The sequence below is a fragment of the Leopardus geoffroyi genome, chromosome A3 (assembly GCF_018350155.1).
Source record: "Leopardus geoffroyi isolate Oge1 chromosome A3, O.geoffroyi_Oge1_pat1.0, whole genome shotgun sequence".
Lineage (NCBI taxonomy): Eukaryota > Metazoa > Chordata > Mammalia > Carnivora > Felidae > Leopardus > Leopardus geoffroyi.
Genome location: NC_059336.1, coordinates 77391002 through 77614893, shown reverse-complemented (window position 1 = coordinate 77614893; position 223892 = coordinate 77391002). Strand labels below are relative to the sequence as shown.

Here is a 223892-nt window from a genome sequence, read left to right as displayed (position 1 = left end):
TTAAAGAATGATTTCTACTCTCCCTCCAGACTTTTAAAAGGAAATGGGTGTATACGTAGTATGGAAATCTGAGCCTCAATCTTGTACAGGTTATAGAGGCAGACTGTGTTAGGGCCAGGAAAAGAGCTCAGATCATCTGTGCATGTCAACTCCAGACAGCAAACATGTATTAGGTGACTACCTACTAGGCAAGGTGCTGGGGCACAGAACTGGATGCAACAGTATCCGCCCATTAGGAATTCACAAACCAGTGTAAGAGATGCTTTGAAAGCATGGATTTGCAGGACAATGGAATGCTTAGACTGGTAGGCCCCAGTAGGACCTCGTAAGATGGGGTTTGGCACAAGCCAACAGACCCCACAGTGCTTTTTAACCCTTTTCAGACAGTGGCTGTCCATATAATCCAACCAGACCTTGCAGTATTTGTTTTCTTCTCCTTGTCTGCTTTCCCCTCCACCTCTCAGTTTCTTGCCCTTGGTGTTAAGTCACTATCATTGCTGTGGTATCCTCCTTCCCCCAACACAGAGAGCACGGTCCTTATCTCTGGTTCGGACCTGAAAGTCCATCCTGGCCCTTTCCTGTATCCTTCAGACACCCGAAGGCATTCTCTGGTTGCGTATTTAGTCCTAGGTTTCTTTTGGGTTTACTTGACATGGTGCCTCTTGCCCCGATAATAAAGATGAAAAAAATCCTTTGAGAACCCAGAAAAGAAAATATTTAATAGAAATCGAAGTTGGTGACATCTTCATCAAGTATTCATATTTCCTCTGGTCTTAAAGAATAAGTTGGAGTTGACAGGAAAGGGGAGGAAGGCAGTTAGGCTGCATACAAGCACGAAGGTGAGACAAGCTTGGTGCATTTGGAGAGGAATAAAAGGCTCCAAGAGAAAGTCATCTCTGCAGCTCCCTGACCTGTCATTGGTGTCTGTTTCATAGAGAAGAGTATTAATGCTCAATCAAAAAGCACAAGGTTTATCTCCTTAGGCTCCACAGTCTGCACTCTACCATATATACATGGAAATACAGAAGGAAATTGTCTTGAGAAAGAAAATTTCAGAAGGGACCTTGCTATTGGGGCTAATTTCATATCATTGATTATAATAGCTATAGCTATCGGTAGAAATAACTATATAACTATCTTTGGCCCAAAACCTTTCTGTTCTACCCAGCACATGTGTGCGTGCGCGCGCACACACACACACACACACACACACTCAACTAATCCTTCCAACATTCCAAACCTTTGCCCCTCAATTTGCATTTGGTCTGGAGATTTTTCTGTTAACAATAGGTGGGGCCCATCTTTCTGATTTTAACTTCTTCCCACCAGGCGGTAGGGTAGAGATTTATCTTGACAAACTGTTTGGAATTGCTGGGGGGAATATTAATAAAATTTGAACATGCATCCTACAGCAGTGAAGAGAATACCTGAGAAGTTTGAAAGCTTTGGTGGGAGATTAGAGGCGGCTGTGAGGAAATGTGCTACCCGGTGTTGAGCTCCCAGCACAGATATTTCACTATCCAGGGATCTCTAATTACTAATACAGTACATGAACAGTATGATATGTCCTTACAATTGCAGACGCCTTTTCAAAGATAATCTTTAATAGTTTATTTGACAACCTGTAAAATTATAGAAAATTATTAGTCTTGGGAATTACAAAAATCCCTGTAGTACAGTCAAACAATAAAATTATAATTACCTGTGGGTAATTGAAATTTAACTGTTTTTTTATTGTATATTACACATCAATAGCAACATAAGTTCAAGAGGTTTTTTTCTTCTTTCCTTTTTTCTTACAGAACCTGAGAAAATGGACAGCACTGTTGGGGGCTTGTGAGTTCCTGTCACAGTACTGAGCTTGAACAATTTCGATTAAAGCCCCATGTTTGAGACTGTCATTAGACCTGCATTAAATTACATATCTGGAGTGTTAAAAAATAAAGAGTACAGTAGCTTTTTCTCAGCTACCTAAGGTAGGTAGTTAAGGCCTTGATTATCTTTAAAGATCTATTTTTTCCCTCCACTGAAAGCCATTGTTTCTTTCATTAAACATAAAACACATTTAAGAACACTAAACTGTGCAGACAGGAATATTAGGATGGCATATTCCAAAGTACCTTTGTTCTGTATTCATTGCTTTGAGTTGACTTCTGCATTGTATAATGTGATTTTATTATTTAGCTCTCATTCAGGTGAACTGAACAGAATTGGCATTGGTTGGCACCTCTAATCCCTGGGCTTTGAATAAAGTGGGTAGTTGCCTTCCTCCTCTTCCTCATTGAACTTCCCCTTCCAACACCCCCCAAAAATGAATTTTTAGAAAGCTGCGTATACATTTTCAAACTGAAGCAAGGTGCTGGCATTTCTATTACTCCTCATCACTTCTCCTTTGAATGATGGCCTTTATGACAACATTTCCAGGCTCTACCCCTCTGGGTTCCTTTGTTTAAAGAAGTCTTTTGGTTCTTTGGTTCCTCCAGCTGAATAGCAGTTTAAATGAATGGAAAGAAAGTAATGGACCTATACCTGGAAAAAAAGGCCATAGGTAAAAAGATTGGTTCCTTTATACACTTGGCCCCTCCTCCCTAGCTCCATGCCCCCACCCCTGTATCAGGGTCCTGCCATTTTCTCTCTGTAAACATCTCTGCCGTAAGGCCTGTGGGAAACCATGAGCGTTCAGGGTAGTCCTTTGAAGCTTTTATACAGAAGTAGCAGCTTCAGGCCAAGTAGTCTGACCCAATTCCTTCTCTGTGGTTTAGAGAGTAATGGGAATGCAAATCTTCTTGTATTGCACTGATTTTCACCTCTTTATCTGGATAGAAGGAAACAGAGTCAATGAATGTGCAAGGTTCCAGACTGATATTAGAAATTAAACCATAGGGGGGTGGGCGCCTGGTGGGCTTAGTCAGTTAAGCATCTGACTTCTGTTCAGGTCATGATCTCAGGGTTTGTGGGTTCAAGCCCTGTATTGGGCTCTATGCTGACAGCTCAGAGTCTGGAGCCTGCTTCAGATTCTGTGTCTCCCTCTCTTTCTGTGCCTCTCCTGCTTGTCCTTTGTCTACCTCTGTCTCAAAAACAAATAAACATTAAAAAAAAATTAAGAAATTAACCAGTAGGCTAGTGCCATCCTTTCTTCTGTAAGTGGTTTGACAGATCCAGTGTGGGAGAATAAGAGGCCGCTATCTTCCATGGTCACCAATGGGGAGCTCATGACACATGAGACAGAGGAAGGAGGGGCTACTTCATCCAAACCTCTGCCTTAATGACATTAAATGAACTGAGAGAGAGGACGAAACACAATGAAGTTCAGAAACAGCAGCCTCAGCTCGTTTCTTCTCAGACCCTTCTTCATTAATTCATTCACATAGAATTCACATGGATGAAGGCAGACGGTGAATGAGTGCTTTTGCATATGCAGAAGCGTGCACTCGTGTGCATGCATGTACACACACACGCACACACACACACACACACACTCCTAGTATTTTAGATAGGATATCGTAATGATTTCTCATTTGATAGCCTAAGACATACTTTCATCAATCTTAAGAACCAGTATTGAAAAGCAAACATACATAGAAAGCATTTCTTTTGGGAAAAGAATCAGTTTTAGAATCAGTTTTATATGACTTAATGAGGGCCTTTAAAACATCAAATCTTATTTTCTATCCAAAGGTAGGTTAGACAATATGTATACCATCCTGAGCATTAAATCGACGTAGCAGAGCGATGAAAAGCCGACATACTCCCCTCAAGTAGATGATAGTTCAAGGTGGAAAATGTCCCGATACAGATTGGGCTAAACTCAGTTTGGAGCCCCATGAATTCATGACTTTGTAAATGCCAGTTTGGTGCCATCTTTTAAAGCATAAACCAGCTCACATCTGGTGTCCTCATTCATCTTTTTTCTCTTCCCTCTGGAGCTTACGCTCCATGAGGAGAGGTACATTGTCAGCCTTATCACTGTCATTTTCACAACCATCCACTGCTCTCACACTTCGAATAAAATCCAGCCCTGCATGTGTAGCCACTGCCTGCCTCTCTGCCCTTGTCACCCTCCACTTCCCTCTAGCCACCAAGCCCCTTGGTATTCATGAATGCACCAGCTTCTGCCCACTTTGCTTTTTAAAATTTTCATTCTTCTCACCTCCCCCGACAGGTCTTCCTGACTACCCTTCCAAAATTTGCATCCCTCCAAACCTGGCATGCTGCTTCCCCTTACTCTGCTTTGTTTTCCTTCACAGTATGTATCACCATCTATAAAAAGTTTTTAGCAGTGATAGTAATTCAGTAATATTCAATGAATGGGTAGAACTTTGGCAGGTGAAGAACATCCCAGAATAGGAATGGGTATAGACATCAAAGTTACCTACTGAGGTTCTTAGGGCCGTTAACAGACACAGAGACAGCAGGACAGGTGTGTATAGAGATAAATAGCTAATCATTGATGAATTGTCTTGATTTGTATATAGAAATTTGTCATTTCTTATTTGTAAAATGGAACTAGGTGATCTAAGCAGAGTTAAAGACTCTGCATTGGGTCCAACAGTTCAGTATTACATTGGGGAGATAAATGTAGAAACTATCAAATCCATAATAAGGTAAAACCTGGTTTCCACCAATTTAATCTCTATTAAAAGCCTCATAAACCACATTTTGGTAAAAAGGACTAATATCTAGCTCACAGCTATGCCCAGCTTCTAACTCAATTGGCATATGTTTCTTCATATTCCTCTTTAAAAAGTCAATGGTTTATGAAATTATCCAAATACCTGAATCCTTCCCTAACCAGAAAAAGTCACTAAATGCAAAAGAATTTAAATTGCACACAGTCCATAATCCCCGCAGGGTTTTTTCCCCCAAGTGCAAGCTTTAGTTTCAAGAAAAGAAACACATGTAAAGCTCAGTAAATTTTGGGTCGGTGGCTCTATGATTTTGATTCAATGCCCTGATTTTAACCCAAGCTATTGAAATAGCCAGCTGCTATTTTTCCCACCCTGTCCCTTGACTTTATCAATTCCTCTTTCCACTTCAGGAGGAGTGAAGATGGAAGGCTTTTCTTCAGCAGAGTCTCACTCAGCTGAACCCCCATTTGTGGAGTCTTGTGAGAGGAAAGCCCTGTGGAGTCCTAGAGGGGTGAGTGCCTCTAAGACAATGCTTCTAGAAAGGCATTCCTATCCTAGAGTCACTTCAGAATGCTTACTGTGCTCAAGCTGCAGGCCTCGAAGCTAACACAGTGGTCGGAGAGTCAAGGGTCACTTGCAGTCCCAGTGGATCTCTCAGTGTAGACAGTATCCTTTGCTCAATTCAGTTGAAAGCTCTTTGATCAAATCTTATCTTTGGGAAGGTTTGAAAGGTGTGGAAAGGAAGAAAGTCCCAACCTTGGGCTTTCCAGAAGAATCTCATCTCTTGCTGTTGACTTTTAAATGGCTGTCTTCTTCCAATACCCCCAGGCCATTTGGGAGCCTCTACAAGGGTTTCGCAACATGTATCATGTAGAGATCAATGTCGCTCCCTCAACATCCACATCCTATGGGTAGCAAACTCCTTTAGATTCAAGGTTATGAAGGGAATGGATTTCTCAAGTCTGAAGGGGACCTCACACTGCTCTAAATTTCATTTGTTTTGTAAGCCTCCCTGACTAACACCAGAGGCCTGGTTGACAGAGTCTTTTCACATCCGTTCCAACTCTGGGAGTCCAGGTTTTTGCTCAGGCCCAGATAATTCTTGTAGTGAAAAAGTGAAACTTCTGTTCTAGCTAATTCAGTCTTCGGCACATTTGCTACTGTTTTTTAGAAGCCAGAGGCGATTTACAAGGGAACTTGCAAAGCCATTTTGCCTGAACAAATTCTCCATCTGGTGATTCACTGAACATGATCTCTTATTTCTTAAAGGAAGAAATGAGAAATGGACTTAGAAGGCCTCATGTTGATATTTACCTGCCAAGACATCTTAACTCCACTGACTCTCCAGACAGACCCATTTGTAAATTTACATTTAAAAACAATCTTTCCACATAATTTCCCACCATTCCTTTGCTTCTGTCTTAGGTGAGTGAAACTGCAAGTTGAGGCCCTGTCCACATATAAATACTGGAAGAGCTGAAATCCAGGGAGACTGCTGAAAAAAAAAATTGACAACAACAACAAAAGACTTTATTTTTTATTGCACAAGGCCCACATATGACTTTGAATATTTTTTAGTCTGTTGTTTGGTGACGCCTAAGAAGAGTCCTGCTGCCAATGTTCCTCACCTTGCCTCCCGTGGAAAGGGAATGATGTGCACAGACTCTTGTTATGCAAAGGGAAAAAACAAGGTATTTTCTCTTGGAGGGATGACTGTGGTCTCACACAGGTTCTGCTATTTCTTCTGGGATGCTCTCAATTCCCCAAACCGCCTCTGACCCCAAGCTCCAGCCCTTTGCCTTCTCCTCCTCCTGGTTGCTGGGTCATCCTTGATGGTCTACGGTGTCCCTGCAAACTTTGCTATGACCCCGTTGATCTCTGTGTCTCCTGATTTCCTAAAGCCAGGTGTGCCTTCCCACTTGAGGACCTGCTTTTTCTCATGAATTGTATCCCTCCTGCCTCTGCCCTTTCCACCTCTAGAGGTAATGTCTCCCCATCAGGTTGGTTAGCTTTCTAGCCAGCTTGTGCCTAGGAAAAGAGACTGTGTTTGGCTCCTTCCCCTGCCCCCAGTGCTGCTTCTTGAAGGCCACATACTGCTTCTCATTCAGCTCATTTTCTTTGTGTTCCTGTGACCCTTGTTGCTGTTTGACTTTGGATCTTGCCTTCTTTTTATAGTCCTCTACTGTTAACACTGGAGGACAGAATCTGGGCCAGATATATGTAGAAAGAGAGCTAGGAAAAAGAGAAGAGGAACTGACTGAGCCAAGAAGGAGTAAGAGGTTCACAGGACACAGGGAAATGGAAACATTGCACATCATCTTATATAAGGAAACAAACCAAGACATGCACTCATTCACTCATAAATGTATACATTCATTCATCAACTTAACACTTGTCTGTAACAAATACTGTACCTCTAAGTTGTCTGTTTTACAAAATTGCTCAAGATTATTTCTTCTCTCTGTGCAGGAATTTTAGACTTACACGACCGTCCTCCAACACAAATGTGAAATGACCATTCTCTAAGCTGGAGACACTTGTCTTCCTTTTGCTCAGTGTCAGGAAAAACACAAGGCCCTGATCTGCAGCACAGCTTCACGAATTTGAAGCTTTTGCCCAGGCTCTCATATAATACTCATCCATTCATTTATTCATTCAGTCAACCTTTTAACTGATATTTTTTGAGCAAGAACCTAGTATGTGCCAATTATTATTCTTACACTCCGGAAGTGGCAATGAATAAAACAAAGTCTCTGGTCTCATGCAAGTTACTTATTAGAGGAGTAGGTTGAAGGGAGACATACATATACTTTCAGGTGTTGATGAGTTCTGTGAAGAAAAATCAGGTGGGCAAAGGGATAGAAAGTCCTGAGGAAAAAAGTTGCATCATTAAACCGCGTGGCAGGAAAAGGCTCCACCAATATAATAAGTTGTAACATGAAGGGATAAAATGTGGGAGTAAGCCATATGGATTTCTAGAAGAGAGTCTTAGATAATGGGAGCAGGAAATCAATAATCCTCAAGCAGAAGACTGGTTGGTATATTCAGAAAATAGCAAAAGCTGGAGTTATCTAGTAGGCCCATCTCTTATGAGCACCCACAAACCTTGTGTTTTTCCAAAAAAATAATATCCACTTCGTTATGATCACCTGTTTAGTGCTTATCCTTTCCCTGTAGGCTACGCATAACCTGAAGCAGGAAATCGACGGCTTGGATTCCTCCCACATCCTACTGCTTGCTCAATATCTGGTACATCGGAGGTGTACCATAAATAGTAATCAGATGAATGAGTGGATGTCTGAATAAATTGCCCTATAAAGTGAGATAATGCACATAAATCTTTTAGCTCAGTACCAGACATACACTCCACATTTAATGTATTTCAGGGACAATATGTTGCTGCTGATGCAGGTGATGATGATACAACCCAGCAGAAGATGAACTTCTTCCTGAAGATGGAGCGACTACTCCTGGTCTGTGGTAGGTCTTTATAGCAAGAAGGCCTCTTTAACTGCTTCTTGTTGAAATGTATCCATTTGGTGTGTGCCCTGTGTAACTCCAAAGCGATAGCAGCAACAAATGCATCTATAATGGCATAAACATGTAACAGCATCCAACTATACAGTCAATAGCAAGAAGGCAGCTCTTAATTCAGCTCTTAATTTGCTCTGGCCTTCCAAACAAGGAAGAAGGTCTTCAGAGAGAAAACACTTAAATGATGTAAAATGAAGATTGTCATCCAAATGAGGGATTAGTGAAAAGGAACAGAGCTACTAGAAGTAAGTTCCATATTACAGGCCCACATACAGAATCAATAGATGTTCTTTCAAAGATCCAACCCTCACAACTTTTGAAGCATCACATACAACAAAGGAAGTCTCAATTTGTAACAAAGGAGGATTATGGATCTCAGAAACTGAGAAAAGGTGACATTGTCATAGAGCCATGAAATTCTGGGTTTGACAGTAAACAAATCAACTCGTGATGATTACACAGCAAATATGTGGGGTATTATAGCTGGTAAGTGTTGTAGAGGTTATTTCACAAAGCATCTTCCTCCTTTATTTTATAGATAAGGGAACCCCTGTTTGGGGCTGCCATGTCTCTCCCAAACTTTTGTTATCAGTGGAGCTTAGAATGTAGACCATCTGTCACAGAGGTAAGTGTTTCTTGAATTAATCTCCATAATTCCATTACTGGTCTCTCTGCTCACATTATCGCCCTTCTATAGTCTATTCTATACATAATACCAAAACGATCTTTTAAACCTGAATTCAGATCATTTGACTATGCCTAATAAACTTTCTAGTGGTTTGTTATCACAATTAGAATTCAAATTTCTTATAATAGTGTAGAGTACTTCTCTAGCATACAATGTTGCCTGGCACGTAGTAGGCACTAATGAATGAATGGACTTCTTTTTCCCCCAAATAATAGTATAAAACTGTCCAGTCATAATAAACCTGCATAAATAGATTGGTTTAAATAAAATATTCAATGGTATTTCCTCTAAAATTAATGTACATAATGAAATTCAAGCAGAGTAAAAGTTGGGTTAACAGAATTCAATAATCGGCCCCAGATAATTTATTTTAGTCTCCATTACCTAGTGGATGACCACTCATTCTGTCTGGCCCAGCCTCATTAGGCCTGTTTACCAATGATTTTGATGACAAATGGAAAGGAAATTTATGAAATCTGAAAGCACAAAGTTGGAAAGGATAATAAATAGAACAATCAACGTTCAAAAATGCTCTGACAGGCTGGAATTCTAAGCAAATTCCAATAAGATGAAATTTAATAGCAATAAATGCAATGTCCTGTATAAAAGTTCAAATATTAATTGTATAAGTACAGGATGGAGAAACTTGGTTTGGCAGAAATTCATGTGAAAAAGATCCGCAGGATTTAGCTGACCACAACTTTAATAAGACCCATCAGTCTGAGGCAGATGCCTTTAAAAGGTCCCATTCGTAAGTTGCATTAGTAGAAGCCCTTTTTCTAAATTACAACCAGTAATCGTTTTCCTACACTGTAGCTCAAACCACATCCGGCATATTTTGTTCAGTTCTGGGTGCCATATTTTAATGGGGACACTTAATCCAGAGGAGGGTGGAAAACAGGGTAGAGAAAGTCTGAAAACCAAGTCATGGTTGAAAGAATTGAAATCCCAAATCATTCCAGTATTTTAAGTTCTACAAGATACCAGAAGAGCTTCATTTTTGCTGTACTCTAAATCAGAATATGAAACAATGGCTTTAAGTGGGCAATAAATATACTGTTGCTGACAGAAAATTTTTGAATCCATGAATAAGTGACGTAAAGAAGGAAGGGAACTTTCATTGAACATGGAAGAAAAGTATGTGTTACCTGGAGTTTTACAATAAAATAGCCACTTGTGTAAGTTGGAATACGTAAACTATTTGCCACTGGAGATTTCCAAGGCAATATAGGAGCAAACAACTGTACCTCATCAGTTAAAAACACTGAGTGATTGCATAGGCTCTGCGTTTAGGACCTCCAAACCAAGCACACAGTTCTTCCCCACCTCCGTAACTGTCCAGAGTGGTCAACTCAAGAGCCCCTTTCAGCTCCACAGTCCATAATTTGCTGTGTATGGAAATTGTTGCCTTAAAATTGAAATCATTTCCTAAGAAACTTGACTTATTACTCCCAAATAAAAAGTCAGATGCTATTCTGGAGCCTGCAGAAAAGAAAAAGAAAACTTTGTCTCTTTTGGCAATGATACATAAAACTTAGCAACCCAAATAAAGAAACAGTTCCTGACCAACTATCCCCACCAGGACTCATCAGAGAAGATAGAAATGCTCATCTCTCAGTCTGTCCTGAAAGAGATCTGTTTACCTAACACCTCATAGTTCTTTCATTGCTTATGGAGTTGCTAACGACCCACAGTATTATATCATACAATAAATAATGGAACTACATTTATTTTTCCTAATCTTAAATATCTTTTATTTATATCTTTTCTTTTGAATATGTGTTTCTGTTGATTTTTGTTATTTAAAATCCTGTGATAGTTCTCCTTTGATAGGTTTAATTGAATTAGAGATGATCTGACATTGCACTATCCTTGAATTATTTTAACAAACCATTTGTCTTTAGAAAAAAAAAAACATTTATATTAGGGGAAGTAGGGGGTGCCTGGGTGGTTCTGTCGGTTAAGCATCTGACTTTGGCTCAGGTCATGATCTCATGGTTCATGAGTTTGAGTCCCACTGTGGGCTCTGTGCTCAGCAGGAGCCTGCTTCAGATTCTTTCTCCCTCTCTTTCTGCCCCTCTTCCTCTGGTGCTAACTCTCTCTTCCTCTGTCTCTGTCTCTGTCTCTGTCTCTCTCTCTCAAATAAACTTTAAAAAAATAAACTGCTTATTTTTAATCCACTATTAGAAAAAGTTAGCAATTTATGAGTATTAAATTTATTAGTGTTTTTTTATTTCTCATCTATGTGTAAAAGTAGAGTATATTTTTATAATGATAATATTTGATTATTAATATTTTTCTAATCCAATGAGTGAGTTGTTTGGATTTCTCTTTTTTTCTGTGTTCTGAAACAGTGTTTACACAGAGAAATAATGTATTTCTTGTAAGTTGTTCTGGAGAACAACTAAATGTTGTTACTTCAAAACTATAAATATCTGCTCAATAAAATACACCACAGAGTGAAGTAATAACCTAAAGATAAGGAAGATCCTACAAAATGGAACAAATGTTTTGACCATATAAAGGACTTATTAGAATTAATAATAAAAAAGAAAGAGATCACCCAATTGTGAGAGAAAAAAGGAATAAATATGAACACACAATTTTCACAAGGGTAAAAGTGAATGGTAGTAACTAAAGGATATGATGTTCAGATTCATGAATAATTAGATCATTGAAAGAATAAGAAAGCAATATCCCTTAATACCCATGACATTGACAAAACTTAGAGCTGGATAATGCCAAATATGAGTGGAGTTGGAGATAAGAAGGCCTCTTGTACTCTTGATGGTGGTGAAACTATTATATAATGTCCCAGAGAGACATCTAGCAGTATTTTGTTACAGAGGATTCACATGCCTATGATCCAGTGATGCAATACCGTGAAATTCCAGAATGGGACATGTTTTGTGATGTTTACTCTAGATTTATGTGTGATTGTGCAAATGGAACACTGGTTATATACTAAGGAGGCAGATATGAAAAATGTAGTAGATTCACACTATGGAATTCCATGCAATGATTGGAAACAACCAAGTGGACAGATACAAACATGGGAACATGGATGGATCTCTAAAACACCGAGAGGAAAGAAAATTATAAGTAAAATTGAGGCTATAACACAATGTCACTCGTGTAATCAAAAAAATACGTGCACACAAAATACCATATACACTTTCTATGTTAAGTTCAATTTTAATCATATATATTAATTATATTGGGGTGGTTGCTATGCGAGTAAAGATAAAAGGAATAGCGAATGAGAATAAAGATGAATACATACTTCACCTCCTCTTACACGCACACACACACTTTCAAAAAATAAGAAGAAGCCTCACATCAACATACAAGAGAGTGCCATGAACTAAGAAATATGATTAATCAAACCTTCTGTACTTGAGATAAAACAAAACAAAAACTACAACAGTGTCTCTTAGAACTCGAGACTTCAAGAAGCTGGAAATGGAGAATTGTCAGAAATTCGGGAGAGAGGGTTCCCTCACGCACATGTCTCCTTGTCTCTGTGCATTAGCTTTGCTCTTATCTCTCTCTGGCACGCATGGCCAGAATTCCATTTTGTATCTCTCCCACATATTTACATTGCCTCCTTTCAAAAGACCAGCCTAGGTGGACTTTTGGGGGTGGGTGGGAAAGCACGTAATTCACAAGTGAAATTAATGAATACGGTAGATCACACATTTTTGTTATTATAAAACATAAAACTGCATCTAATGTAAAAACTGCGTCATCTGTCTTTGATGAGAAATAAATTGACAGTTGCCAAAGAGGAATTCCAGTTATGAATTTATTCAAATATATCCATAAGCTCCTGAAAGAAAGCTTTTCAAAATCATGTTTCTTTAGTTATAAAAATTTTATACTTCATTTCTTCCTTCCTCCATTACTTTCTTCCCTCCATTTTTATTCCTTTCTTGCCTTTTATCATCTGCTCTATCTTTTCTCCTTTACCTTCCCTTCCTTCTCTTCCTCTTTTTTCACTTCCTTTTCCTCCTCTATCTCTGTCTCTATCTCTATGTTTCTATATTTGCTCTTCCTCTCTGTCTCTCTCTCTCTTCCCCCTCCCTCCCTCTCTTCCTCCCTCTCTCTCCTTTGTCCATAGTGTCAATACCAAAAACGTTCAAAAAAGGAGTTGACTGATTGGATCACATAGTCTACTAATTGACTTTTAGGGAAAGGGAGTTTTCCAAATGATTTGTCTTTAGTAACATGATACAGTACTTTCACGAAGCTTTTACATAGGCTTTCCTTTGAATGCAATACCACCAAATTTGATACATTTTGGTTCTGTCTTCTGAAAATTTACAACATATCCTGATATCTAAAAATCCACATCTCTGTTAGCCAGAGAAGACTAATCAAATATTTCTCAACCAGTGTTTCTTACTCTCATGATTTGAAATAGAAGTTTTGAGCTAGGCATGACATTCAGGTAGAAATATGAGCCAGCAAGGTTGCCACAGTGCTTATAATTTCACTGCCCTCCTCAATGATGAAATGAACAGAGATACTAGAATTGGAAGCATGATGTTTCCTGGCTATGTGTTGCATCGATCTTACTTCATTGAGTACTTCAAGCAAGGAAGTCTTGTGGAGTGTGGAAATAATAGAGACATATGATGAGCACTTTAAAATTCAGAAAGCCATTCAAAAACACCCACCATGTAATTAAGCTGTTTATTTTTATTTTCAGTCTATTAGAATTGGTAGAATATTTTCACTTTAGCACCAGCGTGTCAGTGGGACCACAGGGTAGGGTGAGAGGGTGTTTATAGCCACCAGCATAATGTCTGAAAAGGATTTACTTTCTCCCCTACCCACTCCACATCCATGAAATTAAATAAAGGATTATTTACATGTTTGTTTTCACAGAGATAATGAATTGTTCACTGGCTACCGCCTTATCCCTCTGCCTTCATTCTCTTAGTGGGTATTAAAAAAGTTAAGTTTTGTTTCCTGTAAATGGTGTTATTAAATCACAGAAAAAGCTAATTTTCAAGAGCTTGTTGGGTAGTTGTAAAGATCGCCGTAGGGCTCTTTCCATGAGCTCCAGAAAAGATGTGGTGAGAGGTTTTATAGCTACTAGCTTTTCCCCTCCTAAAATGTATGCCATTGTTTTTAAAACTAAATTTGTTTAGTTATGCATGTGAGGGGAGACTGTCATGTTGCAAATCCTTCCAAATGTCTTCTTCGTCTATAGCTTCAAGGTATATCTTCTCATCTCTATTGACAAGAGTATGAAATTTGTAGTTTTTTGTTCCTCTGAAGATTCAAACCAAAACTACTTCCTAGTAAAAGGGTTTTCAGGATCAACTTCACCAGAAGTCATTCTTAAAGAATTCCCCTTTAAAGTATAGTTCTGATGTTAATGGCTTATCGATATTAATGTAATGTGCTTGTCGAAGCCTATAGTCTCTCCTGCACCCCTCCCTGGAGTAAACCCTCTGTTCTCAGCAAGCAGATAGTCCCCTCTCAGGATATGTTCATTCTTGCCTCTTGTACTACGCTTTCCTGATTTCTCCACTTGTAAAAATCTTACACTTTCCTCAAAAATAAAATTCTATTTCCACATAAAACAAACAGACAAACAAAAAACCAAGCCAACCAGCCTATCAAGCTTCCCTCATTACTCCTGCCAAACAGCCCTTTTTCATCACTGCATTACTCCAGTACATGGGGAACTTATACAATCCCGTCCCTTGTTCTCTGGTTATTTTCTTCATGGACAGTAAGGTCAGGGAATCTGTTGACTATTGCTTGATCTTTTTTTTTTTTTTTTTTTTTAACTTGCCTACTTGGTAAGGAAAAGCTCGACAAGCAGGAGACATCTTAACAAATACTTTTTAACTCGATAAGTGGCTATCTGGTGTAGTCATTGCCTTAATTGTTAGAATATTTACCCTGTAATTAACTTTCATTTCTTAGAAATTCAAATATCTGGGTTATAAAGCAGGGACTGATCAGCGTATATCAAATGTATCCCTGTGGATAGCCCCTCTCTGCCTTCTCTTCCCGTGTAAAGTCTGGTATAATTTAAAAAAAATAATAGTATTTTTATTGTGTGATATTTCAAACAGAGAAACTAGAATAGAAAAATAAATATTGAGGCTTAAATATGCAGCTTACAAGTAACAATGTTAGACACTACATGCCAAGCGTTCATCTATGAATTTTTTATTAAATTCTCAAAACACCCCTATATGCGGTACTATTATTATCATTCTGTTTTTCTGACTTAGCATGCAGTTGTTAAGTACTTTGCATAAAGTCACACAGATTGTAGGTGGCAGAGGACAAATCTGAAACAAAGCATTCTGGTTCAGAACCTGTGCACATGATTCTCATCCTATACACCTTTTTGCTTTGCCTTTCCATTAAATCCTAACATGATGACACATTTGCTTTAGACTTTTATAAATAACCTTCCTTCTGTAAACACCTTTCCAATTCCATTCCACTGACTCTCTCAGTGAGATGACGATTATTATTAATTCAATGTTTATCAATCCCGTGTGTTTCTGCGCTTTTACTTGTGCACTTATATTTACTTTTGTGCGGATATTTGTGGACTATTACTTTTGAAACGTTTACATTTTTATTTAAATATATATCATTTGGCAACTGCCTTAATTTTACTCAACGTGTTTTATAAGATCTATTTCCATTATCATATATGCCCTTGACTCCTCATATTATCTGTTGTCTAGTGCCCCAGGGTAAATACACCATCAATTTCCTGCTCATGGACGTTTATGTTGTTTCTAGATTTTTCCAAGAAGAAACAGTGCTACAGTGAACACTCTTATATGTGTTTCCTTCAGTTCATATGCTTGAATTATTTTAGGGAGTATAACTGGGAGTCAAATTACTAGGACATAGGGTATGAAAATTGATCAAGTGGCTTTCCAAATTGGCTACGACAGCTGGTAGGCCCACTAGACTGAATGAAGTTCCTGTCTCTCCACTTCATTGCCAACATTGGTGTCTTAGACCTTGTCTTTTTGTTAATGAGCATGGAATTGTATCATTATTTAATATTTATATTTCATGAGTACCTGCCGAAGCTGAAATTCTCTTCATTTGACTTACATTCATAGTTCTCCTCTGTAAAATGCCACTTCAACTCTCTGCTCATTTGTCATTTTTTTATTAATTTGCAGAAGTTACTTATAGACTGTCAATACTAAACTTTTATTTCTATTAAATTTTTAAAATATCTTCTATTCAGTTTAATTACTTTTAACTTTGTACTTGGTTCCTTTTGTAATGCAGATATTTACAATTTATATGGGATCAAATTTATCATTTTTGTGATGGTACATGTAATTCAATGGATTTTATTTAGTATATGCAAAAAATATATGCAACCATCACCATAGTCAGTTTCAGAATACTCTTATCACCTTCAAAAGAAACCCTGTACCATTTATCTATTAACTACCTCTGCCTCATCCCCCCATCACTAAGAAACTGCTAATATACTTTTTATCTCTATAGATTTCCCTGTTCAGGACTTTCAGATGAATTGAATGATATGTGGGTTTTTTTGTGTGACTGGCTTGTTTCACTCAGTATAAATATTTTCAAGATTCTTCCATGTCGTAGAACATTTCAGTATTCCATTCCTTTTTATTGTTCAGTAATGTTCCATCACATGGATATAAATTTGTTCATACATTTATCCACTGGTGAACGTTTTGGTTGTTTACACATTTTCTGTTGTGAATAGTACTGCTATAAACTGTCATGTGTAAGTTTCTACATGGAATATTTTTATTTCTATTGTGTACGTATGTAGGAATGGAATTTCTGGGCCATTTAGAACTTCTGTTTGATGGTTTCAGAAACTATCAGGCAGTCTTCCAAAGTGGCTGCACCATTTTATTTTCCACCAGTCTAGGAGGGCTCTGAGTTATCCACATCCATACCAGTTCTTGTTGTTTTAATTCTACTATCCTATATGTATTTCCCTGATAATTAATATTATTGAACATCTTTCTATGTGCTTTTTGACCATTTGTAAATCTTTCTTGGAGAAATATCTATTCAGACCCTTTGCCCGTTTTAAAAATTAGATTATTTGTCTTTTTATTATTGAGTTGTGAGAGTTCCTTATAAATTCTGGATACAAGTTCCTTATCAGATATATACTTTGCGAATATTCTCTTTCATTCTTTGGGGGTGTCACTGTTTTAATGGTGTCTTTTGCACAAAAGTTTATTTATTTATTTTATTTTGATGAAGTCCAGTTTATCTTTTTTTTTTTTTTTTTTTTTTTTTTTTTTACTACTTGGGTGTTTAGTGTCATATCTAAGAATTCTTTGCCAAACCCAAGGTCATGAAAAGGTACCCCTGTGGTTTTTTTCTAAGAGTGTTATAGTTTTAGCTCTTATATTTAGGTCTTTGATCCACTTTGAGTTAATTTTTGTAGATAGTATGAGGAAAAGGTTCAACTTTATCCTTTTGTATGTGGGTACCCAGTTGTCCCAGAACCATTTCTCTATTTTGGTGTATAATTCTCTTTATATGTTGCTGGATTTGTTTTGTTAGTTTTTGTTGAGGATCTTTGCATCCACATTCATTGGAAATACTGGTTTGTATTTTTCTTTTTTGTGTGTCATGATTTTGGTTTTGGTATCAGGGTGATACTGAACTCATAGAATGAGTTGGGAAGTATTCGCTCCTCTTTACTTTTTGGAAGAGTTTGTGAAGAATTGGCATTTATTCATTAAGTGTTTGGTAGAATGCAATGGTGAAGCCATCTGGGCCTGAGTTTTTCTTTGTTGTTACATTTTTTATTACTGCTTGCTATAAATCTAATTAGATTGTCTATCTCTTCTTGAGTCAGTTTTGGTAGTTTGTATCTTGTTAGGAATTAGTCCAGTTAATGTAATTTGTTGGCATACAACTGTTCATAGTAGTTTTTTATAACCCTTTTTAATTCCTATAGGGTCAGTAATAATGTCTTCTCTTTTATCTATAATTCTGATAATTTGATTCTTTTCTCTTTTGTTCTTGGCAATTGAGGTAAATGTAAATTTTGATCTTTACAAAGCACTAGCTTTGATTTCATCAGTTTTCTCAACATTTTCTAGTCTCTATTTCATTAATTTCTGCTCTAATCTTTATTATCTCCTTCCTTCTCTTTTCTGTAGACTTAATTTGCCCTTTTTTTCAGTGTCTCAAGAGGGCAGGTTAGATTACTCATTAGAGACATTTCTTCTCTCTTAATATAGGTATTTACTGCTATGTATTTCTTTCTCAACACTGCTTTAGCTGCATCCCATAAGTTTGGGCATATTGTGTCTTCATTTGCATTCATCTAAAAGTATCTTCTAATTTCCCTTTTGATTTCTTCTTTATGTCATTGGTCATTTAGCAGAGTGTTGTTTAATTTCCATGAGTTTTCTAAATTTTTTCCTGCTATTGATTTCTAATTTTATTCCATTGTGGTTCAAGAACATACTTTGTGTTATTTCTGTCCTTTTAAGTTTATTGAGATTTGTTTGTGTTATTGTCTAGCTTATGGTTTATCCTGGAGAATGCTCTGTGTGCATTTGGAAAGACCATATATTCTGTTGTTAGGTTTAATGTTCTATAGTTGTCTTTTAAGTCTAATTGGTGTATACTGTTGTACAAGCCTTCTATTTCTTGGTTTATCTTCTATTTGTTTTTTTTCCATTAGTGAAAGTGGGATGTTATAGTCTCAACTATTGTTGTAGAAATGCCTTTTCTCTTTTTATTGCTGTCAAGTTTTGCTTCATGTATTTCGGTACTCTGTTATTAGTTAGCATATGTGTTTATAGTTGTTATATCTTTTTGATTGACTCTTGTATCTTTTGGATTGACTCTTGTATCACTATAAATGTCTCTATTTCTGGTAATTTGTTTGTTTGTTTGTTTTACAGTCTATTTTTTTCTGACATCAGGATAGCCACTCCAGTTTTTAGTCTTTCTAATAATTTTAGTCTTCTAATAATTTTTCTACTACTTTCCCCTTTCCCTTGTTAATCTCATGTGTACATTGGTGTGTTTAATGATATTCCACATTTCTCTGAGATGCTCTCCATTTTTCTTCATTCTTTTTTTCTCAATTTTTCAGCTTGCACAATCTCTACAACTCCATCTTGAGATCACGTATTCTTTTATCTTCCAGTTCAAATCAGTATTGATCCTCTCTAGTGAAGTCTGTCATTTCTCTTTATTTTTTTTAAATTATATTTTTCTTATATATTTATTCATACTCTCTGATCTTGCCTTACTTTTTTAATTATGGCTTTTTTTAATCCTGTGAGTATGTTTGTAATGGCTACTGTAAAGTCTTTTCTCATAAATTCAACACTTGTTCTCTCTCAGGTAGTTTCAGATTTCTTCATTTTTCTTCCCCTATATATGGGTCATATTTTCCTATTTCTTCACATGCCTCATAATTTTTTCTTGGAACTGGGCATTTTGGAAAACATGTTATACCTGTTCTGGTACTGTCTCCCCACTCCTATCCAAGCCAATATAACAAGGCTTATTACTTGTTATTTACTTATTTATTTGCTTAGTAACGTACTAGATTATTTTAATGTCATCTCCTCTCCTCCTTACTTCAATGTTTAGCCTCTGATGTTGTTCCCCAGGGATGTATAGGTTTGGATGTATTCACAGCTGCCCAGAATGACAGAGGCATTGGTAGGACTCTGCCTCTTTTGCCTTGACAACATTTATTGTTAAACTTCACTAATTGCCAGCTGATTACTCTATTGCATTTGATAATGCCCTGGGGTATAAATCACTCTACAAACTAATCCATTCAGATTTTGGCTGCTTTGAAAGGTTAGTTTCTGAGGTCAGTGTCGGTTTTTGTTCTGATCCTTGCAGGGCTCTTCCCAGCTGTATTGTTCCCTGTTCTCTTCCACAAACTAGTTGGCCTACAGTTTAAGCTACATCTTCAGTCTCCTTCCATTTGCCTTTCACCACAACCTCTCCTGTTTTTAAGAGTGCCTTTAGGCTTGAATTTCTTCACTCTAGCTTGCAAAAGAAGACAGTTCCCTAGAAAGAGATGAAGAGCTATCTGTTTAATGGCCTACTTCTCTCCCCAGGCAAAAGTCTCTGCACCAGGGATCTGAAGGAAGGGAAGTGACAAGGATCTCTTCTCTTCAAGGTCACCTCCATTTTAGGAACCAAGAACTCCATGGAGGAGGGGGAAGAAGACTGGGGGTCTCTCAGTTTGCCTTTCCTGGTGTAGAAACATGAACTCATGAGCCAGAGAAAGAGTAATCCAGGTCTCAGTGGAGCCTCCCTTCATTGGAGGCTGGGTACAAGAAAGGAGTTCCTTTTCAGTTGTACTCACCTGGGACCTAACCTCAGCAACAAGACACTTGGGGCAGGATGAAAAATACTGACATCTTACTCCTGCCAGGAAGAAAGCCCTCCTCCTGGGTTCTGGGGGTAGAGGGAGCCCTGTGGCACCAGTCTGGAGGGGAATCTCCACCTCACTGATCTGGAGGGGAAGAGAGGGAGTAATCATGGTTCAAATACCACACACTTTCACTTTTATTACCCAATTTTCGTAGATATTTTTGAATAGATGTTTCTTTATATGCCATTTGCCCATTAGGACAATTTCTGAAAGTTTTCATAAAAAAATAGTTTTCACCAGTTTCACTGGGGAGCATTTCTTAATACTATCATCGTGAAAGTGAGTATTGTAGTCTCTTAGCCCATTTTAATATTTTTGTTTTACAAGCTTTATAGATATTTCAGACTTTGAGTTGCAGAGTATTTAGGAGGGAAAATAAATTCTTAACATTAGAAGTTGACATGCAGACAACTGAGTAAATTGACCTGGTTAATAATCAGTCAATTAAATGAAAATAGTTTCACTGAATTAGCCTCTTTAAGAAAATCATATTTCCCAAACTAGCCAGTTATCTTGTGACATGTTTGGTAATATATTAAATAACATCTCAATAATATCTCATTTGTCTAGTAATTATTCATCTAATAACTCCTCAATACACCTGAGAAATAGGAAATAATCAAAACTGGTCTTTAGTAGCCAAAAGAGCTGCCATAAAATTAGTGTCCTAAGTGTCATAAACAATATATCAGATGCTCACTGCTATTTTAGAAAAAGTTTTAGCAAATGTGGTTTCCCAGTTAAAAGGTGAGAGGCACATTAAAGGGCACATTAAAGGCACAAGGATAGAAATGGTGAACAAGAATAGATTAAAAAAATTATACAGTACAAATAAAAAACCAAACAGACTGCCATCTATACATTGCAATTTTCTGAGTACAACAGAATTATTTAAAACTGTGAGCAACTGACTTTATGAGTAATTACAGAACATTTAGCATACTCTAAGGAAATGAAGATACTTTGGAAATATTTCCATCCCAAAGAGTTAAAGTAACACATGTTAGTATTTAAGGGGTGCTTTACTTGTGTGGAAGAGTAGAAAGAGAAGCTGGGTTTCTCATTACAGCTGTGACATGAAGTGCTTCTATGTGTAATGAAACAGTCATGGTGGGCTTGTTTTGGAATATACCAGTTAGTCTGTTGGATAGATGCTAGGTGAATATTTGTACAATGGGTGAATTAATGAGTCAGTCAACTAATTAATTTTCACAAGTGTTTATTAAGATATTAGCAGTTTATCAGAACTGGCTTTATGATAAACTTTGCTATAACAAGGGGTATGGCACATGGAGATTGCGTATGCCATGGATCTAACAGTGTTAAGTCATACATCTCAGCCATCACCAAACGTTGTCACTACAAGCTTTCATGCTTTCAAAAGTTTTTGACTGAATACCTTCACTTTTATGGTTTGTGTGTTTTTTTGTTTTGTTTTGTTTTGTTTTGTTTTAGTTTGGTTTAGTTTGATTTTGGGTGTTTGGTTTTGGTTTATTTATTTATTTTAACATATTTTATTTTATTTTTTAATGTTTATTTATTTTTGAGAGAAAGAGAGAGCACATGGGCAGAGGGAGAAGCAGAGAGAGAGAGAGAGAGAGGAGAGAGAGAGAGAATCCCAAGCAGGCTGTGTGCTGACAGCACAGGGCTTGATCTCAGGAACCATGAAATCGTGACTTGAGCCAAAATCAAGAGTCAAACGCTTAACCAACTGAGCCACCCAGGCATCCCATGCTTATTTGTTTATTTTATTTATTATTTTCAAATGTTTTTATTTATTTTTGAGAGAGAGAGAGAGAGGCAGCACAAGAGGGGGAGGGGCACAGAGAGAGGGAAATACAGAATTCGAAGCAAGCTCCAGGCTCTGAGCTGTCAGCAGAGAGCCTGATGCAGGGCTCGAATCCGCAAGCTGCAAGATCATGACCTGAGCCTAAGTTAGACACTTAACTGACTGAGCCACCCAGGTGCCCCTATTTTTTTTTTAAATTTATGTTTCACTTTCTTTTATTTCTTTCCATCAATTGTCAACACAGTTGACTTTCTTTATGAGATCTTTTATTTTCTTTTTTCCCCCCCCTTTTTTTTTTCATACCAAGGAAGGGTTTATCATACATTATAACAAATAGGGAACAACTGAGGTTTGGGACAACTAGATAATGCCAGCCCCTGAGGATGCAGCTGGCTCTCATGCAAATCTCATTTGAGTTTGAGATTTTTGAGCAAGGAGGTAGAATGCACCTGGGTTCAGTCATTAGGAACCCCAAAATGTGGAAGTAGTAAGATAGCATTCAGAGAGAAGAGAGTAGGGACCAAACCAATGGTCCAAAGAGCTATCCCGCTCCCATTAAGTTAGGCAGAGAGACAGTGTTATGCTGGAAACAGTCCAGGAAGTGAAGGAGAGTGCAGGGAGGCTCAAGGGGGGAAAGAACCTGGAGTGATTTCTGGAGGAATGACAGCCTGAGCCAAACCCGTTTTGTATGTGCCTATGGCTGTATTCAGCCTTAGCCCTAACATGTATGAGGCTGGGGCAAGAATAAATATGGAGGCTCATACATTATAGGCATAATATTTAAAAGTCATAAATCAAGTTAACAAATTATTAAATAACATATGTTCTGTCTTCCTGCCTTGAAGGATATACCTTCACAACGATCCCTAAACTCAGACCTGAACTTAGAGTTCTCTGATGTCTGGGAGTTCCACAGAAAATGATTATGTGGAGAGGGCCGGCCCACAACTCACGGCCCTGACCTGCCCCCTTTTCTCTCTCTCACCTCTACTTTATCTTGCACTATTAGAAGCTCCACTGTACTTGTGGGGGTACCTCGCTGCATAGAGCTCAGTTCCATCCATACTCTGCACCAATAACACCCCCTTGACCATCCCTCAGGCCTGGTGGGTACACACTAGCCAGTTGTGGAATTCAGAATCCTGGACCGCCCTCTAAACCTTAACCTCACAAAGTCCTCCCACTGAGGGGAGAAACATGAACTGAGAGAGCTAGAGCAACACCTTCTAAAGCCCAGGGTGAGGGAGGGTAAGAGCTAAGGGTAGTACTGTCTGTAATTGTTAATCTAGATCATATAGGAGTCCTAAATTCTTCCTGTCTTTTCAAGTGCATCACTATTCACCTAAGTTAGGTTAGACACCTCAACTCTGCCCAAATTAAAAAAAAGAAAAAGAAAAAAAACAGGATAATCTTAACAAGATGGTAAATATTTCTCCCTTTATTCTTTAAACTTGCTCCTGGGAGAATTACTAAGATTCATGGAAAAAGTTTAATTTCTCTTGGTTTTCTAGGTATCCCTACTAGTTTTTATTTTTTATTTATTTATTTTTATTTTATTATCTTATTATATTTTAATGAGCTACAACAACTATAGACTGGTTGTTTATAGAAAGCTCTTTGAAGGTAGAGCTGTCTCATTCACCTTTTCTTGGCCCATCTTATTACTCTGGGCCTTGTACAATAGATGCTCAGCAAATATTTGTTGAATACTGTGGTACCTAGGATCCAGAGATGAAGAAAAAAGATAAACATTGTTAAAAAGCACAACAAAAACATGAGAGAGGATGTACTTCTGTATTTCCTTGTTTTTTGTGGCAAGAGAGTGGCTATTTAGAATAATTGAAAATTCAATTATTTATTGCTTGTGAATTTCTTTCTTTCTTTCTTCCTTTCTTCCTTTCTTTCTTTCTTTCTTTTTTTTTATTTTTATTTTTTTTTTGGAAGAATGCTTGGTGCATTGAGCATAGTTTGGAATAGACATCAGCGTGAAGAGGACTGGTCATCACAAACATAAAGCCATACACACAGGGACCATTCCCCAATTAGAACACAATTTTCTGTAGATGTAGACCATGAAGAAGAAGCAAGCTGAGTTGTCAGTTAGCCTGGGCCTATGCTTTACAGAAAAGTGGGAAGGAAGGAGGTCAGTTCCCCCAGGGGGAAGCAGGGAAATAAGATATCATTTTGAATGTCAACTCTTGTGCAGCTTAATTATTGAGTACTTTCTATGTTTCTAACCCTCACAAGAGTTATGCTGTACACAATAAGCATTGCTGTTGTTCAGAAAAAAGCAGAGCCAGTGTACATCCCAGTTGGCAAGAGCTGATTTATGAAGAAAATTGAATCTAGGCCTTAGAAGTTAGGTCAAATTTAATGAGGTCATGGAGAGAGGTATGTTATGTGAGTTTGAGGTCTGAGGGAGTGTTTCAAGTGTAGGAGAGAATTAGTAGACCGGTCTGACTCTAGCAGAGGATGTTGTAGATATCCATATTGTACATGGATGGAAGGGATTGGAATCATACCGTGAAAGTTCATGGTTTAAACTCAGTGTTCAAATTTAACATGTCTCATACCCTGACAGATCTGGATGCCCACTGTTATGTAATGATTAAGCACTTACCTAGTATTTATTTCCTATGCATTTATCCAATACTGAGTCATTTACACCTAATAACAACCCCATAAGGACTTTCATAATTTCCTTTTTGCGAATGAGGGAACAGAAATACAGTAAATAATCAGCCCTACACGTCACAGCATGCCGCTTTGCAAACTAGAACGTGTATGTGGCCCTCGCGTTTTCCATTGATTGCTGGCTGGTACCTGAAATCCTTCCACTTGTAGCTGTCTTTTAGGTTGCAAGTGACTCCTCTGGGACAGTGCAAATTCCACTGGGTAGAGTAGGAACACGCTAAGTTCTTAAGTATCATGGATCAGGGCTGTAGAAGGCATAGGTCAGCATAGAAAACATGTTGTGGGGGCGGGAGGAGGTGCTTTCTAGGAGAGAAGGATGAGAATGGCAGGTCTAGAGCTGCTCAGACTAGCTTACTTCATATCTGTGCTGGGTGCTGACCTGGGTACAGGAAAGCAGAAATGGGTGTAGGCTTTCAAATGCAGGGGCCTAGTGAAAGAGGTAGTTTAGGCAAATCAGCCCAATTTGTGCATTTCCTAAAGCGACAAGACTTTAGGTATGGTAGACTTGAATCAGCCACGATTAAGGCAGCATTCTATGTGATAATCGGGCAAAGGTCACTGGAAACCACAGGAAGTGATTTATAGGGGTTAACCTAACTTGAACTGAGTCTACACCTAGAGAAACAACACAATCATTTTGTCTTGAACCAGAGTGTGTATTCACTTCTCTTACATGGTCTGACCCTGCTGTCTTCACCACCACATAAATGGACAAAATGAAAAGATTACTCCTCAGAGGAACTCTACAGTTCTGTCTAGGCTGAAGGCTGACTGTTCAAGTAACTCTGTAGCTTTCAAACTTGCTTAAAAACCTTTCTTAACTAGCTTAGGGTAGCACTTGATTCTAATACAGTATTATTAAATAGTAAATTCACGGGATCATTTAAAATGCTCCGGTTCATTTAGAAAGCCTAAGGGTTTTTTTGGCCTGTTTTCAATTAGTCCTTAATATTTCCCCCCTTTATGTCCTCCTCTGTGCCCTGTTGTCCAGTAAAGCCTCTTTTATTGATCTTCAATATTGAAAATTCTGTCTTTGTTGGTCTTAGGTCATGCCTTTCCAAACAACCCAGCAGCCCCAAATGAAGGGAAACCTTGGCTTTTATGTTTCCCAAGAACCTTCTAGATCTTAGATAGTGCTCCTGGCATTAGCCTATGTGTAAGATTTTTAAAAACATAAAAATAAAAAAAAATCAGAGATAAAGCTTGCTATTCCATGTAGGTTTCTTGCTTGACTTTCTAGCTGTAAATCCTATTCTAAAATGAACTCCTGAATGTTCAGTTTCTCTACTTTTTATCACAATGAACATCAATACTACAAAAGGTCCAGTGGTGCAAGTACATAAGGGTCTGTATCTCCTCGTGTGTGCTCCAATATAATGATTACAGAGTCTCTGTTTCTGATAAAACTGTGAACTGGTCCTTAACCTGGACAAATAATTACTTTTATAGGAGAAAGTTTGTGCACCATTTTCTGCCTGCCCAGGTCCTTCAAGCTTGCCCCAGTAATGCCACCTTGACTGAAGAATGGAAGTAGAAAAACAAGGCAGGCCTAGAAGCCTTCCCTCCCTGCACACAACCTTCCTAAAGTCTATGGATGGAGTAGCCTGTTAAATTTCCTTCTGCGGCACTGTGTGCTTATTAACCAAAAGGGCTCGTTGACTGCAGATCATGTTTCCCCAGGAATTCTGCAAAGAGAGACCAAGCTAATAATTGCCAGGGGCATCTTTGTGCAGATGGTTATATGCACAAAGGGTTTTGCTGGAATCCTATTTTTAAATGGGTTAACAATCAATTGGCTAGCCATTACATCAGGACCGAAAGTTACCAGAAATCTGGTTCAAAAGAAATCTCCATTTTGAAGTTGAAAGGGTACTTATTCTGAATAGAGTTAATTGGCTTAATTGCTAACATTTGGAATAAATATAAAATATCATTTAAAGTTTAGCTTCGGTTTCTAGAAGTCATACAACTGACAGCAAAGTTATCTCCTGAACTAGGGAAGATTTGCCATGTTTCATACACTAACTATTGTTATGAGTTATGGCTGTTAAAACTACCTTGAACATCAGTTCTACCTGATGATGCCAAAAGTTTTCCCTTAACAGATACCTTGTATCTCATATATAATCAATTCAAAGAAATAAATACCAATATAATTTTTTTTCAGTTTACAGTTTGAATGCCTGCTTTGGGGTGACAACGTTTTGAAAGGCTTTTTATTTCATTTAAATTTTCAATGGTATAGCTTAGTTTTGAAGCACAGCTAACCTTTTTATGACACTCCTAAAGTTAAACATTACGCTGTACATGAGACCCCTAAAATTTGAAACTTTATTTAATTCTCTAGAACAATAATAATTCTAAGAGGTATTATATCTTATGCCTAAAATAGGGGTCCCACATCACAATGAAACTGCTCCCTTTCCTCTCTCAAGCAACTCAAAGCCTGTAACATACTCATGTTTACTATGACTCTCCAACAGTGAAAGACTTTTCCCAGGATCCTTTTATGGTGGGACATTTTGAATGACCACTATCCCAGGAAACATACTTTGGCACATGCTAACTTCATGTAAATTTTTTCTTCTTCCTGGGAGGAAAAGTGGTGGATAAGAAAGGAAGTCAGAGGAAGATAGGCAGAATGTCAGAGGAATGCATTAGAAAGGATTAGTGAAGAGTTTGGCGAACTAACTTCACTTGTTTTATATTATTTGTGCCCCAAACCAGTTCTGCAGTCAGGCCCAAAGAGTTATCCATGAAGGACATATCTTATCATTGGAGCTCACGAGAACCAGAACTGTGGATATTCTTCACAGAGGCTCTTTCTGATTTGTAGTAGAGGAAGCAATGGGATATGCGCCAGATTCCATTTCCCTGCACTCATAAGCCATTTTCCCTAAGGCCTGCAAGAGCAGCTCGTGAGTAGCTAGGAGCCAAATTTGGCCCATTTAAAATATTATTGCATTGTCCACCATAATGATAGTAATAACCTTGTAATGAGTGTGCGTAGAGCTAGCCCCAGTACAAAACGGAGAACCAGCTTCACTCCTTGCCTGTGCATAGTGAATATCAAAGAGACCTTCCATTCCCCATGAGGGGCAGTCACTGTTGAAAAAGTAGGTGATCACTTTCTTTCTGACATTCTGGCCCCTGGCCATGAATATGGAGAGCTGTTATTCTCTGAGGCTACCCATTTCCTTCTCCAAAAGCCTTTAATGCTTACGGTAAGTATGCTACCTTGTAACCCAGATGACCTGAAATAATGTCAACTGTCCATTCCCTAAAGTATTCCTCAAAGAAGGTCAGATTCAATACCTAATATTGATGTAAGAGCTTCAACTAATTTCATGGGATGTAGAAATCCATCTACAGATTTCTTTCTCCGTAAGTACAGAGATTTGCATTCACTCGTCTAAACTCTGGAGTCTGCAGTCACACCTCAATAGCTATTTTCTTCAATTTTGAACCTCTCTTATTTTTTTTAATTGGCAAGCAGACAATTTATTGATCGTCTTCATTTTGTAAGAAGGATGTAGAATGGTTTTCATGAAATGAAACCCCAGCATAAAATAATACCTTAAAATATTATTAAAAGAGTATGGACATAGGGGTGCCTGGGTGGCTCAGTTGGTTGAGCATCCAACTCTTGATTTGGGCTCAGATTATGATCCCAGGGTCATTTGATCAAGTCCTGCATCAGCCTCCACGCTGAGCATGGAGCCTTCTTGAGAGTCTCTCTTTCCTTCTGCCACTCTCCCCATCTGTCCCTATCTTTCTCTCTCTCTCTCTCTCTCTCAAAAAAAAAAAAAATTTGGAGGGGGGGAGAATGGAAGTGGACGAAAGATGGGAAGGGAGGAGTAGGACAGAGACATGAAACAACACAGTGAGAGAGGGAGAGAGAACTGTTGTCTTCAGAGCAAGAGAAGCTAATATTAAACTGATGTCTGCAAATGATGCTATTCTCTGATATGGTAGCTTTTAAGATAATCACACGAGACAATAAAAGATGTGGAACAGCTATGAACAAGTTAATTGGCTCTATTTGTATTTCATAAGCAGGATTACCATGCCGAGTATCCCATAATGCTGTGTCACTGGGAACACCATCTACAGTAGTGGGGATCCTTTATCCAGTCACCAAGTAATGCCAGAAAAGAGTTGAACCATTAACAGCAAGAGGTTGACCAAACCATTCCATTAGTCTTTGTTTTTTTCTTTTTAATGATTTAAAATTGTTGTTGTTGGTTTTTGGTTACCAAATTGAGGAAGTGACTGAAAAGAGGTGTGACAGATACAAAATCAGTCACTTAGATATTTCTATATGTCTCCAACTTTGCTTCAGAATTCCGTGCTTGTTTAGTAACGCTCTGCACATTGAGGACGAAAATCAAGAATTGGGAGATTTGCACAGTGACTGTTTTCGAGTGCATGGTTCATGAACACCCTGAACTCCTAGAACCTTCTCACCACTCAGGCCCATTAAAAAGTGGTACACACCAGACTCCAGCTTCCGGGTAGTGTGCCAAAGGCCTAGATCTTAAGGTCATCTTCAAATTGCTAGTAGTCCTGAAAATGATGTTATTTCACAGATTGAAACACGTGTGATGTTCATTCCTAATTTTTGCTGGATAATTCAGCATTGCTGGCTGTCAATCATTTACCCTGGTTGATTGAGTTCATCCCAGCCTGCTTTGTGAAGGAAGGACATTTGGGTTACAAATGAGAGATAGACTGAGTCATGCTGCAGAGGGACTGTGTACTATGCAGATTTCCTCTTCATTCATTGCCTTGCTGATGCACGGCATTATTTCAGCTGGGAGCCACAGTATGTGACCAGTTAGCCAATGGAAATCTGCTCTCTGGACTTCCTGGTGTTGCGTTGTTACTGAAGTCCGGCCTGATAATAGGGTGTCACCAAGTGTAACAACGTGATACCCTAGCGTGAAAGAGAAGGTTCTAAAGTAATACACAGCTTCCCTCTGCTCCAAACATTTTATTTATTCACAAGTTTCAGCAATGTCCCAAACAGAAAAAGGCGGACTGAATGGATACAAATCAAAAGATGTTTCTGAGGACAGATTTTTGTCACCTTTTTCCCCTAGAAAGAATAGTATGAAGCTGACTCTCAGTATTTTTTTTAACATGGCATGCTGACTTCGCGGTGCTTTTGTGAGTCTTGTTTGTCCTCCTGGATGCTTTAGGGAGTTACCTCTTTCAGCTCACCTAGAGTTGATCTCATTAATAAAAGAATGACTTTACAGAAAAGAGTTTCTAAAATTATACTCTAACTCAGAACTGCAAGAGTTGGCTTTTTCAGCCTGAAGATAAATTTCTTAAGCATTAAGCTTACTTTATCAAACATTACACCTGACATTCTCTCATAAATTTTGCATATATTTTCACTTATTTTAATATCGCGTGGGCTTGGTTTATAATATTCTCACGCAGGTACTAAAGTTGAGTCCTCTCAATCATATATTAGTCGTAGGAATGCTTAACCCTTCCGAAATATCACTCGACTTAAAATAACATCAGCTAAGTTTTCTTTGGCATATGTTTACTTTTTTGCTTATTTATCATGCACTTTGTGTATGTTGGAACCAGCCATGCAGCTGTTTTGTCACTTTTATGAGAGTGAAGATATATTTTGACAAGGTTGCTCTTGGAAACACTTTTTAAATACCTCATGTGTCACATTCCCAGGTGTAATCAACATCATAATCCGGTCAGATTGGTTTCGGAAGGTTTCAGAAGACAGCAGAGTACATTGTGTACAGGGATCACAGACATTCAAGTTGGGGTGGAACTGTCACAGATGTCAGTTTGTGACGACACAGAGAGCAATGTGATTGGAGAGAGCAGTCTTCAACCAGCTATGTTTCCGAGGGGCCCACCTTTACTTAGGCTCACGGTGCAGGAATTAGCCGTACCACTAACTCTGCACCAGCATCTGGCTCAACTGTTATGACCAAATTGACAGGTCCATCAACTCACACAAATGACCAGTTCAGTGAGAAAGCATGGGCTTGAGTTGACTCGCTTCTTCATCCAATTGGCTGGTTTGTTCAGAAAGACAAAAGGCAGAAATTAAGATATTTGTATAATAGTTCTGTTTAAAGGATATCTAATAGGACCTACCGTGAGTTGATATGGTCAGCTTGGTGCTTGTTGGCTAACAGAACTCAAGAGAACTAAAAATAATACCAGCATATTGAGAAGATTGCCTCGCAAAGAGCTAACACGAAAGAGCTCCAAATCTGCGTCCCATAGCATGTAACCTTATTAAAAACAATGTTAATGAGAACACTACTGAACACTAAGTATATGTGAGGCATGATCCTAAGGGATTCACATGTATTATTTTATTTCATTTTCACAACAAAATATGGGATAGGATTAGGGAGAGGTTAGTACAAAACACGTAAGCAATACCAAAGAATTTAATAATCAAGATAAAAGAGAATGAAATATTTAAAAAACAAAAATTATGCAAAAAATTCATGGTGAAAAAAATGTCATAATTTTACCATATTTTTTTAATGTTTATTTTTGAGAGAGAGAGAACAAGTGTGGGGGGCAGAGAGAGGGAGTCACAGAATCCAAAGCAGGCTGCAGGCTCTGAGCTGTTAGCACAGAGCCTGATGCAGGGCTCAAACCCACAAAATGTGAGATCATGACCTGAGCTGAAGTCAAACGCTTAACAGACTGAGCCTCCCAGGGACCCCTCAAAATTTTAAATAAAGACAGGCTATTGTTTATTGTTTTATGACCCTGCATTATTGTGCAATGGAAACAGTAATTTGTCATCAGCCTGAGGTTCTGGGCCTGTGGGGCCACTGTGTCCTCTTCTTGGGTGGGCTTATGAGGGTTGACAATGATGAGTTAACAGACTGGACAACATGGAGCTATAAGTATCATCAGACTTTTTTGACTGTAGAACTTTTTTTTTTTTTAATTTTTTGTTTAACGTTTTATTTATTTTTGAGACAGAGAGAGACAGAGCTTGAACGGGGGAGGGGCAGAGAGAGGGGGAGACACAGAATGGAAGCAGGCTCCAGGCTCTGAGCCATCAGCCCAGAGCCCGACGCGGGGCTCGAACTCACGGACCGCGAGATCGTGACCTGAGTTGAAGTCGGACGCTCAACCGACTGAGCCACCCAGGTGCCCCAACTGTAGAACTTTTACTAACTTTTTCCGCTTGGTTAAAATATAAGAGGATATTTTATAAGTGTGTTTAGAGGCACACACCTTCCTTTCTCATTTCAGGGTCGAAACGACTCATCATAGCACTGGACATAGGCATCCTCATTTTCTTCTTTTTAAAATAAAGACTAAGGCTCCAGAGAGGTTAGTAAAGTTATCCAGGTCTGCACAGCAAGAAGTGGCAGCACCCAGTTTTGAACCCAAGGAGTCTAGTGCTTGAGTTCACTTCTAACCACTGTGCTGTCTTGCAAAGCACGACATTTAGTTAACTAGAAAATCCATGTATCCAGCACACTTCACTCTCTCGGCAGTCCAATTATTAATATCATCCTGCTCAACCACATCCTCAACATTATAAAATTTAACACATACCATCCTAAGAAAGAAATCAGACCCTTTATATATAGTATCTTATGTATCTACCAGTATCACTGTGAGGCAGGTGTGTCTGAGAGTACTGCCATTAAATAAGTATTTAAATAAACAGGCTTTTTAAGTAGGGATCATGAATGATGTGTCTGTGAGAATGCAAAAGAGGATTGGGAAGTGCTGATATCTTCTTGTTTTGCCATAGAACACACTCACCTCCATCAGACACAGGTCTCGTCACAAGATGTAATCCCAGGGACTCAAACATCAAGCCATCATATCGAAATAGTACTTTGTTTATTTTAAAGGCCAACAAAAGCAAGTATCTGGACATACAGATTTCCCTGGCTCTGCCATAAGATTCTTACATATTTTGCTTCGATAAAATGTAGACCGCAAGACCCGAGAAAAAGTGGTATTCTTTGAACCATGAACTGATATGTGTGTAAGGGTTTCTTGTACTTTGTCTTAGTGAGAGGGCAGATTTCGAACCAAAGAAGAGTATAATGGTGATGATATATATAGTGATGGTGAGGAGGAGGAGGAGGAGGACTATTCCATTGTACCTCTGAGAATATTTGAAGATGGTTCACGGTGGTGAGGAAGAACATCAGGCCAGCATCTCTGAGAACTCTGTCTCTATGCCTCCCTAAACAGACCACTAAAAGGAAATCAGGCACTCGTCTTGTCTTTTTTTTTAATCTCTATTTTTATGTGGCTGCTTTGTTGTTAAAACTGAAAATTATTTTTATAGTTACTATCATTGGTTGATTCTCTTATTCATTCCACACATACAATAAACTTCTTTGCAATCTTACCAGACATTTTTAGTAGGTGGTGCTGAAGAGACAAAGATGAAAATACGTGGTTTCTGCCCATGGGAAGCTTATAATCTAGTTGGGAAACAGACACATTGACAAGTATTTGTAATGACAACCGTGTGTGTGCACAAAATCTATTAGGGACACGTCACACCCTGAGAGTCTGTTGGGAACATTAGGGAAAGCTCCTAGAAAGGGAATACATGTACATTCAGGCTTGAAAGAATAGAGAACTTTTCCCACTGGGTGATGGGAAGTCCTTCTAGGCTAATGCAGGAGCACAGAGGCCAAAGAGGACATGCATGGCATGTTTCTGGAAGAAGTCATTCAGTCTCGCTGGATCATTAAGAGGTGACAGGGTAAGATCTAGAAAGGAGTTGCCGATCAAGATAGAATCAAGACCTTGACAGATACATGGTGTTGCCATTCAAAGGAATTTAACTTTTTTCCTGAAGGAGGTGGGCTACCTTTGAAGAGTTTTGCCAAGAGACTGATATGAATGGATCTAAATGGTGAAAGACCACTCAGATGTTACATAGAATATAAATCAGAGGGATAAATGCACGCACCCATGTTCTAGGCATTTTTTTCTTCTTTTTCTTTTTTTCCAGGACATCCATCTTCTTCCTTAAACTAAAGCTTTATAATTAATGAGTGTGGATTTGGGTGTTTCAAAATTGATACATTTTCTATAATTTGATATATTAAAACACATGCCTGCAAATCATGTCTCTGATAATCTTACAAACATTTGAAGTTTTTAATCTATTTTGCCATAGGCAGATCAGTTCTATAGAATAAAGCTCATTTTTGGTGCTTTGGAGGTACAAAATAGAAAAAAATAGGATCCTGCTGCCAGAAGGCCAGCCATGTGCATTTGTAGCCACAGAGAGGGACGTATGTGCCTGTTGCTGCAAATATGAACATCTTCTAGCATGTTCTTAATTCTATTAGGACCTTGAATTAGCCTGCATATCTTTAAAAAAAAGAAGAAGAAGAAGCAGCAGCTTATTTTTAGGTAGAAGTCCTCAATGGGCAGTAAATAAGCCTTGATGTTCATCCAACCAGCAATTAGTTCTGTTTGCTGACTCCCTGAGTCATATCATAGTTGTTTGGCACGAGGCTGGTAGTTTTCAACATACCTATCTTAGGTTCAAAGGATATTTTCTCCTGCTTGCCATACAGTAGAGTTAAAGTGAAATAGCACAACAAAGGCAATTCGTTTCTGCTCTGGTCATTGTAGAAGTTTATGTGAAAGAAAAATCTTTCCTCTCTTTTCAGAGCAATGCTCTTCTAGATGTGTGAACTGGAATAAAATCCTAGTGCAAGCCTGTCTTAAAATGCCAAAGCCAGAGGAATTTGGCATAAATAAGACATGGAGTTAGCTGACATGAGATACTGCGTTTATTCCATTGTTGGCGAGGACAAAACTGGGCCACTCTTGTCACAGGTGAAAAGTGTTTTCAAAAGTCTGCTCTGGTGCTTGTTAGATAAGGGACTGCCTTAGTCTGAATAACCTGAACAAGATTTATACACATCACTGAAATGGACTTGTGTTTACAGTACGTCCTTGCTCACCAGGATTAATAGTGCCAGGGCAGTGTGAGCGACACCAAGCGAGGAAACCTCAAACAACCTTCAGGGAAGCACTAGGAGCCTGCTTAGAAGAAAACAGATTTTTCCGAATGTACTCTGACTTGTGGCAGGTAGCAAGCTCTCTCTTGCAGCGAGAATAGACCCCAAATGGCTGTTATGGCCTGAGCAGAGAACTTCCTTCAGCCGGGGGAACTTTCTAAAACTAACTAAAAATGGTTAAAATAGATTGCATAAACCAGAGTTCTGTTGCCATCCTCTCTAGAAAAAGATGCTTTGCAAAAAAACAAAAAAACAAAAACAAAAAAACAAAAACATAGAATCAAATGATGGTCCTTAGTGTGGAGTTTTAAAAATACACTAATGTACCACAATCACAATGAAAGAAAGCCTTTATGGAAAGTTGGGATTAGTACCCACTTAGTGTACGTTTTTACAGCACAGGGATCCTCTCTTGAATGCTCTCACTCGGGGACAATTCAGCCCGTGCCTGCACTCCTAGGGACAGAGCCATTTTCAAGTCCCTTTATGATCTATGCAGAAATTATCTGTACTTCCAAACCATCAAATGTAGTGCGTGGGTGCAATGGCTGCCTTCCAGTGAGCTGAAAAGCTCTCATGACTTGGCATACAGTCTTTCCCTGGGCCCTTCAGTAATGGCATTTCACTTAATACAATATGCCCCTAACTGAGTTTTAGTGATTTCAAATGAATTTAGTCTCCTTATCAATATCCTCTATTTGGTGGTGTGCTTGCTCTTCAGTGTGCTGTGCCAATAAATCCAGCACAAGTGCTGCCTCCTTCCCTCTCAATTGTCTGGTCTCTCTCCTATGAAAGCAAACACCAGGCAGCAGAAAAGGAAGCTCTCAGAAAACTCGTTTGTATCATAAATGTAAATATCAATAAACTCAGAAGGTTGACAAGGGCATGCTCTCAATAGATTTGGCCATGTTGTTGGCTGTTTTACAAGGGAGATGCTGGAATGCTAGGAAACCCAAGTAGCTTGCTTGCACTCTGAAAAGGACATGTTGGAATTGGAGTCTAGAATAATTGTTGACCTGTTCAAACATAGAACAGCAACCAAAAGGGTCCCATCACAGGGTGAGGTGGCACACTCCTAGAGGAAAGGAACAGAAATCTTGCCAGGGCTAGGGATTCTCCACGACCCATATGGACACAGAAATCAGAATCAGATAGCAATTGATAAAATGTGTTTTGGTATTTTATTTAACTGGAATTCTCAAAGGAAGCCTTTTTGGCTCTGTTTTTTGTTTCATTTTGCTTTGATTGGGCTTTAGCATGCCTTCCTCTCTTTTCTTTTTTTATTAAACTTTTTATTTTAAATTGATTGTATATTCACATTGCAGCTGTAAGAAATAATGTAACAAGAGCACATGTGTTTACTCAGTTTCCCCCAGTGGTAATGTCTTGTAAAGTGGAATATAATAACCAGGATATTGACACTGATTTTGTCAAGATACAGAAATTTCCACCAACACAAGGATCTCTCATACTGGAATTGTATAGCCACACCCACTTATTTCCCATTCCCATCCTGCCTTAGCCCCCAGAAATCACTACTCTTTTTCTCTGATTCTGTCATTTCAGGAATGTTGTGTGTATGAAATCGTGGGATTGGGTGTTTCCATTCAGCATAGTTCTCATACCAGTAGTTCATTTGTATTTATTGCTAACTAGTATTCATGGTATGGATATACCACAAATTTACCACTTACCTGATGAAGGACATTGAGGCTGTATCTGGTTCGGGGCTATTCAAATAATGGCACTATGCACATTTCTACAAATCTCCGAGTGAAAATAAAGTTTCATTTTCCTGGGATAAATGTCCAGAAGTGTAATTACTGGGTCGTATGGTAGTTGTATGTTTATTTTGTAAGAAACCGCCAAACTATTTTTATGGCAGCTGTACCATTCTGCATTCCCACCATCAGTGTATGAGTGATCCAGTTTCTCCACATTCTCTCCCAACATTTGATGTTGTCACTATTTTTTATTTTATCTACTCTGATAATTGTGTAGCAATATCACATTGCGGTATAATTTGCATTTTCCTAATGGCTAATGATGTTGAACATCTTTTCATGTGTTCATTTGCCATCTGTATATTCTCCTAGTCTGTTTTGCCCTTTTTCTAATAGAATTTTTTTAATGTTGAGGTTTGAGACTCTTTTAAATATTTCAGATATTAGTCCTTTGTCAGATAGGGATTTGCAAATATTATTTCCCAGTCTATAGATTGTCTTTTTTTTATCCTTCTGATAGGGTATTTTACAGACTAAAAAATTTTGTTTTTTATAAAGTCTAATTTATTTTTGGATATATGGATAGCGATTTTGCTGTCAAGTAAAAAAAAATGTACTTATTCAAAGATCCTGAAGATACTCTGCTATGTTTATTTTTAAAATTTAGTAATTTTACATAGAATTCTATGACTTATTTTCAGTTATTTTTTTTCAATATATGAAATTTATTGTCAAATTGGTTTCCATACAATACCCAGTGCTCATCCCAAAAGGTGCCCTCCTCAATACCCATCCCCCACCCTCCCCTCCCTCCCACCCCCCATCAACCCTCAGTTTGTTCTCAGTTTTTAAGAGTCTCTTATGCTTTGGCTCTCTCCCACTCTAACCTCTTTTTTTTTTTCCTTCCCCTCCCCCATGGGTTTCTGTTAAGTTTCTCAGGATCCACATAAGAGTGAAACCATATGGTATCTGTCTTTCTCTGTACGGCTTATTTCACTTAGCATCACACTCTCCAGTTCCATCCACGTTGCTACAAAGAGCCATATTTCGTTCTTTCTCATTGCCATGTAGTACTCCATTGTGTATATAAACCACAATTTCTTTATCCATTCATCAGTTGATGGACATTTAGGCTCTTTCCATAATTTGGCTATTGTTGAGAGTGCTGCTCAGTTATTTTTTATATAAGGTATGAGACATAGGTTAAGGCACATTTTATTAATTTAATTTAATTTAATTTAATTTAATTTAATTTTTTGACAGTTGGACTTTTTTAAAATTCCAGTATAGTTAACATACAGTGTTATAATAGTTTCAGGTATACAAAAATTCTATACATTACTCAGTGCTCATCACCATAAGTGTACTCTTTAATTCCCATCATCTATTTCACACATCCCCCTAACCAATCCCCTCTGGTAACTGTCAGTTTTTTCTCTATAGTTAAGAGTCTGTTTCTTGGTTTGTCACTCTCTCTTTCTTTTCCTTTGTTCATTTGTTTTGTTTCTTAAATTCCACATATGCATAGGGGCACCTGGGTGGCTCAGTTGGCTAAGCATCTGACTTTGGCTTAGGTCATGATCTCATGGTTTGTGAGTTCGAGCCCTGCATTGGGCTCTGCATTGACAGTGTGGAGCCTACCTGGGATTCTCTCTCTCTCTCCCTCTCTGCCCTTTCCCCACTTGCGCTCATGGTTGTACCACACTCTCTCTCTCTCAAAAATAAATACAAAATTTTTTTAATTAAAAAAATCCACATATGAGTGAAATCATACAGTATTTGTCTTTCTGTGACTGCCTTATTTTGCTTAACATTATATTTTCTAGGTCCATCCATCCATGTTGTTACAAATGGCAAGATTTCATTCTTTTTTTATGGCTGAGTAATATTTCATTATACATATGTGTGTATATGTATGTGTGTGTGTGTGTGTGTGTGTGTATATGTGTGTGTATATATATATGGCGTGTTCTTTATCCATTCATCTATCAGTGGATACTTGGTCTGCTTGCATAATTTGGCTATTGTAAATAATTCTGCAGTAAACATAGAGGTGCATATATCTTTCTGGGTTTTTTAATTTTTTGTAATTTTTATTATTTTTTTAAATTTATTTTTGAGAGAGAAAGCTCAAGTGGGGAAGAAGCAGAGAAAGGAGGAAAAATCCCAGACAGGCTCCACACTGTCAGTACAGAGCCCAATGTGGGGCTCAAACCCACAAACCATGAGATCATGACCTGAGCCAAAGTCAGATGCTTAACCAACTGAGCCACTTAGGCACTCCTGCATGTATCTTTTTGAATTAGTGCTCATTTCCTTTGGGTAGATACCCAGGAGTGGAATTTTTGGATGATATGACATTTCTATTTTTAATTTTTTGAGGAATCTCTACTGTTTTCTATCGTGGCTGCACCAGTTTGTATTCCCACCAACAGTGGATGAGGGTTCCTTTTTCACATCCTCACCAACACCTGTTGTTTCTTGTGTTTTTGATTTTCGCCATTCTGATGGGTGTGAGGTGATATCTCATTGTGGTTTTGATTTGCATTTCCCTGAAGATGAGTGGTCTTGAGCATCTTTTCAGGTGTTTATTAGCCATCTGTATGTCATCTTTGGAGAAATGTCTGTCCATGTCTTCTGCCCGTTTTTAATTGGGTTATTTGTTCCATGGTGTTGAGTTGAATAAGCTCTTTATTATTTTGGATACTAACCCTTTATAAGATATGTCATTTGCAAATATATTTTCCCATTAAGTAGGTTGTCTTTTAGTTTTGTTAATTGTTTCCTTTGCTGCACAGAGGCTTTTTATTTTGATGTAGTCCCAATAGTTTATTTTCGCTTTTGTTTCCCTTGCTTCAGGAGGCATATCTAGAAAAATGTTGCTATAGCCAATATCAGAGAAATTACTATCTGTGCCTTTTTTTAATGGTTTTAGGTCTCACATTTATTTATTCATTAATAATAATTCATTTATTATTCAAAATAATTTTATTTTTAATTATTTATATAATAAATAATATTTATTTATTATTCAAAATAATTCATTTTGAATTTATTTTTGTGTATGTTGAAGAAAGTAATCCAGTTTCATTCTTTTGCATGTAGCTGTCCAATTTTCCCAAAACTATTTTTGAAGAGACTTTTTCCCATCGCATGTTCTTACCTCCTTTGTCAGAGATTATTGACCATATTTCAGGACCCTATTCTGTTCTGTTGATCTATGTGTCTCTTTTTTGTGCCACAAAAACCATACTGTTTTGATTACTATAGCTTTGTAGTATTAAGGCTCTCTCATTTTTGACAATTATTGTTTAATTGCCCCAGAACAATTCATTTGAAAGGTTATCTTGCATTCGCTGAATGCTTTTGTACCTCTGTCAAAAATCAGTTGGGGCTTAGAAGTAAAAAGCTTAGAAGTCACTGCTCCATACCACCAAAGCTGAAGAAATTCAAAATCTATAACTCTTCTTAGATCCATCATATAAATGAGGTCACAGGGTAAACTGCTGCCCCCCAAATTGGAAACGGACAGGTGGTTGGATACAGAGAAACTCAACTTTCCAGAACAGAAACTCATGAACAGAAACTTTTGCAGGAACCAGTGCCAGTATAAGAACACCTGAACTGTAATTGACAAACTGCTGGAAGCTCAGTGTGGACAACTCTGAGAGTTAAAAAATCCACTCATATGAGGATGTTAAGAGACAAAACAGACGAACATAAGGGAAGGGAAACAAAAATAATATAAAAACAGGGAGGAGGACAAAACAAAAGAGACATAAATATGGAGAACAAACTGAGGGTTGCTGGAGGGGTTGTGGGAGGGGGGATGGGCTAAATGGGTAAGGGGCATTAAGGATCTACTGAAATCATTGCTTCATTATATAGTAACTAATTTGGATGTAAATTTTTAAAAAATAAAAAATAAAGTTAAATCAAAAAAAAAAAAAAAATCCAGGGAGTCGCAGTCATGGGGGATGGGAAGTAGAGTGCAAACACATTTGTGAGTTTTACTTCTAAGAGCTGTACTGGGTTCTCACAGAAAATACTGGAGAAAATTCTCTGAAGCTTCCAGTAGGGGAAGGGGAAAAGGAACCATTTAAAATATTACCAGAGCATTCCATTCTCTTTAACGAAGCTGACCTCAGGTGAAACTATTTTATCGGAGTTTTCCTGACCAGGGAAGTACCCACTCCAGCTCTCTCTGGCTTTCTACATGAGGGAAGGGAAATACCAAATCCAGCCCCTTTTAGGCTTCCTGTACCTATAAATGTAAGAAGTGAAAAAGATGAAAAGTACCAGTGAAATTCACAGTCCAGGAGCCCAGGATCACTAAGAAACTGATACCTAATTATAGGACGATAGAACACTTCTTCCAACACCTTACCACTACATTACTAAAGGCTTATTTGCTGCATTTCTTTCCAGTACATCATGTCCACCTTTCAATAAGAAATCACAAGGCTATATTAAATGTCAAAGAGTACAGTGTAAACAGACTGAACCCTTGTTTAGAACCAGAACCGGGGTTAGATATGGCAGAAATGTTGGAATTATCAGACTAGGAAATTTAAAAAACTATAGTTAGTATGCTAAGGGTTTTAATGGAAAATGTAGACAACATGCCAGAACAGATGGATAATGTAGAGAGATGGGAATTCTAAGAAAGGATCAAAAAGAAATGCTATAGATAAAAAAGCAGTGTAACAAATGAAAAATACCTTTGATGGGCTCATTATCAGACCGGACATGGCTGAGAAAAGAATCTGAGCTTGAAGATAGGACAATAGAAAATTCCAGATTGTGGGCAAAAATATGAGGTAGGAGAACCCAGCTTCCTTTTCCTCCTTCTCCCCCCACAAAAATCAATGACTGAACAAAGCATTCTATGCATGAACAAAAAACAGTCTGGGAAACCTCTGGAGCCCACTTAAGAAGTTTTAGCATTACCAGGGAACAAAAAAACAATATAATCGCAGAATTCATTAATACTGCAATATGGTGATATGACTACTTAGCTCTAGTGTAAAGGTTAAAGGACAAAAATATTAAAATAGCTATATCTTCAACAATTTGTTAATGAATACACAATATAAAAAGATGTAAATGGTGACATCAAAAACATAAAAGGGGGAATAAAAGGGCAAAGTTTTTATACATTATTGAAGTTAAATATTATCAGCATAAAATAGACTGCTATATGTAAGATGTTTTATGTAAGCTTCACAAGGCAAAGCACAAATAAAAAAATCTACACAATTTTGCACAAAGCAAAAATCTACAACAGATATACAAAAGATAAAGAGAAGGGAGTCAAAGCCTACCGCTATGGAAAATAATCAGTTTACAAAGGAAGGCAGCAAGAAAGGAAGAAGAGAAAAATGTAACTACAAAACAGTCAGAAAACTGTAAGATGGCATTAGTAAATATTTACCTATTGATAATAATGCTAAGTATTAATGGATTGTGTTTTCTAATCAAAAGGCATAGAGTGGCTGACTACATTTAAAAACAAAAAACAAAAAAAAACAAGACCAAACTACATGTTGCCTAAAAGAGACTCACTTTAGCTTTCAAGACACACATAGGCTAAACATGAAGAGATGACAAAAATATCCCATGCAAGTGGAAACCAAAGGAAAGCAGAGGTAGGTAGCCATGCTTATACCAAACAAAGTGGATTTTAAGCCAAAAATGATTAACAAGAGACAAAGATGGCCATTCATCGAGAAGATATAATAATCATAAATATATATATTATACTCAACATTAGAGAGTCTAAATATATGTGAACACTAACAAACCTGAAAGGAGAAATAGAGAATACCATAATAGTAAGGGATGTCAGTACCCCATTTACAACAATAGATAGATCATCCAGACAGAAAATCAACAAGGAAATGTTGGATTTGAACCATACTTTAGACCAAATGTAACTAACAGGCATATACAGAACATTCCATCCAAAAGCAACAGAATACGCATTCTTTTCAGGGCATTCTCAAGGTTGTTGATAGTGGGGGTAGGTTATGCATGTGTGGAGACAGGGTATATATGGGAACTCTGTACTTTCCACTCAGTTTTTCTGTGAAGCCAAACTGCTCTAGGAAATAGTTTACTAATTAAAAAAAATAAATTAAATAAGCCTAAAAGATCAGTTGGGTATATTTGTGTCGGTCTTTTTCTTGGTTAACTATGTGGTCCATAGATCTATGTATCTATCCTTCACCAACACCATGAGTCTTGATTGCTGCAACTATACAGTAAATCTAGATATCAGGTAGATTAATTGCTTCTACAATATTCTTTTTTTTTTTTTTTTCAAAATTGTCTTAGCTTTTCTAGTTGTGCAATTTCCTTCTGGTTTCTATGGTTTCTGATGGTAAATACTGTCATTTGAATATTTTTTCCTATGTAATTAAGGTGTCATTTCTCTCTTGGTACTTTCAAAATTTTTCCTTTGTGTTTAGTTTTCAGAAGTTTCATTACCATGTGTTTTGGTGTGTATTCCCTTGGGTTTATCCTATGTGGGGTTTGTCTAGCTTTTTGAATCTGCAGGTGTATATCTTTTGCCAAAGTCACAAAATCTTTAACCATTATTTTTTTTTTTTGAGAAGTTTTTAGCTCCACTCTCTTTCTCCTCTCCTCCTGGGACTCTGATGACATGAATATTAGATTTTTTTATATAGCCCTACAAGTCCCTTAGGCTTTTAAATTTCAGTTTACTTTCTCTGTGTTCAGATTGGGTCATTTATATTGCATTCATTATCTTTCTGTTAATCATTCTTCCCTCTGTTCCTTCCATTTTGTTGTTGAGTCCATAATTGAGGTTTTTTTCTTTTTAATTTTTTATTATATATTTTTTTCATTTTAAAAATTTCATCTGGTTCTTCTTTCGTTTTTCAATTTTTTGGAAAAATCTTCCTGATTCTTTGCTATGTCTTTATTTTTCATTATTTCATATGTGTTTATAATTACTCGTGAAAGCATTTTTATGGTGATTAGTTTTGTCTTTGTCAAATAATTCTAAAATCTTTGTCATCTCTGAGTTGGCATTTATATTGTCTTTTCATTCATTTCATGAAAGACATTTCATGTTGTTGTCTTTTGGTTCTTCACATAATAAGTGATTTTCACTGAATCTTTGTCATTTTAGTTATATTCAGAGAGTCTGCATTTTATTTAAATATTTTCTTTTAGCTGACTTCCTCTGACTTCCAGCAGGCAATGGGAATGTCACCTCATTATTGCCAGGTTTGTGTAGAAATCCAGGTTCCCCACTCAGCTTTCTTTGACACCCAAGGTGAGCACTAGTCATTATTATTCCCAGATCCAAGGTGAGCAGTACTCATTATTACTCCCAGATGATGATAGGAACTCTGGCTCTCCCCCAGGCCTCCAATGGTACCTTCCTGATTGGGAGGGGTTGGAGTGTCTCCTTATTGCCTCCAGTCATTTCCACTGACACAGAGTGGGTGGTGAGAAGAGGGTCATTACTGCTGGATGAAAGTCATAACATTCTCCTATGTAGGTTCTGACACTGCTCCATTGAGGAAATGAGGAAGTGATCGGAATTCTCCTTACTTCCAAGTAGAATTTGAATTCTAGGCCATGTGGTCTTTACTGATAGCACTTTAGAAGAGAAGGGTTTGTCACTACAGAGCTGGGATGAAAATCTGAGCTCTCAAGTTGGCTATTGCTGGTATAGGTAAGGTGGAGCCATGGTTTATTCTGTCTGCTTTCTTCTCTAGGAGTCTTATGTTTATTTTTTATATATTGTCTAGGTTTTAGCTATACTTAATAGGAAGAAGAGGAGAAAATATGATTGATTAGTTCCAAAAGACTGCCATCCTTTCAGGGGAAAATTTTATTTGATACACTTTTTCTTGAACAAAGCACACATCTTGTTCTTTATTTTTTTAAGTTAAAATGAATGCTAGATCTTATTATTTATGAAGATAATGTTCTTTTTAAAAAAAATTTTTAATGTTTATTGTTTTGAGAGAGAGAGAGAGAGAGAGAAAGAGAGAGAGAGAGAATAAGCAGGGGAGGAGCAGAGAGAGAGGGAGACAGAATCAGAAGTAGGCTCCAGCTCTGAGCTGTCAGCACAGAGCCCGACATGGAGCTGGAACCCATGAACAATGAGATCATGACCTGAGCTGAAGCCAGACACTTAACCAAGTGAGCCACCTAGGTGCCCATATGAGGATCATATTCTAATCTGTCATGTTTACTCTTTGATTTTATAGCTTTGATACGGGGTATTTTTAACCAAAAGGGAGAGATCTAGTGGCCAGTTCTAAAGAAGACTTATTGTTATGTCTTAAGTATTTACACACTAAAGACTTACTTTCATGTAAAGACTGAGGTGCAATGTGCAGTGCACCAGCACTGTCACCTACAGGGAGAAAAATGCTTACCATTGGGTGCGTCTTGTGCGCTTGATGTCCATTTCACTATCTATAACCTTCTGTCAACATTTGAAGATGTTGACCACCTTTCCTCCCTTGGCATTCTCTACCTACCCAGTTGGTGCTTCATTCTCTTGGTCCTTTTCTTATCTCTCAGCTTCGTATGGTTTTCATCTAGTTGCCATGCTCCTTTTTTTCCCTCTTTTTATTTTTGTCCAAGTAGAATCCATCTTTGCACTCTCCATGTCTTTGTTTTCATAAGTTAAAGAAAAAATCGTTTTGAATTGTTAATATATTCTCATGGTTCAAAGATCAAAATAATATTTCAAGTGTATGTTGACAAGGTTCCTTTCCACTGTATCCTTATTTTCCCCATTTTCCCTTGCCACTATTTATGACCACCTTTGTTAGTTTTGTATGTTTCTAGTGTTTCTTTTTTTTTTTTTTACATGCAAGTAAATAAAACATATATTCTATTTTTCCAAATGTTTTCACACAAAAGGTGGCATGATTTACACACCATTCTACACCATGTGTTTGTTACTTAACTATGTATCCTGGTGATCTTTGCATGTTATACAGCTTTTCAGTAGCTACTTAAGAGTTCAGTTTGTTGATGTACCCTAGTTTATGTAACCATTCCCCTACTGGTGAATATGTCACTTCTTTCCAATCTGTGATTATTACAAACATCACTATAATACCATGTGTCATTTCAAACATGTAGAGGTGAACTTATAAGTTCTTAGAAGTGGAATGGTTAGGACAGTGGTTCTCTCTTCTCTCTCCATCTGTTAGCCCTGCCTTATCACTCTTACAGCTGCAGGATTCAATTTATCTCTCTTATCTGGATTCATCCCTTATTTATATCTTGAACTCTAGAATCTGCCCAAGCTTCTCTCTCAAACTGTCAGCTATTTGCTGGACATTGCTACTTCCATTAGTTCTTCAAATTTGTCAGTTATGGAATTTTGTTCACACTTCTCCATTTTCATTTTCAAACCTGGTGTTCCTTCTGTCATTCTTCTACCTATTAATGATTTTTTGAATTAAAAAAAACCTTTATTTTACTTCTTTTTCTTCCTTTCCTTTCCTTAAACACAAACTTCAGTTGTTTGGTCAAACTCCTTATCTTCTCTTTAAAACTTTTTTTCCATTCTAGTCTGGTACAGCATGAAACCCTGGAGGTGGGTCATTTCAGACACCCTTCATGCCTCACTTTTGTCTTTATCTCAGACCTGAGCTAACCAGTAATGACATAAATCAGGCTGCTGCTTCAAAAGGCGATGTAAGCTAAAATGTGATGACTTCACATTTTGTAAATTAGATATCTCTCTGTTTACCAGGAGTTTAAAAATGAATATCCATAAAAAACAAATTTCTCACCCATAGACGTTACTCAATTAAATGACCAGGACTAAATTAAACTTTCTGCCTTTTCAGTTTATTTTGACTCTTGTGTCATCTGTTAACTTGAAAACTTACTTAATTAACTTTTGGCCATACATTTAGTGGTCAACACGTTATTTCACTGCTATAAAATGCTGTGAAATAAATAATTGGTATGGAATTAACCGGATGACTCAAACTATAGAACTGCTAGGTAGCTGGGTATATTTAGTTTTCATTTGGAATCTTAAACTTTCAAGGAAACTTTTAGTTCTGGCCACAGCATTGCATTTTGTCTATTTTATTCTTTTTTACTTATTTAGTTCCAAATAACCATCCTTGACTTTTTGAAAAATTCTATTAACTTCTGGAAAAATTTACTTCATTTTTTAGTCAGGCAGAAGCTTTCTCTAACATCACAGGATATCTAAGCCTTAGTGGAGAAAGACATCACCAGAATGATCTTGCCTAAGTTAAAAAAATATATTATTGATGTACATTTGACGTATGACATTATATTAGTTTCCAGTGTACAACATAGTGATTCGACAGTTCTACATATTACTCAGTGTTCACTGTGGTAAGTGTAGTCACTTGCTGTCACCATACAACATCATTAGAATATAACTGATTATATCCCCTATGCTGTACTTTTCATCTCTGTGACATTTATTTTATACCTGGAGATTTGTACTTCTTAATCTCCTTTATCTCTTTCACTCACCGTCCCACCCACCTCTTCTCTAGCAACTACTAGTTTATTCTCTGTATTTAAGAGTCTGTTTGGGTTTTTTGTTTGTTTGTTTGTTATTTGTTTTGTGTCTTTAGATGCCACATATAAGTGAAATCAAATGGTATTTATCTTGTTCTGTCTTATTTTACTTAGCATAATACCTTCAAGGTCCATCCATGTTGTCACAAATGGCAGGATCTTACTCGTTTTGATGGCTAAGTAATATTCCATTGTGTATATATACCACATCTTCTTTATGTATTCATTTATTGATGGACACTTGGGTTGCTTCCGTATCTTGGCTATTGTAAATAATGCTGCAATAAACATAGCAGCATAATCTTTCTAAACTAGTGTTTTCATTTTCTTGGGTAAATACCTAGTAGTAGAATTAATGGACCATATGGTATTTCTATTTTTAATTATTTGAAGAACCTCCATGCTGTTTTCCATAGTGGTTGTACCAATTTACATTCCCAAGGCAAGGGTTCCCTTTTCTCCACATCCTCACCAACACACACAAAAGAATTCTTATCTTTTTGATTCTTTGAGTCTAGACATTCTGACTGATAGGAGGTGAAATCGCACCATTTTTTTAAGTTTATTTTAAACCCAGCATAGTTAACATATTAGCATACAGTGGTATATTCACTGTGGTTTTGATTTGCATTTCCCTGATTAGTGTTGTTGAGCATCTTTTCATGTGTCTGTTTGACATTTATATGTCTTCTTTGGAAAATCGTCAACTTGGGTCCTCTGCTCATTTTTAAATCAGATTGGATTTTTTTGGTTTTGAGTTATATAAGTTTTTTATATATTTTAGATATTAACCCCTTACTGGATATACCATTTTCAAATATCTTCTCCCATTCAATAGGTTGCCTGAGGAAACATCTAGAAAAATGTTTCTACAGTTTATGTCAAAGAAATTACTGTTTATGTGTTCTTCTAGGAGTTTACAGTTTTAGGTCTCACATTCAGATCTTTAATCTATTTTGAGTTTATTTTTGTGTAGAGTGTGAGAAAGTGGTCCAGTTTTATTCTTTTGCATGTAGCTGTATGGTTTTCCCACCACCAGTTACTTAAAAGACTGTCTTTTCCCCATTGTATATTCTTGCCTCCTTTGTCATAGACTAATTGACCATATAATCGTGGGTTCATTTTCGGGCTCTCTATCCTGTTACATTGATGTGTGTATCTACTTTTTCTGTCAGTACCATACTGTTTTGATTACTATAGCTTTGTGATCTTGCCTAATTTTACCTGCTTGGGCCCTTCTCCCAACATTTATCATTTGTAGAAGTCTCATCTGTTACAGTTCTCCATCATCTTTTGCTCTTTGCAGAATTAATTTATAAAGCATGAAATGGGGGCATCTGGATGACTCAGTCAGTTAAACATCTGACTCTTGGTTTTGGTTCAGGTCATGATCTCACAGTTGTGAGATCGAGCCCCACGTCAGGTTCTGTACTGACAGTGCAGAGCCTACTTGGGATTTTCTCTCTCCCTCTCTCTTTCTGCCCCTCCCCTGCTCACATGTGCTCCCTCCCTCAAAATAAATAAATATATTTTTTTAAAGCATGAAATGTGTAGAGGTAAAACTAAAATATAAATATACAGAGTAGGTTATTCCTGACTAAATATAACTGATACGCTGATCTCTAGAAGAGAACATGAAAATAAATATATATTGATAAAACAGATAACTGAAGAGGTTTACATAATTTTTGGATATCTCAGATAGCATCATCTGGTTAATTTTGAATTTTGAAAAAAAAATAGCAAGTCTGGTGAAAGAAGTTTTTTTTTTTTTAATATAATATAATGGGTAGTGGTTTGTGATTCCAAAATGGAAAATTATGATTGTAATAAGACCTCCATAAGGAACAAGTGTGCCAGCAATATATTTAACAACAACAATAGGAATTATAAGATATCAGAGGAACTAATCAGTTGTCAGTAATAATGAATTGAAGATCATGTGTTTCTAACAATTTTGAAAGTATAGAAGTATAACAGTAAGTCTGGAAATTTATCTGCATGTGGAGAAATGAAGTAGTTACCTATCTTAAAAATACTTAACTTCAATCTCACTTATTCTATTTATCAAAGTTATTCTATGTATCAAAATTACTAAGGTAGCAAGAGTATACATGGTAAATAGATACACAAAAACATATCCTGGTTTATATTGGTGTTCTTTAGGTTGACCAGTTTTCAGCTTAAAAGCATAATTCATATTATACCTTATATGAAAGTACTGATACTTCTCTGCTACTATAACAGTGCAAACAACCACAAGATTGTATATTGGGTACTCAATAAAAATATTATTCTAAATCAATTCTTATGTTGGCAAGTTACAGTGAAGGAACAGCCCCATCACAATTTCAAAATGACAGTGCTATGGCAAACACACCATAATAGGCTTGAGTTACTACTGTAAGCAATAGATTTAGAGTATTATGAAAATATATGCTTTCTTAAGTGCTGTGAATTATATGGAATAATTCTGAACATCTCTTTTACTGAACTAATGAATCAAAATGGAGCTTACCACGTTCTCTACAATCAGCATGTAGAAAATGTATGTAGAAATACAGATTTTAAATACACACTGCATCATTCCGGGGATAATGATGTGTTAGGCAGTATTCAGTTTAATGGAGAAAGAACCTCAATTTGGCAGTTCAAGAACATTCTAATTTGGTAGGGGGCCTAAGAACATGGCTGGAAATAATTTAGAGCCTGTGCTGGACATGGAATGCTATTAAAATTGAATATGTAATCTGTTTAGGGTGTGTGAAATTAAGCTACAATGTACAAATTCCAGAGGACTTGATCTTTTGAAAAACATCCTACTTTTTTTGTACGTTCCTTTTCCTCTCTTTCTTAAATCCTGGAAGACATGAAGCAGAATATTTTCTAACAGGAACAAATTCTTTTTTGCTTCCATTGGAACAGCTGCAAAAAAGTGTATGACTGAGGGGTGCCTGGGTGGCTCAGTTGGTTGACAGACTGGTTCTTGATCTCGGCTTAGATCATGATCCCAGGGTTATCCCAGCCTTATGTCGGGCTCCACGCAGAGCATGGAGCCTGCTTGAGAGTCTCTCTCTTTCTCCCTCTGCCCCTCTCCCCCACTCATTTTCTCTCTCTCTCTCTCTCTCTCTCTCTCTCTCTCTCTCTGTCTTTCTTCCTCCCTCCCTCCCTCCCTCCCTCTCTCATAAAAGTATATGACTGAAAGGTATGTGCTCATTGCAGTGTAGTCCCAATAGTTAATTTTTGCTTTTGTTTCCCTGGCCTGAGGAGACATATCTAGAAAAATTGTTTCTACAGCCAGTGTCAAAGAAATCACTGCCTGTGTTTTCTCCTAGGAGTTTTGTGGCTTCAGGTTTTACATTTAGGTCTTTAATCCACTTTGAGTTTATTTTTGGGTGTGGTAAAAAAAGTGGTACAGTTTCATGTAGCTGTCCACGTACCCAATACCATTTGACTGTCTTTTCCCACATTGTATATTCTTGACTCCTTTGTCACTGCTTAATTGACCAGGTAAACATGGGTTTATTTCTGGACTCTCTATGCTATTGTATTGATCTATGTGTCTGCTTTCGTGCCAGTACCAAAGTGTTTTGACTACAAAACAAGATATGGCTACATCTTTGTAGCGTATTTTGAAATATAGGATTGTGACACTTCCGGCTTTGTCCTTTCTCAAGATTGTTTTGGCTATTGGAGGTCTTTTCTGGTTCCATACTGAGTTTAAGATTATTTGTTCTAGTTGTGTGAAAAATACTATTGGTATTTTTATAGGAATCGCTTTGGTTAGTAGGGGTAATTTAACAATATTGGTTCATCCAACCCATAAGCATGGAGTATCTTTCCATTGTTTGTGTCATTTTCAATTTCTTTCATCAGTGTTTTATAGTTTTCAGAGTACAGGTCTTTTGCCTCCTTGGTGAAGCTTATTCCTAGGTATTTTATTATTTTTGATGCAAATGTAAATTAGATTGTTTTCTTAATTTCTTTTTCTGCTACTTTGCTATTACACTTGAAGTAAAGAAAGAGAAAATATGTGCTAATTGCAGAAAAATTGGAAAATGATAGAAAAGTTGAAATAACATAATGCAATTCATCTTAAGTATACTACCCAGATAAGACAAAGATAAACATTTACACATACCTAAAAATACACATAAACAAGTTTTTCCCATAATATGGTAAGAACTCCTCACTTTCTAATACTTGTATTTATTATATCTGTTTGGTGGAAATACTGCATATTGATGTGCTACTGTGTGTCTCCCAGTAACTCCACATTCAAAGATTGGTATCAGGCTGGTGGGATTATTTCCCCACATATGCCACAGATGTTGCAGACCAGGGCCCGAATTATTGTTTTTGTTGCTTTTCAAAACCTAATGAAGCAATAGACAAAGTATTGATAATGCAAGTTTACTCTAAGAATACATCATGTCTGTAGTGTTTATATTATGAATAGTGTTAACCATTGAGAAAATAATTATTCTGTTGTTCAATAAATCAATTATACTATGTAGAAAAGAAGTTACTTATTTTATTGAAGACGAAGTGGCAGTTTGGGGCACCTGGGTGGCTCATTCAATTTAGCGTCTGACTTCAACTCAGATCATGATCTTGTAGTTCATGAGTTTGAGCCCCGTGTCAGGCTCTGTGCTGACAGCTCAGAGCCTGGAGCCTGCTTCGGATTCTGTGTTTCCCTCTCTCTCTGCCCCTCTCCTGCTTGTGCTCTCTCCCTCTCTCCCTCTCTCTCTCTCTCTCTCTCAAAGATAAATAAACTAAAAAAAAAAAGGAGAGTAAGTGATATTTTGACTTTTGTCATTTTTCATTTTTTTTTTTACTTTTGCCTTAGCCATTGATATTCAATATTCATCTGAGTACTTCATCCAGAGAGTCGGTTGCAAAACATTTACAAGCACACTACTGCCCACCTCCCACACACACCCTCATCATCACTGAGTATTAACAATTCTAAAGATCATTTATTCCTCGGCAAATTAAAATTAGCATATCATTGCAGAGCAACTTTTCATGTATTTATTGGATATTTGAATTTCTTTTATGTGTGCAAATAATTTGCTTCTATTATTGGTTCATATTTCTATTGAAGTTATAATGCTTATTTTATTAATTTATAAGAGCTTTTCTAATATTGAGGGTAGTAACTCTGCCTTAATATTTGATGAAAATAAATTTCTGCCAGCTTACTCTTTGTTACTTAATATTTATGCAGTTTTGATACGATGTTTCTGCCTTTTTGAATGTGGAAAGCACTCCCCTTCTCCACAAATACTTAAAAACTCTGCTCTTCTAGCTTTTCTTCTTATGTGGTAATCATTATGTTTAGCTTTTCAGTATACCTGGGATTTATTTTAATATATGGTACATATTTTCACTAATATCCATTTTTTTCTAATCCCCTTTACTGAATGAGTAATTTTTCACTTACTATTCTGTGATGTTTCCCCTTTCCATTAGTCAAATTCTTCTTTTAACTAGGATCAGTTCTAGGGCTGTTTTTTAGGTTCCATTGATGCATTTGCTAATTTTTGCACAAATGGAAATGTTGCGTTAAAATCTTTGAGGTCAAGTCTCAGCCTTCTCTCTTCCAGAATATTCTTGGTGATGCCTTCCTGTTTCTTTTTCTAATTGTGACATAAAATATTTTTCTTAGTTTGCAAAACTACGTATCCATTGGGACTCAAATAAATTATTCTTTAAATATATTAGACTGGCGTCTTTGCAATATTCCGATTATTCAGCTAGGATGATGATGGACAAGTTTCTGTTCATCTGTCAGGTTTTCCCCTTCCTACAACAGCTACCATCACAATTATTTATTGACTGTTCATTATACGGCAGCCACTAAGAGCAACAGTGAAAAACCAGTACCCTGCTCTTAAGTCTTTTATTCTGCCAGGGGGTAGAGATTATGTTTTTTATAATCATATAATATACCAGGTATGGTAATGAAATACAAAGTAAGGGTCTAAAAAGTGATTGTGGGGAAAATAATTTTATTTAAGTATTATTTCTGGATACACACACAAGTCTATATACACACACATATATAAATATATGTATATAAATACATACATGTTTGTCTTTGTGGAAAAAATTCTTATGGTTATTGGTATTATGGGGAGGGAAGGGATCTTCCTATGCGTATCTTTTATCTTGACATTTTCTTACATAATAAATTTGCATTTGCTTTCATTGGCTTTTCTATGTCATAAAGATGACATCTCTGAATAACGGAAACATAGTTTTGTGTTCTTCCATTGATTACACTTCTAATTCCTGTTTCTAATCCTTTTGTATTGCCTATAATGTTCAGAAATGCATACATAATAGGGGCACCCGGATGGCTCAGTCGGTTAAGCATGTGACTCTTCACCTCAGCTCAGGTCCGTTCTTGAGTTTGAGCCCGTATTGGGCTCCTTGCTGACAGTATGCCAACATGGGATTCTGTCTCTCCCTCTCTCTGCTCCTCCCCTGCTGTCTCTTACTTGGTCCCTCAAAATAAACAAATAAACTTAAAAAAAAAAAAGAAAAGAAAAAGAAATGCATACATAATAATAGCAGCAGTGGTCAAGACTTTTTTTCCAACTAACCTTTTTGATGATCTTTCTTGGTATTCACTCACAAGTATTATGCTTGCTGTCAGTTTCAGATAAATATTCTTATTTGTGTTAAAGCCATATTTACTCTCTTCTGCTATAATTCCTTCCTAAGAAATATTATGATTTTGTAAATTCCGTTATTAAAACAATTATTTCAACAGAAACTCAGTAGTTATTGGATAAGCAATTTTCAACTTTAATGTTTTCTACTCTGACGGATTATTAATAATAGCTATATAATTATAAATGTATACTTATAAAACACAAGCATCAATGAGAAAATCTTGATTTAGGTTACATTTGTATTTCATTCTAGTAAAATTATTTTCCTATTGCATCATGAATGCATTTCTTTACTTTTTATTTTTTTTAATGTTTATTTATTTTTGAGAGGGAGAGAGACAGAGCGCCAGCAGGGGAGGGGCAGAGAGAGAGGGAGATACAGAATCTGAAGCAGGCTCCAGGGCTTGAACTCAGGAACTACGAGATCATGACCTGAGCTGAAGTCGGAAGCTTAACCAACTGAGCCACCCAGGCGCCCCATCATTAATGCATTTCTTATACATTTCCTTGCCTTTATCATCTTTACCCAATGCTGTTTCAGGAACAGTCTATAGTCCCTAAAAAGTAGCTACTGGGAGAAGAGATCTTATCTTTCACTTCCTCTCTGCCTCCCTCTTTTCCTTTCCCTTCTTCCCCTTTTCTCTTTTTCCCTACTTTCTTTCCTCCCTGTCTCCTTTCTCCTTGCATTCCTAATTCCTAAAACAGTACTATTCTTCTCTGGTTGCTGCTGTAATTCCTGACCATGGGACTGTGATGTCTTGAAAGTTTGAAAAAATATCATTTGTAAAGTTCGTCTGATGTAAAAATCTTTCTCAGAGTTAATCCATAATGATTTCACATTTTTTCTATGCAATTGGCCTTTTTCTTCTACTTCCTATTTAGCCTAGTTTCACGTAAAATGTTCCTGGTGGCAGTGCAGTGTGGTGTTTAAGAGTAGGGACTCGGGTGCCAGATTTCTTTTCTAGTCCCAGGTCTGCCATCACCAGCTGCTTAACCTTAGGTGAATTACTTAACATTTCAATGTCTCAGTTTCCTTATGTGTGAACCACCCCACTTATCATATACTTTTATCTGAGAATTAAATAGTTTAATAGATTTAAAGGTCTTAGAACACTGTCTGGCACTAGATAAGCACTCAAAATATGTTAGCTATTATTTATTTCTAAAATCCCCATATTTATTGGAGATCATTATGAATAGTGCTTTTATCCTTAAGAGACCTGTTTTTTGGAAACATCCCTTTTATCATATATAAAATTTTAATTCTCATTTTTTCAATAAATTTATTAGAAGTATTTATCAGAAATATTGTATGTTATGTATTTTGATTTTGTTTTGCCCAGTCTAATAATTTAGAGATTTAAAGTATAGTAATTAGATAATTTGTTGCTTTTTGCAAATTAAAAATTTGTAAAAATGTTTGGCTTTTTCCGACTTTCGCTACCTTATGATTGAATCAGAAAATATGAATTTATAGGTTTAATATTTTTAGTGCAACAGTCATATTTTTGTTATTTTTGAAATTATGTTCAGTTAAATTACTGATTCCAAATTCACCTTAGTTATTTAGGAATTTTTCTGTGATGGAGGGAGGGAGGAGATTTCATTGGGCAATCCAATAGTTAACTTTCTGCTATTTCTAATTGGTTGTCTTGAGGCCCAAGACTATGTACCTCATTATTTAAGTGTTTTGTCAATTATTGAGATTTTCTGTCTGATTTACTATACTTTTAAATTACGAATGCAACAAGGAAAATATATTCATTGATGTTTGTAATCTACATCAATATGATGAAATAGGTGATTTATTAATTATATAATCCAAATCACCTATTTCATTGTACTTTGTGTGTGTGCTTACTTGAATCATCAAAAGCTGACAGAGATATATTAATCTCTCCCACAAATATTGAGTTTCTGTCATATTGTCTTTGAATTTCTGATAAGCTTGTGCTCTCCATTTCTAAATTATGCTGTTGGGCCTTACAGAGTCAGAAGTATTTTCTATTCATTTTGGATTATGTTCAGCGGTAAATGAATAAACTGGTAAATGTTTAACAAACCAAGTCTCTGTGTGGGAGGGAGGGGAGGTCTGACTTGAAACATTTGTCAAATTCTAAGCTGCCATAGCCAATTTCAAGTTATCTCTGTGACATCACTGAATGTGAAGTTGAGAAGAGGAGTATTTAATTGATCCTCATGAACTGACCTTCAGTACAATACTGAATATCTTTTCTCAACAAAAAATAATCATCATTGTCTTCATTTTTTCTAAAACTTTATGACATTAATACTAACATTTTAAATTTCTATTTTGACTGATATATCTTTACACAATATTCTTTCTAATACTCTCTTATTACTTTAACATCTTTTAGAAGTGGGTGGTATATATCACGACCTTTTCTTAGTGTCAGTTAGAGATGTTTTGAGTTTTATCCATTTACATTTATTATGATATTTAGGATGTTTGATGTTTCTTCCTGTAGGTTTTAATTTTTCTTAATATAATAGATATTTTCCCTTTATTTTATACAAATTAGATGTCTTGTTTATTTTACCATGAGAACTATGTTGCTTTTTATATTTTCCCAAAATATTCAGTTTTACATTGACTTTTGCTCAATTGAATGTTAGTTTTCAAATAACATTAAACTATATTTTCTATGTAGCAGAATCAAGAATGAGGCCATATCACTATTTCCAAACTATTTAAATAATAGTCTAATTATATCTATTATGTCTTATAAAAAATGTATGGTTGGATTTTTAAACACAATTTAAACATTATGTCTTGTCCCAGATAATGCTACTTTTGTCTATTTTGTTGGCAGCATTTCTAATTTCTACTGTTTCTTTTTTCTTTTTTCTTTTATCCTAATAATTTGAAAGTTCCATTTTCTATTTTTATTCTAATAGTCTCTTTTCCTAAAATTTTCAACAGTTATATTCTCTATTCAACTAAAAGTTAATCAATATCAACTTCTGATTTCCTGACTGAAGACATTAACAAAGTCCAAACTTAATTTCCCATAATAAAACTAGACGAAACATATGAAGTCACTGTTTTCAGATACTGGCTAATGAGCAGAGTAGGACTGTGATCCCAGGAGAAGATTAAAAAAAAATGAGTTTTGCCCTTAGGTTGCCCCAGCTTTCTGCCTGAAGCTCATTTCCATATCCAGCTGTGGGCACAGGGAAGGAGATCCCTAACAGTGCCCACAGGTCTTGTTGACTTGAGGAGACAGATTGGCATTCAGGAAGATGAAATTAGCTAGAATTTGAGTGGGAAAGAACTGACAGGAAGGGAACTATGCAACCAAAAAAAGGGGGGAGATTCCCAACATGGCTTGGAGTCCCTTCAAGTCCTTGGCTGAAAACTAATCTCACATGCTTTCTATGAGGCCAGGCAAAGAATGACTGGGAAACATACACCTGATACATAATCCAGCAGTTACACTCATAGACCTAGATAGGAATCACCTCAAATGTCCATCAATAGAGGAATGGATAAACAAACTGTGGTCTGTGCAATGAAATGCAGTTCATGAGATAAAGAAGAACACATTATTGATAGATGCAACAACATGGATGAGTTTTAAAACATACACTTAGCAAAAGAAGCCAGACACAAATGAGTGCATGCTGTATGATTCCCGGTTCCATTTATAAGAAACTGTAGAAAAGATACTTAATTTCTAACGGCAGGAAGTAGGCCAGTCGTTGATTGCACTAGATGTATGAGATTGATTGGGAAGGGGCTAAAGGAATATATTTTGGTGAAAAAAATATTCTTTATCTTAATTGTGGTGATGGTTACACAAGTGTTCATATTGCCCAATTCTCAAAAAAATGTACAGTTAAAATGGGCACACTGCATTGTATCTATCCCTCAATTAACTAAGTTCATTAGACCCCCTCTCTTTTAAGCTTTTGATGAATGTCGCTGAACTTTTCTACACTTTCTTCCTCAACTAAGACAATAGTTGTAAAGCTCCCCCACCCCTTTAACTCTCTCCTTCATCCACATCTAAGAAAATTATTTAGAAATCCTCTCCTAGAAAGTCAGGAAACTGATTTCATGCTGTGCCTTTGCTTGTTTAAAACTAGCAGTCATTTAACAACTCTGACACCAAATACTATTTAGAGTTAACTATAACTTGTATAGATTTATCTGGCTGTTACCGATCCTTGCAGTCCAAATCCACATATTATTTCACTTTTAAGTACTGTTAATTCAACTCTTCAGTACCACTATCATTATTGTTTTTCAGTTTACTAACTCTGTTTTTAATTTCTAAGCACCTGTGTTGTTTTTGCCTTTCCTGTTCATATCGATATATAGTTGCTTTCGATAAATCACTGAATATTTCTGGAGATAGAAATTTAATTTAAAATTGTCTTCTATTTCCTACATTACATCTGTTTTCTTAGGATATTTTCTCCTCTCATGATTCAGACTCTTAATTCTAGTGTGTGTTTTTTTTATTTATTTGATTTTTATTTTTCCCAAAGTACAGTTGTTCTTGCTTGTCTATTTTGTTGATGTTTACAAATAAGTATCTAAAGTGCTAAAGTGATCACTACTGGCAATTGCCATGGCTTCTTCAACAAAACTAAATATTTACTCTCTCAGAGCCATGAATACAAAATTTCATTAAAAGCTCCCAAGGCATGACAAACATATATATATATATGTATATATATACATACATATATATGTGTATACATATATATACATATATATACATATATATACGTATATACATATATGTATATATAATATATATATGTGTGTATATGTATATATATGTATATATATGTATATATATATATATACATATATATATATATATATATATACACACATATATGTATGGGGAAGGATGCATCAGGATGCTTGCCTTGTGGCTTTAGAAGTTACTTGTTCAGGAAGCAGAAGCTGGTTACCAGATGGGATTCTCTATTGGTTTTGAGAGGCAGTCTTAGCTTAGATGAAAGCCTAGATTCTTCAAGAAAGGGATAAATGCCACAATTTAAAATGTAAAATGTGCATATTCACTAAAACAAATATCGTACTTCTAGAAGCATATCACCCAAAAATACTAAAACAAGTGTGCAAGGATATATGCTGAGGAATGTTTATTACCCTATTATTTTAATAATGACTATATTGGAATATATATATTCCTTATCTTCTTTATCCATTCAACTATTGGTGGATATTTGGGTTGTTTCCATATCTTGGCTATGTTAATAATGCTGGGATAAAAGTAGAGAGAGATATAGATATAGATATAGATATAGATATAGATATATAGATATATAGATATGTATAGATATAGATATAGATATATATCTTTTCACATTAGTATTTTCATTTGCCCTGGGTAAATCTCAGTAGTGGAATTACTGGATCATATGGTATTTCTATTTTTAATTTTTTGAGAAACTCCCATACTGTTTTCCACAGTGGCTGCACCAATTACACTCCCATCAACAGTGCACTAGGGTAGCTCTTTCTCTACATCCTTGACAATACTTGTTATTTCCTGTCTTTTTGAGTTTCTAGACATTCTGACAATTGTGAGATGATATCTCATTGTGGTTTTGATTTTCATTTCCCTGATAGTGAGTGATGTTGAGCATCTTTTCATGTGACTGTTTGTCGTCTGGATGTCTTCTTTGGAAAAATGTCTGTTCAGATCTTCTGCCTAATTTTTATCAGATATTTATTTATTTATTTAGGTGTTTGGTTGTATAGGTTCTTTATATTTTTTTGATATTAACTCCTTATTAGATATATCACTTGCAAATATCTTCTCAGTAGGTTGCCTTTTTGTTTTATTGATGGCTTCCTTCACTGTGCAAAAGCTTTTTAGCTCGGTGTAATCCCAATAGTTTAGAAGAATAACATCCATTATAACTCTTTGAGTGAAAAAAAACCCAAGTTGCAAAACAGCATCTTAATATAGAATTTTGCAAAAATAATATCCAAAAACTTATCTGCTGTATATGTAAAATACAAGTACTCCATATGGATAATGATATAACTATAGATATATATGCTCTACATGTACATACATATATACATGTATATACATGTTCTACGTATACACATGTATGTATTTATATGTGTGCTTATATATATATGCATGTTCTTGTATTTTGGCAAACTCTTTATAATTCTGAAAAAATATATACCAAACCATTTTTTTATGATTACATCTTTTGGTGACCAAGTGTATAAGGAGGGAATTTATGGCTTTAGTCACATACATTTTCATATTGTTTTATGTACTTTTCTCAATTAGAATGTATTTTGATAAATAAATGATTTAAAAACATGAAAGCAGTATCTTGAGATGCTATGAATAACTTGAGGAAATTAGTACAATTTTACTTTCAATTCTTTCTTAGAATTTCTGTTTTTTTACATTTTAGACATAGATTAATGTCCATTGATATATTTCATACTGTATTTTTTCTTTCAAAAATATTCCAGACTTCTGCATTATATTTTGTGTTTGGCAACACAAATTAATTTTTAACACAAATTGGTTGCAATCCTGATTTCAGTATTTAGAATCATAACATTAAAAAAATTATCCAATATCCTATTTCCCTTTTGGAGTTTGTAATCTTGATTTATCTTTCAGTTTCCTGGAATAGGTCTCCAACAAGTCTTTAATTTTTTTTCAAGAAGAAAATAGATGCTAAATTTAGCCTCCCATACATATCAGAGAATGACTTTTATTCACATATTAATATAAACTTGAAATGTTGCTCACATTTTAATAATAAATGTATTCCCCAAGATTTCTGTAGACTATAATCACACGGTCTCATGTTATTCACTGATGTGAAGGAGGTGTCTCAGGCCAGACTTCATTGTGTTTACCTGTAGGTAGCTTGTTTTTTTTTTCTACGTGGATGTTTGCAGGTGTTTTTAAGTTCTATTTCAAACTTTAGCTATAATCTTTTTCTTTTTTTTTTTTAGCTCAGATGTTGCTTCTATTATATTTTTCCCTAATTTTTTTCTTTAAAATATGATTTTTCACATTCGTGTTATCTTTTTTTCTCATAAACTTCTCTCATGATTTTTTATTGCTTTTTTATTTTGGCAGAACTTTAAAAATTTGCCATCTTCATCCCTACATACTAATTCAATCTGTTCTATATTTTCCACAGTAAAGACTTTACTTTTACTACTGTTCATTTTGGTTTACTTATTATCTTTTCTTATGTTGCCTGTCTCATGTTGTAACTAATGTGTTTTCTTTACAACTCAGCATGATTTTTATATGACCCTTTGTTCGCCTATTGACACGAATCACATATTTTTGTATACTGTTTAAATGCCAAATACTATTCTAGCATTTTCTACTGATTCTGATTTGAAAGTAATATAGGCACACTCAGTATTTTTCTAGCAAGTTGTTATGTATGGCTTGCTTGGGCACCACTTATACTTAGTATTTCTAAGTATATATTTGAAGTATCATTAAGATTCTATTCTCAATTCAGTTCAGCTCAGCAGATTTTAAGCACATCTCTTCTGGATTGAGTTAAGATTATCTCCGGCATTCATTGCGTGATTCACTGACATTGAACCAGGGAAGTTCAAACAACCTACAATGATCAGCATGCCCTACCAACACTCATCCTCCTGTCACTGTTCCCATCCACAGTGTTAAATTTATTGTGGTTCTATTTCAAAGATGAAGTGTGTTTCCATTAGCATCTCCACATTTCCTAAACTTTTATTTCCTGGGGATTTCAATGTCTGAACGGTAGCAGGAATGAAAAGATGGAAGAAGAGAAACAGTAATTTAAGTGTGTTAAAATAAAATCTGTATTATCTTAGTAAGCTTAGTCTGCATAACAAATACCATAGACTGGGGAGTTTAAACAACAAAAATATTTATTCCTCACAGTGGTGGAGACTGACCGTCCAAGATTAGGGTGCTAGCATGATTGGATTCTGGTGAGAATCTTCTTCCTGGCTTATAGATGGCTGCCTTCTCACTGTATATTCTCATGGCCAAGAAAGAGATTATTTCTCTCATGTCTCTTCCTACAAAGGCATAAATTCCATTTATAATGGCTCCACTTTCATGACCTAATTACCTCCCAAAGACCCCACCTCTTAATACCATTACATTGGGAGTTAAGGTTTCAACATATGAATGGGTGGGGGGAGGGCACAAACATTTACTCCATAACACCCATGCAGCAAAGTTTTCCCAGACTGGGGATGTGAAGCATCTCTACCTCAGAGACAGGTAATGGTAGAGAGGGAAAGTATTTCCCTTCTTTCTTTCGGGCCAATATGATCTCTTGTTTTAGCAATATATACATAACCACTAATTGTGCCACTTTATTCAATTACATAGATTTTGTAGATCGTGTAATATTTTGACAATTTTTGGCAGTAGCTTCATTGTCACTTATTCAAGTTTCTGTGAAATTTTCATCTTTTATGGACCTTTATACTTTATTGGGATTTACTGTATTGGGATACTTTATTGGGATTTAGGGAGAGGCTGCATTAGGGACATCTAGTGAGACACTACTCCTTGTCCATATTAATTATTCTGAGCAATCCTTCAAGGAATATTTTCAAGGCAAAGTGATTTAAAAAGAATGAAATCAATAAAAACCTTTTTCCTTCTCTGTCCAAATGACATAATGAAGTAATTTTCATGAGCTTTATCTCATACCAGCCAAAATCTACAAAACAAGGCTTTGAATACATAGGCTTCAGTGTATGAAATTATATTTTAAAGTTTTCTAGTCTTTTTCTGAGCCTCTAAGAAAATACTTAAATAAAACTCCATACTTCTAATATACTGAGAATTGAAAAAAAACCTGTCAATATACATCTACTGGATGGTGTATATTTGAAAATTAAATATAGGATTACATTTATAACTAAAAATTCTAAATAAAATTTGAGTCTTAAAGAATATTATTTTGAGACACTTTGCTGCAAAATTCTATTATATTTGCAAACTATAACTAATTTGAATGCCCCAAGTGAATAATTTAAATACCCCAAGGAAGGAATTACTGAAATAAGATTTAACAATATATGAATTTAAATAACTAATCATTCTTCCTCATAAATGAGCTTTGTATCTCATATAAGTGACCAGTATGCAAGTATGACGGGTAACACAGAATGTTGTATAGCAACTATGAAATTTCGTGTAGCAACTACACCGTATAGTTGTATATTCAACTATGAACTATGTATGGCTTGGTTATGATATGTATGGACACAGTATGCTAAGGACTTTGGACTTCTAGTTCCTGGTTTTATCCCTCTTGGGTTATCCAACGTCATTAAATTCTATTTCCTTAATAGTAAATTAATAATAATAATAATAATATATTGGTTTATGTTGAAAAATAAATGAGATAATGTGAGTGCGCTATAAATGGAAAATCTCCATGCAAAGTTGCACTAAATACTAGCTGTGCAGGAAGAGTTAGGCATGTGATTGGTCATTGTATTGGCAATATAATTTTCAAATATGAAGGACATTGTATATAGAAATAATTGTACATGTATTTCTTATGGGCCATTGCAACTATTGATAGTTCTTAAACTGCTTAAATGGTGCTTAATGCCCAGTTAGTAAACCAAGTCAACTTGGTTTCTGACTTAAATGGACTGTGAATGAAGGTATAAAGAATGGTTTCACTTACACATTTAAATAATTGCAGGACTTCAGTTGGATGGGAAATACTTTGGCCTCATTAATAAGGACTGGTTCAGACTGCATTATGAAAGAATTTCTGAAGCATGAGTTTAAGTTCATTTTTTCCCAGGCACTTTACCATGGTCTGCTGAAGAGTCATCATGCTCCAGAAAGCTTCAAAAAGAAGACTAAAAAACAGGTATGAGAAAAGAGGATTGAGGTGACTTGGGTAGCTCCTTGTCTCTTACGCCCTCTAATCTTTGAAGCTCTGAGCACTTGACCATGTATAGGCTAGGTCCTGCTGCAGACTGTGGAAACAACACCTGCTGTGATTAGGGCTAATGGGGTCCCCTGGGCCAGGCCATCAGAGGCTCAGCATGACTGCTGCTTCTGCTGTGGACCAGGCCCCCATATCCAGAATCTGGGTCTTATCTTCTTCTCTTGTGGATGGTAACTGCCTCTAATTCCACCTACAATCTAAATACCTGCTTAAACCCCCTTCCAGCTGAAACACCTGATGCCCGCTGAGCATCTGCCAATGTGGGTCCGTCTAGTGCCACAGGCCGCTGGGTTAGGGTCATCTGCAGTTATGAAAGAGTGACTAAATCATCAGACTGTTTTGGAGAAACTGGTATTCTAGCTTTCAAGTCTTCTTGTGTATACATGAGACATGTAAAGACTTCTATACAGGAATCTGTGCCTATAGCATTCTAAACACTAGTTAACAATGTAACAAACATGCTGTTTTGGTAGTTCCTAGTTCATCTACTTGTCACTAAAGTGGCTGGTTTCTGTCTAACCACTAAAAATTGTGTTAGGTGTAATGAAGCTTCAGCAACAAGTATTCTTGTTGTAGGCATACATATGTGTGCGTTGTTATGTTTATTTATGTGTAATGATGTAATCTTTTTTAGTTGTATAATGGAATGTGGAAACTATAATCACCCTGCCTTTAATATAAATAATGTCTCTGCCACTGCCTCACACTTTTACTTTGAGCCCACTGAAGACTCAATTTTCCCATCTTTAAAATGAGTGTAATATTATTTACCTCGAAAGATAGTTGTGAAAATTAAGGGAGACAATGTAAGGCTACTAGCATAGTGGCCGCCTCACAAATAATGAGTAACGTTCAATGCATACAAGTTGTGATCCTTTTCATGACAAATAAAAAATAATCAGTGCAAGCATAGGGCTTGAGGGAGGTTAATGTGAGAGGATTCATTTCTTGTGACAGAAGTGTTTCCAGTATTAATCAGAGGCATCAAATTTAGACGATGAAGATACATGGGGGGGAAAGAAGGTAGGAGGAAATCAATGTTCAGAAATCCATTACATTTCTATACCAGAATAATGAAACAACAGAAAGATAAATTAAGAAAGAAATTCCATTTGTAATTACACCAAAAGTAATAAAAGACCTAAGAATAAACTTAACCAAGGAGGTGAAAGCCTTTTATAAAACATTGATGAAAGAAATTGAAGATGACAGAAATGGAAAGACATTCCCTCGTGGACTGGAAGAACAAATATTGTTCAAATGTCTATACTACCCAAAGCAATCTACAGATTTAATGCAATCCCTATCAAAATACCAACAGCATTTTTCACAATACTAGAACAAATAATCCTAAAATATGTATGGAACCACAGAAGACCCCAAATAGCCAAAACAATCTTGAAAAAAGAAAAAAAAAATGGAGGTATCATAATTCCAGATTTCAAGTTATAATACAAAGCTGTAGTAATTAAAACACTATGGTACTAACACAGAGATAATCACATAGATCAATTTAGAACAGGATGGAAAGCCCAGAATCAATTAATCTTTGTCAAAAGAGGCAAGAATATGCAATGGGAAAAAGATAGTCTTTTCATCAAATGGTGTTGGGAAAACTGAACAGCTACATGCAAAAGAATGAAACTGGACCACTTTCTTACACCATACACAAAAGTAAACTCAAAACGGATTAAGAACTAAATGTGAGACTTGAAACCATAAAAATCCTAGAAGAGACCACAAACAGTAATTTCTCTGACATCAGCTGTAGCAACATTTTTCTCGATTTGCCTCCTGAGGCAAGGGAAATAAAAGCAAAAATAAATTATTGGGACTACATCAAAATAAAAAAACTTCTACAGTGAAGGAAACAACCAGTAAAACTAAGAGATGAACTACTGAATGGGAGAAGATATTTGCAAATGACATAACCCATAAAGAGATAGTATCCAAAACATATAAAGAATTTACACAACTCAACACCAAAAAACCCCACACACAATCCAATTAAAAATAGGCAGAAGACATGAACAGACATTTCTCCAAGGAAGACATACAGATGGCAAACAGACACATGAAACTCAACAACACAAGAAACGACAGATGTTGGTGAAGATGTGGAGAAAAAGGAACGCTCGTACACTGTTGGTGGGAATGCAAACTGGTGCTGCCACTGTGGAAAACAGTATGCAGCCTCCTCAAAAAATTAAAAATACACCTACCCTATCATCCAGTAATCACCTTACAGGTTGTGAAAGAATATAAAAACATTAATTTGAAAGGATATATGCATCCCTATGTTTATTGCAGCATTGTTGACAATAGCCAAATTATGGAAGTAACCCAAGTGTCCATCGGTAGATAAATGGATAAAGGAGAGATGGTACATATGTGTACAACGGAATATTATTCAACCACATAAATGAAATCTTGCCATTTGCAATGACATGGATAGAGCTAAAGAGTATAATGCTAAAAGAAATAAGTCACTCGGGGAAAGACAAATACCATATGATTTCACTCATATGTGGAATTTGAGAAGAAAAATGAGCAAAGGAAAAAAAGAGACAAACGAAGAAACAGACTCTTAACCATAGAGAACAAACTGATGGTTACCAGAGGGGAGGTGTGTGGGGGGTGGGTGAAATAGGTGGAGGAGATTAAAGAGCGCTGAGTAATGTATAGAATTGTTGAATCTACATTGTGTACCTGAAACTATCATAACGTTGCAAGTTACTGGAATGAAAATTAAAAACTCAAAAAAAATAAAATATTAAAAAAGAGATGCGTTTCCCATAAGATTATAATGGAATGGAGCAACCTAACAATAAAAACAGTTGTTTGATTAAAAAAAATATATGGGGCGCCTGGGTGGCGCAGTCGGTTAAGCATCCGACTTCAGCCAGGTCACGATCTCGCGGTCCGGTCCGTGAGTTCGAGCCCCGCGTCAGGCTCTGGGCTGATGTCTCAGAGCCTGGAGCCTGTTTCCGATTCTGTGTCTCCCTCTCTCTCTGCCCCTCCCCCGTTCATGCTCTGTCTCTCTCTGTCCCAAAAATAAATAAACGTTAAAAAAAAAAAAAAATATATATATATATATATATATATATATATATATATATATATAGTATGGGGAATTCACTGAAGAAACCTATATTCAGCACTACCATTGTTCAAAATACCATTCGAGAGAGAGAAGTTCTGGTGTTAAAGAATGAAACATGGGAGAGTTGTGATAGAATCCATGATTTCTAGGGAAAGGCAAAACTGTTGTGATTATTTAAGCTGGGGAGTGTTGGGATACTTCAACATTTTCTTGAAAACGAAATCTCTTCCCTGGTTTCTATTTGCGTGATATACCTAGAAGAGCAACCTTTAGTTTCCCGGAAGAAAAACTAATAATCTTCTCTTGAAACCACTTTCTACCTACTGTTGGACCCAGAGCCCTGCTATTGTGTACTCCTCAAAGGCCGCAAGGCCAAGTCTCCCTGCTCTGTGCTTTTTCAATAAAAATAAACACAGGTCTGTGACTTGAGGCCCTAAACATGTCCGACCAGAATTTGTTTCACATCAGCTGCCAAAAAAGTTCTCCTTGACTTGAAGTCAGCAGTAAGGAGATCATGTCCAAACACCCCTTCCATGAGAAAAGGAGAGACCATAAAGGGCTTTTTCATTGAGGTGACAGCCACATAACTAAAGACGAGGACATTCAGATGTTGTCCCAGTGGAGGGGCAGCCAGGGCCCCTCAGCGACTCATAGACACTGCAAGGCTCAAAGCAATGCTGGCCAGAACTAGAATATCGAGAACTGCCAGTCTTTGTTTATAAAAACCTGCCTTCGGAACATGTTCCTGCAAAGCGTGTTGCCTTGGGTAATCCTCACAGAAGCTCAGAGCAGTTGAGAGAGTGAGCTTTTAATATTTTACAAATAGAGAGGCAGACACAGCAGAGATCAATGATATATACCAAAGGTCACATAAGAACAGTCAAAACTGGTTTAGTCTGAAAATGTGTTCTGGGATTTTCAGAGTTAACTACTCTAAGAGGAGTAGGTATTGATTTAAAAATGTGGGGAGAGGGAGGTATGAAGGATAAAGTTTTCCCATATCTAACAGTATTTAAGAGACTAAATTAATGCTTACAGAAACTTTATTTATTAATAACCATTAACTATTTCTAGAGTCCCTACTATATTTAAGGAAATGGTTTCAGCATGCGATAACGAACCTTGCTCTCAGGAAGCATACAGTTCAGTCAGAGAAAATAAGACATTTCCAATATAATTTTAAAACTTAGGAAGTGCCATATTTTTAAGAAGAGAATGATTTGATAGCAACGGGACTTCTGAAGAAAAGTGAGGTGGGTTTGAGCCAGCAGCATCACTGAAGCTTTCCTGGTGGAGCTCATATTTGAACTGGACTTTAATGGATGCATAGGTGGACTGAATTCAGCTTAAGAATAAAACAAAATGATAAGAACCGAAAACATTGCTTGGGAATTGTCAACAGAGAAGTAAAAAGAAAGTCACGCACTGGGTTATATTGTTAAAGAAAAAAGAGAAGAAATAAGAGGTACTGAGGACAGAGTCCTACGAGGGTTCGAATGGAAGATATTCGAAGAAATGGTATATCAAATGTAAGCTGTGCTATAGTTTAGAGTAATTATATAAATTTATGATATCTATAAAAATACATTAATATTATATAATTTATATTTACTTGGTATTAGATTAGCTTAATTTTGTTGCAAAATTATAATTATCTCAATATCATTTTTCATGTTCAGAGAACTTGTTTCCTTAGTGTCTAGCCTTATTTGTATATAGCATGCATGGATTCTCTTTCCAGTTGACATACAAGTCTAATTTTCCAATATATGATCATTAGTAAAAAGATAATATCTTTAAAACTTGAACCCATAAACAAAAGTGCTATTGTAGCCGTATATAAATATGTACCTATGCCTGATTATTGATTTAGCTTAATTTGTCATATTTAAATTAATTGTTTTTTTATTTTACATATCCAAAGTCTGTCAAATGGCCAGATTATTTACTGTTAGGTTGATTCACATATTTCAGCAAGAATCATGAGGCAGAAATTACTTGAATTGAATCTGTGCCTAATGAAACCAGAAGTATTGGAATGAGCATTTCATAATTATATTCTTTCTGCAGAGCAAAGTTATCTTTTATTTTTCTTCTTTTCTTCAACTCCTCTGTTTTACCTCTGGTCAGCTGTTGGTTACTGGACTAATGATTAAGAAACACAGATAGTAAATCTTCCATAACTCCCATTTATGACATTTTCTCATGTAACATATTTATATTTTAAACTTATGATGCATCCGTGTCTATAGAAACAAAAGAAAATGCAGAATAATTTAGTCATTAGACAATTTGGGCTCCAAATCAAAACCACACACTCAACGGCGACATTTAGCTTTAAACATCTAATCATTTCATTTCTTCAATTTAATTTTCATGTGTGGATTTAAGACAACAAAAAGCTGAAAAAATCATCTAACTACTTGTGTTTTAAAAACCTGGCTTCTCAGTCCAGGAAGGGATCAAAATAATTTATTTTCTCCATAAAATATGTACAAATTGTTGCAATTTTCCTCTTCTCACTGAGAGAGCAACAAGAAAAGATAGTCCCACTACATTATGTTAAACTCCCAATCACTTATGCTGCCAGACTGGATTAATATTTTTCAAGGAGCTTTCTTAACTTTATGACATAGGATCATAGTTCTAAAAACACATCATTTGTAAGATATAAATTAGAATAGTAGTTAAAATCAGTTAATCCAATGTTATTTTTTAGTTTATTTCAATATTGTTTTATTTATTTAGGGATTTAGATATTGGGAGATTTACATGGGACGCTAAATAATTTGGCTTTATCTTTGTGGCTGATTGCTCTGGCCATAAAACATTTTGGCTGATCATGCCATTTGGGCCAATTTCACGTTTTCTCTGCATTCATGCTATTCTTTGTAACTGCCCACACAATGCATAGTCCTAGGCCTCCCGTTCACCACACCCTTGTTGTCTTTTCAGTCAATTGGGAAGCTCATACACCTGGTCTGTTCCCACATTTGTTTTCATGCTATGGAGAGATGGATCCATTAATGGCAAATCAATGCTATGAAAATTATAGACTGTTATAAAAGTTTCTTTGCAAATAGCTGTTTAACACCACAAAGAAGTTAGGTTAAAATTGTTTCAAAGTCTAAAATTAGTTACATTTTAAGCTAACTGCATATGCTTTTATTGTCTCTGATCTAAAATATAATCCCAGGAGGTTGTGAAAAGCATGCAAATTACAGAAAGCTAATTTGCTCCAACAGCGCTGCCTCCTATGCAGTTGGGAGGTCTATTAGAAATAGTGTATTCTCTGTTATTTGCATATTAATAGCACCTGCTGAAATACTTTGGGATTTACTTCCACTGCCGGCAGAGGGACAGAACTAAAATATATAAAATTCCTTTCATATCACTATGTTAGGCTATAAAACATGCAGGATGGGCTACGAATTCTGAATTCATGGCAGAAACTAGTTGTTCATATTGCATATGGGATGTGGATTTATTTTTCTCCATGATAAATTATCACTTGTTTAAGAGATTGCAAACAAGGTGACTCCAAGCTTCATGACAAAAGTATCTCCTCCTTCTCAAAGAAAACAAAACAAGCTTTTCAAATTGCACTGAGTAAGAGTATATAGTTCTTTATGCTTCTCTGACAAACTATAAAGTTTAACAAAGGAAAACCAGGCATACTGAGAAAAAAAGTAAAATGTGCAAATATTCAGATTCTCCAGATAACACAAACCACAGAATTTTGATTATTTGTGAGCAATTAAAAATATACGTATATAGCCATTAGCAACCTGAAGATTTTTTCCAAAATGAACTTTTCCTTCTGATCATGAATTTTTTGGCTTCTTTTTCTCCAACTCAGAATAAAGAGAGGACTTACACATACCTCGAGTTTACAGAGGTTTGAAAGAAAGGAGAGCTTCTTCTTTCCTCCAGAGAAAGCGAGAAACTGCTTTTGGTCTCTAAGTCTCATTCTTAGAACACAGAGCTCTGCCCTCAAAAAGTTCTGTTCTATAGAGATGAGAGGCTCCAGAAGTAATGTAAGCACACACCTCCCCCTGCTTCCCTACCTCTCTGTCTTTCCCCTGAGATAACATCCAAGTGCAGTACCCTTCACATCCTATCCACTTGTTGCAACTCTATAACTTAACCCTCTTCTCAAAATGTGGCCGGGTAGGAATTATTGGATGATTTCGGCAACAGTGAAATACTGGGAAGGTGTTTACAGAAGTGCATGACTGAGGAGAGGGTGTGGAGATTTTCGAAGTGTGACGTTAGACCTTGCATATTGGATTAGTTCCCTTATTTTGATTCGTGCAATAATTAGAATCAATGAATGCATATTATGTGCCAGCACTGTTCTAAGTTAAAAATAGTAACCCACTTAAGTTTTACTATAATTCTAAGAAGCAGGTGTTGTTAGTATCATTTCCCCCTATTTACAATAAGGAAACACAGTGACAGAGAGATTGAGGTCACAGAAGGTCTTCAGTAAGTAAGTAATGCCACAGGGATTCAAACCTAGGCTTACTAAATTCAGTCATGCTCTTAACTTCTCCCTGGGACAGTTTTATCTTAATGGTGACATCTTCTCATTAACATTGTTGTCGTTATATACAAACATTCTGGAGATAGCATTTTCTGTAGTGTCATAGAGGGTCAGTAATTAGAAACTATAAGGATTATTTCTGTGATTTCCTTCAGGCAATATGAATGTGCAAAGAGTATAATTCTTCTCCATATATCTTCAGAACTCAACTTTGTGACTGGTTAGTTGCAATGCACTTATACTCACTTTAAGTCATTCCATTCTGATTAGCCCCAGCCCTAGGGTAGGGAAAGAAGAGACTCAATGCACTTAATGTGGATGGTCTGACACTCCACTTGTTTGAGTGGAATTATCTCTCAGGAAAAAAAAATAGTCCTAACCTAACTAGCCAACGGACAAAGGCCCATGATCTACCCAAATCTGTGTTTTAAATTGATGTCATAGAATTTTTCTGTCACTCAGAAATTGACCATCTCCCAAAGTGCTGGTGTCCTCTGCTGAATTCTCTACATTCAGCTAGTGTACACAAGGGAGCGTGGACGTAGGTCTACCAAATTCGTATCTCCAGCAGGGGATAGATTTAGCAGAGGTCTAGAAGTGGTGCGCATCATACCCACCCACAGCCCGTCCTGCAAGACGCCGTTAGCGGCCAGCCCTCACTGCTAGGGAGGCTGGGAACTGTGTTCTGAATTTGTGCCCAGAAGAAAAAGAACTATGGTACACGTCATGTTCTCTGCCGATGGTACTTTTGGAGAGGTGCCCGTGATAACAAAAGACATGCCCGCCTACACTGAAGTGAGAGTCAGGCAGCCGATTCTACAAAGGACCACGTGGGAAATGTTTGAGTCTTTGAGGACCCCGTATGGTCTCTGGGCCTCAGCCGAGTATTCTTGTTGTTGTTGTTGTTGTTGTTGTTGTTGTTGTGTAGCAACTCCTTAAAAATGTAAAAGCCATTCTTAGCTGGAGGGCCTTACAAAAACTGGCCAGTGGCCAGATATGGCCTGAAGGCTGTAGTGTTGAGCACCTAGTCTAAGGGAGACAGGTTGGTTTGTATCTCTAGTTAGCACAATGACAGGTATTTACGGTGCTCAGAAAAATAACACAGTTTCAAAGTTGAGAAAACCTTTGAGAATCATCTAAAATGTCTTACATTACATGTAAGGAGACCAAGACCCAATAAAATAGTGTCACCTAAAGAAACCAGGCTTATCTTTTTGTGAAGATAAATGTTATCATTATAAACTGATGCTTTGGATAAACAAACAACTAAATAAATAAACTGATGCTTTGGATAAAGAGTTTATTGAAATGAAAGCTTTACAGGAAGAACAAAAAGACAATCTGCTGTACTCATTGGAGAAATTGTTCATAGTATTAAAACCATGCACCTTATGCTGGCCTCCCTAACTTGTGAGTAATTGGAAGTTGACTATACAATTTGTTAGCCACCTGAAGGGGATCAAGATTAAGATTTCTTTATCTTACCAGGCAAAGCAAAACATGGGGCAGGGGAGCTAAAATTGTAAGCCAAAAAAGGAAAATCTTGGAAATATTGGGTCTCTTCAACAGCACAGACTTTGCAAGTTTAATAAATACTGAGTAATATGTAAAGAGAAAATTCAGTAGATTTGGGTACGTACCAATAAAAACTTAGGCACATTGAAAAAACATGAACACAAATTAAAGGATGGATATTATTTGCAGTACAGACACTGAAGGATATTATCATAAATAGTTGTATAGTCAAAGAAATTAGAGAAGAAAGTAATAAAACAAATGAACAAAGTATATGAATAGATAATTCACCATGCATAAAACATATAACGAAACCAGGTGTGAAACTATATCCAGTCTCCTTGGTTTTCATGGAATCAAATGTCAATATGAACAATCTCGCAGTCAAGCTGATTAGCAATAATAAAATTCCAGAGGCTTTCACCCCCATCAGGACTCCAGCAACTCATGCTTTTCTGTTAATTTTGCAAAGATTTCATACCCCTTGTCTTCAATAATAATTCCCAACTTTCATACTTCCCTTCAATCCTCCTCTACTCCTGCCCTCACAACAGATTTCTCTCCCTCCTACTTCATGAAGGAAAGTGAGGTAATCAAAGGGCTGTTCTGACCTCTTTCCTCGGTTGTTCTTCCTCTCCAAACCACAGGGGCTGAGGAAAAGACCATGCTTCTCCTTCTACTTCTCTCCCGTCCTGAGGAGTCTCTCCTGCTCTAGCAGGAGAAGACGGCCCCTTTAAGAGTCATCTCTTTTCAGTGGCCAGTAGATGTGGAAGGTTATCTCTGGGATTTAATCACATTTATAGCTGGCCCAGTCATTGAGGACTTTGATAGTATACTTGGGTGGAGGAACCTCCAGGAGCTTCTATCTAGATGTAAATAGCAACCTCATCTGACGTAGGCTTTTGCCTTCTGTTTCTCTTGAGCTGTAGATATAGATACAGATGTAGGTGTAGTCAACTTGGCTTTAAATATGGATAGAGATGGATATACATGATATAGACATACAGATATAGACAAAGACAGACCTAGATCGATCTATCTGATAAAGGGACAGTATTCATGGTGGCAATGCTTGACTAACCTATGGATTGTTCAAGCCTTAAGTCTGGCCGGAATCTCAGAGTTCATCCACTGCAGTGTTTCTCAAATTCAGTGAGCATAAAAATCATCTGGGGAACTGGTTAAAGTTGCAGATTCTTGGAACATATCCTAGGGCTAATAAATCAGAATTTCTGGGGATGAATCCGCAGAAGCACGTTTTAGAACAAGCCCCCTGTGTGCTGCTTAGACAGGTGATTCTGACTTCTCTTTGAGGAACTCTGATCCACAACATTTATATATGAGACTGATGTCCAGAGACCTGCTGAGTTTTGTCTGGGATAACTCAGTTTACAAGGTCTGTAACAAGACCAAGCATAAGAGTACTAACTAGTGATGTTCTCACTGTACAGCCACGCTTTTTGGAATTATGATTTCATCTCTCAACTCTGGCTTTTAGACTCTCAACCTGTTGTTTTCTGTATCCTGTGTGCAGCACTGTCTCTCAGAGCATTAGGCTTTCGTAACTCGGGGATGAGGAGGTAACCTTTCAGGGCTCTGAGGGCCTCCTGTTTCTGAGGGCAGCCAAAGCATATCTGAACTGGACAAGCCTTACCTGCACACTAAGGAGCGCTCAGCAAGAGGACCCGAATGAGTATCCAGGGACTACTTCTCCCAGAGGATCATTGTGCCTGAAGAATCAGGCTTTTCCAAGCTGGCACATTTCTATCAGACAGCCATAAGAAGCTGGTAATTTTTATTTATTGTCTGCAGTTCATGGCAGCCAGTATTTTACCACCTGCACATCTAAAAAGGAAGGGGAAGAAAAGCACACCAATATTCTCAAAATGTTTATATTCAAGGAGTGTGTATTTCAGAGAGGGAGGTCGTGATGTGTGTATTTTTATTGTGTGTGAAAGAATCCTTAGTGGCGGTGCAGCTGGAAAAATAATGGAAGCACAGGGTACTGTCTTTTGTGACAAAGTTTCCTCTGGTAAGTTACAATTATAACGTAGAAAATGATACCTTAGACAGCAACTAATTTGTGAATCCTGGGAAATGCTGTTCAATGATTCCTCATCAGGACAGCAGAACCTGATCTGTAAAAATTTGGGCCTCAGCGGGAGGCTGTTTGCAAAGAGTGATTTGCATTTCAATTGTAAGTCCAGCACAACCTTTAAATCTTGGCTGCTGCACTATCACAATGGAAGTTTCTCTTTTTCTGTCATAGAGTACTTAAAAAAGAAAAAGGAATATTACCATACATCAATTCCACAACCACGGACAATAAAATATAGGTGATTATAAGGGAAAAAATATGGTGCTGATGGTTAGATTTTCTCCCAATATGCAGTTATATCAAATTTTTACAATGGTAGAGGAAATACTATGCCTTGTATGGGAGCTGTCCCTACACCATTCCTCAATCCAAAATCACCACATCCCTGTCTTCTTTTTTCCTACAAAATTCCAAACAGTTAGCCAATATAGCTTCTCTGTTATTTGATTTTTACTTGGTGAAGAAAATAAGTGAATAATACAAACCAAAAACAACAAAAAGAAAAGCACTATGTACTAGGATTCGTTTTCTCTAAGGCAAGTCATTGCTGGACTACGGAGGGTCCCCCACCTCTTGCTGCCCCTTGTCACTCAGTTCAGTAGTCTCCCTATAAGATTCTTAATCTTTACTTTCCTCTAAATTGTTTGGATTGTCCCTTTTCTAAATCCTGGCTGATTTATCTCCTGGGTATATACGACTCATTGTAACAGGAAGGAATGGTTCCACCCTGGGTTCTGCATCCCATCATATCCAAGGATGTGACTCCTATCCGAAACAGGTCACCGGGCAGAGGGCCTAGTGGGGCATGGTGAAAGTGATCCCTCTGTGGCATATTTATTATAGTACATGTTGGCTTTAACTTTAAACTTTGTACATTTCTCTGGCATTGTCAAGAATTTAAATTATCTGTAAATCTATGAATTCATCTCGCAGCACTCCCCCCTAGGCTGCCAATGACCGACAGATCACCATATTTGATGGGGGTTCTCAGTGCTCACCTGATTTACCTAAACTCGCAGGCTCTACTCTGGTCACTCACCCTTTCTGGAGATTTTTTTGCATCTTTAGAATTCTACATTCTGTGGCTTCTCTTAGACTCTTGAACCCCTTACTCCTTTGTGTACTTCTCCTGCTGTGCTCATTTCTAAATGCTGGCATGTGGCTTCGTGCCCGTTGTCTCCTGTATCTATACTATCTGGATGCTCTTAGCCAGTCCCCTAGCTTTAACCTACCATCTCTACGCTGATGGATCCCAGGCAGAGATCTTCAGTCCAAACTCTCCAAATATCTGATAGGATCCTTCACACATTTGGTTTTTATCTTCTTTCCCCCCGTCACAGTAATCGGGACCACCATTTACCTAGTATCCCAGCATCAGGGTGATGTGGAGCTGGGGGATTGTCCTAAAGTCTCTCCTCGATTTCCTCTCTCCATCATATCCCATATCCAATTCAACAGTAGGTCCTGTTCTGCTGGAATACTACCCCTGTCTTTAAAGTCATCTACCTTTTCTCCCTCTCTTGTTGTGCATCTAGCTGTTCCTCAAATATGCCAAATCCATTGCTGCCTCAGGACCTTTGCACTCACCCAGCACTTTTTTCCTAGAATGCCTTTCCTCTGAACGGCCGTGTTATTTTCAGAATCTCTGTTTAAATGTGTCCTTCTAAGAGAGAATTTCCAAGAAACACCATATCTAAACTAGTAGCAATCACTCCCCTTGACTGTCCCCTGACTCTCTTGCCCTGGTTTATTCTTCTTTGTTGCATGCATCATCACCAGAGGTTACATTGTAGACTTATTTACTTGTTTATTGTCCGTTCATAGGCTAGGTTGTAATTCAGGCAAGAACTGGTTCGTATTGCTTTTTGCTGATGCTCTAGTACCTAGTATAACTCCTGACACATAATAGAGGTTCAATGAATACTTATTCAGTATTAAATGAACTTGAACATGATTGTAGTTTCTCTCCAACATATATCTTTGAAATATCCAGACTTATTTTCCAACTGATCATTAGCATTTTGCATTGTATCTTAATTTAAGAAGTTTGTTTGTTTACATTTGCCTTAAACCTCCATAGCAATTAATAGAGGCTATTTAGATTTAAGTCCCAATGCTACTTACAGCTTTTATGCTACATCATGAGTCCTCTATTCTTAAATTATTTATTCCAGCCATTTTATTTTTCTTTTCAGTTGGGGTAGTTTATTCAGTATTTGTTTTTGCAGAATGTCACAGTCCTCTTTTTAAAAGTAAAATGCAATTCTCTTATTATGGATAATACATAATACGTCGCAGCTGAAAAAAGCGCAAGCCGAACTCTGAGTTGTAACCTGTGCAAACGCTGCCCCTCCTAGGCACCGCAGAGTTGTAAGTGTGCGTGTTCGGTGCCCTGTCATTCCAACCCACCCCAGTCCTGGCTACATTTTCCAGCTCTTCTGTTGCCTCCCTGTTGTCTAGCTCTCCGCCTTTCCTCACACTTCTCACGTTCTCTTGCTAAATTACCGATGCTGCAGAAACTATGAAACCAAGTGTATTAAACTTGTGTCCAGAGTAAAAGTTAATAATCTATGATTGAGGGCCTGTGCTGTAATTTGAGTGAAGGAACTTTAGCTAACTTGCTGTCTCTTGGTTGTGTTCTGAATCTCCGAGCAATGGTGCATCAGCGGGACATTTCTGAGGCTGTATTTGCTGATACGGACGGATCCCCTATAATGAATACACTTAAACGTCATGAGCTGAAACTTGTCTTCCTGGGACCCTGAGAGAAAGCTGCCCATCTGCCCTGGCTCCCAGATTGTGGGTCTCAGTGGATCATGATTGCACTTTTCCCACCACTCAAAGACAGCAGTTTTCTTAGAGGAAAACTGGCTTTTTTTTTTTTTTTTTAATGTGGTAATCTGTGGCACATGTTAGGGAAAGACTCCAATCAACGTCTTTCTAAAAAACGGGCTTTGAAATCCCTTTCCATATCGCACAAAAGAAAACTGCCACCTGCAATGGGACCACAGTGTTCGACCACAGCCTGGCAGAGAGGCCACCCCACATCTGTGTGGTTGCCGTGCCCTGATTCTCGGGTGCTGCACGGTCTCCCCCTGGAGCCTCCACTCGGAGAGCCCTTGGGGCACCGATTTTGTCCCTCCTCTGATAAATTCTACATATTATACTGTGCTGTGTACATGCGCAGAGCTAGATAAATGAAGAGTAATAATAACTGTTATTTTTACACCAAGTGTTATCAAATCAGAAATCTGACACCTAGTAATTTAATATATATGTTTTTCCACATACCTTTATTGCTGTCTGGCTAGATAGAAAATATGAGGAGATTGGAAACCAACTGTAAATATTTCTACAGCTCTAATGGCAAATGCCTTTTCTTTTCTTTATTACCTTGCTCCACTTGCTTGAGCCTCTGTTTTTCAGGACTGTATTCCATCTCCTTCTCTTCTGTCAGTGTTCCCTCATTTGAGAAGCCTTTCCTGATCGGCAGCCCGTTTCTGTCTGCTTTCATCACTCCACAGTCCTTCAGTGGTTACCCTGCTCTGCAGATTATTCATGCAGCCTCTTTCATGTTACCTATTGTTGAACTGGCCCAGGAGGATAGAGCCCAACTGACCTGGGTTTGAATCAGCCCTCTTAAAATCAAGTTGACTTCAGGCAAATTGCTTAACCTTTCTCAGCCTGGTGTCTTAACTGTAAAATAGAAATAACAATAAACCCCACTTCATTGTAAGCATACTGGGAAGTTGAAGTTTTATTGTGAAAATATTCTTAATCTTTTGTAAATGTTTACTTTTGAGAGAGAGAGAGAGAGAGAGAGAGAGAGAGAATGGTTAGCAGGGAGAGGGGCAGAGAGAGAGGAGAGAGAGAATCCCAAGCAGGCTCTGTGCTGACAGGGGGTTCAGTCTCATGAAACGTGAGATCATGACCTGAACCGCCCAAGAACTCCTAAAATATTCTTATTCTTAATTAAAAATATTTTCCCTTCATTTGCCTTTGCTTTTATAATGGTAATAAAGCTATTTGGGGTGCAGATATTGTCCTTTAATAATGAGGTTATGAAGTTCCCAAAGGCTGACTATATCATGGTTTTCAAACTGCACCACAAATAGGTAATAGGGATTTCCTAGTGTAAAACACTGTGGCAGGACCAGTGGTAGTGGGGAAGTGGGGACTGGAAATAAAAGGCAAGAAAAGAAGATAAAACACACTCATTTTACCCCCAAAGCTTCCCATGAACTTGTGGTAATGGTCAATGTAAAAAGTCAAGCGATAGCATTTTAAATGATTATTAAAAATAAGAGATGCAGTGGCCAAAAAAAAAAAAAAAAAGTTGAAAAGAGTTGCCTTCTACCAAATCACTCAGAAAGTATTGTCAGAGGGCAGAAGACAGTGAGGACCCCTTGTGTAGAGGGGGTGAAGGCCAGTTTTAGCACATGGAAGGTCACTGGTATGTCTGAGTCAATGAACAGGTTTATGGGTGATGGGAGGAGACAGCCATCCATGTTGAGATGATTTATGTCAGGCATAGCACAGAATCTAGAAATACTCCAAAGTGAATATAAGAAAATGTAAGTTGAGGCAAGAGTCCATTGTGGTTTCAGGAACCAGTTCTCATATTTTAGACTGTATCATCCTCTCTCTGTAATCACTGCTTTTAAAATTCTCAACTCATGCACTCTAGCATTTCTTTCCTTCACCTGTCACCAGATTCAAAGTTGTGGCCTTATACAGAGGGCTTAGAATCAACAGTACCCAGTAGGCACTGATCCTGCATTTGTCTGAAGAGCCAAATCAGATTGAGTCTGCAGCAACCCAGTGGATTGTTTGGCGGTTGATTTGACTGAGTTAAAAACTGTCAATTATTTTGTATATATGAATAGTCTTCCAAAAATGTATGAAGTGCTTCACAAAAGTACAGTTCCAGGCCCACAGTTCAGGAGCTACAAACAAAGGAATGCATCAAATTCTGGGCTCTTTTTGCCAGATCTTTGATCAAGGGTGAGTTTTTGATTCTTGCAGCCATACAAACTGCTTTGTAGCTACCTTTTTTTTTGAAGACACACAGTCAGGGCCCTGTGCTTTGGCTAGTTGGGATAATAAATAAAATGCACAGAGAGATATGTTTATTTGGACATGTAATTTTGTTTCTATATAACTGTATTTTTCTTCTAACGACACAAATGCTGATCCCCAGTCATCAGCCCTAGGCACCAGTAAAATCAGATTAAAAGCATTAGTAATGTAGTTAATTCCATTTATAATATGCCTACACCGGGGACGAGAACATTAAAATAAGGAAAATCTATAAACTGGAATGAAAGAATTTTTTTTGGAGCTCCTTATAAGGAACCGTTGAAAGAAAGGCATAAGGTTTTACGCAAACACTCTCAAGGAGACTTTTTAGCCATGTTTTGCAAAGTAATATTTGCAATCCCAATTAAAGTTTGCCCTGGTCACTTGAATCTTCATACTTTATACTTCAGGTTGATTCAGATGGCTTTGTGTTAAGAGATGAGTGTCCTTTAGCGATGCTCTGCAAGTTGTAATATTGCCTTCTGTAACCTTGCCTAATAATCACTATCAGCTAATCAATTTTTCCTTTTTATTCAAATTCTATTATCCATTCCCTTTTGACCTCTAGTTCTTGGGACAACCCATGCATTATTTTTTTTTCTGAAATCCTCAGCATATTACATGCAGCATAACAGGATAAAAGCCCTAGCATTAAACCCAATCAATAGCTCCCACAGGTAGACATCTATTTCATCCCCTTCTTTAATGTGCTGTCCTTTGTACATGAAGATGTCACTATCGACCCACAGAACGTCTGGTGTTTGGTGTGGGTTCTGGACTCTGTACAGTATCAGTGGTGTCTTTGGGCCAACTCATTGTTATTCCTTACTAAGGTCACCTCTTCAGATGCACTATCCCATTTGACAGGCAGATAAGCTGGGGCCGTAGAATGACATAAAACTACCTAGCTTGGAATCAAAACTAATAGTCATTTCACTTTCCCAGTCATAGCCATAATGCTATTAAAGTAAATTATTTATTTTGACTTTATCTTATTTTCTTGTCTTGTGCTTTGAGGTAATTAGCTAATATCAACAATGAAAGCTCTTAAGAGAAGATACCACTACTTCATTTATCATTAGTTTAATTTTTAAAATAAAATTAGGAAAGTAAACATGGATGCATAAAACATGTTTGTTATTAAAAATTTCAACCATATAGAAGAGTATAAAGTGAAATATCCTTGTCCCACTGTCCAACACTCCATTCCAGAGGTTTCTGAAAGCACATACAAATGCAGACAATTGTATGTAGGTGTATATGTAAATTACATACATCCAAATATATTTTATTATAAAAATTAATACAATGAATAATGTTTAACGATTTTATTATTTAATACTGCCTAAAGATTTTTTTTACTTTAGATTACATAGAGCTACCTTGTTAATTTAATAGTTGCATAATGTTTCATTATATGGATTAATTACAGTTTATTCAACCATACTCTTATTTATGGGGATTTAAATTGTTTCTGATTTTTTACTATTACAAATAAAGCTACCATAAAATATTATTTATTAGTTATCTACTTCTGCATAACAAATTATAGTAAAACTTAGTAGCCTTGACCAATGATGAACTTTTATTACCTCATAGTTTCTGTTGGTCAGAAATCTAGGAGCATCTGCTAGCTGGTTCTGGCTTGGCATCCCGCATTAGAGTGTAGTTAACATGTTGTTGGTCATCCGAGGTCTGGACAGGGACTGAGGATTTAAGGTGGCTCATGATCATGGTGGGCAGGTTGGTACTGGTTGTTATTAGGAGACTTCAGTTCCCTCCAACATGGGCTTTTCCGCAGACTACTTGAGTGTCCTCATAGTACGGCAGCTAGCTTCCCAAAGATGAGCAATCTAAGAGAGCAAGAGCCAAACAGAAGCTATCCTCTCTGTGACCTAGCCTGGAAAGTTACCTATCAACACTACCACCACATTTTTTATGACTTTATTGAGGTAAAACTGATATACCAAAAAAACTGCATATATTTAGTGTATATAATTTGATGTATTTGGACGTATGTATACACTCTTGATGCTATCACCACAGTCAAGGTAATTAAAGTATCCATGATGTCTAAAAGTTTCCTTGTGTCCTCCTCCCCTTTTCATGGTAAGAATGTTTCACATGAAATCTTTCCTCTTAATAAAAGTTCAAGGACTCGATACTGTGTTGTTAGCTATAGGTGCTATGTTGTACACTCAGTTTCTAGAACTTGCTCATCTTGCGTATCTGAAACTCTATACCCATTGAATACCTCCTCATTTTCCCTTGTCCCTGGCCCATGGTAACCTCCATTCTGTTCTCTGCTTCCATGAGTATGCTATTTTGGATACTTATATAAGTAAAATCATACAATATTTTTCTGTCTCTTACTGGTTTTCTTCACTTAGCATGTCTTCCAGAGTCATCCATTTGTTGCAACTAGTAGGATTTCCTTTGTTTTTAAGGCTGAATAATATTCTGTTGTAGGTTTACTCCTAGGTTATCTTATGGCTTTTGGTGCAATTGTAAATGGGATCAATTCCTTGACTTCTCTTTCTCCTACTTCCTTATTTGTGTATAGAAATGCAACAGATTTCTGTACATTGATTTTGTAGCCTGTGACTTTACTGAATTCGTGTATCAGTTCTAGCAATTTTTCTGTGAAGTCATTCAGGTTTTAAAGTATCATGTCCTCTGCAAGTAGTGAAAGTTTGACTTCTTCCTCACCAATCTGGATGCCTTTAATTTCTTTTTGTTGTCTGATGGCTGAGGCTAGGACTTCCAGTACTGTGTTGAACAACAGTGGTGAGAGTGGACATTCCTGTCTTATTCCAGACTATGGAAGAAAAGCTCTCAGTTTTTCCCCATTGAAGATGATATTAACCGTGGGGTTTTCAAATATGGCCTTTGTGATGTTGAGGTATGTTCCCACTATCCCTACATTATTAAGGGTTTTTATTCAAGAATGGGTGCTGTATTTTATTAAATGCTTCTTCGGCATCTATTGACATCATCATATGGTTCTTATCCTTTCTTTCGTTAATGTGGAGTATCACATTGATTGATTTGAGAATATAGAACCACCCTTGCAACCCAGGAATAATCCCACTTGATTGTGGTGAATTATTCTTTTAATACACTGTTGGATTTGATTTGCTAGTATCTTGTTGAGAATTTTTGCTTCCATGTACATCAGAAATATTGGCCTATAGATATCTTTACTAGTCTATGTCTGGTTTTAGAATCAGATTAATTCTGGCCTTATAGAACGAGTTTGGAAGTTTTCCTTCCATTTTTATTTTTTGGGATAATTTGGGAAGAATAGGTATTAACTCTTCTTTGAATATTTGGTAGAATTGTCCTGTGAAGACATCTGGCCCTGGACTTTTTGTTTGATGGGAGATTTTTGATTACTGACTCAAATTTTTTGCTGGTTATCAGTTTATTCAAGTTTTCTATTTCTTCCTCTTTCAGTTTTGGTAGTTTATATATTTCTAGGAATTTATTCATTTCTTCGAGATTGCCCAATTAGTTGGCATATAATTTTTCATAATTGTATTTCTGTGGTGTTAGTTGTGACTTCTCCTCTCTAATTACTGATTTTATTTATTTGGGTCCTTTCTCTTTGCTTTTTGGTAAGTCTGGCTTGGGGGCTATCAATTTTGTTAGTTTTTTCAAAGAACTAGCTCCTGCTCCACTGGTTTCTTTTTGTTTTATATCATTTATTTCTGCTCTAATTTTTATTTCCCTTCTTCTGCTGGCTTCTGGCTTCATTTATTGTTCTTTCTCTAGCTTCTTTCAGTGTAAGGTTAGGCTGTGTATTTGAGATTTTTCTTGCTTCTTGAGGTAGAATTGTATTGCTATATACTTTCCTCTTATGACCACGTTTGCTGCATCCCAAAGGTTTTGGACCTTCATATTTTCATTTTCATTTGTGTCCGAGTATTTTTTTAAATATTTTCTTTAATTTCTTGGTTTCCCCATTCATTCCTTAGCAGGATGTTCGTTAGCCTCCATGTATTTGTGCTCTTTCCAATTTTTTTCTTGTGATTGACTTAAGTTTCATAGTGTTGTGATCAGAAAATATGTATGGTACGATCTCAGTCTTTTTGTACTTGTTGAGGCTTGATTTATGACCTATTATGTGCTCTACTCTAGAGAATGTCCCATGTGCCCTTGAAAAGAATGTGTATTCTTCTGCTTTGGGATAAAATATTCTGAATATATCTGTTAAGTTCATCTGGTCCAGGATGTCATTACCAAAGAGGTGAAAGATCTGTAGTCTGAAAACTATAAAACACTTATGAAAGAAATTGAAGATGACACAAAGAAATGGAAAAAACATTCCATGCTTATGGATTGGAAGAACAAATATTCAAATGTTTATACTACTCAAAGCAATCTACAGATATAATCCAATCGCTATCAAAATACCACCAGCAGTTTTCACAGAGCTAGACCAAATAATTCTAAACTTTGTATGGAACCACAAAAGATCCTGAATAGCCAAAACAATATTTGAAAAAGAAAAGCAAAGCTGGAGGCATTACAATTCCACATGTCAAGTTATATTACAAAGTTGTAGTGATCAAGACAGTATGGTACTGGCATAAAAACAACACACATAGATCAATGAAACAGGATGGACAACCCAGAAGTGGACCCACAACTATATGGTCAACTAATATTCAACAAAGTAGGAAAGAATATCTAATGAAAAATGGGTCTCTTCAACAAATGGTGTTGGGAAAACTGGACAAAACATGCAAAAGAGTGAAACTGGACCTCTTACTTACCCCATACACAAGAATAAATTCAAAATGGGTGAAAGATCTAAATGTGATACAGGAAACCATTAAAATCCTAGATAATATAGGCAGTAATCTCTTTGACATTGGCCATAACAACTTCTTACTAGATTTGTTCCTGGAGGCAAGGGAAACAAAAGCAAAAATAAACTATTGGTATTTCATCAAAGTAAAAAGCTTCTGCACAGGAAAGGAAACAGCCAACACAACTGAAAGGTAACCTTCAGAATGGGAGAAGATATTTGCAAGTGACATATCCAATAAAGGATTAGTATCCAACATATATAAAAAAAAAACTTATCAAACTCAACAGCCCCTCCCCCCCCCCCCCCCGCCAAATAACTCAGTTTAAAAATGAGCAGAACACATGAACAGACATTTTTCCAAAGGACAGATACATGAAAAGATCTTAACATCACTCATGATCAGGGAAATATGAATCAAAACTGCAATGAGATATCACCTCACACCTTTCAGAATGGCTAAAATAAACAACACAGGAAACTAGATATTGGAAAGGATGCAGACAAAGGGGAACTCTTTCATCTATTATGAATTGATTTTTTTGGAATGGTGTAAAATAGGGGTACAATGTCACTGTTTCTACATGTGGATATCCAGTTTTCCCAACACCTTTTGTTGAAAAGACTGTTCTTTCTCCATTGTGTATTTTTGGCACCCCTGTTGAATATCACTTAACGATATATGCATGGCTTATTTCTGGCTTCTTTATTCTGTTCCACTGGTGTGTATGTCTGTCTTTATGCTAGTACTGTATATATTTTCTTTAATTATTATAGATTTGTAGTGTATTTTGAAATCAGAAAGGGCGATGCCTCCAGATTTGTTCTTATGCAATGTCAGTTTGGCTACTCTGGACCTTGTGGATCCCAATGATATATAGAACTATCTTTTTTTCTGTATTTATTAAAATATGATTGGGATTTTGATGGGGATTGCACTGAATCTTTAGATTGCTTTGTGTAGTATGAAAAATTTAACAACAGTGTCTTCCAATTTATGATTGTGAAATGTCTTTCCACTTATTTGTGTCTTCTTTAATTTTTTTCATCAATGTTTTTCTAGTTTTCAGTGTACAAGTTTTTTACCTCCTTGGTTAATTTTATTTCTAAGCATTTTATCCTTTTGTTGTTAGTGTATAGAAATGCAACTGATTGTTGTTAAGTTGTTTTTGTATCCTGCACCTTTACTGAATTCATGTATTATTCTTATTTTTTAGTGGAATCTATGGTTTTCTATATACTAGATCATGTCATCTGCAAACAGATCATTTTACTTCTTCCTTTTTTTATTTTCTATTTCTTTTTCTTGCCTGCTCACTCTGGCTAGCATTCTAGTACTATGATGAATATAGATGGTGAGAGTAGGCATCTTCATCCTGTTCTTTATCTTAGAGGAAAAGCTTTCAGCTTTCCACCATTAAGTATGAAGTTAACCTTGGGTTTATCATCACTTGGGGAAAGGGGTGATGGGGATAAAGTGAAAGAGCTCTTATTATTCATCTTAATGCAGCTATTTTCAGTTTTGTGCTCTTCTGGAGTGTTTCAGCTTTCTAACTAGATTCGTAAAGATATTATGTCCATATATGGTTGGGGGACAAGTGCTGAGAATCACTATTCTGCAATATTCCTAACATTATTCCTTCTACTACTACATATTTTTGGTTAGAAGCAAGTCACCAAGTCTGGCCAACATTCAAGGGAAGGGGAATTAGGCATCACTCCTTTTTTTTAAGCTTATTTATTTATTTTGAGAGAGAAAAGGGGAGGAGGGGCAGAGAGGAAGGGAGAGAGAATTCCAAGCAGGCTCTACACTGTCAGTGCAGAGGCTGATGCACGGCTCGAACTCACAAACCATGAGATCATGACCTGAGTTGAAATCAAGAGTTGAAAGTTCAGCCAACTGAGACACCCATGTGGCCCTAGACTTTACTTTATAAAGGAAGAACTATCAAAGAATTTGAAGAAATATTTTAAAACCACCACAAAAATAATCAACAAGTAAGGAAACAAATAAATGAATGACATGTAGATATATTTCTAGAATGTATTACTAGAAGTGAGTTGCTCAGTAAATTCATATGCATATTTGAAAAGTAGAAAGACATTGCCATATTGTCCTCCAAAAGCACTGTTACCACTCATATATCCTCAAAGAGTTTAAATATTGCTTATTTTCCCATAAGCTCATAAACACTTGACATTAGCAAGTTTATTTTATATATATATATATATATATATATATATATATATATATATATATATATATATTTCTATGTGATAGAGAAAAAATAATACATATTTTTAAAATTTGTATTTTACCTGGTTACTAGTGAGGTTAGTAACTTATGTTTATTGACCATATACATTCTTTGGTGAATTTTTTTAATATCATTTGCTGTTTTGCATCTAGCTACTTGCCCTTCAATACATGTTTAAGAGGTCTTGATCTACAACAGATAGTAATCTTTGGTTTATCATGAATGTTAGAATATTTCTTCTGGGTGTGTTTTTTTCCCCTTTAAATTCCTTTTACAATGTTGTTTTGTGCTATATAGAAGTTTGACATAGTTTAAATCTGTGATTTTTTTCTCACATAACCCTTATTTAATAACAAAATTATTTTTAAAAATGTTCAAAGATTTCTTTCTCCTACTTCTTATAACATGGGTGTTATGTCAATTTTTTTGTATATGTATAAAATAAGAAACTAACTTTATTTTGTTTCAGGTTTTCTTTAATGGTGTTTTTACAACCATTTAGAACCATAGAACACTTTGTTTAAAAAAAAAAAAGACGTAAAGTAAACCCTTACCCCCCATAAAGCTTCAGCTCTTTGGGTTAGAGTCTCTCTCTCCATTTTCCTATCTCACCCTTGATAGCTTCTAAGAGGAGGGGAGGAGGATGAAGAGGGAGTTGTATTTAACATATTTGGAAACAAATGAAACTAGTTGAAAGCAGTTGTTCATCCAGAGACTGGGAACCATTTAAAAGTGGAATAAATAGTATTTTGTTAGTTCACGCACTTACATTGATATGTTGGTATGACTTAACATACATGAAGAAATTTATGCACTTTCATGTTTTAATTTAAAGTTAAAAAATTTAAATCTGGCCAGAATAAAGTAACTACTTGTATTTTGAAAATAAGGGAATATAGATTACAAGTCAATGAAATTCACTTTTTTTTTCTAATAATAAACCCTATGGCTTCAGGAATCAGGCAATGCATTCTATCTCTTAAAAGACAATTCTTACATTCTAGATATTCACCCACTCAGTGTATGAATGAGTCATGAGCTGAGACAACAGGCATGTAGATTCAGATGCCATGGTACTTGCACTGTGCATATATCATTTATATCCCCAAATATATACACTGCAGGCACATACAGGCACACACTGAGTAAATCACAAAGCTTTCCATCCTATGAGTCTTTGCCTTTAGCCTGTGATGGATCTCATTATTAATTAAAGAATCATTTAGCTTGCATAATTGTCTTCTGCCATACATAATTTCAACCTTTCAATGTCTCTTCAAGTTGGCTTTTTAGACTAAATGCACTCCTTTGTCTTGGTGACATCATCAACACAGTCTGTGGATGGACAGACTCAGCAGTGAAGTGAATAATATGGGACTTTGTTCCCAGTCATGGAACTTACCAAGAGGTAACTTCATTTGTAAATTTTTTTGGTTCTTTAAACTGAAGGTGCACCTAAGTTCCCATACTTGGAGTTGAGAAGCTCACACTTTCAATTGAAAGAAATGAACCACTTGTTTTTAGGTGCCCACTGTAATATATGAACATTTTTGGATTTTGAAGCAAGACTTAAGAATATCCAAAACAGGAACAACTGGACTTTTACAGCTAGGTATGTTTTGCTCACATCAAGCTTTTATCTTTATTTTTAATAAAGTTAAAAATAAATCTGGACTAGCAAATAGTGGCCTCAATGTACAATAAGTCAGACATTAAAACTCCTGGGGCAGTCAAAGCATTATACTAAACCTGTAGGGAGATATAGATATAGATATAGATATAGATATAGATATAGATATATATACACACACACACATATATATTCTTATTATATATTCATTATATACATAACATAATATATGTAAACATATATTATGTATATATATAATGTATGTATATGTATACATATACATACATTATATATATATACATAATATGTATATACATATACATATAATATATATACATAATATATATATTCTTTTGGAAGAGTAATGGATGCATCATTTGAAATGGCTGTGTTTGAGGGAACATTGACATCGTCTCTAAACTTGTTGGAGAATATCGGGGGATGTCATGGCAAACCAGATCAGTGGGTCCATGAAACCAGCTGACTAGAGGGAGTCAAGGGAGGGACTACATCTCTCAAAATGTAAGGCAAGTTTTTGTTTGTTTGTTTGTTTGTTTGAATATCTTGAGATTTGTGAACAAATGTGTGCTAATGCACCAAGTTTTCTTTAAGAAGAGTATGTGTTCTTTTTGGGTATTTTTTGAATGTTGTTCAGTATTGAGTAGGTTCTGGCTGTAGTGTCAGAATGTTCAGGGAATTTGAACTGATAACTTTTTCTGCATCGTTTGTATAGTCAATACCATTTAATAGGAAATATTTTAGAGTTCTACAGTCAATATCTCAGGGAAAACTTGGGAAAGATGTTCTCCATTAAAATTAATTAAAGTTAATAAGGCAATTTTATTAACTTTTATTAAGTTTTAAGTATCTAAGGCAGATACATTGTTTAAAATTCACAAGGCACAAACTAGCATTGAGCATAAAGTAAGTTTTCATCTTTCTTTACTCTTCAGCCACCTTTTACTCTATCTGGGCATGCATTTTGTCAACTTCTTGACTATCATTCTGTAGAGATACATACATAAATATTCTATACCTTTGCATCCATATATTATATATTTTTTCACACAAATGTTTGCATGATATAAACACTTTTCTGCAACTTTTATCATGATGTGTTTCAGGGGCTTTCCATATGTATGCATGCAGAAACCTCTCCTTTTTCTTACTGACTATGGAATATTCTATTGTACAGATATATTGTGAGCTATTTTCAGAAATTACATTATTAGATAACCCTTCTTTTAATGGACAGTCTGGGGAAAATGACATCTGCTTCTGGAACACAAGATCATATCTAGTCTCCTATGATAGTGACAGAATAAGGATTTTTTTATTCTCTGTATTTTGTTTTGTGAATAGGATTGTTATCTGTTCTCTTCACTCAACCAAATATTTTTCTGAATATATTCACATGGTTCAAATATAAACTAAGTAGAAAGAAAAGTTTATTTGTAGGACAAATGGATAGCCACATGCAAAAGAATTAATTCAGACCCCTACATCATACCATACACAAAAATTAACTTAAAGCGGATCAGACCTAATATAAGAACTAAAATTATAAAACTCTTAGAAGAAAATATGGTAGTAAATTTTTGTGATTGGGTGTTAAGAAATGATTCCTTAGATATGATACCAACTGCACAACTGATAAAAGAGAAGACTGACAAGTGGAACTTCCTCAAAATTAAAAATGTTTGCTTCAAAAGTCACCATCAAGAAAGTGAAAAGATAACCGACATAGTGAGAGAAAATATTTGTAAATAATGGATCTAAGAGACTTGCATACAGTATATATAATGGACTCTTACAAGCCAATAATAAAAAGTCAATTTTAAAATAGGCAAAGGAGTTGATTATACATTTCTTCAAAGAAAATATATGAGTGACCAATAAACACATGAAAAGGTCTTCAACATTCATTGAAGATCATTAGGGAAACAGCAAATGAAAACCACTATGAGATACCACTACATGTCCACCAGAATGGTATTAATTGCATCCAATAACAAGTATTGATGAGGGTGTGGGGAATTTGGAACCGTCATATATTGCTGATGGGAATGTGAAATGATGTAGCTTCTTTGGATAAAAGTCAGGAGTTCCTCAAAATATTAATCATAGAGTTACAATATAACCCGGGTAATCCATCTGATGTCTTCCTGTGTATCCCGAAACTATTCATATTAAATAGCTCCCAATTCTTTAGTCCTTCTCCAAAGGACCTCAGCTTTCAAAATTCCCATTGAACCTTCACCAAGCCCTGTAAATTTTCTATACACCTACCTGGGTATAGACCCAAGAAAAATGAAAATATGTCCACAAAAAACTTGCACACAAATGTTCATAGTAGCATTACTCATGATAGTTCAAAAGGGGGAACAGTCAAATGTCCATCAACTGGTAAATGGATAAATAAAAATCTGGTATACCCAATGGGATGTAATTTGACAATGTAAAGAAAGGAAGTGCTAATATACACTACAATTTGCATGAACCTCAAAAACATCAAGCTGTGAAAGAAATTAGTCACAAAACACCACATGCTGTATAAAACCTTTTAAAAAATGTCCAGAATAAGAAAATCCATAGAAAGTAGACTAGTCATTGCCTAAGACTGGTTGTGGGGGAAAAAGGTGGAATGGGAGAATGACTACGAATTGGTTTGGGGTTTTTCGTGTGGGAGTAATGAAAATGTTATATAATTAGATTATGGTGATGGTTGCACAACTCTGTAAATGTTGAACTGAATTGTACACAGTGAGTGAACTTTATGGTATGTGCATTTTATCTCAACAAAGCTGTTAAAAAATTTTTTTAATGAAGTCTGTCTTCTTTCCACATTTGTCCATGCCTTGTATCTCTCATGTCACTGTTCTCTATAAAGCACCATGTGCAGACATATTCACAAGGGAAACCTGTAAAGAGTGGATATCTCCAATATTTTCCCTTTATTCTTATGTACTGAGTATAACATTAACACCAAAAGCTGAAAATGATTTCATGAAAAAAGGAAAATACAGACTAATATCTCACAAATACTATTGCAAAGATCCTAAATAAAATCTCACCATAAAGACTGCAGAATAACTAAGTGGATTATATGCCAGGAAAGCAAGGTGTTTAATATTGAGAAATCTAGTAATAAATTTGTTATATTAAGAAATATTAGGAGAAAGCTCATAATTTCTTCCATAGATTCTGAAGGACATTTGATAAAATTCAGCATTCCTGGAAAAAATTCACTAAAGTAGGAATTTATAACTGTTATATTATAATAATAAAACACTTACCTATCTCTGCCCAAGTGTAATTATGACCCTTAGTGGGTAAGTACTATAAGTGTCTCTATTAAGGTGAAAAACATAAAGAATGCTCGTTTTTATCACAATTATGTAATATTAATTATGTAACATTAAACTTGGAAAAACTAGTCAGTGCAATCAAATAAGAAAAATAAATTGTATAATACCGGAAAGGAAGGGTAAATATTTAAATTTGCAGATAATATTATATATAAAAAAATTCAAAAGAATCAACTGAGAATATATTCCAAGCAAAGAGAATTCAGTAGATAGAATGGCACAGTATTAATATTCCTAGTGTATATATTTCATACATAAAAATACAACTCATTAGAAATTATAAAACTAAGTCCCTATTTATAATAAGAAAAAACATAATAAATACATAGGAATAAACTTTAGAAGATATGTGCAAAACCCATGTTAAGCTTGTAGGAGATTTCTGTGGAAATGAAATTCAGTAAAGTTGCAGGATACAAAATCAATATATGAAAATCAGTTGCATTTCTATACACTAACAATGAACTACCAGAAAGAATATTGAGAAAACAATCCCATTTACAATGCCACCAAAAATAATAAAATCCTTAGGAGTAAATTTAACCAAGGAGGCGAAATATCTATACTGATCTCTATAAAACATTGATGAAGGAAATTGAAGATGCAAATAAATGGAAAGATATCTTGTGTTAATGGATTGGAAGAATTAATACCATTAATAGATTTGCCAAAGCTATCTGTAGATTCAATGCAATCCCTATCAATTTTTCAATAACATTTTTAAAAAAATACAAAAAACATTCCCAAATATGTATGGAATCGCAAAAGACCTCAAACAGCCAAAACAGTCCTGAGAAAGAAGAATGAAGCTGGAGGAACACGCTTCCTGATTAAACTATCAAAATAAACTCTTGCATGTATGGTCAGCTAGTACTAGACAAGAGAGCCAGGAATACTCAATGGTGGAAAGATAGTCTCTTCAATAATGGTGCACGTGAAAGAATAAAACTAGATCTGTAACACCACTCACAAAAAGTAACTTGAAATGGATTAAAGACTTAAATGTAAGACCTGAAACCATAAAACTCCTAAACACACACACCCACACCCACACACACACACACACACACACACACACACACACAGGAAAATATATTTGACATCGGTCTTGGAAATGATTTTTTAGATATTACACCCAAAGCACAATCAACAGAAGCAAAAATAAAAAAGTGGAAATACATCAAACTAAAAAAATTTCTACACAGCAAAAGAAATGATCAACAAAATGAAAAGGCAACCTACAGAATGGGGGAAATGTTTGCAATATGTCAAATAAGGAATTAATATCCAAAATATGTAAGGAGTTCCTCAAGTCAATATTTTAAAAAATCTGATTTAAAAATGGACAATATCCAAATGGCCAATAAGTCCATGAAAAGGTGCTCAGTGTCACTATCATTAGGGAAATGCAAATCAAAACTACAATGAGATGTCAACTAACACCTGTTAGAATGGCTATTATTAGCAAGACAAGAGGAGAGATAACAAGTTCTGGTAAAGATGTGGATAAAAGGGAACACTTGTGCATTGTTGGTGGTAATGTAAATTTTTACAGCCAATAAGGAAAACAGTGTCGAGCTGCCTCAAAAAATTACAAATAGAACTGCCATATGATCCAGCAATTTCACTTCTGGTTATTTATCTGAAGGAAATTATATCACTATATCGAAGAAATACCTGCACCCCCATGTTCATCACAGTGTTATTTACAATAGCCAAGATGAGGAAACAACCTAAATGTCCATCAGTGGATGAATGGTAAAGAAAATGTAGCATGTATGTATAACGGAATATTATTCAGCCACTAAAAAGAGGAAATTCTGGTTTTTGTGACAACATGGATGGACCTTGAGGACATTATGCCAAGTGAAATAAGTCAGAGAGAAAGACAAATGCTGTATGATCTCACTTATTCGTGGGATCTAAAATACCCAAATTCATAGAAACAGAGTTTAGATTGGTTGTTGCCAGGGACAGGCAAGGGTATGAGGTAGGGTGGCAAGTATGTAGGAGGAGTGGGTGCAGATAGCCAAAGGGTAGAATCTTCCAGTTATAAGATGAATAAGTTCTGGAGATGTAAAGTTCAGCATAATGGCTATAGTTAATCATACTTTATTGCATATTTGAAAGTCGCTAACAGAGTATATCTTAAAAGTTCTCAACACATACAAAAAAATTGTAACTATGTAAGGTGAGGGATGTGTTAATGAACTTTATTGTGGCAATCATTTCACAATATATACATATATCAAATCATCACATTTTATACCATAAATGTACACAATCATATGTCAATTTTATCTCAGTAAAGGTAGGGAAAAAATTCCTTGATTAACATGCAGTCTTGGTTGACAGTTGTTTTTTTCTGAGCACATTGAAGATATCACATTGTGTTCTGGCTTTCCTTGTCACTGTTGAGAAGTTAGCGGTCAGTGCATCAGACATGGAAGTTTCTCATTTTTCTCTTGGTACTTGAACATGTGTATGTGTTTTGTGTTCTATACTTTCGTGTGTCCAGGTACTTATTTTCATGGTTAGGATTCATTTAGTTTCATGAATCTGAGAATTGCTGTTTTTTGAAAAATAAGTCCTGGAAAATTCTCATGCTTTTGAATACTGCCTTAGTCCCCTTCTTTCTTCTTCCTTTTTGAAACTTAATTAAACATATATTAGAACTTTTTGTTCCTCTATGTTGATTCAACTTTTTAAATACTTTGAATCTCTGCTTATCTTCAGATATCTTCCAGCTCACAGATTTCTTTCTTTATATCTAACCAAATTTAAACCTACCCATTGGATCATATGTTATTTCTAGAAGTTCTGTTTGTTTCTTGTTCAAATATGCTCTCACATTTTATAATCTTTACCTTTTTTTATAATTTCACTCTCTTATTTGCATCCTTAGAATTTGATTACACATTTTTATTTCATATTTGATATCTTATTTATTTATTTATTTAGGTCTTTATCTGATTATGTTGCCCACATATTTTAATGATTCTTACTCATGGTATCTTGTTTTGTTGTGCATTTTGTACATATTTCTTGAAACTTTATTTGTAGGGATTCCTGGAGGCCTATATTAAAGATGGCTTCCACTAGGAAAGAAACTGTCCAGTCTTGGCCATCATCCTGGTATTTTTACCAAATTCTTCATGCATACATGCATTGTGTACTTTGTGTGTGTGAGTGTGTGTGTGTGTGTCTGTGTGTGTCTGTGTGTGTCTGTGTGTTTGACACCCCATAAACTATGAGTTTTGTTTGACATAACCATGTCATAACTGGTTGTGGTTATGAATTTTAAGAGAATATATCTCTCTTGCATCCTATGCAGAGTCTGCAGATATGCAGTTTTATTCCTTCCTTTGTCAAGGACTGTGGCTGGTGACTGGCTGGTGACTGGGTTGTGTTTACTTGTGCTTTATATTATACTGAGTATATGGCCTTTGGAGGACTAATTGTATGCAGGAGTGTCTCATATTAGATTTCCCACTTATAGTGACCCCTAGACTTTTTTTCCCATGGCCTCAGAAATCAAGAAATCCAAAGCCAGATTTACTTGGAACAGCAAATGTTCTCAAGACAAAGACAGATTCAGGGTTACTTAACTTCCTCTGTTCCTCTGTTCTAAGTATTACTAAGTTGTTACTTACTCATTCCAAAATGAATATAGATAGAAATAATTTAGTTATTTCGGCAAAAGTCACTCACAGTAACTTGTTGCTCAAGAGATATTTGTTGAAGGTATTAATGAGTGATTTTTCAGGCCCTCCTATGTACAATTAATTGATGGTTCATTCAAGCTGTCATAGAGAATGGCAGAGAACAGATTTTTTTTTCCCCATAGAATATTTGTCTCTATCAATACCTCTTCTACAAAGCAACACAGAAAAAGAATTATGAAGGAAAAAGAAATCCTCTTCTTTCCCACCTTGCCTTTGCTAAAAGAGAAGAAGAAGGAAAGAAGGAAATAGGAGGAAGAGAAAATGGGGGTGGGGATGTGTAGAATGATAAGAGAATAGCTTGGGGGTGGAACTGTGAAGTATAGTCTTCTATAGTTAGTGTTTACTCACTCATGAGTATCTTTTACATTTTTTCTCTCATATCTGGAACTATTGCCAATTATTCTACAGATATTCCTGCACATCTACAGCCATAAAGGAATGGATTCTGACTCTTAACGGTTTCCCAACTTCACATTCTGATCTTATCCAGCATGTCACTAGTCTAATGGGCCGAAAGAGAAATCCAGTGGTTTACTGAAGAGAAGATTAAATTGAAGATTGACCAGTAGAGGAAAATACTTCCTCTAAGTTCTCCAGAATCCATTTCAGTGCCCTGCCACTTGTCTTTGAACTCTTTTTTCTCTACTGCTCTTTTGCATTAGATCTTTCAAGAGAAATATATTTATCCCTTTACCCTATGGCCTGGGTGGTCTGAATCAGTGAAATTATTCCATTTCTCAGAGCCACATTAACAGAAACATGGCTGCAGATAGTCTGGTTCTTCCATAAGTCATAATGCTTTTAGAAGCACTTTATTATCTCCCAAGATGAATTATGTGACATCCTATAATGGGACCTAAATATCAGGACCTATGATCTTTCTCAAGGTGAGCACCGTCTCTTCACTCCTTCCCTCTCTTCAAGCCATCATCCCACCCTCTCCTAAGGAATGTGGAATGCTAATATACACACCACACACTCCCAAGGATCAGAACTTGACTAGTTTTTCATCCATGCATATTTCCTGCAGTTAAGGAACGTCTTACAAGGGCACTCTTGGGCAGGAATGGCAAGATTTCTTGAGACAAGAAATAGTTTGTTAATGGCTGCCATTAACAAGCAGAACACAAGAGGTGAGTTGATGGAATATGGCCTCCTTGCTTAATGGGAGCTACTGACCGACACCGTCCACAGGAGAAAAGAGGATTAAGTGGATGTCTAGGTCATGGACCACCCCACAGAGTGAGCGGTATGAAAGAGTAGTGCACCTCCGTCATGTATGTGCTTAGAAAACTTTCTTGCACAGGCACCCCCCTGTACATGTACTATAGCATGGATTTTGCTAGCAGATATTACCCCGTTTTGCAAAAAGGAGTTCTCTTGGGCCATCAGTGTGGGCTCTCCCCACAATGAATCACAGCACTGGACTTCCTCCTGACATCACACTTCAATCAAAAACTTTTCGCACAAAATGTCACTTTCAAAGTTGCGGTTTGGAAAAAAAGTGTCTTTATAAAAAATTCATGGCCACAATGATCTGATAATGCAGTGTTCTGATACCAGCAGATGTTTTGTCTAACATGTTCCCTGAAGCTGTACTCTGTGCCTTCATATCTTTCATTTCCAGTTGCTATCTGCTGACTGTGGGATGTCATGTACGTACCCTATAGCTATGCGCGGCAATTCGCATCTAACACCACCACGCGTAATGAGCTTCACAAGATGCTTGTCGCAATAACTCCGTACTTCCCTAACCATATGGAACACAACACTCTAAAGCCCATAGACACTTTTTTTTATTACAGTTCAGATCCTTAAAACATAATCTGTGTGATGTCTAGTGAATGTACGTGAAGAGCTGCTGAAAACAAAGTTAACACTTGTTCACATCATCTGTTACAAATGTCCAATTTGGGACAATAAATTTCCTCGGAACCTGTTCTTTTGCTGACTCGTTGCTTTATCTTTTTTTCCTCTTTCTCTCACGTCGTTTTTTTTATGAACTATGCATATGTATTAAATGGGATTTGTTGTCCCTAGATACCAATTTGCATAAAGTACAAGCCATCATTGGTTGGAGAGAAGCAAATTACTTCTCCGGCAAGATCACACTTTTTTTTTTTTTTTTTAATTTTAACAAACCGCAGGCAGAGGCTGTTAACAGCACTTAGCCAGATATGCAAAGTATCACTTTTCTCAAAAGCAGCTTGATCAATGAGGGGGAAGAGAAAAAAGTGAGAGGTGATATTATTCAATTAAGTCCCATATAAAGCTGACCTGAAACAGAAATGCGTACCTGTTTAGCCACCTAGCCGCCTGTCCACCTGTCGGTAAGCTGAGCCTCTGCATTTCCCCTTCAGTTCAGGTCAGGTATTCAAGTCTTGAGGGGGAACATCGAGAGACTCAGTTAGCAAAGAAGTGAGACCAAGTCAGCAGCTTTTAAAAATAAGACTAATCTCTCAGTTTTATTCTCTGCTCTTCAGAAAACTCACTGTTTCTGATTTCTCTCTCTCTTTCCAGTTACTCTTGCCATTCTTTTCTTTGTGGCTTGATTATCAAGGAACTCTCTGTCAACAGTGCTGCTTATAATTGCTGACTCACAACGTCTTGTAAAGGGCAAGTAGGACCCGTGCTCCCCGCCTCTGCCCGTCACGGAAAGCAGATTTTCTCTAACAGATGCGGGAACAAGTGTGGAACATTTTGGATGGGGCCCCAGCATCCAGGTCCACACTGGTCCCCGGTTCTCTCTTCCCACTGCTCTTGTCATGTACACCTGTGACAACTTGGCAATTGCCTGGGTGATATCGCGGAGACTTGCAGATTCCAGCTTGTCCCTCTGCTAAGCAGGGCTGTGCTAGTTTTTGCTAAATAAGGAAACAAACAGCTCTCTCAGCCAAGAATCTCAGACGACGACGTATGGGGGGTGGAAGTTGGGAACCTTAGAAACAGCTGGGAATAAATGACACTCTCCAACTTTTGACAAACTTGCCATAGAAACTTCAGGAGACTGTAGTCTGACTTAGATGCACATCTCAGTTAAGTTTAAGTTCCAGAGGCTTTGATATGTGTTACAGAATAATTGAATTTTTAAGATCAGTTTAAATCATTCCACCCAGACTCAATGTAAGTGTTTTACAGGTAGCAGAGATATGTTATAACCATTGTAATCCCTAGAAATAAACAAGGAATTGTTGGTAAATTCTGCTCCTCCTTCTAGGAAGGGGCACTCCATTATTCATTGAGGAGAAACAAAGAGATTTGAATACATTAACTACCCCCATTGTTTTGTCCAGCTATCAGGCCTGGCTAGAAACAAATGAGTGAGAATCCAAATTAGTGACATAGGGGCTCATACTCCTACCCACGATATCTCTGGTGAAGACAAAGAAATGACCAAAATTTCACCATGCAGAAGTCAGAGACTTTGGGAGTGTGAGTGTGCATTTCCCCTCACCACTGTGTACCTAGTGCTTAGAAAACTGGTACTTATGAGGTGCCCAACACCTATTTGTTAAATGAATTAATGAATGGCGGAGTAGTGAATTAATGGACACATAAAGGAAGAGAAATAAAAAAAAATCTGTTAATAAAACTAGAGTAAAAGATTAATGAAAGTCCTGTCATGTAAGATTGTACTCTAAATTCCATCATAGAGATATTTTTGAGTACCTGGATTGTTCTAGGAAATAAAGTAAGCATTACTAATAGAGTCTGGAGGTAGTGGTTGTGGAAATGCATGGGATTTGGAATAGAAACAAACAAAATAATACCATTTACTAATGCAGTGAACTTTGGTAAGTTACTTAATCACTCTGAGCTTTAGTTTCCTCTGCTGTGAAATAGGAAAAAGTACCTATGGCACAGGTATGTTTTGGTGATTAAATGAGATTAATCAGTATCAAATATCACAGTAAACACTCACTGACTGTGAGATTCCTTTTCATTTATCTGCCCCTAAGAAGGTATCATCTAATTCTACTCTTTGAGATGAAAACGCTAAAATATATCTCCTGTGGAGGAAAATCTCGGAATATTTAGGAAGGAACACAGAACCACTTTGGAGAAGAAAAATGCATGAAAGAAGGAGCTTTTTTGTTTCCTTGTCCCATCTCCTGCCTATGCTCATACTGTTTCACCTGCCTGGGATGCCTTCCTTTCTTCTGTTCCCTTATCCAAATTGTATTCAATTATCCAATTTCTAAGCTTTCACTGCTTAGGAAACAAGGTTTCAGAGCTCATTAAGTGGGCTTATGCATTGTTTCTTCAACCTCAAGACATAAATATTTCTGTTTTATTGTGCTCTATCAGTTGTCTTTTGCTGTATAACAAATAACCTTAAAAACTTTGTATTTGGAAACAGTAGTTAATTGTTTCTCACAATCAGTGGGTTAGCAGGATGGTTGAGCTTAGATCTACTCATGCTATAGCATTTAGTTGGCAGGCTGGCTGGGTTAAAAATTCTTAAGAACCCACTCACATGTTGGAACTGACTGTTGTCTAGATCATCTTGCTTTTTCTCCATGTGGTCACTTCCCCTCCAGGAGGCAAGATGGATTTCCTTCTGTGGCAGTCTTAAGGCAATGTTCCAATAAGGTGACCATGGAAGCTATATGGCCTTTTAAGGACAAAGCTCCAGAACTTACACAAAGGCATTTCTGCCACATTTTATTGAACAAAACAAATCAGAAGGCAAACTCAGATTCAAAGGGGTAGAGAAGTATATTCTACCTCTGAATGGGAGACATGTCAATGCCACATTGTAAAGAGTTGTACATATTGGAATTGGAGGTATTCATGGCCATTACATAATCAACCACAGGTACCCCCTGTTTTGATATTGAGGATTTGCATCAAAGTTCTTTTTATCTCTGGCCCCCATTTTGAATGCCTATCCTAATAAACTGTCTGGTTTCCCCGACTCTGTAGGCACCAATCCCTCTTTCTAGGTTTTGCCTATTTAGAGTCACTAATGTACTCTTCTAAACAGAGGATTGTCAAATCATGTTTCATACTTTCCTTCTTACTGTATGATCTCTACAACAGGAAGGAACAATAGAAACTTGTTTTCGTGCTGATACAAAATATGCTAGCTTTCAATAAACCCTACATTAAGAGGAAGAAAGATCTCGACCTAAGTTTATACCTCAGGAACTAGGAAAAGAAGAACAAACTAAATCCAGAATCAACAGAAAGGGGGAAATAATAAATATCAGAGATGAAATAAATCAGTGAGTAGAAAAAAAAAGTTTTTAAAAAAATAAAATCGGGGCGCCTGGGTGGCGCAGTCGGTTAAGCGTCCGACTTCAGCCAGGTCACGATCTCGCGGTCCGTGAGTTCGAGCCCCGCGTCAGGCTCTGGGCTGATGGCTCCGAGCCTGGAGCCTGTTTCCGATTCTGTGTCTCCCTCTCTCTCTGCCCCTCCCCCGTTCATGCTCTGTCTCTCTCTGTCCCAAAAATAAATAAACGTTGAAAAAAATTAAAACAAAATAAACAAAATCAACAAACTTTTAGTTAGACTAAGAAAAAAGAAGATATGTCAAATCAGAAATGAAAAAGATATTACAACAGATGTCTCAGAAACTAAAAAGATCACAAAAGGCTATGAGAATAATGATTTGCAAACAAACTGAGTAACCTAGAAGAAATGGATAAATTTCTAGAAATCTACAAGTTAACAAGACTGAATCAAGAAAAACCAGAAAGCCCTAAACAGACCAGTTATAAATAAGAAGATTTGAAGCAATGAAAAACCTCCCCAAAAAGAAAAAGTCCAGAACCAGATGGCTTTATGGATGAATTCCGCCAGACATTCGAAGAAAAATTGATTCTAATCCTCTTAAAAGCTTCCAAAGAATGGAAATAGAAGGAATACTTTTAAACTAATTTTATGAAGACAGCATCACTCTGATACAAAAGCCAAATAAAGACACCACAGAAAAGAAAACTGCAGGCCAACATCTCTGATGAACAAAGATGCAAAAATACTTAATAAAATACTAGCAAACTGATATGCAGATTCAATACAATTCCTGTCAAAATTCTAAGGGCATTTTCACAGAAGTAGAAAAAAAGCCATTCCAAAAGTATTATGGAAACACAAAAGAGCCCAAATAGCTGAGCCAATCTTAAAAAAGAAAAAATGGACTTGGAGTTATCACATATCCTGAATTCAGATTATATTACAAAATATAGTAATCAAAACAATATGGTACTGGCATAGACACATAGACCAATAGAACAGAATAGAGAGCCCAGAAGTAAACCAAATCGTATATCGTCAACTAATTTTCCATAAGAGCACCAAGAATACACAATGGGGAAAGGATAGTCTTTTCAGTAAATGGAATTGGGAAAACTGGAAATCCATATACAGAAGAATGAAATTGGACCCATCTCTTAAACCATGCACAAAAATCAATTCAAAATGGATTAAAAACAAATATAAGACCTGAAACTGTAAAACTCCTAGAAGAAAATATAAGGTAAAAGCTCCTTGACACTAGTCTCGCAATGATTTCTTAGATATCTTAGATACACCAGGCAACAACAACAACAAAAAGCAAAAGTAAAGTAAGACATCAAACTACAAAGTTTCTGTACAACAATAGAAATGACCAATGAAATAAAAAGGCAACTTATGTATTGGGAGAAAATATTCACAAACCATATGTCTAATAAGGAATTAATGTCCAAAATATATAAGGAAGCCATACAACTCAATAGCAAAAAAACAAAACCAAATAAACAAAACCAAAAAACAATCCACTTTTAAAAATGGGCAAAGTATCTGAATAGACATTTGTCCAAAGAAGACATGCAAATGGCCAATAGGTATATAAAAGCTGCTCGACATCACTAATCATAAGAGAAATGCAAATCGAGGCTATGAGGTATCACTTCATACCTGCTAGGATGGCTATTATTTAAAAGATAAGAGATAACAAGTGTTAGTGAACAGGTGGAGAAAAGAGAACTCTTGGACACTGTTAGTGGGTGTGTAAATTGGTATAGCCATTATAGAAAACAGTATGGAAATCCCTCAGAAAACTAAAACTGTAATGACCTTATGATTCAGCAATTCTGCTTTTGAGTATATATCCAAGAGAATTGAAATCAGGATCTCAAAGAGATATCTGCACTCCTATGTTCATTGCAACATTATTCACCGTAGCAACAATAAGGAAATAACCTCTGTTGTTGACATATAAATAAAGAAAATGTGAGATATATATAAATATATATATATATGCATACATACATACACACATACATACATACAATGGATTATTATTCATCCCTAAAATGGAGATTCTGCCATTTGCAACAACATGGATGAACCTGGAACACATTATGCTGGATATAGTGAAATAAGCCAGACACAGAAAGAAAAAAAAAAAAAAAAGCATTGCATGATGTCACTTATATGTGGAATCTAAAATTTGATGTCCATATGCAAAAAAGTTGAATTCATGAATTTCCTAAATTCATGCAAATAAATCTAGATACAGGCCTTACACTTTTACAAAAATTAACTCAAAATATGTCATAGGACTAAATATAAAACACAATACTGTAAAATCTATAAAGGAAAAAAAATTAGAGACAATTTATGTGACATTAGAATTGGTGATCAGTTTTTAGACACACCACTAAAAGCATATAAATTTTGCCTTGTTAGAATTAAAATGGTCTGCTTCAGGGGTGGTTCAGTCAGTTAAGCATCCGACTTCAGCTCAGGTCATGATCTCACCATTTGTGAGTTCAAGCCCCCCGGTTGAACTCTGTGCTGACAGCTCAGAGCGTGGAGCCTGCTTCAGATTCTGTGCCTCCTTCTCTCTCTGCCCCTAGCCTGCTCACACTCTGTCTCTCTCTCAAAAATAAACATCAAAAAAAAAAAAAATTGTATGCTCTGCTGAAGACAACATCAAGAGAATGAAAAGACAAGTAACATTGACTTGGAGAAAATATTTGCAAAACACATATCTGATAAAGGAGTTGTATCTAAAATATACAAAGAGGGGCGCCTGGGTGGCGCAGTCGGTTAAGCGTCAGACTTCAGCCAGGTCATGATCTCGCGGTCCGGGATTCGAGCCCTGCGTCGGGCTCTGGGCTGATGGCTCAGAGCCTGGAGCCTGTTTCCGATTCTGTGTCTCCCTCTCTCTCTGCCCCTCCCCCGTTCATGCTCTGTCTCTCTCTGTCCCAAAAATAAAATAAAACGTTGAAAAAAAATAAAATATACAAAGAACCCTTAAAACTCAACAATAAGAAAACAACCCAATTAAAAGATCTGAACAGCTCACTAAAGAAATTATACAAATTGCAAATAAATATATAAAATGATCCTTAATAGCATTGTTATCAGGAAATTGGATTCTGAGTTTTGCCAAATTATTTTTCTTAATCTATTTAAAGAATATTGTTTTTCTTCTTTAGTCTGTTGTAGTGAATCACATTAATCGGCTTTTGAATGTTGAACCAGCCTTGCATTCAAGAACTAAACCTCACAAGATCATGATGTATTGTCATTCTTTAATATATTGCTGGGATTTTTTTTTTTTTTTTTTTTGCTAATATTTTGTTGAATACTTCTGTGTCATGTACGTGACAGGCATTGGTTGGCATTTTTTTATTTCTTGTATTACTTTTGTCTAGCTTTTCATATGAGGGTACAGCCTCACAAAATGCATTAGAAAATGTTCCCTCCTTTTCCATTTTTGTGTAAAATTATGTAAGATTGTGAAAATTTTATGTTTTTTTTTTCTTAAATATTTGGTATATTTTATCAGTAGAGCCATTTGGTCCTGGACTATTATTTGCTGGAAAGTTCTTAATAATAAAAATTTTCCTTAACTGACATAGGGATATTCAAGCTATCTAATTCTTCTCAGGTGAGGTTTTGTATTCATCTTTCAAGTAATTGGTCAATTTCATCTAAATTATCAAATTTATAAGCATAGAATTTTTTAGCATTCTCTTATTTTATAATCCCTTCTTTTCTTATAATCTGATCATCTGTAGTAATATTTCTTTTTATTACTGATATTGAAAATTGGTAACTTCTCTCTTTTCTATTATTCAATCTGTCTGACTTAGATTTGTCAATTATTTTATCTTTTCAGTGAACCAGCTTTGGGTTTTATTGATTTGTTTCTCTCTATTGTTTTTCTCTGTTTTCAATTTTATTGATTTCTGTCCTTATTTTTATTATTTCCTCTTTTATGTTTGCTCTGTAATTTGTTCTTTTGTTGCTGGCTTCTTCAGGCAAAGCTTAGATCATTGATTTGAGGCCTTTCTTCATTCTAACATAAGCATTTAATGCTATCAATTGTGCTCTAGACACTGTTTTAGCTTCATTCTAAAAGAAATAGCTTCATCGCCGTATTGACAGTGAGTACAAAACATTGTGTTTTGACACTTTTCAGATTAAAAAAAAAATTTTTATGTTTATTTATTTTTGAGAGAGAGAGAGATGAGAGCAAGGGACGGGCAGGGAGAAAAGGAGACACAGAATCCGAAGCAGGCTCCAGGCTCAGAGCTGTCAGCACAGAGCCCAACGTGGGGCTCAAACCCACAAACCGTGAGATCATGACCTGAGCTGAAGTTGGACGCTCAATGGACTGAGCCACTCAGGCACCCCTTCAGTTTTTTTTTTTAATTTCCTTATGATCAAAGAACATACTTTGCATAGTTTTTATTTCTTTTAAGTTTGTTATGGTTTGTTATACAGCCCACAATACAGTTGATCTAGGGTTTTTTTTTTTAAACATACATTTAACAAGTATGTGTATTCAGCTGTTTTTAGGTATAATGTGCAATAAATATCAATCAAATCAGTTGATGGTATTGTTTAGGTCTTCTATATCCCTGCTAATTTTCTATCTTCTTGTTTTATTGATAATTGGAAGAGGAATTTTAAATCTCCAACTATAATTACGGATTTGACCCTTTTACTTTCTCTTACTCCTATTATCTCCCATCCCTCTATGAATTCATCATATTTTTCTGGTTATTTGTTTTTTCAGTAATTTGGGTTTTCTCCTGGACATTTTGTATGAGACTGAGACTCTGGGTGTCATTGAAGTCTGGGGTGAATGTTGCTTTTTTTTTTTTTTTTGGTAGGTTCAGATGGTAAAGCCTTTCTTGCCTTCTGTGGGTGGTGGTTTCAACATCAGTTAAGGTGTCAAAGCTTTTGCTATGCTGCTTTAGATATGTTCTACACATGTACCTCTCAGCAGTTAGTCTGGGGTTTGGTGTTGGTTTATATTGTAGTTCAGTCCTCAAAGTCTTTGCTGTGCTGGTTCATATCTATTACACACATTCACAGCTTATGGGTGAGCCCATGATTTGTGTCTGTTCATATACAGAGGAAGGGGCTATCTTCTCCAGCTCTGTCCTGTCTGAGATTTTTCCTATACACATTAGTGTTCAGGGAGCCTTTCTCCCTCAGAAGTTTCACTATCTCACCCTTAGGTCAAACTTGGGAAAAAAAATTAGAAATTGACCCTGTCTGCTATTGCTAACTTTTCAGAGTCCTCAGATAGTTTTTTTTTAATTATTTTTTTAACGCTTATTTATTTTTGAGACAGAGAGAGACAGAGAATGAACGGGGGAGGGTCAGAGAGAGAGGGGGAGACACAGAATCTGAAACAGGCTCCAGGCTCTGAGCTGTCAGCACCGAGCCTGATGCAGGGCTTGAACTCACAGACCGTGAGATCTTGACCTGTGCCGAAGTCAGACACCTAACCAACTGAGCCACCCAGGCGCCCCAGTTTTTTTTTTTAATGATATCTAGACTTTTTAGTTGTAAACAGTGGGAGTGATAGGTACAGTGGATTTACTCCATTTTGGCCAGCACCAGGAGTAGGAACATGGTTTTAATAAATTATGATAATATATAGGTACCTCTCAGGGAACTCCTTGATTATGTTTAGGTAACATGCTTTGTGTGAAAATATGTATGTAACAGGTATCAAGAAATTCTCTCTCCAACATGGTCCCTGTGTGTGCTGAAATTTAGTAACTGTCTTAATGAAAGGCTTTAGAGATGATTGCCATCTAGCAGGGGTTCAATGCATGTATTTCTTATTACAAATAAATATCAATAATTAAAAAACATAATTATAAATATAGTTATAAAAATTTTTGTATAATAGAAAACATTCCATTCAAAGGTCCCTTTAAGCAGTAAATTAATCTAAAAAACATAAAATAGACATTGATCTTCTCAGACACACGTATGTTATACAAAATCCATTTTACTTGAATTAGAGGACATTTCACTTCAATTATCAATCATGTCCTGTTAAATCCACCCAATTATTGATCTTAGTTGTGAAAATCTTGAGACGACAATGCTTGATTTGCTTTCCTTTGTAAATTGGCATCTTGCTGTGAAGAACTGTGATGTCATCATAGTTCTAAAATCTAAGGCCAGCCGTTCTGGATTAAAATTTTCATATCATCACAGTTAAATAATGGATCCATCTCTCAGGGACAGAATTACATTATCTAAGCTCACATAATCTGATGAAAAAAAAAAAAACCCAAAGGATCAGTTTTCAATGGGAACTATAGCTGTCACACGAACACACTCACAGAAACTCATATTTCCTCTGGCGTGAATGACTCGTCCTCTTTTTATAAGCATATCTATAAAGGAACCACCGTAATCAGAAGGTGTGCTGTTGAACTGGATATCAGAACTAGGAGAGTGTATTGACTTGAGTGTTTAATAGCAGTATGGTACTCTACACTCAGGAAACTTCTTGTTCTACTAATAGCTCTGAGAGTTGGTACGGCATTTTGACAACGTTGAGAGAGTGGATTCCTGTTTTTGAGTTGGAAGGAGATGAATTAAGTGAGGTATCAAGTACCTCATACTCTTAATCAAACAATACAAATCCTACAAGGGCTACAATCAATTAACAGTATGCCCCTATATGAACAATCAACTGTCAGTCATGTCCCTCCAAATAAACAGAAAGGGTGGAGATTTTTTTTAAATTCCTATTTATTGTGCCCAATACTGGAGGAGACAGAACTTAGAAGGAAGAATGGGAGACATAAAAAGGAGCAAACCCCCAAAACACACACACCTGCATACAAACCATTACTAAGCATGTACATTTTGGCTTATGGTAGAGGGAAGTAGAGACAGATATAGATCCTTTGAAGGAATAGGAAAAGAAACAAGATAATGCAGAGCCATAGAAGACAAGATAAAAAGGAAACTTCAAGAGGGAGAGAGTAATCAACGGGGCATGTAATCAATCAGCTACATGTGGCAGGGGTCGCATAGGGTATTGGCCATAAAAAGGCCTCTTGAACTTGGAAGTCAGATTTGAGAAAGCTCTTTGAGTAAAGTGCAAATGGATAAAACATAGCTTCAGATGGTGAGAATGCGGAGATCGGTGAAGAGCAGACTGTTTGTGGTGTCTGGCAGAAAAAAGGGAAAAAGAGGGAGTTAGAACATTAACTTTGAGAGTGAATTCTTGTTTGTATAATACAACTCCCTAAGCTTACCATTAGAAAGTAGGGAGATCTAAAGATTCAAAGAGGTAGTGGGGAGATGCAAAAATTATTTATTGAGCACCTACTATGCATCTGACTTGTTTTCAGTGCTAGAGATATGGAATTGAAAGAAAGAGGAAAAGATCTTTGCCTCTCATGATTTACATTCTAGTGAAAAGAGACAGGAAATAAAATAAGTAAAATATATAATTTTTAGATGCTGATGTGTGCGGAGGAGGAGAAATATTCTCAAGTAACATTCAGCCTTTTGAGGAAGAGAAATGCCTCTCCCTCCAGACAAAAAAGATGTCAGGTGAATCTACAGACACTCTTAAAAGGAGATGGTTTAGGACAATTGAGTCATTTTGTACAGGAAAGTGGCCTTTTATCTCTGCTTTTGCTTAAAACTTCTCTTAGCATATATTTGTCAACACTTTGCTGGGCCACCTACTTCCCTCATTATACATATGCAGGAATTAACACATGTCTGAGCGTCTAACTATTGATGTATAATCTTGATCCCTTCAATATGAATGGCGATATAATTCACAGTAACCAAGATAGTGCATTTTCCAGTTACACATCCTATTGTCTCATTAGCTGTCATACGTCACCTGCACCTACCTATCAACTAGCGCATTTTCCTTCATTATGTGCCCATAGTCATTTTTAGTGACAATCAGCATATCCTGAATTGTCACAACAAGCCCTAATTTCAAGCAGCAAACCATATTTCAGTTGCATTTTAGAACAAGTTTATGTATATAATATGGTTTCAGCAAATGTAATTGAGTGTAATAGAGTTGATTTCCTGTCCACACACCCCTGTCCGTATTTGTATATGGTATATTCCTTGTAACCATTGCTTGTGAAATAATATCCAGTTTTTCACTATGGCTGAGAAACTCTACATTTGTGGCCTCAAACATAATGGCACATGGAGTTTGAATAGCTTGCTACAGTCACCCAACATATCGAGGTTTTGTTCATGATCTTCATGGGTTAGTTCTAGAGTAGTTAGCAATTTCAAAAGCAGTAAAGCAGCCCTAGAAAGAGTCTATTCAGGGTCTCTGAAAGGAGGAAGATTTCTAGAAAAAGCAGATTCATTCCATGCAAACTACATTCTGTCTCATGAGCCAAATTCTGCAGCTTTCCTTGGAGCTCTGTTTGTCTAAGACAGTAGTGTCATTTTCCAGCTTTCATCAGAGACATGCAAGTACTCACAAATGCCTTAATCCAATATTTATCTGCTTCGTCATTTAAATCCATGAACTGTAATAGTGAGATGATGCACACTGTCTCCACATCTGAATTCCTGCATGCGATGTGTGAACAAAGTCCCCAATTCACTATCGCTCTCTAACTCTGCCCTCCGCTGCAGTTGCCCAAGACCCAGGAACCCCACAGCACCCATGACTTGAGACCTTGTCAGAGTTGCACCCTCGATTACGGAATGTGGTTTTCCACCCCACCACGAGCAAACTCCAGCTCTAGTCCCCTTTGCTTCCAGCTCTTCCTTAGAACAGGACCCTGGCTGAACTTGCATCTAACAGCCTGGTGTCTTCTTAAAACAGTCTTTCTCGACTCCTCCTTGGCCTGAAATATCCCAAAACAGCACTTCTGGGAATCCCAATCAGAGATTCTTCCTCACTTTTTATATAACCGTGAAGCTAACAATACAATTCAGACAGTGCTGATTTTATCTCCTTTCATTCTTTTAGATTTTTTGAGTTGGACTAATTTAATACCCTACCCCACACCAACCTCCCATCCCAAATCCATATTCACAGTGTCCTTAGTGGGCGGTCAAGGGCATTAAATCCTAAAGGTTTCTGCTAAATTTCTCCATTCCTCTTTGCCAACAGGAGGAAGCTATGTTTCTTCTGGGTTTGCTAGTAATGGGATTTTTTTCCCCTTTTCCTTAACACAGTTCTATAATTAATGCATGTTTCTTTGATTCTACATTTATATTTAACACATTTTAAAAGGTACAAAATTCGTTTTAAAGATGCTTCTTGTTCCCTTGTGATTATTCGAGTCCGGAGGAGCCATGTAAGGATTATGAGAGGAACTCACAGCAAGGAGGAGTAAGCTATTGACAGAGATTCCCCAGAGCAGAAGCCATGTGAAGGGGAAGTTCATGAACTTGGAAACTCTTGCACCACCTGCTGGTAATTTAGGAAAGCAATTAAATGCCAGACGTGGACTGACACACTCACTGTGGCATTTGGGAGCAACCACACTCTTTGGGTATCATATTATCATCAGAGTCTGGAGAGCTGACAGAGGCAGCGTCTGTGCTTAAACTTATGGAAAACTTAGTTTTGGCATCTCACACCCCTGGAAAACTGGCCGATTTTAAAAAGAACTCTTTCTCCTCTTCCCCCTCAATCCACTCCAGCCATACCTCAGCCTTGGGAAAGCTTCAGCTCTTTGGACTCCTCTCTTTTCACTCTACTCCCAACATCGCCTCTTTGGCAGGTTCCTAAGTGGGTTGTTTCTCTCTAGCTCTTGGAGCTAATTCCCAAAGAATAATGTCTACTTTGTTGTTGGGTGAAAGTGCCTGAGACTTTCACTAGATGCAAAGAGACTCAGAGGCCAGGATGATTTCTACGGCCTGCAAATCATGGAAGGAGAAGCAGTGAGGGGAGGAAGGGACAGAGCAAGCTAGAACAAGGGCTTTTCCTCTTGCATCCAGGATGCCCTGATCGGCATCCCTCGGCTGTCTCCATGAGCACCCAGCAGTCACTGCACTGATAAGGAGGCTTCTAGAAGCTACTTATCACGTGACATGTAGTCAATATGACTGATCATTATTCAGTAACTCTGAGATTTAAAGAATCCAGGTGATTTATACAGTCATGGTTCTCAACCCTTACACTGAATCACCTGGGGAGTTCATGACATTGGTAGATTCCTGGGTCCTGTCCCAGAGGTTCAGATTTAAAAGGTCCAGGTAGGGTTGTGGAATCTGAAATTCTAACAAGGCCTCCCAGTGGTTCTGATACTCAGACCACCCTTTATGAAACACTAAGAGCAGCCAGTAGAATAAAAGACCTCTCATTGTTTCCATTTCCAAAAACGGTTTCTCCAGTTACATCCTCTGACCTTTCATCCCATCCTCTTTATCGTAGCCGTTTTCTAAGAAAGGAGGATTACTGTTGGAAAATTAGAAAATAAAATTAAAATTAAATGATCTAAACTCATGCCCAGAGAGATAACTCATGTTAAACTGTTTACTTTTTGGTGTGTATTCTTCCAGAATTTGTACACACACACACACACACACACACACATACTTTATAGGTGTTGTGTTCACTTATGGAATATATTAGAAATGTCTTTGCATGTTGACAAACCCATAATACCTTCAACATCATTTTAATGGCTTTTCCATTAAACAGATGTATGGTTACTTACCCAGTGCCCTAGTGTTGAATATTTAGATTTTCCCCAATAGTTTTATCCGTATAAACAAACCTGTGATCAACATTTCTGTGCAGATGCCTGCTTGTTCAATCTTTTCCTTAGGACAAATTTCTCATGGTGGAATTGGCAAGTCAAAGGTAATACATTTTAAGGCTTTTGATAAATTTACTATATGCAAAGTATTGAAGATATTGCTAAATGTCCCCCAAGAAATGTTTCTTGATTTACCCTCTCAGCAGCAGTTTATAAAAGGGAGGAAATACACCCTTGCCAATCTGGATATTATAATATTAGAAAAAAAAGAACTATTACCCATATGTTCTGATATAAAAAATATTTTCATGGTTTTAATGTGCAATTATTTGCTTCATAGAATGAAACTTTTTTAACTATATATTTGCCAGTTAAGGTTCTTATTTTACGAACTGTTTACTCACGTTCTTTGCCCACTATATTCTTTTTTTTAATGTTTATTTATTTTTGAGAGAGAGAGCACAAGAGGGGGAGGGGCAGAGAGAGAGGAAGACACAGAATCTGAAGTAGGCTCCAGGCTACAAGCTGTCAGCACAGAGCATGACACGGGGCTCGAACTCACGAACTGTGAGATCATGACCTGAGCTGAAGTCAGACGCTTAACCAACTGAGCCACCTAGGTGCCTCAATTTTCCCACTATATTCTTGCAACACTTGCCTTTTTCTTACCAACTAGAAAGAACTGTTCACATACTTAAGTATATTAACTTTGCTGGCTACATATGTGCAAATATGTTTTCATGTATTTCTCGAAACATCTCACTCCTGCCTTTAACTGGTTTGCTTAGTTACACTGGTATTGATTTTTATCAGGTAAAATACATAAATTTTGTTTTTAGAACTTCTGTCTTTAGTTTCATGTGAAAAGACCTCTCCCTCTTCAAAATTATATAAACATTCACTTACATGTTCTTTCAGTATTTTTATAGTTTATTTTTACATTTAGATCTTTGATCCATCTAAAAATTTTGATATGGAAGATTAACTTTCTTTTCTGTAGTGTCAGTCAATTGTCCCAATAGCCAGCGGTTCCCCTATTTTTTGTGAGAGAAATGTTCTGAACAGTTGTCTAGGCTATATTCACGTGCATGGTTTGGGAGAAACAAAATCTGTCTTTCGGGGGTGCCTCCCTGTACTAGCCCCACGGTAAAACTTCCCCTTGCAGTTGATTTTGAGACTGGCTACATTCTATGACTTCCAGAGGAAGCCACCCCCCGCCCCCCGCCTTTCCTTCCCACTGTCTGCAGGCTGGTAGGTTTCCAAAGGCTATAAACTGGCAAGTGAAGGGGATCACGTAAGAAACTCAGTACGGTTTGATACCGAGATTTCATTTGTGCACTCCAGTTCCCTTCCACTGGCACCCAGCATTTCCCAGCTGCAACATGAGACAGTGAAATGAGCATGATGTGAGAGCCGATGTTTATTTTGACCCTGTGCGTCTCTCTGAGTCATCCGTAAAATGGGTAGCTGTGCGTATTAGTATGCTTGGGCTGCCAGCACCACACACGACAGACTGGATGTCTTCGTAGAAATGCATCTTCACACGGTTCTGGAAGCTGGAAGTCTGTGATCGCGCTCCAAGGAGAGTTACTTTCTGGTGAGGCCTGACTTTCTGGCCGGTGGATAGCCGGCTATGTCCTTGCGTATTCTTTCCTTTGTGCACGTGCATGGAGAGCAATTGCTGGTGTCTCCTTCTCTTCTTATGAGGACACCAGTCGTATCAGATTAAAGGCTCACACTTACGCCCTCTTTTGACCTTATTTACCTCCTTAAAGGCCCTATCTCCAAATACAGTCACATTAGGATTAAGGCTTCAGCCTATGTATTTTAGGGGGACAAAATTCAGTCCACACCACTATGGATTTCTAGATCTCATACAGATGTAAACATTTTGAAAATACTTTCAAATAAGTGTCAGAGGCTTCGGGGAGAAGGAGCCTAAGAATGCAAATTGCATTTCTACTGAAGTCAGCCAGTCTGTTTTTAGTATGTCAAGTATGCCCAGGGCTGTGCTGGAAGTCTCTGGGTGTTCAAAAGAAAAATACAGCACAGTCCCTACCCTTCAATGGCATAGTCTCTCATTGTGGGGAGCTGATACCAACCTTTGAAATAATGAGAGAACAATACAAAACCCAGTACAATTAAGGGCAAGATGGGGCTTCAGATAATACACCTATGTCCTAGGCAATCAGATAAGAGGTGCATCTTAAGAGTTCAAATACTGAAGGTATGGTGAGCCTTTGGTTTGCCCTCTGGGACTTCCCATATTCAGAGGCAAAGCAGAAAGCTGCCTCACTTTTCCCCTGAGAAAGCCCCTTGTTAGAGTGTTGGTTTGTGCTGAATGGAGGCAGGTATCCCTTGTTCTGAGCTGGTGAATTAAACTTTAGTTTATGCATGGGTAGTGAAGCCCAGTGGAGAGTCGCCCAGGCACAGTGAGGCACATTACCTTCAAAGAGACCTCCTAGATAGACTACAGGAGTCGTTGGAAGTTTGGACCAAAGGAAGAGAGAAAATAGCATCAGCATTTTCTTCTCTGAACGTCGGCGCTATTTTAGAGAAGGGAGGCCCAAGCGGCCCGGAGGACCGGCTCCGGTTGTCTGAGCCTGTCATTCTCAGCAGGGATCTCACTGCTGCCAGAGAAGGAAGCAGGTGAGTTTATGGGGACAAGTGTCAGCCTCTTCAGAAGACCTGCAGTGGTGTCAGTGTTCTGAAAGCGGATAATCCCAAGCACCACACTGGTGAGAGGCCAGGCAGACGTGGCAAGAGCAGGAGGAGGGCAGGGCAGGGTGGGGCTGCGGGCACACCACACCAGGGCTCACGGTAAACCTTGCCCTTTCCCCCGTGACAACCCCTCCTCTCCTCTCACCCCTTCCCCTTCCTTTGGAAAGCAGGTTGCTAAATACCGGGTCGTAAGCCCCACAAGTGGAGCTACCTGAAGTGGTTTAACCCACTGCAAGTGTTGTACCAATCATTCAACAATTCCCACGGCTGCTTTTGTGAGAAGCCTCTCTCTTAAGCCTCTGGTTTAAGAATTTAGAGTAATCATGTAAAAATGATACCCCTGTGCTCCATGATCCGCTGAATCTCGCTAATGCCGGATCCCAGAAGAGGGCTTATTAATGGTGAGACGCAGGGCCTCTCTCTCAGCTCGTGTTTCACACGGAGCTCTCTTATGGATTCAGCTGTAAACCTCGCTGCTGATAAAGGGAGTATAATGAACCTCCCTGCTCCACGAGAGTGAAATCGAGGGCCGATGGACTAGTTACCTGCTGTACCTCCTGGCACTATGGCCTGCGTGAGAGGCGTGCTTCGTGGCTCTGGGAAATAAAGGTGCAAGGCCATCTCCTTGTACACCTCAGGCTTCTCTCTGCCATGGTCAAAGAGGCTGCCTTCAAAGATCCATATTTGGAACTGGAGAGATGTTCTAATTTCTTAAATACTTCCATAGTAATTGCCTTGTCAGTCGCCGGTGCTAACAAACTGAAGCGCTTCTCATTTTGGTGCAATTTCAATGAAAGTAAAGCAGGCCTTGGAATCTCTGGCTCCTGTGAACTAGATCATTCTATGATACTTTGCGGCTCAGGACTTCTCCCACTTTGTTCTGACAGTGACCACTAGGCCAGTGCTTTCTCTGATAGAAATCTGATGGGGCGCCTGGGTGGCGCAGTCGGTTAAGCGTCCGACTTCAGCCAGGTCACGATCTCGTGGCCCGTGAGTTCGAGCCCCGCGTCGGGCTCTGGGCTGATGGCTCAGAGCCTGGAGCCTGTTTCCGATTCTGTGTCTCCCTCTCTCTCTGCCCCTCCCCCGTTCATGCTCTGTCTCTCTCTGTCCCAAAAATAAATAAACGTTGGAAAAAAAAAAAAAGAAATCTGTGAGGGGCACTGGACATAACACAGTTGTGTCTGCCCCACCCCCACCCCCACCCCACCTTCTGCCATTCAGAGTCGTTCCCCACCTAGGCAGGCCCTGTCTTAGATGGGAAACCCTTTCTAGAACCCAGCTCAAAGGCTGGTTGGCATGCATTACCACGAAGCCCATTTTTGAATGTAGAATTTCACACTTAAAACAGCTTGACTCCAAATCAAGCTTTATCCTTTTCTAAACACGCACACCCAATATCTTACTTGCCACTCAAACAGCGAGACAAGAGGCTAAGAGAATCTTGTGCTAGAGATGACAAAACTGAGGCACACAGATGTTAGGTCACTTGCTAAAGCCACACAGAACTTCAGTTGTGGAACTTGGATGAGATAGATAGGCCAGGCTTCCAGCAAAGGCAGCTAAACATGCCATTTCTCTCCAACTATAGGATTACCTTATCAGAATATGTCTTGGAAACTGAAAACAACAGCAACAGTGCCTGACTTTATTTTTTTTTTAATTTTTTAACGTTTATTTATTTATTTTTTTTTAATTTTTTTTAAGTTTATTCATTTTTTCCAATATATGAAGTTTATTGTCAAATTGGTTTCCATACAACACCCAGTGCTCATCCCAAAAGGTGCCCTCCTCAATACCCATCACCCACCCTCCCCTCCCTCCCACCCCCCATCAACCCTCAGTTTGTTCTCAGTTTTTAAGAACATTTATTTATTTATGAGAGAGAGAGAGAAAAAGAGTACGAGTGGGGGGAGGGGCAGAGAGAGAGGGAGACGCAGAATCCAAAGCAGTCTCCAGGCTCTGAGTTGTCAGCACAGAGCCCGATGCAGGGCTCGAACTCACCAACCGCAACAACATTACCCGAGCAGAGTGGGACACTTAACCAACTGAGCCACCCAGGTGCCCCATCAATGCCTGACTTTCTTGAGAGATAAATGATTTGACCAGATAGTTCCGAAGCAAGACATTTTCCTCTGATTTTTCTAATAGGACAGGGTGACCCACGATACGTAAACCATTAGTCCCAAGTGCCCACGCAGGCAGATCCTGCCAAAGCATCTTTTACATCCTCTCACGGGGCGTGCGGCTCAGGCCTCGGTAACTTTGGTGTGTAGCTGGGGCTTTTACTTCCGCAGATGCCACTTCCGTGTAATTGGCCATCCTGGAGGAATGTTCCGGTATCAGTCAAGGCTTGTTTCAGTCATGGGTGGGTGCAACAACATCCTTGGAAAAGGTGCCCTTTGGTGTGGAGCGAGGAGGATAAGCACTGGAGAACCCAACTCTCGGTTCTGAAGGAACAGCCAGGACCTTTGCCAGTGCGATTTCTCTGGAAAGACATACAGACACATACACATATACATAAATACCTGAGGATAACGTTAAGTGGTACTTTGTCACAAAAACCACACTGTCAGCGGGACCCCTCACATAAACACTCATCTGAGTTGATACAGCCGTTTTTAAATTTACTTTTCACTTACTTAACCTTACCGAAAAAAGCACCTCATTTTACTCACTGCTTATTGAATAAAGGATTAGTATTATTTTCCTTCCTCCAGTGAACTTTCTTGCACTTCATCCTCAGTAGATTGTATGTCTTTGTGTTTCTCTGCCAAGATGTCACTGTTGAGCAAATCACAGGTCCTAATGCTGCCCCGTTCATGCAGAGATAACTTTTTATTCAGAATTGCTTAAGGTCATCTCAATGGGAGGAATGGGTAGGAATGAGAATTTACCCCCAACTTGAATTAAAATAGCTTCCAAGCACTTCCTAGAGCAGGAACAAAGATGAAAGGGGCCCCAAATTATGGGCGTATTTGAAATAATAAGGCAAGGGTGTCCTTTGAAATACACTCAGCCACATTTGTTTGCCTTTAAGTCAGATCACCTTAACCAAGGACGTTGGTGGCAGGAACAAATGGTTAATGATTGTGGAAGGAACCTGGCCAATTGGCTTTTCTTCCTTTCTCTTTCTTTTACTTATCTTTTTATATTATTATTTTTTTTTTAACTTTGGCTAGAATGCCCAGTAGGAGTGCAGACTGGAAGATCGGCTGTCTTTTGAACTGGAGACATCACAGGAAACTGGGGAGGCTCCAAATTGCTAACCTGAGGCCGGAGCAAAAACTTTTTTTCGTGGAAGGGACTGCTTTTTTTTTTCCCTCCCCTTCATCGAATGGCATCCCAAGTCCTGCCGGATTGCAACTGTCTTTGTTCCTGCAGCCAAGCCTTATAGCTGGCTCACACTCTGCCACGCTCGTAACCTCACACTAGAAAGGAGATTACAAAGCGGGGCAAACACCCTAGAGGGCTCCCCTTTATCAGAACCTTCCCTGTCAGTTGGGCTCCTCATTTCCCGAGCCCTCGTCTGATTATTAGTGTACTGACGGAATAAAAATAACCTCATATTCCTACATGAATCATAAATAAAACCCTTTTATTTCATCAAAGAGGTTGGCAGGTTTATAGTCCTTTGCAATGCAGGCACGATGTGAATGACATACCTTTAATTTTGCTGACAAGCTCATCGGGGTTCGAATGAAAAGAGTGGAAAGTGGGTGACTCGGAAGACGGTTGTGCGGGAGATTTTTGGTGAGGATAAATATTTCACCTTGCCACTGTAATCAGGGAACCAGCTGATCTTGGTAATGAACTCCTCAATTACAGCCCACTCTGACTCTTCAAAACTTCCTGAGCAACAATACCACAGTGATTATTGCTGACGTTATGGATGGAAGCAACTTGCAAAGAAAAAAAGAAGCGGAAGTGGGGGGGGGGGAGCTGGTTACAAAAGGAAGCAGAGGTGTGGTGGTAAAGAAAGCCATTGAAAGTTAACAGCGGTGGGTCAGTGGGTCATCACCTAAGGAAATGATGAGGAGCTGGGCAATGGAAAAAGAGTATTTCTCCTGCCTTCACTCTTGCCTGTTTCCCCTCCCTATCTAAACCATCTTGATGATTCTGTGAATGCTCCACATTTTCATTAATCTAGACATGAGCTCTCCAAGTCAGAGAACCCAGCCATGAAAGAATCCATAGTCTGTATACTTAGTTCACCTGCCTTTGGTTTCTGTTATGTATGACATATGATATTGCGAAGTCCTTTCTTCTCAAGGACTAGAAGCATGCACAGCAAGGCTCTCGGTGGTGCTGCCTTTCATACAAGTGATTTTCCTGCTTCCTATTTAGGGATGGGGAGACTCAAAGAAGAGAAGGAATCACTAGATACTGTGTTCCTAAATTACTGACCTTCTTTTCTAGAGTCCCAACTACGTTTTGGAGATCAGGGTTTTAAGAAGGAAGAAAGGAAGAGGAAAACATGGAAGATCTCTAGAGTTTATTGCCGGAAAAGGGAAGATGCCTCACTCTATGACAAGAATCTTCTGGTGAGTCACTCCAAAAGACAGGCTGAGAACTTAGCCCTTCAGAATAAGCTCTTACACAGGCCAGCTTTGGGGCTCCCAACTTAGCTTGAGCTTTGTTTTTCTTACCAAATCTAGATTTTCCTCTGCTATTCGAGAAATTTTACCACGAAAAATAGTTGCTACCAGTGGTCTGCAGGCTTCTTTCTGCAAAAAAAATAAGCCAAACTTTGCGGGGTACGGGCCTTTCTTCCAGGCAACTGAGTAAGACAGGCGAACTGAAATGAACCATGAGAGAACATATATTTTCCTCCCCTCAACTGCACTACAACCTTCTTGAGGACAAGAGCTGTGTTTTTTTCTAATTGCATACTTTCCACTGAGCCTCAGGTGTGCAAGTCTCCAGTTTTCTAGGTAACATAAGAAGCAGGACAAGGGTTACTCAAAGAGCCACAGGAGACCAACGGGCTCTTGCCCTTCTACAGAGTTCTAAGACTCAACTTCATGTATCCAGTCAGTCCATAAGTCTTGAGATCATCCTCCTGAGTGAGGTGGTTTTTACTTCATGGATCCCTTTGTCTTTGGGTTTTTTTCCCCAAAATTTGTTTACTGTGGTAAAACACAATCTGCCATCTTAACAATTTTTAAGTGTACAGTTCAGTGGTATTAAATACATTCATAATGTTGTGCATCCATCACCACCATCCATCTCCCTAACATTTTTCATCTCGTAAAACTGGAATTCTCTATACCTTAAACAGTAACTCTCCATTTCCCCCTACTCCCAGGACCTGGCAACCACCATTCTGTTTTCTGTCTCTATGATTCTGACTACTTTAGGTGGCTCATGTAGGAATGGAAGCATCCATTTGTCTTTTTGTGACCTGCTTATTTCACTTAGCACATCCTTAAAGTTCATTCATATTATAGCATAAGTCATAATTTCTTTCCTTTTTGAGATTGAGTAATATTCCATCGTATGTATGTGTGTGTGTGTGTGTGTGTATATATATACATATATATGTGTGTGTGTGTATATATATATATATATATATATATATATATATATATATATTGCTGCTTCCCCATTTATTCGTTGATGGACACTGGGTTGCTTGCACAGGTTATCTATTGTAAATAATACTGTTATGAACATGGGTATACAAATATCTCTTTGAGACCCTGCTTTCAGTTCTTCAGAACATATACCCAGGAGGGGAATTACTGGATCATGTGGTAATTCTATTTTTAATTTTTTGAGGAATGCCATACTTTTCCCCATAGCATCTGTATCATTTTACATTCCCACCTCTAGGGCAGAAGTGTTCCAATTTCTCCACATCCTTGCCGACACTTGTTATTTGCTGTAGTTTTGATAGGAGTCATCCTAACGTGAGTGAAATAGTATCTCGTTGTGGTTTTGATTTCCATTACTCTAATGAGTAGTGATATTGAGCAACTTTTCATGTGCTTATTGGCCATTTGCATATCGACTTTGGAGAAACATCTATTTGAGTCCTTTGCTCATGTTTGAATTGTGTTGTCTGTCTTCTTGTTGAGTTTTAGGGATTCTCTATATAGTTTGTATATTAATCTTTATCAAGTATATGGTTTGTAAATATTTTCTCCCACTCTGCAGGTTTCCTTTTCAATCTGTTGCTAGTGTGTTTTGATGCAAAAATGTTTAAATTTTCATGCAATCTAATTTGTCTAGTTTTCTTTTGTTGCCTGTGCCTTTGGTGTCATATCCAAGACATCATTCCTAAATCCAATGTCATGAAACTTTTGTCCTCTTTTCTTTTCTTTTTTCTTTTCTTTTCTTTTCTTTTCTCTTCAGTTTATTTATTTATTCTGAGAGAGGAAGAGAGAGAAATTCCCACAGAGCCTGACGTGGGGCTCAATCTTATGAACTGTGAGATCATGACCAGAGCTGATATCAAGAGTCAGATGCTGGGGCGCCTGGGTGGCGCAGTCGGTTAAGCATCCGACTTCAGCCAGGTCACGATCTCACGGTCCGTGAGTTCGAGCCCCGTGTCGGGCTCTGGGCTGATGGCTCAGAGCCTGGAGCCTGTTTCCGATTCTGTGTCTCCCTCTCTCCCTGCCCCTCCCCCGTTCATGCTCTGTCTCTCTCTGTCCCAAAAATAAATAAACGTTGAAAAAAAAAAAAAATTTAAAAAGAGTCAGATGCTTAACTGACTGAGCCACCCAGGCTACCCTGTCCGTTATTTTCTTCTAAGAGTTTTATAGTTTGTGGTCTTACATTTTGTTCTTTGATACATTTTGAGTTAATTTTTGTGTATGGTATTAGGTAAGGGTCCAACTTCAGTCTTTTGCATATAGATATCCAGTTTTCCCACCACCATTTGCTGGAAAGACTATTCATTCCCCATTGAATGGTGCTGGCATCTTTGGATCCCTTGATTTGAAAAAAAAAACATTTACGTATACTTGTAATTCTGAAAATAATATTAGTAGGAAGGTAATATTTTCCCAGTTTTACAGAGGAGGACACTGTGACTCAAGAGTTTAAATATCATGGCAAACATGATACAAAGGGGTATCTCTTAATTAGTACCCCAATTCTCAAGAAAATAGTATTTATACTGAGGACAAATGATGGTTGGGAGGCCTATTCAACACATCTGAGTTTTAACAATGAAATAGGCAGTAAAGATGCTAATTGTGCTTCTAGGCAAAGGGCTACATGGTATCCCATAGGCGGACAAGACACCTGTAAGTAATGATGACAATATACTGCTCTTATTTCTCTAGGTGAACTCAACACCGATGCTTACACTGTGCTCAAAAAAACTTGGCCTGTGATAGATTTCCAGGATCTGCCACAGTTGCCACGGGCTCCTGCACACAACCCTCAGGCTATGTGAGAAAGCATCACATGGGCTCAGGGAGGGGATGCCCACCCTCAGACCACCTGGGAAACAGGGTAATCTCACAAACTACACTAAGAGTGGAGAGAGAAGTAAATTTCAAGGCTTTCTTTCCAGCATCAGACATTTAATCGGGGCCTGCTATTCCTAGCATGTTTAGGGCCATGAGAGGAATAAAACATTAATTTTAAGATATTATCTTAGCTCGAGGTGCCTGGGTGACTCAGTCGGTTAACATCGACTTCGGCTCAGGGCATGATCTCATGGTTCGTGGGTTCGAGCCCTGCATCAGGCTCTGTGCTGTCAGCTCAGAGCCTGGAGCCTGCTTCAGATTCTGTCTGTCTCTCTCTCTCTCTCTGCCCTTCCCCCACTCGCACTCTGTCTCTCTCTCTCAAAAGTAAATAAAACATTAAAAAAATTTTAAGATATTATCTAAGCTCACATGCAAAAGCATATATATGTTGTTACCAAACAAATGCCACGCAGAGTTAAGTGCACAATGAAGGACGACTGGAGATGGAGCCTAAAATAGGGACGCAGGGGACCAACATAAAGCAGGTCTTGCTTTGACAACCGTATCTAGTGGGCAAATACCTGAGCACTTTACTATTCACCAGGCACTGTACTAGAGGCTTCATGTCTGAAATTACCGCTACTCCTTATTATATGTGCTGCCAAAGTGAGCACTACCACGACCCCTTATAAGAACACTGTGAAAAAGGTGCATTGGTCAGAATCCAAGCAGGAAAAAGAAACCTTCTGCATATTTATAACAGAGTGGATTTAAGATGGACAGTTGGTAACAATGAGAATATAAGATAGTAAATTGATAACAGGGAATGCAAGAGCTGAGATGCCAAAAAAGATGGTGAGACACCTTCTATTGGTGGGGAAAGGAAGAAGATAGAATTACAAGAGCCCAGAGGGAACCAGAACCACAGAGGAGACACAGTTACTTCTGGAAATGCCCGCCAAGGCAGTGAGACTGTGGGAAAAAATACCCTGGTATCTCTCTTTCTCCTGCCCTCCATTCTCCCACGAGTGCCTCCCTCCCATTGGCCAGGAAACAGATACATGCACTTGCAGGGTCAGCCTCTTGCAACATAGAGCAGAGCAGAGCAAAACAGAGCGGAGGACGATCGGACCAAGATCAGACGCAGAAGGTGTTATGATGCCCATTTTATAAATGTAGATACAGACGGTCAGTGGGCTGTGGTTTACCCAATTAGTAACTGCAAGATACACATTAGTATTCAGTCTAGACTTCAGTGTTCACCAGGAACTGTACTAGATGCTTCATGTCTATAATTGCCACTTCGTAGGGCACCACTGGGAGAGGTCCCTGCAGTCCACACCTTTCTGTGACTATTTATTTCTTCCCTGTGCACTAGACTGAGCCACAAAGGGAAAGGTCCTCAGTGACCTGGGATGCTCCTGGTTTGCAGAGTCAGACCGAAACCCTGGCCTGTTCAGACCCGTCCGGCGATAAGACATTGAGCTTCTGAACACTGCAGACCATGCTTTAGGGCAGTTGGTTCAACAGCAGCCTAAGGGTGTTTTTCCCAAGGGCTTCGGGATTAAGACTTCTGCAACTCACTTGTCTCCCTTGAGTGTTTCTCATGGGCTCTCAGCTTTGACTTCAGAGTCTGACGTGGTTCACTGGCTGTCCACAGGCCTGTGTTTTCACTACGAAGTCTGTCGAGCACAGAGTATGGCACCCATTAGATTTCATCAATTAATGAATGCTGGTCCAAACTGATTAACTCCGTGTCCCCTGACATTGATATTAACTGTCCTCTGTGGTTAACACTTGAATCTGTGCTCTGTGCCCTGTGCTTGGGCTTCAGGGGCTCCCGGCCCTCTGTGTTAAACATGTCAGCGTCCAAGTTCTATTCCTGGCTCTTGATATGATAAATAGTTTCCAAATCACGATACCCACACAAATGCATCTGCCAGGCTAGATCCTTGAAGCTTGTCTAAAATCAGCCACTTCTCTCCTTACACTGCCCCTTGAATTCAGTGTGCACCAAGTAGTAACTGCTTGTTGATGGGTTGCTGACGAGCACGGTCTCCCCGTTGCTCTTCTTTACAAGCTTGCATGCTCTCCCTGAAAATACTGCTTTTATGCATATAATGAATTTACTAAGAAATGTGTCTTTATTGGAGAGAGACAGAAAGAAAAAGAAATGGAAAGGAAGAGGAAAAAAAGCTGATGAAACCATAGAGAAAGACAAAATCAACTCTATTGAATTCTAGATTGCCATCTTGTCAGGATTTTTGCAAGAGTCTTCTGCCACTCTTTTAATTTTCATTACTTTCTATTTTCCTTGAATAAGCATAGAAACAGGTTCTAATTTTACCAGAGGCTTTTCATCAAATCAGACTTTTTATTCTCCGTAGGTTATCCTAGTCACAAAACATCTCTCTTTTCAAAGCTTGCATAATATTAGCTAACTCTAGTGGAATATAGTTCTTGAACCCACACAGTGAAGATGCAAACATTATTCTTCAACCTGACTCTAGTTATTTTTCATCACAGAGAGTGACATTCTTAGTCACCAGAATCTTCACAGAACCTCTTGAGTTTTATGAAAAATTTCCTTAATCACTGGCTCTACAGACGTGAACTTTTTGATCATAAAGCAAGTCACATCTCTCTTTCAGTGTTTTGAGAAACTTCAGATTCTTGACACTCCTGTTTCTAATCTGGTCTAATGAAGACTTCTCTACAGCCAAAGGAGACTCATTTCAAGTAGGATTTGCCACTCCTGTCTGGCACAGTGACCACATTAGCAGGTTATCACTTTCACTGGGGCCACGTGGTGACCCCACTTTACTGGAGCAAAACAGCGGGAGGTTTTCGTGGTGGACTAACTCTCAAAGAGCCGTTCACTGTAAACTCACAGTGTTGGCGTCACCATCCTCTTCGTCAAAGAATCAACTGGAAGACATGGGCCAGCACCCTAACCCCAAATCAAATGGTGAGGAGCAAAGGGCTGGCAGATACAATTTGAGGCCTCTCTTTTCTCACTGATGAGAGAGGTTTCTACGATCTTCTTTCCCCCACCCATGGACAAATCGGCTTTCTTGCACTTCTCTTAGGAAAGGAAATTGGTGTGCAGTTCTGAAATGAAAACAGGTGTGTACTTTGCCGACTCCACATGTAGCTGAACATTTAGAGCCTGTCGTCGGCCTGAACGCTATTGTCGCCGTCCCTTTTAAAACGAAGGTTACAGAGCACCCTTAGAATGAAAAACTTAATTAGTACATACCATTAAGGATTTGCAGCATGTTCACTGCTGGTGGGTTCTAAAGACGTCCTATACACGGTCCTTTCTATCAAAGAGTTCATATTATAATATCACAGTGGAAACTTCATGGACCTACCTTCTGACAGACCTGAACTCTAGTCCAGCTCAGATGCTAACTAGCTGTGTGGCTCTAGGTCCGTCAGGGACTTTTCTTCTTGGTTTTCTCATCCGAAAATGGGATACTGACTCCTGAGATTTTTGCAAGGTTTTACTAAGATAGTATAAGTTAAAAAAATTAAATAAAAAATTTAAAAAAAAAAGGGGGGGCACCTGGGTCACTCAGTCAGCTAAGTGTGTGACTTCAGCTCTGGTCATGACCTTCCCATGTCAGGCTCTGTGCTGACAGCTCAGGGCCTGGAGCCTGCTTGGGATTCTGTGTCTCCCTCTCTCTCTGCTCCTCCCGCACTCATGCTCTAGAAGATTGTATAAGTAAGACATCTCTCACAGTGACTGGAGTGTATTAAGTCATCGATAAATATTTGGGAAGATTTGACACATCGGTGTAAAAGAGTATTTTCTGACCAGGTCTGCTAAGGTGAGGGCCAAATTAAGGGTACACCTTTTAAAGTCTTTGAGGGTTCTGAGTGGAAGGAAGATGTGATTAACTAGAACAATCAAGAAAGACTTCAAGAGGCTGAGGTGGAGCCTTGTCAAAAGGAGGGATCTGGAAGAATAGATGTAAAGCAACCCAGGAAAGAACAGCAGCATGATCAAATATGAAAAAAAAAAACTCTTGATTTTGGCTCAGGTCATAATCTCATGGTTCCTGAGTTCAAGCCCCATGTCAGGCTCTGTGCTGACAGTGCAGAACCTGGAACCTGCTTGGGATTCTCTTTCTCCCTCTCTCTCTGCCCCTCCCCCACTCGCTCGCTCTCTCCCTCTCTCTCTCTCTCTCAAAATCAATAAATGAACATTTAAAAAAAAAAGAACAGGCAAATCTTATTTTTAAAAAAAGAAAGAAAGAAGAGGGTCAGAGACCATGAGCCTGGAGAGCTGTTAGTGGTCAGGCTAAGTGTTTTCTCTTTCAAGTAGAAGAGAGACTTTAAGGGTTTGGCACAAGGTGGATGATTAATTGATGACAGGAGAAATGTAGGAAGACAAATCAGGCAGTATAAATCAGGAGAGCTTAGAGCCGAACAGGTAGTGGGATACCATTGGAAGGGTCAGGATGTTACATGAATGGAGACAGGAGACAGAAAAGAAGATAAGTGTGTTTCTGGGTATGTGACTCTCTGAAAGAATGTGTACACATTAGGTCATGAACGGATAGGAGTGGGAAGGGAAAAGAAAGGCCTCACAGTTGATCCTGGGCCTTTGCTTTTGCATAACAGGGAAATGGTAGTCACCTTACCACAAATAGGGGAAGAACTGACTTTGGAAAGGAAAGGCTGAACAGAAAAACAGATGGTTCATTGCCCACAATTCACTTCCAGGTGTCCCTTGAGGGTCTGGAATGAAGTGAGAACATAGTTTCAGTGAATTCCAACTGGGTTATATAACATATTTTGAATATGAAACAAAATGTAGCATCTTTTCTACTCATGGCAAGGAGGGCTTTTTGCCAAGCAATGCTGGAACAGCACATCTATTTTGTTGGGCTGAGTCACTGTGCCTTCAGAAACGGTTCTAATCTCAGCTCTGTATGATGGCTGTGGGGAAGTTTACTTCCAGTTTTTTTTTCTAAATCTCAGGTTTTTTTTTTCTCCAAAAGGAATATAATGACATCAACTTGTCCTCCAGTGCCACTGTAACACATTTTGAGAGAAGTTCGCGTATTTGCTGAGAACATGTTCAGGGATCCTCTTTCAGCTGCCCCTGCTTGATTGCTCCCAGAATGCACTGCTGATGCCTCTACGGCAGGAAGTTTTCACCAGGTAGGACAGGTGCGCCGATATGTCTGTCTCCCTGAGGAAACAATGAGCTCTTGAAGGCTGAATCCATATTTCTTCATCTCAATAATCCTCGTGGTTAGCACATAGAAAATGGAAGAATGAATTAACGAGTGAAAGGTGTGTTTCATTTGTCTGTAGGATGGGGACCCCTTTAGTTAAAAAGCTGGCTTCTCTGATGGCCTCAGCCTCTTTCTGAGACAAATGCAAGCTAACTGGAAATGGTTGCGTCTTCCTCACACTTTCCAGTTTCTTAATTATATAGCTTCTCAGTGAATGAAAGGATGTAACACTTATGAATTTCAGTGATACCCTTACTAAAGGACAAGTCAAGAAATTAAGATTGAGCTAGGGGAGTACCCAGGTAAGTGATGATGCCATCAAGAGCACAAGTCAACACGCTTAGAACGTCCTGGCATTTACTGCATTACATATCTTCTTCCAGTAACATTTGCATCTGCATGACACGGACATATGGGCATTTGGGGAGAAACCAAATATATCTTTGCCAAGTGGCTGTTTGAGTTTGTTGGAATATAATGACATGTGCACTTGTGCAGAGTGGGAATGAGTGGGAAGAAGAAGAATGGCAGAGTCGAAAAAACAATTCTTGGCCATACATTTTGAAAACCACTTACAAGACTGAGGAGTGGCATTTTCATACGCCATGACGTTTCTTGTTTTTGTTCTGGACTCGGACTGGTCTTCAGCAATGTGTCGGTATATTGATTGGTCTTAGCTTTTCCAACTTCCATTATTTCGTTTTTATATTGCTTAAGCAAGTACTTAGGATGGTCTAGGAATTTGGTATGTAGGGTAAAGAAAATTAACAATAACAGAAATATTTTGCTGCTGTCTTTGTTAATTGATAACGATAGAGAGCAAGACAATTTGCAAATTGGGTAAAAACAAACAAACAAACAAACATGAACTCAGTATTTGTGACTTGAAGCCTAAAGAGGATAAGAGCCGCATCATAAACGGGCTAAAACATCTCAAAATTCCCAAGGCCTGTGGGTAGAAGCGGCTTATAAAACTCAAGCTTATGATCTCTTATTAGTTCTGGTTTATGTTTTAACTACAAATACAGATATGTTAATTACAGAAATTATGATAAGACTTTTTTAATTTTTTTTTTCAACGTTTATTTATTTTTGGGACAGAGAGAGACAGAGCATGAACGGGGGAGGGGCAGAGAGAGAGAGGGAGACACAGAATCGGAAACAGGCTCCAGGCTCTGAGCCATGAGCCCAGAGCCTGACGCGGGGCTCGAACTCACGGACCGCGAGATCGTGACCTGGCTGAAGTCGGACGCTTAACCGACTGCGCCACCCAGGCGCCCCAGTGATAAGACTTGTAGAAGTAGCCAGCAACAATAAAATCCTTTGGCCTCATTTTATTACTTCATTATGTGGGCACTATTCTCAAAATTCAAGCTGGCTCCTGTGTACCTATCCCATCTCAACATAAAGAATTCTCCACAAGCAAACTGGTATCTGAAATCCCATTCCCAGGCAGCTGAGATGGTCATCAGGAAAGGGGTTGCAAGGTCATGGAAACCTACCCCCAACCTTGATAATAAGGCACTCTAATAGGAAACATATTGGCAAGCTAGAAATGGTATGATGTGTCAGGAGAAGAACAAAAAATAGTTTAGGTAATTTCCACGTTGCCTGGGATCTTATGCTGAGAAAAGAATGCAGTGATTTATTCCATTTTTTTGTGGATATCCTACTCCATATTTGGCGCTGTGTTTTACGTTATGGTGTACTGATGGACTCACAGCATAAAAAGCAAGAAACTTGTGTAGCTCATGTATAATTAACTGTGGAACACAATAGGATATATTGTTGCCTTACAATGGAGGGTCCAAACTGCTATAGCTGTTTGTATCCATATTTGTGTTAGGGTAGGAGTGGAGTCTCAACAGGGAAACAGAAAACATGCAGAATATTTTCAGTGGAAAGAATTTAATACAGGAAATTGGGTACTTATAAAATGGCAGAAGAATTAAAGCTCAGGGTCTGGCCTGAGCGTTCAGGAATGTCTCCCACAATGTGGGCCCTCCAGAGGAGCTACTACCTCTAAGGCTGTTTCTAAACTAGAAAATTTACTGGGATTAAGGAGCTGCTATTGGCCCTGTCACCACCCCACGTGCCCGTCAATATTCAGGAAACTGGAAAATTGACAAGCAGTGCCACCATAGATGAGCCTCATGCTTTCAGGGCTTATGTCCCTACAAAAACAGCCCAGGGGCCATTCCCTCCTTCCAAGTCTCACAGGTAGAAATATGGCTGAACTTAATTCACAGGGAAGCATTGTGGCCATCAGGGAAACCGAGAACAAAGTTTCTTCAAACAGAAGAAAAGGGAAATGAAGTCCGAGTGGGCCGATCCTCTGTATTCTCCCATCCAGAGGATTGGGAACTAGCAACTATTTGTGGCCTTCCATGCTCAGACAAGTTGCAGGAACTTTAACTGGAACACTTCAATTAACTTCATAATGAGAGGAGGAGGAGGTAGTGTTTGACTTAGGCCTAGAAGGGTGGGTGGAGGATTTATGGATGAAGATGTTCTGGATAGAACAGGGTGGATAAACCAGGAGGTAACATTATCATTCCAAGCACACGGACGTGAAAGAAAAGAGCTTATGTGGGCTTACATTGGCAGCTTCTGGTGCCAGCACCACATCTGAGAAAGGTAGTGTAAGGCAGTAGAGGTGATGGTGGTCAGGGGTTCAGGACCTCCCTCACTTACAAATGTCACACCCCCCAAGAGGGTTCTAGGACCAAACAATAGAATGGCCATCTCTCTACTGCTGTGGAAAACCACCTCTCCTTTGAGCCCTAGCTCAAGACTTCATCAAAATCTTACGGATGTCTCTTGCCAAGTTGGTCTCCTCTAGCCTCCAAACTCGTAGCATTGACTGCTCCTACCACGAGCTTTGTACTGAAACATACCTTCCACATTTTGCTCAGTCATCAGTGGTTGTATAGCAGACTTCTTGCAATGTTTAGTGTTCCTCATCTCCCCCAAAGGGAAGACAACGTCTTCCCTCCTGAGCTTCCTTGGCAGAGGGGACTCCCAACACAATCAACATGCCTGTGTGTTAAAGATAGAATTTCGTATTCTTCTAGAGTTTTCTCTTGTTCCCTTTCCCCCCAGTGTCTCTGCACCTTTGTTTATGAACTTATGACTTCACAGGATGCTCCAGGCTCTCTGGTGCCCTGTATTCTCTACCCTTGCTGCCCTCTCATTTGCTGTCCCTTCTTTGTGTCCATCTTCACCCTAAGCCAGTCGCGCCTGCTCCCTGCAATTCGCTCTCCACCCTAGTGCACAGGCTCCTTCTTTGGCTCACTTCCCACTCCTTGCATATTTTTATACTTTATCCCATTTGTCTCCTTAATTGGGGTCCCTCGTTTTGTTTGTTTGCTTCTGCCTCTCCATCTGTCACCTTCTGAGCTCCTCCTCGTTGATTTCACTCTATACATGTATGCTGGCTCCATTTTTATTTTTCCTCTCTGCCCTTCACTCACTATTTCCCATTATGCACCACTCCCTTCATTCATCCCTGATGCATTAATTTTGGCTTATACAGCCATGTCCACCTCTCACTCCCTTCCAGCATCGAGGAAGACCAACAGGAGGCTTCACTCTCTATCCACTTGGCTCTATCAAAGGCTCAGGACCTTCTGTTAGATGCAAAGTCCCCAATGTCTACCACCTCTATGGCCAGGTCTACTTAACTGTAGCTGTTTTCTGTGAAGATGATTCAGCATAGACACAATTTGTTTTGAATTCTAACCCAAGAGAGTTTAACAAAAGGACCTTCATATAGAACTGTCCTGTCTGATTTAGTTCCATGGTTTGCCAGCTGCTTCTGGAGAAGTCTTCAAAGGAAAAGTTCTTCCTTTTAGTCCTGCGTCTGTGTCTGGAGTGTACACACACACACACACACACACAGCATGTGACTTCACCATCCAGTGTGTGTGTATATGTATGTATGCACACAAATACATATGCATATGCACATATAAACACATACCTAAAGTATATATATGCATCATATATTCATAATTCATATATATTTTATATATGTAATATATATGTGTGATATATATACATTACATACATAATGTTTATGTATAAATTTCTTGCAGTTGAAATTATGGTAATTGAGTTAACCATTTAGTAAGGACTCTATAATGAGAAAAATAAATAGTCTCTATCATATTCATGATTAGCTATTTAGAGCATAAAAACAAAAAATGCTCTGAAATTTTATCATGCTTTCATAAAGATATTTAAGAAGCTATCTCACGTTAATTTTTTTTTTTCCCCTGGGGCACCTGGGTGGCTCAGTTGGTTGGGCGTCTGACTTTGGCTCAGGTCATGATCTCACAGCTCATGAGTTCAATCCCCGCGTCGGGCTCTGTGCTGACAGCTCAGAGCCTGGAGCCTGGCTCGGATTCTGTGTCTCCCTCTCTCTCTACCCCTCCTCCGCTCATGCTCTGTCTCTCTCTTTCTCAAAAATAAATAAACATTAAAAAAAAATTGTTTTCCCTACCAACCAACAGTTTTGTTGTTGCTTTGTTTCTTTATACATTTTCTTTAATCTCACAAAATATGTCTATGAAGTGAGAAGGGAACCAGAAGGGCAGAATGGAGGCAGGTTGTATTATCTAAATTTCAAAGTGGAGAAACTAGGGCAGGACTTGGTGAAATGCCTTACTGAACCTGCTTTGCCAAATAGCTTAGGAGCTGACATGTGACCTGGGTCTCCCCCACCTCCTGTCATGTCACTTCTCATGCATATTTCTTGCTCCAGTTTAAGAGTCCTCTACCTTGTACATCCCAGGATCTACTTTAATCATCAGTGGGATCACTCTGGAATCGCAAGCCTTTATTTTCTGTATTTAGCTAAATAAAAATCTGACTTCTGAATCCAACATTATAAAAATATATGCATTAGGTGCAGGGGTTGAATTGTCTTTTAAAGGAATGCACATATTTAGACAGCCAGCAAAATAGAACTTGAGGCAAAAGGCATTTGTTGAACCCCAGTTATTTCCAATACCACAGATATTTAACACAGAAGGGATTTGAGAGGATTTTTAAAACTTACATATTAAATATATTTTCTATACAAATTAACATTAGCAATAATTATAAACTAATTTACTACCCCCCAAAAACTCTCAATTTTAGAATTTGAAAATCACACTTCACTTCCCCAAATTTGTAAATGTGAATTACTTATGCCCATACTGGGAAGTATAAATGTTAAAAGACTTATTCTGGCTTGAGAGAGGCATTATGATCTCCCAAGGTATTTGGAAAACTCAATGAAAACAGTAGAAATATAAATTACATTTATAAACTCTATCAAAATGCAAGTGGCACCAAAACCTTCCCCTTCCTGTTCACCTCAACCGCAGCAGAGTGGAGGACCTACCTCTGGTAGAAATTAGAAAGTGACTGAAGAATAACCTTCGTAGAAAAATGCACTACAAAATAAAGGCTAGTTTGCAGAATTTACAGATTGATATAGGAAGTATCAAAGGCTCAACCAATTGGGGATATTGAGGTGAGTCTGCAAAGTATCTTGCTTTGAAGATACCTTTTCTTTGCTCTGAGAGGAAGCATGCCTGGCCAGGGGCAGACAGCTGCCCAGTCCTGCGTTCACTCCTGTCCTTTACTGGCCTGCACTTAGGAATTCTGCTATAACCACATCAGAGACTGGAATGGCTTCCCAACACCAGTCAGCCCTGCTTTTCCTCAGCAAAGTTGATCCAGACCTTGCTGATCCGTATTATTAACCGTGTTAACTGTGTAAGTTACCATAGTCAAGAAAAACACGATCTCGCTTTAGCTACGTTAAAAGTGCCAGTCCCTGCTGTGGTAGCTAGCACTCTTAATGGTATACATTTAGCCCTCAGGTGGAGAATTATTTTGCTTCAGATTGAAAAGAATCAGTTCTGTTCTTGGTTATTTTGGCATACAAGTCTCCAATATGACTCTGTTTTCTAAGCAGACATTAATGATTCTAAAACTAATATTCATTGTTTGAAGAGGCACAGCGGCCTTGGCATTTACTTAACCTTTTGTCTCATGTATGAGACTGAGTCAGCCTAAATCCTTTTCTTAATTAATATCTTTTCTTTTTATGGCCAGCGTTATTTATTGAACAATTTGCATGTAACAATTAGAGCCGTGAGAGTTTAGGAAAACTCTTTCAGCTCAGAAGTCCACCTTTTCTGATCTTTATTTATTTTTTTAAAGTTGTTTTGATTATACAAACTCAGGAAAAGCTTAGCTGATGTAGTACGGAAACAGGTACTGCAAATATATCTTATGTAGGTGATCCCACCTGCTGGAGCCCAAAGGAAAAGAAGAGAAAGATTCTTTCCTTTTAAAAGGAGGTGTGATTTATGGGAGAAAACTATAGCCTCTTTGCAAAGACTGTAGATTCATTTTATTCTAAATATCTTCAGAAAACTCACGTTAATGTTGGTCATTGTGTGTAGAGAGGAGCCCTAAATAAATCAGCGTACTCAAGGAATAGGGTGTTGTGTTTACCATTCTCTTAAAATAACAGAAAAAGGTAAAAGTTACAAAATGTTTTAAAAAATAATCATTTCTTCCATGACCCCCAAACAGCCACAGAATGAATGGCGATTTGCCGCCTTCTCTGAAATTCCTGTTCACGTGAACTCATAAATTTGGCATAATTATAATCATAGCATAGACACAGAATTTTTATATATATCATGCCCTCCATTTTTGTTGATATATTGTTTTCAACTCAGCATATTGAATAGCTGAATAATGTTCAAGTAATTGAATGTGCTCAATGGTTCAATCAATCCCATTTTGGAGCATTATACTATTTGAAATATTTTGTTACTTAATATAACACCACAATAAACATCTTTGAAGAATATAGGTTGTCCTTTTTTTTTGCCAGTAGAATTAGAGTTATTGTGAGAAATAACATGCATACTTTCCTTTTTTGGCAAAAATATTTCACAGTGTATTTTGGTTCTAGCAATGTATAGTAGATTGGTTTGGCAGCCTTGCCTTTGATACACATTATCTGAAGTTTTGAGTTACTGAATGGATATGTGTAAAACATAAATTTTCTTGATAATTTAGAGCTGACACCCCCAAACCCAGACTTTATTGTTTCAAATCATGTTTTTCAAAAGCTTTATTATTCTTCGTAATTAGATAGCACCTTGAGCAAAACCAATTTTTTGAATCATTGAGGTGCTTTCAAGACCTCCAGCTTACTGTTAAATCGCTAAATGCCAATAATCATCTAAGACTCACATGGAAGTGTAGGAGGTTTAGGAAGTGTTTCTGAAGGTGCATTGATTTAATTTTTTGACTAGTACTTAATATGAACTTATGGTGTGATTATTTCCCCCTTTCTGAGAGGAAACCAGAGGGTGCAGACTCCTTATTTGAGGGCTCTAGCGAATCAAGGTTTTTCTCTAGAAAATGTAATTCTTTCCTTTCCCAACTGGCATTTTAAAGACATTTCAAGTACTCATATTACGAGATATTAAGCACTTCAGCAAGAAATTATCTAAATTTCCCAATTTGCTCCTTAAAGAGTTCTTGCATCTTCTTTTCAAATCTGCCTGCAGAGTGCAGATTGTCTTGTGTACAACGCTGAATTTACTTAGGTAATAGAAACATCTCTGTGTGATTCCAGGGCTCCTTAATACACATTAGATAAGAATGCTAGCTTATGACAGAGTCATGGTAGATTTTCAGGAGAAAGTAACTTCTAGACAAAAGACTGGGCACCTGGGTGGCTCAATCAGTTAAGTGTCTGACTCTTGATTTTGTCTCAGGTCATGATCTCACAGTTCATGAGTTCGAGCCCCACATTGGGCTCTGTGCTGGTAGTGTGGCGCCTGCTTGGAATTCTCTCTCTCTCTCTCTCTCTCTCTCTCTCTCTGCCCTTCCCCCCTTGTGTTCTCTTTCTCTCTCTCTCTCAAAATAAATAAACATTAAACATTAAAAAAAGAAAAAAGAAAAGATATGGATCTAATTAAAGATTAGAAGTTGTTTATATGAATATTGATTAGTAGTAAAGAACAGGTGAATGCTTTGTATGTTAACAGTGCTGTAGTGAACACCCTTAAACATATCTCCTTATACAGCATGTGAACATTTCTCTAACATGGACACCTAGAAGTCACATTCCTGGTGGTAGGAAATGGGCATCTTCAATGTTTTTCATTATTGCCAAATTTCTCTCTAAGGTGGTTTTTACTGGGACACCCAGGTGGCTCCATCGGTTAAGCGTCCGACTTCGGCTCAGGTCATGATCTCACGGTTCATGAGTTCGAGCCCCGCATCGGGCTGTGTGCTGACAGCTTGGAGCCTGGAGCCTGCTTCAGATTCTGTGACTCCCTCTCTCTCTGCCCCTACCCCACTTGTACTCTGTCTCTGTCTCTCTCAAAAATAAATAAAACGTTAAAAAAATTTTTAAGTGCTCTTTACCAATTTCTTACATTGTCAAGATTCTTAGTGTTATCAGTCTTCCATTTTTACCTCTCTAAGAGTTATAAAATAGTATGTAATATTGTTTTAATTTGTATTCTCTAAATCATCAGTGGAATGGAACATATTTCCTCCATCTGTTTATTAGCCAATAGGGCTTCCCTTTTCATTTCTATCCTTATAACTGTTAGAGAAGTGACATTCCATTGTGCGGTCCCCCATGGCCCTGCTCAAATATTTTAGAAGCACTGAACCCTGCCTTCTCAGAATGTGGTCCTCTAAGGTATCACTTGTTGCAAGCCAAGAAATTTAGTGTCAACGATCAAAGTCATTGCACAACAAACCAAGTCCAGCAACCTGTCATTTCACCGTAGCCCCTAGGTTTTAGGTGATATTTCCATCTTTAAGCAATAAAGACAGCCCTGTAGTATTATACAATTATCTATTACCATGTAATGTCTTAATTATCATTTAGGACTTTATCAAAACTTGGTGGAGGCTCAGGTAGGATTATCACCAGGATGGGGTGGGACATGATCTAGAAAAAAGTGAAAGCCATTGATAACTAGATGGTGAGCACCTTAGAACATGAATACTATCTCACAGTAATACTAATACAATAATAGTTATTTATATAACACTTATAATATATTAGGGATTATGCTAAGCACTTTAATATGCATATTTCATTCACTTTCACAAAAACGCAGTGAGGTAGTTATCTCCATTTAATGTTTAAATTCTCAGAACAGGTCCATAAGAAGAAGGCAAAACCCAATTAAAAAAAATGGCAAAAGATCTAAACCAAAGATTTGTACCAAAGAGATATAGGTGGTAAATAAGCACATGCAAAAATGCTCAGCATTTAGTCATTAGTGAGCTGCATGTATACACAGTAATGAGATTCCATCACATATAGATTAAAATAACTTAAAATGACTGATGATACCCAGTGCTGACAAAAATGTGGATCATCTAAAAATCTCGTACATTGGATGTGAGGGCGATCTGGCTGCAACATCTGTCACCCCACTGATTGCCAGGGTTGATTCGGCTGAGCTGGCTAGCTAGGCAAGTGTCCCCTTCCTCCCTCGCTGCTCCATGTGTGTCCCTCCCAAAGCTGTGTGCTTGGTAGAAGAGGACAAGAGGACGACTTTCCCCAATAGAGGAGGACTTTCTTTGGTCAAGGGTAAACAAGCAGCTGCACTCCCCTGCTGGAACTTCCAAACAAATTCTCAAGGTCCATTTGTAGGAAAACGTAGGGTAGTCAAGCTTCCAAGACTCCCGACACATCCAAATGCGGTGCTGCATGTGGCAGTCTACCTTTCTTTAAAAAATAAATAAAATAAAATAAAATAAAATAAAATAAAATAAATATAAATCTCGTACATTGTGGAGGGAAAACGAAATGGGATAATGATTTTGAAAACTCTTCAGAAGTTTCTTTTGCAGTTCAGCACATACTTACTGTATGACCCAGCAATCCCTGCTACTAGGCATTTACACAAGAAAATGAAAATATATACCCACAGAATGCACCAGACCTGTACACAAATATTTGAGTAGCTTTATCCATAATCACCAAAACTGGATACAATGCAAAAGCCCATCAACTGGCTAATGTCTCAAATAGAATGTTACTCAGCAATAAAAAGGTATGAACTACTGACACATGAAACAGGGATGAGTCTGAAAAGCATTATGCTAAGTGAAAGAAGACAAACACAAAGGGCTGTGATTTGTGTGATTCCATTTATACGGCATTTGGAAAAGCAAAACTAGGAGAAATTGGATTCATGGTTGCCAGGGGCTGGGGATCAGAGGAGGTTATTAACCACAGAGAATCAACAGGAAACTTCTGGAAAGATGGAAATGTTCTGTATATTAATTATAGGGATGGTTATATGCCTTAAACATTTGCCAAAACTCATCAAAATGTACCTCTAAGAAGGATAAATGTTACCATACATAAATCCTATTTTAATAAATCTGACTTAAAAAAAAAAAAAACAGTTCCTGTGTGATGATGTTTTAAAATGTTATCTGGGTATTCCCAGCATATTAGAATAGGGCCTGACACATAGTGGGCATTCAATACATTAGTGTTTAGTTAATTAAGAAGAAGGGTGATGCCTTGCCGATGACCATAACATGTTGCTTATTTCCCAGTTTCCTTTAGAATAGTCCAGCCACGATCACTCATGCCAGGCACCATCTCTGTAAGCTCATGCTTATGCAAGTGATATTTCTGTGAAGCCGACCCATGAGTAATTTCTGAGTAGGTATTAAAACACCCTCACGTCTACAAGTCTAATATATTAATAAATGTGCTGTTTTCAATAAGACATCTAAATTTGCATGCACCATCCTACTTGTTATGTTCAGTACTCAATTTTTTAATGTTTCTTGGACACTAGCCAGTAAGTCTGAGTCCCTAGTTAGTTCATCTATTACTTTCTCGCCACAATAGATTTGGGTGTCCGCCAAGAAATGGACTAATATTGCATACAAAAACCTTATAATGCATTTCCTGATCTTCTGATATTTCCTTTCCAAGTGAGAGGGAGGAACACCACACACACACACACACACACACACACATGCACACACACATACACACACACAAATCCTATCTATACACACAATCTACTCAAGTTAGGTAAACATTTTTTATTGCCATTATTAATATCGGATGCCTTCTATAATCCCAGTGTTTGCCTGTCCATTTACATGATCCTCTCACCCTGAGGACTGGAAGGGAACAATGAGTTGTAAAATCTGATAATGATCAAAGATGATGCCTCTATGTGAAAAAAAAGTCAGGATTGTAGAAGCCCTCATTTCCACAGGAAAAGCACATTTTCTGCATTTGATTTGGCACATTCTCAGTGTCTTAATTTCAGTGATTCCAAAATGAGATGCTCTTGAAGAAGGGAAAGGTTCTGTGTTGGAGAGGGGGCATTTTCTTCCCCCGCCTTCATTTCCCTTAAAACATAAGCACAGAACTAATGAACGCTATTAAAGATACTTGTAGAAATGATTCTGATTTGTATCTGATGACTAACTAACCTATTATTGCACTTCTTGGGCAGAGATTAATGGGAAATTCTTAAAGTATAAAGACTCTAACAAGCCTTAGAAATATGTGTGGGCCCAGACTGTACCATGTGACCTCAGAAAGCCGAACCCTGGCTGTTAATATCCTTGACTAATGAACCAAGGCTACAGTCCGTGCTAGCAAAGTGTCAAGAAATAAGTAACCAGAGAGGTGACCTTTTAACATGCTTCTAAATGTAATTTTTAACAGAACAGTGTCAATAAGTTCAAAATCCCATATGCTTTTGATCTGATATGGAAGTGCGATGCATCAATATCAGACAGCAAAAGGGAAGGAAAGAAGAAAGCTGGAGAAAAAGGATAAAAAAGAATCTAAAAGAATAATCTGCAAGTAAGACACTCAATATCTTTCCTTCACATAAGTAAGAATGTAAGAAATCCTGATTTACTATTTCAACACTATCATCACCATGAAAAAAATAATAATAATAGGTAAAGACTATTACTATTAATCCCCTTAATAACTGTTGTCCTTGCCTAGGCTTGAGATATATTGGGTGACCTAGTAACTATCCCCCTCCTGCTTCCAGCTCCTGAATTTTTCATTATTAGATTTAATCTTAGAACATAGACTCTGGTGTCCAATAGATTCTGGGGTCAATTCCCAGCTCTGGCACTAACTGTGTGACTAGGTATATTTCTTAACTTGTATCGAATCTCAGTCTCCATAAAACGGAGCCATTAATAAGATCTTTATTGGATCACTATGAAAATTAAATGGAAAAATGTGTATAAAGCTTTTGGCACAATGTCTGATAAATCATAAGAGTTTTAAACTGTTAGCTATTATTTCAATGATAGTGTTGTTGTTGATATTATTATTTGAATCTTCTCTGTTTTAAAGCCTATTATTTTCACCTTCCCCATTAGAAAGCCAGCTGCTTAAATATAGCCTCTCAATCCTCTTTGTACAGTTCACCGTGTCCAGTACAGCGCCCCCTACTGGGTGGCTGAGAAGGTGGAAAAGATGCGTGAACATGGTGCATCTCCTGTTTAGGTACTGTTGACTGTTCGTTCGTAACATCACATATATACCTAATTAGGTTAGAGACGTACAGAAAGAAAAAGAGAAAAGATGTGTCCTATTGGAGAGATTTAGTCTTTGTTTTACTTTATTCTCTTTAATCAGTGATAATGCCATTATTTAGGTGCATCAAAGTTTCAAGTAACTTGTGTTTAGGATGATAAACATGATAAAAGTGTGACTCTGACATCTGTTTTAAAATGGTCAGACAGCCAAAGGAGGATCATTCCTTTAGTACCAACAAAATTTTGCCTTTCCAAATGGCTGATCCCAATTTTTGGAGTATTTTGCATTCCATAGACTTTAATGTCCATCCTACAAACAACTGATGACTCTTTGCCCTTTCACCTCCAGCAAAAGTTGATGAACAGCAAATGTTAGGCCAGCAAATGTTGATGAATATCCTCTGGGTGGACCAGTCCCTTAGGTAGATCCTCACTCTCGAGGGGATTACAGCCTGTAAGTGGAGAGGCATAATACAGTATCGTAAGCGCTAAGCTACAGCAGGGAATTCTTTCCAAGAAGAAAAAGGGTAATGAGTGGTTCTTCAAACATGTAGAATTGGAGCTGAGTCTGAAAGCATCCATCCATTCATTTATTCAGCATTTTTAGAAGTTAGAAAGTCATTTTTGTTGATTTGTTCCAGTCTTAATATTTGCCTGGAAATTTAATTGCTTTATTTCTCAAATATGTACCTTCTCTCTTGTACACATGAAGCAAATCCACATTCCAAACATATGTAATTTCTTTCTTATGCAATTGCATCATTAATGAACTACATAAGAAGGAAAAGTCCATCAATGTGTACAAAACTGGGAAGATAATGTTTTTAAAAATAGGAAAAGAACAGGATATGTATATGATTAAGTATTATGTTAAGATCCAGAGGCTGAATCAAATAAAAAATAGGAAGTCATCAACCAAAGAAAAAGGCAAAGGAGAAGAAAGAGAAGAAGAAAAATATGAAGAAGAAGGAGGAGGAGAAGAAAGAACAAACCCAACCATTTTAATTTTCTTGCTAGAGTTTTCCTTCTTTTCACACTATCTGGTTCTTCCTCCTCTTTTGGAAGTCTTAGAGTTGAAAGAGTCCTTCCTGACTCTTTGGGTTTTACTTAGAGAAGTTCTTCATCAAACTCCCAGGCTTCCAAGACTCCCAACATGAAGGCGAGATAACATATCTCCTGGAGAGGAATGAAAAAAGGCTTATAGCTGGAAGATTTTTTTAATGGCATAATTGTTAAGAGGTGAGGAAACGGAGAACAGGAGACAAGGAGGGAAACAAAAGTGTGAGGAGAGAACCCTCAGAGCCCCCTCCCTGCAGGAGGCCAAGAGGTTTCTCCATCCCTGCTGAATTCCCCCTGGGCAGAATTTGCCATTCAAAGCTTACCCTATGGCCATTTTGGTGGGCTTGTCTAGCCTGAGACAGAAGCCAGTCCTGCCAGGTCTCCTGAAACAAATTCTTAAAATCACAAGGGAAAAATTGGATTTGAGGCAGTCTGTTTGACAAGAAGGGGAGTCCTGTAAATGAATTTTCTTAGATCTATAGGCAGAGGAAGGTGGGAGGAAGAGATAATATTTTCTCTCTGACCTTACCAAACCAGTAAATACACAGTTACAAAAAAGACTCGAATACTTCTCACTCATCCCTTTTTAAGTGTTACCTGATAACAGCTAATAAAATTAAGAACCACCAACCTTCAGTGCTAGTTTTGAATTGAATGAAGAAATTTTCAATGACCATAAGTCCTTAGAAGCCCAAAAGAATTTCTCTTTAAGAATAAAGCTTCGAGGTTGTGGAGCTATTTTCAGCCAAAATATTGGTCTTTCGACTATTAGGGAACACTACCCAAATAGACTAACCAGCCTACATCATTATCCTTAACATCTTACATTATCATGCAATAATCATTGAGCTGTATGATTTTGAAACTCTGCTGCTGCGTGCTTTCCAAGAATTACCTCACTATTATTGTGCCCGTATTGCTGATGAAGAAACTAGGTTTTAGAGTTTTAAAAGTAAACTCGGCTAACATCTCACAGTAGGAAACCAACATTTATTGAGAGGTGACTATCAGCCAGGAAGGGAGAGACTGGGCCCTGAGCTTTCAAACCTCTCGGATTGATTTTATTTTCCCCATTTTACACAAGAGGAAACTAATGCTCTAAGTAGTTTAGTAACTTGCCCAAGGTCATCCTGTTTGTAATTTAAATGCTCTAATTATCCTCAATTTTAAATCAAATACAATTTCTCCCAAGATATTTGGAGTATGGAAGACCCTGTTCCCTTCCCAAAAGATATTCCCTGCTTTTCTTCCCCATGAGTTCAGGTAGTGGGTGAAAACCTCTGGATAAGTCCCTACCTATCCTATTGTTAGAAATTATTAATTGAAATCTCATTACCTCAGCCAGCAAATGGTCTAAAGACGGGCATATGTCTGACTTACTTCTGGACTATAAGATATAACTGGAAGCCTGCCAAGGAAGACAGCACCCCTGGAATAAAAATACAAAGCTTCAAGAGGATAAGACCTTTACCATTCTTGTGTCTGGGAAGCAGAAGTAAAGCCTGGAGCAGTGGCAGCCATCTTATAATCATAAGGCCACAGCCATAGGGCACAAATCCCAAAGCCAGTCCACAGTACAAAGAGATAACATGCCTGTGTTCATCCTGACAGTTTTGAGCTGCTGCACTAAACTTAGACTACCTAAATCTGCTATGAGGTTTTGTTTGCCCGTGTATTTATTTGCACTGAAGACATTCTTAACTGAGACCCTGGGCGAAGAGTCTTGCCTATCTATGGCTGTGGAACAGAGCAAAGGTGGTATCCACCAAAGGTGACTCATCACCTAGGATTTACTTGTAGTAATCAATATTTTTCAGCCTTTTCCTCAGAGTACTTCCTTGTTTAGAGTCATGGCTGAAAAGCAATGGTGGAAAGCCACACTACTGATCATACCTAACTAACAGTGAAATCTAAGGCGAAACAAAAACAAACGTAAACTACCACCAGGGATCCTTGGTCACAGGCCACATATGCAATGTTTAGATTAGACCCCATCGACATTATGATAAAAAGAATTAATTACATACATTACCTTTAGTTGAGCACTTACCCCATGCCAAGCTTAGCATTTTATAGTCACTATCAGATTTAAATATCACTCTAAGTGATCGTTGTGTCAATACTATTGTAAAAGTGAGGAAATGAAACTTTGAAGTAACGGTGGCTCCACCACAGACGTGCAGCTGGAAAGTGAAAGAGCCAGGGTTTGAATCCAGGTCTCTGTTACCATAAAGGTACAGGTATGTCCTGCTCTCTGAAGGTAGAGTGCCCGTATGAATCATTTTTGTAGGCTGAAATGGCATAAAGAGAGAAGCAATTACCATTAATTTATATGGAAAACTTTCTGAGTTCCCAGACCCCAAAAATAACCTATTTAAAACTTTCCTGATATCCTAGGACACAACTTGCTAACGGATGCACAAAATACATGGAGGTAAAGCACAGATGCTCACAGACACAGCTCAAAGCCTGGGTGGCTTGATGCTGAGGTGCTTGAGTGTGGTTGCAGGGGAAGGAGCTGGGCAGTACCACCCTCACTGCTGGGGGAGTGCGCGCTGCCTCTAGAAAGGCTCCCTGCAAAACAAATGCTGAATGCTGTTTTCACTTCTCGCCCTTTTTCATAAAGGCAAAAATCCTCTCTCTTCTGGATTTCTTTCGGTGAGCGAAAACAGGCAGTCCTAGTAGGCCTTTCATAAAAGCAAAGTGACAGAACTCAAACCTTCACAAGGTGGCAAATACCAGTATCTGGTGTTTGTAAAGCCGGGTTGAATGGAATGACTGTCAAGCCAGTAGTTGAGCATTTCATTTATTTGCTGATTACCTAAATGAGCAGTGAACGCCTTTGAGAACTAAGTCCATCCAAGCCACCTGGTTGTTCAACTGAGGTGCCATTTCTCTGTAGACCGTGTACATTGCAACATTTGAATCCTACAGACCAGTTTCCCTTCTGATGTCTCTCTCTTTACAGCTGGCATAACTCACTTCAGCTCAAAGAGCCTTTTAGCCTCTGCCTCTGGGATATAAAATGGACTAAGAGACATTCCCTGTCTTCAAGCTGATTTTAGTCCAGCAGCAGAAACAAACACGGGCATAGATAGAGTGCCTGGCACACTGTAAATCGTCAATAAATCGTGCCCCCCGAAACCCAAATAACTGGAATCAATGCATAAAGGCACAAAGCAGTTGGATAACTAGAATTCTTTTATCAGTGGTTGATTCTCACTGTGTTGTTACCCTTGAGACTTAGGTACGTGTCTCACAGCTAAAACAAGCTATTCCTGCCGCGCCCCGCCCCCCTTTCATTCGACTCTATTATTACAAAAAATTAGCTCATGGAAAGAAAACACTTTCCTGTTCAAGAGCATAATGCTTGGTTGTCTCACTGGCATCTCTGCCACACGAACCCAAAACACATGGATGGTGACAGAGGCATCAGTCTGTTGTCACCTGGTTGGCATTCCAAAACCATCATCGGGCTGTTGACCCTTGCTACAAAATGCTTTCAGGGGAAAAAAATACACAAAACACTTGAAAAACTACCTTCTGGGATGATCTAATTGTTCGTTAGATAACTAAAAATGCCAGTAAAGAAATAAAAATATTTATGATGTGTATTTGACTTTGAATCCATATTTGAAAGGGTACAGGTAAATACAACCAATGAATCTTTTGAAACTAAAAGATTTCATCATGGCTATTTATTAGCTAGTTGTTCATAATACTAAGCATGCTCCAGTGTAGATATTTTATATTCTCTCTTCTTGTTACATTAATGTTTGATTATATATCTATCTGAATGAGATGGTGGAAGTTGGAAGCAGAGGAGAGAGCATACTAATGTACAGATTCACAGGCGGCTTATATATCAATTTATTTTATGACACAAGCATTTTCTAAGTGCCCAGACCAGACAAAACTATGCAATAATAACTAAAAATCCCAGTCTCACATTCCCAACTGTCTGTTGAACATATTCCAGACACTTTTCTTTTAACAGGTCCCAAACTCAGCCACATAGCTTTTCTTTTCTTTTCTTTTTTGTTTTTTTTTTTTAGGTTTATTTATTTTGAGAGAGAGTCAGAGCATGGGAGTGGGGGAGGGGCAGAGTGATAGGGAGAGAGAATCCCAAGCAAGCTCTGCACCATCAATCCAGAGCCCAACACGGGGCTCGGACCCACAAACCATGAGATCATGACCTGAGCTGAAATCAAGAACAGACGCTTAACTGACTGAGTCACCCAGGCACCCCTCTACATAGTATTTCTAATTCCTAACTCCAAACCTCTTCTCTTAATCCTCAGTTACCCTGAGCAGCATTTACTGTGTCATTCGGTGAAAAAAAAAAATGCTTGTAACTATATTTGATTCTTTGTTTGTCATCCAATATAGTAAGTCCCTAAGCTTATAGTTACAGATACAACCTCTAATACATCTTCAAAATTCCATCCTACCTTCCTTTACTATCGTACCTTGGGAGGCAATGCGGCATGGAGGTTCAAGTCTGGATATAAAGGTGAATTCAAACTCTGGCTGGCCCTACCCTTCCACAGCTGTGTGATCTTCAGAAAACTACTTAACCTTACTGAGTTTATGTCCACATCTGTAGCATGGGGATAAAAATGGAATCTAATTTGTAGGGTTGTTGTCTTAGATGGTGCTTGTCATGTGGTAATATTCTCAGACACATGATGTTATTTGTAGCAGTAGTAGCAGGAAGAAGAGGAGAAGGGTAAGTGGTGTGCCAGCTTGGATAAAGGAAAATTTGTTATCTCTTACCATAGTTAGAATAAGGATTAATTACCTCAGCAGCTCATCAATGTCATAAAAAGCCCAGGTTCGTTCTTTCGGCTCTCCCACACGGTCAGATGTTTTGCCACAGTTTACAGAATTGTGTCCAAGCAGGAAAATATCTAGTGGAAGGAGCTGTCCAGCCCACTTGCTCTTCATGAAAGGAAAAAACCATTTTTCAAAAGCTCCCAGCGAAGTCCCTTCGCATCACATTGTTCAGACTGTGTCACACGGCGTGTGACATGGTGTGCCCCTCAGCCAATCACCGGCAAATTAAGTGGCTTTTCCTCGACTGCTTAGACTAATCAGGATTTATTCCTGACCTGGGGATGTGGGTGCCTCACTGAGAAGTGGATGGGCACACCCTATCTGAACTCCATTCCCGGCGATGGGGTGAGAGTTGGGCTATTAGGCAGGGCACGGATGGCGACTGCAGTAAGTACTCAGCCACAGTTCAGGTCTGTATTGTTGCTTGCATGGAAGACCACCAGAGCGTCCTAACTAGTGGACTTAACCCTGCTTCCTTTCCTCCCCAATCCATTGTCCACGATGTTGCCACATCTTTCTATAACACGGACTCGATGCCTCCTGAAACATTTGCTTGGCTTTCTACATACAGGAAAAATGCAAATTCCTCAGCATAGCACTATAAATCTTTTACATAACAGTCCAAGTTGATCTTTCCAGCTCCATTTCCTGATGCCTACATTCTTCCGTCTACCCAACCCCACACAGATATAGTAAGCTCTCAGCTACACAAACGTACCAGCAACTTCTACAAGCCTAAGGCTTGTGCTTGTTTCTCCTTTAACTTAAAATACTGTCCTTTCTATTCCTGTCCAGCTGGTAAAATCTCATTTATCCTCCAACATGCTTCTACTATTACCTCCATCTGGAAAACACAGGCTGAATTTGTTACTCACTTCTTTGTATGGCATCCAGGCATCATAATATCCCCAGAAAAGAGACTGAAGAAGGCTCCTCCAGGGAAACTGGCCTTAGGGAAAAACAGCTCCCATGATAAGCTTCTGTCATTATTTGACTTCTTAAAATAAGCTCATGATGTAGTAAATATGCTTATATATTATTGATTATAGTAAGTTAATTCATTTAATTCAATGTAAGAGTAATTTGTGTATAAATTCATATATAAATAAATATGAAATTAAATTACATATGAGAATAATACTACCTACCTAAACAAGTCATTATTAGGGTTACATGAGATAATAGGTATAAAGCACACAGCTTAAACTTAATAGATGTAATTGGTCCCGACATCCCTTTATGTCCCCCATCGTCACTTTTTCATTCACGAAACAAATATTCATTGCTTAATGTATTCAGGCACTATGCTAGGATCCTATGACCAGGGAGGCAGAACTGTAGTCTGGTGGACGAAATGGTGGAAGCTAGGGTCATCTGACTGCTCCCCAAGGGTTGAGTCTGTGGGACTGTAGATGAATTTTAAATGATTGCATTTGTGTTATAGGAAAGAATGGCTGACAAATACTTTTCTAGTTTTTGCCACACTTAATTTTCTAACATGAAGTTGGTGCAGTTCTTGCTTGTAGGTATCAGCAATCTAAACACACATGGAACTCACTGTGGGTTCTACCTTCTATTTTTATTAATGACTACTGATTTAAGGCTATAATAGTTACTAATTTCTTGAGGCCATATTAATTGATGAAGATAAATATATATCTCTCTCAGTTATTAGGTCACAGAAATATGTATCATCAAGTACAATTGTGTTAAAATCTTGACACACTCTGAATGAGAAAATGACCCCTGAATGGATAATTTGGTAACTTTAATAGAGTTTATTGAGCCTTTTAAAGACAGTTGCTTTTTTTTAATACTATTTGATGATTAATGACACATTGATTGAGAATTAACAGCTATCTTGTTTATACAATTCATTTAAAGGGCTGTTAAGCCCCAAGCTACGATTTAAAAAATGATCTAGGCTCAGTTTAGCATTCATTACACCAAACATCTCAGCCAATGGCAGTCCCGAAAAGTAAATACCACTTTATCAACTAAACACGGAAATGCTAATTGACAGCTGGCAGAGTCCAATCAGATATTTCTGCAGACAACTAACTGGCTACTTTTGTAGCATCTGTTTCATTTTGCTAAATAACCCTGCTTCCTTCATTTGCTCATCTGGAAAAGAGAACAGGAGAAGGGACAGACAGCATGGAACCTGCAAAATAAAAGAAAAAGAAAAAGAAATGCCCAGTGTGTATCTATATGTGGTCTTGGCTTGAGGGAAACAAAGGCCACAATTATTTTTACAATTTATCCCAAAATTCTTGAGGGAGAAGTGTGAAACTTAGTCAAGTTAGGGGTCTAAATTTGGATGCTCTGATGCCAAGTACCCAGATTGCAACACCACAACTGAAGTGGAAGATAAGAGAAATCAGAATAATTTGTGTGGAAAAAGTTTCAACAAAATCCAGGCTGTGTTACTTCGTGTTTATGTAGGGAGATGGTGTAGGAATTTAGTAATCTCACCCCAGTGTTTTGTTTGAAGAGCCCAAATATTGTTGGTTTTATTCCATTTAATCTCTGATTAGTTTAGCTCATCATAGGAAATGCTCACCTAGGGGAAAGCATAAGAGAGGAAAAGGTTTTTTTAGATTTGTGATTTCCTTTGTTACATACCCATCCAATTTCTAGAACTAGTCACAACCCCCTGTACCATATGCCACCCATCTTCCCCACTCCCAAACACAAAGAAGAAGTAGCAAAGGCAAAGGGAGAAAACAGAAGAAAGAGCTAGAGAGAGAGGGAAAGACCAGTCATTTAATATGTTTGCCTACATGGCATTCTACCTTTGAACCTTCCAAATGCAACTTTATACATTGTCTTTTGACATTATGCAGTTTGGAATCCTGAAAGCTCTCAGTTTAGACAACTAAATTATTGCTTGTCAATTTAGCTTGGGATGAAAGACAGGTGTTTTGTTTCACAGTAAAACTCCATTTAGAGCCTACATTGGCTCTAAATCCAATCCCAGCTTTTTGCTGTGGGCTGGCATTGAAGTATATCACAGTAGGAATTATCAGTCAGGGCCCCAACAGTCAATCCACACAAGATCCTTCACCTTGGCTCCTCTGGATGGGCATGCCTGACACCATTTAAAAGCAACTGAGATAAAGACTCCTTCGAGCTCCAAGGGCTACAGTCCTTGCTGATACTCCATTGCCATTTTGCCTCCAACAAAGAACTAATCTGAACAAAGTTGAAAATCCCTATTAGTCTTCTTAGAAACCAAGGTAATACTGTATGATTCTTTAGTAAATATTCATTGGGACTGTGTTTTAATTTATTGATGTTATATATTTTTATATCTCCATGTCAGTGAAATGATGTGATGTACCTTAACAGGAAAGTTTCTATGAGTACGTATGCACCTGTTACTCTGATTTGAGGAGCTTAATGTAAAAGGCTCAGTGGAATAGCTAAAATTATCCCCATGCAAGTTGAAAACCAAAACTTTTCTGTAAGCTTCTTTATTTCTCTAGCCTCCTCCACTCTGCTATGGTTTGCACCCATTTCTAGCATCACTTATTATAAATATATGTGATCATGAAAAACAGTTACTCATGTCTCTTATCAAAGTATGAGAGAACTCTTAGCAAGTCTAAAAAATTCAAACCGTAGTTCTAAGAAAGTATTACCTGGTTTGCCTACCATAGTGGAAAGTGAGTGTAAGGGCTGTTATTTAATATGGGTGGGACTAGTGTATACGTAGATCTCATAATACTCACTGTTATTAATTAAATACACTTTATTTATTTATTTATTTATTTATTTAGAGTGCATGTATGCGAGTCAGGAAGGGACAGAGGGAGAAGGAGAGAATCTCAAGCAGGCTCCACTCATAGCACAGAGTCCAACAAGGAGCTTGATCTCCGCACCCTGAGGTCATGACCTGAGCTAAAACCAAGAGTCAGATGATTAACCAACTGAGCCACCCAGGTGCCCCATAGGCTTTTAAAGTAATGGAGATTTTAAGGTGAAATAAGCCTTGCATCAGTATCTACCCCAATTCCACCACCATTGTAAAGATGAAGTTAAGTAACTTGACTAAGATCAAAGATCAAAATAGTTCATGGCAGCGCCAGGATTCTATCCAAGTATTCTGATTGAAAAGCTAGTTCTCATTCCACCATATAGTCTTGAATTGAATTTTTTTTTATGAAAATGATGTTTAGAATTCTTTATGGGGTTCCATGAGTCTTATGATCAAGTCTTGGGTGCTTTGCCACATGTGAACTTTTCAGTTAAGGTTTAAATCAGAGAATATTGTAATTATATATTTATCATAGTTATCATGTAGACTGTGTTTAACTTTATTTTTTTTGAGATTTCTATGTATTTATTTTTTTATTTTTTAATTAAATATAATTTATTGTCAAATTGGTTTCCATACAACACCCAGTGCTCATCCCAACAGGTGCCCTCCTCAGTGTGTTCAACTTTAAATGTAGTAGTCTTTTTTAATTTTTTTTTCTTGAAAATGTTTGGATTAGAATAGAGCTTCAATAAATTAATACATTTATTTCAACAGATTTACAAGACATCTTGAAGATAAAAGCAGTACCTTATTTATTATCAGTCTTTCAGTGCCTAGCATAATGCCTTGTCAATAAAAAATTCCCGATGAATGTTTGTTGAATTTCTAATTTGATGTTTGATTCAGGTTCTTAATCCTGTATTATCTGTAATTTGTCTGACTAGCGATAAACTATATTAATTTCTCTGAGCTACGTTTCCTATTTACTAACCAATCTGTTTTTAGTTTATCTTTGCCTAAATGTTCAGCTAGGGGTGAGGTGATTAGATAGATGCTGACCAAATCTCTTTTATTTGACTATAAGTCATATAGCAGGGGGAGATATACTTAAGAAGAATAGTTGGGTTTTCTTGAACTCTCAAAAATGTCTTGTATTAAAATAGATAAAACATCTGACTTATGGTCTTTAAAACAAATGACCAAGTATGTTTTCATGTGTCTAATGAAAGTACCAATATAGGGCTATTGTGAAAGATCAAATGAGATTAGAAGTGATGGTAATAAAAGTGTTAAAAGCAACATGTAAACAGAATGACACTGGCAGTAGTAATCATAATTATAATGCAAGTAGTAACCTTGAAGTTTACTGCATGTTCTGGGGTTGGAATAAGGATCTTGGGTCAATTCTTAACAAACAAACAGACAGAGTTCTTTGGGTTCTAGGGCCAGTGACTCAAGACATAAAACATACAGTAATTGACAAGTGAGGGTATCCCTACTGGCCTTTTGCTCTAACTCTGCCTATAAAAAAGAACTGCATTCAAATGCATGGTTGACAATGAAATGGAAGTTTCATCACATTGCCCTACTCCTGACCTCAGAGCTGACCTCCAGATCACCCCTGAGTCAAAATGTTAGAGAGGAGTCACTGAATGCAGTTTTAAGCTGGATTCAGCCAAGTTTTCTGAGGAGAAAACCAGAATATTGTATTTTCAGTGGTTGTTTTTAATTCTGTGGATGAGGGTTCCTGTGGCATGATTGACTCTGATATCACCAATTTATCGGTCTACTGCCAGGATTTTATTTATTTTTATTTCCCAGGTATCTCCTAAGCTGTTAGGAACAATGAGCCACCAACTTTTCTTTGCACTGCAAAAGATGAGTATAATTGGACCTATTCTGCAAGTGACCTCTGAGCCAGTTTTTATCTGGTAGCCAGAATTTATCTGGATAAAAGGGAAGTGAAGAGGTGAGGATTAGAACCCAAATAGAGGGCGTGGTATGGATGAATTCCAGCCTGACCTTTCTTTCCCTGCTTATCTGAAGACAAATCAATTAACTGTTCAAGGAACTGGCTGTTAAAAGAAAAATGTCAATTAGGTCTAAAGTGACATAGCACATGGTTAACCAAATTGTTTCTTTTTGATTACTTTATAAACTAAACTTGTTTGCTTTGGCTTTCTTTTTTTTTTTTTTTTTTTTTTTTTTTCATTTGAAAGATAAGAAATCACACAAGTAAACTGCAAATCACTTAAGGTATTAAGCAGTTCAGTCAAAACTGGTCTATGGCATTGTAAACATTGGTTGACTCCTTGCCTTCTTGCCATGAACATTGAATTCCCTACAGTTTTTTAAAGTCCCTGAAACCACATATACCAAATATTATTCAGAAGATTGAATACACCTTACATACATTTGTATTATTTCAGTGTCTAAAAACACAGCTTAAATTTAAATTAATTTAAATAACATGATTTAATTATGCATTTTCTGTCATGAGTATAACTGTTACAGCGAAAATGACCTGAGACTTTTTTTTTTTTTGCATTAAAGAAGAGATTTTTCTTGTTAAACAAGTATTGTAAATATTGGCTTTAATCAAATAATTTTTTTCAGTCTTTAATCATATGCCAAAAACTGGGTACATGTTTGTACCTCCTCAGGAAACTGTCTCTGCCAAATAGTCACTTAGGGGACTTTCTAAACTGAACACTCTTATTTTTTTTCTTTGACCTACAGGCCTTGAGACACATCTGAACTACCTGCTAATGATCTTTAAGAACTGTAGAGATTTGTTAGGTATCCCCAATTATTGTTCTGTGGTCATGTGGCCACATTCATCTTTACATGGAGGATTTTATCAACTTAATGAATGCTGAATTCATAAACCTACTTTATAACATAAAAATAAACTCTTAAACTTTTGTATTCACCAGTTCCCATGAGGTAAAGTCCAAATTCTTTCACATAATACTAAAGATTCTTCACAATTTGGTCTCAATCTCCCAACACCTTATACACTAGCATATGTGTTAGTAAACATTTTCTGTAAAGGGCCAGATAGTAAGTACTTCAGGCTGTATAGGCCATACATGCTCTGTTGTTACCATCCAACTATACTGGGGAGCATAAAAGCAGCCATAGATGGTATGTAAATAAATGGGTGTTGTTGTGTTCCAATAAAACTTTATTCATAGAAACTGAAATTTGAATTTCATATAATTTTCACATTCAATGCAATAGGTCCTTAGAATTTTTTTCGACCATGTAAAATTTTGAAAACAAACAAACAAACAAACAAGCATTCTTAGCTCATGGCCTGTACAAAAATAGTTGATCTGGATTAGGCCTGAGGACTGTATCTTGCTGAGCCTTACACTAGAAGCCTAGAGATGTTCACATTTTTTTCAGAACAGGTCCTGAATTTCTATGCTTCTGTACCTCTCCTTATATAGTTTCTTCATCCTACATTTTTCTCTTTTATCTTAGCCTAACCAAATAGTATTCTTGTGAAACTGAGCTCAGGTGATACTATTGCTGAGAAGCCGTCCATGATTAGAGCTCACCCTTCTGCATCGAATCAAACTCTTATTCCACATGATTCCAATAGTACTTTGCACAATCCCGTTAAAAGAACAGTGCAGAAAAGATTCAGAATGTGTTTGCTACATATTTCCTGAATGAGTCAATAAATGAATAAATGAATAAATGAATGATGGAGACGCAAATGAATGACTTATACCAAAATTGTTTACTGAGCTATTTCCACAGTCTGAATGTGAGCTCTACATGGATAGCTAGTTGTACTCATCTTTCTGTCCCCAAGGCCTAAGAAGTGTTTGGCGTGTGCTAATATTTTAATAGCTATGTGCTGAATTAATGTTTTGAGGGTATACCTCTGAGAGAAACCTATAGAGAATGGATTTCATTCTTTATGGACATTCTTATATTTCTGGGTTGAAATAGTTCTATTTGATTCTTCACAAAATTGCCATACCTAGACCCCTAAAGCTAAGTTAGGAGTTACAAACAACCACTTTCCTGTCACTACTTGTAGACACATGCTTGTTTATGTTTGGCTAATTAAAATTAATCACCCTAGTCTTCCTTCCCTTCAAGGGCATTACTTCCCATTAACTTCAATGAAGCTTGTTTGACTTCAATGGAAGTTTTTACCTGCATAGGGACAGTGAGGAATCAGGACAAATATCTTTAAGGCTGTCATTTGTCACCATGAACAAAAGAAATAGAGATCCTTAGGCATGAGGTGCTGTAGCACACTTCACGTGCCTCTCTTAATTCTATCTTTGCTGACAACCCATGACTGCCACATAAAAGGAAGCATCAGAATTATAATTGAATGGTTCTGAAATATCAGAGACAGAACCTCTGAAAAGGAGGTTCACAAACTTATTCCTTGGCAGGGTTAGTGATTTGAGTACCTAAGCAGGGCCAGAACACCGTTGACAGCATTTCCAATGCATAGCGTATGCATTTCCTTTGAGTTGGTGTTGAATAGCAAGGCATGGTAGCTTAACTTTATTCCACCAGCACGCAGTTTTCTTTGACAACCTTCCACTATTCAGAACACCCCTGAGCAACAGAAAGGCAAAGAGGGAAAAGGCATCTGAGCAACCACAGCAGTATCATAGTATCTACGCTTTACAACTTGAGCATTTTATTCACAGTATATTTATTTCATGCGGAATATGATGTATTTGAAGTACTTGGCAAGATACCAATCTGGTGCACCCAGGTGCCTGTAAGGTGCATGATTCCTCATTTTTTAAGGTTCTGTAGATATCAACATTTAAGCCAAGCCAGGCTTATTGCTTCTAAAGACACTAAGCAACTTAATTGTCATAAGAACAACATGGCATGCTCCCAAAGATGATTGTTCCAGAATCCCCATCTTAATTATACCATAAAGCAACTGCTTTTCCTGTATTTTTATAACTTTTTTATAGGACTGTTTGCCAATATTTAAATGAGATTTTATATATATATATGTATATATATGAGATTATATATATATATATATATATATATATATATATGAAGTCCTACAGTGGGACTTTATATATGTTATCTCATTTAAATGTCCTAAATGGTCCAATAAAAATGTTGTTATTGCCTGCATTGATATTTGGAGTTTGTAATTAAAAATTTTTAATTTTAATTATAAAAAGGACTGTTCCCTATATCTTATTCATCCTCCGCATGTCCTAGTTAATTAGTTTCTCTCCACCTAAACAAAATATCCGTTCTTCCCAAAAATTCCATCATTGAAGTCACCCTTTTAGTTTAAGGTACAACCTCTGCCAATGTCTTCCATTAAAGTGTATATTACCTGAACCAGATAAAACACTAGCCATCACAATGCACTAAAACTTTGACAGAAATCGAGTAGTCAGATTAAAACAGTATTGCCTTTGGGAGAAAAAAGGTAAATGGAACTCTGAGAGAAAGCTAGATCTTAGTTGTAGAAACCAGGAACAATCCAGATACTCAGGGTTCTAGCTTGCATGGGATAGTGCGTGTATGCTGTGGTTCAGAGGAGTGGGGGATTTCACGGATAACACACGAATCCTGGTTAAGGACTGCACCAAAATCAAATGCCACCTGTTTTCCAGTCCTGATGAAGATAAAAGGTGGTGCAATAAACATAAAACCATCTTCTCTCTCTCCCACTCTCCCATCAGAAGGTCTTCTGCCTTCATTGGTATTGGCTTCTCAGCAAAGCAGCAGATAAGCATTGTGTGGGCTTCAAGGCAGGTGCTCTGCTGCAAAATGAAGAATTACAATATCAATCACCATAATCAATGCTAAAGCCTGAAGCTGGATCTGGATGGGAGGCTGAGCCAATCTTTCAGTCAACGAATGAGACATTTCTATTGGCGGAGTTTTCTAGTTCCATTTCTCATATCCAGAGAGGTGCTCTCTGGAGAATTTCTTTCTTATTGTCTTAGCTTCTTTTGTTTGTTTGCTTTTCCCCACAGAGTAGCTCAGTAAACCTCCTGTTAACATATTTTGCTTCCAAAGCCCATGTAAATACAGTAGGATCCCCTATATTTATGTGCCCATATCTCTCTATCTATATACATTATCTCCACCCATCCAGAATCGAATGTATTATTTCATGCAGTGTTTCCCAAATGTTCCTGATGAAAAGTGTTACCTGGGTTAATGTTAAGAATAGAGATCTCCGGGCTCTAGAACCCACACCTACAAAGAGAGGCCTGGAAATCTGCATATTTGACATATAGATGATTCTCCATGCTGAAAGCCCACCACCACCAGACCTGCTCCTCCTTCTGTTATTCCCTTCACAGCGCTTGGGGACACAACACTGAACAAAATTTCATGGACTGAATGAATGATTAAATCTCATAGATATTGTAACACCAAATGGCCAATCTAGTTTTCGAGTCTCTGTCCAATTAGTTCTCAAAGTCTGCTGATCTCACTCTGTAAAAATCTTAGATTATCCCCTCCTCTCCATTCTCATTCTGCTGCCCTAACTGAAGTTCTCTTCTTCTCTTCCCTGAAGTAATTCCATTAGCTCCTTCTTCTTCTCTATGGCCTCTCCCACTCTTATCTAACCCTTCAAGTTCTACCAGGAATCTTTCTAAAACACGTATCACTACATTTCTTGAAGATCTTTCAACAATCTACTCTTCTCCCTCCAAACCTGGAATCATGTCTCCAATGCCCATAGCCTGGCATAAAATAAGCCCTTAAACTATAGAGATACAGATCTTACTCAAGGCTCTTCAAAACTTGAACTCAACTTTCCAGTCTCACCTACAATCTCTGTCTACATCCTTCAGTGCCCCAGCAGCCCCTGCACAAGCCCACATCCCACTCCCTGCATTTTCTTCAACTATTTGCCATTTGTATTACTCTCTCTTTTGCCTCTGCCTCATATATCCATTCCTTCCACTCCTTCTCCTTCCTTACCCAAAAAAGAAAATTCCATTCTAGCCAATGAATGACTTCCTCAAAATTTTATAAGTCTCTCTCTCACCATATTAATAGGTCTACCTGAGCCTAAATTGAGATCTACTTGAGTCCTGACCTATTTCTCTCCTTGGGAGTAGTATGGCATTCCCTGCAATTATGAGGTCAACCAGATGCCCCAGGAGCTCTGGAGCTTGAGCCTATGGGGTCTTCCTGGGCTGTTCAGGGGCCACATGGCCAGCCAATTACAGGAGGGTGGACTGGTGAATGGATTTCTCCTGCTGGTCAGTACAACATTTCTTTGGGGCTGTCATGTTAGAATGGTATGACTTTAAAGTCAGACACAGGAGGAGTTTAAGACTATAGGCTACTACAATCCTCTGCTAACCTTTGGCTTGAGCTATGTATATGGCCCATGTGTTAACTCTTATCCATCCATGTTCTGACCAACCACAGCAACATCTTCAGTCTACATACTTCAGTCTAAGGGTGGTGTGGACAACTATAGATATTATTTACCCAGTGTGTCCATCATTGTTGGCATTCAAAAAAGTTACCCCAACCCTTCCACAGGCTCTGTGCCATGTGTCACACATACTTCCAGATGGCCACTGCTATCTCCTTTGAAGGCTTCCAAGATCATTTCTCCACAGTGCCAATAGGTCCATCCCATTAATTTTCTGATTAATTGATATGTTCACATCATACTATCCTAGGTAAGTTTAAAACATGCTGATCCAAGGACAGACATTTCTTATGCAAATGGGGCCATTCTTCTTACTTAGCCCTTTGTCCTTTGTTTGTCTTCCCTGTTGGTGGATGTGTGTGGAAGACAGGGTGCAGACAACATAGAAAAAGATCACATTTGGAGCGCCTGGGTGACTCAGTCGGTTAAGCATCCAACTTCGGCTCAGGTCATGATCTCACGGTTCGTGGCTTTGAGCCCCGCATTGGGTTCTGTGGTGATAGCTCATAGCCTGGAGCCTGTTTCAGATTCTGTGTCTCCCTCTCTCTCTGCCCCTCCCCCACTCACACTCTGTCTCTCTCTGCCACTCAAAAGTAAATAAAACTTAAAAAAAAAAAAAGAAAGGAGATCACACTCAAGGAATGTAATGGTTATAGCCTAATTATTTTAAGAGAAAGCATGGTTGGTAAATATAGTGCTCTACATGTCCACTAACAAATTCTGCACTGTAACTTAACATGATGAAGTAACAGGTTATTCTTACACTATCTTGCATACTCTGGGCAAGACTTACATTTGTGCTTTCCATCAATGAGGCACAGAAACAACTTTCGAGAGAATTATTGGAAACCAGTATTCTTGGGCAGCACAGTGGTGAGATAAGTGACATAAGTAATGTTGTGGCTAATATTTGAAATATGGTACCAGAGAACTACAGAAGCAAGAAGATCTATATTGTTTTCGTACATACATGTTTTTTTTTTTTATTTTTTTTTTTCAACGTTTATTTATTTTTGGGACAGAGAGAGACAGAGCATGAACGGGGGAGGGGCAGAGAGAGAGGGAGACACAGAATCGGAAACAGGCTCCAGGCTCTGAGCCATCAGCCCAGAGCCTGATGTGGGGCTCGAACTCACGGACCGCGAGATCGTGACCTGGCTGAAGTCGGACGCTTAACCGACTGCGCCACCCAGGCGCCCCCGTACATATATGTTCTGAAGAGTCCTGGCATTATGAACAATAACAAACAGGGTTGCTATCTTTTTTCATGGTGAGAGTTGGGATTTTAGTTAGAAACAGGACATTTTTTAAATTAAAATGTGAAAGCAAACAAACAAACAAACAAACAAAAACCATGAGGAGAAGTTTCCTGTACCTGAACAGGAAGAAATAGCACTTGGACGCTGAAAGATTTTCATATACAGTGATTGCACAAGAAAAAAATGCCTAAAGTTTTTCTTCTCTACCCATTTTTCTAAATTGTCAGTGATTGGCCCTTGAATTTTGTAATAATATTTAGATGACTGTATGGAGTGATTTTTGTTGTTGTTAGTTTGGGTTTTGTTTGTTTGTTTGGCCCGGGATCCTGCATACCTTAGGGGAAGCTCTGTTGTTCAGGTACTATGTTAAGCAACTTATGTGCGCCTTCTATTTTCATTTTCACAACAATTCTGTGAGACAGTATTATTACATAGAGATGAAAACCTAGAGCAGTTAAGTAATTTACCCATGCACATAGCTAGTAAATGGCTGAACCGAGATTCTCATTCAGAACAACCTGATTCTGATGTATACATCAACCTTAGAAAACCTAGGACAAATTGATCCACCTGAATTGTATTTCCTGGATTCAACATCACTCTTATACCTGGGGGGATCATTATGTTTTAGTCTCTCTATTGTTAATAAGATATTTGTTGAATATTTGCTATGTGCCAGACACCATTCTAATCATTTAATGTGCATTATTCATTAAGTAATTTTAACAACCAAATTATGTACATATCGATAATGTTCTCATTGTAGCACTGGAGAAATTGAGGCCCACCGTGGTTAGGTAACTTGCCCAAGGTTACTCAGCTATCACTGGTAGAGCAGAGAATCAAACAAGGCTATCTGACCCTAGAGCCCAAGCAAATCAGAACCAAATATTCTGGTTTCATTCCTTCATCTTTTGGTTCTGAACCAAATTGATACTTACCAGACACAAAACATCACGAACTCAAATACGTATATGACTGGAATCGATCTCTGATTTTAGTGTTTGGTCTAGTGACTCTACTTTCACAGGCCTTGGCATACTCTGAGGGCAGAGCATTGCCAGTGCAATGAATGACACCTCTGTTTCTTGCACATACAGCTTTACTGGAAAGTTCACATGGTCCAGAGGGTGAGCTTTGCACCTGGTCATGGTGGGGTCATGAGCCACAGCTTCAGTCAACACTGACTCAGAACTCCTCAAAGGGGAATGTATTTTTTTAAGTTTATTCATCTATTGAGAGAGAGAGAGAGTGCGCGCAGAGGAAGGGCAGAGAGAGAGGGAGACCGAGAATCCCAAGCAGGCTCCACGCTGTCAACGCAGAGCCCAGTGAGGGACTTGAATTGAACCATGAGATCATGACCTGAGCTGAAATCATGAGTTGGACACTTAACTGACTAATTCAAGAATAAGAAGTCATTCCTTCATGAGGAAGTCATATGTGACCATATGTATGTGTGTGTAAATGTATATGTGTCCATACCATTTCTTTCATACTGAATTTTTGCTAATTCTAGTACTTCCATTTCCACGTACAAATAGAGAACTTTATAACTGAAGGTGTGTATATGCCATAACACACACAAGGAATATATCGAGGGTCACATTTACTATAGATACCTTGGCTCAGATACAAATATAATACAATGCCAACTATCTGGCCAAAAAATAGATAACAGAAGTCAATTAGCCACGCATGTGGAACTATTTGGAAAAACTCAGATAATTGACTAAATATTTCAATTTTCCTTCAGATGCCTACCACTATGCTCCTTATCATTTGACGTTTTTTTCTCTCACGACTTACAGCAACAGCTATTTTACTCCTTCAAACACTCTTAACAATAACAGACTTACAAAAAAGCTTTAATCAAAATGTAATGGCTTAGAGATTTACACAGGATAATTTTTATCTTTTCTAAAAATTTTTTTTTCATTCAGAGCAAAAATTCTGATTCTTTTACTCCCATCAACTCCTTGTTTTGTTTCAAGATTCCATTGATCATTTACAAATGGTAAAAAAACAAAAAACAAAAACAAAAACACCTCGTTAGCCTACCCTATATTTCATCCCAGGTGACCGAACTCTGCATTTTGATTTCTAAACAGGCAGATAGATGTACTGTAATGAGAGCACAAAGAAACAGGTTTATAACTTGGTACATTATGACACTGGGTTCAAAGCTGTGCTGTAAGCCTTTGTTTCTGACTCATGCAGATAAAATCCAGCATTTTCTAGGACTGCAACAATGCAGAGTATGAAGGAGAAAAAAAAAAGAAGAAAGAAAGAAAGATGCAAGAAAGAAAATGAATTAAAACAAAGCAAAACTCTTGGGATGGTTTAGGCTGCAGGGTATTTTCCCAGAGTTCTGTCCAAGAATAATCTAGTAAAAATGTGGACAGAGAACCACCGACCCCTGCTTTCCCCCGAACATATGCAGCTCTGATCAGTCTGGTATTTCAAGAGAAACAAGGTCCTGAACCCGAGTCCTCAGACACATAACAAAGCGCACTTCACAGCTGTGATGCACAGCGACGATCGGCTCCGAGGCCTGAGTGGGTCCCAAGACAATGCCTCCTTTATCACCCAGAGGACAAATATCTAGACAGCAATATTTTCTGCTTGAATGCTTCAAGCAGCTCGCGCAACTCCTGACTGAAAGGGAAAACTGAGCTCAGAGTGTTTGCTGAGTGATTATTTTAATTTACTACTTGATGTAAATCTAAATGAACTGACACCCAGCTCAAGATGGACAGAAAACAATCATCAAAGAAGGTGGGGGGCTGTGGGAGAAAAGGGGGGCACAGGAGAGGGCCGATGTTACACTAGCATCTGAGGTTTAGCCAACTTTGGCAATGGCAGCGTAATAGATAGGGGGGCAGGCTCGGCATTCCGTTTCCTTCTCTCAATTACCATAATAAGTTCGGTAATTTCGTGCTGTTTATTTATCTGGCGAGGATAACAAAGGAAGCCGAGGAAGTCGGCTCTGGAGGCACCATGACAAAGCACCAGACAGAAAGCAGTCACGTGTGGGGAGATGAACAGAGACACCACTTCTCAAGCACCTGATTATTCTTTCTCAGTATTTAGAGGCAAAAATTAGCCCTAAGAAAAACATCAGCAAGCACAACACAAGCTATGCAGATGAGAAAATTGGGGTAAGATGGGGATTGAGGAAAATTGAGGGCAACTTGACAGCTAAGTTTTCATTCCTTGTAAAAAGCTATCTTTCCTTCATGTCAATTATTTGTCCAAACTTAGTGGTAGAGAGAAAAGATTTTTTTTTAGAGAACTGTTTTGTTTCCCCCTCCTCCCTGTCCCATGTGGCCCTGGTTTCTTAGAGTAGAAAGTTCTTCAGATACGATGAATATTTCTGAGAAACTAGATAGCAAAATCATAGCTGTGTCTGGTTAAGATGAACATCAGATTTCTTTGTGGTTCTCGTAAGATATTATACAAAGCATCACCTCTTTCTCTCCCTGTCTTTCTCTCCCCTGCCTCCTCTCCGTCTCATGAAACACTACACTAAACAGTCACAGGACCAAGATATAGATTCCCATTTCCAGGTTTGTCTTTTCTGTCTAAAAAAGACTTTCGTTTCAGCCATGTCTGCGTAGCATCTCCTTCAGAAAATTAGCAATGTTTGCTAATGAGCATAATCCTTGTTATTTGTAGCACTGTTATAAATGGCATGGGGTATTCATATAAATCCCCATGCATAATTCTGAAAATATGTCCAATAGAGGAAAAATATATCACTATTTGTTTTCCACAATCACAATATGGAACCAAATATGGTTCCTATCTTTTTTTCTTTTCCTTACCAACCAGTTTAAGAGTGGTCTATTTGTATAGATCTCAACAAATAATTTAACAAAGAAAATAATCGGACAAATACAAATATGTGTATATACACACACACACACACACACACATATACATTATATAGATACACACACACACACATATATATATACACCAAGTTTAATGTTAATATAGGGTTTTTCTTTATTTAGTGAATACATCAAGATACACACACACACACACATCTGTTGGGTAAAATAAAAAACTATCCATTTCCTATAGATCTGAATTACTGTTTTTCTAAGTAGGAGGCCTGAAGCTCTTTGTAAAGACTTTGGACACTGTCATGGGGAATACCATACGTGGTAAGTAAGGTGAAACCATGAGAGAGGGTCTTCTATCTGTGCTTGTCTGTGTTTCTTTTTAATATGCTGTGGTTGTTGAAATTTTGAGTAAGATTTTATTCCAGGGGAGGTAATGCAGCCTTTGATTTAAAAAAATTGTTCTTAAAGGGAGAAGAGGGTTTTCTTAAAAACTATTGCCCTAGGTTGTCCTTAAAAGACTGTGGAAAAAGTAATGGAAAAAATTACAGTCACCTGTCCAGATGCTATCACTGTGGGATGCCTCATGCCTTGTGAATTAGACACATATTGGTATTGTCTTTTTTTATAAAGCTAAAATATTTTCAACATTGCCCACTCCTTTTTGTCTCTAACCATCTTTATTCATATATGTAGGTATGTACAGATAGTGTGGGATCCCAGTATAATTATTTTGAGTTCCCCTCCATCTTTGTTTTATTGCCTTTCTGGTGATAGGTCACTTGCATATCATTTTGTGTACAGTATCTCAATTAGCAGGTGGTAGGTGAAGGGTATATTTAGGTGCTAAGGATTCGGAGATGATTAGGATAGGATCCCAGAACTCAAGTCACGGGTATTAGTTTGACTGACGTTCGCTTGTTTTATTTGAAAGCATAGTAGAGTGGGCATGTAAGTACTTTCTGTAATATAAAAATGTCATAAATAGTCTGCTGTACCTCCTTTATTGGACGAATTCCATTTTATGAATCAAAATTGAAGTGCTCTTTTGTCAGTAAGGTTAAAGTATACCTCTTTGACTACAATACCACATCAGATTTGGCTGTGACATACACAATTTGCAAAAATCTAGCTGCAAATTCTTAACGCATTTCTTAAAACAAAAACAAAAACTAATTGATGCTTAGACCTCAGAGCAGTCTTTTATAGAAGGAGTATGCTTTTCTTTTGCCTTTCTAGTGCATGAGGAAGTTGACTCACCACCTGGTCCGTTTGAATACCTCTAGCAGTGTCATGAAGAAGAAATTATTCTCTTGACTTATAGTTTTATCCAACTGTGACTTAGAGACAAGTAGTAGTAAAAGGAGAAAAAGAGCTGATTTGATTGAATAATACAAGAAAATGTATTTGATTGAATAATCAAAATAGGAATTTTCTTCTAGGTTATCATTCTTCACTCACACAAACTTGGACAAGCCCAAGCAGGGACTTTAATAGGCTTTTAAAATAACTCCTTCATAATACAGTAGACCATACAATGCTGTTTAGATTATTTTATTTCCATAATAAACCCTCATTAAGTATATTTATCTAATGATATGACAGAACTGAAGGGAAAGGGAATATAAAAAAATATGTGCATGTGTTAAACATTAGCCCTAGCAGAAGATTTATAAATAAATTACAGATAATTTATAGAATCATGCCATATTTATAATTGCATGTTTAAAGCAATCTTCTTATGGTAATTGTATTGTATGGCCAACTCTAAGAAGGGGGAAATTATAAATTTATATTTCCAGAGTTTACTGAGATGTGCTGTCTTTTATAGGTAAAATTGTATTGTGTAGAATTCAGAGTGGAAAATGAAGCTTCTATTTCAGTGTGACTCATACCCCATTACTAAATGTTCAGAAAGCTCAGCATAAAAAATTAAATGTTCACTATTTCTCAAAGAGGTCATTGCTTAAGTTCCAAATTAATTTTCAAACAACGCTGCTATAAAAGAATCAATAAACTTTGTATGACAAAGCAAAACTCTGCCGGCGCTTTCAAGATAAATGATAAACAGATCCTCCTTTGAGAAGAATGAAGGATTTCAGCTTCCTGTGCATCCTTACAGTGCCTACTGGTGCTCACAGTTCCTTCTGAAATTATTTCAACATAAGGCATGAGCATGAGGCTATAAAATGCCCAAGGAACCAAAGAAGCCAAACCCTTTGGTCTCAGATGTATCATTTATTGTTAGGATGTTTCTTCTTGATGCCTTAGACAGGAACAATTCAGTGAATTAACCTGTCATTGTGCTGAAACCATAAAACACATTATGCTCTATACTTCTAAACATGTAACATAACCTTATGGGGTAGGTTGAGGGCCCTGTGAATCCATACTTTCAGATGAACACATGGATGGTTAGGTGCTATGTCCAAATAAACTCATTCATTCAACAAATATTAATGTTTAGTGATCCTCTACTCCAGGCACTGTTCAATGTGCTGGGAAAACATCTGTGAACAAAACAACATCCCCACCCCTCAGGGAATTTACATTTTAGCTTTAGAGACAGAATGCAAAATGATAAAGGAAACCTATGGAAGGTATGGAGAAAACTAAAAAGGGAAGGATAGAGAAAGTAATGAATGATGCTATGTTAGACACATAGTCAGGGCCATCCTCTCTAAGAAAGAGACACTTGAGCAAAGATTTGGATGAAGTAAGGGAACATGTAAAGATGTGGCCATAAAGCATTTTGAACAGTGAAGAGATCCCAAGTTGGGAATAAGGCTGATACACTCTAGGACAGTACGTATAGCAGAACAGAATGGGGAGAGAGAAAAGAGGTGAGGGAAGAGCTCAGAGAAGTCGGTGGAGTTAGATCCGATTGGGTCTTGGAGACAAAAGTGAGTAGCAGTCAGGATATGCAAGATCATGGTGGGGAACAAACAACCCCAAAATCTCACTGGCTGAAGACACCAGGATTTTTTTTTTCTCACATCGTGTCTACCATTAGTTTGGAGGCTCTATAGTATGTCAGCCTCATCTTGGGAACCAGGGTGGGCAGAGCACACACTAGTGGCATGCCCATCATAGTGGCAGGGGAGAAAAATCTCATAAGGGTCTCCTATCAGCAATTAATGTCCCAGGGAGAAAGTGACACATCACTTGCACAAACCAGTCATTGGCCAGATCTAGTCAAACAGCCACATTCAATGATGGTGGTGGTGAGGAGAACGGACAGCTGTGGGCAATGGTACAATTCTACCATGTGTCCATTAAAAAGGGAGCTACACATATTTTATAAACAGCATTGATGAATCCCATGTAAGAATGTTGGATTTTATTCCAGTGAGATGGGAAGCCATGAGGAGGTTATAAGCTGTTTTCAAAAGATCATCTGGCCCTTGGGTAGAGAATAGAGAGTTAAAGGGACAAGAGGGAAGCAGTAAGACCAATAATTACATTACAGCAGTAACTAGGTGAAAGGTAATAATGGCTTGGGCTAGGGTGGTAAGAAATGGTTTGTTTCCAGATGCCATACTCAGTAGAGTTATGCCTAAATATGTCAAACAGCCTGGTGAAATGTAAGAGGAAGTGATGAAGTCTGTGGCCCAACTGGGCACAGCATACTCAGAAAGGCATGCAAATTCATTTTTAAACCACAGCATCAGCCAAACATAACAACATTTTGTAACTCCTGTAGTAAAGCACGTTTCCTGGTTACATCAAACAAGTAAATAAAGCAACCAATGTACTAGTCTTAGGTCTGATGAATTTTAGTGACACTTTGGTAGATACATGGTAACATAGCATGTATTAATGAAGCACTCACCAGCCAGGTAAAAGCTCAGCTTAATCAGGAAGTGAAAGGCTGAATTAACATCTACTCAAAACCCACTGTATAATTTCCACCTCCAGTGAATTGAATTGGATTTTGTGAATCTTGTGATTCTAGGCTCACAGTCTTGAGGTGCTAAGCCCTCTCCTGTACTGAATTGTGGTTCTACCAATGTTGGGTGTGCAAAGTTTAGCGTGTAAAGGAATCCCCTGTCACACAGAAATGACGTTTCTCGTGTGCCATGAGATCTGGGGTGGGGCAGGGGACCTGACATTTTCAGCCAGTGCTTCATTTTCATGTAGCTGGTCTAGGGGCCACACCCTGAGAAATTGTGGCTCTTCCTAATTCTTAAAACAAGTTACAAATTTGACCTTTACTGAACATGGTAAAAGCTTGTAGAGCTTTATAATTCCCACTAAGTTCTTGTACTATTCTTGCCTGTGGTCAGCAGCTATTACTCATGCTTAGAAGTGAGGGAGAAGGCTCTCAGGGAAATTGATCACCAGATGCTATGGTTTCCTCCTTCCTCCCTTCTTTTCTCCCTTCTTTTTTTCCTTCCTTCCTTCCTTCCTTCCTTCCTTCCTTCCTTCCTTCCTCTTCCTTCCTTCTTCCTTCCTCTCTCTTTCTTTCTCCCCCTCCCTCCTCTCACATTATTGAGTTCTTCTAACATTCCAGGCACAGCGTTAGTTCTAGAAACATAGCGTTCATCAGAACAAATGCCTCTGTCTTAGCATTCATCAGAACAAATGCCTCTGTCTTTGTGCAGTGAGTATTTTTGAGGGAGCTTTATTTCCAGTGCAGAGAAGTAAGATTAGCAATACTTTAGTGAATAAACAATATTCACTATGCAGGCAAGAATATTTTGACTCTAGTCCAATAGTAGTCACCACAAAAGTGAGTAACAGAAAACTGTAATGCTGATTCAATATTTGATAGAATTTAGAAGACATTTTGTATGGATACAGCCTAGGGTATCAGAAAGAATCTAATGGTTCATCCAAGTATTGTTACATCCACTTGTCCTCCTCCCCTTTTGAAGTTCAGTGCAAATAACATTTTGTTTCTTGGGCCCCCAGAAATACTCTAGGCAACAACTTTTCCCATGACTCCATACACCCCTTTCATAGGACAGATAGTATGTATGACAACTCAGGGGCTAAGCAAATACCATAAGTTGACATGCATATGTGTGAATGTCTTGTGTAAGTGCCAGGGACTGGAGCAAACAGAAGAGGACTTAGTGCCATCTGATTGTTTCATGGAGCATGACATTTCTAAAAGTAAGAGTTTTTCACAGCTGAAAATCTGGAATATTAATATAATTTTTTTCCTTTTGAAAGCAGTAACTCAAAAATTTCAAAAAATTATATGAGCCAAATGAAACATATCCACAAGCCATTATTTGATCTGTAGCTCCCCAGTTTGTGGCCTCCTTCTATAGACCATACACATTGGCACTTGTCAGTTGATGAATTCTTGGAGCATTCTTTTTTTTTTTTTTTTTTCCAACGTTTATTTATTTTTGGGACAGAGAGAGACAGAGCATGAACGGGGGAGGGGCAGAGAGAGAGGGAGACACAGAATCGGAAACAGGCTCCAGGCTCTGAGCCATCAGCCCAGAGCCTGACGCGGGGCTCGAACTCACGGACCGCGAGATCGTGACCTGGCTGAAGTCGGACGCCCAACCGACTGCGCCACCCAGGCGCCCCTCTTGGAGCATTCTTAATCCCAGCGGTTATAAATTCTGTGAAGGCGGTGTCACTTACTCCTTGCATCATCCAGTCCAGAGTTGATCGTTTGGTGGGTGACTAGAAGGTAGGGCACAGTGCGCAGGGACTCAGAACCAGTTCGAATCCTTGCCACACTATTGACTAGCTATGTGACTTTCAGCAATTTTATTAATTTACTTGTGCTGCACTCAACTGTTAAATGGAGGTGATGTTAATTATATCTATCCCGTAAGGTTATTTGGAGGATTAAATGAGCTCATATTTGTAAAGCACTTAGTATAATGCCTTGGAACATAGTAAGAACCATGTAAGTTTTTTATGTAAGTTAAATTAAAATAAATACATAAATAATATATTTATTATATGGAATTTCATGATCTACTTATTCTTCCAATTTCATTCAATGATGGGAACTCATTTAGAAAATGAGTTTTTTCCCCCTGATTTTTATAAAGGTATAAATATATGACTTAAAGAATATAAACAAAGGTAAAACCTAACCATAAGCCTGTTCCGATATGTTCTTTTTAGACTCTTGTTCTTTAAGACTTTTAAAATACGTGTCTGCAAGAAAACTAACAAAGGACCTGGAATATTATTCACTTTTTAATACCAGGCCACAGGTGTATAGGCTTCTAAACAGCTGATGAGCATCTGGCCCACTTAGTACACTGGTTTTTAAAGTTTTCCATTATGTATTCGTTATGCGCCGACCCATTAAACCATTTAGTGATTGCTCATAAATTAAAACAAACTGATTAATTGCATCAAATATTCTAATAAAAATATTTTTTAGTGGCAGAGGGTATCTATGCTTATTTTCACGTTGGAGTCACATGGATATACATGCAGATTTTCTGTATTTAGAGAATTAGATCATACAGCGTAATTTCAGATATATTTCTTACGTTAAAGAATACCTTCTATTCATCTCTGTTACTTACAGAAAACATATTTTCACCAATCACTATATTTAAAAACTGAGTATTTTTGCACTCAGGCACTGTGCTGCAAAGACTTGCAATAATAGTTCTTTTACTTAATCCTCAGAATATACCCATTTCCTCCAATTTTATAACCGAGGAAGCTAAGATTTAGAACTGGTAGACGATGGAAAAACTACCCGATTTGACAAAGCTGGACAGTGCCACGATTTGAATCCAGCCTGGGGTATGGCCAAAAGAGAAATGTTTTGGAACCTGTTCAGCTCCATAAATTGTGTTTTTGGCCTATATAAGTAAATAGAGCCTCAATTCAATCAATCAAAAATATTTATTGAGCAGCTAGAAGATACCATGCACTATTTCATTCTCTGACTCTTACTATCTACTGCTATACAGCTGAAGTCGAGGATTTTTTAGACAATAATATACACTGAACATTGCTTCTGTCTCAAAAGCAGTAGTTCTCAAAGTGCGGTCCTTGGAGCAGCATTATCAGCAGCATCTGTGAGCTTGTTGGAAATGCAGATTCCTGAGCTCCACCCCAAACCTGCAGAATGAGAGGGTCTGGGGATGAGGCCTAGCAATCTGCATTTGAAGAGGACTTGAAGGTGATTCTGTCACACACTTAAGTTTGAGAAGCTCGGGTAGAGTGGCAGACAGCCCCTACTAAGGCTTTCAAGGAAGAGAAAGGCCCCCACGTGCAAAGCCTTTACAATCGGACGTGTGAAGTCCTGTAGAGACCAGAGACAAACTGAAAACTGAAGAAAGTCTGAACAGAAACCTGATTCTCTGAGGGCAAGTGGTCTTCTCTGAAGACAGTGCAAGAGGTGAATACATCCCTTAACAGTGTACCAGTCCCACCAGGTGCATTATTTGATTTTCTATCAGAAAGCTTCTGGTTATGGACCCACCACCTGAGGAGTAATCCTGTGCTAATCAATAAAGCACACGCTCCTTTCCCTGACCAACCGCCCTTCCCTTCTTACAAAATGTTCTTCACAGAAAGCTGTCACCTCATCAGCCACATCCACCTGGGTAACTGCTTTGATTTGTTCTTCTTTGCATCGATTGCTCCGTTTCCCATACTTTTCCTGGGTCCTGGGGCTGAAACCATCAGTCCATGAAGAAGTAGACTTTGGAAGTCTCTTCCAGTTACTCAAAGCAGGCCAGCATTCTCTGAGCCTCTGATGCCTCATCTGTTGAATGGGTAGATTTCCTTCCAGATCCCTTCCACCTCCAAATGTGTCTGAATCTAAGGACCCAGGACTGCTAGCCAAATGGTGAGTTAACGTGAACTAGGAGGTTCCGGCTCTTGTGACCGGGTTAGACACAGTCTTGGCTAAGGGCAAAAGTCACAGGACACACACGCACCCATGAGCCTGCTATGTCAGTGCTCTCAGTGTGAGTCAGTTCTATCACCTACATTTGCACAATCAGGGAGCTTGGGGTGATCGTTCCAAGATGGGGAAAAAAGAGAAGAACAAGAGAACGTGAGATTGCCTTTTTGTTTTGCCCAGATTCCTACTTCACTCTTCCATGGTTTTATTTATATTCCAAACACGGAGAACACCATTTATTTGTATGTTTGGAGCAGACTGCTACCTTTAAAAAATTAATCGCAGCTTTTCTAGAGAAAGGAGGATGGTCAAGATGAACCACAGTGGCGCCTTGCAGCCTTCAGATGCCCGTTTTTAAAGCTTTATTTGGAGTGTGGCACATTATAATTGACAGACTTGACAAGCATTCTGGTTTCATGGGCTGCATGTCAGGATTCCTGCCCTATATTTCCATATCACCGAGCACTTCCAGTGTGTCCTTGAACTAATTTAAAATCTCCCTGGGTTTCAGGCTCCCCATCTTCCTTGAAGCCCCTACATCATTTGCCACGTATTTGCAGGGTGTCCCTAAGCATGCGGTATGCTGTCCCTGCTGCCTTGAGAGGTTTCTTATCTCTTTATCCACAATGTTGATATCTATTTGCTTATCATTTAGAGAGAGCAACTCATGTTGTATATCTCATCCCCCCAAATACACGTGAATGGCGTCAGTCAGGGAAAAGAAATTGACAACCGGCCTTTCAATGCTATGAACCCAGTTCAACGAGGTTATTGTTTCAGTTTTTGAACTTTCTGTGTTTTATATCATACAGGTAGGAAAACAGCTTAAATTTTCTTAAGACTTTTCAAGCCAGCATTAAAGGCTTTGAGGTTCTCTTCCCCCCCCCCCAAATTCTGTGAGTTTTAAATGAGTTTTAATTAATTCCCCGAGGAGGAGGGGGTACAGAATATCTGATATTTAATCAGACTTTTCAGCACTTCCAACTGATTTGTGGCATAAGGAATACCTTTAATAATGACTGGTCTGTTTTAAAAACAGAACTTTATTCTATGTACTGCACTAAGACAAAACAAAAGGACTCATCTTGCTGTGGGTAGAAAGAAGCACAGTGTAATTTATAAAGATAATCAGATGGTGCCAGGTTGTTTTAAATAGCTTGGGGGGAAAAAAAAGGTTTGAATTCAAAAGAGGTCAGATTCTTTTTCCACCCAGGGCTTTGGAAAGGAACACTGGCATGTATAATCTTGTCCACATTAATTTTACCGCCATGGTCAAAGAGCCCCACCAGACTGAAACTTGTGAAGAATTTTCTTTCTTTATTTGTCTTGATCAGAGAGGAATTAGCTCCCTTGGTGAACCAACGTGAAAAGAAGCGAGTTTGGGGAAATCACAACGTTCACGGGAAAGAGGAAGTTTGAGGCAAACATATGGTTGAAATGCTCTAGTCGATTTTAGATCAAGCTGAGAGAGTTGAGATCCGTTGGTTCAGGGATCCAGTTCACTGCACATTCCTACTGTGCCTGACTGCTAATTGCATCCTATGTTTGTCAATCAAATATTTGCAATTAACAAAAATATTCCCTTAAGAGACCTATAACAGAGCTGGCAAAGGATCTGGTGCTTTGCTAAGCAGAGCTAGCTGCACACAGAAAATTTTGAAAAAATATGGTATTAAAAATATGCTGCGGCTGATGACACCGCTAGACACTCCCCGTCAAAACATTAACAAGCAGAATAGGTGGCATGGGGGCTTTTCAAAGGGATTTTGTTCAAAGAACAGAAACTTTGATCTCAGTGTCTCTGACCCCTCCTCCACCTCTGATTCTTCAATCTACAAGTACATATAGTGGTTTAATTTAACTCTGTGCATAATTTGCCTAAGGATAAAAGTTGATCTAGATTTTTTTAACTCCAATTTTACAAATGCTCTACTTTCTTGCTGCCCCCCTCCTCCCCACGCACATATTTCAAGAGGGAAGGCTGAAGAGGAAGGTGACTGGAATATTAAGAACTGTGAGATATTCTGAGGAAACTCTAATTCGTAAATTGGTAGAAATGCCAGTAATTTGTTGGGAATTGAAGACCTTCTGTATTCAAGAGTGAAGCTTGGCAGCTGTGCACTGTTGTTTTATAAATCAATATTACATCTGAAGGTGGTGTTTGAATGTTTGTGTCATTGGGGTTTGTCTCCAACATAGTTCTGTGATAAGAAATGTTCAAACAAAACAAACACAATCCCTTCCTGGTCCTTTAGGATGAAGTCCAAACATAATTCCACAACAGGGATATAACATTCAAATCAACGACAGAACTTCTGTAATTACATAAAACCCCTCGACCACAGAAATGCTATTGAATTGGAGATGCTTTGCAATATTCCCCAAGACGGGACTGTGTGGCTGTCAGATTAACAGAAGTCAAGAGGAGGTGAGACAATGCTCACCACGGCAAAAAGAGCTTCGTGCATAATGAATGGAATCTGCATGCCTGTTTAGGAAATTAAGGTGAATCCAAGGTGACTTAGGGTCACACAAGGAGTCCCAACGGTCACTCACTGGAAAAGGGAGCATTAAAAATTAGTCATTTGGTTTAAATACATTCATCCCCATCATTATTAGATACCAAATAGGCTTAATCAAAAATAATTGCTTGAGTGAATTTTTCGGTGTTATCTGGTTATCTTCCGGCTCGGAGCTTCTGTGATTCTGTGCTGGGATGCTGGTTGCTCTGTGAAAAAGGCCATTTGAAGCTGAGCTCCTACTTGATTGTTGTCAACTCTTCCTACTACCATTTAGATATGTCCCCCTTGTACTGTGACTGCCAAGGCGAGGCCATGAAGAATGGGGTGTTTGGGACAAATACATTAATTCATTTTTGTGAGTAAAAACCTAACACACGACCAGGAGGAGGAAAAAAATTGGAGTGTTAGTTCATTCTTATCCTACCTCCCCAAAGAACTATTACTCTCGCAGAGGTTATAAAGAAAACAGGCCATACCATGGGTCCTACAAACTCAGATACAAGCCAGTGTTGGGGCTAAGTGCCTCTACTACTCTGGAGCATTGGTTTCTAAACTGTTTTGTTAATCTTATCCCAAATCAGTGAAAAATTTTTGAGCGCACACTTCCAATACATCTACAATTGAAGAAATAAGTTAGATGCATTGCAAAGCATTAGCAAAACAGAAAATTTGAGAGAAGAGGCTAAAACATCATTAGAAATCAGTGCTATCTTCTTGAACTCCATCTTTCGTATACCCTCATGTCAGTATGCTCTATTCCCAGCAGTGGAGAGTCAGATGAGCTTGGCAGGGCCCCAGTTGTCCCTGAGTGGTCTGGGTCTCAGCTGAACCAGAACAGAGGAGCAAGTGGAAACCCCTTGTTTGCCATCACCGAGCACCAGCACTAAGCCGAAGACTAAACAGGAAAATGGTTGTACCTAGGTTTGCAAGACTGTGTAGAGAACACCGTTGGTCCATTTTTATTCCATCTGCACAGAAACTCAGCGTTCACTAATAACCAGATGAAAACTGAAAAATTCTCTCCATTTTTTTGATTAAGCCCAAGTGCCATCCAATAATGGTTGAGATTGACTTTTTTTTTTTAACTAAATGACTAATTTACTCAATACCCTTGGTATGGAGGAGAGGAAAGACAATGCAGATGAGTGTGTGTATAAAAAGTCCCAGGAGAAACTTAGTGGAGGGGAGAGAAAGGAAAACGAACTTGACTTTGGCAGAGAATCTTGGCCTGACACTTACAAATTGTGTGACTTTCAGGCTCAAGTTTGAGTTGACCAGATAGAGCTCACTGAGTCTTTTTCCTTCTCAATGACTTCTCTGTAAAATAGGGGAGATAAAGTTGATTTTGCAGAGTCATTGTGAGAATTAGGAACAATTTATATAAAGCAACTCACATGGTGTTTTCTAGCAACTGCTCAATAAAAGGGAGCCACTGTTACAAGGCTGGAGGAGACAATAAATCTTAGGCTTTGCCAAGAATATCCATTCAGTTTTCAAGTGGATCGAATAATACTTTTGGCAGTCATGAGAACATTTTTCTTTTAGAATTCAAATTCCTTTCATTTTCATTATCATATTTAATCTTCACAATGAATTTGAAAGATAGATAGGACACATATAATTATCCACATTTTAAAGAGACAGAAAGAAAGGTTGATAAATTATACTCATATAGTGGTGGAGCTGAGAATCGAACTCAGGACCGCTAATGTCTGGACCACAGGTGGGAAGGGAGCAGGCACATTCGTTATCTATTATTTTTATCAAATAACTCAGCCAGATAAATTGTGTGTGTGTGTGTGTGTGTGTGTAAATGTGGGTTTGAAGATTTTTTTTTTTCATCTCTTAATTTAACTTTGTGTAGCTCAGCCTTTCCTCAATCTCTCTTTTCTCCATTATCCGGCAAATTCTTCAGGAATGAAATAACCATCACAATACGATGAATTGAAAAAATGGAAAAAAGTAGCTGTTACATGTGTTCTTCTCTGTCAAAACTTTGCTTTGGCTGTTATTTCGAGACATGATAGACAATAAGTGTCTATATCTGTTGCTAAATATATTTTTTGTTTGTTTTCTTTCTATCAAATTCAAAGTTGAATGAGGTCAGTACAGTTTACAAAAGAAGCGGGGATGGGGGGTGGGGAGGGAAAAAGAAAGCAAAAACAGAGAAGCAAACCAGAGGCCAGTTTCATACCCAGAGCAACATGCCTGGCCCTCAGATCTAACCTATTATACTGCAAACAATGCCCTGCACTTGAGAAATATTGACTGACTTCTTCAAGCAAGACAGAAAGACTGTTGTATGTTATCTTGATTTTGGTGTCTGGACTAGGTGGAGGAGTGTTTCCCAAAACTCATGTTTACCAGAACCTCAGACTGTGACCTTGTTTGGAAACACGGTCTTGGCAAATGTCATTAGTTACATTAAGATGAGATCATACTGGATTAGAGTGGGTCCTAAATCTTACTATGACTGTTGCTCACTAGAAGCTAAGAAGATGCTAAGAAGGATTCTTCCTTAGGGCCTCTGGAGGGAACATACCTCTGCTGACCACCTGATATAGGACTTCTGGCCTCAAAACTGTGAAACAATAAACTTCTGTTGTTTTAACCACTCATTTTGTGGTAATCTGTCATTGCAGCCCTAGGTAACTAGTACGTTGTCCAAATGTATTGCAGTTATAGAAATAAATTGTGAGTGCATGCTTTCTGTCACTTCTCAGTGATTATTTTAATTCCTTAAGGTGACTTCCCTCATGCAGTTTGATATGAACCATATTAATAGGCACTAAGAGTTGGGGCTCTTTCTATTTCTACTTTCATGTAAATAATATGAAGAACCCTGGAGTAACTTGAATTATTACCCCCCCCCCAAAAAATATTAATTACTTCCATTTTTGTTTTACAGTGAAAGATTTTGAGACACCAGTTTTCAGAACTCCAGGCTTTGGATTTTAGATTTGTGTGCTATTACTTTTTGTACAATATTTGAAATATAATTTTATGGCCCAGCCTAGTTGGCCAAATGTTAACCCATACCCACAAATCCCAAAGAACTGTTAGGATGAAAAACTGATTTAGATCCTTGCTAGAATTTCTCCACCTACACATCATAATTTTGAACTCAGTCCTGACCAAGTTGCCTTCCCAGATTGCACCCCCCCCCATAACTTCTTAAACAGATGCCTTTGTAATACCCATGACCTCCTCCACACTTCTGAGTGCAAATGCCCGAGGCGAAGGAGGAGAATCTGAAGCTATCTTCTGCTGGTTTCAAGATATATATATATATATATATATATATATATATATATATATATGAAATAGATATCTCTGTGTAGATATAGATATATATCTATATCTATATCTACACAGAGATATCTATTTTTAAACATAAGCCATTTTCTGTGGAGCAGATGCTGAAGCTCCTCATGCCTCCAACACCCTTCCTGGAGCATCTCAGCACACGAGGAAGCCTCTGCCTGGTGTCCCATTCTGACACGGAGATAAAGTCCTGCGGGAGATACCGGGGTTGCAATTTTGCATTCATTGCTTTTATGTGGTTTTCCAAGAGGCTGATTCCATACTTTTTAATTGGAAGGTTCTTAGAATTTGCCAAGGATCCCCCACCCCAGCCCACCTTGGACACAATATTACTAAAGATTAGGCAGGGAGTGGAGAGGTAAAGTAGCTGTCAAATTTTGAGTGTTTACTATTCACCAGACACTGTACTAAGCTCCTTGTATATTTATTTCTCACCTCTGAGCTAGGCATCAGAGACAACCAAGGCTCAGAGAAGTGAAGCGACTAGGCCAATAGTAGCCCATACTTCATAAGTGGCTAAGGCAGAATGAGAACCTGGATTTTTCTGAAACTCCTGGGCTTTCATTTTTTTCTACTTTGCTTCCTGAGTGTAGCTATTAAAGCCCTGAAAGTGACAAAGGGATTATCAAGAAAAGTTTTTAAATAGCCAAGGATTAAAATATCACAAATATCGCATAGGTGAGAAATTGGTTGGCATAATACATCTTTAAGTCTTTAACAGGAAATGAATTTTTTTAATTTAATTACGATATTAAATAATAGTCTCAAATTTGCCAATTTGACATCAAAATTTTTTCAATTTTTATCACCTGTTAAAACCAACCACAGATTTGGAGATAGTGTTCAACACCTTCAGAGATCTAAAATTCTCTGATTCCAGCCAAAGCATAAGAGACTCTTAAAAACTGAGAACAAACTGAGGGTTGATGGGGGGTGGGAGGGAGGGGAGGGTGGGGGATGGTTATTGAGGAGGGCACCTTTTGGGATGAGCACTGGGTGTTGTATGGAAACCAATTTGACAATAAACTTCATATATTGAAAATAAAATAAAATATAAAATAAAATAAAATAAAATAAAATTCTCTGATTCCATATGCAGGCCATTGGAAATGTATGGTTACTCTTATTCCCTGGACAGGCACTGTTGCTATAGGATATTTGGAACAACTTTCGGCTTTCAATGTCACACATTAGGTTCCTTTCTGGATCAAGAGTCTGATGCCCAGTGATCATAGACATGATCACATATACAACCTTTAATCAATATCAATTAATATTCCTTATAATTAATATTCTTCACACTATTAATCTTTCTAAATAATATCTAAATTAGTTGAAAAGGGTCATGCCAAGTCAAAGCATATGCACTTGATTCCACTCACTTAGCCTGAGAGGATAGCTCTACACAGCGAAAGGCAGGGACCCCTGAAAACCTTTGGGTGAGGTCTGCCTGAGGCCATGAGCCAGATGTGAAGAGAAGCAGACAAGGCAGGGCAAGCTTCAAAATCCCATGGTTAGGAAAAATAGTCCTATGTGAGGACACTCACTTGGAAATTCAGTCACTGAGCACTATCAGCGCTCACCAATGGCCACTTTGGCCCAAAAAACAACCAGACTATATGTGGCAGCATATGATATATGTGACCCATGTAGGTAAGATGCTGTTAAGTTATGAGAAGTTCTCAGGACATAATGTACAGCACAGTGACTGCAGTTAATAATATGGTATTAAATATCGTGATATTAGTAATCATTCCATAAATATAGATACCAAATCATTACATTGTCCACTTTATTTTTTTCAATTTTTCAATGTTTATTTATTTTTTAAGAGACAGAGACAGAGAATGAGTGGGGGAGGGGCAGAGGGAGAGGGAGACACAGAATCTGAAGCTCCAGGCTCTGAGCTGTCAGTGCAGAGCCCAACGCAGGGCTCGAACTCATGACCTGAGCCGAAGTCAGATGCTTAACCAACTGAGCCACCCAGGTGGCCCTATATTGTCCACTTTAAAGATATACAATTATATTTGTCAATTATTCCTCAATAAAGTTAAAAAAAAAAAAAAGAATGAGCAAGTCCAAGTATGTAAGCTTTCTCAAGCCCCTGACTGCTCATATTTGTGATTATCACTTCGGCCAAACAAGCCACATGGCTGGGCCCAGTGAGAGGGAGAGGCAACTCCAAGGTCACATGGAAAAGTCATGGGTTCAGGGAAGGGTAAATAACATGGCAGTTGTGAGCCACTGGAGCTTTTACACAAGCAGTGGGGCAGGTTAAGGAACTCAGTCTGAATGTCATTTTATAACCTCAGCCCCTGTAGTGCAGGCTTAATAAATGCTTTATCCATGAATAAGTGAATGCATGAATGAACGAACAGCCCTGCTCTGATATAGGCTGAGCCATCTTCCTACTTTTTGAAGAAAATGTCTTAGTCTACAAACACAGGGAAGAATAACCATGCACTATGCTAAACAAAATGTTTTTTCTTTCTCCCTACTCGATAAAACAACAAGATTTCTGGGCACTGTTTATGTCAGAGGGAGATGGAAATACCCCCCAAACAAAACAGTACGAGAATATTCGGGGGAAGATAACAGATCAAATTGTGCAGAATCCAGTTGCTAGCCTTAGCCTGATGCTGTACTGGATTAGCTATGCCCCCGTCAGGCAATTATATGGGACTCGTAACATGTCTTCAGTTCTGTGCTCATTTTCATAATAAACCTCTGGTTTCACTTTCTCTAGCACTGTTTTCTCTAAGATTTACCATTTGAGAATAACAAACACTAAATAGAACAAGTATTTCTGCTGAGTTAAAGCTCAACCACTCAGCTCACATTTTCATGGTTCTATCTTGGTGTCTATAGCTTCCCAACTAAAATCTATATTTCTTTCCAACAGTAGTTATAGCATCTGTCTGGCTCTAGTCTAATCCTATATTTTTTAGCAGCACAGGATGAAGGTGGGAATAGAAGCAGTCCATAAATTCGACTGGAAATGTGTCTTTCAGTGTGTTGCCTCTGTAGAAACAAAAAGAGTACTTTGAGCCTGCTACAAAACACAGTTACGATGGTTTGAAAAGAAGCCACGAAGGTGCAGTCTAATTGGAGATGCAGGTGATGGCGCTAATGAAGGAAATCCGAAGTTTTGACCTTAAAAAAATAAGTATTATTATATTAGTATCTTGCCAAGAATTAGGTGGCGTAGGTCACACTAATCTTAAGAGTTTCAACACCAGGGAATAGATGGAAACCCCTCTTCTCTGCCAACTTGCACTTGAAGTTTTGACCCTTGGGAGCCAGCGGTAGTGTGTGATAAACAGCAATCAGCTGCTTCACTCCCAGCCTCATAGCTTGCCCGTGGGCTCTAATACCGCCCACCGAGCTACTTTGGAGGTAAATGATGCATTTTTAAATAGCACATTAATATTAAAAAGAGTTCGGTGAGCAGATCAAGGACAAAGCCAGCCATTCCTTCATAGGAATTTAAGCCTCGTATAAAACGCATGTCACTTTCTCCTATGTATCAGATGGTCCTGGCCTCTTAAAACACAGATTCAGCCCACATGCATGGAGATTAACCCACATGGTAATACTAAATGATAGCAATGCTTTGAAAATTAGAGACAGGTGTCTGGCTGTGATGACCAATGTAGGAAAGAATATCTACGGGAAAAAAATATTTCCTTTGATAAATAAATATTTTAGTGTTTTTCTTCAGAGGCCATTTTGTTGTCATATACCAATCTCCTGATGCTTGAATTTCACTGTGACTTTTCTCCTGGGAAAGTGGGGGAAAAAATGATGTGTACATTTCCCTCAACCTTCCTTCTGTCTTCCTTTACAATCTTTTCAGCATTCTGTTCTTCCTTGACCACAGTTCAGAAACAGAGTGGGCTCTAGCTTGCAACTTGCCCTTTGGCGTTTTGGGTAAAACCCCTCAGAATCTATAAAATGTCCCCAATGCCCTTGAGTCAGGTGGCACTGGCCTGACTGTTGAGCGTTGGCTCTTTGCCAACAGAAAATATCTCTCACCCCTCTGTGTCTGTTGATGGAATAAATATGAAAAAGAAAGTTACATGTGAAAGTCATGTACATTTAAAAAATTCTACACAAATTAGATACTAACTTGATGGCTGTTACTAGATATTCTCTTTACACTGCTTCAGGAAATGTGGGAAGGCAAGACAAGTAAGACAAAAGATGATCAAAAGGAAAGAAAAGCTGCCAGGGGCGCCTGGGTAGCTCAGTCAGTTAAGCATCTGACTTCGGCTCAGGTGATGATTTCACGGTTCGTGGGTTCAAGCCCCACATCAGACTCTGTGCTGACCGCTCACAGCCTGGAGCCTGCTTCAGATTCTGTGTGTGTGTCTCTCTCTGCCCCCTCCCCTGCTCATGCTCTGTCTCTCAAAAGTAAATGTTAAAAAAAATTTTTTTAAAGAAAGAGAAGCTGCCACTGGTGAGGTTCTCTAGAAACAGATCCTGAAGGGAAGTTTGGTGTAAGATGTTTTTTAGGTCTTGAGACCTATGAAAAGAACAGAGCAGAAGCAGGACTGGGCAGAGAAAGAAGTCTAACTGCTTTGCGGCCCAACAAATTTGTAGTCCCCCAGGAGAGGGCTCTGGAGAGAAACTTGCCTTTCAGGGCCCCCACTTTGGGCCAAAATTGCCAGGCCTGGATGCCGTCACCTCACTCAGTCACGAACGTAGGCTGTCACCAGAGGGGCAGCATGTCCAGGGAGATGGTCTTGTGAGCTGACAGACCCCAAAGGAGCCCACAGAAGGAGGCAGCCTACTCAGGACACTAGTCTGCTCACTGCATTCCCTACACTAGGTCAGTAAATCCCTCCTTGAAGGCTCGCCTGGGCAGCTCGTCTTCATCTCCGTGTCAACCACAGGTCTCAGTGACTAAGCCTGAACACCTGAAGCTTGTGGAGTGAGTGCCACAGGACAGGAAGCTTAAAAGTCGCTGTGTTGGTAGACAAAAATGGTTCTGGCTAGCCCCTAGAAAGGAAGCAGCACCATCAACCATGATGTCTTGAAGAGAAATATTTGTGATGTACTTTTCTTCTGCATCTCAAAAGAAAATAGCAGTAAAGGCTGGAGTGGGGATGGGAGGCCATAACCCACCAAATCTAACTAGAATCACTTTTGTCAAAAAGCAAAACAAAACAAAAAAATTTAAAGTATCTTGAAGCTGAGATTGAACATGTCCATCACTGAAAGTTGAAAGCCAGGATCTCTCAGCCATGAATTAATAAGGAATGACGAACATGAATGATGTTAGGTTAAGGAATCTGCCTTTTTCTTTGAGAGCCATGGAAAAGAGCCTCCTATACATTTGATGTATATTTTACGAGCAAGTGAAATTTTTCTATCAGAATATATGCATAAATGTCTATATGTTAGTATTGTATATTACATACATCTCAGTAAATATTATCCCTGTGGGTGTCTAACTAATAACCAAATTGCAAAAGTATTATCTAAAAATTTTCTCTCAAAAGTGACATTATTAAGCATGACTGAGAAGCATTTTCTAATATCTCACCTTAATTACTGGTTGCTTACATCCATGACATTCAGTATTCACAGAATTATCACACATCTTTAAACATAACCAGGAAACTCATCAGCTTGTTCATTTTGAGATATCAAGAACTTTACATTCAAAAACCTCCTGACTATTCCAAATGTATGCATCAATATTGATTGCACCTATTGTTAAACTAAATTTCACCATCAGTTCTATAAATGGTAAGTCACTTTTAGGAAGACCACAGGATGCTCTGATAAGTTTTAGGCATAAAGAATGAGGGCTAAATAGCTTTCCTATATAATATTAGCATTTATGGAGTGTCAATGATTCATCAGCTGTGTACCAGGGATGTTAATCATCACAGGAATTCCATAAAGCCAGTGTTCGTAATGACAGTGCTCATTAAGCGTTGTCCCAGCTTGGAAGTCTGGAGTGGGAGCAAATATATTCCCTAGTTCTTACATACATATTTTAAGAAAGTTTTCATCAATTTCTTGTTTAACTTTTTTTTAATGTTTAGTTACTTTTGAGAGAGAAAGACAGAGACAGAGAGCAAGCGGGGGAGGGACAGAGAGAGAGAGAGAGAGTGAGACAAAATCCTAAGCAGACATCAGGCTCTGAGCTGTCAGCACAGAGCCTGACGTGGGGCTCAAACTCGCGAACTGCGAGATCATGACCGAGCTGAAGTCAGATGCTTAACCGACTGAGCCACCCAGGCGCTCCATGAATTTCTATTTCTATTACCCAGTGCACTTATTGGTATTTTGGAACATTTGCAGTTTGTATACCCAGTGTATTTGGAAATGACTCAGGAGAGTTTGGGTTAGTATCTGAGTCCTATGCCTACTGTGCACTAGCTTGGAAAGTTTGGGGCCTCCGTGGCTCTTACCGGAGGATCTACTGTCTCATGCCTCGGGTAAAGGGATGCTGGAACTGACCTAAGCCCATTTGTTTATTCACAATTATTAGGGTCTTCTGATACATATGTGGAGCCTCTAACAGTTAAAGGAAAGTTTGGGTTCTAAGTATGTGTTACAGGTTAGGTTGTGTCTCTTACTGCTCTCAAATTCATAGGTTGAAGTCCCAACCTCAGTGCCTCAGATTGTGATCATATTTAGAAACAAAGTCTGTGAAGATATGACTAAGTTAAAATGAGCCCATTAGGTTGAGGCCCTTGTCTAGGGTGACTGGTGTCTCTATAAAAAACAAAAAGAGACACCATGGATGCACAGAGGAAAGACTATGTGAGGACATATCAAGAAGGTGGCCCTTTGCAAGCGAAAGAGAAAGGCCTCAGAAGGAAACAATCATGTTAGCACCTTAATGTTGGACTTAGAGCCTCCAGAACTATGAGAAAGTTAATTTTTGCTATTTAAACCACCCAATCTGTGGTATTTTGTTATGGAAGCCTTAGAAAACTCCTTCTCCTAGGGTGGTATAATACAGATGGTGTGTTTTACTGAAAGCCAACCTCAAACCAAATAAATATTCATCAGCAAGTGGGCATAAGAACAGTTATTCAATGTATGTTATAAGCTCAAAGATTATGGATTTCTTTAAGTTGTTGCCTGAAAGGGTCACCAGATGTAGATGAGACATCTATTGGTTGACAGGATTTGGCTAAATTTCTAATTAGAGGCAAGCAACAAAAAACCTGCAGTGAGAGGCAGTTGTATGGACTTGTTTGGACTCCTAAGTTTAGAGTCCCCTTAGAGTGAAATGAGTGAAGGCCTTAGAGCTGGCTAGATTCTTACACTCTGTTTATGAGGGGGTGAAACTACTCTAGAGTATTTCTAGCCAATCCATATATCTTGACCACTTCTTATGTTAATTATGGTAAAATTTGTTAACATGTATTATGCTGATTAACTGTACCTCTGGGTTGGTCAAAATTACTGATGTGTAGCCATTTCTAGATATGATTTTCTTATTTGAATACTCCAAATGCTAACTCAGCATCTGATTTTGGTATTTAGCTGTTAATCAATGGTCCTTATGGCATAGAGTAAAATTGTCAAATTTATATTATGCTATAGTTTATGATGAAGTAAACTATAGTTTACTTTAGTTCTTAAAAAATTGACATCATTTCCAACTTATAGAGAAAAGTTACAAACATAATGCAAAAAGTTCGAGTTCCCCAAACCCTTCAGAGAGTTGCATTCTTTCTCCTTTCTCTCTCTTTCTGTTTCATTCTCTCTTTCTCTCTCTCACTCCCCATTCCCTGAAATGCTACATAGTATGTTTTCTAAAAATAAGACATTGTCTGCATAGCCACTGTAAAATAATCAAAATCAGGAAATTAACATTAACCAATTATGATTCCTAATTCCATCATTCTTTAAATGGTTGCTAGTTGGGCTTCTACTGTATGAATAATTATTATGGTATTCAATAAGTTATAATATCTTACTGTCCTTATTTATCTTGATGTTCAAATTGTCCCAGTTGTCCAGGGGAGGTCCCCTTCAAACTAGCTCTTGTGTTCTTTTAACATGTCTTCATCATTATTCTTTTTTTTTTTTAATGTTTATTTATTTTGAGAGACAGAGAATGAGCAAGTAGGGGAAGGGCAAAGAGAGAGAATCCCAAGCAGGCTCCACGCTGTCAGTGCAAACCCTGATGCAGGACTTGATCTCACAAACTGTGGTATCATGACCTGAGCCAAAATCAAGAGTCAGATGCTTAACCGGCTGAACCACCCAGGCACCCAAGATGTGCTCATCATTCTTTATATGCACTTCCTTTCTTTTTTACATAAGATATTCCAAACTCATCTGGTACACACAGCCTCCCCCACACTCTTTCTAAATCTATATATAGAAGTATATTAAAGTAAATTGGAAACAATAAAAAGATCACTTGCCTGTAGCAACCAAGGCAGGGTCCCTAACTGCTTTTCTAAGACCTGATGAGTCCCAAGCAGCCCTCTTTCAGTGTGCTACCATTTTATCACCTTTATCCTCACAGACAAAAAAGCTTGTTTCTTTTTCTTTTCTTTTCTTTTTAAATAAATCTTGTAATATCATTTGTGCCACAATACCAACAGGAGGAAAACTGGTCCACTTTTACCAGAGGGTAATGACAATTATTTGCCCAGAATTCCTTTAAAGTGGTTGGAGTGATGGGAAGCAGGTGACCATTGCCTCCCACATGCTAGAATCTTTTCAATACAACAAATGGAAGGGGAGGGGAGAGCAATTTCAGTTAGTTTTCCACAGTAAGACAAAATCAACATTCACCTTCTAATATTCATTATCAGATTTTACAGATAATGAAATGGAACGGTTAACTAACTTCTTAACAGCCCCTTTTCTAGTTAGCAGTACATCTCAGCTTCAAACTCAGGGCATTGGTCTTGTAGCCCAACAATGCTCAACAGATGATCAGTTTGGAAGGTTTCAAAGGCCCATGTAGAGTCTTGTGAGGTTAAAACTATTTTTACAAGTATGCTAAAAGTATACAAGTGTACTTATACAAGTATACTAGAATGTTTTTTTTTTAACTTCTCACTCTCTTTGATGAGTATGTGGTGGAAGTTTCCATAAGCCATACAAAGAATGATGATGATGCCATCACTCTGATGATTAATAGAATATGTGCCCATATATTCCAGGATTACTTAAGGTAGTAGTTTCAAGGAATAACTATGTGAATTTTAGTAGAGAGATATTCCATGTTCATGGATAGGAAGACTCAATATTTTCAAGTTATCACTTCTTCCCCTCATGATCTACAGATTCTGTAAAATCCCATTAAAATCCCAGAAAGGTATTTTGTGGATGTAGACAAACTGATTCTGAAGTTTATACGGAAGTCAAAAGAACCAGAGTAGCTAGCACAGTCTTGAAGGAGAAGAACAAAGTTGGAGAACTGACACTATTTGATTTGAAGAATTACTATAAAGCTAAAGTAATCAAGACATTGAGGAAAGAATATACAAGTAGATTAATGGAATAGAATAGTGAGCCCCAATATAGACCCACATGAATATAGTCAACTGATCTTTGCTAAAGGAGTGAAGTCAATAAAAGAAAATAAATAGTCTTTCCAACACATGGTGCTGGAACAACTAGACGTCCACATTAAAAAAAAAAATAAGAACCTAGACAGATTTTGCATCCTTTATAAAAATTAACTCTAAATGGATCACAAAACTAAATGTAAAATGCTAAACTATAAAATTTCCAGAAGATAAAATTGGAGAAACACTTAATAACCTTAGGTATGGCTAATGACTTTTTAGCTACACCAAAGGCACGTCCATTAAAAAAAAAATAAATGGACTTCATTAAATTTGACAACTTTTGCTCTACAAAAGACCATGTAAAGAGAATGAGAAGAAAAGCCACAGACTGAGAGAAAATATTTGCAAAAGATACATGTGATAAAGAACTGTTATCCAAAATATACAGAAACTCTTAAAACTCTACAACAATCCAATTAGAAAATGGGCCAAAGACCTTGACAGGCACCTCACCAAAGAAAATATACAGACAGAAAATAAGGATATGAAAATATTTTCTGCATAATTCACCATCAGGGAAATGCAAATTAAAACAAAGATGAGATACCATGATTTAGCGTTAGAAAGACCAAAGTCTAGAACACAGATAACACCAAATTTTGGAAAGAGTAAGGAGCAATGGGAACTCTCATTTGCTGCTGGTGAGAACGCAAAATGTACCATCACTTTGGAAAACAGTTTGGTCATTTTTGCAAAACTAAACATTATGATCCAGCAATTGTCTCCTTGGTATTACTCAAAGGAATTGAAAACTTATGTGCACACAGAAAGGTGTTATGGGTATTGAGACAAATAGGGATACATGGATATTTATGGCAGCTTTATTCATAAGTGCCAAAATTTAGAAGTAACTAAGATGTCCTTTAGTAGGTGAATAGATAAATAAATTGTGGTATAGCCAGACAACGGGATATTATTCATCAGTAGAAAGAAATGAGCTATCATGCCATGAAAAAGCAAGGAAGAAACTTAAATGCATATTATTAAGAGAAAAAAGCCAATCTGAAAAAGCTCTATTCTGTATGAGATCAGCAATACGACATTCTGGGAAAAGCAAAATTATGGATACAGTAAAATGATTAGTGGTTGCCAAGGGCTGGGGGTGGAGAGGGGGCCTAAAGAGGTAGAGCTTGAGGATCTTCATTATACATTCGCCCAAACCCATAGAATGAACAGCACCAAGACTGCACCTTAATATCAACTGTGGACTTTGGTAATTTTGATGTGGCGATGCAGATATGTTAATTATAACACACCTACCACTCTGGTGGAGGATGTTTACGATGAGAAAGACTATGCATGTGTGAGGGCAAAGGGCAGATGAGAAATAGTGTTTTTAAAAGTGTGTTTTCGGAGATGAACAGTTTTTTCTCATTACTTCTACTGTACTTTCACCAGCTGTCTTTGTGTAGACTAGCTATAGCGTTTTTGAACCCTAATATTATCTAGTGTATCAATATTTTGAAATCTAAAAATTAATTGTCTTTGGAAATCTTTCTTTTTTGGAAACACGACAAAAAGTTTACAACCTCCGTGATCTTGTTTTGCAACAATATATGCTCACATTTCTCTATTTTATGTGTGTATCACATATCACACAACAGTTCTATGAGATCTTCAGTAACTTTTTTAGAGTGTGAAGGGGTCTTGAGACCAAAATGTTCAACAACCACTGCTCTATGCAATGTCTCTTCAGGACACAAATATCACGCTTATTTCCAATATCGTATTTTCTTCCCTCTACCTCTTGCCCAAATCCGAAAACCACCTCTGACTTAGAATTAAATTGTTCCAGAATGAATATTATTCTGAGGGGAGAAACTCAAGAGGAAAGAAGAGCAATGTCTAAGGATAGCCTCGACAAGGTAAAGAGAACTACTAGGGAAGCTAGTATCTAATCTACTAGTAATTGACTGTGTAGCCATGTGGTCGACTTCTTCTTGCTTCAAGCTGCTGATCCCCACTTCTTTCTGCTGATGGCAGGGAAGCTCCCTCGCCAACAGGATTGCCATGCTAAAGGAAGGGGTGATCCAGCGCTCAATTCATCCTCACCTGTTTTGCCAAGAGGCAAATGAGCCTCCCTTACTCCTGTTGTGTGATCAAATGGTGCTAATAAGCCAAGAAACGCTGCAGGTGTTTCAACAAAGCAGCAGCATTTATAAGATGGCAATGCAAGGTGTTAGGAGGCAGCTAAATGGCCAACTGCATGCAGTGTAACTGTTTGATAATGAGCAGAGGAGAATAGGTTTCGCCTTCAGCCAAACTTTGTGAATCTTAGCTCTGGGACCAATATCCTAAAACATCATCCTGTCACAGCTGGCCCATTCTCTAGGAAAAGGAATGTCCATGGAAGCTGACTGCATTTTGCACAGTAAAGAGCCCAACACTAACTCATTTCGATGAGCTAAGTATAAATGAAGCAGATCAGATGAAGTTCCCCTTCATCTGAATAAGCAGCTTTGTGTCTCTCTCCCTTTGTCTATCTGTCTGTTCTGTCTCTCTTTCTCTCAATTTATATTGAGAAAATGTACTTGGCTCAAAATCATTTTCCCAAGTGCCAAGTATTTGCAAATACTTTCAGATGTATACTAAAGACACAGCACAGTGGGTCTAGCTCAGCTGGGTCTGCTAGCACCATAGCTGTGAGGCAAACACACTGCCAGCGGCCTTCAAACTTTGCAAAAAATAAGGTGATTCTATGTGTTTTCTCCACTTCTTCCATTCCCAAACATTCAATAACTAGAAAAGTTCTCTTTACTTGCCCATTTCCAAAATCCAGTCTTGGCTTTCCAAACTACTGTTGGGTTGGGGCACAATCAGGAGAGTGGCTACAGAATTCCCAGAGGACATTAGGTTCAAAATGATCTAAGCTACCTGCTCACACCAGCTTGGATATGAAGCCAGAGTTGATTCAGTTCCATCACACTCCCCGCTTCCAGCTTCCTGACTTTTCCAGTGGCGTGGGCTCAATTCACTTCTCCAAACAGACCACATTCATATAATCATCTCCCTGCAGATATGGGGAGGAACAAGCAGTGTTTGTGAGAGGAAATAGCTGATGGATAAGGCAAGAGTGACTTGAAGTCCATCCTTTGGATAAATGCCAGCCTATATTCACTTAATCCTTCTGGGTAATGTTGTTGTGTTTGTGAAATTCAGAAAGATTTCAATTAGTTTCCCCTCCTTTGTACTTGTTGGGCCCTGCCTCCAGAAATGGTGTTGGAAGGGTGTTCATATTTGGTGAGAAAGGCCCCAGGGGCTGTCTCTATTCACTTCCCAGGAAGCCACTTTCGCATGAAAGATATGTGACTGGGAATGCTCCAACTTGGTTTGTATTTATTCTGTCCTTCTCCTGCTTCGGCACCATTCAAGCCCCATCTAAGCCAAACCAAATCTTTCAGACATTGTCATAGCTTCATCTGAGCTTTTTATTTCAAAGTGTGGGTATTTCCAGTGATCACATAACCAGGAGCTCATAGACACACATGCTACAACTCTGGGCTCCTGACTGAATACAAACTTAGGAGTTGAGGGTTTTTAAAGGCCCCGATGCTAGTCGTCAATGTCTTCTGTCAAAAGGCCGCCGTGGGATTAAAGATGCTCATCTTCACCTTCAAATACGGACTTTTCTTCATCAATGCTAGAAAGAATCTTCTCATTTCTCATTTCCTGATGAACTAGAGGAACAACACATGAGTAGACTGTATTTGTTAGGGCAAATGTCTAGTAGCAGTAGTAGGGATAGCAGGAATAGTAATAGTATTAAAAGTGATTTTTGGCGGACACTATCGAGAAGCTTGAAGCTATTGCCACCACCTTGCTCTTTAAATTTTTTTTTTTTTCCCAACGTTTATTTATTTTTGGGACAGAGAGAGACAGAGCATGAACAGGGGAGGGGCAGAGATAGAGGGAGACACAGAATCGGAAACAGGCTCCAGGCTCTGAGCCATCAGCCCAGAGCCTGACGCGGGGCTCGAACTCACGGATCGCGAGATCGTGACCTGGCTGAAGTCGGACGCTTAACCGACTGCGCCACCCAGGCGCCCCACCACCTTGCTCTTGCTACTACTCACTCTGTAGGTGAGGAAGCCAAGCCATTATCCTTCCCAAGTCTTCCCTGCAATGAAGGGCTTCCATACAACGAACTTGTGACCCATATCGCGTAAAGAAAGTTTTCTGGGGCATTAGGAAACCCCTAGAGAAGCGTTTCTTCCTTCATATAAGACGACAATGAGCAATCGGGCGAAACTTTCCTCTTTTCATGGCCTTAAATGCTAACATCCTGGCCAGAAATGGAGTGGCTCTGTTTTGACCACAGAGGAAAATTAAAAAAAAAAAAAAATGACACCAGAGACAAACCTAACCTCATCAAGCTGGTAAAACCATGCCAGTCACCACATCACTTTTCAGTCCTTGTTATGTGAGAGAAGCAAATCTTGATTTGTTTCATCTGATGGCCATCCTGAAGCTTGGCTTTCTGAGTTGTGATATGCAGGATAAAGGGACATACTTTGCAAAGGTTATGTGAAGGTTTTCCTGTTTAAGTCTGTGAATCACGTTGTAAACTATAAAATTCCACACAAATGTAAAAAAGGCTTTGTTTGGGAAGAGTAGTAGGTTGGATTTTTCATCCTTATTCATAAGTGTTAATTGTGTGTCTAATATTCGTTGGGTGATCCTCCAGTTTTTTAAAACACATGAAGCATTCGGTCCTTAAAGAGTTTACAGTTTATTAAGTGACCCCTTCATGAGGTCATCTAATTTCTGATATCACACCATGAAATAAAACAAAGGATTATTAAACTATTAATTGCTAAATTACAGAAAAGTTGAGCACTAGTTCTACACAAATTCAAATGATAACCTTTAAGATATATTACATGCCTGCTATGTTCCAAGCTTTATTCTAAATATTTTACATGAACTAAGTAATTGAATCCTAGGTTAACCCTGTGAATAAATGTATTACCTTCCATATTTTACTCATGATAAAATTGAGGTACATTGGAGTTCCACAGGTTAACAAAATTAACAGATGGTAAGTGGCAAAGCCAGGACTGAATCCAGCCACCCCGGATTTGCTCCACTGTGCTCCCAGGAAGACCAAAATGTCAGACCACTTGGTGTAACCCCTGATTTGTTGCATACCTTGTTTTGTGATCTCAGGCACAGCATTTACAAGTATATTTCCTCATCTTTAAAATGAGGACAATAGCTACCTAACTGGGTTGTTTTGAGGATTTTGTTATTTTTATGTTTTTTCATTTTTATTTATTATTTTGAGAGAGAGAGACAGAGTGCAAGCAGGGGAGGGGCAGAGAGAGAGAGAGAGAGAGACAGAATCTGAAGCAGGCTCCAGGCTCTGATCTGTCAGTACAGAGCCTGAACCGGGGCTTGAACCCATGAAATGTGAGATCCTGACCTGAGCCGAAGTCAGACACTTAACCAACTGAGCCATCCAGGCGCCCCTTTTGAAGATGAAATCAATAACGTATGTAAAGCACCTTATGAAGTAACTGGAACATAACAGAGCATTATAAATGGTTTCTATTATTGGACTGGCAGAATAGACTGGAAGCCTCAGCATCCTTTCCATTAGGGACAAAAAGAGGAGGCTATCCCTTCTGAATGTGGTATGGAATTTGAAATTTAAATTCAGCTCCCAAAATCGTCACAAGATTTTAGAAAAATTATTTCTTGATTATTGTTTCAAAATGGGTAAGATAAAAATCCTGCTCTTTTATGAGACAACTTTCTGCAAAAAAACATGATGACTTATCTTGGTGTTCATGACTGTTGGGAAAATCAGTGAGGACATTAGTCGTAGCTCATACCAGTAGAGGGACTGAATAGAATGGGAATCATAACTCATTTATTTGACAAATATTTACTGAGAGCACACCACGTGCCACATTTGTTTGAGATATTGTCACCCCAAACCCTCTCCTTCACTGCATAGTTTATCAAGGTGCTCCCTTTAAGACTATGTAGAATTTTGCCACACAGAAGTGCATCATTGTTCTCCTAGAGCAGAGAATGCTGGAGTAGGTGTGTGTGTGTGTGTGTGTGTGTGTGTGTGTGTGGTTAGGGGAGTGGTGGATATTTCATTAATTTCCTTGTTTAGATTAGATAACTATTTATCCCATAAAACCCTGAAAGAGAGAGAGAAAGAGAGAGAGAAACTGGATAGACTTGGTCTAAGGGAATGAGTTTCTGAGTAGAGGTCTGAGATGTTTCTCAAGGACAGGTAGAGACCAGTCATAATAGTAGGTGACTCAGAACATCTACAAGGGGATCAGAAAAAGAATATGTTATAGAGGAAAGATCCCAAGAATGACACGGTCAGTTACTATGGGCAATTAAGAGCATTTGAATAAACTATCTGCCTCGTAATGTAACTATGGGCTGTCAGTAAGGAAGAAGAGGTCTGAGGATGACCCAGTGCTATCCTATCAGAAAAAGACACGTTTCCTTGGAGCACCATGACGGAACAGTCCCCTACTGAAGGGTAGCCTAGAACTAGCACTTGTCCACAGAAGGACAGGAAAGGAGTGGCTGGAGCCAATGCTCCAGGTTCTTATTTATATTTAATCAATTCATACCTTTTGCCTTCTTATGGTTAATGGAAAGGGGTTCTGCTAGAGCTTCCTTCTATTAATCTTCCCATTGGGGGAACTTCAATTATTTATATAGCAATTAACTCTAAATGGAGAGCAACTCCACTTAATAGATGAACAGGGACTAAAATGGACCTTTTGGCAACAAGTCATAGGGCCAGATTAATAGAGGCCAACTTTGGGTTCTCCACCTCCACCTCCACCACCAGGAAGAGAAAAGTTGTTACATAATTAATTAGGTCCCCAACCTGGGGGACAAATTTCTGGGCTGTTCCTTTGCTGCACTAAATCTCTATCTGCCCTCTCTGTTCTGGCCCAATCACATTCCTTAATTCAGGTTGTATATTTAACTATCTTGGAGGCCATTTAGATTTTTTGTTGTTGTTCTGAACCTGTCAACAAATGTATAGCCAAACTTTACAACTTGTCACCCATTCAAATATAATAGGCATTTTATTTTTTTAGCAACATGGAAACTTTCAATAGAAGTGTTGGGGAGATGGGACAAGAACACAGCCTGTGTATTGGTACTGAGTGTATCTCCAGTTGAAATCAACGTGTTAATCAAAACACTATGGCTAGTCAACAAGGAATGAACCAACCTAACTATAAAATCATTTTCAACACACTTCTTTGTCTTTTCCCCATAGAACATTGCCAGAGATTTTGATCAATCTAGATTTAGACAAATCTGTTCCTCTGATTTACGTATTTAAGCAGCTATGCAACATTTGTTTATTGAGCACCTACCATATATCAGACCCTTTCCTAGGACATAAGATTAATACATAGTAGCATAGTGATGCTATTAAAAATTAAAATATCTCACATCTGTTGTCACTTGTTTTTAGTGAACCTATGAAGGATTCAATGCTCATGTATTTTTTTTTTATTATTTACAGGGTGAACATTTAAACATTAATTCTGAAAAAAAATAAAAAATAATTCTGAAACTTCTAAGAAATGGATGTGAAAATTACTAACATGTACTTTCCATAATGCACATTTTCTATTTTTTGGTTCTCAGGATATTTGCCTAATTCCAATAATATTGTATCATTCCCATTCCCATCTTCTGCAACATTCTCCAAAGAATACTGGGAATTCCACAATCATTTTATGCATGTTTTCTCTTTGTTGCCGTATCCTTTACTCAAAACCAAAGACCTGAGAACCTTGATGCAATTGCATATGCTATCAGAGTAATACTAAGAAATAACACTTTTATATATGCCACATCACTCCTAAAAATGTATTGCGTAGGCTTCCTAATACCTATTGTTATCAGTCTCAGATCTCATTGGCTGACTTACAAGAACTTCCAGAAATTAGTTTCTTCTTGTCTGTCCAAATTATTCCCACTATTTCTCAATTCTCACTTTCAACTTAAGTAAGGGGGTTCACACTGTCTGTTTTTATTTCTATGCCTCTTCTCATGTTATTTTCCTGCACTGAAAGTACTACCCAAACCCATTCTCCTCTCTATTTAAATACCAACACCTATGTTAAATTTTTTTTCTCTTTCATAAAGTCATCACCTGCTATTAACATTCCACACTGATCTATCCCTTCCAATACTGATTAGTCACTCACTGGGTGGTTCAACAATTTTCTAATTGTTTCATCTATGCAAGGCTCATTTTCTCAGTTACATGGTAAATTCCTCAAAATATCTTTGTTTTGCCCCCTGTGCCTCGGAGGAGTTGAATTCTACTTGGTACAATAGCTTAATTGATGTACAATCAAGTACCAAATATAAGCCATGAAATATAAAGAAAATTGGAAAATGCAGCTTATCAGGATTCCTGAATATTTTAAAGATAGTCTCACGTAGATCACACCTTCAGATATTTGACTGAAATTGTCAATTTCACCCAGTACTTTACATCACATTTGACAGAGCCATTTGCATAACCCATGGTATCCCTTTTCTGTCCTGGAATATGAAAACTCCCCTTGGGACATCTAATGAACCCTTTAATTCTAAGTCATATCCAAGCAGGAGGATAAGTTCTATAAGCCCCAATAATTGTCTCAAGAATCAATACATTGTTATAGTTTTTGAAATGCAAACAGGCAAAGATAATAGAAACATTTTTCATTGGGTATTCAAGACCACTGAGTTCACTGGGAAAAAAAGCTACATATATATGTAGCCTGGCATAGTATGTTTGCTCAATAAGCTATTAATATAGAAAATAAATTGAGCTTCTATGAACCATGTAGATTGGAGTCTGACAGCCACAAACACATCTAGTAAAAATAATTTCAAATTATTCAAAGTGTCTCACTATGGAGGGCTTGAGATGACCTTGAATGAAAGCTCCAGGTTTGTGCTCCGTGTACAACCCTGTGTCATAGGTGATGATATGAGGTGACAGGAAAAAGAAAACTGCGTTGTGCTGGTGGTCAAAACAAAATCACTGAGTAGCTTTAGAGATGGAATAATTTGAATTTAGATATTACAAACCCTTAAAGGCAGAAAAGTTCAGTGATAGCAATGACTGAAGCAGAAACTCCTTGAGAGCATCTTAACCTTGAAATGCATTTTTAATCTAGCCAGCTCCTTTGCTGAACTCTCAGTCTTGAGTGAGATCCCTAGGGACTTACATGTGATATCTTTAGACACAAACAGAGACATTTATTTTTCCTAGTCAAATGATGAACAATGGATTGATGTTCAAATATTAGATCTAATCTCTTGGTCTCCTTCACAGATCATTCTGGTTTTGTTTGTTTGTTTGGTTGGTTGGTTGTTTGGTTGGTTGATTACTCAAGGACAAGATTCGGTTGACTTACTATGATAGAAGCTGATGAACTTGATCTTATTTCAAATCTTATTTGAAAATCTTGTGTCAGTTTAACACCGTCAACCCTTTCTTCTCTCCTTTCCAGTGTGTTTCAATACCTTCTCTGTAAAATTGTGGTTATCTTCCACCAATGGAAATTGACTGTTATACTCTTTACATTGTAGACTCAAAATTAGATGAGAGTTCCAAATTACAAAACTCAGTGGACAGACCTAACATTCATTCTCATGGCAAATGAGATTTCCCAATGCATTAATATTAAGAAGAACATAATGGAAGAGGGCCAGAGCCTCTAATGTGGAAATTTACACTTTTATGTGGGAACTAGGGATAGTAAGTATAGGTAAGAGGTCACTAAACCCACACACACCTAAAGACACGGGTTACACTTAGGGCAAGGATGAACATATGGGTATGTCTGTAAGTGAGTGTATGTCTGTGCATCTGTGTACACACGTGTGGTCGGAGGTAAGAATAGGGTCGGGAAGGTGAGAAAGAAGCCAATATGTATTAAGTACCCACTGAGTGCTAGCTATCACAGTTACATGCTCAGTATTAGTGCTGATAGCTACTAAGTCCATCTACCTCTCAGATGATTATGTCTTATCTAGTCTAACACAAGTACTGGTACAAAAGCTCTTGTCTATGTGCTAACTAAGCAGTTCCAAGTTCTCTCCTTTCTTCACTCCAAGAACAAGTATTTTTTTGCATGATAGCAAACTCAAAACCACCGTGTGAGGTATTACATATCCCACGCATTACAGATGAGGAAACAAATCTCAGAGAAGTTGATCAATTTTCCCAAGACCAAAATAAATGGTGAACAGTGGAGTCAAGGGCTTAACTTAGTTTCTGTCAGACTAAAACCCACTCTTTCTATTATCCCATGATGACCCTAAGGGCAAGTATTCAGAAAAGACCAAAAGAAGTAGAAAGAAAGAAAAAATGGTAGGAAAAATCCCTGAAAGATGAATCTCTACAGAGGCAGCAAAAATAAAGATAAGGCGAGGAGAGGGCGTTCAGATGAAAAGAATAACTGAATAGGGAAATTTGTCTTAAAGTCTCAAGTAATGCCTATTTCTTATTTCTACATAAGCAAACTAAAATAGACCAATTTTTCATTTAAATAAAATTCATGCAATAGCTAATTTTAATAGAGGAATAAGGAGATGCTATTTTTCTTCTCTTTGTTTGTTTGTTTGTTTTGCTGTTTTTCTGAAAAAGAGCAGTCTGGGATCTGTCTTAATGATTTAGTTCACTTTGCCATTATAGGCAAAGTCTGTATTCATACCTAGGTTTTGTTTGCCTCTGTACAGTTTTATAAAACCATGTTAAACTCCAACAAATTGCTACATTTGTGTATCTTCAGAATGAGTTTGATTGATGTTTCCACTTTTCAACTATTTCTCTTAGTATCAAGAATATACTCCAACAGTCTGAAGATACGTTACCTGAATTTTTGCCCATCTAGAACCCTGCAAGATAAACTTCAGTTTTAGCCTTTCAAGTCCTTAAGGAGTTTAATGATATTTTAGGGATTTTGTTATTATCTCGGTAGAGCCATGAAAAGTACTTTTAGACAGAGTACACATACCTCCATGAAAGCTATCATATGTGAAATATAAAGCCCCCAAAATTAGCCTCTAAAATGAATTAGACCTACCTGGAGCCCAGAAATCCTCCCTGGGGTTGATTTCAGAGCTTTTACTCAAGAGATGTCTAAGCCCTTTGTTGGTGTGGGGGGGAAAATACTCAGGAATTCTCCTCCCTGGATTTAATGCCCCCAGATTTAAAATGTAAGTATTAGAAGCTGAGCCCTCGAACATCTCCCTTCATTTCTTGACATCTTTATGACAATGTATGGTGCAGTACCTCACTTTGCTGCAATTACTGAACAGACAGCACTGTAGGCAATGTAAGTTGCTCTTAAGTGCAGCAATCCATTCTGAAGAGATGTACAAACATAAACTCTCAATCGTGGCAGGCTTCTATGAAACCTGAGCATTATCTGTGAATTTTCTCTCTCTCATTTTTAATCATTCTGTGAGCTCACCTCTAGAACCTAGTGGCCTAATTTGCTAATTAATAACTATTATTACTTAGTGGAATTGAAAACTGAAATTACTGCCTGCCTTAAACATAATAAAAATTGGCAATCCGTTCAGAGTGCTGTGAGGGGCCGCTTCATTCACTGCGCCGCCCTGGCAGCTGGGTAGATGTCACTGTCTGCTTGCTGCGTGCCCTCATCTCTAGATGGGATGGAAGGGAGAAGGGGGATCGTCTCTCTGACACATTCAGACTAGAAGGGAAGCCGTATAGATTGCAATATATACATGTAGGATCTTATAGACAATATTCTCTCAACCACTAAGAATTCTCTCAACACAGTTTAGAAACTGTCTTCTTTACTTTATTAGTGCTTGGTCCTCCAAACCCCAGCTCCTTTTTCGTACCTTAGCGTGTGATTTCTAAGCTCAAGTGACTCTTTTTTCTTCATTTGTTACATAATAGTCCTTAAAGATAACTAGATAATAAAAGTTCGTTGTCTCTTAAGGCAACCAAATCAGCTAGTGACCAGGTTAAATCCAGAGGAAATTAAGCAGAAATTATTACCATAGGCACTTTTTCTTCTTGTAGATGCCCTCAAAGGTGGCCCAGTCAAACCTGTTTAAAACAAGAAGGTTTGTCCTTCAAATCTACCCTTCTTTTTCCTACTACTGTTTCCAGTAGATATGCCGTATTATTTCTCATTGCCCTGAACTGGGTTAACTTTTTTTTTTTGTCATTACAATGTGTTTGCATATTAATGCATATTTGTTTGTTTAATCTGAAGTCTAATGTCTATGTGTGTCAGGTACCAATGGAGATGTTGAGATCACAGTCATACAAAAGTCCTGTTCCTGCTCTCGGGGAGGCCAGTATCTAGCAGGGAAACCAAGGTGTGAAGCTGCATAAGAAACTTTATGAAAAAGTTTCTTGAAAGTGCACAAGAGACTCTCAAAGGACTACACACCCTTAACGATTAAGACCAAGTCTGGAAAGTTTATAACCACAATGAAAAAGGATCATGTCCCCTCCAATGACAAAATCTGATCCATATACTCATAAAACTAATCATGAACGCAGCTTCCCACATGGAGACAGGAAGTTATCAGGAGAGCAGATGCTACAGGCAAGGAAAGAATGCCTAAATATGCTGCACGCTTAGCATGGGTCACTACTCAGTCAGCTCAGCAGATAATTGGCAAAAATGTTAGCTAGTCCTCAAGGTTGCCCCCAGTCATCCCTTTCATACAACCAGGCTAAAGAAATAGGTCTTCATGTTTTTTTTTTTTTTTTCTAACTTCCAGAAGGTACGGTCATGTCTCTTAAACTCAATCTCATTCAAATACTCAATGAATCATCTACTGAGGGCCCATAATTTTTCAGCACACTGGAAGGCCACCCTTAGAGGATACTGCTCTGTTCTCTATTGTCACTCTTGATCACAAGTACTGGACAACACCCACTAAAAGAACAAGCCCATTTAAAGAAGCCCTTCAGGGGTAGCTCAGTCAGTTAAGCATCTGAATTCAGCTCAGGTCATGATCTCACACTTCATGGGTTCAAACCCCACATCAGGCTCTGTGCTGATAGCAGGGAACCTGCTTTGGATCCTCTGTCCCCTTCTCAGTCAACCCTTCCCTCTATCTCTGCCCCTCCCCAGCTGTCACATACACTCTCTCACTCTCTGTCTCCCTCTCTCTCAAAACGAAATAAACATTAAAAAAGAAGAAGAAGAAGAAGAAGAAGAAGCCGCCCTTCAAACTTGATCCATTAAAGTTATGCTCCATATTGTGTGAAGAAAAACACAAACTTCCATGAACAGTTGACAAGTGGTTCATTTGTTTTAGTCCCACTATAAACTTTTATTTCTAATGAAATAAACACAAAGAAAAACAAGTAAGGTATGAACAGAACAAATGCTCAATCTAATGTCAGAGCAAGAAGTTAAAGTCAAGCCTGGAAAACTAGTTTCTTTCCCCCCCTTAAAATCATTAATGTGACAATCAATGACACCACCAGATTCTAGCCACTCCTTATTTTCAAATGATAATGTCACATAATATTAACCATGAAGTTAATGACAAGTATATTCTCGTTCATACTCAGATCAAGATACTAAGTACTATCCTAGATCTAAATACCGTTCTTGTATATACTTTTGGCTTGTGAGATTGAGAGGGGGTAAGGGAATGGTGTGGCAAGCAGCAGACGTCACTTCTTCTCAAAGAAGTTTTCCCATTCTCAAAATGTTAATTCAAAGAAATTATGGCAAGGTAGTCAGTGGATTTGACGCCCAGGGTATAGAATTTTAGCACAGTAGTTAGGGTATAGATAGGGGGTTGGAAAACTATGACCCACAGGAGAAATCTGGTCCACAGCCTGTTTTTGTACATAGTTTTATTGGAATACAGCCACGCCCATTTACGTATATCTTCTAAGGCCAAACAGCAGAGTGTGGGAGGAGACACAGACAGTATAACCTGAAAAGTCTAAAATTCTTACTATCTGGCCCTTTACAGAAAAATTTTGCTGACCTCCTATAGGTCAACAATCCCATAGTTGCAATACCCCAAGTCAAAATTTTTAAAAATGTGTTTGGTGGCAGAACTTGAACTGACCTAAAATGTTTTAGTAGCAATAACATAGCCCTACTTAAATTGATAAGAAGCTATTTATAGTTTTTGTTTATCCACTGGGAATATTTATATAATTTACTGTAGAAATATTGGTATGTCTTATTTCAGGAAGTTGTCCCAGATCCCCCCACAGGGGTATTATAATATTCAGTATACATACATCTCTCTAAACTCTCACATAATCTAAATCCTGAAAAATGTCAGTCCCAAAGAGTTTTGGATTAGATTTAGTGGGTCAAAGATGCCAAAACTCTGGAATAAAAGAACATGTTTCATTTTTAAAAAGGCTTCAGTATTGAACACTATCAAGGGTATCAGGTCTATCAAGTGGGAATGGGAGGGCTGTGAGGGATAAGTATTACTCAGCACTGTAGGGCGTTTGCAGGTGATTTGAATGGTGTGCATCTTGTATTGAGGTTCGTGGGCAAAGTGTGTAAGGGCAGACTGCAATATCTCTGAGGTTAACAAGAGCCCTAAGTGCTAAAAGACATTTGAAACACTGCCTCTACTATTACCTAAGAAAAGTAGCATTCTTACTCTCAAGAGTCCTGCAATATTTACTTCCAGTTCCTTAAAAGCCTCCGTCCTCTAGGAATAATAATTTTATATTATGGGGAGCCAAAGTTTCCACCTAAAGAACTCACAATTTGGGCGAATGGCCAGAGGATAGATTAAAAAGCCTTGCGTTGTAAGAAACTAAAACTAAAATTTAGTCACTTTCTCAGTGCAGTCCTCAGGTGGATCTGGAGGGCATTGCGTTCAAGCAATCAAAGAGTTAATGGTGGTGCCTATGTTTGTGTGTGTCCTCCTTCCCACCTCTAAGACAAAAAGCTTAGCCGGCAGCCCAGCGATGGTGCTTTATGGCAGGTAAAAGGAGTGGACATAAAAACATAATACGTCCGAATAGGTGCACAAAGTAAGTAGCAGCCTGAGTCATCAGAAAACAAAGAAGAAGGTATTTTCACACAGAATGTTTTGATTCTAGAAAGACTATTTCATAGCAAGAGAAAATGTTCAGAGGGCCCTGAGGCAAACATGTGGTTGAGGAAGCTCCGAAGCATAGTTTCATTTTTAATTCAACATAAAGTAAAAGGTGTTAAAGAAAAATCAAGTCAACATCAGGAGACTTCGCAGGAAGGCCAAAGTGAGTAAGACAAACCCAGGTTTAAATTCATATTGCCGGTGTCCGTATCTCTACATGTCTGATTATGGGTAGAACAAAGGGGGATTTGGGTTGCTCCAGCAGTCTTATTGACCTTGGCAAGTGGATCAACCATGCGGTAATTTGGCATTACCAGCAGACATCACACCATTCCACATGGCTTTGAACTTGGTATTGTATTCGTAGTCTTTCCAAAGAATGTCTCCCTTTCTTTTCAGATCTCAAAATAATTAATAAGAAATGCAGACATAGGACTAGTCCACCTCTGACCGTACCACAAAGCCAAACTGATAAGTCATACAGAACTGACACAGTCTGCCGAATCCGGGGGTCTCATTTATTTGTCCAATTTTCGAAGAGGTTGCATGCCACACAGAATGGACAGGCAGACTAATCTGATGCCCTGTCTGGGCGTAGTATACTTTGAAATCTAAGAAGAGGCTTTCATGCCAATGCAATTGCATTGATGTGATACAGAGTCAACCACTGGCAGATTTTTTTCCCCTCAGCTAGCACTCATGTATAAAATATCTCTTGATGGCATTGCTTTGCAATGGTATGTGTGTATGTGGGGTGTGTGTGTGTGTGTGTGTGTGTACACATGGGTATATGGCAAAAAGATTAACAACATCAGGGCTCAGGATGATCTAGTATAAGAATAGGCAACCTTTTTTTCAGTAAAGGGTCATATGGTAAATATTCTAGGCTCTACAGGCTCTACAGTTTATAGTAACTACTCAAGTCACCATTGTAGCAGAAAAGCAGCCTTAGACGATGTATAAATGAATGGGTATGGTCATAATTTGCTGACCTCAGACCTAAGACACAGAGCTCCCTGGGATATGGAATTGAGGCCAGATCTGTCTGTGACAGAGTTCAGTAATCCTAAACCTACCCCTCAGCTATCTATGCCTCCAGGGACTTAGTAATTCTCAAACCTCAGGGTCGATACGATTGTGATACTAGTACATGCTCTAAATTACATAAGTGCAAACCAAAAAGGACTGAAAAGATCCAAATTCTGTCTGCAAACTTTCCAATCATTTCTCATATATAGTTCTTTTGGAATGTTACCTAACTTTCCTGTGCTCCTAATCCTAGATTTGTGATGTCTAGTGGTAACCTCCAGAATAAAAAGTCAGAAAGACACTGGAAATTAAAGTTGAGCAGTTTTAACAAAAGGATATTAGATCATCTGAAACATAGATTTAGAAGGATTGTAGGTCAGGACCATCTTCACAACTTGAAACGAAGGTTTCAACATGTTTAGATATACAGAATCAATTTGGATAGAGGAAGAGAGATGAATGGTCGATGATAGTCAGTATAGATGTATAGCTACAAACATACATTTACTAGCTCTCTGCTGAGAACCCACTACACCTCAGTAACAGTGAGCACACCTAGAGCCCAGATCTTGTTGTTTAAAGGCCATTCTACAGGAACAGCAACCATGACTCTTGGAAGGGATAGATGATTCTAGGACTGGAACTGAGAGAGTACAAGATTATCTCAGGACATCTTTTGAGCTAAAAATTAAGAAAATGCTCAAGGAATAATAGGAACTTGTCAAAAAGATATAGAAGCAGTTTGAAGTGGCTACCACTGGCCAAACTGGGAATAATATGAACAACAAAATAAATAATGGCGGTAAGGGATTATTACCCATAGAATAAAATAAGAATCTATGAGTATACACTGATACAAGTAAATGAATAAATAAATGGGGGACGGTAGGATTTCATCCAAATGGCAGAAGTGCAATTCATAGATAAAGAAGGAATGATCAAATTCAAAAATCATCATCATAATTATTTTAGACAAGAATTGTCAGCAGATACAAAATTAGGAGGTAAAATTGTGTTGGGAAAAGGCTATCTATATTGTCTCAAAGTATCTCCCCATGAGACATTTATTAATTTTAGAAATGAAAAATAGTGACTTCTATAGGGGAGAAACCTGGCAGCTAGTATCTTAACAAATGATCAGTTACTATCACTAGTAAAGGAGAAAATCAATATCATGTACTTCCTAATATGATGCCCTGAGAGGAGCGCCAGTGTGACTCAGTTGGTTAAGCATCCAACTCTTAACTTCAGCTCAGGTCATGGTCTCACAGTTCATGGGTTCAAGCCCCACATTGGGCTCTGCCCTGACAGTGCAGAGCCTGCTAGGGATTTCTCTCTCTCTCTCTCTCTTTCTCTCTCTCCCCCTTCTCTCTCTCTCTGCTCCTCCCCCATCTCAAAATAAATAAACTTAAAAAAAATCTTAAAAAGAATATGATGCACTAAGAGACACAGTAACTCTTTGTGAAATTCCTGCCCAAAATGCATGACCTAAATCTAATTATGAAGAAACATCAGCAAACTCAAACTAAGGAACATTTTAGAAAATATCAGTCCTGTCCTCTTCAAAACTGTCAGGGATAGGAAAAATTAAAAAAAAAAAAAGATATGTTTAAAGTTAAAGGAAATACAAGAGGTGTGGCAACTAAAGAAAACACTACAGTCTGGAACGTAAGAAAGCTTTGTTTTTCTTTCTTTATAAAGGACAGTAATGTGGTAATTGGTATAATTTTATTAAGGTCTGATGATTTGATAATAGTATTGTATTGATAATTTCTTAGTTTTGATAAACAGTACTGGCTTATATAAAGAGGAATAAAAACAAATGTATTTAAATGTTAACATAAGGGAATCTGTGTGAAAAAGATATATGAAAACTCCTTGTACAATTTTTTCAACTTTCTATAAGTCTTAAACTCTTTTAAAAATAAAAAGTTGAAAAAAGAAAAAGAAAAAGAGCAATGGCTCTGGAGGCAGAGTGCCCATGTTTGCTCCCATGAAATTATGACCTTGACCATTGTTATCGGCCAGATTGTGTCCCCCAACAATTCGCATGTTGAAGTGCTAGCCCCCAGTACCTCAGAATGTGACTATATTTGGAGACAAGTGTCTTTAAAGAGGAAAGGTTAAAATGAGGTCATTAGCATAGGCCTTACTCCAATATGACAGGTGTCCTTACAGGAAGAAGAAATTTGGACACAGAATGGGTACAAAGAGAAGACCATGTGAAGAAGACTCAGTTTTATATGTGATAAAAGATTTTCCAAGTCAAATAAACAAAATCAAAGCAAACAACAAACTAGACAGGAAAGGCTGTAAATATGACAGCAGGACTTGAGAGAAAACAATAATCCTTCAAATCTAAACAAGCAAAATCCAGAGGAAGACAGTTCCCCAAAGAGGAAATTAAAATAGCTAACAAACCTTGAAAAATATTTTATTTGACTATTAAACAAGAAAGACAAATGTAAACAAGTCATTGGGCTTTTGTTTGGTTCTATTTTGTTTTTTTTTTTTTTGTATTTCTGTTAAATTTCCAATAAATGAAGAAATTTTAAAAATTCAATGTTGATAAGCATGTGGTTAAACAGGCATTTTCATACATTGTTGATTGCAATTAATTTTGCTTAGTATTTTGGAAAAAAACTTTTCTTTTTAAAGTTTATTATTTATTTTGAGAAAGAGACAGAGAGAGAGAGAGCAGGGGAGGGGCAGAGAGAGAGAATCCCAAGCAGATCCCTCAGCATCAGCACAGAGCCTGACGTGGTGTTCAAACCCATGAACCGAGAAAGCATGACCTGAGCCGAAACCAAGAGTTGGACACTTAACCGACCAAACCACGCAGGCACTCCTAGAAAAAAATTATTCTAATGGAAGTTAAAATACCATAAAGAAATTTATATTTAGTTCAGTTACATCACTTCTAGGAATCGAGCCTATGGACGTTATCAGAAATGCTAATAAAGAGTATGCAAAAACACACTCATTTCAACATGTTCTTAATAAAAAAATAAACAAGAAATGACCAAATTATCCATCGTGGTAATAGAGAAATGATAGATAAATTCTTTCATATGTAAGCTGAACACTATGAAATTGCCATTTTCTGAAGTCAAAAGACAAAAAGGTTAAATATCAGAAATTTTATATTATTCAATGGTATTTTTTGCATTTGTTAAATAAATTTCTGGAAAAATTGGAATAATATGGGGAATGCTGTTATATGAGAAAATCAGAATACTAAACTGCTATGTAACATAATTACCAACTATGTACAAAATTCATGGAAAAGAAACAGGAAGGAAATATGATACACGAGGCCTCTAGGTATTGGGATTATGGATGATTTTTAGTTCCCTAGATTTACTCTGCTTTCATCAATCTATATGGCAAACTCATATTTATAATAAAATAAGGAAAGATAAACAGAATCATTATTTTTAGCAAGTTATTTTCATTCAAGTCTCATAAATATTACCCTTTTAGATGGACAAAGTGTATTTTTGGACAGAAATGTCCATACTGTGCTAGCAATTATATCATTAGAGAATTAAAGCATGTAACTTCCCAAAGTAATTCTTCTGTAGATTTATGTTCATCAAAAGGCACATATGCTAAAGTTGAGGCCTCTCTCTGTAACTATCTCCATAAACTAAGGGCCTGCTGATGTTTTGTTTTGATTCTGTTTTAAAGAGCTTGTTCACAGAGAAGTTGGCTGAAGTGAATTTATAAGACTTTTCTATTCGATGATTGACATCTGTTTCCCTGTTTATATATTTATATTAAGATTGGAGATGTTCACTGAGTAGATGTGTTTGAACTCTTCCTTGACATATAATTACTGAGAATCTGCCATTTAAAGAAAAAGGAATTTAAGTGGTTATATACTCATATTGTTAAGGACTTCCCAGAGAGGCTCACCTGGGTGTCATTTCTGATATCTGTTGGTTTCATTTGGAATCTTTGATCATTCTACATGCAGAGGTTCATCCATAATGGTGCTCTTACCCTTTTTTTTTTTCCAATGGAGTCTAAGGTTTTTCTCTCCATTGTACTCTCGCAAACAGAAGCACCATGGTCTAATGGACTGATGTCAAGTTAGTATAAAACAATTCTGTAAATAAGATTTTCTAAAGAAGTAAGAACAGTGTGATCATTGTACCTCTGTTGTGTCTCTAGATAGCATGAACCAATTCAACCAGGAGCAGACTGTGTATGTAGGGGAAGCTATACAGTACAAGTTTAGACAGAACTCTCTCCATAAAGCTGCCTTCAAAGCTATATTATAAAGCTTCTTTGTGAGATTATCAAAGATGTCTCTTTGCAAGAGAGTTCTTGTGGGATTTCTAATACATAACAGAAGTTGAAATTATCTTAGGGAACCACCTTGAAGTTGCTTTGGCAAGCATCTACCTTTTGGGTGTTCTCCTCTCCCATCTCACACAGAATCTTGATTCACATATTAGTCCCTCTCCACTATATTTTCAGTCTAGATGAGCTGCAAAACATGCTCAAGTATCTCCTAATTTAAAAATAAATAAAAACTTCTTCTGATTATAAGCCTTCTTTTAGCTACAACCTTCTCTCATTTCCTTCAGACTCAAACTAGAAAAAAAATGGCCTATTCTCTTACCTCTCATCCCTTCCTAAAACTACAGTCGTTATTTCAGGCCCCCATCATTTGTTGAAAGTACTGTATTAACAAATCAAACTGACACCCCTTAGTCTTTAGCATACTTACCTTCCTGAATTTTAATTTCATAAGATTCAGCCTAAATGAGCCGTATCTTTATTTGCTGAAGGCCATGTGAAAGGTAATAAAACAGTTTTGAATAAGAGAGAAATTTGCTTTAATGTCTTTGTTTTCCTATGGTTTTCTTCCCCGTTCCTCTCATCCTTCAGCTCTGCCAGAAGCCACATCACAAAAAGTCCCTGGTCATTTCAGTTCCCGTCATTGGTTGTCATTTCTGACTCTGAACAAGCCTACAGGGGTTATATTCATCCCCTTTCCTGTTGATGCAATGGGCTGATGAAAGGAAGACACTGTTTCTGCTAGCAAGGGTGGAAAAATAGTTGTGACTGACACCAGTGGTATGGGGGTGTGTGTGTAGAGGGGTGAGGCATGTCCCCAAGGAAGAGCTAGAAGTTAGTATCCACCAGAGAAATATGCATTCATGCAAAAGATATGCCACCCACTTTTAGGCACTGGGAATAAAGCAGTGAAAATAAACATACTAATCCCTGCCCACATGGAGTTTCTATTTTGGTGGGAAATTGCTATTCAGACCTCAGCCTTGTAGGATCAGAAACCTGATTAGCGAACACCCATTTGGAGTTCATCTTCTAGAGCTAGATGTTAATTAACTAGCCCCAGAGAAACTGATGAAGGAAACCAGAAAATTGATGTTATGGGAAATACTTGTTGCTTAGAAGAAAAGTATTTGCCCCTCAGCATGATCAGTGCGGTCCCTCCCTGTAGTCTGTGATCAAGCTACTTGAAAAAGCCAATCGTAGTCAGAAATTTATTTTTTTAACTGAATGATTGTCAACATATTAATTTATAATCAAAATGACCATCCTACAACCATCCTATTTCTTCCTTAGAGAACCAAATCTAACCATGGTGAATATGAACTCAAAATAAAGAAAAAGAATGAGGCGAACCAGAGGTTAGTAGCATCGGGCTTAGCCAGACTCAGCCATCTCATAATAGAGATAATCTTGCTCTTAGGACTGGAACATCCAAAGTCTAACAGCCCACATTCCCTCAGCCCTAGGTGGAGCTTAGAAGACTACTGTCAATATTTCTTCTGTGAAGATTCCAGTTAAACATATTAGCATTTCTGAAAACAGAAGATGGCAATCATATCACCGTCTAGTCTTATAAGCCTCAAAGCTATTAGGTGTCTTGAAGATAGCTGTGCTGAACAGGGCTCTGATCCTTATGTGCAGATTGGAAGAATAATGCTCAGGGCACAGTCTTATTTGCCTCATGTTCTGTAGGAAAACTTAGAAAAGTCTTAGGCAACCTCTTTGAGAATCAGTTTTGCCATCTTCAAATGAACAGATTGAATTATGTGATCATAGAGTTCCCTCTAGTTCTAAGGCAAAGGCAAACTGAAGTTGGTACCACAGATCAGTTCACCTGAGAAACTGATTTATTCAAGGCACTGCAGCAAGGTTGTGGCCAGAAAAAGAGTGTTAAGTGCTTAGTGTAAAGAATAAAGAAGAGAGTCAAGTCAGAAATTGGAGGCAATCAAGTATAAGGAAAGACGTGAAATGACTATTTAGAACAAAGATAGTATATGGATAAACTTGGAGTATGTATGTATGTATGTATTTATTGCTGTTTCTCAACTCCGTCATACCCAATACTCCTTTCCTACAACATACATTTTGTTGTATGTTATACTACAATAATCAGATATTTGAAGTTACATAGAATCACCATACATGTCAAGTAGCTATACATGCAGACTGAGAAGTACATGTGAATTAAATGGTAAACCCAATACCATAAGCTTGAGCAGTGATGTGGCTGTCCAAAACAGTAAACAATTTCCTGACAGTGCTTCTAATGAAAGAAAGTATGCCCTCCTTCGATTTATATGATGGTAACACTCTGGAAATGTCAGTGTATATTGAAATTTTGCTAAACATGTAAATACTGAAGTGAGGTTGTGCTCTAGGTTGGTTTACTTGTGGACTTATTACATGCTGTTGCAGAGAATTTTTTTTTAATGTTTGAAAAAAATGTTCTGAGAGAGACAGTGTGTGTGTGTGCATGCATGCATGAGTGGGGGAGGGGCAAAGAGAGGGAGAGAGAGAATCCCAAGCAGGCTCCCCACTCAGCAGGGACCCTGATGCATTCGTGAGATTAAGACCGGAGCCAAAATCGAGAGTCAGATGCTTAACCATCTGAGCCACCCAGGTGCCCCATGGAGAGAATTCTGATGTTTTATAGGTAGAGGAAAGTTCTTGTGCAAGATTATCTAGAATCCTTGGCCATGATCATTGCAAGAACCAATAATGTTTCCTAAGATTTCAAAACACATTGTAAGAGGAAGACTGCCCTCCTTCTCTTGCCCATCCCCTCATTGGGCACTGTTAAGAATATATGCACTGGGGGAGGATGTTTAAAGGAAACTTGCAGGCCTGCACACCCCTGAGCTTCGATTTTTATGATGTTGTTGTCCTTGGTGACAACCACTCTCTACTGCTTCTCAGTCTCCAGTTATTCTACTGATGTCTAAACTTCGGAGGAAAAGGCATGCCATTTGTTCACCAAGATCACATTTAAGCTTTATTTGAACAAAGCAAGTCAAAAAAATCTATTTGCTCCTCTAGACTGCCCCTAGCTTCCTGGGCCAATCAAGTCACATGGCAGGTCTCCCCAACTGGCCGTTCCATACTTCCAGCTCACTCATCATTTAAACCATAAGTTTTGGCTTTCAGTTTTCTCAAGCTGATGTCCTGAATTCCTCCACAAGTTGAGTTTTAGAAAAAAAAATTCTAAAGGCAATCATGGATGGCAAAAAAGAATATGAAATGGCTATTTTTACCATATTATTGGTTTCTTTGAGAGCCTGGCATATTGGCTACGTTTATCGTCAGGGCTGTCCAGCTTTCAAGTGGCATAGAGCGTGAGGGGGTATATGTCTATCTGTGTGTTCATACCTGTGTACGTGTTTGCTATGCAATATATTTATGAGCTGTAAAGATAATTTACTCTTATGTCAAAGAGTCAATCAATATGGGGCATATTTTTTGCACGTTTGCAAATTTTGTCAGGTAACTCAATATGGAGATTTAAAATGAAATAGAAGAAAGAAAAGATGATTAAGGGTGTGATCAAATCACTAGCCCCTCTATTCCTTATGGAATGATCCCTGTTCTGGCCTTTTTCTTGTATAATATGTACCCAGTACCATGCTATGTTAATATAAATGAAGCAGCTCATGGTGGTTGCAGTATTACACATTTTCAAACAACAGCATTAGATTAAAGAAAAATGTTTAGAATACAACTAATGATCTGAAGAGCAGGTGTTATTTTAGAATTTACTGGGGTTTTAAGTAGAAACCAGGTGTTACAAGGAAGTGATAATTTGAATATTTGATACATCTTGGCATCTGTCTGCAAGAATCAGACCCAAGAGGTGTATTTTGCCCAGTAGACAGTGTGCTAAAGCTCACTAATACACCATTCATCAGTGGAAGTCATCATTCTAATATTGTTAAGCAGTGTATAGATTTCCCTAACAGGGCGAGAGTGCACAGCATCTTGAGAAGTACTAGATTCTTTTTTCTTTGACCTTGAAGGCTATCGTATGACACTTATCCAGTGATGGAAGGGGACCCTACCCTTTGAGCTTTTAAAGACAAGCTGACAGGGGCCTTGCCACATCCGCAAATAACTCAGTGCCTTGGCATTGCCTACCAGTCCCTGGTCATCATTATCTGGGGTCATGGCTCTAAATCACTATTGTCTTGTACTCCTCTGTGGCCAGTGCCTTGGGGAATGTTCTGTGTGCAGTAGATACATAGTTAATATTTCTCACTGGCTCATTGGCTATTCCCACATGAAGGGAAGCAAATAACCTCAATAAAACCACAGTATAGTGGCTGACAAACTCTCTAGACTTAGTGTTAAATGCCGATTTTCAGTGCATTTCCTAAATATAAAACAAATTAAGCTAGCCCGTTTCAGAGAAACTACCATTTCTTATGGAGTTTTTGAAACTTTTCCAGAAGGTTTTCTATCATACAAACAGAACCTGTTTCTAAAAATACATATTCATTCAAGAATGTGAAAATCCCACCCACAAGTTCAACAGCCATTTTACTCTGGCCAATAAAATTGCCTTATCTTAAGTGATTTTTTTCTTTTTCCTCCTCTCTCCCGAATCACAGAACAATATTCCAGAAACCAGAATCCTTTGATTCTTAAAGAAGAAATATTCACCTTGGGAGAGAGGCATAGCTTATTTCAGCCCTGGACAATCATTCCCATTTCTCAAAGACTCATTGAACCAACACTGTTGTCACTGTTTGTACAACAAAACATTCTTTCCAAAGGACTTTAAAATAAATAAATAAACCCCAGGATTTCTGCACAACCATCAAGCCAACTGACCAAGTCCTCAAATAGTTAAGTTGAGCAGTTTACTTAGAAAGGCTGACAAATTTGCTTCACTTCAAAATATCATTAACACCAATAACACATTTGCCCAAGCCTATTTCTAAGTTGTAAAAAAAGATTGCTACAGATTAAGACCCTTGATATAATGCTATAAGCTCCTAACAATGGTATCTTTTATAGTGAAGAGCGACTGCAGACACAAATTGCCCTCTTTCCTGCACCTTTTTCACAAAAATCAATATTAAAGTAGTATCTGCCTTAACTCTCCCATACACTATATGAGAAAAAACCACAGCTGTGCTTAGGACAGTTTAGGTCAATAAAGAATCAATACTGTGGTTGAATCTGTAGAAAGATAAAAGACTTAGAACTCTCTACACGGGGACCCATTGTTTTCTCTCTATTCTGTAAAGCAGCAGAAGGGCATCACTTGTCTGTGGGATGCGGGGGGGAGGGGAGGTTTTTTTCTTCTCTTTTTTAAGATTGATGTGCATTAAGTGTTGGTGAAAAGTAAAGGGGGCACAGTCCACACGGGGGGTGGGGTGGGAGAAAAGGGATTGTAGACACTATTCCTTCTATCAGATTTTTTTGTCCCTCCTCCGAGCAGTTCCTTCACAGTGTCAGGGGCTGGGTAGAGACGAACTTGTTACACAAATCCACCCAGGGTAAATTGGAGGTCACGTGATCCCAAGAGGCAGTCTGGATTAAAATCTTGGTTATGTTGAGTGGTCTTGGACAAGTTACTTTACTTTTCTTAAGCCTCAGTTTCCTCACCTGCAATGAAATAAAATATGATAATATTAGCCAGCCTACAGACTTTGTAATAGACATTAATGGGCTTACCAGTGTCCTAGCATCTTCATAACAGTGGTTCTCAGGCTTCTTGTGGTTAGATGGGGCCATATAACTAGTTCTGGCCAGTGGATTATGAGAGGAAGTGACGTGCTTTACTTCCAAGCCGAGGTGGTGAGCAGCCCTTGGCTTTCTCCTTCCCTGAAATTGCAAACTCAGAGGAGGCCTCCTCTTGAGAGGTAGAGCCTCGGAGTCATGAGATTAGAGTCACCTTTGTGTCACCACACAGAGGATGGTTGACCCCTAAAGAGTCACTCGGATCTATAGTTTTTCATGGGAAACAAACAAGTATTCCTTATGCTGTGCTTTTAAGATTTCATACATTTAATTTCATAGATTAAATGTATGAAAATTTTTTGCCACGATACTGGAAACAAAATAGCACTCAGTTAATGTGTTCATTAAAAAACTATAGTCCAGGCAGGGGAGAAGTTTGAACAAAGAAGTGGGATGAAATGGCACAGTGCATTCAGAAATTCGGTAAATAGAGGAATTCTTAGAAAAGAATCATAACATATTAGAAATGGAAAGCATATTTAAAAACATCCAACTTAGGATTCCTGAATGGGTGTTGTGTAGACACCCAACCAAACTTAAGAAGTTGGGAAAATGCTGCCTGTTTAATCTCCCACTTAAAGATTCTTAATGCATATTTAAATTACTAAAGGCTCTGAGAAGTACTGCACTAGAGAAATCTGGTCAATTTTGTTTATTCCAGGGCTTCTCAAGTTTGACCACAAAATGCTTTTTCCAGGTGATACCAGTTAACTTCCTATGGAAGGCCTTGTTACTGTCCTCAAAGAGCTTATCAGATAAATTGTTCACATTTGGCACTAATATTTGTTGAGGATTAGGTTCTTCTATGCACAACGAGAAGCCTATATAACAGTGGCTTTAATAACATAAGTAATAGCTACACTTATAGCCTTATTATGTGACTTATCATCATAAGCTTTACATGAATCTACCCTCTTCATCTCCATAACGTTCTTTCTTACATAATAAGAGATCTGAAGGTGGAGGTTTAGGGTTGGTGAGGTGACTCAAAGCTTTAAATCTCTGCAATTCTATGGTCCTTCCCTCATATTCATTTGTAAGAGACTGTCTGTGACAGCTCTAGACATCAAAAAGAGTGAAGACATGCATAAAGTATAAAGAGAATCCCCCCACAGAGTTTGCTTCCCTTTCCTTCAAGTTCTTCTATAAGACCCATCTCTAAATATCTATTTATACCTCTGGGTCAGAATCATGTCACATGGGCCCACATATCTGCATAGGAGTCTGAGGAAAGTAGACGTGAGTTTTTGTTGTTTTGTTACCACTGAGCATATTGTTGCCCCAAACCAGGGGGTGGTTTAAGGCAGGAGGAGAATGGCTATTGGGTAGACAATACGTCGTTTCTGCCACAGTCCAGCACATGATCAGATTTTGATCTCTGCTTTTGGGCAATGTCCCTACTATGATTCTCACTGACACACGTATGAGTGGAGGAGCAGACATGATGGAGATTTGAAAGTGATATTTAAGGAAAGATTTAAAAAGAAAAAAAAAGAGTAATTGTCAAATTTGAACCCAAGGAAACTCAAACTATTCTTCATCTTTTTCAGAGCCGTCCCACTGGGGAGGCCAATCTCCATGGGCTGAAGAATGATAGAACTCTGGAGGGGATATTCCATCTGGAATCTCAGTGTTACCTGTTTAAAGTGGGGATCGTAAGAGTCCCTCCCTCTCTTGGTGTGTAGTGAGGATATTAAATAACTTAATCCAAGTAAAATCCTCAAATTAGAGCATGGTCTAGCAAGTGTTCAAAAAACGTTTTTGCTGTCACCACACTGGCTTTTATATACTTACAGATAAACTATTTCATCATAGATTCTAGTTCAAGGATATGATGTGGACTCCACACAGAGGGAATAACACTCACTCACTACTTTTTTTTAATGTTTATTTATTTATTGAGAGAGAGAGAGAGAGAGAGAGAGAGAGAGAGAATCCCAAGCAGGCTGCATGCTGTCAGCACAGAGCCCAATACCAGGCTTGATCCCACAAACCACGAGATCATGACCTGAGCTGAAATCAAGAATCAGAGGCTTACTCGACTGAGTCACCCAGCATCCCATAGCACCCACCTACTTCTGGGGAAAAAATCTATGTATTACCTCGCTGAAGTAGTGAACCAGAGCGGCCAGTATCGCATTGTGGCAGATACCAGAGTGGGAATTGGAAGTTGGCACAAATGCTGCTCTCTTCACCTGTAAGTGGAGGGGACCGTCGACACACCTCCATCCCCACAGAATACCAATGACATTTACGTGTATCCTAAGTTTTAGGCCTATGGAATTTTTGGTCAGGGTTTGTCTTTCCTTTTTCCTTCTCCCCTGGAGGTTTCTTGAGCAACATGTTCATCCCAAAGCATGTCACGTGCTTTTCCTACTGACTGCCCCAAACGTAGGATAGATTTTCTTTAGGTGTCTACACACTTTTTCCCCCCAAGATTAAGAGTTGCAAAAAAGTTCCTTGCAACTGCTCTCACTCTACGAACTATAAACACTGAGGAATATCCTTCCCCTGTATGTTACTGCTCAGCATGAGTAATCAGAGAAAATTGTAACATGTTGTGTAGTTATCTAATGAGACAGAATTATTGATTAATTCTCAACTGAGGGTTCACTGCTCTAGTTGTGCTCACCCCACCACCCCTTTCTTTCACCTTCTCTTGTCTCTAGAGAAGTTGAACTAATATACAATGGGGACAAGAGAGCAGGTGCTACATGCCCACGTCCTTCTATTGTCTTGTGGGCATTCAGCACTCAGCACGCAGCCCAGGGCAAGTATCCCGCCTTCTCAACTGCCATTGCTGCTTCCCTGGGCACCGGGGGTCAGAGTCCGAGCTCTGTTCCTGCTGCCAGAACCACAGGTTCTGACGGGTGGGATAAACCTGGTCAACACACCACACCGGGGAGCTGTGTTAAGTGTAGAGTGTCTCCATCATCTTTACCAGGAAACTCCTGTCTGAGGCTAAGTTCAAACAGATGGAAAACTGGGACAAAAATATAAAGGAGTTTTGTACTGGGCAAAGCAGGAATTAAAGTCACCCCAGCTATAAGCCACAGTAGCTGAGAGGTGGACTGCAAATGGGTTCATGCACAGACTTGGGCTTCTGACAGACCTGCCGGGGTGGGATACAGGGTGAGTTCCTTTCCAATTGGGTAGGCTTTGGCAACTTGTCTCATTTTCCTCTCCTCATTTGGTTTTCTTATCTCTAAAACCCCGATGGTAATTTTAACCTCAGTGGGCTATTGTGAAGATAAAATGAGATGTTATAGGTAAAGGACTTAATGGTGGTGACAGGAAAACAGTGGCTGTTAGTTGTTCTGGGGTTTTTGTTTGTTTGTTTTGTTTTGTTTTGTTTTATTGAAGACCATATGGTGACGTTTTGAATCCGGACTCCAGGTAGGAAAGAGAAAAATTAAGAAAAGTATATTCATGTTTATGTATTCCAGTCTTATGTCTTAGGTAACCCTCATCTTGAGAGAGAAAGGGAGGGAAAATAAACACTGCATGTACAATAGCAGATTCGATATATTTCTGCTGAGGAAACGGGGGTGTAGTTTTGGGGAGTGGCAGGGCAGCTAACTGTCTCCTCTTCTCCTGAAGCCCTGTTCTGATCCTTGGGGGCTCAACAGGGTCCAAGACAGCTGGGGCACACTTCACCTCCTTTTGGGTTAGAAGTCACCCATCCCTCTTGCTCCTTCTCTGGCTCACTGCTCTGCAGAATTATTGCTGTTCCGCGCCACCACCCCCCCCCCCCGCCCCTGCTCCCATGCAGTAACTTGTATCAGCTCTGCCAACTGGTTTGGGACAGGCTTAACATCAAAGTCCTTTATTTGGATTTTCCCTTCATCTCCAACTGACTCTGTCCCAAACTCAATTTCCTCTTTCCTCTTTTTCAATTAACTACAGTTGCCCAGAGCCGGGGAGATAGGAAGAGATACTAGGGGCATACATCTGTCATTATTTATCTGGTAGTGTATGGGGTATGCTGGCATTCAGATCCCTAATATAGCCTGTTGGACTCAAATAATTCTAGACATATTTGATTTTTGTAAAAGATAGAAACAACACACAATGAGCCTTTACATCAACCACCCAAGGGGGCATTTAGAGAGAATTTCCAATCTATTCATGATCTGTTATTCCCAGCCCTAAAAGTTTCCATGTTATAGCAGAATACCTAGGGACTCCATATGTTATGGGAACACAGCAGAACCAAAATGAGTTGAAAGAAGAATGCGTTTGATTCAAACATGGGATGAAACAGTACCCAAGGAGCCCCCATTTCATTGTCTCTACCTGGGACCCTGGGACAACACAGCCATCTCAGCCCCATTCAAGTGTGACATTTCTTTTGAATATGACAGTGGCAGCGACCTTGTCATTAACTGATGCTATGAGCAACATTTCAGCTTTCATAATTCAGTTAATTTTCAAGCCACTGGTTACTGAACCCCCAGTATAATTTTCATATAATTAAGCCACACACACACACACACACACGCACGCGCACACGCACACACACACGTTCCGACCCACACAAAACATCCAACAAAGTGGCAAATAGCAGAGGAAAACAAAACTGAAAACCCAGAAAAGCTAGAAGCAAGATTCCAATCTATTTTTTGGTTTCCTTTTAGCAAAGGCATGTGCATTTCGAAGGAAAATGAGTGAAAGTCAGTTGGGGCTGAAGGGTGTGGGGAGGGAGAGTGTTTGTTTTCCATCCCCTTTTGGATTCCTATGGAAAGGCAAAGTATAGCTTGCACTCTCTCTTTACTGACCAGTTACATATCTCACATACACGTGATGAAAGCAATGTACTGGGTAAAGGAACACTATATTTTCAGTTTAGATGTTAGTTCCAAAACTGTACAGAAAAAGTCTTAGAAAGGACATTTAGCTATGTCTTCATACTAGCAAAGATTTTGATGAGAGCTTAAAATTTCAACAGAAATATTTAAATGTTTGGGTAACTAAAATCCATATAATGGCTTTTAAGGAAAACAAATGGTTGTTTTCATTTGTCATAGCAGATGATTGAATTAATGCTGAAAGAATCTGTATATCGGAAAATTTATGTGTTTGCTCTCATGCACAGGTCAGGTGAAATCTGCTGGACATTTGATTTCTGCATTGTGTTCTCTGAGCTTTTTATTTGCATGGAAGGTAATCCAAAATTCAGAAAACTTAGTTTCTTTCCTAACTGGATAGGATCTTCCCTCAGCTATGTAATCTGATTTTTCTCAAAGTGACTTGTCACATCAATATATGCCCCTCTCTCTCTTGACCTTGCTTAAATAACATTACAATTTTAGGATATTTTATCCGTTGCTAAGAGAGATTCAAATTAATATTAGCCTTATGCTGATATTGTGTTTCACAGGGAAACTACATATGAAACTTAGGGATTTGAGAGGATGGAAATATTAACCAGATTGTAAATCCCTTGGAATCAGTTTTATTTCCTCTTGCTGTTCCTCTTTCTCTGTTTCCCTCTTCAGTATCACTCTCTTAATCTCTCACCTCCATAGGCCCGTCTGACCTCTATAACCCCCTATTCACACTCAGTGGGTAGAGAAAAAGAGGAAAATAGTAAATATTTAGGATTGTTATTCTAAGATCTTGTGGTCCCCTCTCTCTAATATGTAAATAATTGAAACAGAATCTGGCCAGCATTCCCACAATGGGTCAGTTCCAATCTCAGCATTTACCAGGAGTTCTCGTGAGGGATGGAAGGCAATCACCTGGGCCTTGGCTTTACGCTCTGCTTTTATTTGGAGTGACCAAATTCTCAGAGTGGCAGAAAGTGGAGGCACCCCAAACTCGAAGTGATTTAAAACAACTCTATATTCTTTAATTCATAAATGACAGTGAAAAAAAATGATACATTCAGACTTGTGAGCATTAATTATCTTTATCAGTGGAATTTCAGGTGACTTTCTTTATTTTTCAAATAATGTTCAAAGCATTGTATCTCTCCCAACTTAGGAATGAAAAGTGGGTATTTTCTTCCACTATGTTTACCTTATCTTTTTTTTTTTTTAACTTAAAACACCTTGTGCATCCAGTAGGTTTTAGGATCCTTGGAAGAGAGATCATTGCCTAGGAGGAAAAGGTGGAGGAACCAGTAGATATGGGTTCCCAGCCCCCTCTTCAGCCTCTCCTTTTGGTTCTTATTCCTATCATTTTAGACAGCATTTTCAAATACGGGGGACAACAGAATGACAACCCAGGAAAAGAGAAACAAAGAACTGAATGAAAGGAACCTGCCCATCTCACAGACACTCCGCCATCTGAAGCGTCCCTGAAGTATGGCTAGCTCTCCAGCTGGGCACTCCCATCTCAGAGAATGGGACCTACACTTCTCCTGAGAGATGAGCCCAACGCCTAATGGATCTCAATGTCAGAAAGACTTCCGCGATACCCATCTCACATCCTCCTCTCCTGAATTTCTTCACATTACTCTCAGAGCGCAGCTTCGAGGTGAGATAATTCTCCCCTCTCCTCCAGTCACATCCCTCCCTGATTTTAGCAGATGACTATCAGGTGCCCCCAGTCTCTGCTTAGCTAAGCTCTACACATTTAGTTCTTTTAATCTTTCCCCATAAATCAGTCTCTCCAGCTCCTTAATCATTCCTGACAGATGATTTACCCAATAGTTTACCATCAGAATGTGAGATCGTTGTCTTTGAAAGTGTATCAATATAAATTATTTAAAAAAACATTATTAGTATTGAGTCCTTGGGGAGAGAGGAGAGTGAGGGGAGAGAAAGAGGAGACAGAGAGAGAGAGAGAGAGAGAGAACCCCCATAATTCTTTAATAAGAGAGCTAAAGCAAGAAGTCTAGTCTTCTTAAATGAAAATACACAAATGATTGCCATGTTACTGAGAACCCTGAGTCAACACAAGGAAAAGTGTCTTCCCTACTTCATGGAAAGCAAATGTTCTTTCTGAAAGGGGATGGCTGACCATTTAATACTTCATGTAGTAGTTAAGCCAAGGAACTTTGAAAAACAGTTTTACTGCAACTCTGTTAAAGAATGAACAAGTTCTAGTAATAAAAGCCAGCTATATTCCCAGGCAGCAGTTGCCTCACCTCATGCTTTTGGCAGGCCTGCTTGTGAAGGAGGTAGAGGGAAGAAGAAAAAGAACACTGTATTTTCTGTTCAGCATTGCATATAAACTTCCCAACATGGCCTAGGAATTTTCAATAGCTTTCTGATCTTTTTACAGCCTGACATCATATTCCTCTACAGTGACATCATGGCTTTTAAGGCTAGGAATCCAATGGTACTAGTATCTTAAAATGTTCCCAACCCATCAAAATTTGGCATTTAATGCTTTTCCTTAACAACCTTAAGTTTCCAAAGTTTTCTTTGGGTTTTGAAGACTTCAACCCCAGATCCCAGATAAGTTTCTATGTGTTTACAAACTGTGAGGCCAAGCCTGTGAGTAGCACCTTATAAAAGAGGCCTGGCTGGGAAGGTGGCTTTACTGGAGGGAGGTTCGATAGAGTCAGAAAAGAGACAAAACAGTCTGGGTTCAAGAAGCAATGCTTTCTTTCTCTTTTTCTCCAAGGCCAGCAATTTGCACCTCCTTCCCCATTCCCTGTGGGTCTGTTCTAACCAATAATTTTTACCACAAGACCAAAAAAAGAAAAAAAAATTCCAACCTTCCTCATGATGCTACTGCCCTAACTTCCCAGAAACAGAGGCACAGGCCCTTTGTTCCTCACCTGCCAACAAGGCAGATGGAGCTTTGGTGTTTCAGGGTCACAGGCAGGCAGACGGAGAGCATTACCCAACCTTTCTTCACAGAGAGACAAATGGGGCTAGAAGCTGGATCGGAACACTGACACGTTTCTCACTCAGGCGTCGGCTAGAGCTGCCCCTCGAACTGTCTGTGGTAAACACTCATCCATCAGTTTGGTTTTGGTTTTGGTTTTCATATGCACCATGGACAAATAGGTATCCAACTGAGCATGATCCGTATATGGCTTTACCACATGCAAAAACCCTAGCCAAGGTCAGCAACACCTGAACTGGCCTCTTCTTTCTTCAGAAAGAGAAAGGCAGTGTTCAGGCACTTGAATGTTCTGGCAATGTGAACTCGCTACTAGCCATTTACTTTCAATGTCCGTACTTGCCATGTCATGGGACATTTCATGGGACATTTCCAAACAGTTTTGAACTGGCACCCGGCCACCACATCCTGAGTCCCACTGTACTAGGGCAGGGTCGGCACGCTAGGCCGCTGGGCCAAATCCCACCCAACCCCTGTTTTTGTAAACAAAGTTTTGTCTGACACGTATGAGTTTTCTGTGGATGCGTCCCACTGACACAGCAGGGTTGAGTAGTTGCAACAAGGTATGCAGCTTGCAAGAATAAACTATTTACCATCTGGCCCTTTAGGAAATAGTTGATGGACCCCTGTCCCACCAGGGGGCACACTATGTAACAAAAAGAGGGGGTAAATTTCAGCAAAGTGTATACCACCTATCCTCACATTACCCCCTTCTCTTCCAAGAAGAGATGAGATTTGACACTTCCCTTAAGCCCTTGGTTCTGGATTGGAATACTGTTTCCCAAAAGGAAGATGCCAAGGTGTTTGCTTTATTTATACTTCAGCACCCACAGGCCTAGGGAGGATTTACCCAGCAATTATCAAGAAGAAAGACTTTCTGGGCCTTCTCTGTGTGTGTGTATGTGTGTGTGTGTGTGTGTGTGTGTGTGTCCTCACCCACATGTGGTGTACAAAAAGCCATTCCAAGGCTGAACCAAATTACCACGAACTTGCTGTGAGAATAAACAGCTAGACCCCACTGACCATGTTCATAAAGAAGTTCTTTTGTTAAAGAAAGCCACTCAGGAAGAGGGAGGGAAGGGGCAGAGAAGAGGTGCAGCCTGCCTTTAAGAGGGTCTAGATTGCTCTAATCAGAAACAGCTGTGGCCAGTTTAATGCTGTCCTAGGGCTCATATAGATGTGACATCACACAGAACTAAAGCTTGGCCAAGGAGTTTTACTGGCGAATGCCTTAAACTCTAAGGATTTGGTTACAAATTTGTATGTGGCGTGTGTTTTTTGAACGAATTCACAACTGGGAGCCAACACCACACCCCATCCCCTTCTAGTAACCCAGAGGGCTGTAAACAGGGTGGTGGGTTTTTGTAAGCTTAGAATTAAAATCTTTATTAATTTTAAGCTAAAGGGAAGTAAATGAATTTGCCATCATTCCAGTTTATTACATGTCTAACTAGAAAGGCTTTCACAATCAGACCAGTATCCTAGCCAAGCAGGAGGAACTGGGAGACACTTTATATTCTAATTTCAAACTGCAGGGTGTCCCAGGTGTACTATATAGGATTTCCTGTAATTTACCAGCAAAAATAAGCCGTCTACAGGAATATGTTTGCCATACTGTACATTTGTATTAATTACCCAGCAGGATAAAGTGATTTCTTTGTGATAGAAAGAGATGTGGATCTACAGGAAAATCATTAAACCAAACAGGGAAAAACAGACACTTTTCTGTTGTTAAGCAGTTTGGCTGGATTCAGGATTGGAGTCTGGGAGTACGTAATTGGTACCATTTTTCTCATACTCACTCGGTTTTCTCCAGGAAAGGAGAATGGCCTCTCCAAAGGAAACCAGCAACCAACACTGAAAGGTCTCTGCCGGCTCTCTGAGGGTTACCAGGAAGCCCGAGACCTGGGGACTCCTCTCAAGCAGTATCATCTTGTTAGAAAATTACTCAGAGATTAAGGAGTACACGCGTCGTGATGAGCACCGAGTGACGTATGGAAGTGTGGAATCACTATATTGTACACCCGCAACTATTGTAACACTACATGTATGTGACCTATACTGGGACGAAAATAAAAACTTAAAATTAAAAAAATAAAATTACTCAGAGATAGGCAAAATCACATCAAGGATGGGATGCAACCGATGCTAAGCAGAAAAGACAATGGGTGCCAGAAAAGTTCAGAGCGGGGGAGTGCACTGTAGGCTGAAGACATAACTGAGGGCTTCACGGTAGGGCAGAGTTTGGGCAGGATCTCACAGGAGTATAATCCAGACGTGTCTGCAGGAAGCAGTGAAAGGCAATGGGGAAAGGAGGTAGACAAGGTGAGGAGCCAGGTTTGTGCCACAGGGGTTCTGGTGACAATGTGTGGTCAGAGAGACTCAACGTGAGGTTATTGAAGTCGCCCCAAAGTCATCTGTTGCCATCATCTAAGTGTTCTCCCCTACTTCTCAAATGTTCTCCATAATCTAGAACTTCCACTGACCGCAGTCTGAGATGAGCCTAAGAAAGAAACTTCTGGCCTCTGTTCTGGTGTAATATACGCTGTAGCCTGAGTTTCAAAGAAAGCAGAGCCTAGGGCAATGGTGTATGTGCTTCTCTTTGATTAGGGAATAAAGCCCAGGAAGCAAATGAGGGAAAAGGGGGTAAGACAAGAAAGAGAGTGCTGAGCTGGCCCCTGCTGGGGAGCAAGTGTCACTGCTTGCTCCATGTTGTGGACTTTCTCCTAAAAGGATGCCCTTTTATGGCTGCATCCCACAACACTTGGTTGGTAAGAAGCAGGAGGAAGATTTATCTGTCAGCTTCTGCCTACCAATGGCCAAAGGTTCCCTCCATGGGACCTTAGCTTCCCTACACTCCGGGGCTGTGCACACATGAGTTCTCAGTTGTCCTGTAGCCTCACACACCTTGGAGTCAATAGGAGAAAAAGCCAGGATGGGGGAGCATGCACTTAGATCCGTTCATCCCTGAAGTGGCACTTGTGTCCAGAAGCTTCATAAGTGAGCTGAGATCATCTGAACTGGCACACAGAGGTGCCTGACTCATATGACAAGCCTTTTCTCCTCATTCCATGAATTCTATCGTTTTTTAATCTTCAGGTGGTTGTCTTTTTTTTTTTTTTTTAATTTTTTTTTTCCCCAACGTTTATTTATTTTTGGGACAGAGAGAGACAGAGCATGAACGGGGGAGGGGCAGAGAGAGAGGGAGACACAGAATCGGAAACAGGCTCCAGGCTCTGAGCCATCAGCCCAGAGCCCGACGCGGGGCTCGAACTCACGGACCGCGAGATCGTGACCTGGCTGAAGTCGGACGCTTAACCGACTGCGCCACCCAGGCGCCCCATAGGTGGTTGTCTTAAAAACAGCAGTCCTGAAAGAGTGAACATTGAAAGACATTGAACAAAAAGTCCTGAAGATCAAAACACACCTTCCCCTCCCCTCCCAGGCCTTTCCCTGGGATATATCAGGGCCTTGTTTCATCTTTGACAAATGTGGAACAGGACTACGTAGTAGTCTTTACTAATTAAATAAGCAACTTTTCTGTGGAAATATCAACTGACGTCAAATAATAGCCATGTACCCCACTAAAAAGGAAGGAAGTCCTAGAATAATGTCAGAATGTGTTTTTCCCATTCCACCTTTTCCTATCTCCTCTGCTAAGTAAAGATGTAGGCACTTTGTAAACAGAGACTGAACATATAAAGATAGATTTATAGAATGTTTAGTGGATGAATGAATGAATGAATGAATTAAAAGTCAACTCAGAAACCGACCAAGAAACCCTGACTGAATATCCATAGCACAAACCAGTAATTCTCCAGCTTCAGCTTGCATCAGCATTACTGGAGTGGGTTTGGTAAAACAGAATCCCCTGAAAGGGTTGTCAGAAAACAGAACCCAGTTGTTCCCAAATGTCACTGATGCTGCTATACCCTCAGACCATACTTTGAGAACCAGTGCACAAGCCAACCTGAATCTGTCACTTTTGGTCAAACAACTGCTAACCCAAAGGTCATGGGAATATGTGTAGATTATCTAATTTTTCTGAATAATTTAGGTTTAACCTGAAAAATCTTTTGGTCGAGGAGGATTTTGGCTTGAGCATATTAACTGCTTGCTACTCAGGGTGCGGTCCAAGGACCAGCAGCACACGTGTTAGCTGAGAATTTGTATTTATAACAACTACTATTTATAACACCCCAGAACTACTGAATCGCTCAGTAACTTTTGTTTTCCCCTAGTAAGGATAGGGATGCACACACGATTGGCAAGGTCTTGCAGTTCCTCTGGGTCATTCCTGAGATCCAGGACAAAAAAAAAAAAAAAAAAAAAAAAAAAAGGATTTATAAACATTGTATTAACTCTAAATTGACCTCAAAGCAATCCAAAGTCATTTTCTCTCTCTCTCTCTCTCTTTTGTAAATTAAATAGGTATTTGAAATTGCTATTGGTTAATAAAAACCCAAATATCACCTTATTTTCTTGTTTCTTGTTTCAAAGTCAAATGAGGTCTGGAACCAGAAATGTATAGGTTAAAGGTCAATCCTATCTCTAGCATGTATTTTTTGGGGTGAAGACAGTGACAGCATTTTAGCCAGAGGCTGACAAACCTGTTCCCTAAAGGCTTTGCA

The 223892-nt window shown here is 38.2% G+C and overlaps 1 long non-coding RNA gene across 1 annotated transcript; it reads left to right on the top strand.

Annotated features, from left to right (window-relative positions):
* Window positions 1–1769: 1769 nt before the first annotated feature.
* On the top strand, window positions 1770–223376 carry LOC123580816. The gene is made up of 8 exons (XR_006703475.1): window positions 1770–1976; window positions 6054–6319; window positions 8015–8108; window positions 8701–8787; window positions 127010–127172; window positions 217650–217941; window positions 221078–222360; window positions 222608–223376. It is a non-coding gene; the product is annotated as an uncharacterized LOC123580816 (long non-coding RNA).
* The last annotated feature ends 516 nt before the right edge of the window (window positions 223377–223892 follow it).